General features: G+C 38.6%; 1 protein-coding gene and 1 long non-coding RNA gene across 3 annotated transcripts; one reads left to right on the forward strand and one right to left on the reverse strand.

Moving 5' to 3' along the window:
- Window positions 1-102,880: 102,880 nt before the first annotated feature.
- CDH6 (cadherin 6) lies at window positions 102,881-239,227 on the forward strand. Of its 2 annotated transcripts, none has more exons than XM_019013674.4 (12): window positions 102,881-103,541; window positions 177,532-177,887; window positions 204,280-204,574; window positions 207,609-207,728; window positions 209,783-209,950; window positions 212,442-212,629; window positions 215,373-215,626; window positions 223,550-223,686; window positions 226,433-226,554; window positions 227,910-228,027; window positions 228,208-228,459; window positions 233,394-239,227. In XM_019013674.4, exons 2-12 carry the CDS (start codon window positions 177,660-177,662, stop codon window positions 233,882-233,884), a joined length of 2,373 nt encoding a protein of 790 aa, XP_018869219.1. In that variant the 5' UTR covers window positions 102,881-103,541; window positions 177,532-177,659; the 3' UTR covers window positions 233,885-239,227. The 2 variants fall into 2 exon arrangements, with proteins under 2 accessions (XP_018869219.1, XP_004059045.1); XM_004058997.5 differs by having other exon boundaries at window positions 102,881-103,283.
- On the reverse strand, window positions 110,937-123,533 carry LOC129527889 (uncharacterized). The gene is made up of 5 exons (XR_008672979.2): window positions 123,454-123,533; window positions 119,469-119,538; window positions 116,160-116,264; window positions 113,635-113,729; window positions 110,937-111,058 (listed from the first exon to the last, which is right to left on the reverse strand). It is a non-coding gene; the product is annotated as an uncharacterized lncRNA (long non-coding RNA).
- Window positions 239,228-267,248: the final 28,021 nt, after the last annotated feature.

Here is a 267,248-nt window from a genome sequence, read left to right on the forward strand (position 1 = left end):
AAATATGGAAGTACAGCGCACAGTGTCAAATGAGAGTAGACAAATAGATAAATGCTGGAGTCACTACTTAATAGGTGCTATGCACAGACAACAACAAATAGTGTATTTGGCCCTGAAAATGGTACCCAAAGAGGAAGTTTTGAAAAATCTTGTTGAAGACTTGATGTGAATGTGAAGAGCTTTGTTGGCTTAAAGGGCTTGGAGTTTTATTATAGCAAGCCATTGTGTGTCATATTTGGTTGTGAAGGTTGGAGACCACGCCATTAATACCAAGAGCTGGAAGAAGGTGGGTTTGGGAGTGTTCTGTGAGCACACAAGTGAAAAACAAGTACAGAAGGTGCTGTAGCTGCTGGCCTCATGCGCAGCCTGCAAATTCTCCTTCTCAGTTATAATAACAGCACTCAGCCGTGTGGCACGTTTTCACTCTTGGAAAGAAGTTTATTTCCAAAATTAGGTTTTTCTTTTAAAAGGTTTTTGAGTCCTACGAGATAATTAGGAAGCCATGCCTCAAAACAGAATCTGACGTAACCCACTTTGTTTTCACTTTCAAAGGATGGTTTTTCAGAGTTTGTCAGACTTTCAAGCTCTGAGACAGGCCAAAAAAAAAATTTTTTTTTCAAAATTTCAGGGTAGGGACCATGACTGGTAGAACATTTTATTTCTCATGGCACCTAGCTCGAAACTGTCCACAAATAAATAAATAAAGTGCAAATCTTGATAATGTCAAAATTATACCTTATTAGCAGGTTATGATGAGGAATGGGGGAATCTGAGATACCAGATTTTAACGGGCAGACTTTACATTTAAGGACTAGTTCTCACACAGGTTTTGTTGATACTACAAAACTTCCAATTGCTAGAACTTTTTTTTTTCATCTATTTGAAGCAAATGCTAAGTGAAAAGTGAGAGGATGCTACGCCTTCAAGATAGGTCTGTGCCTGTTGGAGAAGAGTCTGCCATTACGACTGCAACAGCACTTCACCAGCTAAGGCTGGCAAAACAGAGGAAAAGCTGTGCCCCACCTGGGAATGAGGAGCGTATTTCTCTTAAGCATCCCAGGGAAAAGAAAAATACCGCAGTGGCCTGTCCTCAAATTAGATTATAAATGCACAAAGCAGGGCTCCTCTCCATCTTTCAAACTTGATGAGCTCAGAATTGCTGGTGCTGTCCCCTGGCATCTTAAACTCGCCCCTTCCTCCTTTCTTATCACATTTCTAAATTCTTCCCTAGGCTTCCAAATCGAACTGGGCCCCATCCCATCTGGGGAGATTTCTTTCACCATCTCCATCCAGCCCACTTTCTTCTCTCACTCCTTTAGCTTTACATCCTTCCCTGGGATGTAAGACCACCTGGTATCTGTGCTTCGTGAACTAGCCTTTTCAAGGCATTGATGTTTTGCTTCCCCAGTAAGGACTGAAGGCAAATAAATAGCATCCCATCTTACTTTGTATAATACCAACAGCCCAGTGAGTACAAACTGCTTAACCTGTTCATCTCTTTCCTGAGAATAGATCAATTTATACATAAACATATGTTAAGTTTTTAAATTCAGCACCCATGTAAAGATAAATTATTTTTTACTTGGACAATAAGTCATATAACCACTTTCCAAAGCAAATATTTTCTAAAATCAGGTGGGAAAGGGGGACAAATCAATCCCCGATGGGCAGCAGGAGAGAAGACTGCGTATAAAAACAGCATTTATCAGAATCTACATTTTAAACTTTGCAACTGTTGATGGTTTAGGACAGGTTTTCCTTCTGGGCTTCATAAAAACTGAGACCAGCCGGGAATAACGGGTACAATAAAACAATGAGAATTGTGAGTGTATTCTTCAAAGAGCACTATGCCAGACAACAGCGTGTGCGGTTTGTGGGTCCCACCATCAAGTGATTGAATACTTTTTGAGGCTTATGATTAAAAGTTCCAGAAAATTCTAGGATTACTGTATCTTTAAAAGTCCTGCATCTTGGCTATGGCCACGTCTTTAAAAAGCATTATAAAATGGAGTTTTATTCTCCCTTCCACGACTCGACTTCGCAGACCACTTGAGTAAAGAGAAGGAGTGGGATGCTTGTTTTTCTCCTATCCTCTTCTCCAATTAATTTGTCACAGGAGACTTTAGTTTCCCTTGTTGTGTTTTGGCCCCTGGCTCCACCGCAGGCCATGCAGGTGATGACCCTGGAACAAAATGGGGACATTCTCTGTGCCTAATTGGAAGCAAGTTCACATGCCCACTCCTTCTCCAAGGTAGGCCAGCTTCTCACTTCCCCACAGCGTTCCTTAAATTTATAGAAAGCAGGAAGAAAATACAAGATTAGCAGAGCAAACCACAGAGCAATGGCACCAAATGGAAGACTGGCCTAAGATCAGTAGCATTTCTATGAACTCACAATTATCCCAAAAGGAAAAAAAGAAGATAAAATGACAAATATTCCAAAGCAAATTTGTGTTTTACCAAGATATGTGTTCTGGTGTTTGAGATCCAAAAGCTGGTTCTTTCTCTTGTAGATTTTCACTGGGAAATTCAAATTTGCTTCCATTCCTTGATAACCCAGAGAGGTAAGTGTAATTGTTTCCTATTGCACCAGTAACAAATTACCACAAGCTTAATGGTAGTTTATTCTCTTACAGTTTTGGTCAGAAGTCTAAAATCAAGGCACTTGGCACAGCTGCACCAAGCCTCTTTCTTCTGGAGGGTTTAGGAGAGGATGGGCTTCCTTATTTTTTCCAGCATCTAGTGGCTGCCTACATTCCTTGGCTCATGGTCTCTTCCTCCAACTTCAAAGCCCATCACTCCAGCCTCTGGTTGCATAAGCATATCTTTTCCTCTCTGACTCTAACTCCACTGCTTTCCTCTTATAAGGACCCCTGGGATCACATTAGATCCACCTGAATAGCCCAAGGTAATCGCCCCATCTCAAGATCCTTAACTTAACCACATCTGCAGAGTCCCTTTTGCCATCTTAAGTAACATGTTAACAGGATCCAGGTATCAAGACATAGACCTCTTTGATAGGTAATTATTTAGGCCACCACAGTAGCCAAATTCAATCTCTGATCAAGTGCATGGACAGAGAATTCATATAGTGTACAAATAATCAAGATTTGGCTATAATTAATAATCTCAGTATGTTACTCATTTCAGGCTGCTTTACAAAAGTACCATAGACTGGGTAGTTTATACACAACAAAAATGTATTACTCAATGTTCTGGAGGCCAGAAGTCCAAGATCAGGGTGCCAGCAAGGTCAGGTTCCGGTGAGGATCCTCTTCCGTGTGCAGGCTGCAGACTTCTGTACCTGCACCCGTTGGAAAGAAGGTGAATGAGTTCTCTCTGGGGTCCCTTTTATAAGAGCATTAATCCTTTCATGAGACCTACACCTCCATAATCTAATTACCTTCCAAAACCCCATTCTGTAATACCATCACATTGGGGGTTAGGATTTCAACATATGAATTTAGTGGGAGAAACACAAACATTCAGTCCATAACACAGTCTTCAAAAAATAAATCAAATGACACTTTAAATTGCAAGATAACATACTACTGAACCACAGAGATTTCCAAAATATACTTCTCTTTCTAGACTCAAGGGTTTTTTCCCTTCTCCTATGTTATTTGGGTGAGGAGAAAAAAAGAGAGTATTAAATATAATGGAAAATGGGCCTAGTGTGGTGGCTCATGCCTGTAATCCCACCACTTTGGGAGGCCAAAGCAAGTGGATCACTTGAGGTCAGGAGTTCCAGACCAGCCTGAGCAACATGGCGAAACCCCTTCTCTACTAAAAATACAAAAATTAGCCTGGTGTGATGGCAGGCACTTGTAATCCCAGCTACTCATGAAGCTGAGGCAGTAAAATTGTATGAACCTGGGAGGCGGAGGTTGCAGTGAGCCAAGATCATGTCACTGCACTCCAGCCTGGGCAACAGAGCAAGACTCTGTCTCAAAAAAAAAAAAGAACAAAAATATACGCGTGGGTGGATGGATAGATAGATAGATAGATAGATAGATAGATAGATAGATAGATAGGAAAATGGCCAAGTTGGCAGTTTGTATGTGGAAAAACTCTCTTCAGAATAACTTGAACTGGAAAAAAAGAAAACAAAACTTTTTTTAAAAAGACTTTGATGAAACGTTTCGAACTGCAAAAGTGAAATCTATTCTCTTTTACAGAATTGAATTCTCATATCTTTATGTCCTGGGTACTTCTTTTTCCAAACATATTGTGGTAGTGGAGATATAAGCTCAGGAAACACTAAGCAAATTCCAACAGATTAGCAAAGGTGATTTAGATATATTATGTTGATTTAGATATCAACATGCTATGAGAGATTACTTCTACTGATCACAGCAGCTAAGAAGACTGAGTATTAATCAGCTAATGTTTGCAGCTCTTGGGGGGACAGAGGTAGTAGATAGAAACTAAGAATTATAAAGAGAACAAAAGGAGCATTAGTCAGATAGGTAAGAATAAGTAAACATCATAAATTAGGTTAATAGCAGGACTCTACATCTTTCTTTCCCTCCTACCTTGAAAAAAACCTGAAACTGAAGCTTCATGCATTTCGTGCATATTCACATACATTCATTTAACACACGCTCTATTCAATATTAACTAAAATCAGTTCCCACAATCTTTAAATAAAGTCCAGGATAAAGTCCAAATAAAGTCTTTAAATTTTAAACCTGTTTAAAATTCTTGGCCTAATCCTTCTAAACTTATTCTATTCATTTGGAAGCCAGTGTGTAATAATGGAAATAAAATAGAAATAGGGGGATGCCCAGAAACCAAGGTTTTAGATCTCACTCTTCTGCAAACCCCCTCCATGACTTCAAACAAACCTCTTGTCTCAATGTGCTTCAATGGCTTTACCTGTTAAGATAAAATAAAATGTTTAAATTAGTTAAAAATCATATAATTTAGTAAATCAGAACTTGCAATGCATCCTAGATACTATATAGTAAATATAATTTCTCCATTGATGATAATTATGCCACCTATACCACAAAACTAGTTGGAACTTGGTAAAAAAACAAAATGCAACTCACTTTTTAAAAATATGTTTGCTCGGGTCACATAAGAAAATATAAGAGATGTCAGTATTATTAGGACTAATAATATTGGGTCTTATAAGTATGTTATCTATTAATAATAGCAGAGGTTGGCAAACTCTAGTCACCAGGCCAAATCAGGCCAGCCATCTGTTTTTGTAAGTTTTATTAGAACATTGCAAACATGCCCATTCATTCACATATTGTCTATGGCTAATTTCAGGCTACAGTGACAGAGTTGAGTCACTGTGATAGAGAAAGTATGGCCCACAAACCCTAAAATATTTACCATCTGTTCATGTACAAAAAAAAAGTTTCCTGACCCCTATCTAATAAAATAAAATGATGCAGGGACAGTGATAAATTCTTTATCTCACATTAAAATCAAATACAATTTTATAAAGCACAGTTAAAGTAATTGATTTCTCATTGTATATTTTTTCACGTTATAGAAAATGTGCTCTCTCTTTAACAAATACTTTGTGATACATTCTTTTAGTTGGTTTTCTTTTCTGGGAGAGGAGCTAATCTATTACTTTTATTACTGTTAAGGAAGTAAGGATGGAAAACATGCAGCAGGAATAAACAGTCTCCCAAATCTTAATGACTTGTAACCACAAAGGCTCATTTCTCATGTCCACCGGGCCAGCTGGGGGTTCCTTGTGTCCTCTCTGTCTCCAGGAACCAAGCTGACAGAACTCTTCTGGAGAAGTACCCATCACTGTGGCAGAGGGAAACCGAGCACAGCAAAATGGCACAAAGTCTTTTAAAGCTTCCACCCAGAGTGAAACATCAACTCCAATCATATTTCATTGTTCAAATCAAGTCACATGGTCACGGTGAATCTAAAGAGAATGAGTCAGTCCAGTTCTACCATACGCCCAGAAGGAAGAGAGCCAGATTATCTGAGACAAACTCTTAGGACAGTCACTGTAACCCAGCCAAAAACAATCTGAAAGAGAGATGTAGTTAAAGGGCTCTTGCTTGTGGAGACTGCACCAAAGATGGTACTACAACAGAAAGCATGACACTGTCATCTCATTGTAATTTACCAATGTCTAGATTCTGTGGCTCTGAGGTCATAGAATATTGGTAAAAGTGCTAAACCATTCTTACAAATCCTGTGATAAAGATTTATTTAGCAGTGTGAAGAATTATTCTTTTGACTGAAATGTTAGGTTTTGGTTTTCTTTTTTCTGAATTCTTGGGCATTTCTGGATTCCATTTATTTGATATTAATAATAATTCCTTGGTACTTTCCAATACTTAAAAATAGCCACTGAAGTTTACCTCTGAGTGTTCTTAATGCCACACAAGTAAAACATATTTTTTTAAATCATTTTTCCACTATTAGAAAGTATATTTAGGCCAGACATGGTGGCTTACACCTGCAATCCCAGCACTCTAGGAGGCCCAGGCAGGAGGATCACTTGAGCCCAGAAGTTTGAGACCAGCCTGGGCAACATAGTGAGACCCCATCTCAAAAAAAACAACAACAAAAAAGAGCATTTAAATCATGGTCTATTTTAGTTTCTAAAATTGCTTTTCTGGGTTTTTGAAAGAAAACAACAAAATTAGAATTCACAAATGATGTGCCAAGTTATTTTCATTTAAATACCTATTAAAAGGGAATGAATTTGGTTTTACTTAACATGTTGCATTTACCTGTTAGTTACTTAGCATATCAGAGTGGTCAGACATAAGCAAAGAATTTGTGCCAAGACTCCTTTTTGAAAGTTACATCTTTAAATGCTATTGACCAATACAACTTCCAATGCTACACATCGGAAAAAAGGATATCAAAACTATAAATCATTTTCAAATTGCAAAAACTAAAAGGAAATTTTTTGTTTAAGGTTAGTCAGATATGGGACTCAGAGACTCCATAGTAAATCGCTATATTTAGTGAACACTCTTAAACTCTTGTTACAATACAATTAATATTTAGTATGTAGGCATGGAACTATTCTATACCATCAGTATAGGATTTTTTTTTTTACAATAATGGCTTAAGGAAAACAATGTATCAATAAAATATATATTGCTTTCTTGGTCAAATATAAGTTGATTCTATTTAATGCAGAAAATAAGATTATTTTCAGTCTGAGTGTCTTCACTATTGATAAAATAGGCTGTGGATGGGCTCCTCTAGCTAGAAGGACCATATGCACAAGAAACTGCTTGCAGTGAACATGACATATGTCATACCATGTGCCAAATACCATCCTAGATCTGGAAGTGACAATTTTCTCATATATACTGGCACTTCAAGCTCTGTAGCTATGGATTCATTGCTCCATAAGAGCTCAAATGTGTGTTTCTGAAAAGCTTGGTAGGAGATTTTCTGGCAATTAGCTATACTACATTTTATATTTCTTATCTAATATCCTTTAATTAATATGCTTTGTGAACTATTTTTGTTGTACCTCTCAAAGGTCAGACATGAGCTTGAATAATGTACTCTATAATCTTCAGATTTCTAAGGAAAATGGAACCATACCCTTGGACAAACAAAACAGATATAAACTTTGCTCCTTTATCTATGAAATTAACCTAGTTTCTCTAGAAAAGGAGGCTAATTCTACTGTCTCTATGTACCTTATTGTTCTAGTCAATTCACACACACAAAAAAATCCACATGCTGAATGGCCAACTGCCATATTTAGTAACTAATCTATTGATCAAAATATTTGTTTTTAAAAAGCAACTACTGATAAAGCTTCTAGCAATATATATGATGAGATGGTTTCTGATATATTGAGGATTCCTGCAAGGTTTTAGTTGACTGATTTTTATTTCAGAATTTTATATGGAAATTTTTCAGTTTATGCTGATGTTTCTCCAATTCTTTTATGTCATTTCTGCTTTTAGAAAATGTTGAGATTCATTTACTAATTTTCATGTAGTATACCAACATTAGTATGTGATTTCTAGCAATTGATAGCCAACATTTAACGTAGAACATGATTGTTCTTGTCTTTCCCTAATTCAAATTTCCTGTCTATTTAGCATATTTAAGGTTTTACTATTTTTAAGATTTAACCAAATTCATGTGGGGTTTTTTTAGCCATGTATTGCTCTTTTCACTCGTGCTTACTGTCTTTCCATTGTTATCATAAGTGGTAGTGATCCCTCCCATGCATTCTCACTTCCTCAGCATGACTTTGAAAGGTATGCAAGTTCTGTCTTGAATCTCTTTGCAAACAACTGCCATGTCAACACATCCCCCTTATTAGAACCCAGATTTTTTTGTGTGACGTGATTATTTTGGCCTCTTCTGATTTCTGTTACGCATGTCTAAAAGTTATTTACTTCTTATTTTTAAAATAAAGTGTAGGTACGTTTAGTATTCCACACCAATACCTTCAATTAGTACATAAGTCTTAATTTGTGTTTCTAGCAACAAAGGTTTACATTTCAATGTGATGTGATTTTTTTCACCTGCTTTTGAATATCCAAAGTTTTTGGCGAATGGATACAATTGGATAAATTGGCATGCTGGCTATTTGAAGAATTGGCCATTCACTTACTTGATCATTTATTGGACTGGTTTTGGGTAAATTGGTCTGCTTCCCTAGATCACGAATATCTGGTAATGAGGAAGGTGGAAGATGTGCATGTTCTATTCACACATATACACATTATGAGTTACTGTATTTTACATTATGAGTTACTGTATTTTTCTGCCTGCAATTCAAACATTGAATTGAAACTCCAAGTTTCAAGTATTATTCTGGGAAAGCAACATTTCTGCCTCATTTCCCCTAGTTGTCCACTTGGAAGTGTCTCCCGCAAACAAGTATTTCCAGCTTCACGCCAGATCATGGTTCACCTCAGTGTCAATCAAAGCGGAAAGTCTTAGACCTAGGAGTTCCAGTATGAGGCTTTTTCTTCTCTGAGAGCAACAGAGATGTGTGGAACAGACAACACTTCTTCCTGCAAGCTGTGACCTCCAGCAGTTAACAGGAATTGCAGTGTAGGACATAGAAATGTACAGCTGAGCAACACTAGTGGTTATTCCTAGATTCTGGGGGTAAATGACAAAGTTAAGCCCTTTAGAGGGAGAATTCTCTGGGTCTCGCTCAGTCCCAACCTGGCCCCTCACCTTCTAGCCTCAATCAAGCCACAGAAACCCACCTCATCTCCTTCCAGGTGTTTCTCCTGCTCACCCTGTCCCTCTGGAATCCCTTTCCTCTAGTCTGAATTTCAGTCCAAAGCAGCAGTACCCAGGCACAGCTGCACATTCAAGTCATCCAGGGAGCATATTTTAAATTTCAATGCCCAGACCTTACACAGAAATTAGTATTTGATTGTTTTGTGGGGGCCAGAAGTGCATTTTAAAGCCTGAAGTTCCCCAGATGATCCTGAAGTGCAGCTAAGCCTAAGAACACATGTCTACGGAGAGATTACCAAATCTTTCCACGTGACTTCCCACATTATAATCATACTGGGGAGGCACACTGCGGTAAACTGGGAAGGCTGCTGGGGGTTGGGGATGGTGTGATGGTTTGTGGGGACAGCAAGCAGTGAGAAGTTCTGCTTGACCAGATCTCACTCAGCCATTTAGCCAATGAAGCTCTACACCCATAAGCCATGTGTGGCATTCCTGTTTATTTGTGGGAAAAAGATTTGGTTGCTGTGATCTATGGTAATAATCAGGGGAGCTTCCACAGACCGGTCGGAGATGACTAATGACATCTCAGGTGCTGAACCACTGTCCAGCCCAGTACATGGTAGGCATGGCCCTCCCAGTATGTTTCGTTTGGAGATTACCCACTGCACACACACAATTTTCAAATTGTCCATGGACTTGCTAGAAAACATGTGCACTCAGAAGGGTAGAACCATGTAGGAATATGGGAACTATATGTTCCTCCTATTAGGTAGCCTAAACATAGACCCACAGGACACTTTCCATAATATTAACTGACTAGTTCAAATCTACTCATCCTGATCAGCAGCCATCAGTAAAAGCCCATAATCAAACTCATCAAGCAGTAAAATTTGAAGAATGGGGAAAAGGCTGCAACCTCACTGACAAGAAATGATTAATTTTAAAAGTTGCTGTCTTACTTGGGTAGGCAGGTAATACTCAATCATTCCTCCGCACTCAGATCAGAACTGGGATGGAGGAGGGGAAAGCCCAACACTGAGCGCTCAGATGCCACCGTGTCACCCCACAGGAGGCTAAACAGACAGCGCTGTTTAGGAAGAATCAGCAGCAGATTGTCCTGGATTTAAATAAATTGGCTTCATGGGGAGTGGGTACAGCACATGCTCACACATGAGCATGCCAGCACAACAAGCTGCAGAGCTTAAGGCAGGAAATACGGTAGCAATTGTGCACAGACCGTGTCATGGCCCTTTTCCTTGGCCAAGATATGGGAGCTGCCTTCTTTTTATGTAGGTCCTTTGGATACCATGTTAGGTCTTTATATACCATGTTGGGTCTTTGTGTATGGTTTAGATGATAGTAACACAAGCCCACTGGGTAAGCTGCCTCCAAACCATTTGAGACTAAGGCTGTCATGACTCTATCTTGTGCTTTTTAAATTTTCTTTGCTTTGCTTTTGTTCTGTTGTTGTTGTTGTTTGGTCTGAGCCACATTTTCACCTGTGAGAATTAGAGTACACAAGAGTTTCTATTATGATGCCTTTTAAAAAATATTGATGGCACCTGCCTATAGGTACAAGCAAAAAACAAAAGATTGGGAATGCATAGAATAACCCTTCCTGCAAGGAAAATTTGACAATGGGAAGCATGTCAATCTTTCCTTCTGTGTTAAATTCAGGTTTTGAGGCATAATGGTGCATGCTCTAGTTTCAGCTACTCAGGAGGCTGAGGCAGGAGGATTATATGAGCCCAGGAGTTTCAGACTGTAGTTCACTATGATTGCAGCTGTGAATAGCCACTTAACTCCAGCCTGGGCAATATTGCAAGACCCTATCTCTCTCTAAAAAAAAAAAAAAAAAAAAAAAGGCAAAAAAATTCAGACTTTTGTGTCCAGGAGATAGCATTATCCATGCATGCCATCCTAAGTAGTAGAATAATCAGAGGGATAATAATCAGCCGGGATTAGCTGATGAAAGCTCAAATTAAAAATGTAGCTTACTTGGAGTAGACATTACCTTTCCTTTTCCTAGTTTCAAATGTTATATCGTTTACTGAAAGTTGAGGAACCATGAGTCTTATTCAGTCAGAATATTGATCCAAGGAATTGATCCCCTCTGTTTGTTAATGTTGGCCTTTGCCCTGTTTTCCCTAACAGAACAAATGTGGCTCAGGTTGAAATTATTGGTGGATTATATGATAAAAGTAGAAAAACTTTGGTTACTTCACTGCAAAAATATGGGACTCCATGTGAGACAGAAGTTGACTGCTCTGCAGGATATCACAAAGGTCAAATATAAGGCTGTCTCAAACCAAACAAAAAATTAGGTGAGGTGAATGGTGATCCAGGTACCCCCTGGCTTAGTCTACTCCCCTTGAGTTCCTCAGAATCCAAGGAGAGCTGTGTAAAGTAAACTGGGCATCCTTCCCAACCCGAAGAGGGTCAGGCTGCAGAAAAAAGCAAAATTGGAACTGTATCTGTCTAGGCATAAGAGACAACTTGGGAAGATGGGAGCAATCCCACAAAGCAAGAGCTGCCATGATTGACCCAAACTTTCTCCAATCTCACTTAAAAAATGCAATACAAGGCTGGGTGTGGTGGCACATGCCTGTAATCTCAGCACTTTGGGAGACCAAGTCGGGAGCATTACTTGAGGCCAGGAGTTCAAGACCAGCCTGGGCAACATTGTGAGATCTCCATCTCTACAAGTTCTTTTTCATTAGCTGGGCATGGTGGCATGCACCTGTAGGCTTAGCAACTCTGGAGGCTGAGGCAAGACGATTGCTTGAGCCCAGGAGTTGGAGGGTGCAATGAGCCATGTTTGCACCACAGCACTACTGCACTACTGCACTACTGCACTCCAGCCTGGGCAACAGAGAGAAACACTGTCTCAAAAAATAAAAAGAAAAGAAAAAGGCAATATTACATGACCTAGAATTTTATGTTTACTCAATTGTTGTAATTATTTGATGCTGTTTGGCAGAAAAGATTCCCCTGTTATTATGTAAAGAAATGAGCCCAGGGCAAAGACAGGATAAGGTGCAGCACAATAGAGTTGCATTGTCATTTAATGTTTAAGATCACCACTCCAATTTCCTGACAGAAAGGTGATCTGAAACATCAAATCTCTGATTGCTCTAGGAGGATCGCAATGTATGTATCTGAAAGAGGCCATGAAAATGACTCTCATCCTAGAGGGATATATGGAATAATTTCCTCTGAGCTCCAAGTGGAAGGTAAAATAGAAGGAACACTGGAGATGTGGCATATCAGCAATTATCTATTGCAAGAGCAGTGCACATTTGCAAGTAAGGGAGCCAATGAATCACAAAGAGTTCACAGCACAGGCTGTTTTTATTCTAACCAGGTAGCTCAATCCCTTTAATTGTTCCGGTCAGAACCTTACTATTGACATTTCTAGAGTGTACTAAAATGAAACAGAAACAAGGAAATTTGCTTTTTGGCCCCGTGGCATTAAGTGCCAAGAAAGTTTAATTTTGGAGGTACTGTTACAACAACTAACATAGCACTGGGGACACGGAAGAAATCAGACCCATTTGCTCAAGGAAACAAAAACAAAAATGTTCATTGAAACATTGTCTATAACAACTCAAAATTAGAAACAAGACTAAAATGTCCATCATCTAGCTAAATGAATTGCATGAATGCTCCATAGAACATGATAGGGAAGGCAAAATAAATAAATTTGAGCCATGTGTTTCAAAATCATAATATTGAGCCAATAAAAGCAGTTTACAGAATGGTACTCCATAAAATGTCACTTGCTAAAAATCTATATTTTATTTATGGATGTATGTGTTTAATAATGATAAAATGCATGCATAGAAGTGATAAACAACACATTTAAGGTAGCACTTACCTTGAAGGAGACCTCTGGCCTCCTCCAAGGTGAATGGGAAGGGGAGAAAGGGATACCCAGGTGACTGCAATTGTTTCTGCAGGTTTTATTTCTTTGAAATAACTAAAACAGGTTTAGAAAATGTCAAGATTTCATTGAACTCATTGGTGAGCAGGTATTCAGTGTTATTTTCTATACTGCTCTGCATGTTTGAAATATGCCATTAAAAAAAATACCAGAAAACAGTGTGTGTTATGGGGCGGGCAGATTACAGTAGAAGATAGCAATCTGCAAAAAAAAAATGGGCAAGAAACAGAACAAAGTCATTTATGATGGATAAGAGTCACTGTTTCTGGGTTTAGCTCTTAGGTTTGATAAAGAGGTAGTCACTTTTAGAAGAATAGAGTGGAAGAATTGCATTATCACAGTGAAAGCTTATACCATTCTTTCAGTGTTGCATTGTAAAATTCATCATTAAATAAGAAAAGAAATAAAGGAAAAACCAAAAAATGTGTCATAAATGGGGTCTTTTTATACAGCAATCAAATTAGAAAGACACATAAAAGTTAGAAGATGTTGCATGGGTAGATTGATGAGAGAGGAAATTTGGATTAGAGGAAGGAAATGTATTACAATTATTAGAAAAAGAATTTGTAAAGTTAGTGAATTTAGAGAAAAGTGTATATGTTACCAAAATATTTTAGGGAAAAAAATACGAGGAGAGAAAACAACAAGAAGTGTAGAAGTTTTGCATTTTTGCAACAAAAGAAAAGAGAGAGAGAGAGAGAGAAGAGGCACAAAAGGACTGTAGGAATTTAGGCCAATTAGGTTCCAGTTTTCTCTAAAAGAAACTACATCTGTCTTTGCCTTCACCGGACTTCTTTCCTTTTTGATAGCATTTTACTAAGAAACCACCTGAAAAACAATAACTTGTTCTTCAAGGTACAGAAGCACTTTATGAAGGTGGTTCCACCTCACAGGAAAGTTGGAGAAACCATGAACAGGGATGTGTGGATGAAACAAAATGTCAGAGTGAGGAGGCGGAGAGGAAAACAAGGTCCTGGCTCTGGATCCAGATCACCAGTTGTGCCCTTGGTATTGCTGCTGGGAACACCCTTGGCCTGGTCATTCTTCTTCAGAGGAAATATACGCTCTAGAAAAGTCTCTTGGATTTTTTGCAGTGTCATGGTATTTGTTCATCAGAACATAAAATGCAAAATATGCCGAAAGACTCTTTACCAATCCAATAAGTAAGCAAGCAAACAAACAAAAACCCTCAAGCCTGCTTCGTTTAGTTAGTTTAGTGAGTGTCCTGTGTAAGCCAGCAAGCAACTAGAAGTTGGAATCCAGAGCAGAACAGCGAATTAATGCCCCCACTTCCACAAGAGCTCAAGCAAGTGTGCACACAGAGTTAGGAGGGGCAGCCTGCAGAGAAATCTGGAAACCATACTCATCTTCTACAGAAGGGGCCAATGCAAGTCCTCTCCGCCTCTTTCTCTACCGGCTCGGTCCTCATCAATTTTTTCCAAAATAGCCCAGCACAGAGTATGAGACAAGAGTGGCAGACACTCACTCCAGCTCCTCCACCAACTATGTGACTTTGAGGCCCAGCAAGGCTGAGGGCCTTGATCAAAACCCCACAGGCAGTTACTGGCACGTCTCCATTATCGCTCCTCTTTATATACCACTACCTTATTTGAAAAATGACATTTTTTCCTGGCAAAAATTGACAAATAAATGATTGTCTCGTTCTTTTTAATTAGTTTAACTAACTAAACAGAACAGATTTAAGGAGGGTTTTTTGTTTGTTTGTTTTTTGCTTATTGGACCGGCAAGAGTCTTTGGGTATATTCCTCAATTTTTGCTCCAATAACCAAATTCCAAATTTCTTCTTGAGTATATTTTGAGATTTAAAAAGCCTTCCTAAACTTGGTCAAAATGTTTTAATTGCATTCAAACAGCCCATACTATGTTATCACATGGCAAAGGCGAAAGTAATTGAGGCTGAATGAAACAGGATGCTTGCTCTATTTTTTTTTAAGGAAACATACACACATGGAGAATCTTTAAAAGAATAGAATGTTTGAGTTCGGTGCTCTGGTAACAAAAAGCTACTCTGTTTTAGCATTTATTTATTAGTCATGCTCAATGCTGACTACACAGGCAGATCACCTGGAGAGCTTTGAAAATATCCTGATGCCAGGGCACCATCCCTGACCAATTAAAGCGATCTCTCTGGACGTAGGCACTAGTCATTGGCAAATTTTAAAAACTCCCTAGGTGATTTCTAATATGCAGTCAGGGTTGAGAACCACTGATTTAGACATTGCTGTCCCAATTAATATTTAAATAGTCACAGCCCGTTAGCTCCACTAATCCAGTTGCATTACCACTGGCATATAAAAGATTATTTTTTAAATACCATATGAAAAGGAAGATCAATGTGCTCATGAAGTACAAGTTACTCTGTAATCCTTCTGATGAACTGTCCATTCTGGGAGTCCTCTGGTGTTTCAACTCATTGCCTGGGCTTTTGTAGAACTGAAAGTGTTAATCCCTTTTCACGGACTCTAGTGCAAACCTTGATATTGAATAAGCCACTGAGTTGTGTGCTTAAGATCTTTGCTTCATTAAGTCACCAGATATTCCTGGCAGCAGAAGAGTGGCAAGATGTCAACCTGAGCTTTGCTGAGCCAAAAGAATTAGCTTTTACCGTATTTCTAAAGATGAATGTGCTCTTACAGCATGTCCATTAGCCCCGATACTCTAATGAATGTATGGCTTGACAGACACAATAATTGGCATAGTTCAGAGTGTAAGAGAATCAATTTGATGAATCAGAATAAGGTCAAGTGAAAGAAGAAACAAGGATTTAGTTTGCACATATTTCTAACCATAGCAACACGAAAGATTAAATAGTAAAAAGCAGGATTAGGTAGTCTTTGATAATCCATCAGTGTGGGGCCCTCTCATTTCATTAATACTAATCAATAGAAAGGTGGCTGCACTATAAAACAGTGGCACTCAAGTTCCATAGGAGTCCCTGCGTATCGTAGCAATGTCTTTTTTTTTCTTTAGAAGTCTGGGAATCTTATCTGTGGTAGCTAATCTCTGGAATTTCTGGCCTTTTCTTGTCATTACCACCCAATGAGATAATTCACTTGGAATAGTAGATGATTTTATTTCCCCACTGGGTTGATCATCACTTTTTCTCTGAAAATATCAGCCCTGACCTTAAATGTATCAGGGCTTTCCCTGTTGTCTATGGAAACATTTATAGCACTCAGGTATAATTCTTCTGATTGAAATATGTTTTGCTTCCACTCTTCTGTGAAACAATAAAGGCAGATTGCAGAGTGAGCCCTTTTATTCCTCCTAAAAGGACCTGCTGTGAACTACAAAAGAGAAATACAAAAGTAAATCACTTAAAACTAACATGAGACCTGCTCACTCCTGCTGGGTCATACTAAAAGAGACTTCCTTCTTTCCTGGCAGTAACTAAGGGAGGTCTAATTTCTAACCAAGCTTGACATGTGTCTGAGACAAAGTTTTAGTCATGCTTGGCTTCCCCTTCTCAGGAATCTCTTGTTTAATTTAACTCGATGACTTTGGATTGTAAAGGAGGAACTGATCCTAACCCTGAGTTAGATGAAAAGAATCCAAACAGAAACTTAAAACCATTTCTACCTCCTCTGCATTCCAACTTTGCCATAATGAAGAAAAACAAATCAAGCTAGAAGAAAGGGATCTCTTTCCCTGATGGAATCAGAGATTTGAGGGTTAAAAAACTGGAATTGATTGTGATAAGCTATTTGTAATTTTTGAAAGGTGCTTTTAACGACTGATAACTATCTCATGGCCTATTTTTTTAATAAATTCAAAACAGATTTGGCTTAAAAACACACGCAGAGAGAAAGTTGATGGGTATGCTACTGACGGGCAGGGATGATGGGCAAAGCTACAGGGTTATAATGCTGAGCTAGTTAAAATAATACAGGCTAGATCTCATCTTCTTTAGTTACCCACCTCTGTATTTTTTCAATTGGTCAATTAACAAAAATGTTTCATATGAGTACTAAGTTCTTCATATTATAAGACATACAGAAAAGTTATATGGCCACTTCTACCTCAAGCAGCTTAACTTCTGCTGGAGAGATCAAAACACCTTTAAACAAGTTATGTTTTAGCAGTGGCAAAGACTGTCGGGCTATGTTTAAGGGAATTGTGAATTATAGAGTCCACTGCCTTCTCTTCTGTATTTCAGCAGTTTCCTACTTCACAAAGTTAAGGGACAATTCGACTTGCGCCTATTTGGGGACTGGTCCTTATATCCTTGGGAAAATTCTCTCTGTAAATTATTCTTCATTTTATGTCAGACGAACCCAATCCAACCCAATCCAATATTCTCTGGTGGCTTTCACAGATTTTTGACCCCATTGTGAGAAATGTATTTTACATCATGATATCACACACACTATAGTCATGTAACTGATAGAAAATTTTGATGAAACTGTTGTAAGCTTTACAATGCATGATCCCCTCTGACACTTTCTATTTGATTTAACTTTATTATACTTCCTTTAAAAAAAAACCCTACTGATCATGACCCACTGAATTGATTTTACAACTCACGAATGGGGTCATCCTGCTACAGTTTAAAAAACGTTATTTCAGAGTCTAGATCTTTATGTGGAATGGGCCTAGTGAAATGAGTCATGGACTTAAGGATCAGACACCCCTTAAATAAATTACAACTAGTTTTCAAACAGGGGCTTTAACAATATGAGTTCGCTTCATAAGCACCTGTAAGCATGGGTCATAGATATACGCTTGAATCAGCCCTAAGTCCTTATGCACTTCATACTTTCAGCTTGAGTGAGTCAGAGATTTGTTTTTCCAACTTTGCAACCTTCTGGGCACTACCTCCAGCTTCTAATATTAAAACTGAAGCTTCATTAGACAAAACTCGTTTTGATATCTGGCTTCCACCACAGTCCTAGTGTTGCTACTTAGGGTCAATTTAAAGAAATAAAGTGCCCCTGGGCATGAACAATCCGCTGGTTTTCTCATCAGGCTCCACAAACTCAAGGGCAGACCTCTCCAATACACTTCTCGGAAATATGAAGATCTTTAAAACATTTGGCCTTAGGATCCTAAAATTGTGGATATCTTGAACTGAAATTAAAATTAAAGAGATAGAAGGGGAAGATAAAATAATCTGTCTTAATGCTGAAGACCGAATCCAATATTCAAATGCATAAAATTTGTAATGAAAAAAATATCAAATTACTTTCAGTCCAAGGGCAGCAGAAATTCCTTGTTAACAAAAGAAGCACATTAGAGATAGTCTGTGTTATTACAGGAAAGATACATTTTATCTCATTATTTACACAGGGGACACAATTAACCAATTGGATTAGTAATGGACCTAGTTTTTTTTTTTTTTTTTTTTTTTTTTGGCAGTTGCAAGATTTAATAGAGTGAAGTAGAGTGAAAACAGAGCTCCCATACAACGGGAGGGGACCCAAAGGGGGTTGCCGTTGCTGGCTCAAATGCCTGGGTTTATATCCCGATCCTTGTCCCTCCCACTGTGCTCTCAGGCAATAGATGATTGGCTATTTCTTTATCTCCTGCTTTTGCCTAATTAGCATTTTAGTGAGCTCTCTGATTGGTTGGGTGTGAACTAAGTTTCAAGCCCCGTGTTTAAAGGTGGATGCGGTCACCTTCCCAGCTAGGCTTAGGGATTCTTAGTCGGCCTGGGAAATCCAGGTAGTCCTGTCTCTCAGTCCCCACTCTCAACAGGAAAACCCAAGTGCTGTTGGGGAGGTTGGCCAATGAACGCTCTAACTGCTTCCTGTTGAACTGGGGTGTAGTAGGCGTTGTGCAGTTGAGATTTCCTCAGGAGGGGTGCCTTCGGTGTCATTAACATCAGAGCATGGGCTGGCAGGCCGGTAATGGACCTAGATTTTTATCATTTGTTTGCAGTCTGACATGACAGGTGGAAAATATAAAGATTATCATTCATTTAGCAAACACCTATTGAGCATTTCCTGCATACCAAGCACTATCCTACGCTCTGAGGAAGCAGATGAGCAAGCCAGGCACTGTCATAAAGATCTCTAAGACCTTAAACCATAAAAACCCTAGAAGAAAACCTAGGCAATATCATTCAGGACATAGGCATGTGCAAAGACTTCATGACTACAACACCAAAAGCAATTGCAACAAAAGCCAGAATTGACAAATGGGATCTAATTAAACTAAAGAGCTTCTGCACAGCAAAAGAAACTACCATCAGAGTGAACAGGCAACCTACAGAATAGGAGAAAATTTTTGCAATCTATTCATCTGACAAAGGGCCAATATCCAGAATCTACAAGGAACTTAAACAAATTTATAAGAAAAAAAACAAACAACCCCATCAAAAATTGGGCAAAGGATATAAACAGACACTTGTCAAAAGAAGACATTTATGTGGCCAACAAACATATGCAAAAAAGCTCCTCATCATTAAAGAAATGCAAATCAAGACCACAATGAGATACCATCTCACACCAGTTAGAATGGCGATCATTAAAAAGTCAGGAAACAATAGATGCTGGAGAGGATGTGGAGAAATAGGAATGCTCTTACACTGTTGGTGGGAATGTAAATTAGCTCAACCATTGTAGAAGACAGTGTGGCGATTCTTCAAGGATCTAGAGCCAGAAATACCATTTGACCCAGCAATCCCATTACTGGGTATATACCCAAAGGATTATAAATCATTCTACTATAAAGACACATGCACACATATGTTTATTGCAGCACTATTTACAATAGCAAAGACTTGGAACCAACCCAAATGTCCATCAATGATAGACTGGATAAAGAAAATGTGACACATATACACCATGGAATACTATGTAGCCATAAAAAAGGATGACTTCATGTCCTTTGCAGGGACATGGATGAAGCTGGAAACCATCATTCTCAGCAAACTATCACAAGAACAGAAAACCAAACACCACATGTTCTCACTCATAAGTGGGAGCTGACCAATGAGAACACATGGACACAGGGAGGGGAACATCACACACTGGGGCCTGTTAGGGGGTGGGGGGCAAGCATTAGGGAAAACATTAGGACAAATATCTAATCCATGTGGGGCTTAAAATCTAGATGATGGGTTGATGTGTGCAGCAAACCACCATGGCACACATATACCTACGTAATAAACCTGCATGTTCTGCGAGTGTATCCCAGAATGTAAAGTACAACTTTAAAAAAAAAAAAAAATCTGTATTTGCCTGGCATGGTGGCTCTCACACCTGTAATCCTAGAAATCTGGGAGGCCAAGGTGGGCAGATCACTTGAGGTCAGGAGTTCGAGACTAGCCTGGCTAACATGGCAAAACCTCGTCTCTACTAAAAATACAAAAATTAGCTGGGCATGGTGGCAGGCGCCTGTAATCCCAGCTACTGAAAAGACTGAGGCAGAAGAATCGTTTGAACCCAGGAGGCGGAGGTTGCAGCTAGCCGAGATCACACCACCGCACTCCAGCCTGGGTGACAACAGGGAGACTCTGTCTCACTAAATAAATAAGTAAATAAATAAGGTCTGTATTTCACTGGGTGAAGGCAGCCTAAGCACAAGACGAATAAATAAGGGAGGCGAGCACTCTTAATGGTAAGGGTATGGAGTTAATTGAAAGAGGTGATATGATGTCGTATGCGCTACTACCGACAGATTGGTTAGGGAGAGCCTCTCTGCAAATGTGACGATGTAATCAACAGGTGTGTGACAGTGGAGGGTGGGCACGGAGTGAATGGAGGAATAAGCAGTGCCCACAGAGGAACAGGCCTGCGGGGTGAGTGGTACCAGGGTGTAGTAGGCAAGACGGGGAGCAGTGCAAGATGATGTATGGGAGAAGGCGGGGATCACATCATGTTTGGATTGTATCTTAAGTCGTATTAAAAGCCTTTACAGTGTTTCAGGCTAATCTGACCCTACTTTTAAAAGACCACCCTGATTGTCATGTGGAGAGTGAATTGCAGGGAAATCAGAGTGGAAGCTAGGAGGCCAATTAGAAAGCAGCTGTGGTAGCCAGGAGAGAGACGCCATTACCTTAGACTAGGGTGGCAATGGCAGGAGCTTTATTACTTGCTGATAATGGATGATGTAGCTGATCTGAGGGTGAAGGTAAAATGATGCACATAAAAAGCGATCTGCGTGGCATGTCATTCTGTGAATGCCTCAAGAATAAAGCAGAAAACAAACACAGGGATAGAGATTTCACCTCTCATTCCTGTGTACATTTTCAAGATGCGAACAATTGTCATTCTGGCATTTTCTTTGCACTGAAAGTCTCAGAAACCACCATTGTTCTCAGAATCCTTGTTAAACTAGGGTATCATACATGATAGGGCTCAGGATAAAATGGGCTTGAGAATTGTTCATCAAAGAGGCTTGGTTCCATAAAGAACTCACCACAAGAGAGTAAGGGATTAAAATGCTGAAAAGAAACTGGGAGAACTGAGAGAGAAAAACAGTAATTAAGAAACAAATTATGAACAGAAGTTTCTAGAAAGTCAAGAAAGAACGAGGAAACAGAAAGAAAATTTAAAACGTACCCAAATGCTCTCATCAAAACTCTTCTTAAGCCAGCAAGCAGCAATATCGAACTATGACTTCTGCAAGTCAGGATGGTATTTCAAAAGGCCCCCAGAAATCATCGAGCCTTCAAAAACATTTGTAGAATCAGATTGAATTCAACTGAATTTTACAGAGAAGGAATTTGTGCCTTTATCCTCCCTAAGAGAGCTTCGTTGGTGATTTCAACTCCATGCTAACCACAAAGTTTGATGCATTAAAATAATAATCTAATTTCAAAAGTGCCCAGGAATAAGTCTCTGCCATCCATTTCTCTCTATGAGTTTATGTTCTGGAAATTTCTTTGTAAACTCCTTTTGTTATTCAATATGTGGGGATATACCTTCTTGTTATAAATTGACATTCATTGAGAGTTAAATTTTCACAGTTGGAGGGTTTTTGCACCTTAGGTTACTTTAGAAACCATTACTCAGATTACCTTTAAGTTTCGTTACTTAGTTAACAAATTATCCCTATTTCCTCCTCTTCTAGACTCACATTTTTATAGTTGAAACCGCTCTTCCTTGAGGCATATACTTCATTTTGTCCCTACTTTGGCTGGTTGCCTTTTCCCTTCATAGTAACCAGAATTAATTTTAATCAGAATTTCTCCTCTACAGGTTTCCTTAACATCAACATTATAGTAATGTAGCTTTTTATTTCAAAAAGAAATGTAGTTATGATTCCTTGGGCTGTGACGTACATAATTTCCGTAAAAGAAGCTTTTATAAAAGCCAAGGTATTCTGTGTCTTTTTTTTCAGTGCTCACTTGATCACATTTTATAAATACTTTCAGGTCTATGCCATTTATAACACCACGTATTTCTTGTCCACTTAAACCTGACTCATTGCACTTGGCTCATTCCTAGGACTAATATCCAAAAAGGCTAAAACCACGGGAAGCAGGAAACTGCTAGAGAAGGGATTCTTCTTACACCAAGAGCCAATCTCTTGTTCTTCTCAGCTATGCTGTGATTATCCCAATCAGTGTCTCACAAGTTAAACATACAAGTTTCAGCTCTCTATTCATCTAACCGTTCTTAGAAAAAAAACTTTTCCCATCCCATCTGTTCTTTATGATTGGCTCTTCAAAACGTAAGATTAAGTAGGACAAAGAGGATCTTATATGTATAATTTAAAATAAATGGGATTTGAGACCTAAATTATTCAATTAATTGCTTAATTGTTCACTTTCAACTGAGAGAGTGATTAAAGAAGAGGCAGAAGAAAAGAGAAGGCTTCTATAAATAAAATACAATTTTTTTGAGAGCCTGACAGAGGAGTTTTAAAAATAAACCCAAATTGTTCAATTGTCTCTACATTTTGACAGGAGTATAACCTCAAACAAAAATTGCGAAAAAGAGACTCTTAGCTATTCTGGGGGCCATTCTCTCCCATAACATGGTCAGTAGGATCTTATTACCTTTGCATAGCTGACAGTGGCAGGCAAAAAAAAGAAAGAGAAAAAAAAAAACCCACCCTAAAATTGAACAATATAAAACAAACAAAAACTAATGGATAAAATCTGCACTTCTTGTATGCTGCAGTTGCCAAAATTATAATGCATAACAGTCTATTTTTTTCTAAATTAAACAAGACTCTTTGTGTCTGCCCTCTAGGGAAGGTTAATTAATTCATATCAGGGGAGAAATAATTCCTCTGGCTCCTTCCTTCCCCTTACAGATGGTGGAGGAGGGGAGATTGGGACAAGACAGAGCAGTCTGTCCATAGGCAAGCACAGGGTATCAGGGAGTATTTTAATATGCAGATTTAGGCTCGGAGAGACCCCGAATGCTGCCCTTGATAAGGTAGAAGAGATTTGTTGGAAAACATGGTGTTTCCAGGAGCCAGGAGAAAGGAGAGAGATTGAATGAGAGCCAAATGCATTGGAGGCTAGAGACTGTCAAAGAGAGTTACTCAAGGATTTTAGACAATCTGTGAATTTGCCAAATAATCAATTATAAGTTGTTTGTATTACAATGGCTCCTACATCTTACATATGCATTAATAAAGTTCACTATACATGTGGACTTTTTAATGGGCAGGGGGGCTGGGGATCAAGGAAGAGGAACATTGTCACATTTGGAAAACCGAGGCATACAATAGGGTGGCACACTTGGAATAGCAAAGTAACTCATAAAATTGGCAGCTGCAGTTGAAGCCAGAGATGCCTAAAGAAACCAGAGAAGGATGCTAGAGTTCCATGACATATGGGTTTGGCTTCATCAAGACAATGTCACTTGCATTTAAATATAAAGAAGAAAGAAGTAAAGACAGGAAAAGACAGGGAGCTGGAGAAGAAGTGAGGAAGGAAGGAGAAAAGGAAGAAAGCGAGGAAGGAAGGAAGGAAGAGATAAAGTTACCTCACTGAAATTTCAATATTTGTCCCTAGGATCTTGAGATGAAATTAATACTCTCTATAAATCATAAACTTTCTGGCACCACCATCTGACTAATACAGTACACCCCCGATGCAGTTTGTCTCTGTGCCCCCACCCAAATCCCATGTCAAATTGTAATCCTCATTATTGGAGGAGGGGCCTGGTGGGAGGTGACTGGATCATGGGGTCAGATTTCCCCTTGCCGTTTTCATGACAATGAGTGAGTTCTCATGAGACCTGGTTGTTTAAAAGTGTGTAGCACCTCCCCCTTTATCTCTTCCTCCTTCTCCAGCCATGTAAGTCATGCCTGCTTCCGCTTCACCTTCTGCCATGATTGTAAGTTCTCTGAGGTTTCCCCAGCCATGCTTCCTGTATAGCCTGTGGAACTGTGATTCAATTAAACCTCTTTTCTATGTGGTACATATACACCATGGAATGCTAGGCAGCCATAAAAAGGAACAAGATCCTGTCCTTTACAGGGACATGGATGGACCTGGGAGCCATAATCCTCAGCAGTTTAACACAGGAACAGAAAACCAAACACCGCATGTTCTCACTTACAAGCGGGAGCTTGTAACAGTGAGAACACATGGACACAGGGAGGGGAACAATACACACTGGGGCCTGCCAGGGGAGCAGGAAGAGGGAGAGCATCAGGATAAATATTAATAGCTAATGCATGCTGGGCTAATACCTAGGTGATGGGCTGATAGGTACAGCAAACCACCATGCCACACATTTACCTATGTAGCAAACCTGCACATCCTGCACATGTATCCTGGAATTTAAAATAAAATAAAAATTAATTTAAAAAAAAACTCTTTTCTTCATGAATTACCTATCTCGGGTAGTTCCTCTTAGCAATGCAAGAATGGACTAATATACCCACTTATCCACAAGCCATCAAAATACATTTCAAGACTGTTGGTGGATGCCTAAATCTGTGGAAAGCACCAAACGCTATGCATACTATGTTTTTTCCTATATGAACATGCTTATGAGAAAGTTTAATTTATAGATTAGGCACAGTAAGAGATTAACAGTAATAACTAATAATAAAATACAATAATTACAACCATATACTATAATAAAAGCTAAATGAATGTGGTGTCTCTCTCTCTTTCACTCCCTCTGTCTAAAAATATCTTCTTACACTGTGCTCATTTATTTTCTGACCATGACTGACAGAAAGTAACTGAAACTGCAGAAAGAAAAACTGTGTATAATGGGGAACAACTGTATAGCATCAGCCCAGAGGCTGAATGGCCTGGCCTTATAAAATTGGTCCCACTTTAATAAGGGTTATTTAGGCAGATACTATAATTACATTTAAATTGTTTTCCATACACCATTAATCAATATCATTTTTTCCACAGGTTTGCTGGTTTCATAAACAATAGTTCTGTTTCTTCTATTTGGTTTTCCCCACTTTCCAATAAGAACCATATTGTGCTTTAAAGATGTGTTAAAATGGCAGGCATGGTGGCTCACACCTGTAATCCCAATACTCTGGGAGGCTGAGGTGGGAGGATCACTTGAGTCCAGCAGTTCAAGACCACCCTGGGCAAAATAGGGAGACCTCATGTCTACAAGTAATTTTCAAAGATTTCCGGTGTGGTGGCACGTATCTGTGGTCTCAGCTACTCAGAAGGCTGAAACAGGAGGATCACCTAAGCCAGGGAGGTTGTGGCTGCAGTGAGCCATGATCACTCACACCATGGCACTCCCGCCTGGGTGAGAGACCCAGTCTCAAAAAAAATAAAAGTATGTTAAATACAAAGTCTGTCTCTTCGTTCAACCTAATTTTGCAATAATGGAGTTGAAATAACAAAAAGTGAAACTCATAAATCCTATTGCAAAATGACTTGAATTTTGTAAGCCTAGATAGGGTGATCTGTCTGTGTCTGTGTTTGTGTGTGTGTGTCTGTCTGTATGTATGTGTATATATATACACATACATGTATATATATACACGTATATATGACATGAACCATATTTTTTCATAACTTTTGGAGTTGGAGAAACAATGACTTGACAAAATTTAGTACGCATGGTATGTAGCTTTGTGTTTTTCTATAGCAGAAAAGTTGGCAAACTCCAACCTTTGGACCGAAAAAAAAAAAAAAAACTTTACTGGACTTATTCATTCATTCACTCTACAACAGCAGATGTAGTTGCAACAGATACCACTATATGGCCCAAAGAGGCTAAAATTTTTGCTAAATGGCCCTTCACAGAAAAAGTCAGCAGACAACTGCCACAGCACATTATCACCAATAGTTATTACCACGGTCTGTGTAGGTGCTCAAAAATATTTAATGAAAATCTGAATTATATAAAGGTTTATTAAGGTTAAAACAGCCTGGAATTTTTCTCTCTGCCCTTCAGATCCATTCTTTACTCTTAGCTAGCTCTGAGCCCTGGAAGATCACCCTGTATGGATGCAACAGCAACAGGGTCCTTTTCGCATAATTTCCTGTTGGATGTGGGTGCTCATCAAGGGGAATTCAAAGGGTGGAAGGTTTAAGGTGCTCCCACCCACAGGTGCCTTCCAGCCTAGCAGCTGTTGAGTTGGTTGTATCCCTCCATGCTCCTGTCTGTCAGTCCCCTCTGAAGTTCCAGCCACTTGTTATGGGTTATGGTCACTACTCCTTTTCCTGAGCTCCTCAGACCTAGCATAAGGTCTGGCAGATCTTGGTAGGGGGGCTTCACGATTCTTTGTCAGTTTTCCTGCTCTCATATGCAAAGATGTTGTTTGGTAAGGTCTCCTGGGTTACCCCACTGGAGTGGGCATTTTTCTTCAGGGACCTTGACTGAGGCACAAAGTAAACTTCCAATGCCTGTACCCATGTAGATGTGGACTTAAATACTGTGTATTTCAGTGACTAGCTGTGTAACTTTGAGAAAGTTCTTTTACTTCCCTAGCCTTCCCTGAAAGAGACAGATAATAATACCAACTGCAAGGAATAGTTGCAAGAATTGAGTGGTATGTTGATAAAGTGCTTAATACAATGTGGGACACTCAGGAAATTCTCAATAAATAGCATAAATGGCAACTAGTATTGTTATTCAGTTTAAACATCTATGACATTCCCACATTAAGAAAAAAAATTTCAAGAATTAAGTAAAGAATGCATCAGGAGGTTAATATTATCTTAATAACTTTATAGTCAATTCTAACATTATTTTTTCTTCAAGTATTTTGCTTCAAATGACTACATTAAAGCAGTGATTCTCAATATGCAACAATTCCCTCCCCTTCTCCCACCCAGGGGACATTGGCAATGTCTGGAGACATGTTATATTGTAATAATGGTGTGAGGATATGCTACAAGCATCTAGAGGGGAGAAGTCAGGGATGCAACTAAACATCAAGCAATGCAGAGGATGGTCTCTTGAAACAAAAAATTTGCTGGTCCAAAATAATGAGAAACCCTAAATTAGTGGGATAATTTTAAGCCAACTTTTTGGGGAGCCCAGAAGAGTGAGGAATCCAGTCAACTTCATATTCCATACACTTTCCAATTTGTAATAGCTTTCCATGGTAAGTATGGGGTTGAGAATAAAGTTTTTCTAATATTTCAATGCTAACAGGAAATATTAGTCATAAATAGGCAAATCCCTTAAAAAACTATTTAAAAAACTTTTAAAGCAATAAAATTTCCACTGCTCATTAAACATGAAAGTGAGCCAGTGGTATTAACATCCATTTTAATAATTTTAAAATGGAAGAAAGCAATTATGCACTTTGTTCATCATCACAAAATTTAATCATAATACAAGTGGCCTCAGTTATTCATTTTCTCTTCTTCCCCATCTTCTCTCCCATTCTATGGCCTCTTCCTCTAAATCCTACAACACAGCAATGCATTTCTGCTGAGCTACATCACTTTCCACTTTGCCCCGCAATTTCACACGCTACACATGTATGGAGTCTTTCAGCAATCAGTCAAAGAAGCAGAGTATTTTTGTTCATTTGGTTTTGGTTTTATGGGGTGGGGATGTTGTTTTGGGTGTTGTTTAGTTTTTTGTTTGTTTGTTTATGAAGTGGACAGGCACTCTTCCCACTTGTTGTGTTGTGTCTTATCAGTGTTGGTACCAAGGCAGTGCCTGATAGATTCCCTAGTCAATCAGTGCTTTCAGTTTTTACTTAAAGCCATCCTTCCCAGCAAGGTTTCTTACACACACACTTCACAGAACTCAGAATCCACAGGAAGGAGGCCACAGGACTGGCCTGGAAGACACCTCAGCTACAAACGAGACTCCATGCCGAACTCAAAATCTCTGCTTCCTTCTGAAGATGAAGTCTTTGTTATTGGGTCAAGCTTGACTCCTCCTCTGCCTTTCTCAGAAGGCATCCTCTCCCAGGAAATTTCCTCCATCCTTTGTCCTTCACGCAATGAGGAGGCAGTGCCCTGCAGGGTTTCAGAGATGACCAGACATGTCTGTATCCAAGGGTTCTGGCTCAGGCAAGACCCTAGCTCATGGTATTTATCATATTCTGACCTCTCACATAATCAAAGCCATAAGCTTCAACCCTCCCTGACCCCCAAAATTGCTTAGTAGACCAATATTTTGCTTGCTGAACTCTTTACTAACTCTGATTTTTATCAAATAATCATTATCCAAATATTTGATAAAAAATTAATACCATCATAGAAGTCTGCCAAGTGAACATGTTCAATGGACACCATGGAATATACCGAGAAAGAGGCATTCGGATGATTCCTCAGGTAAGTGCCTTTATTATGCAACTTTAGGGAAAATACAATAAAACCCTGTTAAGAATTGCCTTCCTATACCATTAATCCAATTATACTCTGGGACAAAATTGTATTTCTGTGTTAAAATGAAATATACTTTATTTCTCCTTCTATTATATAGAAGTATATTGGGTTATTTTCCTTGGTAAAAGTGACTTAATGGTGATGCATCACACTTGACGACCTTAAAATTAACTCCCGATATGTTGCATTATTTACAAATATATGAAAGAAGAGCAAAACACCTATTTTTTCTATTAAAAACTCCTATTTTCTCTTACTGTGTCAATGTGCAGAACAAGGGCAGTTCATGTATTATAATTACATCTTTTTTTCTCTCGATCCAGCAGAGGATATACTACATTTTAGAAGCTCAAACAGAAAGACCTTTGAATAGGTTTAGAACTGCGAAGATGAAATGCAGAAGTGAATGTACAAAGGCGTAATACTCGGGGTCATTCTTGGGCTTTGTCTCCAGAGAGTCACTTCCAATGGCACCAGAAAGGTTTGTGCAAGGCAATCGCCTGCCCACAACAGCAGGGTGACTGTCTATGATTGCGGAATCTTGGAGATGGTGTGCTGCCAAGGTCAAAGAACACAGAAAGAGGACCATACAATGGCTTCTGTTCTGAGAAAGAATGTTCTGCCACATATATAAATGTGGATTGAAGAGAAAAGTGGCATTTTAGCAATTTTACGAAAATGGAAGTTATCCAGTAAACTAAGCCTGTGTTCTTCTCAGGGTCAGCTAATGTGACTCCAAAAAACATTCTGCTCCGTTAAACATGCATGAAGAAGTTATATTTTGTGTAAATGTACTTCCCAGTGTGATTAGCGTTCTTTCAAGGAGATACCTTATTGAATAGGTTTTTCAACTTCACATGTTCACATTCTTGAAAGACTAATGGATCCTTCATTAAAGACATCACAGCGTTTTGGGTGTCATGCTTGATGACACACAATGAATTGGTCATTAAGGAAATTCAGCCACGCAGAAAGGACAGGAGAACAACTGGTTGACTCTTCTAATGACTCAGACAATGCTGGCAAAGCTGCTTTCACTTATGGCTGGTTTATAGTTGCAGAACAAGCATTAATTTTTCAGACATAACAAATAGGTGAAAGATTCAACCACCTCAGGAGCAAGTGTCCATCTTCTGGAAAAACAGTTTGCATACTGGTGTTTTTCATCAAAACAGATCTATTCACACGTGACTGCTGCCCCATTCTATTGCTTTTGGCTGAAAAATTTTGTGCATCTTAGACATAAGTCAAAGTAATCATACCTAGGTACCTAATTATTTTCTCATTCGATCATATGGATTCAAGAGAGCACACTTTTAAGATTATGGTATTTTGAAATAGAAATGCATGTTGCACTATCCTCATTGCTCCGTGTGGCTTTGTTTACCTTAGGCTGAATCCATTTTGATTTCTTACTAGCAATGATAGACACTTTGCTTGCCCGTTGTATCTGTTTAACCAGGCCTTCCCATGAAAGTCTCAGGAATGAATAGCTCTGTATTACTTCATCTGAGATTGTCTAAATATTTGAACTCAAGATTTTTCTGTGTCTGGCTAAAAGGTGAATGAGAATTAGAGAGGAAACCCAGTGTCTGACAGCAACTTCTCTATCTCCTTCTCCTCCCCGTTGTCATAGGAAAAAAGGTTCTGGTGAAGGTTATTCTTTCAAGGATAAGCTGACAATTTGCTAAGCCTGTGTAAAAGCACTCTGGCAACTTCTTGATTAATTTTGAGTTTTTTTTTTTTTTCACCTTGTGCTGCTTCAAGGCCAAATGAGCCTTCAAGGAGGTCACAGGAATGTAAGATCATAAGAAATGCCATAATAGGTCAAATTAATGAGCCAGTTAGTGTGATACGCTGTCTCTGAGAGTGGCAACAAGGTACACTTTGTGCATGTTGTCAGCTTCCAAATATTTGAGGCTATGAGCAGGAGTGTTTCTCAGATCAAGCATCTATTTCAAATGTCCATGACTTCCTTTATTAATGTGTAATACATCTTTATCCATAAATTCACTTAAACCCATCTGATGATGTTTTAAATCATGCACTGCTTTTTGTATCATGAGCTTTATAAATGTTTTCTCTAATTTTGCCTAAACTGCTTGTGTCACATTTTCAAGGGTTTCCCAATTGGAGCTGATAGACCAGTGACTGTGGTTGTATGCATTTCATTTGATTGAGGTGTCTGTACTGAGTTGACTAAATGGTAAAGCCTTTCAAACAGGTGGTGGTAAACTGTCCACCTGCAACTCCTAGCACTTTCGGCCAGCTTTTCTTTTATTGCTCCAGGGTCAATATGTTCTATCTTATACTCAAATATTTCCATTAGTTAGTTTTTTGGTCGGCTTGGGCTGCTATAAGAAAATGCCATAGGCTGGGTGTCTTAAACAACAGATATTTATTTCATTCTCACAGTTCTGGAAGCTGGGAAGACCGAGAGCAAGGTGCCAGCCCATTTGGTTCCTGGCGAAGGCCCTTTTCCTTGTCTGCCTTCTCACTGTGCCCCCACATGGCAGAGAGAGAGACAAAGTGTGCTCTGGTTTTTCTTCCTCTTGCTATAAAAGTACTAATCCCATGATGTGGGCCCCATTCTCATGACCTCATCTAAATCTAATTACCTCTCTAAGGCCCCATCTCTACATACCATCACATTAGGGGTTAGAGCCTCGACAGATGAATTTGAGAAAGACACAAACATTCAGTCCATAACAGTTAGCCAATTTCCTCTTTTTACGAGAAAGAACTAATCGGGATTCTTCTCACTAAATAAATAAATAAACAGTGTTTCTCGGGACTTCACAACAGAAGCTGGACTACCAAGATGCCCAAGCACCCGACATGGGTCCATGGGCAGCTGGGCTGTGGAGATGTATTTTTAATTGACAACAAAAAAAAAATTAGCAATTCAAAAACCCATTGAAAAGGCAAGAATAAGGAACAAAAATGGGTATTGTGTTCTTTTATCCACAACAATAAAATAACTTTGGTACAAGATCTGTCTGGCATGTTCCAGAATAAATGAAAACCCAAATGAAACAAAATGACATTTTATCAGATTGAAAGGAAGTGAGCATTTAATTTTTAAAAATGAGAGAAGAGGAATCCACGCCTGGAGTTGCAGAAGTTCAAATGAGGGCCTCTCCGCCCCTGCTGAACTGCCTCCTATCTTGCCCCACTGCTATCATAATTTTTGGTTGGTTAAGAATAGGATGGCTCAATCTTAGAACCAGAAGGGATGTGAGAGATTTTTTCTTGTATTATAGGTAAAGAAACTGGACTCCAGAGAGTTTAAATGGCTTTCTTGCAGCCACACAGCTGGTTTTTGTCTTGGGCAAAGATAGGTCTTAGATGCAAGTATGTCGGCCACCAAGCAGGCATGGACAGCAGGGCTGCCCTGATTCCATGCATATAGATGGGATCTGTTCTTTCCTGAGACCACTTAAGGTTACTAACAGGATGTCTTCTTGCAATAAGACTTTCTTTTCTTCTAAACTCACACATCACATGCAGTTATTTAGTGAGTAATTAAAAAGAAAAAGGCAAAACAAATACACCCAAATCCTACCTTCATTTCTCAATCTATTGAGTAATCCAATAAATTATTTACTTTTGGATTACTTGGGTTAAACAGCATTCCCTGCATACTAGATGAGATGTCTTTGATCTTGAGCTTGTTTTAAATAAATAGTTCTATCAAAATAGAATGGCCTTAACTTTCAGCCCTGGGAATAAACAAATAGTCTCAATCAATGATGCTGAGACAACCATTTAATATTTTTCAAGAGGCTAAGAAAAGAAATATTTTCATGCCTACAACATTAAGTCAGAAATAGCCTTTGGCACATATTTCGCTTGGTCTTTTCAAAGGTTGTGGGAAAATATGGGGAAAAATATATAAGCAAAATTAGCAAGGCTACCATGACAACAGCAAGTACGCAGAGGCAGAGCTAAAACTCTGGAACTCTCAGATGGAAGGAAAGGAGGGTCCTTAGGATAGTTTATCAGGAAAGAGGCATCAAGCATAAAGAGAATTATTGCTAAGTGGACAGATACTGAAACAGATATTTATTGTAATGGATTTCCTGTGGTGTGAAATTTTATCAAAAGGGCACTGTTACTGGGGAGAGACCATTTGTTTGAAATTATAAGTGGATTTTGTTGTAGTGAACTCAGTGTAGAAATAGATGTCCGACACATTCATTTCTGTGGGCTGTCATTTGTTTTTGTTTCATGCACACAAGAAGCTGCATGTTTGAGAGTGAGGATAAAAATATGTAGAGAAGTTTTTTTAGTTGAGTTCTCCAAAGTGGCTGAGTCAGGACTCAAGAGTAGACACCGGGCCTCCCAGTGCTCTTTCGATCACAGCATGATTTTTTTTTTCCATTTAACTTGTAAGCCTTAAATACTTACATTCTTTCATTCGATCAAGAAATATGTATGGGAAATTACTGTGTGCTGGTCTTCCATAGCTGTTGGGAATACAGTGCCAAACAGGAAAGAGAGCAACATTACCTCTGTGTGAGGGGAGCAAGAAAAGACACAATAAACAAGTGAACCAATATGTAGACAAGAAAATTTCTAGACAAGAGGACCAACAAATGCAAAGGCCTTGAGTCAGTAATGAGTATGACATGTGTCAAGGACAAGAGGAGGCAAGTCTACCCAGAGTGCAGTCAGCCAAAGAAAGTGTGGTGTGTGATGAGGTTTGAGACGTAAGTAGGGATCAGACCATTGGAGGTGTGCAGTGGAAAATTAGCATTCATCCCCAACCAGATGTTTTTGAGACATCTATTAGAATTATCTAAAAACATAACTAATCTCTCATCTGGATTGTTGCAGTAAACGTAGATTCTTTATTCACAAGGAATGTTGAATCTAAAACTGATAAGACTTGAGGATAGTGTGGATGTGGGAATATTAAGGAAAGGAAGCAATAACAACTCCAATGTTTTTAGCCCGAGGCAGTGAGTGGATGGTGCCATTTACTGGCATGGGCAAGCCAGGGAGAACAAATACAAGGGGAAACTGCCTGATGGACATATTAACTTTGGAGTGTCCATTAGGCATCCAAACAATGCGGTCAAGTGGACAGTTACATACATAGTCCACAGCTCGGGAGAAAGACCAAAGATGGAGCTATAAATTTGCACGTCATCAGCCTAGAGTTGACACAAAGCAATGGGCCCAAATGAAATCACTTAATGTGCAGAGAAGAGATAAGATCCATAGCCTAGCTCTGGGCATCTTTGATGTAGAAGAGAACAGGGAGTGTAAGAATCAACAAGAAGCCTGAGAAGATGTCACAAAAAGATAATAAGAATGAGGTTAGTATATATCAAAGAAACCAAGAGAGAAAACCATTTCCACAAAGATAATCGGCTAGGTCAGATACTGCTGAGGGACTCAATAACAAGGAAACAGAGAAGTGTATGTTGGATTTGACAACTAGAAGGTCATTGGTGATATCTAAGATTAGTTTTCCTGCAGTGACAGGGATGACTACAGTTTTGAGGGAATTGAATCATGAATGAGAAATGTGAAAGGAAAAGCTGTTGAGTATAGGTAAACATCTGTTCAACAAGGAAACAGAAAAAAAACTGAACACCTACTGAAGTAAAGGCATACTTAGTTTTATTGTTCTTGACTTTATTGTGCTTTGTAGATAATGCATTTTTTACAAATTGAAGGTTTGTGGCAACCTCGCATTAAGCAAGTCTTTTGGTGCCATTTTTCCCATACCATGTGTTCACTTCATATCTCTGTCACAATATTAATTTTCATAATATTTCAAACTTTTAAAATAAATATTATTATTATATGTTATGGCAATCTGTAATCAGTGATCTTTTATGTTACTATTGTAATTGTTTTGGGGAGCCATGAACCATACCCGTATAAGATGGTGAACTTAATTTTTTAATGTGTATATTTTGACTACTCTACCAACTGACCATTCCCCTATCTCTCTCCCTCTTCTCAGGCCCCTACTATTCTCTGAGACACAATAATAATGAAATTAGATCAACTAATTATCCCAATGGTCTCTAAGTGTTCAAGTGAAAGAAAAAGTTACATCTCTCACTTTTTGTTGTTGTTGTTGTTGTTTTTGAGACAGAGCCTCACTATGTTGCCCAGGCTGGAGTGCAGTGTCACAGTCTTGGCTCCCTGCAGCCTCTGCCTCCCAGGTTCAAGCAATTCTTGTGCCTCAGCCTCCCTGAGTAGCTGGGATTACAAATGCCTGCCACCATGCTCAGCTAATTTTTTTTTTTTTTTTTTTTTTTTTAGTACAGATGGCATTTCACCATGTTGGTCAGGCTGGTCTTGAACTCTTGACCTCAAGTGATCTGCCTGCCTCAGCCTCCCAAAGTGCTGGGATTACAGGCATGAGCCACCGTGCCTGGCCTCCCACTTTAAATCAAAAACTAAAAATAATTAAGCTTAGTGAGGAAGGTATGCCAAAAGATGAGACAGGCCCAAAGTTGGGCCTTTTGCATCAAACAGCCAAGTTGTGAATGCAAAGGAAAAGTTCTTAAGGGAAATTAAAAGTGCTACTCCAGTGAACACATGAATGATAAGAAAGTAAAACAGACTTATTGCTGATATGGAGAAAGTATGAGGGGTATGGAGAGAAGATGAATCCAGCCACAACATTCCCTTAAGCCAAAGACTAATCCAGAGAAAAGCCCTAACTCTCTTTAATTCTATGAAGGCTGAGATAGGTAAGGAAGCTGCAGAAGAAAAGTTAGAAGCTATGAGATTAACCATGAGGCTTAAGGAAAGAAGCCATTTACATAACATAAAAGTGCAAGGTGAAGCCACAGGTGCTAATATAAAACCTGCAGCAAGTTATCCAGAAGAGCTAGCTAAGATAACTGATGAAGGTGGCTACGCTAAACAACAGATGTTCAATGGAGATAAAACAGCCTGCTATTGGAAGAAGATGCTGCCTAGGACTTTCATGGCTAGAGAGGAGAAGTCAATTCATGGCTTCAATGCTTCAAAGGATAAGCTAACTCTCTTATTAGAGGCTAATGCGGCTGGTGACTTTAACTGGAAGCCAATGCTCACAGACCATTTCAAAAATCCTAGAGCTCCTAAGAATTATGCTAAATCTACTCTGCCTGAGCTCTATCAGAGGAACAACAAAGCCTGGATGATAGCACATCAGTTTACAGCATGGTTTACTGAATATTTTAAGTTCACTGTTGAGATCTACTGCTCAGAAAAAAGATTCTTTTAAAACATTACTGCTCATTTTCAATGCACCTGATCACCCAAGAGCTCTGATGGAGATGTACAAGGAGGTTAATGATGTTTCATACCTGCGAACACAACATCCATTCTGCAGGCCATGGATCAAGGAGTACTTTTGACGTCCAAGTCTTGTTATTTAAGAAATGCATTTCATAAGGCTGTAGCTACCATAGACAGTGATTCCTTTGATGGACCAGGGCGAAGTAAATTGAAAACCCACTGAAAAGAATTCACCATTCTAAATGTCATTAAGAAAATTTGTGATACATGAAAGGAAGTCAAAATATCAACATTAGCCGGAGTTTGGAAGAATTTTATTTCAGCTCTCATGGATGACTTTTAGGAGTTCAACACTCCAACAGAGGAAGTAACTGCAGATGCGGTGGAGATAGCAAGATAATTGGAATTTGAAGCGGAGCCCGAAAATGTGACTGAATTGCTGCAATCTCATGATAAAACTTGAGCAAATAAGGAGTTGCTTCTTATGGACGAGCTAAGAAAGTAAGTTCTTGAGATGGAAACTACTTCCGGTTAAAGATACTGTGAACATTGTTGAAATGATAACAAAGATTTAGAATATTACATAAATTTAGTTGCTAAAACAGTGGCAGAGTTAGAGAGGATTGACTCCAAGTTTGAAATAAACTCTACTGTGGGTAAGATACTGTCAAACAGCTTCACATGCTACAGAGAGAAATCTTTTGTGAAAGAGTCAATCAGGAGACTGAGGTGGGCAGATCACTTGAGGTCAGGAGTTCAAGACCAGCCTGGACAACATGGTAAAACTCCATCTCTACTAACAATATGAAAATTAAGGTCAGGCACAGTGGCTCATGCCTGTAATTCCAGCACTTTGGGAGGCCAAGGCAGGCAGATCACCTGAGGTCAGGAATTTGAGACCAGCCTGGACAACATGGTGAAACCTCATCTCTACTAAAAGTACAAAAATTACCTAGGCGTGGTGGTGCATGCCTGTATTCCCAGCTACTCGGAAGGCTGAGACAGGAGAATCGCTTGAATCTGGGAGGCAGAGGTTGCAGTGAGCCAAGATCGCGCCACTGCACTCCAGCCTGGGCAACAGAGTTAGATTCCGTCTCAAAAAAATTTTTTTTAAATTTTTTTAAGTCTATCAATGTAGCAAACTTCATTATTGTCTTATTTTAAGAAATTGCCACAGCCACTTCAGTCTTCGGCAATCACCAACCTCACCATTCAGCAACCACCAACAATGAGGCAAACCCTGCACCAGCAAGAAGATTATGACTTACTGAAAGTTCAGATGATTGTTAGCATTTTTTTAGCAATAACATATTTTTTAATTAAGGTATGTATACTTTTAGACATAATGATATCACGCACTTAATATAGACTACAGCATAGTGTAAACATAACTTTTATATTTTTGTAGGAAAACACAAAATTTATGTGACTTGCTTCATTGAAATATTTGCATTATTGTGGTGGTCTGGAACCAAACCCACAATATCTCCAAGGTATGCTTGCAATATAGAAGAAAAAGATAAAATTTGAAAGCATTATGTTGGCCAAAAAAGATTCAGGGTGTGTAATCATGACCAAATTTATTTTTACCTCCAACTCTTCTTTTAAACTCTACTCAATGATTACCTTCTTCTTTTTATCCTGAATGAAAACTTGGGCAATCCCATGACTTTTCTAACTACTCTTAGTAATTGCAAACTCCTACAGTCACCTTAAGTCACAAAACATGATCTCAGTTTGATAATTATAATTACAATCTCCAGGGCCATTTTGAGTCAAAGCTTCCAATTTCATTCAAAGGAAAGTCTTATATATAAATTATAGTTTCATAAAAAATTTCTATATGGAGTTCCAACTTTAAATCCAATAATTCCCATAGAAGTAACACCATATAAATTCCCTGGGTGAGATAAGAAGTGTTAGAAAATGGAATGAGTTTATTTTCTCTCTCTCAATCCCCCTCTCCCATGGCCAGCTACTCTTTTTCATGCAGTCTGGGATGGGAAGGAGGAAGAAGGAAGAAGCAGAGACCAGGAGAAATAAAGAGTATGGGTAAATGCTTACAGGACTGGCACTTTGTAAGCCGGCTTTCTGCTCTTGGTTTGGTGGATGTTTAAAGTTGTCACTTGTGAAGCTTTCTGCACAGGTTTCCTACAATCTTTGACCACTTGTGGCCTCTCACTTGCCTTTCCCCCAGCCAGATGAATGTCCTCTATTCTTGCAGGTCCCTAATCTCTCCTCAGGTCATCTCCAGCTTCTTCTCTGCTGAAGCCTTTTCAGTCTTCTAAAGATGATCCTATTAGGTCAAATCAACAAGGACCTCCAGAACAGCTTTTTCTCACTTATAGTGCTCAACAAATCCCCGAGAAACACTCTTATGTTTTTTCTGCCCAAACAGATCCTGGGAATAGAGTTAGACCTTAGGCAGCCTCAATATGTCTTCACTTTGGTTTTCTCGACTATCCCATCTCTGCCTTTTAAGTATTTCAATATGGGGTCGCACACCTGAGTTAAGGCATCATCACACTCTCAAGTCGTGTCTTGAAGGTCTTCTCACACACCCGAGATGAGAGACAGCAGAGAAGGGAAGAAGACTCATCTCACAGGGGCTGCTTGTGTTCAAAGAAATCTTCTCCAAATATTGCTTTTAATCTGAGCCTTTTCTACTCGAAGTGCATGTAGAATTCCAGGGTCATGTAACAACTTTTCTAAAGCTCCTTTGGAAATTCTGCATATTCCTACTCTGGAATGCAGCATCTATCTTATTTAGATACTTGGCTGAAATTGCACATTTAAATCCTGTTGTGGATATTTTTAAATACAGAATAATCCAGAGAAAGATCATAGGTTGACTTGAATGATCAAGAAGGAAAATTTGATGATCCAAGAAAGAAAAGTAGTAACTACAGAAGGAAAGTGCCGGGAGTAAGAAAGAGGCAACAGATTCAAGGGAACTGGAGGACAGATATGATTATGTGTATCTCAAGTATACCAGTATTCAAAGATTCTAATGAAACTTTTTTTTTTTTTTTTGAGACAAGTCTCACTCTGTCACCCAGGCTGGAGTGCAGAGTGCAATGGCGCGATCTTGGCTCACTGCAACCTCCGCCTCCCAGGTTCAAGCGATTCTCCTGCCTCAGCCTCCTGAGTAGCTGGGTTTACAGGCACATGCCATCATACCTGGCTAATTTTTGTATTTTTAGTGGAGATGGGGTTTCACCACGTTGGCCAGGCTCGTCTCGAACTCCTGACCTCGAGTGATCTGCCCGCCTGGGTCTCCCAAAGTGCTGGGATTACAGGCATGAGCCACCAAGCCTGGCCTGGCCTGAAAAATTTTTTTAATTTAAATATGTAATTTCAGGCCTGGCGTGGTGGCTCATGCCTGTAATCCCAGCACTTTGGGAGGCCGAGGCAGGTGGATCACCTGAGGTCGGGAGTTCCAGACCAGCCTGACTAACATGGTGAAACCCCCGTCTCTACTAAAAATTCAAAATTAGCTGGGCGTGGTTGTGCATGCCTGTAATCCCAGCTACTTGGAAGGCTGAGGCAGGAGAATCACTTGAACCTGGGAGGCAGAGGTTGCAGTGAGCTGAGATCGTACCATTGCACTCCAGCCTGGGCAACAAGAGCAAAACTCCATCTCAAAATTAATAAATAAATATGTAATTTCATCTCATTCTCTTGTGAAGCAAACAAAAATGCTTGCATCTGTATAAACTAGTTATCAGTAATACTTATACTATCTTTATGTCAACATATTATAACAGAATATTTCCATATATTTTAAAGATATTATACACATTTAATGTTTCAAAATAATCTCACTATGCATCATTTTATTGATAAATATTTCAAAGCTTCACAAAGTCTACCAGGTTGTAGCAGAAAAGCAAAATTGGTACAGACCCATAATTCTTTATTTGAAATTCCAAAATCCAAAAAGCTCTGAAAAACTTCAAGATTTTTCATAAGTTTGATGACAAAATCTGATCTGAACTGAGGAGAGCATGTTTTCTATTTATCCTACTTACTGCAAACGTTCACATTTTCTGGAAAAATATTAATGTGTTTGATAGTGGGGTTTTACCTAGACTTTGTTGATAGCATTGATTAATTACGTCATATGCAATATGTGCATAATATTATCTTTCTAAAGTTTGGGGGAGGGAGAATTTGAGTTTTTAAGAGTATTTCAGGTCCCAAGAGTTTTGAATGAGAGATTGTAAACCTTTTTTATAAACTAAAATGTAGTATTTTGTGATTTTATGCATTTAAGGAAGCCCAAATTTACAGAATTTAATTATAATGCAGAAACTCTGCCTTAGAGTAATAGTAGAAAGACCTTTTTTGTAACCTTGCCTTACCTATATCACCAGTAGCGTGTACAGACTCCAAGGAGCAAATTAAAGCAAGATAGAGTGTACTGTCTCCAAAGAAAGCTGGGCTTTTCTGCTGGCTTCCTTATTTCATCTGGCCTACAACATTAAGCATGTTAATAACCAGAACACTCCTGCAAGTCGTTTGACCAAGCCGGCCTTCAGGTCCCTGGAGTTCACGCAGACCTGCACAGTAAATCTACTGTAGTAATCTGAAATATGTATTACAAATACAAAGGAATCTACATTTAATCCATCTCTAAAAATCATATTTAAAAATCATTGGAAAGGAGGATAAAGTTTATGGGGCATAATCCTATCCGTGTGGAATTTTGGCTGACCATCAAAATACCTTTTGATACCATAAATCTGTTTTAATCTTTAAGAAGTTCTGCACTGAACCAAAAAGGTTTCCAAGTGCGATGGTGGTGAAATGTGTGCAGTCGACCACGGTGTTGAGTCCCGCATCACTCACTGGGTTATCACCCCAGGAAAATAGTACCTTCGACCTCTTGATAATCATGACCATGCAAATGTCTCATTTCTTCTGTATTAAATCTGACTCACAATTAAATTAGACAGTAAACATAGACATGTGTAAATACCAGATAATATTTCTCAACCTGAGTTTGGGGAACAGAAATCTTTTCAAACCTTTTAATGACAAATAAGCCACTAAGGAAATGCAAAATGTACATGTTGCAACACAACGCTGCTCTGTTGATGCCTCTGGACACTCGACTGTGGTGGAAATAGGATACTCTAAAAAGACAATGTTGAATAACAAAAATGCAATTTTGCTTGGAAATCGATAAAATGTCTAAATGTTATTAGAACTTATGGATAAGCATCAAGCGTACAGTGGCTGGCCTGACTTCCAAAATATCAGTTCAGTAAATAAACTATGAGCTTAATAGAAAGCTATAACATAAGTGCTAATTACATTCCCCCAAAAACAATGTCATAGAGAGAGTTCTGCATGAGGACATTCCTTTGATGTCTGTATCTCAGAGTACCCAAAAATATTATTTTCTGTTAGGATTAATATTTTTGGGGGGGTTTGGTTTTCTCCTGGTTCTTAGTAACTATGCAAGGATTATTAATACTTGTTTAGGTTTTGTCTATCAATTTTCTTTTCTGCATAAATTTCTAGCAAGTATCATGACAGAGAAGAAGGGAAAAGGGAAGAGGAGAACAAGATGAAAGTAGATGAGGCAAGAAACTCTCACTTATATACATCAGTCAACTGATATAAACACTAATGACTGCTTAATTTTGAGATGCTGGGGTTTTCTTTTTTCTTTCTCTTCAGCTCACATTCTGTTTTTCTTGGTTGTGTTGTTATTTAGTCTATATTTTGATTTTAGTATAGACTCTACACATTCCTCAGAGTAGCCATTTCATCCTGTCTTTTGAATTTCTGGTACTCAGAATTAATGAGAGTAAATGTCCAAAGAGGCTTAGCAATAACTTACTAAACATCCTTATCAGATAGGCTTAAAAATAAGCAAAAACTAAGAGTTCACCAAATGAGAGGCTGTGTAGTTGATGTTGAGTTTTAGACTCTCAAACTCCATTTGTTTTGTTTTGTTTTTTAAGATATAGGATGACCAATTGTACTAGAGCAACATGAAGACCAACAGAAGTTATTGTTGGGAGTTTTCTTCTGGGAAATAAATTTGCTTTCTTAGCTTTCAATGTCCTGCCTAAATAATATGACTTAAGAATGTAGGGCCAGGCACGGTGGCTCATGCGGTAATTCCAGCACTTTGGGAGGCCAAGGCGAGAGGATCACAAGGTCAGGAGTTCAAGACCAGCCTGGCCAACATAGTGAAACCCCGTCTCTACTAAAAATACAAAACTTAGCCAGGTGTGGTGGCACGCGCCTATAGTTCCAGCTACTTGGGAGGCTGAGGCAGAATAATTGCTTGAACCCGGGAGGCGAAGGTTGCAGTGAGCCAAGATCTCGCCACTGCACTCCAGCCTGGGCGACAGAGTGAGACTCCGTCTCAAAAAAAAAAAAAAAAAAAAATGTAAAGCTTGCAACTCAATTGTAGCAATTGGTTGCAGACCTGATGTTAGACCACTGCCCAAATCTGCACTGTGTAATGTAAAGGACAGGCTTCTGAGGTCAGAGCTATTATTACGGCTTTATTTGCCATATGTTTAAGTGGGAAGTGCATATTTCAGTCAAGTTCACTCATTTTTGTTTCCAGTCTACTGTGCTGCTTTTGTAACTAGAAAACATTTTTAAAATAAAAATGTTAAAAGCAGAATCAATGGAAATAATGAAAATACCTATTCAGTCGTGATTCCCCATACAGGTTAACATGACTGGAAAGAAACCTGTAGCAGTGGAGAGGTATTGCACCTCCCTAAACGTCTTTCAGTTCCCAGGTGGGAATGGAAAGCAACCTTTCTCATACACTTTCTCCTTTTTCTCTGACTATAATGCTTTCTGATTCTATTTAGGAGTGTGTCTAATTGATTTTTCCAGTTTAGCAAGACTTGCCCTGAGTCATTTCCTGTTTCCTCTTTTGCTGCGAACAGAGACATCTCTGCAGAAAGGCTTTCCATCCCATGATAGCCTCCTTGGACCGAGCATATTCAAGTCCAGCGCTATGCAGCCAGGAAGGTGTCTGCTCCCGTAAGAACCCACCTCATAGTGTGGAAATAAACAAACAAGGGAAGGCAATTCAATAACAAAAGAAAGCAACTCAAAAGCTAAGGAAACCTAGCTTCAAAGTCCCTGAAAAATAAACACATTTATGAGACAGTCCTATTTGACACTTTTTAAAGAATTTTTGATAACATTTCACAAAATAGAAACCTAGGTTCTCACCCTTTGTCTATTGTTTAAAAATCTTTATTGTTGAAATTAAAAGAAATTAGAGAATAAAGGTCTGTTCTTTATTAAGAAAATAATTTAGAGTACATCCATTTCTTGACCTCATTACTCATTATATTTCCATTAAGGGCATTACTTTCTACTTGGCATAGCAGTCACTTGAATACTAAACTTGTGCTCAAAAAAGAATACACCCACCTTTTATTTTTTAATTCCTACTAAATGAAAATTATTTCATTTTGGCTTACATTTCTTTAAGCTGATTTTGAAAATAGCCTTTTTGATGTGTACTCAGGCCAATAAAACCTCCCTACTACCCAGGGCCATTCCAATCCCTTCTCAAAAATCATGCTCTTGGCCAGGCAGGTGCGGTGGCTCACGCCTGTAATCCCAGCACTTTGGGAGGTGGAGGTGGGTGGATCATGAGGTCAAGAGATCGAGACCAGCCTGGCCAACATGGTGAAACCCCATCTCTACTAAAAATACAAAAATTAGCTGGGCATGGTGGCACGCGCCTGTAGTCACAGCTACTCCGGAGGCTGAGGGAGGAGAATCGCTTGAACCCGGGAGGCAGAGGTTGCAGTGAGCTGAGATGGGGCCACTGCACTCCAGCCTGGCACAGCAAGACTACGTCTCAAAAAAAAAAAAAAAAAAAAAAATTCACACTCTTACCTGCCACCATGACAGTGTCGTGGTTTCCATTTTTCTTTTCTTCTCTCTCTTGCTTTTCTTTTCTTATAATCTGTCAGTAGATTGGCAACGGAAAAATATGAATACATCATGTGATTATTAAATACACTTAAAAGGACATGATTTTTGTGTTTTTTTTTTAACGTGCACGCAGTTCAAAGGGGAAAAAGTACTCACGTTTTTTAAAGTAGTCAAGAGAACACTGCACATGTGTGGGAGGAAGCTGTGTTTCACTTGTTATAACCGGGTTAAGGATTTTACTCTATTACTATATAGCAGACAATAAAAGCAGTAGATATTGATATCTAAAAAAATCACCATTTAATCATCTTAAACTTCACACATATAAGTAAACTTTTAAATTGATTGTCCTTCGTGCAATAATTCACTTATTGTTCAGCGCACAGAGTTTAAAATTATATATACTTCCTAAAGATGAGTACAGGCAGGAGGAAAAAAAAAGGTAGCTTGTAACAGCTACAGCTTCTCTATTACTATCTACCATGAATATCTTCAACTGAAAAACACCTCACAGAAACAAAATAAAGGTAAAACTATGTATTAGTTCATTTTCACACTGCTGTAAAGAACTACCCAAGACTGGCAATTTATAAAGGAAAGAGGTTTTATTGACTCACAGTTCCACATGGATGGGGAGACCTCAGGAAACTTACATTCATGGAGGACAAAGGGGAGGCAAGGATCTTCTTCACATGGCAGCAGGAGAGAGAAGAGCTAGCAAGAGCAGGGAAAACTGCCTTATAAAACCATCAGATCTCATGAGAACTCATCACTATCATGAGAATAGCAGGGGGGCAACTGCCCCCATGATTCAATCACCTCCCACCAGGTGTCTCCCTCAATATCTGGGGATTACAATTCAAGATGAGATTTGGGCAGGGACACAAAGCCTGACCATATTAAACTGGTTTGTGTGTTTTGCAAACACAACTTCAGAAAGCAGCCCCTAACTCACCTTTCCAATTCCCTCTCCTGTTACCATGCACATAGACGACAGGCTTGAGGGCCATTTGCAAAGATTCCAGTTCTCCACTGACTTTGTGGGAGGGTTGTGTTTCCTATCATGTCATGTGACTTGCTGTGGCCAAAGAAATGGAAGCACAAAGGAAACACATCATTTAGCAGAAGTTTTAAGGGCCGCATTCTCTAGTCCCTGGGAAGTTCATGTCCAAATCGAGCCTCCATTGGCTTCTTCTATCCGTGAGTGACAACAATGAGTAGTGCCCCCGCTTTGCAGATTCACAATGAACATGTAACCTGAGAAAAAAAACAAACTTTTGTGCTAATTCACCAAAATTTCGAGATTTGTTTGTCTTACTGCAACTTAACCTCCCCTAACACATCATCTCATTTAGAAACATAAGCGATCCCACAGGAGGCAGCAAAAGTTAGCAAACATCATAACAGGTTTATTCAAAATAGCATGAATAAAATATTACTAAAAATCTATAAAAAGTAAGTTGTTCTTATTAAAACCTAAAGATTTTAAAATCTAAAAATCCATTGCTTTCCCTTAAAAAGTAAGTTTTTAAATTATAGTGATGTTTTCAGCAGTAGTGTTAAAATAGTACTTAACAGTAATAGCGATAAAATTTACATTTGCATAGCACCCCAAAACAGTTTAAATCTGTGTTTTATGTTAATTTGATTAGAATTGAGGGATGTCTCATTAGAAGGTTCTCAGTTTTATCATGTGTGTTGCACAGAAAATATGACAATTCCAATGTCACACTAATTGAAACACATTTTGAAAAACCATAGAAGAGTAAGTAAAAATATTAGACTTAATAGAAGGAAATTAAATACTATTTCTATCAAAGAAAGAATATGGTCTTATTCTAGATGCTCTAATGCAATATCTGTAAGAAAAAAAAAACAATAGCTCTAGGTTAGACTACTTGCCAGAATCCTAGAAATGTCTCAAAGAAATTATTAGGAAGTTAAAGAGCAGTAGCTCAAGGTCTCAGTGTGCACTCACATGAGATGGCAGGGTTGCAAATCCCTGCTGAATAGTGGGGCTTCATCAGGCTTCTCAGGAAAGAAAAATCACAAAGAAAGCCATCAAGAGCTATCACCTACGAACCACGAGATATGGCAGTGTCAAAAAGTGACTGGTCATTCTACAAAGCTGGGTAAACGACACTTGTCTGATGGTTTCAGGCAATGTAATTAACAGAAAAATGTGTGAACTTGAGGAAATACTAGGACCCAAGGCCATCCAATAGCATTTAAAAACTCAATAAAGGAGACAATTATATATTCTTTTGGCAAATATTAGTCGTGTGTGTATGTGTGTGTGTTCTACACAACTGACCATTATTTGACAAGTATTTATTGAGGACTTTTTTTTTTTTTTAAGAGACAGAGTCTCGCTCCATCACCCAGGCTGGAGTGCAGTGGCGCGATCTCAGCTCACTGCAACTTCTGCCTCTCAGGTTCAAGCAATTCTCATGCCTCAGCCTCCAGAGTAGCTGGGACTCCAAGCACGCACCACCACACCAAGCTAATTTTTTTCTTTTAATTTTAATAGAGATGGGGTTTTACTATGTTACCCAAGCTGGTGTCAAACTCCAGAGCTCAGGCAATCGTCCCACCCCAGCATCCCAGAGTGCTAGGATGACAGGCGTGAGCCACCACACCCGGTCTATTGAGGACTTATTGTGTAAAATTTTCTCCACTTGGCAGCATGGACGGTACAAAGATGTTTGAAAAACATCCTGTGGTCTCCCAAAAGTTACAACCTATTCCATGCCAAGCACTCTAAGCCCTGGAGACAGATATAGGCCCTGGAGAGCACTTTGGAACCCAGCCCATGCTTTCATTATAGTAAAGATTTCATAGATACTTACTTGAATGAATAAACAATCATTTAGAATTAACCTCCTCCATTTATTTCTTATATATAAAACCTCAATTTCTAAACATTTGCTGTTCTTCATTTAGGATATTCACAAAGCCCCTGCAATATAGTTTTTCTCTACTCCACAGCATGATGAAATATTGTGACAACTTTATAACAATCATGATATTCCAATTTAAAAGCATACAGCCTGAGCTTTATATATGAAAAAAGTGAATAGTTGACCTACAGATAGCCAAGAGGGAAAAAGGAGTTAAGGAGATAATGATTTTAAGCAAGAACATTGAAATAAAATATCCCATAAGGTTCTGAGTCAGCTCATGTTCATTGTCTTGTTAATTAGAAACAGTGAGGACAAATATTTGGTAGTTTAGTCTTTAACTTGTATAGTCTTTCTATATTTAAAAATACAGTCCAGGCACAGTAACTCATGCCTACAATCCCAGAACTTTGGGAGGCCGAGGCAGGTGGATCACTTGAGGTCAGGAGTTCAAGACCAGCCTGGCCGACATGGTGAAACCCCATCTCTACCAAAAATACAAAAATTAGCTGGCCGTGGTGGTGCACACCTGTAATCCCAGCTACTCAGGAGGCTGAGGCAGGAGAATTGCTTGAACCCAGGAGGCAGAAGTTACAGTGAGCCGAGATTTTGCCACTGCACTCCAGCCTGGAGACAGAGCGAGACTCTGTCTCAAAAAAAAAAAAAAAAAATAGGGAAAAGTAACATTTATAAAGTTTCAACCCTATAACAGATAGCATATATATGTATATACACATGTATATTTTTCTTTTTTTCTCTCATCTCTTCCTAATACTGGCCTTATGGAAAATAAAGCCTGCTATCTAGATGTTTTAGGATGCAAATAATTAGCTAACAAGAAAACCTACTCACACTGGCATATATCAAGAGGTCTTGGTTGGTTAATTCAGTTGCTCGTCAATGTCCTGAAAAACCTCAGTCCTGTTCAAATGTTTTTTGAGTCATACTCAGCCTATCACCATGGTTTAAGAGGCCATCCCTGCTGTCTGCTGTTCTAGACAGGCACAAAATCTTTCAACAACAAAAAAAAGAAGAAGGGTATCTCTTCTGCTGCATCTTTTAACCAGCAAGAAATTATCTCCCCTCCACTCCACCCCTCATTAGCTAGACTGGGTCACATGCCCTTCCCTAAACTTTTCACTGGAAAAGGGAACGGGGGTCCTCATGAATGTTGTAGTTGATTATGGCTTAGCAGAGGTCTGGGGCTCTCTGAGCATACAGCTACACAGAAAACAGCTGGCCAACAAGGCACGAGCTGGACATGAAGGGTAGGAAACCAAGAGTGTCTGCTAGCAACATATCCCTTTTCATGTACAGTTAACCTTCTATCCACAGATCAAGATTTGAAAATTCATCTACTGGATAAAATTTACTTTAACCCCCAAATCAGTACTTACTGCATCTTTTCAGTCATTCACAGACTTACGCAGCAGGAGATGGGGGTTGGTAGAAATGAAAATTTTGAGTCACCCAACAGGCACTTCCATTCCAGACTGAGGCCGAACAAGGTGATTCTGTGCCTTCTTGTTTCAGCTCCCAAACTATAAACAAGTGTCCTTTTCACAGTCTACTTAAAAGTGGCATGCTTTTTGGAGTTTTGAGCTTTGTTGGTGATTTCACCATTTCACCAAGCATGGTACTGAAATGCTGTCTAGTGTTTCTGAGTGTAAGAAAACTGTAAAGTACTTTATGGAGAAAATACGTCTGTTAGAGAAGCTTCATTTAAGTATGCATTATAATGCTGTTACCCACGAGTTCAATGTTAATGAATCGACAATATATATTTAATAAGGTATTTTTAAACAGAAACACCTGTAAAACAAGGTTATATATTGATCTGTTGACAAAAGTGTTGTAACCAGAGGCTCACAGGAACCTAACCCTGTATTTTCCCAAGGAGCAATGATTCGATATTTGCTAATTCAGTGTTTATGGAAAATGTACAGAGCATAACTACCACAAATAATGAGAATCAATGGTGGAGAGAAACTGAGATGTAACTAGGTCAAGTCACATGGCCATAAATAACAAGCCAGACCTCAAATCCAAATCCTATCCACCTTGTTAAGGACTTTAAATTTTATTCTGAAAGCAGTGGGAAGACATTAAAAGGTTCTAACTGGTGAGAAACATGAACAGATCTGCATTTCTGGAACATTGTTATGGATACAGTCTGGAGAACAAACGAAGAAGTAGGAAGACTGGATTTAGGGAGACCAGGTAAGAGGGTTATTGCACTAATTCAGACAAGAAGTGACAATAGAGAGTGACAGTAGAATAGGAAGCCAGGAACTTAAGTATCAAATTGTTTTCCTCTGAGACAACAGAAAATAGACCCTGGCCAAAATGTAAACACTAGTCACCAAGAAAGGATGTAAAAGGAACATAATTTTTACAAAGGAACAGTCAAGTTTGAGAGAGAAAGGGGTGCAGAGTACAAATTTTTAAAAAGGAAAGAATTGTCCCATTTCAAAATATGGCTAGGTACTGGCTAAGTCTGGCCCATTTTCAGATTCTCACCTGAAAATCTTAGCAAGAACCTAGCTCATAGCCTCTATTAGTATTAAAACATTAAATTTTAATAAGTGGAAAATGGGATTCTTAAGGTTTCTCAGTTGCATCCGATAGGGAGCTGATCAGTCATTTGTGATTTTACATATCTCTTGGTTAAAGCAAAGTTACAAATACATAACTGAGTATTGGGATGCATCATGCAAATGTTTGACTCTCCCTGGAGGACTTTGTGTCCCCAAAGTAATGAGTGAATTGCAATTGAGTTATAAATATATTTCCACCTATGATCAACAGTAAAATTTTCCTTATGTAGTATTTAAAGTAAAATCCTTCAGAACTATTGTACATTAGAATGAAGGTAAGTAAAACAAGAATTACAATCTTCATTTATACTATCATGTCACATTTTCATTGAGACACTGTAGAATTTGAAGTATTGTCAAGTCTCCATGGAATTGTATGAAAGAAGGAAAGAGTAATAAGAGAAAGAAAAATATCAATGCCAAAGGATGGTGAAGGCTAGAATGTTGGGGCATGTACAATCTGTTCCTTATCAAGTGTTGATATCCGGTGCATTGTCATTTCTAGTTCTTATGACATGTGAACGATTTTAATTATCTCATGATAAGAATTTCATAATACATTTTGCTGTACAATATTCAAAACATTAATGCTAATATATGGCCACATGCAAACCCTTACATGTCATACATTTGAATCACGTGCTGTATATTATTATACATAAGTGATAAGCACAAACTTGGATGACCCACTATACAAGAAACTTTTAAAATAAACTGTCCTTTGAAACTCAGCCTTTTAAAGGGCTCATAAAAGCCTTTCAGGCAATACTGTCAGTTAGAAAGATAATCAAAAAAACTAGAAATAAGTGAATCATTTTAGAGTATTTTTCAAGTGTTGAAATTAGAAACAGGCACATAGTAAGGATGTATTCAGTTTGATTCTTCCTACTGTTGACTATGCCGCACATGGTTTGTGCTGAGTATCCCAAAACTAAAATAGGATATTTTTCATATTATATTTATGAAAGTGTTAATAAATGCTAGCTGCTACACCAGACTTTCTTTTTTTTCTTTTTTGACAGAGTCTTGCTCTGTTGCCCAGGCTGGAGTGCAGTGGCACGGTCTCAGCTCACTGCAACCTCCGCCTCCCAGGTTCAAGCAATTCTCGTGCCTCAGCCTCCCGAGTAGCTGGGATTACCGGCGTGTGCCACCATGCCTGGCTAATTTTTGTTTGTTTTTTTTTTTTGAAAAGACAGGGTTTCGCCATGTTGGCCAGGCTGGTCTTGAACTCCTGACCTCAGGTGATCCACCTGCCTTGGCCTCCCAAAGTGCTGAGATTACAGACGAGAGCCACTGTGCTTGGCCTGTAAACATATTTCTCACATCAGAATCAGTAAGAGTCTTCTTGGTTGGGTAGCCTTCCACATGGTCACTTCTTCCATCTTAGGCCATGGGAGTGCTCTTCACTCAGCTGGTAGGTGGTGGAAGACACTGTGGGGTGCCAAGGCTCACCTGTTTCTTAATCATACTGGTTTGGCTGTCACTCCTCTTCATATCCCATTGGTGAGAACTAGTCACATAGCCCGACCTAGGACTGAGACTGGGACATGCAGCCAGGAGCTGAGCTGTCACTGCCCAGTAGCATCTCCTCACTGGACAGGCCCCATAGACTGCTCAGCTATGTGTCTCGGCCACATGTGACATTTGCATTTCTTGCCAATATTCTTTGCCTTTAAAGATCCAAAATTGGTTATGGAGGGAGTCAAATCACCATACATATTCCATATGCAATGAAACTTTCTTGTTATGGGACAGAAATATCTGTGATGCCTCTTTCATAATACTAAATTAGACTTCAATTGCATCTGGATCTTTATATAAAATAGTGCTGCTACTACTAATAATTATTATTATCATTGAAAATTGGGGTAAGAAAAAGAAAAAATATCAGAATATAAAAAGAATATTCTTCCTTTCCCGTCCCACTCTTCACTCCTCTCGAAAGTTTCAAATTTATAATGAAATGTATTTTCCCATTTTCTAAACAGAAAATCATAGGAATGTTAGGTACTACACGAATGAAAAGTCCTTTATCCATCAGGGCTTCCATTAGCATCTTGTAGGCTGAGGCCCAACAGGATAGTGACCTTGTTTATTTACACTTTTTCAGATCTTACCAAATTGCGAACCAAGATTCACACCAACATCCAGACCCCACTGATCAGAACACAGTTTGCTATTACTATAACTTTCAGCTGTTGTGGAATCTGAGACTTGTCTTTTTTCCTCAGTGCTAGAGAATAAATCATGTGCCAAGGAAAGTAAGTGCTTATAATTTCATTTCATATCAATGGGGCTGTAAATATAAGATTTGTGTGAACTATAAATGTAAAAATTACCTGGAAATGATCCTAAAGATATTTTAAGTAAAGAAGAAAAAGAAGGGATCTCATTTAAGATGAGGCAGAGATCTCATAGACAGCAAGAAAGAAATAAGATGTCTTTGGGCTCAAAAGAAATTATGCTGAACTTCAGCAATAGGATCAGAAGAGAAGAAATAATGCAAAAATGTTGAGGACCACACTGCCATGATTAATAAAAAACGTTCTTTTTCTTGAAAGACCATTTAATTGATGTAATGATACTCCTTTAAAAGCATGGTAATGATGGGTGGTGATGCAATGAGGTAAGGGATGTTTCTTATGAGTACTTTCTAATAGGCACCCAGCAGATGATACCGGGTAAGGATTCTAGGGCTGATGGACAGAAAACATAACATGGAAAGAAATGAAACAAAATGTTTTTTATCCCAGCATGGAGAAACTCTATGGTTCAAATGGAATTCAGATCTAACAAAAAGCAGGGATCAACCTTAAACAATAATTTTGCCTCCTTCACATTGTCCTGAAATTATTTCAAGCCTTAATTAGAAAATCTGAAAAAAGGAACTTTCTGGAGAATAATGAGATTCTCCCTAGTCTGCTGTTTTTGGAGGCACCACCCTGAGTATGTCTCACATTGCTCCTAGCTAGTTTACAACATGCATTGAATAGAAAGAACACTTTCAGATTGAAAATGGCATTTATTGGTTGTCAAGATAACCATTTCTTTAACAGCTCAATTTGGCATGCCTTTGTTTTTAATTTAAACTGAATGAAAATTAATTTTGTCTTCAAATTTTCATGCCACTTTCTGGGATGATTGGAGCTACCCCGGAGGGTGATGAAACTAGAGTTGGGGATCACAGTTTTGGTCTCTAGAGAGAAAGAAATAATTTCCATATTTCAAAATCATTTCATTAGTGAATATAGATGGTCTGAATTTTCAAATCTAGGGAACTAACCGTATGCTCCCTCTCCTCTGAAGAAAATAGTGGCAAATTGCCACCATCCAACCCAGAAAGAATGGAAGATATCTAGAAACAAGGAATTATAAATACAAATATAAGCCTACTTCATTATGCATATTATTTAATATAAATGGATGGTCTCTGTGTTAATCACAAAGTCTTTTCTTTCCCAAAAGTTAGCGAGTAACGTATCCTATCTTGGACTTACTAATAGGTCAGGCAGAAGCCAAATGCAATTCAAGAGAGAATGACTGAGAAAGAAAAATGCATTGCAAAATGGCACTATAATGTACAGGAAAGAGTCACTCTACTATGTAGCAGCCTTACCTGTGATTTCTATTTTGTGGATTGTTAATAGGACCTCGGGTTCCAGTGATGGCAATATTCACTGGGGACCAGATTCACTCCCTAGGTTCAAATTAACAGCACAGTGTTGCAGATTTCTCGAGAAAGATATATAAGGCTGTCAAAAACACAGCATATTGTTAAATCATGTGTTAAAAATAAGTTCCAGAAGTCACAGTAAAAAAAAAAATTCAAAAACTGTAATTGTGCAATGGAAATATTATTCCTAGAAAACACACATTGTTTTCCAAAACAAAATCTGCTCTCTGTGTAACATTTTTGTATTAAGCCTTTTTAAAAGCATTCTTGCATGGAATTCAGAGAATTTAAAGCAACTTTCACACATGATCTGAAAGCTCCTGGCATCCCTAGGAGTCCAGGAAGGTAAAATTATATTCTCTTTACTATTTTATAAAGAAGGAGGCAGTGAGCAGATAGAGTATGTGGGTTTTCCAAAGTCACAAGGCAGAAAAGGGGCAGACCCAGGAATCAAACCTCTAACGACCAATTCTGTCCTAGAAAGGGGCCACCAAGCGAACACGTGATCTAACGTTGTCCTCTTACCTTCCCACTTCTCTAAAGCATGCTTGGCCCAAGCAAATAGAGCCCTAATTCATTCTTAAATTTGTAAGGTAATAAGCCTAAAACGAATTAAAAGGCATATCATGCCATGGCCTTGGGAAAAAACATCCTCTCTCATTGCCGTTACAGAGAGAGATGAAATCATATCAAAGTAAGCTAGACAGTTGAAAGGGAATAGGAAATAAAAAGGAAGTGGCCAAGCGGTGCTGGTGGCAGCTGTCTGAAAGGGAACATCAGCAGGATCAAATAACAGAACTTTCTTAGTTGATTCTTGAAAGCACAAACTAAAAAAAAAAAAAAAAAAAAAACATACACACTGTTATGCTGAATCTAAATACACAACCACACACACAGTTTAGTTTTAGAAGGTATAATGGTGAGCTTCTCAATGGCAGACCAGATTAAGCACCAAAACTAAATGCCTTTGAAGTCAGCGTAGACAGTCACTTAGATGGCCTAGTTTGAGATGAGCTGAAAGCTCACGTCTCTTCATGCCTGGTATGGGGCCTGAAATCTCCTCCAGTAAAGCCATTTCTGAGGATTCTAGCTCAAATGCAGGTATATGACAAGGGAGGGATAATATTAATCTAGATTTACCCATTATTACAATAGTTTGTCAGGATATCTGTGAAAGAATCAGGCAATTTAAAAAGCAGAGAAGGGAAAACAGTACGGAAAGGTCCAGAGGCCTTCACGGCATCTACAGAGTGTACGTCCCGCCATTAGGAAACCCAGGTAATTGCTCTATTTGGTTGAAAGACCGTCAGTTTATGGATGCTGGAGAGCAGCCTGCTAGGTGGTATAATAATGAATTCGTTTGGCTCCAAAGCAGCATGTCAAGTAAGTTGGTCTAACCATATGCAATTGATGACTTGTTTGAAATATTTCAGAGAGTGCCCCTTATCCCTCAACCCCTCCATTCCTACCCCCAAGTGAACTACTTGAGTCATTCTTCCAGGAAGCCACAGCCTAGGTGAGATAATGGGTCCCGTTTTATGTTCCAAGTGCCCCATATAGAAACAAATCCCACTTAGAATCTTATTATATAGAGTACTTCAGAAAGTTGGACAAAAACAACTGCAGGGCAATTATTGTACAAATCAGTGTGCCCATTGACTAGCACAGCTCAACATCTATAAAAAGAACCAGAGGTAGTCAAAAAAAAAAAAAATCAAAGCAGGATCCTGTAGCTCAGATAATCAAAATAGAAGAGTTAGCCTTAAAAACAGAACCAAAGTGCTTGCAAAGGACCCATGTACAAGTGAGACTCTTCTTTGGTTCTTAGTCTATTTCCAGAACCCTCAATCTTGAGTTGTTAAAACAATAAAGTGGCTGGGCACGGTGGCTCATGCCTGTAATCCCAGCACTTTGGGAGGCCAAGGCAGGCAGATCACCTGAGGTCAGGAGTTTGAGACCAGCCTGGCCAACATGGTGAAACCCCATTTCTACTTAAAAAAAAAAAAAAAATTAGCCAGGCGTGGTGGTGTGCACCTGTAATCCCAGCTACTCGGAAGGCTGAGGCAGGGCAGACGAATCACTTGAATCCAGGAGGCAGAGGTTGCAGTGAGCCAAGATCACGCCATTGCACTCCAGCATGGGCAAAAAGAGCAAAACTCTGTCTCAAAAAAAATAAATAAATAAACAAAGTATGGTTCAAGGTGAGGGGTCTTTTCACCCTTCACATACCAGTTCTAATGATGAGAGGAAGAAAAATGCAAACATATACGCAAAATTGGGGAAAAAAAAAAACCATGTGATTTCCCCATCCATTGTGTAAATATTTCTTTCCTAGGAGAGCATACTCAACCCACTACTTTCTTTAAAACTAGACCTAGAAGGGAGAGGGGATTATTTAGACCTATGAATTAAACATATTAGCTTGAAGCTGGGCCTCTAACCTGAAAATAAATAAACCAACAGAGTCAAAAACAAATAGCAATTAACTTTGAAAATAATTAACTGGAACATCTGTACTATCAAAGTGACCCTTTCTTCAGGAACAAATCCTAGAAAATATAAAATAGTATAAATTGCTTAATTAGATTTTTGGCTGTCTAGGTAAGTGTGTTTTTTACTTCAATTTATTATGCTTCCATGATGGTAGCCTATTTTTCAACACCCTATATAGTACCCTATGTACTTAGGAAAAGGTAATTACTTGAAAATTAGTGAATAGATAATGATAACTCATTCATTATTATTGATTCCGATTATAGAGAGTGATGTAGAGAAGGAATGTAGAGATATAATGACCCAAGTTTTATTTCTGACTCTGAATTTGATTATACATAGTCATTGAATTTGACTGGAATTCTAGTTAGCCTGTTTTTGAGATATAGAATGGATAGATCATGAGGCCAGGCACAGTGGCTCACACCTGTAATCCCAGCACTTTGGGAGGCCGAGGCAGGTGGATCACCTGAGGTCGGGAGTCCGAGATCAACCTGACCAACATGGAGAAACCCCATCTCTACTAAAAATACAAAATTAGCCAGGCATTGTGGTGCATGCCTGTAATCCCAGCTACTCGGGAGGCTGAAGGAGGAGAATCACTTAAACCTGGGAGGCGGAGGTTGCGGTGAGCTGAGATCGTGCCATTGCACTCCAGCCTGGACAACAAGAGCAAAACTCTGTCTCAAAAAACAAACAAAGAAACAAAAGAATGGATAGATCATGAACTATAGCCAACCATTGAAATAACATTGTGTCAGGTAAAGATGTATGAAGTCTCATTACTAATGGTTGCAACATTTGAAATATATCTGTAATCACCGTGTCTATCACTGGTTCAACTTTTTAAGTATCATTAGATCATGAAATAAAGTATTTTATTTCCTCTTGACTGATAGCAAATGAAACTGCCAATATACACATGAGAAGTAGATGCTTTCCAAAATTTTGTTATGAAGGCCATTGAAGAAAGTTAGCTATAGGATGACCTTCACCATTGGAAATCATGAAGCTGAATATCTCTGCTTTTCATACAGTTTTCTGTATCAAAAGATACCATCCAAGGTGGGATGCGGAGCATGGACATAGGCATGATTTAATCAAAAGTCCTTGGTGCCTAGTCCAGCATTTCAACTTAAGAATTGAAATCCAGTCTCTGCATTTTAAAAATCAAATCCATTCTCTACGGAAAATTTTTACAAAACATCTTGGCACCTGCGTTGCTGAAAATAGAACCAACTCTATTTAAGAGAAAGTAACAGCAAATCGGAGATTTGTGCAATGGCAATAAAACACAGTGAAGTGTGGTAGTGCCAGGTTTTAGTCCAGAGACAAGGGGTTTTTATAGCACATTATAAACTTCTGAAAGGAGAGGTTATTAGAGGATCAGTTCCCTAACTGTGTGGTTCTAGCAGGCTCTGCTCTGTTGCACTCTTTATTCTCCTGCTGGGAGTTCCGTCTTCTGAGGTGCAAAGCACATCCATCAGCCTTTTCAGCTGTTAAGGCACTTCATTTATTCTAGTGTTCCCTTCATCTTATTCCCTTGCCCCTGCCCCCATGGACCTCAGAGATCTACAGTTCTCTTTGGCCTCTTAACAGGTGTAATGGATCACCAGCTGAATGAAGCATCATCACATAGCCCTTCTTGCTCAGAAATTATTTCTGTTCTGCTTCAAATATTCTTCCTTTACACTCGGTGCCTTTCCTTTTGCTGCTGTTCTTGCTGTGTAGTCACCTATATGCAAAGAGATAAAACTTAGTCCAAAATACTGGTTTGCCTTTTGAAGTGGTCTCTTGAATATTGGTCTTTTGATCTTTTCCAACTGACAGTAGATATATAGAGAAAGATGTATCTATATACAGACATATATCTATATATAGATATGTGTCTAGATGCGGATATATGTGTATAAAGATATATGTATATATAAAGATATATGTCTGTATATAGATATGTACATCTCCAATGTGCAAATATTTGCTCAAGAATAATGTGTTATTATTATTGCATGTCTATTACATTCATAGATTATTATTTAACTATTTGGAAAAAGAGCCCGATTATTAGTATTACAATCCTTTCATGTTGAAAGTCACTTTCCTGGCTCACGCCTGTAATCCCAGCACTTTGGGAGGCTGAAGCGGGAGGATCACTTGAGGCCAGGAGTTTGAGACCAGCCTGGTCAACATGGCGAAACCCTTTCTCTACTAAAATACAGAAATTAGCCAGGTGCAGTGGCACACACCCATAGTCCCAGTTACTCTGGAGGCTGAGGAATGAGAATCGCTTTGACCCAGGAAGCGGAGGTTGCAGTGAGCAGAGACCACACCACTGCACTCCAGCCCAGGTGACAGAGCAAGACTCTGTCTCAAAGAAAAAAAATGGAATGAAAGTCACTTTCCTAAACATAACATTCAGTTTTAGGCAAAAAGAAAGCTACTAAATTTTGTGAGTAACCAGGGAAAATAGGAGGTATCAAAATTCCCCAAAACAGACAATCCTGAACCCTTGAGATTGTTAGTCACCTTGATGTACTGATGTCCATATGTTCCACACTATTTTCATTAATTAATGATGATCTGGCTGGTCTAATACCTCCAGGAATAACTAAAATATGTACTAGTAGAAACACTGGGTTAGTGGCTAGAAGACCCAGATTCTAGGTTTAGATCTATGTTGATTAATCAAATGGCTTTGGGAAAGTCACCTAAATTCGTGGGGCCTCAATTTCCTTGTCTATATTAAGAGCAGAGTGGAGTAGATCACTATGTCCATTCTAAGTCTAGTACTCTGGGAGAAATTTTCAACTAGCTCCTCCTCCTGTTGTTGCCTGACTGTGTCCTTTATTTGCCTTATATACTCTGTTTTCCGGTCTCTCTGTATATATTCTTTCCTTTCCCCTTTGCTCCTTGTTTTTCTTTTTTGCTGAGTCGTTGTCTTCCTTTTCTCTAGTCACAGCCCTTTCACTATAAAGCATCTCTCTTCATCAGTTCGGTTTCAGGACAGCCTTCAGTATAGAATTTTCTCAGTATTTAGCTTTAAAGTCCTGTTTGTTCCCCACTATGACCCAAAATGAAGGTACATTTGGTACCAGGATTAACCCAGCCAGCAGAGTGGCCCCTGAGAATTAAGAAAGATCTTTTAATAGAATAAAGGTCTCAAGAATACCTTGGCCCTCCTCCAGTCTTGTGCCAATCCAGTATTACATAATGGAGAAAATGTAAAAGTTAACCAATTCCTATTGCAAACATGGGAGCAATGTAATTAATCACCAGGACAGATTACTTTTACTTAGGAAAACATATTGAGGGTCTTTCTTGATATGAAAGGTGGGTTCCCTCTACTCCCTACACTGAAAAATAGAGAACTAAATTGCCTTTGGAAAGATATTTTAAGTTCCTTCCCTTGAAATAGAAAGGGTGAGTGCCCCAAAAATTGAGGAAGAGGGCATATGTAAGGCAGCTTAAGGAAAAGAGGGATTTCTAAACACCACTTAATTTTAGGGGCCAGCCACTGTGGCTCATGCCTATAATCTCAACATTTTGGGAGGCTGAGGCAGAAGGATTGCTTGAAGCCAGGAGTTCAAGACCAGCCTGGGCAATAAAGCAAGACCTCGTCTCTACAAAAAGTAATAAAGTAGCCAGGCATGGTGGCACATGACTGTGGCCCCAGCTACTCAGGAGACTAAGGAGGGAAGATTGCTTGAGCCCAGGAGGTCAAGGCTGCAGTGAGCTGTGATCATACCAGTGCACTCCAGCTTGGATGGCAGAATGATATCCTGTCTCTAAGAAAACAAAAAATAAATATAAATATAAATAAACTTTAGGAAACATTTAGACCTGATGTTGAATGTATTCTAACAATTTACTCCCTTCACCACCCGCATTTTCCACTGCTGCATTCTAACGCTACAGTGAAAATCTGCCGCCCATAACAGGCTGGTGTTGCTGATACTTTATCCAAAAAAATAAAAATAAAAGAGGTGATGTCCAGTATGGGGTGAAATAGTAGGAAAGTGGAGCCTCCAGAACCAAGAGAGACAGGAGTGGGAGGCAGGCTCCAGCACGTACACATGGAAGAGAGGTATGAACTCTCATTGCCATGGGCAGAGCCACCCAGACCACTGCTGAGCATTCTGGGAAGCTCCCAGGGCCCTATCAGTGCATGGCATGGAAGCTGGAATCACTTTATTTGAATAGTGAAGTCTACAACAACCTCTGAAGTCTGAAGATGAGAATCCTTCAAGGTGACAGGCCTTGGCCCATCCCTGAACCCTTTCCCTCATCCTCCCAACAGTCCTTCCCCAATGCCTCATTTTCTTCTACTTGTAGCAAAAACCATTCTTATCAACTCAGAAATGAACATGTCTCCAGAGTATAGCCAAACATGTCTCCAGAGTACAGCCATTCAACATCCAGTAATCAAGGAGAAGGTTATGCAGCCTTGGGCTGGCTTGTGCCCTCTGCTTGTTTTGTGGATATCTGGTCATCTCCATTGTATATCAGCACTGCTGCAGGAGAGAGGTGTGGGAGTGTCATTATCTTCTAGATCAGATGCCTGTAAAGCTGCACACAGGATTGGGACCAGCTCCAGCTAAACAGTGGGTTGTAGCATCTACTGAGGATTGCAAATTAGGACAAATCATTATCTTCTCCCTCTTTCTCTCTTCCTTGGCTCTTTCTCAATCTTTACTACCTTTTACACACACACACACACACAAACACACACACTTAGACTAGAAGAGTCATTTAACATGAGAACATGAACATCTAAAGATATGGTTTGGCTATGTCCCCACCCAAATCTCATCTTGAATTGTAGCTCCAATAATTCCCATATATTGTAGGAGGGACTTGGTGGGAGATAATTGAATAATAGGGGCAGTTTCCCACATGTGTTCTCATGGTAGTGAATAAGTCTCACGAGATCTGATGGTTTTATAAGGTAAACCCCTTTTACTTGCTTCTCATTCTTTCTTGCCTGCTGCCATGTAAGACATGCTTTTGCCTTCCGCCATGATTGTGAGGCCTCCCCAGGCCTCCCAAACTGTGAGTCCATTAAACCTCTTTTTCTTTATAAATTACCCAGTCTCGGGTATGTCTTTATCAGCAGCATGAAAGTGGACTAATACATCTAGTCTTTATATGTTACTTAAGGATGAAATATGTATTTTACTTCATTTTTTCAAAATAGACACAGCTTTTTGTTTTTTATGCTTATCAGTGCTTATTATAAAATAATTAGAAATTGTAGAAATAAAGAAAGTAAAAAATAAAGGTCATTCGAGATGGTACTAGCCAGATGACACAGTTTACATTTTAGGATATAATCTTCCCTGCTTTTTCTAAATATGTTGTTTATTCTTCTCATCAATTACTCATAGAATTTTATACCCTGCTTTTTTCAACTAAATATATATCATGGATCTCTTTTGCTATCAATAGATATCTGCCTTCTCATAGCTAAGTAATATCCCACTTTATAAGTGTACATGAGTCACTTAGCTGTCCCATTTATGAATACTTGTTCTTTTACTGATTTTTCCTATTAAAAATAACACTACAACGTTTAGCCCTGTGTGATTATTGTGTTTGTTGGACAATTTTCTGACATAAAATTCCTAGAAGTGAAATTTTGGCACATAATGTCAAATAACTCTCTAGAAAAAGTAATCCCATTTTTGACCCTGACCAGAATAGTATAAAATAAAAATCCTCCTCCCCACTCTTCTTGCCTACCTTGGACATTGTTAATTATTTCAATTTCTGCTAATTTTGTTGTAATGTGAATTCATTTGATTACTACCACAAATGAGATTAAAGAACCTTTCATATGTTAATCAGCCATCTTCATGTCTTCTTATGTGAACTATTTTTTTTACATACTAAAAATACTAGGTCCTTTATTTTATATATTTTGCAAGCATTTTTCCAGGTGGCAAAGGTCTATATTGTTAAGGCCTGGAGAAATTTTTAATTTTTATGCACACCAATCTAACAATGGTTTTCTCTATCTTCCTGCCTCTTTGATGCCATACTCAGAAATGCTCTGCACAGATCAAGATTGTAAAAATATTCATCTATATTTTCTTTTTGTTCTTTTTCTTTTTCATATGAAAACATTTAACACTTTTCGAATTGGATTCCTGTAAGATGTAATTTTTAAAAGCCAAATCGTCAGCAGGTTGCCCAACAAATTTCTCATCTATTCACTATTAAAATGCCATTTGTATCACATATTGAAGTACTATACTTATGTGGATCTTTTTCTAGCACTTCTACTCTGTTGTGTTAATCTGTATATCCATGTAATCTGTAGAGGGGTCATGAAGACTCTCTGCTTCTCTTATGCACAATCCCTTCTGGTTTTTCTACACAATACCCACACATTTTTTAACTGTTCTATTTTTATATCCTTCCAAATTTTCTATTTTTGTGGGCTTTCTGCTTCTTGCTGAGGCCCTGCTATGCCCACACTATTTCAATTACAATAGCATTCCATTATGTTTTAATACCAGGAAAGCATTCCTCTCACTATTCTTTTTTTTCTTTCTTTTTTAATGTTTTTCTCATACATTTCTTCATCCAAGTCAATTTTAGAATCATTTGCACTTTCAAAAAAATATCCAGTGCTGTCTTAAAAAGAAAAAAAGTCACTAAAGTGAAAATCAGATTGAGTTGTCTGAAAGTAGAGAGAAATTTTGACAGAGTAGAAAGAGCCAAAACCTGCACTTGAGGTTTGACTCCCAACTAAAGCTATAAATTTGGCAAGCTTTTCAGCTCGTCTGAACCTCAGATCCTCATCTAAAGATGGAATTAATAAAACCTGCGGGTAGCAGGCATCTCACATGCTCCTTGGCCACCCACCATTGGAACCCCATTCCTAAATTTGGAGAATTCTTCACCTAAAACTCTTGCAAGAGGCACCGATAATTCTATAGAAAGCGAATAATGCCGGGAACTCACTCTTCCACCCTCTTTTGTACTGATGCTCAGTCAAGAGATCTAGGTTCTGGCAATCATGGGCACATGCCCTGGTTGGAATTAGTAGCTGATAAAACGAGGAAAAAGGTCCATGAGGAAGAATCTCTAGCCATAAAGGCAGCTTCCACCATGGCTGGAGTCTCAGAGCAGTGGCATCTGTGACATAGGCACACAGTAAGCAGCTGTGGTGTCCTCCCTGAACCTGGCTCTCCAGCTCTCCTGGAGATCCCAGAAGGATGTCAATATCTTCTCCTGCTTAAGCCAGCCAGTTAGTTCTGTTGTTTCCAGCTATAAATCCTACCTGATGCAATCCACCCTGAGATAGTGGAGAATGAGATTGCACAATGAAATGAGGTAAAGCATGCATTCTCAGTACATTTCTTCCTTCTCACCCTGATCTGTCCACTCATATGTTAATGGACTGCACTAAGGAGCTCCCTTCTGTTCTGGTTTCCGATTGACTTCAGCCAATAGAGTGCCTCAGCATGAGATGTGATAGAGGAAGGAGAGCTGGGGAAATGCATTTATTCTTATTCCTTCAGCTCTCTCTCTCTCAAGGGTTGCTGTTCACTGACTGCATGGTTCCATAGAGTTAGAATTCCTGAGTCAGCTGTGTCTCTCTGAGTTCCATTTGCCCTTCTGGCTTAGGTGTCATGAATACCATGCCTAGCCCCAAGGTAACACATGATCCCTTCTGGTTTTTCTTCTATGTGATACTCACACATTTTAAATTGTTCTATTTTTATATTCTTCCCAAATTTGCTATTTTTTCTCTGCTTTCTGTTTCAATCTGGGGCCCCAATATGCAAGCAAAAGCTCCTAGTACAGTACCTGGCTTATAAGAGAGCTCCAGAAAATTTCCATGAATAAAGATACAAAATGTATTTCTTTTCTCCTATTCCGTGGATGTGGTAATGCAAAGAGAGCCAAGAATAAGATAAGAATTAATTGTATTTATATCTGCAGCCCCCTGGTATTTTCAAACAAAGGTTATTGGAGTTTTCTACCTCCTGAGTCTCAGGGCAGAAAATCAAAAGCAGGTCCCTCAAATAGAAATTTTCCCAGTTTAGCATTCCCGGTAGACCCTCATGCCAAAGTTTCTGGAATCTTTGCTAGGGTATGCATTTAGGCATTCCTAAACGTCAGAGTGCACACATATGCATAGGAATGTCACCAGCACCACCTTCACCACAGCCACCTGTTCCCTGCTCCACTCACCTCTCAAATCTAATGGGCATCTATCATAATCATCAACCCCCTCCCCCCCCCCGCTTCCTGCCCCCATTCCTGTTCCACTCACCAGTACTCAGGTGTAGCTTTGGATGGATTACAGCAATCTATCAAACCGACTCTTTGGAGCAGTAAAACTTCCCTTCAAACGCTCTTTCTGTATTCATATAATAAATGATCATAGATGCTCCTCGACTGTCCAGTTTTTTGTATCAGTATATGAGTGTGAAGTGCAATTAGCCATTGAAATAAAATTGGTAACGAATGCTAATTACTTCATTCTATGGGTTTTGGGGTAATGTATTCCAAGGCTTTTCTCATTACTTTGAGAAATTGAGAGGTGGCTCTATAGTGATCTACAGAAATTCTGAAATGTACTTAAAGCATCAGACATTAGCTGAAGCTCTGTATAATTGGATCTGCTCTGCACCCCTTGCATATAAGTTTTCTTGATGCAGAGCCCTGAATGCATAAAGGAAAGAGAACGTGGAAAGAAGAGCAGCTTCAATCTGCTTTGCTGTCATTTGGATCTTTTGAGTTCTGAATTCTTTTGGCAGCTCTAATATAACAGAAGAGCTTTTCCTTCGGTGACTATGAAATCCCAATTTGGAATGTTTTTCTCACAGACTTATGTGAACGTTGCCAATGGCTACTTTTCACAAAATTAATTCTCACCCTCAATAATGATTTACAAAAGTTTACTGAAGTACTGATAGTAAATATTAGGAACTGTAAAACAGATATCTTTGCCACAGAAGAAAAGTACTTTCTCTATGTACACAAATGTTCAGGAATCAAACAGTTTCAGTAGATGTTGAAATAAATTTTGAGAAACAAAAAACATCACTTCTTATAATTTATTATACTCTGCGTTATTATCAGTAATTCCTGTCACAACAAAAGTAAAATGAAATCACTCTATAGGGACAGAAAATTCCTGACATAAGGAGGATGCTGGTTGTTGGAAATACACAGAAAACAGAAAAGCTTTTTCTATCAGGCATGTTCTACACCTGAAGTAAAGCCAGATTCTGGTCCCCCTACTCTGCCACTAATAGACCTCTGGAAAAGTCACTTGAGTTCTCTTAATCGCTCTTATCTGAATAATGACTGAGTTAGCCTAAATTATTTCAAAGAGCCCTCCCAGTACCAATCTTTGTTTTATAATTTCCTAAATATCCAGTAAATTTTGTCAATGGGGAATCAAACTAGATCAAATTGAACCTCTCCTATTCTTTAGCAGTCAGGATTTTAAAAACTCACTTTATTTGAAGGTTTGCTTCAACAATAACGATTACATTTGAAAGTAGTAATCAGAAATCAAAGTTTCCATCACATAATGCATGTTTTGCTTTCGTGCCAAGATATCTGTCACAGCACTGGTAAGGAGACACTTCTTAATAGGTAGCACCTCCCCTAGTGATGTGCAGTGTCCAGCAGGAATGGTCTGAAAAGAATGCCCACTTTTCCTTAAATCCTATTCTGGTCACAAAATATTAAAGACAGATTCTTGCCATCTTCCTTTGGGGCTGCAAACTTTGTGTGGATCTTCACTGGTCCTCCTGAGACAGGAGGCATGACGCTGTTGCCCTCACCAGGGTCTCACCTCTCATTATTTGGCTCTGAATTGCCCCAGGCTGTAGATGAGAGTATGGAGAATGCAATGTGTGCCCCATCTGCAGCCTGGGACACTGGCACAACTAGCCACTTGCTCTGGTCTTCAGGATTGCTGGACGATGAATAGCACTATGTGGAGTCATATTCTGTTTCATTCTAGTCCATTATTTCGGATGAGCTCAGGAGCAAGCGGATTGAATACATGAAGGTCAGCCAGCATCATGGCAGGGTGAGAGAGATGAGAGAGCTGAACTTCCAGCTCCCAGCACTAGTTAATGGAAATAATAGAACCAGAAGAGATTGGTAACAGTTTGCAATGAATGACCTCCCTCTTCAAACTAATATATACATGTTTCCATTTCTTTCATTTTAACTACTACTATTAATAGGATACTTTGCATGAATCCATCAATCCATTAATCTGCTTTTTTTAGAACCAAAACATGCATAGGAGAAGGTTAATCTGTCTTCTCTCTCTCTCCTTTCTCTCCCTGAAAACAGAAAACAGCACCAGCAAGAGCAGCAGTAGAAAGACAAGGGAAATCTGGCCCAGAATAAATTGGTTGTGCTGAAACATTTGTAATTAAGCATGATAACCAATTACAGAAATACCTGGGGTAGTTCAGTGATTCTCTCTCCCACATCAGAGGTCTCCTAATCAATTTGAAATAACCAAACACTGTAGAAAATAAGCAAGATCACAGCGTTTGCAAATGAGTCTCAAAAACGGATTTCCCTGCATGAAAATGTTCATTGTCAGGAGAAAGACTGTTTTCACAATCTTGCAGGTCATTTGCATTTGCATTTGATTGGAGAAAAGTCCTTTGTTCTTTTCTCTCTTCTCATATCCTTTACAACACTACTGATTTTTTTCTTCTGGTGATTTAGTATTTTTGTATCAGTGTGTTGTACCAAGCCCTAAAAATACACCAAAATAAAACCTTTTGTGCTGAAGTAGCTAGTATCCACTTCAATTATTACTTAATTTCACTGCATTGAATGGGTTTCCTGGAATTTAAATTAGCAGATTTATGACATTGTGAGAGGTTGTTGGACAGAAGTTGCAGTTGTAGAAGTCTGAAGGCATCGTGAAAGCCACATAGTGTATCATGGACAATACCATTCCAATATTTCTTCACTGCAAAGCCCCAGCAACCCTCTCCTCAGATATTTGAACTATCATGGGCAAGCATTTTGAGGGCTTCCAAATCAAAAAAAAAAAAAAAAAAAAGGATAGACCATTCAAAATCTGTGATGGTGCATCACAAGCCTGATAAATTTCTGCCATTTCCACAGAAAAGAAACATGGAAAGAAGGGTCATGGAGTTGGAAGAGGAGAGAACATGACATGTGATACTTCCACTTTCTTAAAGGCAACATTACATAAGACATCTGCAGCGCTGTGCTGGTCAACGCCAGATCAGGTGAGTCTCTTAGTAAATTTCATCTATCAGTCTCTTAATAAAGCCATAATTTATTCAAAAATCTCTCTCAAGTTCTTTTTTTAAATATTCTTCCCAAAATCGTATGTTAGGGGAATCTGTGTCTCTTCTGTCTCTCATCTTTCTCATCCATCCTATCCTATTCCACTACTGCACACCCTATGATCCCTCTCTTCTCTCCCCCCATTCCCTGTTCCCTCACTTTTCTCTTCTCTTAGCTGTTCTAGCTCTCTATGTATATTTGCAAAGCCTGCATGACTGAAAGTGTGTTATCACTTCCTGTCTTCCTCAGGACTTAGACAGCATGACCTCTGAAGTGTGCATAGCTCGGCCATATTCACAGTGATCCTAGCCATGCCCTCTTCCTGTCGCCTCTGTTAACAGGAAATCATCATGCCCACAACTTAATGTTCCACTCAGAGAGGTGCCCAGTTTGTGCTAGTTAATTTAATCCTTCACATTTTTAAAAATTTTTAAATAGAAGACATTTTTATTCTGAATTATTCTCACAACTCTTGCTTATCTTTTTAAAGTTGACAAAGTAATCACACTTTTCAAGTTAGTTAGGAAACTATTTATCTGACCCAGTACAAGAAAAAATGATCTAATTTCATTCTTGGCAAATACAAGAGTCCTATGTCTTTCTAAAAACGTTCTGCAAAATTCTTGGGTCCAATCCTTGAAGTAGTTTTGGTTTCTGTACTTACCTTTCTTCCTTTGCTTCCTCAAGATTTCTTTCTTTCATCCTTACTACCCTCCTAATACACACCTGCCCTCTCACACCCTCACAAGCAAGGGGAACCAACAGGATATTAACAAGTAAATATAAAAATATGTACCATTGCTTGCCACGTTTTTTCTTCAGCTGTGCTCAGCGCTGCTTTATTTGCATCTTTCAAGTATCAGCTCAATTGTCTCTTCCACAGAACCTTGCCTGAGCACACTGAGTGGGGTTAACCTCCTGCTTCCACCCTGCCACTGTCACTTTCCATCATATATTTTTAGTGGCTCTTATCAGTATACAAAATTATCCCGCTTATCTATTTGTGTGCATCTGTATTTATATATAAACATCTGTATATGTGCATATATGTGTGTATATACACATTTGCTTATGTGTATATATGTGGGTGCATATACACATATATATGTGTGTGGCATTCCTAGAAACTAGTCCCCAAGTTTATTGTGAATCCCTTCAGAGACAGGAAACTTAAAAGCAGCCAGACACTATGCCTTTGAACCAGCTAGCCCACACCAGAGTCCTGCAGCCATGACAACCTGTTGCACTTTCCATTTCCATCTTGAAGGCTTTAGTCTCATATTGTCTTAATAATCGTTCTACTTAACACTCATACACTCCTCTAGACTCTTGCAGAGCCTGTCTTTGATCTCACAAATGTCCCTTGGACCTGATACTCAGTACTGCTTCTGTGATGCTGAAATCAGCCCTCTTCCTCCACTGCAATCTCTGGTAACTCTTACTAGATACTACAGGAGAAACCTCTGCCCAGTGGATATCAGGCCTTCTGTCCTACCCCATCACTATCTTATGCAGCCTTTTTTAAAGAAAAGTTTTAAGTTTAGAGAAAAATTGAGTAGCAAGTACAGGGAGTTCCCATATCCTTCCCTCACCCCCAGTTGCCACACAGTTTCCCCTCTTATTAACATCTTGCATTAGTAGGGCATATTTTTTACTGTCAGTGAACCAGCATTGACACCTCATTATCTGCCAAGTCCACAGTTTAAATTAGGGTTCACTTTTGATGTTGTACGTTCTATGGTTGTGTGTAAATGCATAATGACATGCATCCACCATTACAGTATAATACACATTCGTTTCACTGCCCTAAAAATCCCCTCTGCTTCACCTATTCATCCTTTCCTCCCTCCCCCTGAATCTCTGCCAACCACAGATCTTTTTACTGTCACTATAGCTTTGCCTTCCCAAAATGTCCAGTGGTTGGAATTACACAGTAGGTAGCCTTTTTCAAATTTATTTCTTTCACTGAGCAATATGCATTTAAGTTTCCTCCATGTCTTTTTATAGCTTGATAACTGATTTCTATTTATCACTGAATAATATGCCATAGTTTGGATGTACCACAGTTTGTTCCTCCAGTCACCTATTGAAGGACAACTGTAAACATTCTAGTGCAGGTATCTAGTTCAGGTGGACCTAAATTTTCAACTCCTTTGGGTAAATATCAAAGAGCATGGTTGCTGGATCATAGAGTAAAAACATCTTTAGTTTTGTAAGAAGCTACCAAACTGTCTTCCAAAGTGGCTGTACCATTTTGCATTCCCAGCAGCAATGAGTGTTCCTGTTTCTCCACATCCTTGCCAACATGTGGTGTTGTCAGTGTTTTGGATTGTAGCCATTCTAATAGGTGGATAGTGGCATCTCATTGTCAGTTTCATGCGGGCTTTTTCTTAATGGAGTTTTCCTCTTTTAAAAAGAAACTGGACAACTCAGTGTTTTCATGGGCAAGCTATGGCCTAATCAGGAGCTGACTATTAAAAGTTTTTCCCTTAGAGTTAGCCAAAGTTTTTTTCCCTATAACTTCTAGATACTAATGCTAGTCAAACCTTTGAGACCATGAAGCTCCAGACAAATATCTTTTCCTCATGATGCTATTTCCACTATTTTTTTAAACTCTAGATTCTCTGAGTTTTCTCTTATCATAGAAAAGTACTCATTTAACAGCATAGATTTAATAAGTTTTGACATTATCTAACTACATTCCAATTTGTCTATATATCTCTGAAAATGTGGAACCCATAATTGTCCACAAACCATACATAAATTGTACATAAATAGATGGAGTCTGACCAATACCAGAGGGGAGATCTTCAACTTCCTCCTTCTGTTCTCCAAATAAGTCTAAGATTTCATTGACATGTGGCTACCCTATTACAGATGACCTTTTCTGAGAATCTGCTACATTCAGTTGCTAAGCAGGAAGGTTTTTTGCTTTTAAGGTAGGACTTTACCTGTATCCCTATTAAATTTCATCTTGTTAGAGGAAGCTTGTCAAAATGTTTTCGGATTCTGATTCTGTCATCTAATATATTTGCTATCCATTCCAGCCTCAGGTCATTTGCAAATCTGATAAGCATACATTCTATGTATTCAAACACATCATTGATACATGAATGTAACAAGATGTGGCTAAAAGCAGAGCTCAGCAGTCCACTATTAGAATCACCTTCAGGCTAGCATCTCCCTGTTAATCAGCATCCATTGAGCAACTCTGTACAAGACGCCATGCTAGGCACTGCAAGGGATGTAAAGTGGCCCAGTTTACTCCTTCCTAATAGGGATGTTTTAAAGGATTCTTAGCAAAGAGAAGACATGATGAAAGAAGTGTTTCTGGAAGGTAAGCCTGACTGGTTGCCCACTAGGAATTGAAGTACTAGAAATAGGAACTTCATACACTCTTACAATATTACAAATGGGAAAAAGAAAAGTCTGGATGACAATTTCTATTTGAGAAGACAAGTTATTGTTCACTCATGAGCTCAAAGCAATTTGTCGACCACCTTTCTATAAAAATGAAGCAACCCCACTAAATTTTCAGAAGAGAGTAGGATTTACTTTTATTCATGTCAAAAAGCAACGGATAATGTGCACCCTCTGTGCCACGTACTGGGCTAAATGATGGGTAAACCAAGATACAAATATAACTTTCTTCTTACCTTCTCAACTCACTCAAGAGCCAGATGCATACACAGCATATATACAATCAACCATAATATATGTGCTATATTATTACATGATAATAATGTACCAGCAGTCAAGGAATACTTCCCCCAAAAAATGACCATTGAATCAGAAACCAGGAGAGTAAGATGTTGCTTAATGAAATTCAGATCTTTCATGAGGTGGGATACTGCAATCAAGCATGATTCAATAGATCTATGACATCTGTACGCTGCCTCAAATTCCAGAGAGTAAAAAACTCAAGCAGACATGCTGATCAAGTTGTTTCCCCATTAAGTATAAGGATTTCTTGTCCTTAAAGTTAACCAATGCTTAAAAACTTCAAGGTCTTTTAGACAGAAACAATTTCACTCACAACAAAATAAAACCATGAATTACTAGCATTCTTAGGAGGAATTAAACATGAGAATGATAAATGTTTGGCTAAAAATAGGAACCTAAATGGAAATGAAGGAGCACTCCCTTTTTCTGTGTTATGTGTCCTTCTTGGAATCTTGTCTTTTTAATGCCTTGCCCTAGGCTAATTTGTCTGGAGCAAAGTTCACTTAGGGTATGCACAAAAGAACAAAGGATGTGATCACCAAGCAGGAAGCTTCTGAATACATTGCCTCTGTCTATAGAGTCCAAAGGCTCTGGTATGTCTGTCAAAGCAAGTTGTAACTTTCACTTCCTGGGGTGTGCGTTCAGAAGAAATAAGAAGAAAAACAAGAGAAGGTGAACCTTACAGCCCAGCACTAAACCAGTAACTCAGAATTGCAAGCTAGCAAATAATGCATGCCATTGAATCACCAAGGATTCAGAGACAAGCTCGTTATTGCCCTCACCATTCATAGACCGTTCACTGCTTATCCGCGACTCCTCTCTTCTCATGTTGCCTTTATAAAAGTGCTTAGCAGAGCTTCTCCAAATATAAGCACATCATCAGTCCTTAAGTCAGAGTACCAGAGTGCTTTTCCCACTGTTACCCGAACTAGCCCAGGATATTTGAACAAAGCTTGAGGAAACCTGTCCTAACTTTTTTTAAGCATTTGGCTCTTTTTCTTTAGTTTTGCAAAGTTGTCATTCATCCCAGGCAGGCACTTAGAAATTCAGTCTGATGTTTCTAATTTTAATGAACTAATTTGATAAGCATCATTAAGACCAAAAAAATTAATACCACCCAATCAAATAATTCTATAGATAGCTATTAAATGTCAAAACATTACTAAATAGTTTAATGCAATGCAGGAAAAAAACACAAGAAACATACATTAATCTCCTAGACTCCTATTGGATTTTTTCTGAAGTAATACACAATTATAGAATCTTCGAAGAAATATGTAATATCTATCCCCAATTCTATTGTTTCCTCTACACATAACTAATCAATAATAATTTCCTTTTAACCGGATTCTGTGTCTTTTACACAATTCACAATTAATTTGAACAGTGTTTTCCTAGTCCATCTTTCCCCATTGAGCTCTAGTCAAGAAACATTTTTTGAGAACCTTCTACAGTGCCAGATATTCTCTTATGTCTTAAGAATACCAAGAAAAATTATCCTCGGCAAACTAATGCAGGAGCAGAAAACCAAACACCACGTGTTCTCACTTATAAGTGGGAGCTGAATGATGAGAATACATGGACACAGGGAGGGGAACAACACACACTGGGGCCCGTTGGGGGATCGAGTTGGGGCAGGGAGAACATCAGGATAAATAGTTAATGGATGCTGGGCTTAATACCTAGGTAATGGGTTGATCTGTGCAGCAAACCACCATGACATACGTTTACCCATGTAACAAACCCGCACATCCTGCACATGTACCCCAAGAACTAAAAATAAAAATAAAAGAAGAATACCAAGGCAAAAGTCAAAATTCCTTTCGTTAAAGAACTTATCGTTTTGTCAGAAAAGTAAACATGCAGAGAGATAGTAACTGTTCAGTATGACTTGTAAAAAAATAAAAGTAATATTGGAGTAATACAAAGCAAAGAATAATTACCTATGTATGGTGATCAAGGCAAAAGAATCATAGAATTTATATAGACCTATTATGAAAATTCTGAACTCCAGCCTGACTATTCCTGGCGTGATGCACTATCCTTTCTTTAAACTCCAGCTCAATCTGGTTCATACACTCCCTGGATGACAGGCCAATCAAAAAAAATGGTAGGGGATTCTAATTTGATTCTGGATTCTGGATGCCGAGGATAATCAGCTGCCTGGATTCTCCTTTTAGACTGACATGGCCTCAGACCATAAGGACAATGAACACTCTGGTCTCATGATTTTAGACCAGGAGGACGGTACCCTTAAAATGCCTCAGCGGGTCAAGGTTGGGACACTTTGAATCTCTGTAAGTTTTATAACAATGTTCTCTCCTGCTAATATCTCACATTTCTGGATCAAATGTCTGAGCATAAGGAGGCGAGGTTTGGAAAGTGGTAAAGTTATTACTACTTGAAGAAGACAGGACAATTTGTGACACTGGAGAAACAGCAACAATCCAGGAAATGAGAAAGGGAACATCTTATATCCTGGAATGTTCAGAGGAAAGAGAAGCTTCCCACTTGGAGCCTTCCTCAGGGAAAGAATAAAAGCCCCAGTGAAGGTCTCCCAAACTGTTGACAGTATGTTAAATTTAACTGGCTGACAAGGTTTACCATGCCCCACTAGATAGCTCTGACTACAATTTGCTCACCATTTTTCTCACTAAGAAATCCATCAGCAACTGCAGGTAAGGCCCCAGCTCCTGCACCTTCCATGCAAAATACACATTAATACCTCTTGATGTCTCCCGGCCAGTCTCAGTCATTCCATGGGGCACACCAATGCGACCTGGCAAGGTGTAAAAGAAAAAAAAACAGAAAAGATTGAACTGATGGTTCTAGGTCATTCCTTCCAAAGGCTCAATTATTCAGACTGAACTGGGAACCCAAAGGCTTATCAGTGAGCCGGAAAGCCACACTGGAAGCACTGTCAACCTACCTCTCACATAGGTCCCACTTGGGAGGGCTTCAACCAATAGAAACAGTGCTTCCTTTCCAAAGGCTCTGTGTGTGCCCCTAGAATCATACCTCTTGTAACTGACCCTTGGTGGAAGATAATTAGCTCAGTTTGAACTTGTTAAGGTTTGGGAGTCTGTGAAACAACTGGTGGAGAGATCCAAAAGCTTCTTGACACTCAGCAAAAAGAATGAAGCGCATGTCACACTTTTTCCTACCTCTCTCCCTTCTACCTACTGTTCTCATCCTCTCTGAAAAAGCATTTTCTTCACCGAATTTCCATAATTAGTTCCTTTTATAACTCGTTTTTCATTTCTCCATTATTTGTAAAATATCCATTAGATGATTACCCACGTATGTATGCACACTCACTCACACGTATGTACAAAATCATAAATGTATTTGACAGAGTGATTTATACCCTTGCTGCTCAAGGTGTAGTCCATGGACTGCAGCGTTCATGTCACTTGGGGCTTGGGTAGAATTGCAGAATCTCAGGCCCCACACCAGGCCTTCTAAGTAAGAATCTGGGCCTTAATGAAATCCCCCAAAGATTTGTATGCACATTGATATTTGAGAAGCATTGTTCTAGATTATTATTCTTAATCAAATATGGGCACACAGAGGGGAAAAATACATATCAAAATAAATATATCTAACTTATATGCGTATAATAGGTTTTTTCTAATAACTTTCTAAAATGTAATGATCTAACTCAAATAAAAGGAGAGGTATATGATAAGGCTGAGTTGGAAAGATTGCTGTGCACATGGTTAATCCTGGACATGTATTTAGTAAACACTGGTTAAAGAGATGACTTGTGAAGTTCCAACTCAATAATTCTGTAAATGATAATATAATAAAGAGAGTTGGACTGAAAGTCAGGAGATGTGGATTAAAGTCAGGCCTTAGTTTAGCCCGCTATGGGATCTGGGGACTTGCAGTTAACATTTCTGAACCACTTTCCTCCTCAGTACAATGCCAAGCCTTCTCTCCTTACTCCGCAGTGTTGGTATCAGAATCAAATACAATATTACATAGCATAGTAGTTGTGAATTATAAACCAAAAGTGTAGTGGTATTGTTTTAGGCTAGCTTCTACATATGTAGTTATACAGAGACATGTACTGTTGTATATTCATCCACCAGAACGCCTAAAATAAGTAAGTCATGCCTATTTTTAAATTCTGTATTTCTGTATCTAATGATATTCATTATAGAGACTTCATGTGTTACAAATTCATTTCAGATAAAAGGAAAATATAAGGATTAAAAACACTTACTGACTGTTCACTAAGAAAATGCCTTGACCTAAATTCTTTACATACATGAATTTATTTAGTTCCCTAAAGCAAACTCATGAGGCAAAAACTATTGTTATCAGGCCCATTTAAGAGACAAGGAGACTGAGGGGCAAAAAGTTTTAATAACTTGTCCAAAATCACCTAACTATTAAGTGGCATAGCCAAGTTGTGGTTGAGCATTCTGGTCCCACAGCCCATGGTCCTACCTACAGTGCTATACAAGCCAACCATTCATTCATTCCTGCATTCTACAAATCTTTATTAAGCACCTACCATCTGTCGGGCCCTGTTCAAGGTGCTGAAAATACAGAGATAAACAAAATACACATTCATGTCCTTGTGGAACTTACATTCCGGTGGTAGAAAACAATGAAAAAGTGACCAGATAATGTATAATTACAAATCATGTAAAATTCTATGAAGTCAAGGAATGGAATGCAGTAAGAAAGAAAGCTAGAATAGGGTAGAGCTTAGATTAGATTTGGAAGGACTCTCTAATGAGGTAACGTTTAAATTGAGATTCAAATGATTAAAAAAGCAAAACCATAAATGCATACATAAGCATTGCCACAGTAAACATAATAGCCTACTTATTATGGATGGTATTTGAAAATCTGGAGGATGCAAAATTATGTCAAAAACTATTATTGACCCATTACATGTAAGGAATCCACGTCGGAAATCACACCCTAACCTTTTTTCCCCAACTTTCTCTTCATCCTTTCCTTTAAAAACCAAATAGGAAAAAAGAATTGATTTACCTACATTATCTTTCTAATCTCCCAGGGAAGGCACAAGCCTCTTGACTCTCCTGCCCTCCCCTGTGGAATATATCTTGTTATAGAAATACATGTGTACTATTGTCCTGCAAGAAGAGAAAGGAAACAATATGAAGCCACTTCTGACCAAAGAATATTTGTCTCCCTCACAAAGACTTTGATTTGTACACATGCAAAAGAGAGCTGCCTATATTCTTTGATGTGAGCAATTTATGGTATTCATTTACTATGAAATTGAAAAAGGAAAAAATTAAACATGGTTGATGACTTTTGTCCATAGAAGAGAAGGTAAATTGTTTGATGACTCTTAGTTTAGCTTAGAGATTTTTAAGAAAAAAATACACACCAACGCACACACAGAAGAGACAAATACACACAGACACAGATACACATGCACGTGTGCACACTTAAACCTACAAGTGTGTATGTGTTACACATATATATATTATGTGTGTATATATTGCTTTATCTTACTCTTCTTTCTATAATTCTATAAATCCTAAAGTGAAACTATGGAAAAGATGGTGATATGGAGAAGTTTGGCTTATTTATTCTTTTATTCACCTGTGTAAAAAAACAAGTTTCCCACTGCATAAGTGGACTTGAGAGAATATTGTTGCCTTTAAAGGTGGTAATATTGTTCTCATGGGGAGGTTCAAGGTGAGAGCATATTGGGGCAAAGTGGTTCACTTGCAAAACTGGTTTGAAACAACAATCATGTTTATACATCAAATATAAAATGCATGTACATAAAATATAGAATTATATAAACATATACTTATATGTTCATATCTATGTATTGTGTATATACATACATATGCGTGTACATGTATGAATACATGAGATGTTTTATATAATTTCAAGTTTTATTTTAGATTAAGGGGTACACATGAGGTTTGTGACATGGGTATATTGCATGATGCTGAGGTTTTGGGTACAAATGATCTTGTGCATAGTACCCAATAGGTGGTTTTTCAGCCCATACCCTCTCTCCCTCCCCTTTGCATATGAAATTTAAAGAAGAAGCAGTGCTATGTCCCTTTTCCAATGGGATGTCATCCAATTATCACCCAGACTAGCCTTAATCTTATGAATTGAAAGTTTCTATTTTGAATGCTAATTTTGAAGAGAGAATTTTTGAATTAATAGACTTCATTTTTTTAGAGCAGTTGATGGATTCAGGACATGCTATCCCAAAACTGGCGCCTTGGCATTTGAGAAAACAGCAGAAGCAGGAAGGTCTCTCTGACCTTTTCCTTCCCTTCTTCCCTGAAGCAGGCCATAAAGGAAATATCTGACCTTCCTCTAAGTAGGTGATAGACTCTCATTCAAGAGGTGCCCACTGCATACTAGAGGAAAGGAATGTCACACAAGGACACAGGGAAAAATCTGAATAAACAGACCTTGCTAAATTCAGCCTAGTTATTACCATTCGAACATACTCGCTCGTCCTCTAATCATACTTCTGCATGGCTGTCCATAAAAATACAGTTTCCCCTGTTGTTTCGTGGGGTTTTCAATTCTGAAGGCTTCTATGACACACAGAACTTATATTAAATACATTTGTATGCCTTTTTCTTGTAAATCTGCCAGTTGTTATAGGGATCTCAGCCATGAACCCAGTAATGGGTAAGAAAAGTCTTTTCTCCCCTACACAGTTTTAAGTTGACAGAAAAACTGAACAGAAAAAACAGAGTTCTCATATATCTCCCCCACCCCTTCACACACACAGTTGCCCCACTATTAACATATTGCATTAGCGTAGTACATTTGTTATAATTTATAAGCCAATATTGATACATTATTATTAACTAAAGTCCATAGGATTCAGGTTGTATGTATAATGCAATAGTCCACCATTCCAGTATCATACAGAGTAGTTACACTGTCCTCAAATTCATCTGTGCTTCATCCTATTCGTCTCTCCTCCTCAGCCCTCCCACCCCTGTCCCTGCAAACTACTGGTCTTACTCTGTCTCTGTAGCTATGCCTTTCTCGGGATATCAAATAGGAGAAATCATACAGTGTATAGTCTTTTCAGGCTGACTTCTTTCACTTAGCGGCATTCATTTAAGTTTCCTCTTTGCCTTTTCATAGCTTCATAGCTCATTTCTTTTTATCACTGAATAGTATTTCATTGTATGGACATAACAAGTTGACGACCCTATTCACCTATGGAAGAACATCTTATCTCCTTACAAGCTTTGGACATTATCAATAAAGCTGCAGAAGAGAGAATTTTTAAAAATCTATCTCTACCTCTTCTTTCCTAAGGATCCTAATTTCTAGAAAAGTCAACCTACTGGAAATCCCTCTAGAGTTGTGCTGTTGCTCATGTATTTTAAACCATGGCAAGGAAAAAGCAGGGAATTTTAACAGTGGCCGTACCTTCACAGAACACACACACAAAATTTGTTTAATGTTCAGCTGATACTGAGGAATTTGAGTATATACACAATTATTTCTATCTAAATGTTATTAGATTACCTAAGCAACTTATATTTTCTTTCTTCTCAGGAAATGTATAAAGACATTCCATAACCTGAAAAAAATACTATGAATATCATATACATATGTGCTCATTTGTCATAAATGCATGTGCAATGGTTCTGTTTGCAGAGAGGAAAGGTACTTTTCTCTAAAAATCTATCTATGTGTGAAAAAAATGTAATAAAACCTATTTGATTTATTACACCCAACTTACTAGTTTCCACAAATTAATTATATCAATGTCTAAGACAGGAATTCAAGCTAATAATTCTACATCATTAGAATTTCATTTATAACGTATTGACAGCCTCAATTGCTTATCTTGTTCAAGGAAGTTCAAACTAAGGCCTCATTATCTATTATTGATAGCTATCAATAAAATAACATTATTGTATCATGTAAGTCTTATATTGATTTTTTAACCCAATGTCAGCTACACTGAAAATATAAGTTCTATATTAAATGGACAGATCCCTTCCTGCCCAATAAACGTGGAAACAAGACAAGGGAAGCCCAATTATTGAGCAAGCATAGGGAGGCGGATGATGCATGCCTTTACTGATTGTCTAACCACACCAGACACAGAGCAGCGTCTTTGCTCCTGGCCATGTGCCTCCTCCGAGCACCTGAGGCATCTGACCTCATTTAGTGCTGTGCAAAACCCAGGAGGCAGGCACAAGGCTGCCCTTTTGCACTGGTGTGGGTCATCCTTAGTCCCTCCATAATGAATGATTTAGCTCAGCCTCCATTTGTCACCAAGCTGCTCTTCACGTAGGTCCCCTTAGCCTGGATCTAAATGTTGCCACAAGCTTTATCATATCACATTGCTTTTCACTTAAAATAATGTCTGCATCATTTCATTACTAAACCACATATAAATCATTTTTATCCCAAGTCTACTCCATGGTATCACTTAATATTATTCCAACTATTTTGTGCCTTTTTCCCCCTTTTGATTTCTAGCCAAAAAAACTGTTCTACTTCCAAAGCTGACATCAAGGACCTTCCTGCCTAGAATCTGAATTACCACTACTAAATCTCCTGAACTTATCCCCAAAGTGTCCATTCTAAAATGGCTAACTTTTTACTGCCATATATAAAATCCTTACACAAATATCCACTTATGTGTCTATGTTTTTTGAAATATGCCTTTGTTTTGACTTCACTTTTGTTACGTTTTTATTTCTGCTTTTGTCTTCTCTCTGTGTGCCTCTCTTTTTTTTAATAGAGGCAAGATAAAAAATTATCACTTATGTAAGAGTTGCTTTTCCTTTTAACTTCTCCTTAAACAACAGGTGAGCTCTTTCAAGGCCTGTCCTGCCAGCAGGTGGGTACTGTTCTTCAGCATTCTTCACCTCATCCAGGTATAATGGGGTAGTACCAGATAGTAGAGAAGGCCAAAGTTAAATGTTTTATTTCATTTTATGAAGGCTAAAGGGTGCTAAAGAATTCAAACATTAACAGACTTTGAATAACAAATTGGTAACTCAAAAGCAGCATTTTGGGGAAATTGATCTCCATAATTCCTTCTCTCTAGGTTTTATTATTAGCTTAGTACGGGGCAAAGGCCATAATCTTTTCTCATCACTAATCCCTTAAATTAAGATTTTTCTTATGATTTTTCTATATAAGAACAAAAGCGTTTTCTCAAGAGAAATGACAACAGTAAGCTGCTGTTGATAAACAGAAGTTTATACACAACCTGGCAATGAAATATCTCCCATGTGGGAGATATCATAACCACAAGTTGGAATACTGATCATGGTAAAAAAAAATATTTAAATATGAAAGTATAAATGTCTATCTTGATGTATGCTGCATAAAAACATAGAACAAACCCATTCCAAAAGCCCATCACAGAAAATGTTATATGAGAGAAAGAAGAAGGAATAAGAATGGGAAAAGGAAAGTGATTTTAAATGCAATTTTGTACTTTAGAAACTAATTTCTTACTCTGAGAAATCGGAAGACAGATTTCCATGCTGTGTTATAAAAACATAAGTAGAGAGGACAAGTTTTGCATTTTAGTAATTAGAAATTGTGGTCCACTTCTTTATTTGAGGGGATGATGAATTCTCTCCTTGATTCAAATGCCAGCTTGACAAAAGAAACTATTAAAACTATTTACAGAAGAAGTTTGAATCTATAGAAGTGCAAGAAAAAAGAAATGATGATCTCATATTGTAAACCTTCACAGATTATGAAAACATAGCATTTAAAGATCTAATGTTTATAAAAGTATATTTTCTATTGACAATTACTTTGCAACGTTGATATGTATTGAATCATTTTGTGGTCGATACTGCATGTTAACAAGAAAAGGAAGCAAAGGCAAATGGCTCTGAAAGTAATTATCAGTAACAGGAAGGCAAACATTTTCCCAACAGTCATTGAAGGGACACACTTTCCTCCTCCCTATATCCCAGTTTGGAGCATCCCTTAAAACCAGGTTGGTGCTTTGAACACTCACAATGACCATGTCTGAAGAGCACCTTTAGTGATCAGGCTAAGCCCTAATGATGGTTGCTGCTTTACCCTTATTGGAAAAAGGAAAGTTTGCAGGAGTAAAAAGTTACATGGCTGTGTAGGCACAAACCTATCTCACTAAAAAGCCCCAAACCTCAACTCTGGACAATTATCCTTATTCCCATCGTTTTTAACAGTTATTCAAAGAAGTAAAAGGCCTTTCTTGGCTTCTCCAGTCTATTCACCCTTTCAACTACTTTTCATGTTTAGCTCCTTTTACCAATTGGGGTCATATACTTCTTAATATTTTCTTAAGGTTATATAGAACTACACACGAACACACACACAAATATGAAAGAACTGTCATCACACTGCACATTTTTTCACTCATCAATATAGCACAAATTTTTTTCATGTTATTACATATAACTCTACCTTATTCTTTTTGATGGCTACATAAAGCCCTTTGTAAAGATTTATTCTACCATTTTCTTATTAACAGACATTCGTGTTTGCAATAAGCACAAACATATGCTTTTGAACCATTGCTATAAGAAGGATTCCTCAAAATGATATTTCTAGGTTATAAGAAATGAGCACTTAAAATGTTAATAGCTATTACCAAACTAATCTCCAAAGGTCTTGCAAATTTACTTTAATACTGTAAGGAATGAGAAGGTCACATTCATGCCACAGATCAGCCCAGTATAGCACAGCACACAAAGTTTTTCATTTTCTTCATATTATCCCAGTCTAAAAGCCAAAAAGGGATGTCATGTTTTTATTTTCATTGTTTTTATTAATACTGAGATTGAGAACTTCCTATCTGTTTATAGGTCATGTCTAGTTCTTCATCTCCGAATTGCCTATTCATATTCTTTGTCCATTTTTATGTTACATGGTTATTGTTTTTTCTTAACGTAGTGAAGGAACTCTTTAAATATTAGGAATATTTGCTATACATACTTATTATATATGGGACAAATATTTTCACATTAGCTGTTTGTGTTTTAACTTTTCATTTGCTGTCCTTTAGAGAATTTAGAATTTTAACAAACTCAAATCTGCCCATGATGTTTTCTTTATGGGGTCTGATTTCCATGTCTTACTTAAGAATGCTACTCCAAGCTTATCAACATTTTCTACAAGCTTATAAACATCTACAAAATACTTTGTAGATTTTACATTTAGACTTTTATCTATCTGTAGCTTGTCCTTTTCATATGGTGTGAGGGAGGAATCTAATTTTGTGTTCTGCTTTTGAATACCCAATTGTCCAAACCTCTCATGGATTTGAAATACTCTGCTTAACAATACTACGCCCCCTTATGTAGGGATGTGGTTTTGGCCATTGTCTACCTGGGTTCCATTGATCTGCCTGTCTATCTTTTGATATCATCTTGTTTCATTGAAGCAATTTTTACCTTTCAATATCACTGTACATACCTCATCATTATTAATTCTGTTGGATTTTTTCATATGAAATTTAATATCAACTCTTTAGATACTGATTAGGATTGAAATATATATATATAATATATATATATATCTTTGTTTTTATGTATTTATTTATTTTGATACAGGGTCTTGCTTTGGCACCCAGGCTAGAGTGCAATGGCACAATCATAACTCACTGCAGCCTCAACTTCCTGGGTTCCAGCTACCCTCCTGACTCAGCCATCTAAATAGCTAGGACCACAGGCATGCACCACCACACTCAGCTAATTTTTTTTTTCAGTAGAGATGAAGTCTTGCTGTGTTTCCCAGGCAAGACTTGAACTCCTGGGCTCAAGTGATCCTCCTACCTTGGCCTCTCAAAGTGCTAGGATTACAGGTTTGAGCCACCACACCCAGCCAATATTGAATTTTATTTTATATTCATTTAGTAAAAATTAACATCTTCTTATTATTAATTATTCCTACCCAGGGAAGATTCTTCAAACTTCATTTTATGTAAGACAAAAATGTTTTTAAACATATTTTTATGGGTCCTGAAGGACAAGCATTGATGAGAGTAAATTTTAAGTCAACTCTCTAACACAGCAGGATATAATTATAAAGAAACTATGAAGCTAACTTTATGAATCTGTTAAATCTAGACTTTGCTCTAAATGAGGAGAAACGTCTGTCATTTTTGGGACTATGTTTTTTTCTTTTCTAACACTGCTTTTGCTTTTGTCCCCCTGGGGGTGAAAATGCTGGACTAAATTCAGCATGAATAAAGATTTGGTCACAGAGATCATCAAAAGAATTGAGGATGTGTCATTAGAGACAGGCTCAGTTTAACTCAGGTTGCAACAATGAATGGTTTCCTCCTCTCTGCCCAGTGAATGGGATGACCTGGTGCAATGAGCTCAATACATGAGCAATGGTGTGAAAAGACAGAGCACTTTGTCACCTTTCCTTATGACCCCCTTAACCCTGTTGCTGAGACTATCAACCAGGGAGACAATTAGTAACAGTTACATTCTAGTCTTGTGACATGGACAGCTATTCACCAGGAAAGAGACCAATTCATTTCATCCAGGTCGCTGAACAATCGCTGGATCATAAAGACTTTTAGTCACTGCCAAACTGAACTACATTTGAACCACCGGACCTAGTTGTGTGACTCCATCGATCACTGCCATGCCAACTGGTCACCCATAAAGACATTGCATTAAATACAATAGCCCCCAAGATGATTTATAAGTTGTCTTCTAAATACAAGTGTATGTCTTAGATATGGGGAAAAATTATACAGAAGGGATGTATAGATTTTTTTATGTCTCCTACCTCTTCATTCTAATATGTCTTATTGAATGCATCATTATTTACTGCACGCAGTTATAAAGCTTAAGTCACAGGTAGTCCTTATTTCTCTTCTATCTCAATTTCTCTTGGCTCATACACTGCTTACTTCACATAAATACTATAGAACATAGGGAAAAAAGGATCCAAGGTTTAAAAGCGTACCATGACTGTCTTACAAAAGACAGAGGTTTGTAATATCCCAAGGTCTAAGTTACAAAACCTTTTATAACTGGCCGTTTTTCTCCTCTTCAGACCTAGATAAAAGTTTAGTGAATTGGTTAATTGTACACCTAGAGTGGACAATAAAAGATGGTGGTTGTATAAAATAATAGAAGCCTGAAGAGTTTCCGATGCTGTGTGGGGCTGGCAGAGTGCTTAGTCTGGATACTGGCTATGCCTTATAAATAAAATATGAGGTCTGAATGGGATAAATTTTCTGAGCCATTCTTGAGAAATAACCAGTGTTTCATCACCTTTAACATTGTTTTTTTGTTTTGTTTTGTTTTGTTTTGCCAACCAACACAAATGAAGATAAACCAATCTTCTAGGTTAAAGAAAAGAACAAGTTGTTGTTTTGTTGTTGTTGTTGTTTGTTTTTGTTTTTGTTTTTTGCAGCCAGAGTTAAATCTTGAATGAACAGCAAATTCTCAAGTTGAGAGTAAGTATGGATTATATATCTTCATCACTTTCTCAGATTAATTATATATTTTTAAGCTAAATTAATGTTATGGGCAAATCAAAAGAGATTGCTTAACTTGGAACAAGTACTAAATGAAATCACAACCCGTAGTTTTCTGGTCTCCCTAGTGGATGCTATAATGGAAATGGACAAAGGGTCTGTGTATCGGATGTCAACATACCATGCCAAGAAGCCATGTAAATGTACCAAGAGATCCTGTTTTTGAAGTCTCCTCTTTAACACACAGAATCAAAATGGTAACATCCATGATGGAGAAGGAAGAGGGTCCCCAGCCCTTACCAGCCAGGAGAACTCTGATGACATTCAATGTGCAGTCATGCCTTGGCATCAGAAACCTCAAGGGAGTTGGCATTTTTTCCATTATGGTCATAGTCTGGTAACAAATCATCTGTTTAAAAATGTAGAGCCATGTTTATTTCCTTACTTCATTTCAAAGTGCTTCTCTGAGATAACTGATAAAATGCAATTCATCTTCCAAGGGGGGAAGAAAAACCTGTCAGTGACAAGAAAACCCAAATTTGAAATTAGAAACACAAAATCCAACTTAGCCATGCTGTCTTTTTATAAAATTAAACTCAAAGAAAGAACTGAAAGTTACTTTTTGCAGGAGGAATATTTTGTAAAGACTGTACGAATAAACAACACCAGGTATAAACCTGAGGTTTGCAAGGTTTTAAAATACTGCTCCATGTTGCAGCTATGAAAACATGAGCAAGTGAACTGAAAGAAAGCTTCAGTTGCATATCAAGAGCACATTACATGGGGCGTGAAAAATAGACTCTAGTAACCATTGCTCAGTACAAGAAGCAGCACCTACAGAAAAGAGCAAAGAATTTATGCTATAAATAAAATACAGAGCCTCAAATACAAAGCTGTGAGAAGAAGAGAATAATTTTACTTGCTTAATGGAAAGTATATTCAGGACGTTTATTGTTTTTACTCTTGCTTTCTCTCCACAGAATATATAACTCGAGCTCGTGTTCCTGTCCCAGGAGAGAGAGATGACCCTCTTCTTGGTGCTTTCCCACTTCAGTTTTCATCTTCCATAATTCACGAATAAATGCATAAAATGGAAATGGACTTGAATATGACACATGATTGAAAACAATGATGTGGAAGTGCCTGGCAGAAAAGCAAAAATGTATTAAATGGTTGAATTTACTTTCATTGATCACTTCGTATGCCCTAGACCCTGTATTAGGCACCTTACATAGATGATCTCAGGTTTTTTTAAACAAAGAGGCTTTTAAAAATTACAATGAAATCAAAATGACAACAATAGAGTTTAAGTAAAAATTTCAGTACAAAAATGATATGCAAGAGCAGGATATGTCACAAAACCACATAGAAAACAAGAGCTTTTCTATGTTCAGTCAATAATCAGCTGGGCAGGAATTAATTTAACAAATGTTTATTAGTAACCTGCCACAGGCAAGCCGAAGCACTGCATTAGCTGTTGGGTTACTAAGATGGGAAATCAAGACAAGTAAGAAAGGAAAGCGGCACCATCAGAATACATATGAAGAGTGAATTGGGAGACACTGTTTTTGGTTTTGTTTCCATAGACTGTAATGGTAATAGCGTCCAGCAGTTCGGTACTCAAAAACAGACTAGTATTTACTTCTCAATTAGATCATAAGTTCCCAGGAGGCTGCAACCATGTCTTGTAGGCCCATTATCCTCAGCACAGTCCTAGATATACAAGCTAGTTTATTGAGTATTGATATTAGAAACTAGGAGAGCCTGGTATACTTAATAATCAATGTTCAAGATGTTTTAAATCCAAGATAACCAAATGGGGTTTTTGGTCACCCCAGTTACAGGGCATGATTTATCTTCAACTATGAAGGAAGTAATACATTGACAAACACCATCACTAAGGACCCAGTTACAGTGTGGAAATGGGCAAAAAGAGATGAAGTGCTTTCAGTTTTTCCAGCAGTTATCATCAAGGGGAGAATATTGCTTTAAGGCCAATTCATATTCCCCAATGGTCATAGTTGCTCCATTTTATATGGTATCCATTCAGCATTTTTTGGCTTCTTTGGCCCAGAGGGGAATTGGGAATTCAAGCCAGTCATTTGAGAATCCATGCTGTGCTACAGAGAAATACTGCTGGTATCCCATGGCTGTGTTGCTGCCGGTCCTGTTAGCTAAGTCCTTCCTGGCTCAGCAATGTTGTGTTACACTACACACAGCTGTAGGGAGAGGATCATGCCAAAAACCAACAGTCAGGATGTTTTTATAGACCTAACATTTACTCAGTGTTCATAATATGCCTGCAAATATTCTAAGCTCTTTACATAGATTGATTCATACAAGCCTCACACCAACCCTATTGGATGGGTACTGAAATTATCTCCAGTTTAAGAAGAAGAAACTGAGGCAGAGAGACATTAGGAAACTTTCTGAAACCCACACAGCTATTAAAGGGAGACACTGGGATATAGATCCAGTCTCTGAGGTGCCTAAGTCCAGAGTCTCAACTGTCCTACACTTTATCAGACTTCAGAGGTCCCTACCACCACATCACTTTTGCTGAGGGCCTCCGCTCCTGCTTACTGGAATCCCTGGTCTAACAGCCACCCCACTGTTCTCTACATGCCTGCTACACAGCACTGTGGGACCTAAGCACTTACATCCCTTTATTCCACTTTCTTATCCTGATATGGTCTGGATCTGCGTCCCCACCAAATCTCACGTCCAGTTGTAATCCTCAGTGTTGAAGGTGGGACCTGGCAGGAGGTGACTGAATCGTGGGGTTGGATTTCTCATGAATGCTTTAGCACCACCCCTCTTGGTACTGTCCTGATAGTGAGTGAGTTCTCATGATACCTGGTCATTTAAAAGTGTGTAACACTTGTTGGGCGCAGTGGCTCATACCTATAATCCCAGCACTTTGGGAGGCTGAGGCGGGTAGATCACCTCAGGTCAGGAGTTTGAGACCAGCCTGGTCAACATGGTGAAACCCCATCTCTACTAAAAATACAAAAATTAGCCAGGCATAGTGGTGGGCACCTGCAATCCCAGCTACTCAGGAGGCTGAGGCAGGAGAATCACTTGAACCCAGGAGGCGGAAGTTGCAGTGAGCTGAGATCGTGCCACTGTACTACAGCCTAGGCAATAAGAGAAAAACTCCACCTCAAAAAAAAAGTGGGTAGCATCTCCCCCTTCTCTGTCTTGCCCCTGCTCCAGCCACGTAAGACGTGCCTGCTCCCCCTTTGCCTTCCACCATGATGGAAAGTTTCCTGAGGCCTCTCCAGAAGCTAGGCAGATGCCAGCATCATGCTTCCTGTACAGCCTGTGGACCTGTGAGCCAATTAAACCTCTTTTCTTGATAAATTACCCAGTCTCAGATATTTCTTTATAACTGTTGAACAGACTAATACGTATCCTTAATCCTTTCTTTCCACATCACCCCATGTGTCATGTGCCCACTGCATACCTGCCATATTTCTACCAGCAGCTTCATACTACACCCTGTGGAATACCCTATTTAATCTTCAAACCCTTTCTCAGGAGCATTTTCAAAGTAGGGACAAAAAAAGAGGGTATAGATACAGAAACAGATCAGACAGATGCAAAAATAAAAGAAGGTTTGGTGCAATTAGATAAGCACAATTCCTTAATTTTCCTTGCCAGTGATAAGATATATTGATGATACATGAATATATTCCAAAGCCTAGTGGTGAGACAATACCTATGTTACATAAGGGAGTGAAAATAAAAGTTAGTAACTAGGGATCTTCAACACCAGAAACACCATAAAAGACACTCTGTGTAACTGTTGAGACAGGACTTCATGTTCTTCATGTTTGTAAAAATATGTCCCTGGTATGATAAATATCACTCCCAAAAGTCACTTTGAAAAATTCTGAAACTGCTTTCCAGACTCATTCATAAAGAGTGTAAAAAATTTACCGTGCACCACAGTCAGCATCAATGACCACGGAAGGATGATCAATCCATTCCCATAGCCTCCCCAGCTGGTGATGTGGGGTGGGCTGGGCTGCTGGGGGAAGTGCTGCACTCAGGCCAGACACAGCAGGCTGAGAGTGTGGGCACATTAACATTTCTCTGGACAGAATCTCTGGACTTCACCTTTTCCCTTCCTGTTCCTGGATGATATACTATTACACATAAACTCAGAAGTGTAGCATTATTTATCTCCGCATTTCTCACCTGAAATGTTAGTCTTTGCCTTGTTATTATCAATTCCACCACTAGCATAGGTGGCTCCATAAACTATAAAGGGAGTAGAGAGAGAAGGTTGAAGTTACTGTAGGGTTTGATGCCATTTCTTTACTAGGTAGGAAACTAGACTTATGACTGTCAGGTGTGTTTTTATTATTTCACTTGTAAGGAAATAAGAGGCTCTGAGAGAGGTTATCTGTGAATGATCATCTCCAAACGGGCTTATATATTCTCTTCTGTTTCATTCAAAATTAAGTAGAGTAACCATATAATTACTTATCGTCCAAGCCAAAACACTTTTGACATTAAAATAAGGCATGATTAATAACTAAGCCAGTATAACCAGTATACCAGAACTATCTCAGACAAACTAGGCTGGATGATTACCCTAAAGCTAGGCAATCCTACTACAAATGCTTTTCTACTCAGAACTGAACCTGGTAGAGTTTATCATTGGTGCTCTCTCCACAGGAGCTGGGCCACCTGACCAATATTTCATGTGATGTCCACACTGGCTACAACCACAGAATCTCCTTCACCACTGATATAGTCTCCATCGTTTATTCTCTCTTGTTATTAACACTCAAAAATATGGCTGTCCATGTAAGTATGTATTAGCTTGAATTGAAAATATTTATTATTTCCCTGGCTGACTTACATAATATGGCCAATCATCCCTGAGTTCTCTTTGCAGAAAACTAAATGCAGTTTAATTGCATGGTTTATTTTGCAATTGTAGTATCATGAACTCAGCAAGCTTGTCACAGAGTCAAAAAGAGTGACCAACCAATACATCCGCTACAGCTAACACCATGGATGGGAGTGCCCAGTACATCAAGCTTTGATTTCTATTCCCTGGGAAGATGAAAATGAAAGTTGGGCAACTATTTATAGAATTGAAACAAGCTGGATGAATTTGTCTTTTAAATCGTCCTCACTATCCAAAGCATGGAGATCATTACAGCTCAAGAAATGAATGAGTGTTCATTCTGCATCAAATTCTCACAGTATCTCGCTGCCATCATAATCTAATAATTTAATACCAATAGATTACCAATGTACAGTTATTTGACCTATTAACATTTTAATTTTAACCGGTTTGTAAAACGAAAATATCTTCAAGGCCCACAGAAATAAATCTCCATACGAATGACTTCAGATATTTGACCCACACCAGTATTCCTTGAATCATTATTACCCAGGGAAGAACACAGTGTTTGATTTGATGTGACCCAACTTGCCTGTAAAGACACCTGACCATCTGCATCTCTGGGAACCAATTATTCCACATAAATGAATTACCAAATTCTCAAAACACACCTATTCAGATGCTAAACATCATCAACTCATTCTCCAACTTCTTAAAAAATTATTAGTAGCTTTCTAAGGGAAAGTGACTACAAATTAACTTTTCTTGAGTTTCAGAGTCATCTTTGTGAGCCTTCATCATAGTATTTCTGCAGCAATACCCTCAGTGCCTGCTTTTTTTGTGGTGGTGGTTGTTCTCTTTCCACTCAAGGTCAGCTGTCACTTCTACTGTTATTAAGCTTCCTTCTAACACTATGTCAACTCCTGCCCTTCTCATTTATTGCTGCAAAACTGCTAAGTGGTCAAAAACGAAATGTTGAGGCTGGGCGTGGTGGCTCATGCCTGTAATCCCAGCACTTTGGGAGGCCGAGGATGGCCGATCACGAGGTCAGGAGATAGAGACCATCCTGGCTAACACGGTGAAACCCTGTCTCTACCAAAAAAATACAAAAAAATTAGCCGGGCGTGGTGGCGGGTGCCTGTAGTCCCAGCTACTCAGGAGGCTGAGGCAGGAGGGTGGCATGAACCCGAGAGGCGGAGCTTGAAGTGAGCTGAGATCGCGCCACTGCACTCCAGCCTGGGCAACCTAGTGAGACTCTGTCTCAAAAAAAAAAAAAAAAAAAAAAAAAAAAAAAAAAAAACTAGATGTTGAATATAATTAAGGATGGAGTCTTAAGAAACAGTCACTCGGATACTATCTTTGTTTTTCTCATTTTGGATTTGGAACTAAGTTGTCAAAAATTCAAAACGAACCTTCTAAGTAGACTGGGACTATCGTCCCTTACTGAGTCTTCCTTCTAGACCTTTCTGTGAAAAACATGTGATTTTCTTTCCTTACTTGTTAGCCATTTCCTAGCTTTTTGTGATTTTTACATCTCTCTTGTTAGTTGAATAAATCCAAAATACAGGGGGTTTTTTCTCCATTTTTTTACACTATATTTTAAGAGCTTCACAAGAATAAGAAAGTCAAAAGACGAAACAGGTGAAAAACCATTTCCAAACATCTGGTCTATTCAAAAGAACTACAGAAAACGAATCATGATTGCCTGAGCTGGGCTTCAAGATGATCTGAGAGGGAACAGAAAACGAATGCACACAGCTGCCAAGCGTTCCATTTCAACCTCATCTTCCAAATTTCAAAATTCCTGTGCTTGAGGCAAAGTCATGCCAAATTCCCTCATGTCCTAACATTAGGCATTCCTGAATTACCTTTGTCTTGCATTCTCCTGAAAATAGCATCATAGAAGGTCCAGAACGCTGATAAAAACAAAATAATGACTGGCACCCCAGGCTGAATTACACAGATCACGGGATTCCATCAATGTGAACTTGACTGTCACTGTCATCTCTCCCAACATGCATAAACCAGAATGTCATCAGCAAAACAAGGCAGAGAACAGAAGTAATTACCTGGCTAATTCAAACAGAAATAAATGTCTCTTGTTTTGGCTACATTGCTAAGGGAATCCAGGCAGAAGTGTCTCTCCTACCTGGATTCTCTAAGCAATTACCTCAAACATCCACTTCATTACGAAGCCTGTCAAAGAATATCCAGTCCTCAAATTTATAAACAATAGTATCTCTAAGAAAATTACTGAAGTAACATTTAAATCCAGCTGTCGATCCCTCCAAGGTAAAATTCATAGCATTTTATTCTGCAGCTAGCTATGCAGAGGAGGGAAATGGCTGAAAGAAATGCTAAAATCCCAAGCACAAATTTGCTATAGAATTAATATCACAATTTGTCACTGATAATGAAAGCATATAAAACAGGTCCTGACAGCACGTTATTTCTGTTGCAGATCATTCTTTATAAAATCCAAACAAGGTTTTCCCTTGCAACCATGGAAATTATTTTTTCCTTAAATTTACAAAGCAAAATAATATTAATATTGTGGTTAGTAGCCATCTGCTGCATGAGAGTCCTGTGCAATCATTAGTCTAAACTGATGGCATTGTGGCAAGCTGCCACCTCCCAAGAGGCTAGCCTCTAAAACCCATCAGCATCTTGCAATTAGTCTCAAATCCAAGAGGGCAAACCGCAAACCCGGAAATCGGCTCTACGGGAAGATCCATGTCATTAAACTCTGTTCTTAGATATTGAACCCCAAAATATTGTCATACCCCAGTCTATATTCAGAGCCATGCATCAGCCAGGCCAGTCAAATGGAGTCACCGGGCGGCAACAAATAAACATGAGGCATTTGGGCCCAATGCCAGGTCCAGCAGAGAAACTAGCGACCTGTATTCCACTCAACAACAGTGGTTTTCACTACAAAGTCAGAAGAGGATCAAGCTGTGAGGAGTTCAGCTTATCACAAAATCTCACTGAAGTCACTGTAACTTTTAGGTTTAAAAAAAAAAAAAGCCACAGAGGCAGCAACATGCAGAGGAATTCAAAGGAGGTGTGAACTAAGTAATATTTCTCACACGGTCTCCACCATAAAAACTTGCACCAGAAATATCTAAATTTAAATGTTTCATCCAGTAGGCTCTGTACTCTCTTGCCATTTTTACTAGCCTGTTCTAATGATTTTCATTTAGAAATGCAAAAGGATGCTGTATTTTTAATGTTTAATCAATCTTCAAGAACTCTGTATGTTTGTAATCATGGGCCATATGAATGCTTGCAGAGTAAGACACGTGCCCAAAAATGATTTAGCAAGATGCACTGTAACTGCTTTTCTCTGGTATCATAATCACATAATCATTTTCTTTTTGGGTAGCCTAGATGCTCCAAGCAGTGGGTGGAAAGGGGGAAGAAGAGGTAATAAGGAATGAAGAAATCAAACTAGGATGTCACAGTTAAATGTAATCTTGCAATACTTATGCAGATAATTCAAGTTCCACCAAACATTTTGTCTCATGTAGAAGTTTATGGAAAAACTTGAGTGTAGGAACAGGGGGATGCATGTGATAGAGTTGGAGCATAAACTCACGTATACACAGAACAAGTCACGCTGTGAGAATCTACTTGTTTTCAGTATAAAAATGATGTTTTTTGATAAAACTTAGGTGGGGCCTAAATGCATTTGTAGATAAACGCACAAAAAAAGTAATAAATGAAACCACCATCTTTAAGCACACCATATAACTTGCATGCACTTATCCAAAACCCTCATTGACAAACTGTCAGAGATGTTTTAAAAAGAAAAAAAAAAAGACAATGCAGAGGCATATAACATTGCACAATGTATTAGAATAATCTTACATGTACCATCAGTTATTTAAAATAAAACTCTTAGAAGAATCATCCATTTAATTTTGAACCGTCATATAAAATTATCAGGTCTTCCCCCTTGTCTCGTGGCATCTTGAAGTTCTGAAGGAAACTGAGGAGAGGCAAGCTTCGTGCTTCCTTCTTCTTCCACTTTAAGTAAATATCATATTAAAACGCACAAAAAGCAAAATGAATCTTAAGAGATGAAAGGCTGAGCTGTGAGGATCAGGTAGAGACAGGAAGGGTCTACCACCCATTGCTAGAGGTGGTAGAAATACTAATTAACTAGTTGGATGTCATCATATCAGTAGACAGGGTTTAGGCTCCAAGCACTACAATTCACTGCTCAGAGCCAATCTCTCCAAGGCAACAGCCCCAATTTGCTATACAATAGGGTAGCACTGCACTTATTTTTCACCAAAAAAATCGTATTTTGCAAAATAAACAGCAAACTAGCAGAAACCTTACCCTCCTCTTCTATTGCATATCATCTCTCACCTCCACATAAAGCCATGGGATTCTTTCCTGCCTTATCAGCTGCAACTTGGGTCATATTCATATCTAAGAACAGAAAGTGTCAACACAACCATTTGAAACAAATATGATACCTGAACCTCATTAAATATATTGAGTTAAAATCACATGCAAGATTTGGGTTCAGCTGTGACCACTGGCTGGCTCAGTGACTTAGACACGTTATTTAATCTCTCTGAGATACATGTTACTTATCAATAAAGTGAGATTATAAATAAAGTGAGATGAATGACTTTAGAAAGTTTTCATGGGAATCAAAAAGGCAACTTATAAAGCACTGCTTGTGTTCCTGGCCCATAATAGGCACTCAATAAATGGAGTGATTATTGTTGTTCAAAAACACAAAGTTCTAAGTTTTCTGAGAATTTTAGGGTCTTGTTTTTAAGTTAGAGACAAGTAAACTATAAGAATAAGCTTTTCAAAACAAAGAGCTCAGGATTTAGAAGTTTTCATCTCATCCTCAGATTCTGTTTCTAATAGTTGAAGATAAAGTACTCTTGTGTCTACTATAAAACGACTAGAAGAAAACAGAGAAAACACTTTGGAACACTGATCAAGGCAAAGAATTTATGGCTCAGACCTCAACAGCGCAGGCAACAAAAACAAAAATAGACAAATGGGGCTGTATTTAACTAAAATGCCCCTACACAGCAAAGTAAACAATCAATAGAGTAAAGAGACAACCTGTTGAATGGGAAAAAATATTTGCAAACTAGTCATCCAGCAAGGGACTAATATCTAGAATATACAAGGAATAAAAATAACTCAACAGTAAAAAATTATAATAATTAAAAATGGGCAAAGGATGCAAACAGACATTTCTCTAAGGAAGACATACAAATGGCCAATAGGTATATGAAAAAAAATGCTCAACATCACTAATCATCAGGGAAATGCAAATTAAAACCACAGTGAGATATCATCTTAGCCCAGTTGAAATAGCTATTATTTAAAAGATAAAAAAATAACAGACGGTAAGAATGTAGAGAAAAGGGAACTCCTATACACAGCTGGTCGGAATGTAAATTAGTACAGCTGCTATGGAAAACAGTATGGAGATTTCTCAAAAAACTAAAAATAGAACTACCATATGATCCAACAATTCCACTACTGGGTATTTATCCAAAGGAAAAGAAACCAATATGTCAAGGGGATACCTGCACTGGCATGTTTATTGAAGCACTACTCACAATAGCAAAGATGTGGAATCAATTTAAGTGTCCATCAATGGATGACTGGATCAAGAAAATGTGGTATATACACACTATGGAATACTATTTGACCATAAAAAATGAAATCAAGTCATTTGCGGCTACATGGATGGAACTGGAGGTCATTATGTTAAGTGAAATAAGCCATGCACAGAAAGACAAATATCACATGTTCTCACTCATATGTGGGAGCTAAAAAAGTTGATCTCATCGAGGCAAAAAGTAGAATGATAGTTACCAGAGGATGCAAAGAGTGTGGACAAGAGGGGAGATGAAAAGAGGTTGAGAGGTTAGTTACTGGTTACAAACATACAGTTAGATAGAAAGAATGAGTTAATAACATTCAATAGCACAGAAGCATGACTATGGTTAACCACACATGTTATATATTTCAACACAGCTAGAAGAGAGGACGTGAAATGCCCCCAACACGTGGAAATGACAAATACTGGAGGTGATGGATACCCCAAATATGACTTGCTCATTACACATTTTGCATGTAACAAAATATCATATGTTCCCCATAAATATGTACAAATATTATATATCCATTTAAAAAAACCCTTGTTTCTAAATCCATTCTAACTTCAAACAGTAGATTCTTGTTCAGGACTCTTAACCTGTCTTGAGTTTGCTTGCCCTACCTGAAAAAATGATGGCCAATGTAAATGCACCCTCTACTGAAGAGAACTGGAGTGAACATGCAGAGGAGTAATGGACATGAAGCATTTTATAATCTGGATAGTGCTGTATATAACACAGGCTATTACATTGGGCAGCGATGTGCCGCGCTGATGTGGGGTGCCAGAGTTCAAAGCTCCACTCTGCTACCCGCTGGCAGTAGCAGTGTGAGAAGCCATGGACATTAAACTCTGTAAATCTCCATTTACTCACGGGCATGATAAGAATGATTACTTCACAGAGCTGTCCAAAGAAACAAAAGAATATAAACAATAACTTTTAATACATCGCCTGGCACACTGTAAGTGTTCAATAAAGGTTAGCTACTAAAATGTATTATGGACCTTTTTGGTTTACAAAATATTGAGTTCCGTCTCCACTTTGCAATTAGAAATGTTTCATTTGTGTCGCTTTCGTTTTTTTGAAGGTTAACTAATTATTAGCAATTTTGATAACCACTAAAAAATGTCAAAACATCCTTTAAATGTCTTTATCTGCATTCTTAAGACATCATGGTTTGTGATATTTTTCAAAGAAGACTTATATCCCTGATTTTTAATGGGCTTAGTGAAATCTCCTACATGGTAATATTCATGGAGATATGTGATTACGCTTATAAAGACTTTACTAGTCATAGAAACAGTAATAATCGCTTTCCTCAAATTCTTAAATCTTACAAAGAAGTACCAGTTCATATCACACTGTAATACCAATTAATAAAAAGGCATTTTAAAGTATTCAATGCCTCATTAAGAAAAATCAGCTTTCCCTGTGGTTGTTCTTCAAGACTATTATTCCAAATCCATAATGGGCAGCAACAGTTTCAACAGAAAGAGCTTTCCTTTGTCCCCCTAGTGGCCACATACAAAATAACAATAGGTAAAGAAAAGGCTTTCAGAACTGCTGGAGTAAAAAACCATTCAACACCTTCATTTTACAGAAGAAGAAACTAAGGCCAAGAGATGAGGACTTGGCCAAAACTACACAATTTTTCGGCAAGCCATCAGTATATGAAAAAGGCTTTTGGATATTATGAATATTATGACGTCTGGAAAGATATCCCAAAATAGACTTACCTAAGATTTTACAATTTTCTTGTAAATTGACACTAAGAAGCTTTACTTCCAGTTTTCTTTTGCCTTCTTAGAGAGATAATAAGTACAGTTTCCCAGGGGCAAAGATAAGACGTCAGCTGTGACCAAGAATTCTGCCTGAATCCTTGGTGAAGGATTCCTTTTTGAGGAATAAAGACTACCCCGAGGGTTGAGAAGTGTACAAAGATAGCTCTCCACAGAAAAGACCAGCAAGAGTCAATGCATCTTTTCAGATGGCCAAGGGCCCACAATGAATAAGACATAAAGGTCAATAAATAAGTTAAATTCAGTTTTTCTCAACTTTAAGGTACCCCCAAATAGGGAAAAATTGGAAGCAGGCAGAGTACACACATGGCAGAAGATAAAACTGAATTTTCTTAATTTGAGAAAAAGAAAACTTATTTGCATTATTAGTAAGCCTGTGTTAGCCCAAAAATTTAACAAAAGTACAGCTTTTGTTTGAACATAAATTAAGGAACTGAAGCCATTATCCAGATATTTTGAGGCAAATAATAAAGAAGACAGTCACGTAACACCCAAAATATGTTTATCTTAAAATTAGAAATTTCAGACTAGAGCAGGTTTCAATTTTTACATCACTTCACATAGATTCCACAGAAAGTTCTGTCAATCTGGAGGCACCTACATGATGATTATGACCACAGGAATTCACTTCAAAGTGTATGTTCAAACCTCAGCTCAGACGCATACTAACTGCGTGATCTTAAGCAAATTACTTTACCTCCCATTCCTCAGTTTCCTTATCTACGCACAAGAATGATAACAGTATCTAGCGCATAGGCTGTCAGAGGATTAAATGTGAATAATATACATGGCGAACAAGTACTTGGCACATTGTATGTATGCAGTAAATATTAGTTACTGTTCTTATCAAAATATTAAGGAACCCATTTTCTATACTTAAAGCCTGAAGAGAAAGCAAAGATAAGCAGTGAATAAAAGTAGCTTCAGACTGGATCATGGGAGACATGCTAGTCTGGCCTCTCTAGCTCTAATGAGATGTCTGACTTCGGAGAAATCTCTCAACTGGTGTGATCTTTGTTTTCTTCTCTGCAAAAAATAAGAGGTTGGATCCAAGTTCAAGAACCTCAAGCTTGACAAAAATGTAAAAGATCATTCAGTTCCAAATCTGATACTTGAGCTCATTTACAACAAGAGCTTGTCTAGATTGTGATTAAATGTCTTCAGGGATGGGGCTCATGTCTATCCTAAAGCTGTCAGGCCCTTTTATCTTGAACACAAATGGCCTGAAAATCCTTTTGTATGTTGAGCTGAAATCAACCATCTGCATGTCATCAGGGCTACAATACCAATGGCAAGAAGTAGCACCATTCCTTAATGTGTTGCTGAGAAAGAAGAGACACTGACAAGTATACCATGACATGATGTTTTCTTATTATGTCAATCGTAAGAGACATCAAAATTTCAGAGTGGTTAAAATATGAAAATATGGGTGTCTTAGAATCAACTAAATGCAATTATCGTCCAGCGGCTTCACTAGCTGATCCTAATTGAAGTGTATGGCACATTAAAACCCAGTCTAATTTTCTTCCATAGGACAGTTCCTAAAGTATTTGCAAAGTATCCTTGACCAACTTAAACCTTTCCTTTTCCAGTCTTACTACCTTTAGCTCATATGCAAATCTTAAGACTATAACCATCTCCAGCTTCTGTCTACAGAACTCATTCTAGTTTATCTGAATCTCTTCTCATTCATACATGCGAGCACTAAGCACTTTTTCTACCACCCCAGATAAAATGATGACCAAAACAGACAATGACTCTGCCATCAATAATTCAATGGATATGCACTCTAGAACATGTAAACAATGACATCAAGCCAAAGTACTATAGGTATTCTATGAAATGCAGTAGAGACATAGCAAAAAAAAAAAGAAAGAAAAAAAAGTATATTTAAGTGTGGTACTCAAAGAGGAACAGAAGGCTGTAGGTGAGGTCTGTCTATTCTGAAGAGACTACTAAAGCCTAGACAGAGGGTGGTCTTTCTATCTTCTCATCTTAATCTTTGTCTTCTTTTTGACAGCCATGATATACTGTAAAATTCTGATGTTCTCACAATCTATAAAATCCCAAAATATTTTTTAACACATGCTATTATATTGTCTTTCCCACTCCAACCTGTCACTCTTCCCATCAAGTGCTTCTATAATTGGAAGGGGGTTGGTGGGAGAGAATTATCTTTCCCTCTGGAGGAAAGTAGAAGATGTTCTGTTTATTCTGGTCTATACATTTATTTAGAAGAATGTACTGAGGCAACACATTTCCTCTTAAGGAACTGTTTCTTCTAAACAAGGACATGCCCCTTCATTGCCATAATACAATCTTGATTCTCAGTCTACCAAACTTGAGTTGTACATATCTGATCAGGCAAATTTATATTTTACTACAAACCAGTGAATAAAATGTAAAAATAATTCAGCAAAATTGAAGTCCACACTACTTACTATGAAATACCCAGAGTACTAAAATACCCTGTGTAGGTCAATAACATTTTGCTGCTGTGCATTTATCACATTTGGAAATCTTCTGGCATATTGCAATCTACCTATAGTGATGAGTCAACTATAATGATCAAGATGTCTTAATGCATCCTGGGATCCAACCCACTTTAAATACAGTATTGGAAGCTGTCCCAGGATTAGAAAACCTGGATAATCACATGAATTTTGTGTGAATTTATTTTACTTTGTATTGAGATGTCTATGGCTCTTACAAAAAGGGAATTCCATCGAGGTTTCTTGTCTCCTTTGTTTCAATTCAATAATATCCAGAGTGGTTAAAGCCTTTTTCCCCCTTAAACACAGTATGTGTATGGCATGTGTGTGTGTGTGTGTGTGTGTGTGCGTGCAGCAGAGGTAGGGGATGGTCATTCATTCCTCACTGAAATCTGTGCTTGTGCACACCATGATGATTAAGCCATAAGCATTGTACTATGTGTGCTTCTCCTAGCAGCAACACATGTAGGACTAAGTTTTAGATCAACGATTTGGATTGGTTGATCAGAGCAGCCGATGACAATATTCTTAATTAAGTTCATGGTTTAAAAAGTGAATTTTTTCTCCTAATCAAGAATAATTGTTAATGATCATGAAAACATTTTTTATCAGGTAATCTTTGCATACAGATTTGTATTATCTAAAAGAAAGTCAGAAAACATAATTATTTATTTATATGCATCCCCATTATAAAGATAAAATAGCCTCTTAATCATCTGAAGAGAGATTTAGTGGAAGTTGGAAAATCCTTCATCAAAATTAATATCCCTAATAATGGTTTATAAAGCAGATTTTAAAAAAAAAAAAAAAAAAGAAATTGAAACTTTGCAAGCTGTAAAAGGAGAGAAGTACCAGTAATTTTGACTGAGGCATCTAAAGTAATGAAGTAGCCTAAAAACTGATGAGATGTTTCAGCTGTACCAAACTACTGAACAAAACAAGAGAATTGGGGAACAGGACACTTTCTGGATTGTCTTCCCAGGATATAAGGACACTCCTTAAATGCTCCCCCTCTATTTGGTCCTGGGGGTGCCAGCCCCAGCTGATGGGTCCTAGACAGTACCGGACCAATCAGGGTCATTTTCTTTTCTCTCTCTCTCTTTTTTTTTTTTTTTTTTTTTTTTTTTTTTTTGAGACAGCATCTCACTCTGTGGCCCAGGCTGGAGTGCAGTGGTGCAATCTTGGCCCACTGCAACCTCTGCCTCCTGGGTTCAAGCAATTCTCCCACCTCAGCCTCCCCAGTAGCTGGGATTACAGGGGCACACCACCACACCCGGCTACATTTTTTTGTATTTTTAGTAGAGACAGGGTTTCACCATGTTGGCCAGGCTGGTCTCAAACTCCTGACCTCAAATGATCCTCCTGCCTTGGCCTCCCAAAGTGCTGAGATTACAGGCTTGAGCCACCGTGCCGGGCCTCAGGACCATTTTCTAAGAAATTAGAAAGGGGGCTGAAAGAGAAACCCTCTTTTCGACAGGTAAGCTCTGGAACTGTTGGGGTGCTGTTCTGCCCTGTGGACTGGAGGATGAAGGAGGCAGGTGTGAATGGAGACAAAAGGAAAGCAGAAGTGTCCTGAGGAGGAGATAGAGCTAGGGGTAGAATGCTGGCGGCTTCTCCGGGCCTGCCCCTGGGCCTTTCCAGAGACTCTGCAGAATTTCCCCCCTTAACTTTCAGGAGAAACCCTATACAATAAGGACACATACCTCTTCATTTGCTTAACTATCTCTGATGGGCTACTGTTACTTGCCAACATGTTTTGGTGTGATGATAGAGAACAAACCAGAAACAGAACTTACACAACTCCAAGTAATCATTTAGCCTCGGTAACTCTCAGTTCCTAGTCTCTGAAATGAGGATAAAATAATTCTAGATATTTACATCAATCCTGTATTTGAAGATGAATAATTATTGTGACAAATGTTACTAAAAAGCCTCAAAAATCACATAAAATCCTTTAGTACAAGAGCTGTCTTTTATATAATTTCATGCTGCCACCTGAACTGTTCAGAAGCAAACGGATTGTCCACTCATACAGTGGTTGTTCTAAACACCTTTGACATGTAGCTTAATGGGGTTTGAAGAATCATATATTGCAAACAATTAGAGGTTTCCTTTGTGAGATATTAACTGGTTCAACAGACAGAAAATCAACTTCACTATCAACCCTCTTCTACCATAAATATCAGCCAATTTGCACATTTTTTCTGCTAAACGTGGTCTTAAAATATGACTTATTTTATTGACATATTTATGTATTATGTATTCATGTATTATCCTACTACCACATATGCTAATAAGTTATACCTGTACATATAATCTGTGGGTCTCTATGTCTGCATACACACCTGCACACCCTTTTACCAATAATATTTCTGCTTCTTGCGTGTTCCAGTTTCACTGCCTTGGACATGTTATGTAACCTCTGTTGTCTCTTCATCAGTCTGTTTTCTCTGTCTTAACTGGGACAATATGACACCACTTGTTGAAGGATGAATTAAATAAAATAGTCTACAAAATACTTTGTAAACAGTAAAGGACTACACAGACACACAGAGCTAATATTTCCAATTAAATGTATAAGAAATTCATAATCTGATGAATGGACTATGAATCCAAAGCAGCTTTCTTCTCCCCCATTCTTACTTCATACGTGTTTAAAGAGCTCTATGAAAAGAAAATGTTCAGCCTCTTCTTACAAATTGGTAGCAATTCTTCATTTGGGGAAGGTCTTTTCCAGAAAGAAACTCAAATCTTTCCATCTTCCATGTGCAGAACATCTGTGCTAAAACCATTCCATGCACACTTCTTTGAAGCACTGGCTGCCTAAAGGAATACTTTGATTTGGGCTTTATTTAAATGCCTGAACTTCTATTGGAGAAACAAAAGGTTTTCTAGTAAGAGCTCAGTTGGGAACAGGACCAACCTCCAGCCAGTTTAACTACTCAGAGGCCAAGCAGCCTGGCATTTCTTAGAGCTCTGTGCAATGGAAATCTCCCTGAGAACTTGCAGCACAGGCGAACAGCTGGTTTGGGAGGCTAGTGACCCTGGGTGCAATCACTGTGGTAATTAGATTTAATTTTCCTAATCCAACAGTGGCTGACTCCATCATGCCTATGTCTCCTATGTAGAAAATCATTACTCTCATTTAATGGTACTTTGACATGTTTCACATTTTTGTGGCTTAGTACCTTAATATTAGATATTACCTCTTTGTAACTATCAATCTAGCCATTCAAACAGCTATGTGTACTAAAGAGTTTAATTTGAAGGTTATCCAACTTCGGCAACTTTCCAGAAGGATCTTCGAACGTTAAGCAGACCTTGAATATCATTGTACACCCCTCTTCTGCAAGTCTTTTGTATGCTTGTATCAATTCATTTAGAACGATGGCATCAGTCATAAGTCATTGGCAAGCCTGAAGGGTTTGGGTTTTCAGTGTTTCTGCAAGCCCAGGGAAGCACGGCTTCATGCTACGACATCCTGGGGTCACTCCAAAAGAGTAACAGAGATCATGGGGCTACGTGAAAGCGTGTCTTCCTGGGAGGAGAGAAGGAAAGACATGTATGAATCTATCCATGTCTGCTTGCATCTGGAGAACGCCCGTTTATGTTGTAAAGAAAAGCCATCGGTATTGTCATCTCAGGAGACCGGCTTGTTTTATGTGTGTGCATGTTATACGTGCTATCACACGAAGCTGGCCAACTGATAGAGTGACGAGGTACTGTGTCCCTGGGAATTGTAATTGCTTGGTCGGTGAAAAAAAAAGAACATCAGACCGTTGCTGATAATAGCACAAGGTGCATTTTCATAGTATAAAAGAGGAAACAGACGGAGTCATACAAGTTCTGAGTATATCTTAAACCCTCTCCAAGAAAAGAAAGAAAGAAAGAAAGAAAGAAAGAAAGAAAGAAAGAAAGAAAGAAAGAAAGAAAGAAAGAAAGAAAGAAAGAAAGCAAGCAAGCAAAGGAAAGCCTGGGGCTGAAGGAGTGTTCCAGGGAGCGAATTGCTCAGGACTTCAAACACTGGGAGTCATTCTGTCAAGGGGAGGGGGCGGGCGGGGGCAGGCACTGGGCCTCTTTAACAAAGTCCTCCTCTCTTTGCTCCCTCCCACTTCATTCACTTGCAAATCAGTGTGTGCCCACAAGAGCCAGCTCTCCCGAGCCCGTAACCTTCGCATCCCGAGAGCTGCAGTTTCAGCCGCGACAGCAAGAACGGCAGAGCCGGCGACCGCGGCGGCGGCGGCGGCGGCGGAGGCAGGAGCAGCCTGGGCGGGTCGCAGGGTCTCCGCGGGCGCAGGAAGGCGAGCAGAGGTGGGTTCGGGCTCCGTTGGCTATGCATACATCTCCCTTTTTTTTTTTTTTAATTCTGTAGCGTTGATAGAAGCCAATCAGAGAGAGAGCCCTCTCCGCCCGGTGGGTGCCGCGCGCCGGAGTTGGGAGGGATGCTCTCAGCCTGCGAGCCCGGGTCGGGGCGGGCGCGCGGGTCCGGCTGCGCGGGCGGCGCTGCTGCCGCTGCTCAGGACCGACGCCGTTTCCCGGGGAGCCTGGGCACCGCTCCTCCGCCTCCTGGTAAGACCGATCCGCCGTGGGGCTGGGTGGGGGCACCGGGAAGCGGGCCGCCGGAGAAGAACCCGCTGCCTTTCTCTACGCCGGCAGAGGCTGCCAGGGGAGCTCTGGCATTTGCAAAGTTGGCTGGTCAATTACCAAAGGGCGCTGGTGCGTGCAGGACCCGCCGAGACGTTTGGGGCTTGATTTATCTCCACCTGCCCGCATCATAAGGGTCTGCGTGGTGACTGCTTGGGCTGAGTTACATTTCTTAGCTTTTGGGGTAAAGCAGAAAATCAGGTAGTCTTAAAACTCTGGAATGCTCCCAGTAAGGAAAACTTAAACTAAAGAGACGATTTGGCTGGTAGAAGGAGCTAAAGAAAACTGTTAGCTTGCACGTTCCAGGCAACGCCTGCCGGCTCATCTAGGACAGAAACGCTTAGGTTGCAAGGAAAGTCCAACATTGGACTCCGAAAATGGAGCACACTGTCCAGGGAAAAGTCATGTGGAAGGCGCAGTTCGCTCGTGCTCCTCCACGGCTGGCCAGGCTCAAATCTGGGGGATAAAGCCTTCCCCGGACTGATTGGAGAGTGGTTGGAGTGCGCTTGGTTTTCGGTGCCAGATGCTGGAAAATTGGAGCCCCCAATGCGTTAATCCCAGAATTTAATAAAAAGGGACGCTGCAATGTTGTGGACTGCAGCAGTTGCAGAGCTGAGATTACTTCTTCCGTAGTTAGATATTCTGTCATGAGTTACCGTAGATCTCGAGATGGGAGATGCTGGAGAGGTCAGCGTGGTGCTAAGTGTCACTGCTGCAATAAAATCCATATTTTATGGGGAGTTAAATGCAGGTCTCTGTCAGTGCAAGGGGCTGGCCACCTGAGTTAACTATGACTCAGAACATTCAAGAACCAAGAAGTTTAATCATCTGGAATAGCCACACATTTCTGTCTCCTACTCCCATTAAAAAAAAAAAATTTAAATGATGATAGTCATACTATAGAGGTGTATCAGACCGTGTCTCTGCGAATCTTCACTTTCACTTCGTAAAGCACACAGTGGGAAAGAAGGAAGAGGTTTTCCCTGCAAGAATGTTGCAGGAGTGGCTGTTGTGTACATATATGGCTGCTCTGGAGGGGTGCAGATCAAAATGTGGGCTTTCTGAGTGGTTAATTATCCAGGGGGTTGCAAACTCCTCCCTGTGTTGGAAAAAGGAACCCAGGGATATTCCTAGTTAATGTACAACTCTTCCAAGAAGGACTAACAAATATGCTTATATGAATAGTGCCAAGGGTTGCTTATTTCCTTTCTTTTCTTGCTGAAAGCTTTACCTGAAAAGGAAAACCCTTAGGATTTTACTTTGAGAGAGAGAAAAAAAATCTCTTCCAGTTTCACCTGAGACTTGAGCATCATCCCTTGTGTAATAGTACTTGCACGGCTCTATGCTTGCTATTTTAGAGAACCGTAAAACCAGTTGTGTGAAGAAAGGGGTATGCTTGAGCAGATGTCTTCATTATGTCATAACCAGGAGGGTAAAGTTTATGCCAGAGGCCAGATTGTCAATGCAGAGCTCAGAAACTTAAAAGAAACCCAACAATTGACTGGAAAATGCAATCACATAGGATTGTATCTCATCCCCTTTTGCTCTTTGGCGTGTTCTAATTAAAAAGGTACTGAAGAAAATAAAAGACAGATCTTTTCCCACCTAATGTAATGGTTCATGCCATACTTTTGAAGCAGAGGAAGTAACCAATTTCTTCAGAAAAACTAAGAGGCAGCAGCCCATTTTTGAAGGAAAATGGCGCCAATTCAGTTCTACTGTATTTGTATCTACAATTATCTTTTGCTACCATTACAAGAAAGTGACAGTTTGGTATCTCCATAGGGACTTTTAGTCCCTTTACTATCTGGCTTTTACACCAATTTATTGCACTTACATTTTGTACTGCTAACTCTGCAAAGATAATATATGGAAACATAATCATTTTCTACCAAGTTGCCTACTATCAAAAAACGTGTACCCTACCTCTTCCACCCACCACTTCCATCAGCTTTGCAAGGAAAAACTTAGTGAGGCACTCTTCCTTTTTAAGAAAAAATGTACCTTGCAAAATACTGCTCGAGACACTTGAAAACAGCTAAAAATTTTCTAGAAAGCACAGCTACAGTCACAGGGTATTATATGATACTGTATTTATTACAGCACCAAATTCTGAACATTAGGACTAATTGAGTGAATGTCCCACAGAGATTTCTTTAAAAGGAACGAAATGTGACCAATATTCTGAGTGAAACTACAATCTTCCTAAGGAATTGAAATGTGTGGTCCCCTCTTCTGGCCCCGTAGTTGCTTTGCAGTCATGAATGCCAACACACTAAGGCTGAATCCTTTGAACTATTCAAACTTTTTTTAGTTGGAAGGGACCTCTAGTGGGTCACTCCATGCATTTCTCCCTGGAGTTCAGCTGCAGAATGGATTTTGTTACCTAAGATAAGAGTATAACAACTTTTTCTCTGTAGACAAGTTAGTATTCTCTAAGCACTATCTTAATATTTGTGACAGGTCCAATCATTATTGCTATTATTTCTGTACTTCCTCTAATTTAGGGGACTTACAAATATTTTTATGGTTTTCTGAATATCTAGACTTTTGGTAACTGCTGGATGATTCCAAATGAAAGCAATGGCCAATTAATAAAGAATTTACCATCATCAATATAAGATTTTCTTATTTCTGATCTTTTCCAAGACTCTACTTTCTTACTTCTAATTTACTCAATAACAATAATAACATTATATTTAGAACTCCAAAAGTTCTACATGAAGAGCACCGCCGCCCCCTCCCCAACCAACAACAAGAAAAGAAATGTTTGCAGGAAAAAAAAGTGCAATGACTGTTTCAGAAATCTGTGAACATTCACAGGTTATGCTGAACTAAGGCCATCTAATTCAAAGAATTCCCCGTTCAAATAAATATATGTTGAACATCCAAAAGCTGTTTAGATACCTGTGTCATCCTTACTCCAGGTTTTTTCTGTTTCATTTCTTTCCTTGATGTATCACAACACATTTTAGATAACCTACTCCTTAAAATACTCTGCCTGGAACTTGGAGTAACATAATTTCTGTAGGGTGAATCAGCCTCTTCTGCTGACAGCCTGCAGGTTTCAACTTCCAATTTAAAAATCTGTTCTAAAGTTTGAAATGTGTTCCAAATAAGATAACATCCAGCAGAATCCAGTTGCCTTGTGCTTCTTGCTTAGTCATGGCTGCTTATTCTTTGGTGTCCATCAGAATTAGGGTCTCACTTATAAAAATAACAAGCAGTGACTCAGTCTGAATTGCATTCTTAACAGTGTTTCAACCTAGTCAGTGTCTACTGAGCACACTTTATTTACTTCACAAAAAAAGTGAAAATGTAGACAATCAAACTTTCTCTGGTTTAAATATTTTTCTGAATAATGATTCTAAATTCAAAGACTCAAGAACATTATGGTAATAGGAGAATTGCAGAAAGAAGAAGGCATACACACACACGCAAACACAGCACCCAGTTGTGACAGTGTTCCAAGAATATTAGAGAAGAAATACAGAAATGCAGCATATGGGCTGATTTTCTTTTCTTCTTCTTTTTTTTCATGTTGTTTTCTCCCTTGGAATTTTTATTTTATTTTGAAGACAGATGAGTGCTTGAAGCACTTTACTGAAACTAAATAGTAATATTTTTGTTCCAGCTTGCCTTTTCCAAAGATTAACTGGTCTACTTTTTTAAGTTTCTATTCGTACAGAAGCCTCTCTTTTTCAAAACAATCTTATGAGGAACTTCAAGTTCTCTCTAATTAGCTATTGAACCAAATGTGTATAGTGTTTGTGATGCTATCACCCACAAAGTAGGAAGATAAGGGAAGAGGGGAGAGTATAAACAACCCTTCAAAGAAGTGGTGCATTCAAAATTACTACAAAATAGTTGGGTCAGAGGGAGCCATCTGCAGCCAACAGTCTAGTTGTTCAAAATTGAACTCTCCAAGAAACTTTCAACTCTTCCAACAAAGAAAAGTTATTGAAGGCTGAATGCTCTGAGCACACATTCATAAATGTGGAGTAGACTCATATGCAGAGACTATTAAAGATTATTTCATCTGTTTAATATCTTTACACTAACACCATTGGGTGCTGGTTTCTTCCAGCAATCAGATCACCTTGTTATGATTTATAAGAGGTAGAGTTTCATTAATGCCAGAGTGTTAATATTAAATTTGATTTGTCATGTAAATGGGCAGCATGGTTTGCAAGCTTTTCTTAGTGTATGTGGTACTATCTTGTGAGAGAAACGACTTATGAAGAAGATGAGGCACATAAAGCTAGCATACCACAGGGTATGATTTATCTTCATATTTCAGCACTTGAAAGAACACTGTGTTTTCTCTTTCTCTAATTTCCTAAATTGGTAGGTCTGGCCAAAAGATATCCAAGAGACCTAATAAGTTAGAGGAAGAGAAAACAGCAAGAAAAAATTAACTTGGGGAAGTGTCCAAGTGAGTGAAATGGAAAGAGATGAGGACATAAATTTTTACAGCAGAGGGAAACATAAGAATAGAAATAGAATCAAAATTGCCATTTTTACATAGGGTGCATTTTCCTCTTTATAAATAGTGCTACTGTTAAATGCCACTTTATAAACATAATTACATCATTAACATATTTATACACACTACTCTTCTCTACCATAAAATGCAAACTTGAAAATTACCTTTAAAAAATCACCATCTAAGGGAGGTAACCCTGGGTGGATGGTAAATTAACTGGAGGAATATCTTTTTCAAAGTGGTCTGAAATTGCATCAGAATCAAGGAAAAGATTTCCTTAGTGCATTGAAGAATATCAACTCTTTTCATTCTATTATCTTTATTGTCCTGCATGCTAAATAGAAAAACCATGTATTCCTCTGATGCCTGCAATCCAAAGTATACAGTAATAATATAGACCAAGTATTCTACTTGTCACCCATTTGGATCCTGTGTGTGATATAGCATGATGAAAGGCAGAGCTACAAGACAGCAACCCCTCACCTCTTTACATGGTAAATATATATATATATACACACACATACACACACATATGTGTATATATATATGCTCAGAGCATATATATCTATACACACACATATATATAGTGGACAGAAGGAAAAGAGTTGATAATATATGTGTGTGTATATACATATGGTGTATATATATGATGTATATATATGATATATATGGTGTATATATGTATATATGTACTTTACATGGTGTATATATATGTACACACACATGTGTATATATATATGTACACACACATATGTGTATATATATGCTCAGAGCATATATATCTATACACACACATATCTATATATCATGGATAGAAGGAAAAGAGTTGATAACATATATGTTTGTGTGTGTATATATGTGTGTGTGTGTGTGTGTGTGTGTATATATATATATATATATATATATATATATATAGCAAAGATAAAAAGCACTCACCAGTATCTTGGCTCAGAACTTTTATACATCCAAATAATAATGATAATAAATAATAAACTAACCTTTACTGAGCTTTTCTATGTCACACCCTCTTTTAAGTATTTTACATGCATTTCGCATAGCAATAATTACACAGTAAATCAAAATGACCCTACTATACTTGTATCCTCTTTACTTAGCCCTTTTTTGGTTTGAATTTCCAGGGGATCTCTGTTTGAGCCAAGCACTTAATGAAGGTGCTGTTAACAAACAGTTGTGATGTCTTAGAAGTAAAAGTGTGACTCTCTCTGAGAACTACAGAGCAGCAGAGGGCATGGGAATGATTTGATTATTTTGACCAGAGCTTGGCAGATGTGAAGGCTCAGGAAGATGTTTTTAAGTTATTCATTTTTGAAAAATCATCTGCGAGCATGTGTCAGAATTTATAATTGTAGTAGAAAGCATTGTGTGGGCCATTTTTCTGAACATAATGATGGTACTTTTTATATGAGAATAAATTATCTTATCCTGCCTTCAGAGGGATCTTTATGAGGAAAGGGGTATTTCAGGAAGGTAGCTCAAATGACACCTGTTCATTGCATTGAGAGGGGAGGGACACCTCAACCTCACAGCACCCACTAAGGGCATCAGTCCATTCTCAGCTCGTTGACATTACCATGGATGTAGCATTTGGGACTCTGGGTAGAGCTAAGTAAGATAGTGTTTGTGTCCTTCTTTATCTAGTAAGTAAAAATATTTTTTTATGACCACATTTATTTTGTTACTTCATTACTATCACAATTTGGTATTTGTTCTGAATGATTTACCAAGTAAAATTTCACACATACATATATATATACACACACACACACACACACACATATACACACCACTACCATGCCACCAGAAAACAATCCCCACAAAAGCAAGGAAGGAAAGAGGGAGGGAGGAAAGGAGAAAGGGAGGGAAGTTGGGAGAAGGAAGGAGGGAGAGAGACGAGTGAGGGAGAGAGGGAGGGAGGGAGGGAGGAAGAAACCCTCTTAATACAGTCATGTTTTATATGGTTGACATTGATGAGCCATTTTCATTATATTCTCTTCTTTCTATCGCCACCATTCAAAAAGTCATGTAGTTAATCTAGCCTTCAAGGAAAGTTTGATCATTAGAAATATAATCAGAGAATGTGAGACACAGGAAGGAGCTTAAAGATGACTTTATCTAATACTCTTCATTTAACTGTGAGATAACTGATGACCAGAGAGATGAATAACTTATCCATAGATATATTTGATTTATTTTGTTCTCTTATCTCTATCTTTCTCTGCTGTAGCTTGATTTCTAGTTGTTGAATGTTATTGCTTTTTATCATCACCATTTAATTCTGGCATTAAAAATTAAAGAGGAAATTTAAATAAAGAATATTGTTATTTATAATTATTCTGTGAAGGGACAAATGTGGATACTTGCGGTGAAGATAAGGATGTAGGCTTCTTTAAGAATTTTGTGTGTTCCTACATTTTGTAAATTTCCTATTGCAAAGAAGAATTAATATTTTCCCTCAAAATATTGACCATTGCTAGGGAGACATATGATAAGGTTTGGGGTTTTGTTTTATTTGTAATGGGTTGATGGCAGTTTTGAGTAAACCTTATCTAAATCAGTGATTCCCCAGGAGACCCAAAGTTGTATCCATCTTTGAAATAAAAAAAATCACTGGTCAGTGGTTAGATATGAGAAATGATGACAACCTATTGTGTGTCTCATAAATCTCAATTTATTTGATTTAAAGAAATCAGACAGTAACCTTCCCACTGCTTTGAAGTTAAAATGTCAATTCTTTCATGGAAATATGGGGAAAGATTCTGATGGCTTTTTCCTTGGCAAAATTTAAATTTGGCAAGTAACTCAATGTCAATCCTCTCCCCTTTAAAAAATAAAACTGTTAATGTTCCATGAAATCCAAAAGTCTGGGGACCACTGGTTTAATACAATGACTGACATCATGTTGAGAAATGATTGACCTGGTTCTCTTCCTTCTTATCTGGATGAACAAAAAGTAAAAGGGAATTATAATTATATTTAAAACACCAAAAAGACAAACTAAACAAAAGCCATTTAAGGAAAAGGTATCCTTGGGTCTCTTAATTAAAACTTACAGAGATTAATACTAACGTTTGGAATACTAATATGATCTTTGACCATATTAACATATCCTCAAAAAAAATATGTTTTGCCAAGCTCATGGCCAGAATGTGTCATTAATAGTGAATTTGCCCACTTGATTACATAGTGGATAATTCAGTGGGATATGAAAAGTTTTAAATTTATATCTAACTCTATAAGCCAGAACAAACACAGCCCACCTTAACCATATAAATTATAAAATGAGTGCCTTTTTTTTCTAAAAGTGAACTTTGTATAATTGTAGACAAAAATTTACTAACATGTTGGTCTGTGTTTTGAGATATGCATTTTTACTTCAAAAAGCAATTGCCTTCTAGTGTATAGTATAGATTTCAGTCATTAAAATGAGCTTATCATATTTTTAACTGCAAAGCTTAAATCTCCTTTTGCAGAATTAAAAAAGAAAGAGAGTCTCATTAATCTACTAGCATCCACTTTAAAATATTTGCAGGCCGGGCATGGTGGCTCATGCCTCTAATCCCAGCACTTTGGGAGGCCAAGGCGGGTGGATCAACTGAGGTTAGGAGTTTGAGACCAGCCTGGCCAACATAGTGAAACCCCGTCTCTACTAAAAATACAAAAAACTTAGCCAGATACGGTGGCAGGCACCTATAATCCCAGCTACTCAGGAGGCTGAGAGGGAGAATCGCTTGAACCCAGGAGGCGGAGGTTGCAGTGAGCCCAGATCACGCCATTCTACTCCAGCCTGGGTGATAAGAGCAAAACTTCACCTCAAAAAAATATATATATACACACACACATATATATATGCAACTGTATGTATATATACACATATATACATATATGTGTATATATGTACTTTATATATATATACACACACACATACACACACACAAACGTATATATTATCAACTCTTTTCCTTCTATCCATGATATATATATATGTGTGTATAGATATATATGCTCTGAGCATATATATACACATATGTGTGTGTACATATATATACACATATGTGTACATATATACACATATGTGTGTACATATATATACACATATGTGTGTACATATATATACACCATGTAAAGTACATATATGTATATATGTTACATATATACATGTATGCGTGTTACATATACACATATATGTGTATATGTAACATATATACGCATATATGTGTATATGTAACATATATACGCATATATGTGTATATGTAACATATATATGCATATATGTGTATATGTAACATATATACGCATATATGTATATATGTCACATATATGTGTATATATGTGACATATATATAACTATATGTATATATACACACACATATATATATGCAAAATATATATATATTTGCAACTGCTCAGTTTTGTACTCAACAAAATATTCTAAGCTCCCCCTAGCAACAGTTTCTAATTTAATACCAATCAAAATGGCTTGTGGTCAGTCTAATTACCAATGCAAAATGATAAAATCTACCTTGACTGTTACATTACTGCTGACTCCTCATTTGAACCAAGTTCAGCGACTTTTCTCCCAACAATTATTCTTGTATTAAGCTACTTGTTTAAAAGTATCTAGTAGAGATATTGTCAGTGTTTCATAAAGGATTAATTCTATTAGTGTGGCCTTGTGATAAATATCAGTTCCACATTTTCCCTCTCTGATTTACCTGCTTTTTTATAAAGCAAGAGAGAGAGAGAGATGTTTCAGGCAGGTCCTTTTTTTTTAATTTATTTTTTTTTTATTATTATACTTTAAGTTTTAGGGTACATGTGCACATTGTGCAGGTTAGTTACATATGTATACATGTGCCATGCTGGTGCACTGCACCCACTAACTCGTCATCTAGCATTAGGTATATCTCCCAATGCTATCCCTCCCCCCTCCCCCCACCCCACAACAGTCCCCAGAGTGTGATATTCCCCTTCCTGTGTCCATGTGATCTCATTGTTCAATTCCCACCTATGAGTGAGAATATGCGGTGTTTGGTTTTTTGTTCTTGCGATAGTTTACTGAGAATGATGATTTCCAATTTCATCCATGTCCCTACAAAGGACATGAACTCATCATTTTTTATGGCTGCATAGTATTCCATGGTGTATATGTGCCACATTTTCTTAATCCAGTCTATCATTGTTGGACATTTGGGTTGGTTCCAAGTCTTTGCTATCATGAATAATGCCTCAATAAACATACGTGTGCATGTGTCTTTATAGCCCCATGATTTATAGTCCTTTGGGTATATACCCAGTAATGGGATGGCTGGGTCAAATGGTATTTCCAGTTCTAGATCCCTGAGGAATCGCCACACTGACTTCCACAATGGTTGAACTAGTTTACAGTCCCACCAACAGTGTAAAAGTGTTCCTATTTCTCCACATCCTCTCCAGCACCTGTTGTTTCCTGATTTTTTAATGATTGTCAGGCAGGTCCTAATTAAGACAACAGAATGAAGTGGAGTCACTTACGAGTTAATGTACCCAGGAGGAGGTGGTCCCAAACCTCCAGATACAAAAAGTGCCTGCTCAGCCATAACTTTTGCATTCATAGCAAATGCTATTACCTGGAAGAAAATTGCATTTAAGATAAGAATGCAGGAATGTCAAATGCAAGTGCTGTATTTAGATATTTTGTCTGATACTTTTTTTCTTCCTCAAGTTCACTTTTGATTCTGTTACCACACTCCAAAATATCTTTCCAAAGAGCACTGTGGTTTGTTTTTCTTAGAAAACTTTTTCTTCTTGAGTTTAAATGGGCATGTACTTTGTGTTCCAAAAAGCAATGAAATTAAATTGAAGAGATGACCTCAGTACATGAGTGGACAGAGCAAGGTGCTTAGTGGTTATCTGAATAACCACTTTCTCCCCAAACGTAACGCTAGGGAGGACGGGTACTTTATTTAAAATATGAAGTTGGAAGCAACATAAGAGTAAAGTGCTCTCAAGCAACTGAGTTTAATTTGATGTAATAAAAGATTTCTATGTGGTGGGCAGAGAAAGGAGAAATTATTGAAACCGTAGGCTGGATTAATTGGGCACTATAGAATAAAAAGTTGGCTTTGCACCTTTGAGGTTCTGAACATTAATTGAGCATATGTTTGCTTCCCAATTTCTCACTAAACCAAAATGGATTTTTAAATGGCTTTTTTCTCTTTTTTCTTTGTATGATAATCTTTTTATCACGGCTGGTTAGAGAAACCAATCACAGAAGATGAGAGCCAAACCTGTCCCGTTTTGGATTTTAAAATATGCACTAATGTCTATAATCTTGTAAAAGACTTTAAAGCGAGAAGTGAAATTTGGACTGCATGTTAAACTCCACAATCAAAAAAAGCAGCTACAAGATTCTGACTACCAAGGAGATGCTGAGTTTGTCAAGTACTTTCCAATTTAGGTTTTACCTGATTGACAAGTGTTCCTAAGAATGATATTCAGCCAAGACTTTTGGGAAAATCCATTATTTGATTCCCTGCACAGCAAAAGCCCACCTGATACAAACATAAGATGCTTTATGGAATAGATAAATCCAGGTTGGGGGAGAAAGGAGAAAATGGCTTTAAAATATCACTTTGCCAACTCAAGATGAGAGTTTTAAGATGAGGGCATCCCTTGTAACTGTAAGCACATAGGGAAGGCTCAATAAATGCTTACTAGGTGAAATTCTTCTCATGTAAGCTACGAAAGCATCTCTTAAATATTTTTACAACTGATTTCCTGTTCAAGCTCATGCTTGCCAGTGAAAATACACTTTTCTATCTCATGCTAACAACTTAATTTTTTATAATTCTGACCACTTTCAAATGAGCCTATTTTGAAGGAAGCCCTATCAGTGGTGTCCTGAGAGCCAGGAAGACTAAGCAAGTTGATAGGGCAGCCCAGCTTTCAATAACGGAGCCACCAGCCCTCACCTTCCTCCAGGCAGGCGTTTTATTAAGGTTGGTATTCAACATTGTTGCCTGGAGCCTGATTAATAATTTATGCCTTCCTAAGCAGATTAGCAGAAGTCTGTCATTTTGATTTTTTAATTCTTAGTTTGTGTTTGGAAACAGAATGTACCCCTGAGTTTACACTTTTAACATATTTTATTTTTTAGAATTCATACCTAAACTAAACAATGTCCCTGCCAAGATTTTTTTTTCTCTTACAGTTTTAGTAGCCATGTGTGTGACCATGTATTTTCTATCATAAATAAAACAATTGCTTATTTGCTAAGTGAATGACTTTTTTTTGCCTCTCATCCAAATAATCCTACATGTTCTTTTTAAAGTATTTTGAATTTTGTTACTTAAGGATTAAAAATAAGAAAGATGACTGGGGAAATGAAGTAGAATAATAAAACCTAACAGTTAGCACTTAATATTTCAGGCATCATTCTAAATATCTTACATGAATTTAATGTTCACAACAAGACTTTCAAGTAAATACTGTCAATCTTCTCAGTTTTAAAGATAAAACTAGGGAACAGAACAATTAAGCAACTTGCCCAGGGTCACATAGTTGGTTCTTTTTGGAGCTAAAATTCAATAGTGGCACCCTTGAGAACCCACATTGCTTGAACTATTGCATTCTTGTGCCTTTTGTGCTCTATATACATGTACTGAGATCATAGAATAGATAGACGACAGATAGATAGATGATAGATAGAATAGATGGAAAATAGACAGATAGATAGGTAGATAGATGGATACATAGAAAATAGACAGGATAGATAGATTCAAATGTATAAATCTCAAATACAAAAAAGTCAAAGGTATAGGGATTTTATATATACATATATCTTATATGTAACATGTACACATTTCTCAAGGCTTAAAAATACAGTTAGAAAGGAAATTCATTTTCTTTTTCATCCTTCAGTGAGTGTACCAGTATATTCTATAACAAGTGAGATCAATTAATTATAGCCCAAAGCAACAGGTTTCAGCCTTATAGAGGCCTTTTAGCTTTAGGCCTATCTGTTCGCTTTAATTTGAGTCAGTCTTATAATCACTTACTGTTGGTCCCAAGGGAAACCTCACAAGGGTGTTTGAAAGGTTCAGATTCATCATTAATTACTTTATTCATTCTGTAATGTTTACTGAGGGCCCCTGTGCTCAGTTCTGCAGAGAAAGCAGGTAACAAGACAAACATACATTGACTAGCAATTTAGGGAAAATAGATTATTTCCTCATACTCTATCCCAATAATACTAGCTTTGTATATAATGAATAGGATATTCAGAATTGATTATGTTTTCTATTCGCCCATACTTACATCTTACATTAATACAGAAATTAGCTTTGAGTTTCATGATTTGTAAGGTTTCTATTCATTTTCAGGTTTGGCTTTGAACCTCCTACTCAGCTTAGAAAGAAGCACCATACCTCCCTTCACTACCAAAAGCTTAACATGGTTTTATATTTTTGATGATATGCCTCAGAATATTTTCTTGGTGGTTCCTTCACTAATCCCTACAATTTCCCCAGTGATTTTTCCACAAAGCACAAAGCCATACATATACTGGTCAGTCGAAATACAGTTCAGCAAGAAATCACTCTACACAAGAAGACTAGTTAAAATTTAGGATTGAGGTGATAGGATTTCAATTCGACTCAGCCATTTAATGAACACTTTTGGGCAAGGCATTGTGTCAAGTGCCACAGATAATGCCATGCTTTGATGTCAGATGAGGTGCAGTATGTGGTCAAAATTAAACATGACCATTAAAAGCTGCTATTTTAGAAAGTTATTCTTTCAGAATTCAGGTCTTTTAGTCATGAAATCTATTGGGATCTTCCATTACTAACTCTGGAGTTGAATGTGTTGACACTCACACTCCTTGCTAATATCCAGCTGACCAGTGCTCCCACTCATCTTCACCTGGCCAAATCTTATTGGATCTTCATGACAAAGACCAAGAATCTGCTTCTCCAAGAAGCATTCTCTGACCCCCACCTACCTATCTCACTCTTAGCTTAGATTCCTCATGGTGTGAGTGTGTCAGAGCCTTTACTTAGTCTAAGCGTAACTGTAAAAACATCTTTTCAAAAGTCTCTGCATGACTGTCTAGGTCTCACCTATCACACTGTAAGCATCTGGAAAACAAAGCCACTGAGTCTTCCTTTTACCAAAAAGGCCTAGCCTTGTTTTTGACAAATGGTGAGAACACATTAGATGTTTGTTGAGAGAACAAAAGGAGAGAACTCATTATGAAACTCTGGACAACATTTATGTACCTCTCTACATTTTTTGTGTTGGAGGTTAGTTTTCTTTCCTAATAATTTGATTTATTTGGATACATCGAGGCAATACACTTAAGAAGGAAGAAGATTGGGGCCAGCCTTCTAGACTGTTCAAAGGGTTACACCCAACAGAAGGGAAATATTCCCAAGATGACCTTGGTGCCTGTTGGGGTGATCAAGCCCAACACCAGGCCGTCGGGGCTACAAAGTCCAGTGGGGTCAAAGGAATGAGAAAAGACAAGTTAAGAGTGCATAAAGTGTATCCAGGGGGCTAACGCTAGATTGGAGGCTGTGAAGGCCCCGAGCTCTGGGAGCCCACACTATTTATTGCTGGAGTAGAAAGGTAGCAGTGCATCAAGTGTAGCTGTGACAGTTTAGCATTTTCTTTGACACGTATAGAATATGCTCTGCTGCTTGATATAATGGAGAGCATGTTTATGAGCCTGGGAGAGCAACCAACAAGGCTGTGCACATTCCAGAGGCTACGAGGGGTTTTATGCCCTGAGCCCTGGATTCCATCCAAGCCACAAGGGGTTTTATGCCCTGGGCTTAGATTTGTGGCGTGGCAGGGCAGCCTTCCACCCTTTGGCACAGAGCTTGGTGTTCCAAAGGCCACGAGGGGTTTTAGACCCTGGACCCCGGACATCCTCCAAGGATCTTTTATATTACGACAAACAAGCCAGTCCTGCCTCAGCTCTTCTACCAACAGGTGCCTTTGGCCAAATGTCTGAAATAGGGTTACAGATTCTATAACTGACGGATCTCCTAACAGGATAATTGAGTGTCTTATAGGAAAGTTGACATTTTTTTGGTTACTCTACTCCAAGGCATTGAATTGCTTACAGTTTTTATTTGTTCATGGTGGAAACTGTGGCTGTATATTATTTCTTATTGGTGTAGGCTAGTATGATAAACTTTGCTTATCTTTTAGTTTGTTATCAACCTATAGTAGCACATCAAACTGAATCTACAAAAAAAATCTATGGAAAACTCTTATGTATGTGTTTCATGAGCAAAATTACCTTTGCTTCAAATTCCAACCTTGGAAATGTTTCTTGAGTTTCTACAGGAAGTCTAATACCAGATTCTATGTACCTTGTTGTAACCTTGAACATGCCTGTACCAAAAAGATTGAATTAAATTCAACTGATTATGTAGTCCAATTTCATTCCTTGAGTGGCCGTCAATGCATGGAATAGGATCTTCATGAATATTGCTTGGCAGTGAAACATGCAGTTCAACCCAGCTCTGTCTGAGCATGCCAACTGTTTTGTAAGGTTGTGAGATGAAGTGGGAGAGGTCTGGATGATTTCCCTTATATTTCCCTATTTAATGTGATATCCATCATTCTGAAGCCAAAGGTATATGGAGAATTTTAAACTTACTAATCAATGGAATAGAAATTAGGTTTTTTTGTTTGTTTGTTTAACATAAGTGAATTTCCTAGACTAGAGTAGGTACCATGGTAGCTTCTGGCAAATGTTCTACTGCATCTCACCACTGTGGGAAATTGTAACTTCCAAGGAAAAGGAGTAGAAACTACAGGCTCAAAAAAATGAGATCAGTGATTCCCAGCATTGTGTTTGAGCCTCTGCACAATTCTCTTGCTTAAAGCCTTCCAATCAGTAACCTCTCTTATTAACACAAGTGATCTAAACTGGTTAAGGGCATCCTCTCCCACACTGCACATCCCCAGCTTTAGAATGAGAAGTAGAGAGTTAAAAAATTTTCAGGAGTGATTAAGCTAGTGGGAGTAAAGGGGAAGGCAATAAGTAACCCTATTAACGGGAAAGGCGGTCAGAAAAGCAAGCTACAGTCATTCATGCTCAGCATCCTAAAGATCTGATTGCTTCTCACTCTGATTCTCTAAGTGTTTTCGGCTGGTATATTGGGACACTTTGGACTATGAGTAAGAGAAAATCCCATCTCGAACTGGATTAAACAGAAGTAAAATTATTATTTTACATAAGAGACAGTCTACAGGAAAGCAGGCTGCAATCGATCTGTTAGATCAGTGATACAACCAAAATTTCAGGATCTTTCTATCTCCCTCCTGCTATCCTCAGCATCAAAGTCATTCACCTGGTGATTTGCCTCAGAGTTGAAGATGGTTGCTGGTGGCAATTGGAGCTACACCCTTCCATATTTTTGTCTAGTAGAAAAGAGAAAAAAAGTCGTTCTCACAATTAAGGATTAAGGGTAATGTCCTTCAGCTCATTGTGCCAAGTTAGGTCATATGACCACTCAATACAATATTAAGTGCTGGAAATTCTAGGTGCTATTTAGCTTTTTAGAATAAAGACCCATTCTTGGGACCAACTTTTCTTAAATTGTGTGTGTGTGTGTGTGTCTGTGTGTGTGTGTGTGTGTGTGTGTGTTTGCAGAAGGCAAATACTTGAACAAAACTGAGATTCTATTTCGAAGAAAGAAAAGGGTGAGAAAGATGCTGGGTAGTCAACAAACACCATAAACTATGATTTAGTCACTTAAAGTCAGTATCGCTGGGGGTGCGGCGACTCACGCCTATAATCCCAGCACTTTGGGAGGCCGAGGTGGGTGGATTGCTTGAGGCCAGGAGTTCGAGTTAACATGGTGAAACCCATCTCTACTAAAAATACAAAAATTTGCCGGGCATGGTCGTGCGTGCCTGTAATCCCAGCTACTCAGGAGGCTGAGGCAGGAGAATCCCTTGAACCTGGAAGGCGGAGGTTGCAGTGAGCCGAGATCACGCCACTGCACTCCAGACTGGTTAACAGAACGAGACTTCATCTCAATAAATAAATAAATAAGTATTGCTGATACTTTGTGATTCTGATACTAAGTGAAAATATAAGTACAGTTATCAGTATCTGTAGAGAATTGGTTTCAGGACACCCCTCCTTTCCCCAGCAGATACCAAAATCCAAGGATGCTCAAGTCCCTTATATAAATGGTGAAGTATTTGCACATAACCTACCTACATCCTCCCATATACTTTAAATCAACTCTAAATTACTTATAATACCTAATACACTATCAATGCAATGTAAATAGTTGTTTTACTGTATTTTTATACTTGTATTATTTTGTATTGTTATTTTTTGGGGTTTTTTTCCTGAATATTTTTGATCCATGATTGGTGGAATCTGTGGAAGCTGAACGCACAGATACAGAGGGCCAACTGTATTGTATAAGCAAAGGATTCAATGGAATTCTATTTAATAAACTATAGCTTTAGAGGTAATAGATAACAAGACCCAAGTCCACGAATTCTGTTCAATGAGGGTTACCTGCAAAATGGCAATTTAGAGCAATACTAATTATTTGAAGGACCTCTGTTCCTATCTTTTATTTTAGCCTGTGTGTGAAGTGGGTTTTTGGTGTGTTTGTTTTGGGAATAGACTGACTAGAAATACATCACTGTCCAAAAGGAAAACATTTTTTTCATCTAGGGATTTGCGGCTTAACTAGCTGAAAGGAAAATATAATTTCATTTTGTTCTCATAGTCTCATTTAGAAAATAACCTTAAGAGATTCAAAGGACATCAGGCTATGTGAGCACTTTCCTTGCTCTGTGGGGTGGGGGGATTTGGCTTGGGCTTCAACTTTATGAGTACGTTCTGAAGTGCTTCTTAAGAAAGTTTTTGCCTTTAGCTCTTTCCTAACCACTAGAGCTTTAAGAAACTTCAAAAAAAAAATGTTCTTCAAAAATAGAATCACAAAACAGTTTTCTTTTTTCTTTCTTACTATAAATATCCCAAATCCTTCTTTAGGGACTTTTTCTTTCTTTTAGGTTTTACTGGAAAGGCGAATAAGCTGAAATGCAGATGTTTATCTAAATCCAAGTCAAAACAGTGTGAGAAATAATTATAAAATATAAAATGAAAAGCCAACAGAGTTCTACATCTATTATCTGGGTAATTTTCGGCAAAAAAAATGAGGTTCTGGGGTTTTTTTTTCACAAATGCATTTAGGTGGTTGTGATGTATGCCACACAACAGGATGTTCCCAAAGTGGAATAAAATCTAGAATCTTAAATTTTGTTCTTGATCTTGTTTGTATTCCCTGAGAACTGACCTTGCCACGGTGTGAGTTCACCTCTCTGCAAATGTAACTAGGACAAATATGTTTTGTTTGTGGTTGGGTTTTGTGCTTTGTGGGGTTTTGCTGTTGTTTGTTTGTTTGGCCTAGCAATCTGGGGACAGAATTAAGGAACCATAACCATAAAAGCTCCATATTTAATTAGGAGACTAGCTGTACGTGTGTGAAATTTGGAGAAAAGGGGGTATCTCATCACTGAGCTCTTCATCTGTCCTACTTTTGTATGACGAATGAATCCCAAGTTGACTGTCTAAGAACTACCTTGTCCAAAAGATGCCCTGTTGGACATTTCTCTCGTGCAGTTTCCACCAATAAAATGAGAATAATGATAGTTTTGACTTAATCAAGGTGTTGTGAGGAATAACTCAGTTAATTGCTAATAGAACTTCCACAAGGGGCCTAGCATGTGAAAACACCCCCAAAATGTCAGATGTTTCTGCTGCTGCTATTGCTGTTGTTACTATTATTTCTTCCAAATTTTCAATCAACTCGGAGGTCCTGGGTATTTTTAAGCAACCTGCAAGCTTTTTAAAAAATTTTTCATTAATTGGAATGAGCCATGACATTTTTTTGTGTACAAATATAATGTGCCACCGGGGCTAATATTCCCATAATTCTACTCACTGAAACGTGATTTGGCTGAAACCGTAATGTGCCAAATGCGGCTGAAATTCAGAATTCCTCAGAGCCCCTTCAGCACCATTCCCTAGAAAATCTGCAACCCAATTTCATTCTCATTTGGGCTTAGGAAGGTGTGAACCAACTGCAGCCAAAATTAAGTAAGAATGGGAGACGTAAAATCTGTGAAGAAGTTTGTCATCTTGGCCTGAGGGTATTACTCTAACCTGTTTGCCGGCCTGCCCTTGTCCACGGGGTAATGACTGGAGAAAAGTGATAGATCACAACTGTGGCATCAAAAACTCATGGTGTTCACATGAACGTGCACACACACACACACACACAGCTCCACCACCAAAAATGCCCCAAATAAAATAGGAGAATTGACTTATAATTCTAGAAATCAAGGCTACCAGCTAGTTGAAGCTGCTTTTCTAGCCCACGTAGGTGCCCCTGGACACCTTCCTTTGCTATTCCCCACTCCTATTTTTCCAGTAGTCATTTATTCATACTCAGTCATTCATTTACTCATTTCTATCTTCAACAAGTACTGATTGTTTGCCTACTATGCACCAATTACAGAAGATAAGATGATAAGCATAATTACTTTTCCTTCACCGAGAGCTTTATGTCTCTAGAAAAATTCTCAAAAAATATGTGGTAGAAGTTATTTTGAATGCGTACTCTTCAAATCTGAAAACACAGATGCAAGCTACACCGCTGGCTAGATAATAGGGATGTTATCTGTAGATAATAGGATGGGAAAGAATGTTAGAACTCAAACAATGAAAGCACAGAATGAAGGCTGCAATCCACCCATCAGAAAATCTCCCAAGCAGCACAAGTTGCAGATATTCAAATGCAGAACAGATGCATTTTACTGCAAGGATGAAATGCTTAAAATCAAAATTGTATCTCCAAATCACACTCACAGGAATTGGCTGTTGGTGTCTCTGTCCTGTGTGGAGCTCAGCAAGAAAACAGGGGTGCTCCTTAGCTGTTGGGTGAAAGGCTCTAGAGCGTGGGTGAGGGGTTGTTTAGGGTGGTGGGTAAAGGAAAACAGCAGACTGTTAAGTGAAAGAAACAGACCAATCTGTGCGATAAACTGCTGCTTAAACAGGTTTATGCAGAATGTGACTGTATGTCTTTTTAACAGCCTCTAAAAGTCCTTTTTTTAAAGCCTTTTCGGAAGTAGTTTCCTCTTTTCCTGTTGGACTGTCAGTTGGCAGATGCCTCTGGGAAACGGGGATCTGCTTTCTAAAAGGCTCTTAAATAATGTTGGTTAAAAATTGCTTTTAAAGCTATCAGCCGAATAGCACATTGCCCTCTTCCCCTCACCCTCCCCAGCCCTATCTGATTTGTCAATTACCTCCTTCAGAAACCTCTCGCGTTCTCTGACACCTGTGCTGACATAACATCCCCCTCCTGGCAGGCACCTGCCAATTCTCACTGAAAAATGATTGCTAAACATTTCAGCACCAGCTCCCAAGAAGAATTCCCTCCTCTGCCCATTGGCACCATAGAAACAGCCATTGTTCCTCATAATTGTGAGTCCGAGGCTTCTACTTTGTAACTCCCTACCCCTGTGGCATTCATGAGCTCTGGAACGTCACAACTGGGGAGGGCCTGTGTTGAAACGGCAATGATTTACCAGAGGGGGCCTTGATGACCAGAAAGGTGCACGGAAAGGAATCTGTGCCTTAAAAAAAAAAAAAAAAACAGGCAGCAGGCTGGGAAAAAACCAGACACACTGGGCAAAGCTTCTGACTTCAGAAAGAGGTCACAAGGCATGTCAAACAACTCAACCACTCTTGTTTTTAACGTTTTTCAGAATTAAATTCTGCAGGCCATTTTACTACATCCTAAGGGGAATAAAATATCATCCATGTATTTTTAAAAGGCATTAATTAAGTTTAGCTCTGACACCCAAGAGTAATGGTCCCTGACCTAAGCCCCAACCTCCAACTAGGGGATTTGGATGAGGCTAATGGTGGTTGCACAATCAGATCTGTGTCGCATATTGAATATAGGTCAAAGGATGACTGCTCTCTGCGGAAAACAACAAATAATCTTTCTAAGACACCATTTCATATTAGCATAGGCCCATATGCTCAGGATCAGAAAGAAATTATGTTGTATCTAAAAGAAATCACATTGGAAGAAAATCACATTCGAAGCTAAGGCATTTGGCAATGGAACTACATTTCTGTAAGCCTTTATTTACTGATTGCAGACAAATCTTGACCTGAAATTAATGAAAAAATGTGAGCATGTCCTGGTAAAGTTTTGGAACCTCATAGAAACTGCCAATTTTGAATGATTTCATACTTTAACATTCATCTCGCTACTTTCAAAATGTCTAGCTTCAAAATGTTTGAACCTTCGATGTAAAAAGCTTCACAATTCATATTAGTTCATTCCTGAGATCCAATGGGAATGGATTAAGTTGCATATATGAGTGATTCGATTTTACTGTTTTTTATCTAGTTTCTATGATTGAAATTATAGTCCTGCTGCTGAGGAGGTATCTTACCCACTTTGGGATAAATTGGCAACTTTTTTCTGCTATAATTCTCACTGAATATTCTCTTGAATGATGTGTATAATTAACATTAGTATATTTTCAACTATAATTAGAAGAAAAGTCCTTTAGTAAGCACAATCAACTAGTTGGTGATGCTTTCTGACACTTTGTTTATTGAAAACACTTAATTACTTTTTAATCCTTTAAGTACAATATCACATAGATACTACATTTATTGGACCATAATAAACTGCTATGGGTACGAATACTATTCAACCTAGGTTTCAATATAGTTTCTACACTGGTCCCTGAAATAATTTAAGACATTTAATTTTCTAGTTTTACTATCCACACCTTTAAGAATGCTGTGAAGGCAATAGGTTTAGGGGTACCATCAATATTTAAGTAATAAAAAATGTAAAACCAAATAGCTGGAAGCCAATTCAGTTCTACCATGTAAAATAATTGCTGACTGGAGCAAATCAATGCTTTGAAGATGTAACCTAATAAAAAATATAACTCTGATAAAGTTAGGTAAATTGAAAATTCTAGGTCTGGTGTGCAGCAGACTCATTATTTATTCCAAAATGATGATTTTAATGTCTCCATGTCTATTTCTCTTTTTTTTTCTCATTGTGGGTATTCACAGTCTCCATGTCTAAAGTAAAGAGCTTTGCCACGGGTATCCAGATGCAGGACGGAATCAAGTCTAAGAGCCAAAGCCTTCACCTGGTACTCACCAGCCGAGTGAGCCTGAGAAATCTCTTTTTCTCTCCATGTCCTACCTCCTAACATTATTAGGAAGATTGAATGAGATGGATGGTAAAGGCTTTGCACAGTTCTTGACTCACATGTAAGGAAACCAGGCAGCTCCCTTCATAGAATCAAACCTGGATTATCCAATTTGACGATGGACAGCAAATTTCCACATAGCAACCAACAGACAGATGACCTAAAACATGTGTTTCCTGATAATGACTGTGTGTTTACACTCACCGTCATAAAGTAGGAAGAAGGCCCTTTGATTTTTTTCAAAATCTATGCCCTCCTACAGCAAAAGTATAAAGGGGTCTTAAGGTGTTTTAAAGTTCTACAACATAGTCTATTATATTATTTAGATCATGCATTTATGTACACATTCAATGAAGTTTTGGAACTTAAAATACATCTGACTTTTTTTTTGAAAACTTAGGGTCTGTTCTAAAAAATGAAATAATTTCAAAGTTTAAGAAGTTTGATTGCAATCTAATGCTTATTTTGTCAATTCAGTTGCACATAAACATCACCGTACATGCCTTGAGGGAAAAAATGTTGTTGCGCCAATACAGGGGACAGCAATCTATGGCTCTCAGGCCAAATCCAGCCACTGCCTGCTTTTATGTGGCCTGCAGGCTAAAAATGGTTTGTCCGTTTTTAAATAGTTAAAAAGAATCAACAGAAAAACAGTATTTTATGATATATACTGTATTACATATTATTTTATATAAAATTCAAATTTCAGTGTCCATAAATAAAATTTTTGGAACAAATTGTGTATGTATTGCCTATAGCTGTTTTCACTCTACCATAGCATAGTCAAATAGTTGCAACAGAGATGTGTATGGCCCACATACACATCTAGTGTATGTGGTAGTAAAGATAGTAAAAATCTTTACTATCTGGCCCTTTAGAAAAACAGTCCACTGACTCCTGCTGTAATATAGCAAGCCCTGCAACCAAAAAAAAAAAAACAAAAACAAAAATGCAACAAGGAGTATTCAACTTAGAAATAGGTTTTATACCAAAAATTCATTGGGAAGTCAGTTATCCATGAAAACCAAATAATAAATGGCAGTTTGATTCCTGACTAGCCCGCAAATGCCAATTAACTTATAATTGATTTTAACTGTAGTACTAAAAGCCTGAGTTATGAAGTTTAGAAATATGTGACTGTAAGTTGCAAAAGAGATGAGGAAAAGATTTCCATAAACTTTTTCTGGTTGAGAGACGGTAGAGAGGCTCATGTGTCTTTAGGGTCCTTCTCCCTGGGTGCTGTTGTGCTCTCTGAGCAGAGGGACCTTATATTATGCATGTTGATATTCCTCACAGTAATTCAGCCCAGGGCATGTATAGGTGCAACAATATAGACCTGTTAAATGAAGTGGGGTTCGTACATTTCTATGTTCTGTGTGTTGAATAGTCAATTTTCCACATAATCTTTGTCTCTCTTTTGTTAGTAGGCAAAATTTTTCATAAATTTAGATCCATTTTAAGAAAAACATTTTTAACTTTCAAATATAGTGGTTTTCAACTTTTTAAATTGTAAACCACAATAAGAAATACATTTCACATGACAGCCTAATGCACACATCCATATATACTCATAATTAAAACAAAGGTTATTCAAAAAAAGAAATTTTCTACATCAAAAAGTATCTGTTCTTTCATATTCTATTCTATTTAACTATTTTTAAATTCTCATCAGTCTTACCAGATGGGTTTAGTGGCCTACTAATGCGTCATAACCAACAGTGTGAAAACCTGGACCTATATTATTTCAAAATAAATAGCTGGATACTCACAAGTGAACTGATTCAATCAGTTATTTCAGGACTATTAATTGAGCACTTTAATAAGTACCTGGGCCAGACACCATGCCAGACACTGGGATGCTGTAATCAACAAGACATCCTCCCTAACCTCAAAGAACTGAATGGTTAGGTGGCGGGGTAAAACACAGTAAGTGATGTTGAGGGGGTGAACATTTCTCAGCTCAGCCCCAGGTACACACAGGTTACAATATAAAGCCTCCAGGAGTAAGAGAATAAATCCAAGTCCCAGGCCCGGCTCTGCCTCTATTTAACTAATGTTTTCATTAACCTTGGATTTAAGGCATGGCTTCCTGTTTTGTTTAAGCTATATTTAGCTTAACTACAGTTAAAACATTTTTAAATTGTTAAATACAGTTAAAAACTGTAAAAGATACAGTTAAAAATTGAATGTAAGTACAGATGAAGCTAAAATTCGATATTTAGAAGTTTTCTTGCTGAAATAGAAATGGCATTTGTTTTTTTATTGTCATTAAAGTCTATTAAGTTAATTTTAATTCGTTTTTACAACCAATTACTAAAAATGGCATTATTATTATAATACATTTGAAATTCCAGAACAGTTAAAATCATGGAAATACCAAGTTGAAATATACTTGCAATATGTTCTTGCAACCATTACTATTTTAAGCTTAATTATAATATATTATCCAATGAAGCAATTAGGCATTTTATAAGCAGATAAATTCACAAAAACAGAAAAAAAGGACACAATGCTCAATCATTGTATTTAAAATTATAGCCAAAAGAAAACTATACCTGAAAGAGGTTTATCTCACATGTCTCAAAGATTTATAGTCAATTAAAGTAAAACATGGGTAGGTAATTCCAAAGGCACAGCAATTTCATCCATTTAACAAAGAGCTCATTTTACTGGTAGAAATTGTAGATATGAGAAAGCACAGGGGTTTTTGTTTTTAAAGAAATTGGACCCACTCTCGTTTATTTCGACAGAAAATTCCTAAGTGTGTTCTTGCTATCTTCCCCCATTCCACCCAAGCCCAGGGTAAGCTCTGGGTTCCTCTTCTGTGAGCCCCACATTCAGCCCATCAGAGCACAGTCATCTCTTCTGCCCAAATATGTCCAGAATCCATTTCCTTTCCTCTCTCCACTTGCAGAACCTAAGTCCAAACCACAATTTATTTCCCCCTGCCCAGACTCCAGCACAGACCTCCAGCTTCTATCCCTGCTTTCTGTCTCTTGCTTCTGTGAAATCCAGGGTCTAACACAGGGTCATCTATAAAATTTAAGTCAGAGCATGTTACTCCTGCTGCTTCAAAAGCTCCCGTGGTTCCCACAGCACTAACCCACCCTCATCCCCTACCACTTCGCTCTTTCCTAGCACACTCCGCTTCAGTCACATTTACCTTCTTTCCTAGATGGGATGGTTAATTTTATGGGTCACCTTGGCTGAACCAAGGTGCCCAGATCATTATGCCAAATGTCTCTATTAAGGTGATTTTTGGATGAGATGCACGCATTTTTAAATTGGTGGATTTTGAGCAGATTAGCTTCCATAATGTAGGAGGGCCTCATCCAAGCAATTGAAGGCCAAATAGAACAAAGACTCAAACACACAAACACAGCAAGAAGGAATTCTGCCAGCAGATGGCCTTTGGACTCAAACTGCAATTCTCTTCTGAGTCTCCAGGTTACCTGTGTTTTAAAGTCCTACAAGATAAGCCATCAGATTTTTTTGACTCACCAAGCCTCCATCCACAATTGTGTAAGCTAGTTCCTTAAAGTCTCTCTCTCTAGATAGGTAGGTAGGTAGAGAGAGACAGAGAGATACACATACACACAGCCACACACATCACATCCTGTAGGTTCTGTTTTTCTGGAGCACCCTGGCTATAATACATCAAACATACCCAATTTTCCCTGTAACACTTTTGCTCTTGCCATTCCTACTCTCTGAAACTCCCTTTCCAGGCTCAACATATGACTGCCTTCTTCACTTCATTCATGCCTTCTTTGAGCTGAGGCATGAATGATGTAAATGAGGGAGTTATATGTTGAGCTCACCCCAGATACACCATCACATTACCCAGTTTCATTTCCTGCATGGAGTTTCTCATCCTGAAATGACTTCTATTCATTTGTTTATTTGTATATTGTCCAATTTCCCCTGATGGATTCCAAGTTCCAGGAGGGAAAAGACCTGTTATATATTGTTCTTTGTTGGGTTCCCAGCACCTAGAACAAGGCATGGGACAAGTATTTAGTAAGTATTTATTGAATAAATGAATTAGTTAAAATGTTAAAAGTTCAAGTGACTTCTATGCACTATCAATCAACCATCAGAATTTGTTTTGTCCAGGAGGTCAATCTCCATTCACAGTTCATACAATGAAGAAGACAGTTGTATATCACATGAAAAAGTTGTTCCCCTCTTAATTTCCACACATATTGTATCGTTTAAGTCTTAAATGGGGAAACTCAGATACTTACTAAAATTGTCTTAAACCTCTCTTTTATTTTGCATAGTTTAGTGTAATACATTTGTTATTAAATTAGAGCTAGAACCTTATTCTTCCTTTGTACACTTCCACAATTAAAAACAGTTCTTTATATTTTTCTATGACACATCTTCCGTGTTGGAGAGCATCAAAGCATCTTGTCAGTGTGTGGACCTAGTTTCAAAGGTTCTACCTGCTAACCAGTTCCTTTTTTGAATTAATGAGACAATGTTATTCATGTTGCCAAAATCAAAGCAAAATACTGATTTTTTTAAATGTGAGAACTCAGGAAGCAGGACCAACTCCAACAGATATGCTAAATCCACTTAAAAGTGTTTGGAATATTTTAACTTCATAAGCACATTATACTGCACTCCTTATATCTCATAGTATCTGATACTCTTAGAGTTAGTGTGAGTTATTAAAGTGAGGGATGCCAAATTCTCTATTTATTTCTTCTCTCATCTGTTCATTCATTTCATTATGAGGCATTGCTAAGGACCAAGTACTGAACTAGGTGCTAAGTATACATTGGTGAATAAAATAGACACAGTCCCTGCCCTTGAGAAGCTTACAGTCTCATGGAGGAAGGAAAAAAAAGGTAAACAAATAAGCCAATACATATGTACATAAAAACTATAATGCATGCTATGAAGAAGATGGACCTGGAAATAATGGTAGCAAATCACTGAGGGGGCATATTCTCTGATACAGAAGTTATAAAAAGCCTCTTCGTAACAGTGATATTTTATCCCCCAACCTGAAGGATGAAAAGGAGGAAGCCAAGAGAAAAACTGGGGGTGGGAAGAGGAAAACTGGCCAAGAGTCCGAGGAAGAGGGGTCAGCATGGGTAAGGAGTGTAGGGAAGCAAGTGACTGATCCAGTTTAAGAACTAGAGGGATTTTTTTTCCATGGGGCATCATCCTGAACATCTGGATTTATTCTTTCCCTTAGCCTTTGACTAAGATCTTAAGCGGTCTTGCCTGAATTCTCACCCTATCCTGGATACAGGCTGTTCAGGGGGGAGACATTTAAATAGAACCCATGTAGTTTGTCATGCAAATTGAATCTCTTGGGCAGAATTCGATTTAATAGATGTCCCAAATGTTCATTATGCAAGCACAGCCTGGCTGCACATTGACGAAGTCCTTTGTCAACAGCAGCGACTCAGTCTGTCCCCAGTCACTCACTCACTAGTCAAGCACTCCAGCTGACTACCAGAACCCTTTAGAAAGTAAACACTACTGATTAGATAGGTTGAATCAATACTTCTTTTCCTTACATACCAGTAGTGTTGATTTCATAGGCCAGAACCAGAAACCCTTTATCGGTCTTGTGCTCAACTCACATACATTTCAGTCATCTGCAGTCAACTTTAATTCTATTCAGAAAGAATTAACACGCAACAGCTCCAAGTAATGGAATCTTGGAATTAAGAGAGAAATCATTCTCTAGAATTTTCAGAAAACTTATTTCATTAATGAAGATTTTATCTTTTTTCAATATTTTTTCACTGACCTTTATTAAACATTTTATTAAATACACCTGAGAAAAGACTGTCATCAAAGATTGATGACTCGTGGAAGAAATTGGAAGGAATCAGAAAGCCTGGCTTAGAGTTATGATAAAACTTGATGACGGTGCCATCTTGCACTTGATCTTTTATTCACAATTTGCACAAGCTAACAAGCTTAGGCACATTCGTCAGTTAATCAATGCAAATGTCGTGTAAGGTACTGGGGAGAGAGTTGTTTAAGAAAGATGATGTGATGTGTGTGGTAGTCAAGCTTGGGTTGTAGAATATTACACATGAAACTTAAAATTCCAATTTGGCCATTACGAGTTAGGAGTTTTTGAGACAGGTAGTTCCTCAAGTTATGTAATTTTTTTTTTCACTTGCAAAAGTGGAGATCAAATCTGCTAGACTTGTTGTGTGGATTATATGAGAAACCATATGTAAAACCATCCGGGAGGCTTTCTCCCAGCTAGTCAGCTTTAGAATGTGTTAGCTTGCCTTTCTCTACCTACTAACATTTTCAATGCAACTATAAAATACCTTTTTCTATTGTAGTTTTAAAAATAGGAAAGACTTCCCTTCTATAAAATTTCTTACAAGAGAAATAAATCTTAAAATGGCCAAGTAACTTTTTTTGAATAGAGATATTCACTACTTCTAGGAATGTTTTAATATTGGAAATATGTAACTATTAACACTTGATACATAATGACCAAACTCTGACAATCAAATGAACATTCCTTAATGCCAATTTTTCCTTATTCTAAGAATGTAATCCTGCCACCTTGTAAAAGTGATTGATACAGGTGTAAAGTTTGCCCTGCATATAAATCAGAGAAAGTGAATTAGATGTAAGTATGTTAAGTTCCTTATTTCTCTATTTGTCATATGAATCAAATTTTATGCATTTTACATTTTGTCTGGAACAATGCTACAGAAAGTTTTTTTAATTAAAACTTTCCAAAGGAATATATTAAATCGAGCTTAATATGAAAGTGTTTTCTGCTGATGATTCAGATATCAGTGCAATTAGAATCATCTCCTGGGTGCCAAGTTCAGTGCTAAGACTTTAGTACATTTTATCTCACTTAATCCTCTTAATATCTATAAAACATAAGTATATATTTACACATATAGAGCTAAATTCATTACACAGATGAGAAATTGAGATCCAGAGAAATTAAGAACTTCCTTAAAGTAGAATAATTCACTAATGGTGATTTTATAACCTAAATCAAAGTCTGTCTAATTCCACAGAGCCTCTATTACACCTGGCAAAAATAAAACTAAGCCAATCTACTATAAATTATAGGTCATCTGCTGTTTTCATTATTTTGTGCATTATCCTAATCAATACCATGATCCTTAGATATTTGAGGGACTATATTTTCTTGCAAAGTTCTCACTTTTTTGAGACGGTGAACTCATTTGTTCTTTTGCAATACCAACTCTCTCTCTCTCCCGCACTTTTCCTCTTTCTCTCTCACTTTTCCTCTCTCTTACTCTCTCTCTCTCTCACACACACATTCTTTTCAGCCACCTCTTCACTCTCTCAAGCTACACAGTGTCTTTCAGTACGTGAAAAAAAATACATCTCATTTTCTTTCCCTGTTGACTTATGTACAAGTTCATTGATGCCATCTTTATCTTTAGAGTAGTAGATATTTGTTTAGAAGCCCTTTTAAAAGTGAACCGCATTTTAAGGACACAGTTTCATAGTGGGGGATAAAAATTGCTCTTAAAACTTGTTTGATGCATTTTCATCTCTTTCTTTAACTGCTTTGCTCACAATATTCTGACTTTGTATTTATTTCTCCTTGAAGAATTTGTTGTCACAAAAATTAATTACTTTGCTGCTAATAAAATTAGGATTTCAAAAAAATGGAAGCTTTGTAACATTATCCCTCCTTCTGGGAAACATACTTGTGCTCTCTAATGTGGAACTTAGGAGTTTTATAAATCCAGTACTTTGTTTAAATAGTTTAATGAGATTCTTATTTTATTCTTGTTTGTAATTATTTGTAGAATGTGCAGCTCTCAGTGATTTAATTCTTAAAAAACTAATTAGTATGCTATGGAATGATTTGTCTTTTGTTAATTTCTATTAACATTACATTTTGGTTCCAGTGGTGTATGTTGCACTGGATTCCTTGTGGGCATCAGTGGATGAAAGGCATGTTTAACTGTGTCCAATATAATCATTACTAATTAATGAACAAGTGAAAAGAAAGAAGAATGGATATTTTGATGCACCCTTCATTTGGAAGGCTAAAGTTTGAAATTCTATAAAAGAATTTAAAATGTATTTGCCAAAATAAGTATTTTTTTAAAGCTATACTTTATGATTGAAGAATACTGCCCTGCTGCATAGAGAAAGATTTATCAATGATGGTGATAATGACAATGGTGGTGGCAGTGGCGATAAACAACAATGAAAAAAATAATTGTCAACATGTACTAAGTGCTTCTGTGGGCCCAACATTATGACACTATCTCATTTAATCCTCATGGTAACCCTGCATACTAGTCTGTCTTCAGACTGCTAATAAAGACATACCTGAAACTGGGAAATTTACAAAAGAAAGAGGTTTAATGGACTTACAGCTCCATATGGCTGGAGAAGCCTCACAATCATGGCTGAAGCAAGGAAGAGCAAGTCACATCTTACATGGATGGCGGTAGGCAAAGAGAGAGAGTTTGTGCAGGGGAACTCCTCTTTATAAAACCATCAGATCTCATGAGACTTATACACTATCATGAGAACAGTACAAGAAATACCTGCCCCCATGATTCAGTTACCTCCCACTGGGTCCTCCCCACAACATGTGGGAATTCAAGATGAGATCTGGATGGGGACACAGCTAAACCATATCACCCTGTAAGACATGGATGATTTTTATCCCCATTTCACAAATGACAGAACTTAAACTTTGAGAGTTTAAGTAAATTATCTAAAGTCATATGGACAGCTAGAAGACACAGTTAATCTCCAAGTTTCCAGAGACAAAATTTGAATCACTCTCATTAGTGGTTCTTTGTTTGTCTGAGACAGGGTCTCACTCTGTCACCCAGGCTGGAGCACAGTGGCCCAATTATGGCTCACTGCAGCCGTGACCTCCCTAAGCTCAAGTGATCCTCCCACCTCAGCCTCCCAAGTAGCTGGGACTACAGGCACGTGCCACCACACCCCTCTAATTTTTGTAGAACAGGATTTTGCCTTGTTGCCCAGGCTTGTCTCAAACTCTTGGGCTCAAGTGATCCACCTTCCTCAGCGTCCCAAAGTGCTGGGAGTACACACATAAGTCACTGCACCCAGCTCTCAATACTGTTTTTAGCCTTTATAAATTAACATGTAATCTCACAATATTTATATTTCAGCCAAGTTTTCTGTATTGCTTAACTCATCATTTTAAAGCAATGATTGTCAACTACAGGTGATTTTGCTCCCCAGGGAACATTTGGCAATACCTGGAGGCATCTCTGACTGTTATAACTGGGAGGTGCTACTGGTGTCTAACAGGTAGAAGCCAGGGATGCCACTAATATCCTGCAATGCACAGGACAGTCCCACAACAAAGAATGGTCTGGCCCAAATGCAAATAGTGCTGAGGTTGTGAAACCCTGTTTTAAGGAGTTGTCCAATGAATGATTTTCTGGTAATCATGCCTTTTTATGGCTCGATTTCTGTTCTAACTGTTCTATTTGATGCATAAATGACTCTGGGCTTTGTGTTTATAGAAGACACTGCATCAACGCAGAGGGCTGACATCATCCCTCAGAGTCTCAGAGGATGTGAGCCATGTATTCTTCGGGCTTGTTGATATTATTACTCTTACTATAGACACAACATGAGAGCTCATTCTAGACATGCACTGTCTGTATTAGTCATTCCCGCATTGCGATAAAGAACTACTGAGACTGGGTAATTTATAAAGAAAAGAGGTTTAATTCGCTCACAGTTCCACAGGCTGTACAGGAAGCATGGCAGGGGAAGCCTCAGGAAACTTACAATCTTGGTGGTTGGCGAAGGGGAAGCAGATATACCTTACATGGCCGGAGCAGGAGGAAGAGAGAGAAGGGGGAGGTGCTACACATTTTTAAACAGCCAGATTGTGTGAGAACTCACTAACTGTCATGAGAACAGCAAAGGGGAAGTTCACCCCCATGATCCAGTCACCTCCCATCAGGCCTATCCTCCAACAGTGGGGATTAGAATTCGACATGAGATTTGGGTGGGGACACAGAGCCAAACCATATCACTGTCCAACTGTGTTACATATTCAAATGTGCATAATGGTACCGCATGGTGGGTGCGGTTTTCCCCACAGAGTATTGTGGATAAGGAATCTGAATAGCACAGAGGTTAAATAACTTTCCTAAAATTGCGTAGCTGGTAAGTAAATGAACCAGAATGCACATTCCAAGTACATACTCCGTTCAACATACCCCAGATATAATTAGCAGGAGAAACATAGAGTCCTACGTCCTACCCTGGTCCTTTGCTGCCCTAAGAATAGGGTTTTTCCTGAAATAAAGTAATGCACTTCTCAGGTTAGATATAACTAAGTAGCCCATTGGGTAGGAGGTTTGAGAAGAAATGTTCTCATTACACAGAAAAATATACTTTGAACAGTATACACAGAGTATGTATGTATGTATGTATTTTTGAGATAGCATCTCACTCAGTCACCCAGGCTGGAGTGTAGTGGCAAAATCTCGGCTCACTGCAACCTCCCCTTCCCAGGTTCAAGTGATTCTCCTGTCTCAGCCTCCCAAGTAGCTGGGATTACAGGCACCCACCACCACGCCCAGCTAATTTTTGTATTTTTAATAGAGACAAGGTTTCACCATGTTGGCCAGGGTGGTCTCAAACTCCTAACCTCAGGTGATCCGCCCACCTTGGCCTCCCAAAGTGCTGGGATTACAGGCATGAGCCACTGCGCCCAGCCCAGAGTATTTATTTCTGATGGCATACAAGTGATCATCTCTTCAAGTAATCAGCCGCTTTCTTTTCTTGGAAGAGAAACCCAGGGCACAGAGAGGTTATGCGACTTGGCCATATTCACACAGCATATTAGGGAAGTTCACAACCAGAGTGCAGTTCTTCTACTTCTTGTCCCTTTTTGCCTCCTCTCCCAGGGTCCCCACCTCCTTCCTACCAACACGAGAAGAAAACGGTCAGTTCAAACTCCTCTTGAACATGAAATGCTTCTACAAACTAGGAACACAAATTCGTCGTTTTTGCTATTTTCAGAAACTGTTTGGGACTGCAAATACGTTGTGAAAAACTAGGCTTTTGAAGATGAGACAGTGAAATCCCACTATCCTCATTATTATGCAATCAAACCACTCTGTGAGACTAATTAAGGATTTTGAAGTATGTTGTGTTTCTCAGAATCAAATGTGAAGAAAGGTGGTCTCATGGCTTTCATAAGAAAGGGCTGAGCCTGTTCCAACCATATAAGGGCAAAGCCTGAAAATGACCCGTCCCTGGAAGCTGCTCCGCTTCTCCCAGCACCACACATCGGGTTACAGCAGACACACTCCTCTTAAAACAGGGCTCCTCAAACTCCAAAGCACACAAATCTCCCTGCCTAGCTGATGCTCGGAAAGAAGAGTGGAGGTATCTCCTCACCCTATCCCACTTCACCCCCTTTCTGAAACTAAGTTGGGCGAGAGACAAGGAAAGGAGCGTACGGCAGGAGAGCACCTCCACCCGTCAAACCACATTCTCCCAAACCCTCCTCACCCTCTCCTCCACTCCACGGTGAATGTGGAAGACAATCTACTGGGCTTTGGGATACTTTACATATTTTCATTATGTACCCTTTCAACTGATATTCTTTATTTGCCCAGTCCCATATACTGTATACAAGTATAGAAGTACATTAATATAATAAGCATAATATAATAAATAAACAAGCATATACATTTTGAAGTTATTTGCTTTATAGTTTTTGGGAGTTCTGAAGAGAAATATTTCCTGGCTTTTTCCCAGCGTTCTAGAATAGAATGTACACCTCCCCCTCCCTAGCAATGCATCAGAGGCAAACACCCTAGTTCTTCAACCTCTTCCTAAAACCTCACAAATCAAGGCTTCTGCCAAAGTTCCTCCACAATTTACATCCTTTTGGCCTCCAACCCCAATTTTATTCTGTAAAGAATCAAATATAGCTTCCCTGTCAGCCACAAGCTGTGGCTGTGCTTCTCAGATGTTCCCTGTTCATCAACATGCCCAGTCTCCATGCTCCATCCCACCTCCTGAGGGAACGGACCCCTACCTTAACCATCCTACATCTAAACAAACAAAGCTTAAGAAACCCAGAAAAAACAAGGAACCAGTATTAGTTGCTTCTTGCTGCTGCAACGCACATCACAAAACACATTACCACAAAACAATACAAACTTATTCTCGTACAGATTTATAGGTCAGAGGTCAGAAGTGATTATAGTGGGCTAAAATCAACCTGTCGGTGTGCTTGTGTTCTTTCTAGAGGCTCTAGAGGAGAAGCCACTTCCTTACCATCCCCAGCTTCCAGAGGTCACCTGTTTTCTTGGCCCCTTCCTCCATTTTCAAAGCCAACAGTGTAGCATGTAAATCTGTAGTATATAAGTGTAGTATATAAATCTCTCTCTCTTTGTCTTGGACTCATGCCTCACTGTCCCATCTTCTCTGACCCACCTGCCTCCCTCTTTTAAGGTCTAAGGACCTTTGTGGTTATATTGGACCCACCCAGATGATCCAGGATAATCTCCACAGCTCAAGATCCTTAACCATATCTGCGGTCTCTTTTGCCATGTGAGGTATTAATAACATAGGTTCTGTGGATTGGGACATGGGCATATTTGGAAGGCCTTTGTTCTGCCTGCTACAGATCCCCAGTGCCAAGGTTCAGGAAGTGAATCAGCTGGAGAAGGAAGCTGTATTCACCTTGATTCCAAACTTTGTGGAATGGAGAAAAGTATGTCCCAGGGTCAGACACCCATGGACTCCCACCCCAGCTTTGCCAATAACCCAGTTGTACAACCCTAGGCAGTGGTCCCCAACCTTTTTGGCACTAGGAACTGGTTTTGTGGAAGAAAATTTTTCCACAGATGTGGTGGGGCGAGCAGAGGATATGGTTTCAGGATGAAACTGTCCCACCTCAGATCATCATGCATTAGCTACATACTCATAAGGAGCACGCAACCTGCATCCCTCACATGCACAGTTCACAATAGGGTTCGCCCTCCTATGAGGATCTAATGCCTCTAATACAGGAGGTGGAGCTCAGGCTACAATGCTGGCTCACCTGCCACTCACCTCCTGCTGTGTGGCCGGGTTCCTAACAGGCTGCAGACTGGTACTCATCCACGGCCCCAGAGGTTGGGGACCCCTGATCTTAGGCATGTTATTTGATCTCTCCAAGATTTATTTCCTTTCCTGTAATGTGGGGAAAATAATGCATCTCTCATAGGGCATAAAAAATACAAAAGTACCTTATATAATGATAGACTGTTAGTAGATGTTCAATACAGGTTAGTTCTTTCTCCATTCTGACACTGACAGGTCTAATTACCCGTCATACTAACTAGCACTTGTGTGCCATTTCCAAGGGTACCAACTGCCCAAACTATATCATTTTATTTAATCTACAACACAGCCCTCAAGCTCTACCCAGTTCTCCAAAACCTGAGTCTGATCAAGGTGAAGAGACTCAGTCAGTGATAAAGGAAGAAAGGGCAAAACAAAGACTGCAAGCCTACTGGTTTGACTCCAAATCTGGTGCTTTACTACCCTGTCTAACAGACCTCTTGTTATCCAGTTCTGGTCACCATACTGGTTAGAAATTAAATGTTTGGCCAAAATAGATTGGAGGGTAGGAAATGAAGCATATTGCCTGTTATCTTTGTGAAGTTTGCAGAAAAGCAAAACAGAATGAGGAACTGGAGGCTCAGGAAAATATTTTCTCTCTGGAGCTGTTAGGCATTTGTAACAAGTTGTTAAGGCAGCTTGGCTCTTACGACTGTACGGCTGGTGCCAATTTGGAAGCTTTTATAGGTCTCTAGTTCCCCTGATATTATTGGCTAAACCAGTAAGTGGTTAATTTTTTTATGTAAAAAGAATTCTAACTCTGAAAACACTTGTGAGAATTCAAGAAACTCCGGAGTCCCACCTAAGGATTTTTTAGTGAAAGAATGAATTATGACAAAGAGAAATGCAATCGTGGACCATCATAGTAGCTGAATAAACATTTCTCAGTACTTAATATCACAGAACATAGGAAGAAGTTTTGTGTTTTTGTTGTTGTTGCTCTTAATTGGGATTATTAAGGAGCAGCATAATTACGGGCTGAGGCTTTTTGCTCTTGGTGACATAAGGGGCTTTGCTCTCCATTCTCCTGGCTGGTGATTATCAGGCCAGTGACTTGGATCCTGGTATGACAATTAAGATTGAGTAGTGTCATCTGTTTCATAATTAAATTCTATCTTCCATATCCTTTGAATGCTGTATGGGCGTTTAATTGGCGGATGCTATTTCTGCTGCCACTGTGGCGTGTCTGAACAACAAAGTCAAAATAACAGTGATTCCGCTCCTTGCAGAATATCCCAGTTGAAGAGAATTTGCTTTCTCTTTGGCACAGAAAGAGCCCTGAAGTCCCAATTTAGACACAGCAGTTAAGAAGTTGAGGGCCTCTGAATTCCTGCAGGTTCTCACTCAAGGTAATATTTAGGGTCTACCATTGCAAATTAAAAGATCAACTTAACTTGCATGGGAGAAAAGTCATCTCTGTCCTGTAGATGACTTCTCCAAAGACATAGAGAACTCACTAGGGGATCATACACAGGTTTGTCTGTATAACCATCACAGGCAGCGAAAATCTTTTTTTAAAAGTCTGGCTTATTTTCCTTCACTTACTAGAAAAAGAGTCTCTGAGAGTATGTATTAAAGTATTTATGTTAAACACCGTTAAAATACACTTCCAGTGTATTTATTAACAGAGAATTCAGAAGCATTAGGCCTCCTCTACAGATGTATCTTCCTGTTGCATCTTTAAGAAAGCAGCGGAAGATGTTTAAGACCATGAGTAATGTACTCAGTGAAAAATAAGAAAAGAAACTTATAGGCAAAGCAAAGAGAAACAAATCCTCCGTGCAAAAATGAAAATGCTATTTTTTTAAAAACTAACCTATGATTTAGAAACCATCTGCAGAATAATCTTGATTGTGTCCTCAAGTAGAACAACAAATCCATTGAGTTTAATCAAACTCAAAGTAATTCTAAAGAGAAATTAGAGATGTATACAAAAGAAGCTAAACAATACAGTATAGCATCCAGGTAAAAATATTATGCTAATTAATAAACAATTGTAGGGGACTTCATGAACTGTGAATGAAAAGATTAGTGTGAATCTTTATGCAAAATGCTTAAATCCATGTTAAGATGAACAAACTCTTTAAAATGTAAAACCTACACATATAAAAATATGCAGGAAACACAATATGCTCTTTTAAATATTCTTCTAATCACATGATTATATTTTAATTATAGTTTTCATTTGTTGAAAGTATATTCAAATGCAATATTTTTCTTTTCTTCTGGATAACAGTCTTCACTGCCTTATTTTCATCTTAAGGTGATTCAGCCTATAATGATTTAGAGGCCAAATGTTCAAACTCTTTTTAACAGATTACTCACGATGCAATTAAAATTAAATTATGTGCATAAAATTGATATTTTAATCAAATCATTGCGTATCTCCATAGTGGTTTAGCAATAAGGAGAAAAAGACTGGCCTGAAATTCCCAGGATTTTGTCTTCCTTGCCCTTTGGGAATTTCTTTCCTTTTTAGTATCCTTAACAGATTACTGTTTGGCGGGGTCAGAATTCCCATGAATCATATTTAAAGCAGTTCCAGCTTATTTTGAATATTTCATGGATGCTTCCTGTCTCAGTCCATTTTCTGTTGCTCATAACAGAATGCCTGAAACTGGGTAATTTATAAAGAAAAGGAATTTATTTCTACAATTTGGAAAGCTGAGAAGTCCAAGGTCAAGGGAACATATCTGGTGAGGGCTTTCTTGCTGGTAGAGACTCTATGCAGAGTCCCAAGGTGGCACAGGCCACCACATGGCAAGGAGGCTGAGTGTGCTTGCTCAGATCTTTCTTCCTCTTCTTATAAAGCCTCCAGCTTTACTCCCCATGATAACTCACTAATTCATTAACCCACTATTTCATTAATCCATTAATCCATGCATGAACCTCTTAAAGGTCCCACCTCTCAATAATGCCACATTGGGGATTAAATTTCCACATAAGTTTTGGAGGGGATAAATATTCAAACCATAGCACTTCCTCTGTAGCTCAGCCTCTAACATAAAGAGATAAAAGGGCATTACCATGTCCAGTTCTAGACCTTTGCTCTTAGAAGAAAAATATTCACTTAAGGAGTAGAGTAAGCCTACTATAATTATGTTTCTTTTCAAATCACCCTGATTTGTTTCTCTTGTTCTGCAGGAATTATTTTGTATCTTCCCATTCTTGACCTCTATGTCAAATGACTGTTTCAGACTTCACAACTTAGGCATTACCATTTAGCTTCTACTTCTGGTCTTACACTACTTTGTTTCTCACTCTTTAATTAGAAATGGTTAATTTGACTTCATGTCTTAAGGCAAGGAGAAAATGAGTCTTAAACAGTATTAAGCTCCCATAAATATTTCACTTTATGCTAATTCCTGTGCTTCCAGCTGAGCCGTTTGAAGTTCTCAAAAAAGTGTTTCTGTTCCCCTCAATTAAATACATAACTGGAAAACAGTAAAATAATTATCAGTTTTACTACCCTGCACTTTATTTTCCAAGCTTTCATTCTGGACGTTTTAAATTTTTCTTCCACATTTATGTAACCCAACCCAGTGTCATAGGTGCTGCCTCCAGGCTGGTTAGACTCTAAGACCCAGGCTTTGGAGGAATCTTAGAGCTCCCTCAAGTGGACATACGTTTAATGCACCCTTAATCTCTACAAAACGTTTTTGGCTGCACCCTCCATCCAGGACAGGAGTATTTAACTGTCCCAATTTAGAAACATAAGTAGTTTCCTCTTTAAGCTAAAAATATTCTGAAAAGAAAGAAAAGTTCAAACAAGTTTGCAAAGGAAATGGATTTGAGTGGCCAATGAAAACATATCAAGTCAGGCTTTTTAGTTATTGGTTTTGCTTGTGAGAATGTAACTTGGAATTATTAATTACAATATCATCTATTCATTTGGATAAAATGTTATTTGTTGAGGAAATTATAAATGCAACACTTGTATGGCACTTATGCTATTGCCACATGTACTATACACCAGGCATTGCTCTAAGAGTTTTCCATATATTAATTCATTTCGTCCTCACAACATTCCTCCAAAATAGGTCCTTTAATACTCCCTGTTGTACAGATGAAGAAACTGAGTCACAGAGAAGTTAAATAACCTTTCAAAGGTTGCAGAGCTAGAATATGGAAGAGCCAGTGTGCAAACCCAGGCAGTCCAAAGTTCACTATATCATGCTGTTTCTTACCATGCAATGAACAACTGAATATACAAATACACACACACACGTACATAGACATTTCTCTATAAACACACTTATATATGCACATACACATTCACATGTTACACATCCACACACATATACACACAAATGCACACATATACACATACGGAGAGTACATATTATAAGGAGCATATTTTACACAAAAAATAATCAAAGTATAAAAGCTGAAAGAGAAGAGAGATAAATTACAAACATTTTAATCAAAGCTTTAAAAACCTTACTTATCCAACCTGGGCAACATGGCAATGCCCCGTCTCTACAAAAAAAAAAATACAAAAATTAACCGGGCATGGTTGTGCACACCTGTAGTCCCAGCTACTCAGGAGGCTGAGGTAGGAGGATCGCTTGAGCCTGGGAGGTGGAGGTTGCCGTGAGCCAAGATCATGCCACTGCACTCCAGCTGGCATGACAGAGTGGGACTCTGTCTCAAAACAAAACAAAACAAAACAAAACAAAAACTTTGCTTATCATATTTCCTTGTTATTGCTTATCATTACTCATTAAAATTTCTGGTCATCTCATCTCTTACTCTAATTCAGTTACTCTGACCTTGCTTCATTAAGACCATTGAAAGTTTCTTTCCTGTGTGGCTACAACATTTGCTGTTTTTTCTACTGGAAACTTCCGCCAGTTCTTCCCATGACTGGCTCATTGTCATGATTCCAGTTTCTTCACGGAGAGGTCCTCCTTGACTTTATAAAACACCCACCACCTCACTCTCTACTACTCAGCATCCCTTTACCCACTCCACTTTACCTCCATAGGCCTCACCAATGATTCAAAAATATATTACCTGACTATCATTCACTTGCTTCGAGTGTGTCTCCTCTACTAGAACGTAAATTCCATGAGGCAGGACATGTTAGGAACTCAAAAGATAATTCTCAGTGAATGATTGAATTATTACATGTTCCATTCTGATGGCTTTTGAACAAATGAAAAATTGTGATAATAGTCTATATCTCAAATACATTTTTTCATAATGTTTTTCTGTTTAAAGTGTGTTCTTAATACTTTGACTAAGTATCAAATTTTAAAGTCTGAAAATATTTAAATGCGTAGCCTCATAACAATTGTATTTAAAGGTTTTTTTTATTCTTTATTAACATGTTACTCTTGCCTGATGTTGTAACAAGAACTGATGATAAACTAGATGTTTAAGTACATGCAAAAATTGTGCTAAAATAGTACCAGAAAAGAAAATTTGTCAATCTGTAAATTTCTATAAACTGGGAATAAAATCTTAAAAGACTTTTTCTGGTTTTATTCATGGACTGTGTCACCATTTTAGAATCTTATCACATATATGGAGTGTATGTCTGCTAATTAAGTCATATTTAGCAAAACCATCAGAGATTGATAATGGGAAGGCATCCACAGAGTAACTACCCTAAAAGAGTGTTACTAATAACTAGATGCCATTTTCCTCATACTTGCCATTCAGCATCCTATACAGCTGATAGGTGGGGAATCCCATCTCCACCTCCACTCCACCACCAGGTTCTCACTGTAAATCACAGAATGTCCACATTCCTTCCTTTCCACTTCTTTGCTTCACTTCTGTGACTCTTCTCACTCCCTGCCACAAGTATTTAATCAGTTTTTATAAAAATAGACCTTTCTTCTTTTCTAGGCTCCAGGCCTTCTTTCTTAGGCCTCTATTATTATATTGATTAGCTCAAATTATATACATAAACATATACATACATATGCATGACACATATGTATACTATATATACATGCATACACATATGCATGTGTATATAGGTTTGCACATATACATACATACATATATACTCTTTATGATATTGAAACTACTTTAAAATTAATTTCTTGCTCTATTAGCCTAAGTAACTCAAAGCATCCTGTCCCCAAGCACTCCATTATCCACAGGTGTGTAATATGAAGGCCTCCCTGTGGGGGTGAGGGAGTTTGCCATACTGTACTCAATATCATCAGTTAATAGATGGTTCAACCTATTTTAGATTGTGAGATACTGAGCGAGTTGCCAAATATCCAGCTGAGAAGACCATGGGGTAGAAGAAAATTTTTGAATCACCCGTTCAATCCTAGATCCTACTACTGTATAATCAATTTCTTTAGGGTTTAAATATATTTTTATGATACCATATTGTTTCATCTTTTCTATTCCTTTTTCTTTTTTTTTTTTTTTTTTTTTGCCTTGTATGCCATTCTTTCAAGCCCAAAGTTAGAAAAATTCCATTTTTTTCAGTCAATCCATTACATCAGAGGCAACACCAACAAGAGTAATTTTGTGATTTGAGTGGCTTTTGTGTGTCCATAAGAAAATGTTGTTTTGTGATTTCATTTCAAACTCGACAGTTATATAGCTATCCGCCATTCTAATACATTTAGAGTCTTCTTCTATTTGATTTTTACTGTTCTCCTTTATTCTTTTGTCTCCAGTTTGCTCTAGTGACAGTGAAAACTAAGTACTCATACAATTTCTCTGCAAGCAGCTACTGGACCACGTGGCAGGAAACAGCGAATGTTATGCATGACTTACTACACAAACCCCTTACTTTAGAGAAACAAGCCCCAAATAAGTAATTTATTTGTAGCAATAAAACCCAAATGAATAAATCTTGTTTTCAGAGAACAAATGAAAGACAATCTCATTTCCAAACATATGTTCTGGTTTTTTAACCCCAAATGAAAGGCCAAAAACTGAATATACTGAAACACAGGCAAGAAGCAATACTTTAGCCACATTCTAGAATATTAATTGTTTTAATTATGGAATTTAAATTTATTATAAAATAATTGTTTTACAATTTTTCTTTTCCTTTGATCAGAAAGGAATCGTGGACATTTTGAGACATTCATTAACCATATTTGTATTAATTTATGCCCATTGTTTGTACTAATACGATTGATATTTGCATTTCTATTTGCTTTTAATTGCCAATAATTTATTCTTTTTTCCATTCAGTTTTTGAACTATAGAAAACATTTGTCAGATTTTTTAATGAGAACCAGATGCCTAAAAATATGTAACAATTTATTATGCGGTATAAATTTTTATTAATGGTGTGTATACAAATAGCAGTTCTACACTGTGGCAAATGATTTACATTTTCTATATTCAGTTGGCTAAATGTAAGTAGTTTTGTTAATCACAGGAAAATTAATGGGAAAATTTGAAGACATTCCTAAATAATGACAATATTCACATCAATTATCCTCATTGTACTCTATAGTTTACTAATAACCACCTCAATCAAGGTGTCTTTCACTGAAACAAATCACTCGAGTTTATTTCAGTTACAGTTATATGACTCATTGAAGGATCATAACATAGTCCTCTAATTGAGAAGGGGTGGGCACACAATATGAATGAAGGTGATGGGAAGCAGAGAAAAGGAGGCACATTTCTCTCCGATCGTCTTAGTTCCCCAAGGTGTCCTTCCCAGGCCCCGCCTTGTAGTGAGCTCTGGCACACCTTTGTTGCCACGTGCTGCACCCTACCACAAACACCATTAAATCCTCTCCAACTTTGGCTGGCCTCTCTGCTATTAATCTACTGGAACATTACTGGGGATTTAAAGAAAAGGAGGGCTCTGCTTGGGAGGGATTTCCCGCCCCCCATCTCCCAGTGTCATTTTGTCCTCTCTCTGAACTTGAGTGTGCTGGCTGTGAACCTGTTTTGATCAGCAGAATTTGAAAATCTGGTCCCTCGTGCTGGGATTTAATGTCAATATTTGTGCCCAACATCTGAACGGAGAAGGGGGTCCCCAAGCACTGTTCTCTCCTCTAACTGTCTTTCATCACAGTTACTGCCTTATTCGATGTGATTTCAGATGCGTGGGGAGTGCTGTGGAATCATGCTAATAAGATGGTAAGGAGCAAAATTTGTCTCATTTTGGAAGAAAATTCACATAGATTTGTACGTTTAAGAATACATTGCGACTTAGCCATATTTTTGAACATGCAGAAAAATAACTTTTTGGCAAGATAGTATGTTTTTAAGAATGAATGAATCCATTTTGTTTATCTAAACCTCACCGTGTTTCAGAGAGGACAGCTGAACGAGGCAGGTTAATGTAAGGAATAATATTTAGTAAATAGTTAGCAATCAAAGACGTGTCGTTTGGAAAAGAATGAATCAGCCACCAGGTTTAGGGTCCACGTTATCCCAAGGCTAAAAGGAGCTCTCGGTAGACTCTCAAGGGCATTGCACGAGGTAAGCAAATCTGTGTCCTTAAAAGGATGGAGGTGTCAGCAGATGGCGATAGCCACATGGTTTCCCACATGCTATCAGCACCCTAGATCATATGGCGAACACTTTGAACCACGCTATCCACAAGCTATTTATTTATTGTTCAGAGAGATCGTACTTCATGTTGCTCACATCAGGGTCAAGGGCAGGCTGAAGGCAGAGAGTCCAGTCTCTATCTTATGTAAGGAGGTTTATTCCTCACCAACACTAATAAATCTGAGCCTCTCTCCATATAGAATCTCCAACCCTGAACTCAGCATTTTTGATAGGTTGACCCCCAGACAACCTTAAGCCATATAATTAAAAATTGACTTTTCATCCCTGAGACAGAGGTAAGAGAATGGATATGACCATTTTTCCCCCCAATATTTCTTTGTGTGTGATATACATGTCACATCCTCAATTCTTTTCACCCCTTGTTATTCCTTTCACTTTTTTTTTCCGGGAGACAAAGGAGAAGCAGTGAAGTAGCAGTGGAAGTAGCAGCAAACAGAATGCATTGCTGACCCTGTATTATGCATTGTGCAAATGCGGGCAGCCTATTCAACTTCTTGCAAACTCTGGAGTCAGTTTCCTCCTCTGTCAATGGAGATCATGAGGTCTACCCTGCAGGATTGTTGCAATAGTTAAGTATTCCAAAGATTTTTTAATCCCCTTCCCTAATGCCTAGTACCTAAAAGATGGCCAATGGATGTTAATTCCTTTCTCTTCCTTTGGCTCTTCTCTTTAATGAAAACTTGAAGGAAGAAGAAAAGACATTCTCTGAAATTAGGACCATCTAAATCTTTGTTCAGATATTCTTGTAATTTTTGCTTTTTACACAAGTAACAAATTGATTTTTTAAATTATCTTAAGGGGTACATTTAGGGATTTTTCAGTCTGGTATGTAATTGTCAGAGGGTGGCAGCTGATGATAATTTAATCAAAATCTATTGTGCATTTTAAGTGTTCTTTAAAACAATCCAATGGGAGAGCTAGAATAATGCCCTGTGCTCTCTGGTGAGAACTGAAATGTACCCATTACAAAGTATATTTTACTATTTCAAGGAAAGATAGTCCATGCATAGGAGTGGCCTTCCCTGTCACTGTCTCCCCAGACCCTCTCACTCCAAACTGCTCTACTTTCCATGGAGCTATCTTGGTTCAGCTGTTCCCTTGAAAGGAGACAGAAAGAACTGTCTTTCTAAATTGTTTTTTTCTTCTTCTTTTGTTTTCACTATCGTAATCCTAACAATTACTGCAATTATGGCAGTAAGAAAGTAGTGAAAGAATCATATGTGTTTTAAAGAGAATGGAAACCATAAGTTTTAAAGTAAAAATAGATGTAAAAGGTTTTTTAAAATAGTGAGATATTTTACTTTGTTTTGTGCTGAGTCTTCAAAATCTGGTGTGTATGTTTTGCACATCTCAGTTCAGAATAGCAATATCTCAAGTGCCAATAGACACGTGTAGCTAATAGCTACTGAACTGGACAACATAGCTCTGGAAAGTTTTGCCTCTTCTCTATGCTGTGTGTATGTCAGCTTTTTCCTAACTTTGTTCTCACTGGCAATGTAGGATATTCAGAAGTTAAAAGCTAGTCTGAGTTTTTGATCATACATTTACTTCTCTATATATGTTTAGGAAAAAGTAACACACTTAAGTAGTCAAATGCCCAAATACAATTTTGACCAATGGCTAGAACAACCATGCCAGTTCATCCTTCATAAAATAATGGGGAATGATATTGCTGGTTAGGGCATCTATTTCAATGTATCGTGGCTGTGTGGTTCCGGAAATCATAACTGTTCCTCCGCAGGGCATCATATGGTAGATACATATTGAAATCTGCTAAATGTGAAAATTTGGAAAAATAGTAGGAGAATCATAGAATTTCATAGCTCTAAAAGTCCCTAGAGGATATTGTGTCCAGCCTTCTTATTTTACAGTTAAAGAAACTGAGGCCTAGAGAAGTTAAGAAACTTGCCAAGGGCCACAGAACAAATTAGGAACACAGACGAAATAGAAACTGGATTTCTTGGCTTCAAGTTCAGACTTATTTTATTGTACACATAATGAAAAGTGGTTTAGTTATTGCTGGGATACTTCTGATGATTACCAAATCCGTATTTCTTATCCACACTATTTTAGTGGAAGTTTACTTCTCCGCTTATGTTTAAAGGTTTTTAAAAATAAAATTTATCTTACTAGAAAACACTGATACGAAATGTGAAATGATATAAAGAAGCATCCCTAGAAGCATATGGAAGTACCTATTTACAAATGAGTGGCTAATAAAAGCAACTGTAAAAGCAAGGTGAATTTAGGGTTTACCCCAATTATAACAAAATGTGTGACCTGCCAGCACTGCTTCTCTTATCCTCACAGGCAGTTTAAAGGGGGCGCATGTGATGAAAAGTGAAGAATCTGACAAGGCAAAGGCATAGCATTCATTTTAAAACTCACTTGCACAAAGGCTGTCTATTAGAAGAGTCACAGAGGAATCCATAGCTCTTTGGTACAGGGATGAAACATGCTTGCCAGTTTCACCGGCCTTCACTTTATGAGGGGATGGTCTACCCCTCTCTCTAGTCTAGGAAAAAAGCACTTAATTTGAACAGAGACAATTCTTCAAATAATCTTTCAGATAAATGAATAGGATTTTACTTTCTCTTTTTATTCATATCAATTTATTACCTGTGAATTTTTCTGCAAAAGGGGAAATGAATTGGACCAGCAGGTCTCAAAGTATGAGCTGATGAACATTCACTCCTCCAAGACAATCTAGGGTAAAAAGAGAGTCCCAGGCCTTAAAAGTCTGTGGAATTCTGCTTTGTATATGACTGTCATGAGATCCATTCCACACTTGAGCATATTAAAGGCTGTGAAAAGACCTGAGGTGAAGAAAAAACTATTCCCTTTGTTTAGTCCAGATTTACCCAAGTTATTTGACCATAGTGATTTTTTTCCTTCTATAGCATTTATATATATCCAATACAATTACAGTCCTATGAAACACACTTTGGGAAATGCTAACTTCAGGTATTTCTTTCTTCAATTTGCGGGATTAAGAGGACCTCCCAAGACCAGAGGTGCTGATTGGTGTAGGACATGAGGAAAAGTTTCCACCAATATGAGTACTCTGAAGCTCCCTGGCCTTTACTTAGAGACCAAGTGTTGCAGGCCACAATCAGACCATTTAGGCCACTCTTGAAGCAGAAAATATGAGGCCAAACCAGTGACACCATCATCCTGCACCTCACAGGCAGCAGCTCCACTAAGAATACCTCCCTCTGCTAGGAAAACTTCGCTCTACTCAGACAGCTCACCAACTACCAAGAAGAAACACAGCAATTTTTATTTATTCATTTATGAATTCATTTTTTCCACAATTAGAAGACATAGTGCTAGGATTCGTTCCGATTATCCTCCATGCTCATCTGGCAGTGCAGAGTGAAAACTAGAGAAAATGGGTGTGTGATGATAGTGTCACTCTGAGTTGTGTGTAGCACAGTTGAACATTATGAAATGACTTTATCTCTCTTCCATTGCTACATTGTTTCATGCTTTCTGAATCTCTCTTTCCTACCCTATCCATAACAACTTGGACAAATTCCTCAACTTTCTGACTGCCTTGTCATTTTTATAGTCCAGGCTAGTCCTGTCCAATTGGAAGTTCCAGTGTCATATGTAATCTAAAGCTTTTTCAGTTCCTTGGCCTCAGCCAGGCTGCAGCCCCAAGGAAACTGGATTGGGGAGAGATTGTTTCCCTTTTCCTCATTCCCATGAATCTTCTAGTTCTAACCCCTCATCATCAGGTGCAGAGAGGAGAAAATGGACAAAGCAAGTGTCTCTTATCTTATTGGTCATGGCGTCTCTCAGCCCATCTTTGCTGGCCATCAATACTCTCTGTGTGGCTGGCATTCAAATAAAGCTCTCCCATGTGAACCAAGGCTGAGTTTTCAGGCATCCAACAGAGCTGCCTGACTGTACAGTTTCCTAAGATGATAGACCCACTCCAGCTCAACCTCCTCCAACTCTTGTGTTTGCATCTCCTTGTAGTCTCTTGCTGTTTGGATCCCCTCATCCAGAAAGTATTCCTCATGGATGGAATATAGGAATCAAGGCCTGTGGCCAGGCTCTCGTCTGAAGTGTGCCATTGACCCAAGGGGTTAGCTTTTAAGGGGCTTTCTATTAGTTGGGGTAATGCCAGCTGCTATAACACATAAACCTGAAAATGAAAGTGCTTTAACTGGCAGAAGTTTATTTCTCTTGTGAGTAAAGCCTCAAGTGGGTGTCCTTGGTCAGATGATGATGACTTTCAGATACCCCTGCTCCATCTGTCTTACAGCTCTGTCCTTCTCTAGAGCCCTGGCATCATCAGCATTAAGCCTCTGAACAAATGGAGTGCACAAGATTGCATGGGAAGTTTTTATACGATAGGCCTGGAAGTAGCAAACGCTGCTTTCTTCACAGTCCACTAATAGACCTTTGGAGGTCAAAACTAGCTGCAAAGCAGGTTGGAAATTATAGTCTCACCATGTGCCTAGAAGGAAAAAGGAAATGTGTTTTCGTGACTATATTGCAGTCTATGCCATAGAGTTGTTCCACTCTTCCATTACCTTTTTCCACTCTCCATGGCAGTAATAAGTGTCATTCAACAGCATCCCTGAGCTACTCTTGGCCCCTATTGCAAAGCACCAACCTTATTTCCCCTTGATAATCAGGGTGAATCATCCCACAACACAGTGGCATAGTTTTTCCCTTTTGGCCCAGTAGCCTGCAGAGCCCAATAATCAAATGGCAGTCTCAACATTCAATTAAATGGACCCATTGTTATGTCCCCTAGTGAAAGTAATTTTCTTTTGCATCACGAAATCTTTGAGCTAGCAGAGCCCAAATCTGTGGAATTGGAAAATAAAATATTTACAAGTGAGATTTACATGTAATAATAAGAACTACCATTCTAACTATAAATTCAGTTTATGGAGACATTGAGCTCTAGATTGAGCTCTAGATCGGCTAAATGTTAATCAATAGATCAGAGCATCCCATGGGATAGGAGCCCAACCTCACAATGTTGTCTCTCAACTGTTGCTGGAACTGAGTTCTCAACAGGCCAATCCACTCTTTTGGGTAATGAGGAACATGGTAAAAATCAGAGAATCCCATGGGCGTGAACCCACTGCTTTGCTTTTTTGGTTGTTGTTGTTCAGAAGCAGTGTTGGGTGGCTCACCATAACAGTGAATGTTGCAATGTAAGTCCGTTGACAGTAGCAGTGGCAGAATCGTAGCATGCAGGGAAAGCAAATCTATATCCAGAATTGTGTCTTTTACAAGAGGGAGGATATCTGATAGAACTAACCTGCAGTCAAGCTGCTGCCTGGTCTTCTCTACCGAATAAGAATTGGGGAGGGGGGGGGGTTAGAAGAAAATATATACCACATTTTGGTCATGTGCAGTGGCTCATACCTGTAATCTCAGCACTTTGAGAGGCTGAGGTGGGAGGATCATTTGAGCTCAGGAGCTTGCCACCAGCCTGGGCAACATAACGAGACCTCGCCTCTACTAAAAAAAAAAAAAAGGTAAAATTAGCCAGGCATGGTGGCATGCACCTGTTAAGGTAGATGAGCAGTCACAAAAAAATAAGTGCACTTCAAGTTTCCATCACTCTAAGTCTTGGATTCCTTCTACTACGTTGTACTGATGAATCCCTGGCACTGATAAGACCTGTTTTGAATCAACCAACCAAGCCAATAGAACCAAGAATATCTGCTAAGTGCACACATGCACAATTAAAAATTGTTTCTCTCTACCTAGTATAACACCCTTAGAATCTCCTTCTTCTCAAAATCTTGCAGTTATTCTGGTGTGAGAACCCTCCACTCCCGGGTCTGATTTTGTAATTAGCCAGTGGAGCCTGCTGAGGTCGGCCGCTAGATACAGGTCTGGAGGCACTGCGGGCTGGTAAGGTGGGGACATGAGGAGAAGGGGCATGCCTTGCAAGGTAACCATCCCAGTTAGGTTACTAAGCCATCTTTAAGCCAGACCATATCAGTCTCAGCAGACAGAGGAAGATGGCCTGCTATCGCCAGCAAGGAAGCACAGGGGGTGGTTGGGGTTTCAGGATATTCAGCTCATCGGAATCTTCAGTGTTTCTGAAGATTTTAGTGAAAATAGTTCTTTCAATTTCTACTTGCAGCCCCCTCTCTCCCTAAGACTCACGTCTGAGTCCCTGGGGGACAAATCCAAGTGACAGCATCATGCCGTGCTTGGAATTGTCCTTCCAATGTGATGGCTGAGGCTTCTTTACTGGCCCAAGCTTGCCTGCTTGACACTTCCCTCCCTGAGAACAACTTCTCTCCTGGGAGGCATCATAGCATCTCCAGCTCAGACTCCAGGCAGGCTGACCCCAAGTATGTCAGGCACATCTAGACCTGTTAGATCCCAGAGGTAAACACAGCTCATGCTAAAACAGGAGTCCCTGCTACATATCTTTAAAGTAAACCTCGATTCTATCTACTCTCTGCTCAACATCATCAAAGACATCTCATGAAAATGTGCAAATAAAATGTTTGCTTCCAATCTCACGTATAGGTTGGGCACCAAGCCTATAAATATTATTTTTAAAGGAAAAGTTCATGATGTGAATTTGAGACAGTTTTAAAGTTCATTTGTTTTTATGACAATTTCAGGCCAATTTTGTACAGTCTTGTTTTTATGGCCAAATCAAACTCTAAAAGCGCTGGATTACCTGCCCAAAGATGTTAAATGTGCTGCAGTGACTTAATTTTGGTGTCATGTTTATATATTTTTAATTGTATTTATTAGGAAGTGTTTGCCTATTTTTCTAACTGAATTAAGCCAGATGTGTGTATGATAAGGATGAAGACTCTTCCCAACTCAGTTGAAACTGATTATCAAGACAATGTAGACAAGGATAGAGATGCAACTCCCATCCTGTGCAGAACTTACAGCTGGAATGAAGGACAACCTCATCAAATCAAGAACATAAAAGGTGGTCATAGAGAGGATTCTGAGATGAGATTACTGAAGAAATTCCTTTGGAAGGCTCTGTTGTTGCAGACTCCCCACCCACCTTTGTAAGAGGAGCTGCTACCTTCCCATCTTAAGCCTAATTAAGAGAATACTTCACTAAGGGGGACTCAATTGTATGACACAGAGAGCTATGAAATGTGTTCCCTGCAGTTGGGAGGCTCATGCTGGAGAAAGGGAAAGAAGACAAGAACCGGGGACTGAGAGGGGCTGGCTCACTATTTAGGTGACCGAGCCAGGAGCATTCTGCTTCACTGGGATCAGCAAGAGTTTATCAGTATATAGATGTGTATTTCCCATGGACCAGATGTGGGCCACTTGGGAAAGAACTGTCATGGGGTTGCCTTGGGCTGTAAACAATAGGGCTGCCTCGAGGAACAAGGTGGCCTGAATAGAAAGAGTCTTGAAATGCCCGAGACCTAGGAAAGCAGCCCCAACCTGAATAGAACCATCTATGCCTGGGGCAAGGTACTTATTATAGGAGAAGAGGGTCCAGAGTTAGACGACCTCTGAGGACTCCATCAAATTTCTCCAAGAGAGGAAATGTCCACTCTAATCATATACTGAGCCCCCCACAAACAGCAGCTTGAACAGCTAGGCCCAGAAAATATAAAGAAGAGTCCTATGACCTTGCTATTTATCCTTACTAGCAACTTTGACACTGACATGGAGCAGGAAACAAAGTCATAAATGGGGATCTGTGGCTAGAAGAGAGGAAACAGAAGAACCACATCTCTTTCCCCAGTGCAGACTTCTCGCAGGAAGCAAGTCCCAGCGGAGGAGGGAAGATTCACACCAAGCTGAGTTTGAAGGTTTGACCACTGCATGTATATGACACAGTCTGATTACTGAATTGAGGCTATCTACCAACTAAGGAAGGCCTAAAATAGTCATGGACCCTGGAACAAGGACAGATTACTTCCATCAAAGGAAATTTCAACAGGCAGCGGGAGATCACTTTGCATGGTGATTTCAATTCTTTTCCCTGTTACAATTATAAATAGACCATCACTGAGTTTGTCCTTATTCTTCTTCTCTTTCTTTCTCTCTCTTTCCCTTTCTCTCTCTTTTCCTCTGTCTTTCCCTTTCTCTCTCTTTTCCTCTGTCTTTCCCGTCAGCTTACAGGCCTTTGTCCAGGATGAAATGTTAAAAGCCCTTTCCTACCTCTGCAATTTCCACAACTTGTGTGTCCCAGCTCACGGGGGTTAAGAGGCTTGCTGGCTAACAGGGGACATTACAGGGTTTTTGCTTTTAAGTTGAATAGTTGTTTAACTCATCAGAATGGCAGAAAGTTGAAAACTAATATAAATCATGATTATTCCTCATCATGGATTTTTATCTACAAGAAATATTTAACCTAAGCCATGAACCCAGTTATCTACGTAGCCAGCTCCTCAAAGCATGTTTTTAACTTTCTTCTCACTTAATCTAAAAGTTATCCACAAATTTCTCAAGACACGTAGGATAAGATTCAACCTCTACTTCTAATACGCCATAATTTCTAGAGCAAGTCTCCTGACTAAAGCCATCTTAACATTTTCTTTTCTCTCTCTCTCTTTTTTTTTTTTTTTTTTTTTTTGAGACAGAGTTTTGCTCGTCACCCAGGCTGGAGTGCAATGGCACAATCTCTGCTCACCGCAACCTCCACCTCCTGGGTTCAAGCAATTCTCCTGCCTCAGCCTCCCAAGTAGCTAGGATTACAGGCACACACCACCACACCCAGCTAAATTTTTTTTGTATTTTTAGTAGAGACAGGGTTTCACTATGTTGGCCAGGATTGTCTCCATCTCCTGACCTCATGATCCACCCACTTTGGCCTCCCAAAGTGCTGGGATTACAGCCATGAGCCACCGCACCCAGTCTTAACATTTTCTTAATGGACTCCAACATAGCGATGTGACAAGAGCAACATAGAGTGGCACATGCTTTACTGTTGCTTAATTTTTCTCACTAAGGAATAGAAATTTGTTTTCTGCATCCCCCACTCCATTGCACCCTATTGCTCAGCCAAATGAGTTAAAATTTTAAATTAAAATGTCAAAGATAATTTATAGGTGAGAACCTACCCTGACTATGTTTCAATTGGGGATGAAGTGGGATGGTCAGGGGGAGGAAGCTCCACCTATCATCTCTACAGTAGAAAGCAGGGTTTACAGTCGTCTATGTTATCTAGTGTTTCTCCAGCGCAGCCCAGGTGGGCCACACTCAAGCCCAGGATTGTGCAAGAGGCCAGGCAAAGCCACAGTGTGAAGGTGACCCTAGAGCATCAGATTTACAAACTCTGAGGGGCAAACATGATTTTGGCAATAAAACAATTTAGAATTCTTATAGAGTAGACCACAAAATGTGCATAGGTGTTTAAGATAACATTGAAGAGTTTTTTGTGTTTTGCTTTTGTTGTGTTGTTTTGTTTTGTTTTGTTTTGTTTCTGAGACAGAGTCTTGCTCTGCCACCCAGGCTGGAGTGCAATGGCATGATCTCAGCTCACTGCAACCTCTGCCTCCCAGTTCAAGCAATTCTCCTGCCTCAGCCTACCAAGTAGCTTACAGGCAGGTGCCACTATGCTTGGCTAATATTTTGTATTTTTAGTAGAGACGGGGTTTCACCGTGTTAGCCAGGCTGGTCTTGAACTCCTGACCTCAGGTGATCTGCCTGCCTTAGCCTCCCAAAGTGTTGGGATTACAGGCATGAGCTACCGCACCTGGCCTAAAGACTTTTTTAATTCCGCATTTTGGGTTCTGCCCTCATACCTTTCAGGGATCTTAACTCAGGACATCTCTGCAGAAGAGTTTGAGAATGGGCTGGCTATCATAAAATCAAAAGTTATCGATGATCAAGAGTTATCAGTTCACCAAATCTTTACCAAAAAATGACTTAATAATAGCTAGTAGGTATCTGCTCCTCTGCACACCTGAGTCATTTGTTCTCCACATTAATACCTTAGGACCTGAATATGGTCACTCCTCAGTTTAGAGGAGAAGAAGCTAAAACTTTAAAAGGTTAAGTAACATGTCCAAAGACTCATAAGTAAAGTAAAAATTTCAACCCATATCCAGCTGATTGCAAAGCTCATTCTCTTAATCAGAACATTCCACCTGCTTCTATCTGGTGGCATATTGGTTTGCTGCCCCCACATTGACTGGAGAGGATTGCCTTAGACAAGAAAACATCCAAGGATGCTGTGGCAGGTGTCTTGGTGTCTCACAGGCAATTGCCACTACAATCACTCATCAAAGATAAAGTGCCAAAGTCATTTTTCTTTAGTTGTAAGCAGCAGGAAGTGTTGTGCATGCAGACAGCAATCTGTTGAGCTATGAAAAGTGATGATTCATTCTGTTTTTAAAAAATATTTCTAAATGACTTTAAATGAAAACAAATATTTTCCCATTAGTGGTAGCATCAGAACACATAGTAAATTTCAAAGCACCTGTGACCAAAGTTTTAGGATGAACGCTGCCTTGTTCTTAGCAGTTTTCCAGGTTTATATAAAGTGTGGCTGACTCTAATTGCATTAGCAAAATAAAGGATTCCTGTAAAATTACCCTGCAGCCCAAATAGAAACAACCAGAGAAGGCTCAACAACCAAGAGCTGTGAGAGGTTATTTATTTGCTAAAATCTTATTCTGGAGACTTTTTTCCATATAGTTCAAAGTAATTTAGTTTTAAAAACTAAAAGCCTGTCTTATGTAAATGAAGGTGCCTAGCCAACATGAGGAAATTGTTTTAAAGGTTTTTATTAAGTATGTGTGTTATATGATTCTTCTTTCAAGCAATTACACTATCCACTCTGGCCAGGAAAGCTTTCTTCCTAATGATATTAAAACAAGAAAAAGGACTCATTGGCATGAGTACGATGTTTAACTGTTCAAATTAAAAGCAGACCTCAAAGCAGTCTTTCAAAGTAAGTATTGGAAATAACTTTTCTGTGAACTAAAGCTGGTAATGACTTGGGGGAAGCAAAACCACTTCTCTGTCCTTTTTCCACTCATTTCCAACTACTCTGTGCTAAGGTAGTCCCCGATAATCATACATATTTTATTTTCATCCAACTTATCAGGCGTCTTAATTTAAAAAAGAATCCCATAGTAAAGTACTTACTCAACACAATGAAAGTTCCCTTGCCTTTTGCAATTTCTATTTCATGACAGCCTTCTCTTTATATAGTTCTTTTCATCTCTTTACTTTAAGGACTTGTTTTAGACTCTAATTATTCTTGAGACTTCGGGTTAACACTACCATTAAATCTTGTATAGGTAGATGATAAATTGGTGGCTAACAAGTTGTACTGATCTTTTTTTCAGAATTCTTCTTGCTTGAACTCAACCATCATAAAGCAATATTAAGAAATATCCACATTCCTGAATCCTCTCACAAGCAAAACATGCACACACACACACACACACACAAAATTATACCACCCCAAAAAACCTAGGTAATATTATGAGAGATCACGCATTGTCTCTAGAAAAGGATTTATGTTGGCCCTTTGGCAGGCAATTTGGGGAAAAAATCTAAATAAGTTATGTCATAGTTTGCAAATTTCATGCTTCATGCCTTTAACCATTTCAAAAGGATCTTAGTCTCCCCCTTCATCCCCTCAGTAAGAATTCATTAAATTAGTGTTCCCTTAAAATAAAGATAAGATGGAATGCAGAGGGTTTTTTTCCCTAAAAAGTTCTCACCATGAAAATAATAATGATGTGAGGTTATGCATATGTTAATTAGCTAGATCTAATCATTCCACAATGTATATATACTCCAAAACATCATGTAGTACCCGACAAATACATGCAATTTTATATATTTTTTAAATAAATTTGGGGGAAAAAAGGTGAGCCTAACCACTGACAGTCTGTGTTCCTTTCCTTCACAGCACAAATGAGGATGTCCCATTTTCTGCCTTTTGGGTTTTACCAGCTGCTGTAGGTTTTCCACACTGAGCAGTTGCAGTAGACTGGCTGCCCTCTGTCCAACATGCAATGCCGCTTGGTATCATTCATGGTTTGATCCCGAGAACAATCCACCTATTATATAATTTTCCCCTCTCATGTCATTCCACTGACCTCAATCAACTGATGTGGTGATGAAATGAAACACGTTCATGGAGAAGCTGAGAAAAGTGTGCAAAGTACACCTACAAGGAGAGTTTCCCCATGTTTTCCATAATGTGGCCATCCAGAATGAGGAAGGAACAAGAATACTTGAACATCACAGAGACCAAACCATTTCCATATGTCAAAACCAGAGAGCCTGGGATCAAAGTTATACTTGGAAAAGGGCTGTAAGAAATGAAAAACCACCTAGTAGCATCTGTACTTCCCTTAAAATTCAACCTCCACTGGCTTCCTCTGAATCCATCAGGGTCTTAAATATTTCAAGAAAGGCTAAATTCAGAAGGTATTTAAGAAATGGGCAGGCCCTGCTGGGTCCTGATGAGTCCAGTGCCTCTGGGAGCTGCCCAATGGGCCAGCAGTCTCTGTGGAATCCTTTCCCACTAGGGATTGGACCAACACTTCATGCAGCTTTCTTCCGAGGACCCCAAAGAAGGAGTGATTTGAACCCAAGTCAAAAGGATGCCCTACAAGGCTAGTTTGAATAGAACCCCTACCCTGATGTGACTCCCAGAGAACAACTGACCAGAGAAATTGGCACTCCAGAATTTAGAATACAGATGTGGTTTCGAAACCAGAGAATACAACACCTCACACAGAGTCTACTGGGGTCTGGATTGGGGTCGATTCCTGGAATTGCTATCAGGGAAGAACTGGCTGCACAAACAGGCCTCTCAGAGTCTGGAACTCAGATATGGTTTCATAACCAAAGAGCTCGGCACTGTGGCCAGAGCTGTACACTTGTGAATTCCCTGGCAGAAGGCCCCAAGTCGGAGACCTCACATGACTGTGTGACAAGGCAAGGCAACTTGTGCATGGCCCCTAGCAGTGGGGTCACTTCCCTCCTTCCAGTTCTTTCAGCAACAACCAGCTCTTCTTCCACCTCACACATGCTTTGGTTCTCGGGTTCCCCCTGGGGTCGGAGTGAGCCAGGCACCAAGGGTCATGATGCTCCAGCCACCAGGCTGTGCTGGGAGGAGAGATATCTCTCCACCTCTTCTGACACTTAGGAGTCACATGTCAACAGGCCCAGCTCTAGGAGGGGCGCTCTTACATCCTCTGACTCCTTTCCAGCCCCCACACCAAGGAAGATGCCAGGATGACAAGGACAGTGACACATGGCCTGGCAGTACTGCCCTGTAAGGACTCTACACAGCCCCAACCTGGCAATCCTAAGCACCAGTTGCAGGGAACTGGTCAGCAAGACACATCTCACTTTATGCGGTGGTGGCACAAGGGGCCCCAAGGAGTGATGTCAAATGGCCAGCTGGAGCAGGGGCACCTCAGCAGCCCACAGAGCCTGCACACTCCTGGACATCCCTGTGGCACCAGCGGGCACCACCAGCTGCAGAGCCATCTCAGCCACTCGAGCAACCGCACAGCTGTCTGCAAAACCCATCCTTTTAGGTCAATGCCTGTCAATCGTATAGTTTCAGAAAAAGACACAAGCCTGCCTGAATCCAAGTCCACAGGAAAAGGTCCCTCCACCACTTGAACCACTTCTCAGTGAGGAAGAATTTGATGCTCTGCCTGATGTGATGCAGACCTCACCAGGGTGTTAGCTTTGGGAGGAGCAAGGCCTCCTTCTCACCTCCACCATCCAGGCCACTTTCCTGGACACAGAATCAATGTGATACCAAGAAGGACAAACAATGCACACACTGTGTTTGGCAGCAAGACCAATGCGAGAAAAAGCACCAAACACTTAGAAACCCAAAGGGAGCATTTTGACTCGGTCTTGTGGGAGGCGCTTGACTTCTGCTCTCACTTAATGGCCTATATGATTGTTGCAAAGCTCTCTACTGCCCCTGGAAGGCATCACGGGCACCAGGCCATGGATGCCTTCACTGCATCCTGAAGAACCAAAGCATTTTTATAGCAAACATCACCTACTCCCTGCAATCCTCACCGCTTGGGCAGTCTGGACTATACAGGAACTGGAACCAAACCAAACCAGGGTGAGGACACTAGGTCTAAGGGGTACATCTCCACACTTCTTTCCTTCTGGCAAGTTCCGAAGTCACACCTGAAAGCAGGTAGATGTCTAGAATGTAGGGGGATGCTGTATTTTCTTGTTCTGTGAGTTGATAACAAGGAGTTTTTAATCTCAGCTCTGAGAGTTGGAAATGGGAATTGGAAGTCACTTCACTACCCACCTCTTGGGAACTGATTCCACAAGTTTATATCCATAATCCCGAGTAGGCTTCATGACCAGTTTTCCCTCTGAACATTGAAATGTAGAGAAAACGACAGGAGAAGTTAGAATAGCAACTCCCTTAGATCATTGAACAAAGCATATGAATGTTACTCTTCTCACATTGTTAGCATTTCTGTATGTTAACCTGTACTTCTACCCATCAAGCTGCCCTTTTTATTATAAATAAATGTCAAGTTTAAATAAATCTGAAGTAAGATTATTTTTATTTTCATATTCCAAAATGACACTTCAGAACTTTATAAAAAATTCCAGGCCAAGCAAAATAAAGACTGCGCCTAATTTCCTCTTTCCCATATAGCTGAAGCTGTATTTTCTAGACATTTTAGTCCATATCCATCAAGAAAAAAATTCTGGGACAAATATTGGAGCCTTTAATGCTGATTCTTTGCATCTTAATTAATGGTTGCCCATGACCTGGAACACCAACTATTGCACTTCTGGCATTATTCGAGGGTGGCTGTGATTCAATTAATTGAAATTTTTTGCTGTGGCTAAAGAAAATGTGAAATGAGATATTTATTACCATGGATACGTGGTTTTTATTTACAGTCATAAGAAAGAAATTCGACATTAGTACGGGAACCACAACATCTTCTAAAGACAGGATGTCAGAAATACTTGACAGAATACTTTTAAGGTGTATTATGTGTGTGTGTGGTGTGTGTGTGTGTGTGTGTGTGTGTGTGTATTTTTATTAATCATAAAAATGCTCATTTTACAAAAACCTTTTACTGAGTTGTGAAAAAAATAAACAGCTTCATGAAGTCCATTAAACAATTGCTAATCAAATAATCCAATCAATAATTTGGATGCTCCAAATGGAATGATACCTGAGTTTGACAGTAGCTTATAGAGCTAAATTATATTTTGGCTTAGTTTTCACATTCAGGGAAACTCATGTGATAATTGGTAGGTGTGCAAATATACTGGCACTTTAGATTCTTATTTTATAAGGAAAAATACATTAGGAAATTCTATTTGTCCTGTCAAATGAAATAAATAAGAGCAAGTCAATGGCATGCTTAAGTACCAAACGATGCCTGTTCTTAGGTATAAAGTTTTCTTTTCTGAAGAAAAATAATACGTAGAAAAAAGAGCTTTTTGTGTTTGTTTTTTTTTTTAAGAAGGCTGCCTTTTATGATACTCTGACAATGTTCTTTACTGATATTAACTGACTCAAATACAGTAAATTGTTACATGTGCTAGTCTCACATGGCTCTTTTCAGGCAATAATATTAAAATCAGTACAGGCTAATATTTATTTCCTGATAATGTAGCAATGTGCTAAGTGTTTTATGTACTTTATATGTTAGTCTGCTCAAGCTGTTATAAGAAAAATACCATGGACTAGGTGGCTTATAAACAACAGAAATTTGTATCTCAATGTTTTGGAAGCTAGGAAGTCCAAGATCAAGGCGCCAGCAAATTCAGTGCCCAGGGAGGCCTGGCTTCCTGATTCATGGACTATCTTCCTGCTTTGTCCTCACATGCCAGAAGGGGTCAAGGGATCTCATATGGTTTGGTTCTGTGTCCCCACCCAAATCTCATCTTGAATTGTAGTTCCCATAATCCCCACATGCCGTCGGAGGGACCCAGTGGGAAGTAATTTATCATGGGGGCGGTTACCCTCATGCTGTTCTCATGATAATGAGTGAGTTCTCACAAGATCTGATGGTTTTACAAGGGGCTTTTCCCTCTTTGCTCAGCACTTCTCCTTCCTGCCATCATGTGAAGAAGGACATGTTTGCTTTCCCCTTCCTCCATGATTGTAAGTTTTGTGAGGCCTCCCCAGCCCTGCTGAATTGTGAGCCAATTAAACCTCTTTCCTTTATAAATTACCCAGTCTTGGGTATGTCTTTATTAGCAGAGTGAGAACAGAGTAATACAGGATCTCTCTGGGATCTCCTTTCTAAGGGCACTAGTCTCATTCATGAAGGCAATGCCCTCATGATCTAATCACCTTCCAAATAACTCACCTCCAAATACCATCACACTGGGGATTAGGTTTCAACATATAATTTTTGCAAGCATATATATATTCAGTCAATAGCACTGTATCATATTTAATTTTTATAATAAACCTGTGGAGCCTTAGAAGAAACCTAACTCAACTATCTCACCTGGAGTGAAATTTTAAATAGGACAGCCAAAGAGCCCTGCTCCCAATTCAATGTCATTTCCCAGACCTGTACAGGTTGTGGCAGAACTCGTGGATTTGAGAAATTTGGTGATCAGTTTCAGCAATATGGAAACAAACTATAACAGGACTGATACAGGGTTTTTTTTTTTTCAGAAGCGAATCTGAATGAAATTGTTAATATTGACTAACTTTTCAGAAAAATCTGCTTTTTAAAAAAAAGAAAAGGTAAATACAGTAATCCCTCCTGATCTGAGGTTTCTCTTTCCATGGCTTCAGTTACCCACAGTCAACCACAGTCCAAAAATATTACATGGAAAATTCCAGAAATAAATAATTCATAAATTTTAAGCTGCACGCTGTTCTGGACAGCGTGGTGAAACCTTGTCCCCTCCCACACCATCCTGCCTGGATTGTGAATTTTCCTTTTTACCAGCTTATCCACGCTGTCTACACAACCCACCTGTTAGTCACTTAGCCCTCGTGGTTATCAAATAGACTGTCCAAGTATCACAGTGCTTGTGTTCAGGTCACCCTAATTTTATATTTTAATGCCCTAAAGTGCAAAAGTAGTGATACCAGCCATTTGGAAATGCCAAAGATAAGTTGTAAAGTGCTTCCTTTCAGTGAAAAGGTGAATGTTCTCCACTTAATAAGGAAAGAAAAAAAATTGTATGCCGAGGTTGCTAAGATCTTCAGTAAGAACGAATCTTCTATTCATTTGTGAAATCATGGAGAAGGAAAAAGAAATTTGTGCTAGTTTTGCTGTCTCATGTCAAACTGCAAAAGTTATGGCCATAGTACGTGATAAGTGCTTAGTTAAGATGGAAAAGGCATTACATTGTGGGTGGAAGACATGAACAGAAATGTCTTCCAACTGACAGCAGTTGGGTTCGATACTATCCTTGATTTCAGGCATCCATTGGGGGTCTTAGAACATGTTCCCTGAGGATAAAGAGGACAACTGTACCAGTTATGCTGTTTAGGAAAATAATTTTCTTAATAATGATATTGATAATTAGTGGGATGTGTGCATTTTATTTCTCCAAAAGATTACAAACTTATTTTTGATATTTTTTCTTCTGATTTTTTTCATAAAGCTACAGAGATAACCGGATGTATCTTAGAAAGACTGATTTCATTTTGTTTTTTAGATCTTTCACTGCTTTCCAGTATCAGTCTTTACTAACACAAGTAATCATCATTAACAAAGGGAGAAAGTGGAGAAACTAAAAGAATAAAGAAAGTGTAAAAGTTGGTAACCTATTAAAATTAGAACTAAAAACTCAATCTCATCAAAATATTTCTCTTTCTACACAAATGCTCTTTCTATCAAAAAATATTTTTCTGTAGTTTTACATAATTAAAGGGCCACATTACCGACCTATTAAAAACGCAACATCGGCCGGGCGCGGTGGCTCACGCCTGTAATCCCAGCACTTTGGGAGGCCGAGGCGGGTGGATCACGAGGTCAGGAGATCGAGACCATCCTGGCTAACACGGTGAAACCCCGTCTCTACTAAAAATACTAAAAATTAGCCGGGCGTGGTGGCGGGCGCCTGTAGTCCCAGCTACTCGGGAGGCTGAGGCAGGAGAATGGCGTGAACCCAGGAGGCGGAGCTGGCAGTGAGCCGAGATCGCGCCACTGCACTCCAGCCTGGGCGACAGAGCGAGACTCCGTCTCAAAAAAAAAAAATAAAAAAATAAAAAAATAAAAACGCAACATCCAAATATTCTGATATTCTACCATGGAATAACTGAATAGATGAAGGAAATTGAAAAGTGCTTGATTTGATTACTTCGAAACATCAAGCAACAATGAGCAATTATTTTGAACAACAGCTCCCAGTGGGAATTGGCTTTTCCTTGGCCCTCATTGCGTTCTTGTGCCCATTGTTTATAATTACACAAGCGCACTGTGACGGTGCCGTCGTTAAATTAGAAATGGGGCATCTTTGACAACTGCAGTAAAACTCGACAAAAGACGAATGTGATTTTTTTCTGCTTCCCTTCTTCTTTCACATATTTAAACATGTATTAATTAACTTGTTCTGGCAAGTGTTTAGTAAACATCGAACAAGGGCATTTCTTTAGTGGTATAATTAAAATTCTCTTTTAAATGTTTTGCGTGATATTTTATGTGCAGTTTGACTCTAGTAAACAGAGGTTCTAATTAAAGTTTTTAAATTAAGGCAATCAAAATTGATAAAACATCCAGCATCCCATTCAAACACATTGTCTTCCTGTCTAGAGCAAGTTTAATTTGACGGTCAGTTAACACGAACCTGAATTAGTGAAGATGTCCACACCTTCACAAGCCCCCTTCTGTCTTATTAATAGTTAGTCTCAGGGAAGAAACCTTTTGGTGTTGCAGTATCCCTTTAAGTTATTATACACAATTTATTACATTAATTATTCTAAGTTATTATACCAAGATATTATGAGAAGCATCTGATTTACATTATGAATTCTCTGCAAATAAACTTACATAAAACACATTGAATGAACAAAGCTATCCAAACAGCAAGTGGAGCTCTGATTATTTCTTTCCATTATAACTTGGCATAAAGGGTTACACCTCTGTAAATACTGCTATCCTTTTGGGGGAGAAGTGTCATGGTAGTGTTTCAACGCTAACAGGCAAGTATCTGAAGAATCACTATCCCTTTTTGCTGTGTGTGTGTGTGTGTGTGTGTGTGTGTGTGTGTGTGTGTCTGTGTGTGTGTGTGTGTGTGTGTTTAGTGGGAAAGGTGAAGAGAGACAGAAAAGAATTCATCTGGCCTGTAATGCATTGATTGACCTGAAGTGAAAGATATTTTCAGGGAAACTTTAAATTCCCCATCTTTAAATTATTCATACATTTTTTCATTTTAGTGATGTTGTAAACAACTCCAAAAAGCAAAGCTTTAAATACAAGAACGGTCGGTAAATAATGAGTGATTTACTGGCTGTCAGGATTACTGATGTCTCAAATGATCTTTTTTAATTAGTGGGGATTAAAACAGATTCCTCCCCATCACTTTCTTCAGACCTTGGGGTCCGTAACTGAGCTGGCCAAGGGTGGGAACAGAAAGGCATTCCCTCTGGCTCCGAACTTAGAATTGGAGCTTGCCACCCAGAGGTAAGAACCACTTGTGCTTTTGTAAAAGAAAGAGCAAAATAAAGTGTAACTCCGACTCCATGGAGAGCTTGCCTAATTCTGGGATTTTCTTAGCAAGCCCTCGTGGCCCTTACACTAAGCCATCTTTCCAACCTGGCTGTCTTTTGTTTTTGTTTTTTAGTAATAAAGGTGATATATTGGTCTTCATCCAACACTCCTGTATTTCTTAATCTTTGGAGTTTGGAAGAAAAAGGAAGATGCTATTTATCAGGTGCCTCCCCTGAGACCCCAAAACTTTACTATTCCTGATTTAAAGAAGAGGAAATTGGAACACATTGTATCAAGTTACTTGCCAATGTCTCATAGCTAATAAGTATGATACTGGGATAAAAATTGGTAAACTGGCCGCCTCTGTGCTTGTAAACACACTGCTATTCTATCCCTGGGTATGAGCACATCGGCCCTAATTTTATACATGAGAAACAAGAGCTGAGAGAGGTGGAATAGCTTGTCTGAGATCACAAGAGAAGAAAGAGAGTAAGATCTAAACCCCAGCTCTTCTAAATACCACTATCACGACTTTCGACAGTAATTTTCCTTGTAGTTATTCTGCACATCCATGCCTTTTCAAACCAAACATTCAAAAGAACTTGGACCTTTGCTTAATGGTTCAAGGTCATTTTTATGAATATCAGTGTGCTGTATTTGTAACACGGTGATACCTCCGAGTGCTGTGAAGTATTCGCATGTTTGTTTGTTTGTTTGTTTTGAGACAGAGTCTTGCTCTGTCGTCCAGCTGGACTGCTGTGGCGCGATCTCGGCTCACTGCAAGCTCCGCCTCCCGGGTTCACGCCATTCTCCTGCCTCAGCCTCCAGAGTAGCTGGGACTACAGGTGCCCGCCACCATGCTCTGCTAATTTTTTTGTATTTTTAGTAGAGATGGGGTTTCACCGTGTTAGCCGGGATGATCCCTATCTCCTGACCTCGTGATCCACCCGTCTCAGCCTCCCAAAGTGCTAGGATTACAGGCGTGAGCCACCGCGCCTGGCCACATGTTCGTTTTTATAGTCATTAGTCATATCTTCAATTCACGCATTTAGTCATTCTTACATTCAGCCATGCACGCATTCATCTATACATTCGCTTATTTTACAAATGTTTGTCTGGTGTTACTATGTGCCAGGCACTGTTCTTGGCACCGGGATGTAGGACTTCATCACTCTCCCAAGACCAGCCCCTGACTTGTTTTGTTCTGTGCTCAGTTCTTCTGCCTGCCTTTTGTAGCTACTCTGTCTGTGCCTTTCAGCTACCCCCTCCCGCTAATGTTGATACTCCAGCCTCCAGCACTCACTCATCCCTTCAATTTGTGGGGGATTTAAAAACCTGATGATAAATTTTTTCAAATTTTGTCTGAAATGAGAGTAAATACAACCTAGATGCTGTTTCCATGAGCAAAATACAAATGACATTGTGGATATTACAGCTAAGAAGGAGCCTCTAGGTTAGTTGGGTTTTATCCAAGTTCTGCCACTCACTAGCTATGTACTCTGGGCAAAGTATTCAGTCCCTCTAAGTCTGTGTTTCTTATCTCTCTGAAAGAGAGGATAAGAAAATGGTCCCCATCATGGAGTGTAAATTAGTTCAACCATTGTGGAAGACAGTGTGGCAATTCCTCAAGGATCTAGAACTAGAAATACCATTTGACCCAGCAATCTCATTTATAGGTATATACCCAAATGATTATAAATTATTCTACTATAAAGACACATGCACACACATGTTTACTGCGGCACTGTTCACAATAGCAAAAACTTGAAACCAACCCAAATGCCCATCAGTGATAGACTGGATAAAGAAAATGTGGCACATATACACCATAGAATGCTATGCAGCCATAAAAAAGGATGAGTTCATGTCCTTTGCAGGGACATGGATGACGCTGGAAATCATCATTCTCAGCAAACTAACACAAGAACAGAAAACCAAACACCGCCTGTTCTCACCCATAAGTGGGAGTTGAACAATGGGAACACATGGACACAGGGAAGGGAACATCACACCCCGGGGCCTGTTGGTGGGTGAGGGGCTAGGGGAGGGATAGCACTAGGAGAAATACCTAATGTAGATGACAGATTGATGGGTGCAACAAACCACCATGGCATGTGTATATCTATGAAACAAACCTGCATGTTCTGCACGTGTACCCCAGAACTTAAAGTATAATTAAAAAAAAAAAAAGAAAAGAAAATGGTCCCCATTACAAAGGATTGTTGCAAGACTTACATGTGTGTAGAGCATTTATCCCATTACCTGGCACATTTGTTTGCGGCTCTTAGTTAGCTTGTAAGTTTTGTAACAACTCTTTTTACCTCTTGGAGACCTCCATTGGTGTTATTTTTTAGGGAATTCATGAAGACTCAATTCTAAGGCCACAACTAGATTGAGCACTTGTCATGTGGGCAGCAGCCTGGCACGCACCCCCTTAGAGTGCATTCAGAGTGAGGGCACCCTAGTCTGATGCATGAATTGGGATCTGGCTTTATTACATACTCACTGCATGACCATGGACAAGCTATTTGACCTAAGTTTCAGTTTCTTATCTGCAGAAATCGGAAGAATGTTATCCAACTCTCAGGATTGTCACAAGAATTCACGAAAGCACCTTTGTGATGTGCTTAGCAAGGTGCCTAGCACATAACAAGTTCAGGGGTAGAATATAGCAATGTTAACCAGTATTATTATTTACGAATTAGACATCATGTAATTGATAAAAGACGTACATATATCATCCAAAATTAATTAAACATCTCTACTCTTTGTAACACTTTATGCAAGTATTAGCCTCTAAAAATCATCTATGATATGCCAAGTTCACGATTACTTAATGGTAAACTGAACCATGTGATTGCTTTTGCAATTTAATCAAGTTAAATCTGTTTTGGACTTGCCATCCTCACTAAGATACCTTCATCTCCTGCAGGCCCAGAGCTGCCAGCCAATACTCTCTGGCTGCCCTTTCACTGAGCTGTTAAAAGAAGAGCTAGCTCATAGAAATCATCCATGCTAATTTGTAAGAGGGTTTTGACATCTCCCGGTCTTGTTTAAGCTTCATTGTCTTCCATGGCCATGTGTCTAAAAGAATTAATGTAGCTGCCAGAGAACCTAACATATAAGCGGAGAATAATATGAAACTCAGTCTTTTCTACAATTCTGCAACCTAAACCTATAGTTTGCTACAGAAATGTTTAAATTCATACCATGAAGAGCTAATTAAAAGTATAAAAATGCTTTCTCTTCTTCTTTGTTCGCATGAGTAAATCTTTTGGGAAAAGACAGGGTCCACGTGCCCAAAGGGCCCTCAAGAGCCAGGCAAGGTGCTTAAAGGAATGAAGCAAGCAGGTCTAGGAAAACCCCAGTGGAAGGGAGGTGGCAAATGGCATTTGAACATAAGGCCCCAGCAGGGGAGCACAGGAAGGACAGTGGGGACCGTGGCAGCCCGGGAAGCCCTTGCACTGCTGTGGGAGCAGCTCCCTCCGCTCCAGAAATAAAGGCCACCAGAACTTTCGAGGTTTCAAGTTAATCCACAAATGAGGATCTATTGATTCCTTGAAGAGTAGCAACTGACTTAAGCTTCTTAATTGTAGAATAAAAGGCATAACAAAAAATGCACAAGAGGCAAAATGTGGCCCGAGGATGGCCTATATGTGTCGTCTGCTAAGATCTTTGGCAGTTTAAGTAGCTGTAGCCATCTTCATGTTCATAAGTAAGACCTCACATGAATTCATTCATTTTTATGCTCACAGCTATCCTATGAGGTAGGTACTATTAATGTCATCCCATTTTACAGGTAAAGAAACTGAGACACAAATTGGTCCCCTCTTTGTCCAGCCAGCGTTGTGCGGGGCTGAGATTCTCACCTTGACATGTGGCATGCCGGAGTCTGCTCTTCATCATATTCTCATATTTAAATAGTTTAGTAGTTCTCACAATTAAATAGTTTGGACTTTGCCCCCACATGTGGTAGAAGAACTTTGTCTTTATGCTCTGATTTACGTTTTGATCCATTTTGTTTTCTGTTCCAAGTGAGTATTTCACTTCAGCCCCCCACTACGTACAAAATGCCATTTTATGTGCTGTAACACATTGGATTTTATCTTTATTAATGCAATGTGTGGAATATGATTTCAGAACAAGGGCAATCCTGTTAAAATCGCTTCATCTGGAAATACATCAGTTTGCAAACAGATTGGCATATTATCCACAAATATAAACATTTACAAAAATATATATCAGGCATCATTTGGTGGCTTTTGCCATAATGATTCATTGGCACAAGAGAAGTGCTTCATGGTTAGAGGTGCCAAAGCTGTTTGACACATTTCAGTGGAGTTCATTACACACACGAAACGGAACCAATTTTACTCAACAGTGACTTTGACATTTACAGAAAGATGAAATGGAGGTTTAGAAATGAAGACTTCATGTGAAATCCCTACCAAAACTTTTAAATTGGTTCTATCCTTATGTTACCACTTCTAGAAGATCAGCCATGCTCTATAGACATATTTTTATTCACAGCAGGTGGCCACCTATTCAAAACAAAGTTTCTTGGGTTATCGGGAAATTGATCTTGAGCAAGCTTAATTGGCTGTAAAACTCTTCTCTCAGAATAAATACCACATTTTTTTTTTTAAGATGTACTTGTAGGAAGGCATGTTTCCCTTTGGCTTCACTCTGTTTAATTCATCTTCCTTATTTTTTCATTCTGTTTCCTTAATTTTCTGAGCTTTCATGGATTAAGTACCATCTTCATCCTCATTGCCCACAAAGACAGGGCAGGACTCTTGAGATTTCAGGCTCAGAGTTGTAATGCAGTAAGAGAGATGTTAAAAAGTCATAAATAACCAGCTGTTTTCTACTTCCTTAATGATATAATGCAAGAAAATGTACCAAAAAGTAATAAGGTATTTATGATACTTATGCTAAAAAGAGTTCTATATTTATGGGTTAGGAAGAGTTAAGTGTAGATCATCCAATGGGGTAGGATGACCTAAGTATAGACCACATTTACAGAAATGTAAAGTACTATGCTACAGTATGTGTATGCAACACCATTTATCTGAAGAAACAATTCATAATAGGTTGTAAAACATTCTCTTACTATGGTAACTGGTTAAAGTATATTAATAACGTTGCTTTACTGAATGCTTATTGTGCTTTCAATGCCAAAGTTAAGGCTCCGCATACTAAAGAACAAATGTGCTTGGTTTAATTTGTAAGTCTAGATAGCATTATAGTAATATTGCACTGATTAGAATTAATCAACAACACCAGAACAAGTCTATGTCAAGTCTAAATTTTAAAACTTGAACGTAATTATATTGCTTTCAAATCTGTCTTATATTTACTTAGTCTGCAAATAGTGTAATAAAATCAGTATCTCAAAACCAGATAATACATTTGAGTCATTCAAACTGCTATCAAACATGTCACCAGAGAAGCAATTCAATCAATAAAAAAATTTCTAATTAGCATATTAATTATTTGCGAATAAAAGTTGATTCCAAAGTACACTAGGGAACTTGAGGACATGCTAGTTTGTCTTCTCATTCTATATATCCCTATGAAATATTTTTGCACTATTAATTTCCAATAATCTAGGGAAAAAGATTTTGCTAATCAAAAGAAAACGTCAGCCCAGCCTTTGCATTAATTATCACATATTCTATCTTGATAGGACTTGAATTAATAAGGCCCAGGCTCCTCCAAAATGGCACGTATTAAATAAAATCTGGACTTGACCATGCACTCTTGTGGATATTGAAGTACATATGCATATTGGCTGCCAGGCAAATAAATGTTCAAAGTATGCAATTACCAAAGCTATGTGGGCCTTGCCCCACTATCCATAAACATCTCAGTTACCTTCTAGTCATCAATAAAACAGGGTTCTGCAAAGATTCAAACTAGTTTTCTTGACCACCAACCACTTTTGCATATCAAATTTCCGAGCATACAAACGATTCCCTATAGAAAATAGAAAGTTCCTCACAAAAAACTAAGATCCCAACAAAAAGAAAAGAAGAGACAGAGTCTTTTAAGCAGCCTTTTACGTCCACTGCTAAACTGTCATTAGACTATAATTAGGTAGTTCACGCTTTATTTTTATAGAGTTGTTCATGTTTCTAATTGATTGGCTCCTAATGCTAAGAGGGAATGGAGGGTAGGGTGAGGGCAGAAAAAAGGTTCAATATCTACTTCGTTTTGCTTTTCCTCCCTCCCACCATCTAGTCTTCAGGTATTTTGTGATTGAATAACCCTGCCTGCTATTTTAAGTTCAGTATCTGAGCATGCCCTTACTTCTTTCCCCTTTCCATTTACTTCCTGACATCTACAAAATGAGCCACCACATCTGATTGCCACTTACCACGTGGTTCCCCTCTACTTTGCCTGCTCTGAAATCAACGTTTCCCACAGTTCTCAAAGTTGCGCTGCTTCCGGGCCATTGTCTTCCTTTGTTTGAACGTATGACTGTTCTGCACCGTAAGAATCCTGTTTTTTGCATTTAGGGGCATGCTTGCAGCATACTAATTTTTTTCCCATTTACGGTTTTTCAGGTTAAGTAAAATCTAAAATTTGGAAATTGTTTTAGTTCATTTTCTATTGCTTATAACAGAATGCCTGAAACTGGATAATTTATAAAGAAAAGGATTTTATTTCTTAAAGTTATAGAAACTAAGTGCAAGGTCGAGGTGCCACATCTGGTGAGGACCTTCTTACTGGTGGGGACTCTCTGCATAGTATCACATGGTGAGGGGGCTCAGCATGCTAACATATGATTCAGGTCTCTCTTCTTCTTTTTTTTTTTTTTTTCAGACAGAGTTTTGCTTTTGTCGCCCAGGCTGGAGTGCAATAGCACGATCTCTGCTCACTGCAACCTCCGCATCCTGGGTTCCAGCTCCTCCTGCCTCAGCCTCCTGAGTAGCTGGGACTACAGGCACCTGCCACCATGCCCAGCTAATTTTTGTTTTTTTGGGTTTTTTTTTTTTTGGTAGAGACGGGGTTTCACCATGTTAGCCAGGCTGGTCTCGAACTCCTGACCTCAGGTGATCCACCCACCTCGGCCTCCCAAAGTGCTGGAATTACAGGCATGAGCCACTGCACTTGGCCTCTCTTCCTCTTCTTATAAAGCCACCAGTCCCACTCTCATGATAACCCATTAATCCATTAATCCATGAACAAGTTAATCCATTCATGAGGGCAGAAAGAACCCTCACGATCCAACCATGTTTTAAAATCCCCAGCTCTTAATACTGCCACATGGGGGATTAATTTCAACATGAGTTTTGGAGGGGCAGATATTCAAACCATAGCAGATATCATTCATTTTAACTTATCAAATTCTTTTCTGATATAACATTAGAATAATATCAGTATGTTAATTACCTGTACCATTTTTACAGGGGCAAAATTACTAAGTTAAAGCTAGTTCTGATTTTCTTTCACCTGAATAAAGATGACTTTTAAAACCTTAATGTAATAAAACGGAAAGAAGAAAATATAGATTCTGTGAATGAGTCCATCCTCCAGTGAACTTTCTTTTGGCCCATATTCTTCTCCTTCATGCAAACAGTGGTGACAAGTCACACAGTATCTCTGCCTTCCCTGTTTCTATACCACTACTGTTAAATGCTGAATTGAAGTCCACACAAAAGAAAACAATTAGTATATAAATTACTTTAGATTTTTCAAGTGCTTCTATTCTTTAATTTTCAGAAAATGTTGACTTGCTTAGAGATGTTTTCTGATCAATAAACTATCTTCTGCAGATGTTTGCAATGTATTGTAGATGGATTCTATACATGCAATACAAATGAGAATAACAACAATAATTAGTGATTAGAATACCTAATACTTATTAATACCTTACCAAATGCCAGGCACTGTTCTAAATGGTTTGCATGTAATGCCTCATTTAATCCTTATAACACCCTATGAGGTGGATAGTATCATTATCCCATTTACAGAATAAAGAAACTGAGGTACGCTGAAATGAAACCATTTTCCCAGGTTCACAGAGACTAATGTTGCAGACCCTAGCACTGATGATCATAACCACTATGCAATCCTGCCTATTAAGAAATAGTAAATGAGAATTGCTAAGTTATATATTCAACAGTTTAAAGGGGTTTTTTAAAAAAACTATAGAATTTCACAGAGAAATCTATCCCTCTAAAAAACTAACATCAAATATGAGTTTGAGCATATTGATCATAGTAATTCAATTACATATATTAAGTTTTTAGCAAGGATGCACCCTGTCAGGTTGATACAAAAAGAACTGGGTTGTAGCAAAATTAGATGTTGCAGCCTACTTGGAAATACTACTTAAATTTTTATCACTTAAAAGCTCATTACCAACTAAGAAAAAGAATGAAATGCTTGACATTTTGGTATCTGTGATATTAAAAAGAACTAATATTTAATATCCAAGTGGCAACAGCTTGTAGAGTTTGCACACAACACCCACAGGGATCGATTTTTCTCTAAAACGGCCTTCAGGAGTCTGCCTTTTAAACAGCTGACACCTCCATTCTCTGCATCCCTCTTTCCTGCCAGCACCATGGGGTGCTCACAGAGTGCAGCAGCAGACGTGTAATTCTTCACTGCAGGATTTGTCTTTGCAAATAATGGAGAATGAGGGAAATTAAGAAAAATGTAATTTCCACAGAATCGACCTCAGTGTAATCTCTGCTACTAAAAATGAATAGATGTCTTTAGAGGGCTTTTCTCCATATGCACTCTCCGTCCCCTTTATATACCATCTATGAGGAGAGAGAAGAATCATTCGTACCTAATTGATCGTCAGTCATTCCACCCCTGTACCAAGGCTGCATTATGACAAGTATACTGTTGCCTGGCATTTTTCCAGTATGGCTAATTGTCACAGTACTAATTTACTTACCTGTGGAATATTCAACTTCCCCAGCCTGCTGTCAAGAAGATGCATAATAATGGAATAAAGGATTTAAAATGCCGAATACTATAAAATATTTCACTTATCTTTCAATAGAAGGCTTTGACTAAGCCACGTATTAGGTGGCTATAATTACTCATTGCTGGAGTGTAAAACAAACAAAAACCTTGTCACATATACATTTACCTGGTAGAATGACAAGAATCAAGTGAACCAATCTTTTCTGATGTAGAGAAAAAAATACTAATCAGATTACCTAAAACATGTTCTTGATCTGCATGGTTTAGAGTAAATGTACCAGTTCAATTACTATTATGTTCCGAATTACAAAACACTTCCTTGTTGTTGTTGTTGTTGTTGTTGTTGTTGTTGTTGTTGTTAGTATTATTTAAGACAATGGTTTTTTTTCTTTTTTTTTTTTGAGATGGAGTCTCACTCTGTCATCCAGGCTGGAGTGCAGTGGTGCGATCTCGGCTCACTGCAAGCTCTGCCTCCTGGGTTCACGCCATTCTCCTGCCTCAGCCTCCCAAGTAGCTGGGACTACAGGTGCCCGCCACCACGCCCAGCTAATTTTTAGTAGACATGGGGTTTCATTATGTTAGCCAGGATGGTCTCGATCTCCTGACCTCGTGATCTGCCCACCTCGGCCTCCCAAATTTGCTGGGATTACAGGCATGAGCCACTGTGCCTGGCAAGACAATGTTTTTTCTATATCAAATAGTAAGACAAAGGAGTAATTTACTGTTTTTTTCGCCCAAAAATGTGGCAAAGTTTCTAAAGGAGATACAGGCATATATGGCTTTAATTGCATAAACTAGTAAACCAGTTTGGGACATCTATACCAAACAATCTGGCCACCAGGATTTTTTTAATGGTAGATTGCGTTTTTGAAAATTAATATTTCCCATGGAAAATTATCACTCAAAAGTATAACAGCTGACTTTTTTGTTACAGTTTGTTACAGTTCTTACAGTTGATGGCCCTTACTGTGGTACTTAGATACGTTTGACACATCTGTGAAAATTACCTAGCAACTGTGCAACTGTAATTTTTGTTATAACAAATGTCATTGTAGTTTTACCAGTTTTAACAAATATGCTTGATTGTTTGTGATACAGGCAAAAATTTATAGATAAAGTTTAGGATTTCCTAAGGAAATTTGAATAGAATCGCTCATTTAATTCTTACAGTCTATTAAATACAAATTCTATAGGTTGCTTAATCACCCATCCTATAGTATTATTAGGTCCTCTAAGGAAAAAAAAAAAGTTTTCTGGTCAAGTCTGGGAAATGCTGGATTAAATATGTATAGGCTTATCTTTATTGTTGCAAAATACCACTTTAAAAAACTTTATTTCAGGCACTTTGATATGCTAATCTGCACTCCGAAAAGAAGGTGTATGGTCTTTTCCAACCTTATTTGACCCAAAGGTCCTATCACAGCTCATCTCTGAAGCCAAGAGTCTGCAGAGCTGGCTCTGCCTGACTCACGCCTGGCACATCGCAGGGATTCAATATATTTTAGCAAAATTTCAACATTATCCACTTTCAATTGAATTCAAATGGTCTGTGATATACTTTGCCTTAAACTTGTTCATGAGGATAAATATGCAAATAGAATCAGAAACACAAACTCATTTTTTCTACCAGATCTCAGCCCACATATTCCAAGGTAAAAGAGTAGCGCAATAATCCGTTCTGGCACATTGACCTATGGCAACACTATTCCTTAAAATAGGATTTTTAAGCGGTAGAAAAGGAGAAAGAAAACAACAGCTTCCTACCCAGCACATGCCTTCCATTTAGCATGTCTGGAAGACCGTCTCCTTCGTTTCAAAATTGATAGCCAACTTTTTTTGTTGTTTTGCTATTCAAATTTCTGTCCTCTTTTTTCCCAGCCTATTTGCTCTAACACTGAATTTTAAGCATCTCTAAAAATGCTTGTTATGTTATTATTCTTTCCAGATATCCTCTGAGAGCCAAGCAAAGAACATTAAGGAAGGAAGGAGGAATGAGGCTGGATACGGTGCAGTGAAAAAGGCACTTCCAAGAGTGGGGCACTCACTACGCAGAGACTCGACGGTGCCATCAGCATGAGAACTTACCGCTACTTCTTGCTGCTCTTTTGGGTGGGCCAGCCCTACCCAACTCTCTCAACTCCACTGTCAAAGAGGACTAGTGGTTTCCCAGCAAAGAAAAGGGCCCTGGAGCTCTCTGGAAACAGCAAAAACGAGCTGAACCGTTCAAAAAGGAGCTGGATGTGGAATCAGTTCTTTCTCCTGGAGGAATACACAGGATCTGATTATCAGTATGTGGGCAAGGTAGGTTTCCTTTGAGTGCTTTGACATTCTGGGTTTAAAGCCTGAAGAAGTTACTTCTAATAAATAGACGGGGAGGATGTGTACTATTCCCCAATATAGTAAGAATTGTTGCTTAACTGGTAAGACATTTTTTTTCCACTTGAGTAGTTTCAGAAAGAAGACTGTAGCAAAAAAGCTGAGAAATGTTAGCCCTGCAACAAAGAGAGAGAAAATGCTCCAGTTGAAAGTGAAACACCCACAACCATCCGCATAGGATTATCATAAATCCTTTAATTTTTACTGTAGCTTAAAAAATGTGGTCTGGCTATTCTATGAAGTAGGGTGTATTAAAAATCGGAATGGAGAGATTAAGCTGTAAGGAAAGGAAGGCTCCTTTTTCTCTCATTCTAAAAGCAAATGTTCTGAGCTATAGTCCTTTGGCCAAGTTCAAAGTAACCACTTCTTAACTCTGCTACCTATAGCACCATCCATTCTCTGGCCAAATGGAGCCCTTTGCTGTCAAAACCCACCACTGCCTTAGATTTGGCAGCTGCTGCTGCTGCTACTGTTTAGTCTTATCTCAAATAGTTGGCAAAAAACAGGTATTTCAAAATCTTTTGATTTAACTGTGGCAAAATTTGTAAAAGAGAAAAATGCTTATGTAAAGGTACTCTTTCCAAATATCATCTGACCATTTTATTGACTCCAGAAAGTAAAGTGAGGAGGCATCACTTATTATAGCCCTCACAGATTCTGGAGCTGAGTCAGGGAAACAGCTTGGTTAGCCTGTCATCGTGAGTTTCGTTGGAATTTTATCATCAGCTCCATCCTTGTTGCAGAATATCTGCATACTGAAAAGATGTCAAAGAAAAAACCAGGGTTACAGGTTTGTACTTTGTAGGTCCTGTGCCTCATAAGGTAATGATGATTTTTTAAAAATCATTGTCACACATCCCTTCATAAACAAACTGATAATGAACATAAAAAGATACATGAGAAAATGCATTCATTTATGATTACAGCTATGATTTTAAGACATCTATATTAGGATATCATGCAAAAAACATACACTTTGCAGATTCCAAAGGCTGCATGTTCACACTTCAATCTGTGATCAAATATCCCTGAATAACCATATGTAAATATTCTCTTTAAGTATTTACCACCGTAAATGAAGGAAAGCCATCCACGGCTTGGGCTGACGTAACCAGGAAGTATTCCAATGATGTGAATTATTAATGTAGAATAAAGTAAGAGAGGAAGTATTCAGTGAAGGGGTGAACGTCAACACAGATCCCCAAGGATCTAGCCATGTATTTGCTGTGAAATTCACACTCTGTGTGACTACTAAAGACAGTTCAGCTACTCGTACTTCACTCCATTTCCTTTGTGAAATTTGAAGAACACTAGGTGAATCAGGTGATGGTTGTAAAAAATAATCATCATCTTAAAATCTTTAAAGCACTTTTTACAACACAAATAGCATTGTTGCCATAGAAGATTAAGTTTTAAAAAGTGCTTTATCTAAATGATGGTTCCCCTTTTTCCTTTCCAGTTTTCCTCTCCAATTGTGATGCCATTTTACATCTATAATACCACATATTCTTAAAAAAAAAAAAAGCGGGGGGGCAGGTTATTTCAGGATACTAGAAACAGCAGTGGCTAAAACCTCGTAAGAATCAGTTTTACAATTATAATTGTGAGAATATTGCCATGGGGAAAAGTTACAAGCTGTGGACTCGAACAGATCCGAGAATGCGTCACTGTGCTGCCAGTTGCCAATTATGTGACCTAGGACAGGTTGTTAACCTTTCTGGGGTTTCGTTTCTTCGTCTAGAAAGTGCATGCAGCAATGCCTACCTGGTGGAGTTGCAGTAAAGTGATAAAGGCACTAGTGACAGGGACAAAGTAGGTGCATACAGAAGTTACTATTATTGGTAAAAATCCATTGTATATGTTCTACTAAATCCATGTGCAACACATTGAAGTGGCATATTGACTTTCATATCACTGCAGAAGTAAACTGAGGTAATTAACAAAGCTCAGTGGAAAATATACAGAATCATGGCAAAATCTCTTTACAACCACAGCTTTGACTGGATTCGTTGGATTTGGATATTTTATGGGCAGCTAGATAAATTTCCCTCCCTCTTCATCACCTGTCCTTCCCTGCTGCCCCTCCTTCTCCTCCTTGTAGTTATAACACATGAGATATTTGCCGGAAAAAAAAATCAAGGGCAACAATTGAATTTGGCAAAGTTGCCTCATGGCTGTATCAGACACGTGTTAGAGGTTTTGAGCTGTTGATATGGCATTTCCTCAAATTCCTCTTTGAAGTTATATGATATAAACAGATGAAACAATTAGACTAGTATTTTTTACCACAATTAAAAATAATAGAAAAAAATACATTTTTAAAAAAGATAAAGGAGAGAGTTGCCCCTCATTTGTGACCACAAGTTGGTCCACCTTTAATTTATCTGGAATAAAAGAGATACCTGATGCGATTATCCAGCTCCACTAGGTCAGGAAACTTTTGGCAGGAAAAAACGATTAGACCAGAGCAGAGGTTCCAAAACTTTCTTGGTTCACAGAGCCCTTAGGCTCAAAGAAATACCTTATAGTGCCATGTATTAAATAGTTAGACTCAAACAACTTAATAAGAATTTTTGTTCTGACAACTTAATAATTATTTGAAAAAATAATACACATAAATTGACAAAAAAAATTATTTCACTCTTAACCACACTTACAAATGGTATGTGTGCATCTCTTGAGCACGGCACAATTTCTCAGTCAGATCGAACACAGCCCTCTCATTTCCTTTTCCACTTTGATTTTTGCACTGTAATTGCTTTTTATCACAGCCACTATGGAAAACCCAGCTTTATAAATATAAATCATTGAAAGGAATGCAGCACCACCTACTGTTGAAACTGTGAACTACCTTGAGCTAGTAATTCGCAAGGGGTCTGCAGAGGTCACGTGCTGCTTATTTCCCTCCTTTTCCTTCCTTTTTTTTGTTTTATTTTTTTTTTTCTTCTTTTTTGAGCTGGGGTCTTGCTCTGTCACCCAGGTTTAAGTTCAGCAGCGCAGTCTCCGCTTACTGCAGCCTCGACTTCCTGGGCTCAAGATGTCCTCCTGCCCCAGCTCCCAACTAGCTGAGACTACAGACATGAACCACCACACCAGGCTATCCCTGAAAATTTTTAAATATTTCCTGGTCAGCTCCCCCCTGCGACCCAGGTTGCCTCAGTGCATACTCTGGGAACCACTAGAATAGTTCGCTTGACATATAAAGGTGTACCAAGGCTAATAGAACCTTTAATCATGCTATTCAAGCAGATTACTACTAAATAAAAATCACTCAGAGCCTATCGTGGGTACCTAACACTCAAAAGATCTATCTGTATGTGGAAGGATAGAAGCATTAACTGAGGAAAAGTAATGCTGTTGAGAAAATAACACTTAAAATAGAAGAAAGAAATATTTACCTTATAAACATCTGTTTGTCTTTGTATTGGTTTGAAATTATGATGACACAAATTAATTTGTGGTAAGTCATCGTAGGATGGTGGAGTGAGGAAAACGAGAGTAAGTGAGGGAAACAAAAGGCTTTCAGGTATAGAAGGGAGGAAAAAAGAGAGGGTCATGGGTGGCAGTGGGGTTCACAACAGCCAATGACAAGAATAGACAAGATGGTGCTTTACAACTGAAGCACAAGCAACTGCAGTGAGACCTTCCTCCTCTGTCTTAACCTTCCTCAGCCTTCCACTGCATTCTGTTGCCAGTGAGATGAATGCAGAGACACGGACAAGACAAGGTGGGGAGGAATAGTGGAGAAAGCCCATTATAGCTGAAATATTGACAAACCAAATTCTGATTTATAAGAAAATGTCAACATCCACTCACTTAAAATGGTAGTGGCAGGGACAGGTAACAGGATAGGAAGAAATAAGTGGTCCTGTGTCGGGTAAGTTTCTGAGTTCGTGAGTTTAAGATATAAAAATGGGATGTGATTGTTTTCTAAACCACATCTCCATTTGGGGGCTGCTTGGAGCTGCTTTAGCTTGAGTGGCATCTGTGGCACCTGGGAACTTGTTAGGAAGGCAGAGTCTCGGGCCCCACCTCCAATCTGAATGAATCAGAAATCTGCATTTTAACAAGATCCCCAGGTGAATCGTACGCATGTTAAAATTTGAGAAGTGCTGCTTTTAAAAATACCTTCCCTGGGTCTCACCTCCCCAGAAATTCTGATTTAGTTGGTTTTTAATTATTTATGATTCTAACATGTTGCCAAATTTGGGAACCACTGTCCTAGGAGGATGTTACTGCCAATCGTGATAACAGAATGTGGCAAGTTCAGTGATAAATTGGGCATCCACAAAGTGTTATCAAAATAAAAAGGAGAAGAGCCAACCAGGCTCTGGGGCTCAGCAGAGCTTCCTAGGTGTTTGAACCCCATCTAAAGACAGAGCCGGTGTTAGCTTATACTGCAGAGGGAGAATTGCCAGGACCTCCCAATTAATCAGATGAAGAAGCCAAAGGTCCGAAAGCTGGAGTTCAAAGAGTGAGAGATTTAGAGATTGAACAACCAGCAGAGTGAATGAGTCCTAACACTGACACAGAAAACAAAGAGGTACATATTTTCTTGTCAGCGGCTAAAGAAAAGAGTATTTTATTTTTGTACAAAATCCACTTGGGTTATCTTTGGCTTATGTAAACTTAATATAATAGAAAAATAGAGGGAAGCCTTATAATTCCACATTTTCAGAGATCCCTGTAACTCTCTAGCCTGTTTTATGTAACATAGCAATTTCTTGACGATGATTGGTATATAGTCTAAGATTACATTCCATAAGAAAAAAAGAGCACAGGTAGACGTAGATACAGATTAGATTTTGAAGACATAGGCATTCATTAATACAAAGATGAATTTACTTAAAATACCAGAATTATGCCTAACTTTAGGCAGAAGATTTGCACAGTACCATTCAACAGCTACAGCAACACTTAATTCCCATCTGCTCCATTTTATCTTCCACAATGTTCTTTAACCCCTCCTTCCACACAATGTATACATAAGACCAGCCTCCACTAACGCATTCGAGGTGCTTCTACTTTTAGTAACATGCCAGAAGATCTGTTTTTATGGAATTTAATAAACTGTATACTTTCAAAGGTATTTTCTGATGGAAGTTGGTGTTGGTTTTGGGGGGACAATTTTCAAAAAAATTGATAGGCTGTATTTTTTTAAAAATATTATGAAAATGTGGGTTCTATTTGAGGCCTTAATGTACAGGCTTTCCCAATATGCCTTTATCCTCAGTCTTTAAAATTAACGTCTACCCAATTCAATGAAGCCACTCTTCTCAAGATAATTAGACAGTAACGTTTTAACGGACCATAAAAATAAAAGTTGTCAGCCATACACACCTTTAAAATTAGAAATGAGCAATTATTTGTTACTATAATTACATGATCCAAATTAGTAAACATGAAGCAATATTTTATCCGTTCTGAAAGGTTACTTAAAAGATGCCATCGTTGAAATGTTGCTTTTTTAAATTCTTACACTAATTTTTTTTTCCTAAAAAGAGCATAAGCTGAAGAATAGAAACCTCCTGGCACTAATTCCATGCGTGATTCAGCGAGTCTCTGAACCACTTGTTGCTTCATATAGCAATGTCCGATGAAAGCATCGTCATAGCTGATATTTTCTGAGCATTACTTTGTTCTAAACCCTGTCCTAAGTGCTTCAAGTGGGTTATCTCATTGGATCCTCGCAGTAACCCTAATGCATGGGTATTGTTTCCATACAGATGAGTAAACTAAGGCTCAGAGCAGTCAAGTATTTCAGGCCATTGTCTCACACTGCTAAGACCCCGACAGACGATACTGCCTGACCACCTAGCTACTCAGTTACATACCCTCACCTGTATGTCCACTTTGCAAAGCCATTTTGAAGCACAAGTGAAAAAAACCCGGAACATGCGTTGGTGTTCAATGATTGCATTCTACGCAATACCACAAATACTTATTGAGAATCTATTGTGTGAAACCCAAAGGTAGAGAAAAAAAAATTTTTTTTAAAGGCTACTTTTAAAGAGCTGCACGAATGTCTGCCTTATTGTTATGCACATTCCTTTTACTTTTTAATTTCCAGAACACATTAGTGGTATTCAAAATAGTTATTACATGTGAGCATTTTAAAAGTAGATATGCAATTAGTGATCTTTCTGGTCATTGTGATTTTTTTTTAAGCGTCTTTTTCTTTCCCTTGATAACCCTCTCTAAACTTCCGTTCTTGTTCAATGACCTGCAATAATCTTTTCTCCCTGAATCAGGGCAAGTGCCTTGGGCACATCTCTCTTCTTCATCATTTAAATTTAATGCTCAGCCATTTAACTAACATTTTTATGTTTCTATGAGTTAGCATATTTAAGAGAAAGTGCATGCATACACTTGCTCATTGGATATACTTCTTAGAAAATATTTCTAGAAGTAACTTCTCAACAGCCATTATTGGCAATAATCCTCATTTGTTTCCACTGAAAGTGAAACCAACTGATTTCACTTTCTTAATGACAAAAGTTTCAATCTGCTATTTAATACTAAGAAAACGTCTTGTATAGCAGCAATTTTCTGGCTCTTAAACTTCCCTCTGTGCACAGTAGCTCATGTGGAAAGCAGAAAAGTTAGAATGTCTGGCCTTGATCATAAACCCAAGGCAACTCTTACCCTGGCCAGCCGCACAGCAGAGTAATAGAGAAAGTCTCACAAGGAACCGATCCCAGATCCTCCAGCTTCCATTTCATCATGCCTGTAGAATCCTAGAGCCTCCTGCTTGAATTTAGTTTGTTGAACAAAATGGAGGGATCGAGCTGGGCACGTGGCTTACGCCTGTAATCCCAGCACTTTGGGAGGCCGAGGCAGGCATATCACTTGAGGTCAGGAATTCGAGACCAACCTGGCCAACATGGCAAAACCCCATCTCTACTAAAAATACAAAAATTAGACGGGCGTGGTAGCGCATGCCTGGAATCCCAGCTACTCAGGAGACTGAGGCGTGAGAATCACTTGAACCTGGGAGGCAAAGGTTTCAGTGAGCCGAGATCTCGCTACTGCACTCCCAGCCTGGGCAAGAGAATGAGACTCTGTCTCAAATAAATAAATAAATAAACAAGGAGTCAAAGTAAAGAAAAGAGTGAAGAGTTTGGATCCTTTTTGTTCCCACTGTAGCTGTTACTTCCACACTCCAACAAGTTAAACGGAGGTAGAAGTTGTTGCAAGGTTAGAGAGGCTCCCGTGCTCATTTTGGGCACAGCCCTTTGAATCTATTCTATAGGCATTGTTAAGTATTTCTTTATTGATCAGCATAACTTGTTCGTAGTATTAGTAAACCATGTAGATACTGATTGCACCAGAGTTCTTCATTTTTTTGTCATAATATGGTTCTGTAGTAGCAGATAGGAATATAAATAAGCTGAATGCCAACATCCTAGTTTACATTTCTTTTAAAATCAAGATCTCTAATTGTTTTCAACTTCATTCTAGATTCAGAGAGTACATGTACAGGTTTGTTAGCTGATTATATTCCGTGAAGCTGAGGTTTGGGGTACGGCTGATCCCATCACCCAGGTACTGAGCATAGTACTCTACAGTTAGTTTTTCAACTCCTGCTCCTCTCCCTCCCACCTCCCTCCCCACTCTAGTAGTCCCCAGTGCCTATTGTTGCCATCCTTACGTCCATGAGTACCCGATGTTTAGCTCCCGCTTATAAGTGAGAACATGCCATATTTGGTTTTCTGTTCTTGTGTTAATTCATTTAGGATAATGGCCTCCAGCTGCATCCATGTTGTTACAAAGGACATGATTTCATTCTTTTTTATGGCTGCATAGTATTCCATGGTGTATACATACCACATTTTCTTTATCCAGTCTACCATTGATGGGCACCTAGGTTGATTCCATGTCTTTGCTATTGTGAATTTAATGCTGCATTGAACATGTGAGTCCATGTCTCTTTTTGGTAGAACAAAAATCCCTAATTTTAATTTTGACTAGATTTTATTTCAAAAATCAGATAATAAATTCCTGACTTACTGTAATCAAGCATCAGTAGATTCCTAAACCACGGGTGTTTTTCATTTCCATTGATATGAAAAGCCAAGAATACATTGTAACCAGAATTATACATTTAACTTTTAGAGGCCTCAACCTCTCTAGCCAAATTTTAAAATGTCTTCCTTATGTTCCACCCACATTTACCAAAAATAAACAGACATACGGGAGGGGTCCTCCCTTTGACAGCCTTCATCAAATTAGGAGATTATGTTTAGATGTCAAAGTGCCATTGCAACCTCGAGGGGGCAACTCTGTGTGTGCTGGTGTAGGCTGCTGGGTGCAAACTCCCATCTTCCTACAAGCTTTTATTTTGCCAGTTACCAAGACGACAATAAAATGTAACCGTCATGAACATGCTAAATACATCAGTGTTCTTTGCAAACCTTTCTTTCCATCTAGAATTGAAGATCAAAAAGAAGTACAGAATTTCCCGTAAGAAAATTAGAGCTTTTTTATCACAATTATCAATACATAAGTAAAAGTAATGGGTATTTTCAAAGGCCCATGTAAGGAGTCAAATTTGAAATTATGTGACCTGGAATAAGAAGCAAAGAAGCATGCCAAAATATTTCCCAGGGAAAGCATTTATAATTTCTTCCAGTTTTTTATTCACAGAGAATATATATGCACAAAAAAAGAGGCATTTTAAAAGATTAAAATATATACATATAAAAAATATGAATAAATATTTTAGGTGAGTTGGTGTGTTTCAAAGGACTTGAGGGCAGTGATAAGGGTATAATAAAAAGCTTGAAATATCACTCTGAATATGGGATTTAATGCCCACTAGAGGGAATGGAGATTGGAGTTAAGAAGGTAGTTGAAGAAGTTATCTCAGTTATGGTCTTTTTGGAATAGATTTGGAGAGAAAGTGCTTTTCATTCATTCAACAATTACTTGCTAGAGAGTGTAAGTCCATAGAAGTCCATAGCATGAGCAGAGTGTCTATGTTTCAGCCTCAGCTGCACTTCTGACTACGTGTGTAATATTAGGCAAGTAATTTAATCTCCCTGTGCCCCCTCGATTCCTCAACTGTTAAATGAAAGGAGTCATAAAATTATTGAGGTGAGAATTAAATAACTTAATACATAGAAAAGGCTTAGAACGGGGCCCAACATATCACACTTACCAGTAAGGAACTAAAGCAAGATCCGCGTAAGGAGGGAAGGTGCCCTGCTGTGAAGTGTGCCTTCAAAGAACAGGTGAAATGGAGAGAAAGAAGAGCCGAAGGTGAACAGGTGATCCCACTGATGGCCAATGTTGTGAAGCCAAGTATTGTGGGTCAGAAGATGCTGCCAAAGCAGTGAAGGCAGCTGAGTCTGATGCATTAACAGCAATTCGGGGCATGAGTTTATATAAAAATATGAAGTTGCCTTTATTATTCTAACTATAAGAAAAATAATATGCACATGACACCTCACATTGTTTGATGATCCCTGGCAACTGGTAGATTCCTCTCTATTTAAGGATATTTATCCTTTCATTTGAAAACATCATCACTTTATGGTACAATTTGGGGTTTATATTATTTCAATTGCCATGAATGTTATTATAGAATCCGGTCAACTCTTGTTTGTTTGTAATAAGAAAGTTTAAGGCACCCAACAATTTTTTAAATGATCTTTTCACTTGGGTTATAATAAGGTTTTAAATAGGAATCGTTATCACAGTTAAGTTAGGATTAATATCATAATCCCCTTATATAATTGAACCAAAGTTCTATTGTGAGAAAATTACTGTTGATTTAATTATTTAATTACCCTGAATGTTTCACCTTTTTAAGAGCAGAATCATTAATTCTTTGTTTAAGGTTGAACTTTGACCTTAAATATATTGAGCAGTGTTTCAAATTGGATCCCAGGCCTACTCTTTCAATTAGCACTTCAGATATCGAATGCAAACTTTGGAATACTTACATCTTTGCAAACTCTGCAAGACCCTAGCCTACATGTCTTACTCATGCTTATATACCCAATAGTGCCTAGCACATATTTTTGCACATAAAAACAGCCAAATACTACTTGAATTAAGCTACAGTGAGCACAGAATATTAAAAAACCACCTTGTTATCTAAAAACTACCTTCCAATTTTTCCAGCTTTATTGAGGTATAATTGACAAAAATTACATATACTTAGGGAGTACAATATGATATTTTGATATACATTGTGAAATGATTACTATCATGCTAATTAGCATATCCATTACCTCACATAGTTACCATTTGTGTGTATGTGTATTTGTGTGTGTGTGATGAGAACATTTAAGATCTATTCCCTTAGCCAATTTTAAGTATACAGTATTATATTAACTATAGTCTCCATGTTGACATTTGATTTCTGTGCCTCCCAATTGATTGATGCAGTGGTTTGATATGAATATCTTTGATAGTGTTTTGCGGCATTAGCTTAACAATGGAAAATCTAATGTCTTTAAAGTTCAAGGATGTTTTAGATAGTAAACATATAAACCAAGTGTGTTATGAAAGTCTTTCTATGAAAACTACCTCTGGAAATTTCATATCAAAATGGCACAAATATTTTATATACAAAAGAAGAAAACTCAAACTTCCTTAGTGCAAAACAAGGGAACTAAAGACAACATGGTGGTCCGTGCACAAACTAACAAGAAAAATAAGAAAAGATATAACAAATAATATTGTATCATGAAAGCTGGTTCCTTTGAGACTTTTACAAATTAAAATCAGACATTATTTAGGGTCTCGGTAGAAGAAAGTTTGAAACAAAATGAGAAAAAGGCAAACAGATTTGGCCAATGGAAAACAAATTTCTTTTTCTTAAAATTGCTAAGAAGCTACATTGTACAGACAATTCAAGTGTTCAGCAAAAGAGAAATCATTTAAAACCTGAGATTGTTGATTGCAACGGTTCACAAAAATATCAGCTATAGAGAGAAATGTGATAATATAGGGACAGAAAAATTCTATGTAATAACATTCTTTTTTTAACCAACTATATATCTTTTAATCAACATATTTTGAGTTCTCACAGAAAACAATCATTTCTGGAAAATAATCTCATCTTAATGCTTTCTACTACTTATGAGTACAAATCAGAAAAGAAGCACGAAAGAGGAAATGTAGAGAAAATCCTGCTTTAAAATACAGTTACACAAAGCTTTAGCATGCTGGATTGTTTTGTTTTCATAAATTGTGAAACATAAAAATCTGGCTCATTTCCTTATTATTCTAGAGCATGAGGCTTTTTGAGGGGTCAGAGGTATTAGGGGTCAATGAGGATCAACATCCCCCAGGCAGCAAAGTTCCCCTTTAGGAAATAAGAAAAGCATTATACTTGAACATTGAACAACCCAAGGGTTGAGGGCACCAACCTGCATAGTTGAAAATTCTTGTATAACTTTCAACTCCCCAAAAACTTAGCTACAAATGGCCTACCATTGACTGGCCGCCTTAACACATATTGTGTATGTTATATTGTTATATACTGTACTCTTAAAGTAAGCTAGAGAAAAGAATATATTTTTAAGAAAATCATGGCTGGGCACAATGGCTCATGTTTGTAATCCAAGCACTTTGGGAGGCCGAGGTGGGTGGATCACCTGAGCCCAGAAGTTCCAGACCAGCCTGGGCAACATGGCAAAACTCCATCTCTACCAAAAAAGAAAAAATTACAAAAAATTAGCCAGGCGTGGTGGCATGCACCTGTAGTCTCAGCTACCTGAGGTCAGAGGATCTCTTGAGACCGGGAGGTCAAGACTGCAGTGAGCAAGATCATGCCACTGCACTCTAGCCTGGGTGACAGAGTGAGACCCTGCCTCAAAAAATATATATATAATAATAAAAACTAATAAGAAAATCATAAGAAAGAGAAAATATGTTTACTATTGATTAAGTAGAGGTGGATCATCATAAAGGTCTTCATCCTCATAGCCTTCATGTTGGGGAGGCTGAGGAAGAAGGAGGGGTTGGTCTTACTGCCTCAGGGGTGGCAGAGGGAGAAGAAAATCTAAGTATAAGTAGACCCATACAGTTCAAATTCATGTTGTTCAAAGGTCAACTGTACTTTCTTATGCTGTTTGTGCCTTGACTGTTCTGTCTATCCTCCCAACCGCATATATCATGTTAAAAGAAAAAACAAAGGGCAGCTATTTAGCTTGTATTAAAGCTATGATCTTGCTGATTACCAATCCACTTGCCTCTTAAAGGAAAAGAGAGTCTCCAAGTCAAATCGAGAAAATTCAGTGACTTGGGCAAAGTTGAGTGGTGGTACTTCATTTCATTTTATTTCCTTTTCAACAGTAGACATCGCTTCCCTGAGTTTTAAAATGATAATGTGGCCGTTGAAATCTTGACTGCCACGCAAACCAGCAATTAACACCTGAAAAAGGGGAAGGTGTAGGATGGGAGAGAGAGAAAAGAGAATTCAACACAAGAGAAAGTATTCCCTGGCAGGCTACGAGTCATCACAGATTATCTTTTAGCAGAGTTTCATGGCAGAAAACTTGTAGTGAAGATAGGGAGCAATGATAATATTGTCTCGCATTGTGTCGAGCTTTACAGCTTATAAAATGCTGTCACATGTACAAGCATTCCTCAGGTGATCCACATAACCACTCTCTAGTTGAACTTTCTCAGGGGATCCACATAACCACTCTCTAGTTGAACATGATTCATCCCTTTTGCGTGTAAGCAAACACAAGCTCAGAGGAGTTCAGGGACCCCAGGGCCATTGCCAGCACAGTACCAAAGCTGAGGCTAGAGTTCAGCTTTCTTGAGGGGTTTAAGTCTGATACTCTTTCCCTATATCACATTATTAAGATATTAAAGTAGCAGAGAGTATTTCAGATACAGTGGGCAAATGAAACAATGACATACGTGGGAGGGAGAGGAGCACAAATTTCATGCCACTGACATTGCAGTGAGGAAACTTTCCCCAGCGGGGTCGTCAGATAGTATGAATTTCTCTTTGCTAGTGTTTCAGTTGGTTTCTTTAACTGAAAGAGGAGGAGGGGGAGAAGGAGAGCTTTTGAAATGGAGGAGGAAGAGGAGAGGAGGAGAAGAAAAAGGACAACAGAGAAAGGAGAAAGGGAGCTTTCAAAATGAGGAGGATGAGGAGAGCTTTTGAAATCTAAGCTGGTTCCCAAGCAAAAAAAAAAAAACTAATAAATGAGCTCATTATCTTCTTTCCTAGAATCATTTGCTATTAATTCCCTGATGGTATGAGAGGTTATAGAATTCAATTTATTCATCATTTGTGGTGCACATACAGGATGCTTGAGAGTTATGAATTCAAGTAAAAAATAGTCATTTGTCTTATAGAGATACATAGCTTTAACTTTTTAGATCCTAAGTAAAAGTCAACATAAAAGAATATAATATCCAACATATTTTTTACCTTTCAGGAAGAACATGTTTTAGAAAAAGTCCATTTGCTATTAAGGAACACATTTTTTTTAAATTTCTGCCCTTTGAATTATTATATCTCAAATGCCTGCATTTTATCTATTGATACTCTCCTCCAAGGCATATGTGTCAAAGAGAAAGAGAGAGAGAGGGAGAAAGAGAAAGGGGGCTGGGGGAGTGTGTGTGTGGGGTGTGTTTGTGTGTGTGTGTCCTTTTTTGGTGATTGCTGAAGAGGTTACACTATAAAGCAAAAAGGTAGCATTCTAACTGGTGAGTTACAATGCCTTACTAAATCAATTTTTGACTGGGATCTGGCTCTCAGGTTGATTTACCACTGGCTTTCTGAAAATGAAAATGTTAGACTAAGCAGGAGCTGAGACTAATGTCACAGTCTGCCAAGGCAAGAGGGACCTTGGACTTCAAAAGCCAAGCATAAAGCAGTAAACAATGCCTTTTTGGGGAAATAACTTTATGCAGTTAATAAACTAAAAGGCATTTGTTTAATTGACGAATCCCGAATGAACAATAACATTTATTATAGCTTGTATCATTTGTGGCAGTAGAATTTACAAATAACTTAGCCTGGGGTCTGATAATAAATACAATGAATACAGAAATGTTTATAATCAGTGTGGGGAGGGTTGCTTTGATGTGAATGAGAATAGACTTTGGAGTCAGGCAGGCCTTGGTATCCTTTCTGGCTCTGCGCTTACCTTTGGGTAAATTACTTAATCTCTCTGGCCTCAGTTTCCTAATCTGAAAAAAATGGAGAAAATAAAAGTTACCCCCTGGAGTCATTGTGAGAATTAATGCATGCAACACACTAACCATTTTTGCAGTACCTGATACACAGTAAAGTGTTCAGGAAGGGTTAGTTTTCCTCCCTCCTCCACTGGGATTCTTGAAGGACCACACGCAGTTTCAGTTCACGTTGAATTTCAGAAATATGGAGCTACTGTCTTAGTTTCTTGTTGCTGCTGTAACAAGTCACCACAGATTTGTGGCTTAACACAATATAAATTTATCATCTCATAATTCTGGAGGTCAGAAATGGGTTTCACTGGGCTAAAATCAAGGTGTCTGCAAGATGTCTTTATGGAGGCTTCAGGGAAGGATCCATTTCCCGTCTTTTCCAGCTTCTAGATACCACTTGCATTCCTTGGCTTCTCAGTTCATGGCGCCTTCCTCCGTCTTCAAGCCCAGAAGCATAGCGACTTCAAATTCTCTCTCTCTCTTTCTCTCTTCCTCTCTCTCTCTCTCTCTCTGTCCTTGGCTCCTATCATCACATTTCCGTCTCTCACTCCAACTCTCCCCTCTTTCCCTTGTAAGGACCCTTGCAATTACCTTGGGCTCACCTGGGTAATCCAAGATAATCTCCCCATCTCAAAATCCTTATCTTGATCACATGCATAAAGTCCTTTTTGCCATGTGAGGAAACACAGTCACAGGTCCCGGGAATTAGGACATGGACATCTTTGGGGGAGCAGGTGCATTAGTCTGCCTACTACCACTATTATCACTCTAAAGTTTTGTTCATTTAAGTTGCTCTGGTACTTTTGACATGAAATTCAAGGTATTGAGTGTAAAAAATAATTGTCAAGGGAATTAGTAAATTTCTGCTGTGTTTAGGCTTAAAATTCTTTTGCTTTTAGCACTTTGTCAAACATTCTCCTCCACATGACACAAGGTCTATTTCAGGGGTTATTAAATGTAATAAAAAATAAAAAATTGAATTGAGTAGGGTTATGCTGAATCTCTGCAAATACAGATCCCTTATGGTATTATTTAAGTGTATTTTAAAAGTCACAAGGTACACATTGATAAGAAAGATGGAAGGATGGATGGATTGATGGATGGATGGATGGATGGATGGATGGATGGATGGATGGATGGAAGGAAAAAGAGAGAGAGAGAGACAGACAGATTTAAGTTTGATCAATGTTCTCAATTTTCTGACCCCAGGGGACATTTGGAAATATCTGGAGACATTTTTGGCTGTCACATCTTGGGAAGACGCTACTGGCACCTAGTACGTAGGGACAAAGGACTCTGCTGAACATCCTATAATGTATGGGACAGCTCCCCAAACAGTTACCTAGCCCAAAATGCCAATAGAGCAGAGAATGAAAAACACTGAATTAGATAATTCGTTGTAACTCAAAATATTGTTTGGTACAGAGTAAGCCTTTAATGAATGTTTACAGAACTAAATGTAAAAACACAGGGAAAAAAATGTGTTGTGGTTAATAGAGTAGGCCACCTGGACTCAAATCTTGCTCTTATTCATCGTGCCATGCTGAGAAGTGATTTACCTCCTATATTGCCTCAGTTGCCTCATCACTTAAGAGGGGATAAGAATAGAATCATAATGAGTAACAAATTATGTAATCTTTGTGACCAGTTCAGGTCATGTCCTGGCCCATGGTATGGGCTTAACAAATGTCTGCTATTATCATTTTTCCAAATCCCAGTCAGACCAATTGCCAGATGATGAATCACAAAAGAGAGGACTTTAAAGATAAAATATTTACACCATTATAAAAATCAATTAAATCATTTCTACTATATAGGAAAATACAAATTTGGGGGGTCATAAGAGCCAACATGGTGTAATAGAAAAAGAACATGAGATATGAAGGCAGCCTGATCCCAGGTTTTGTCAGAAAAATAGATTTTCTAGATTCTCTCTGTTTTTTTTTTAAGATGGAGTCTCACTCTGTCTCCCAGGCTTGAGTGCAGTGGCACGATCTCAGTTCGCTGCAACCTCCGCCTCCTGGGTTCAAGCGATTCTCCTGCCTCAGCCTCCTTAGTAGCTGGGCCTACAGGCAGGCACCACCACGCCTAGCTAATTTTTGTGTTTTGGGTAGAGAGAGGGTTTTGCCATGTTGCCCAGGCTGGTCTCAAACTCCTGAGCTCAAGCAATTCACCCACCTTGTCCTCCCAAAGTGCTGAGATTACAGGCATGAGCCACTGTGCCCGGCCCTATTTTCTAGATCCTTTTCAAGCCCATTTTGTAGATCAAGAAATAAGCTGGCCAACCAAAATAAAACTCACTAATTCCATGTATAAATGTAGTCACCAAGCATTACTTGCAGCATGCTCTGGCATGTAGGTCATTTTTCCACCCCAGCTATCTCAATGGGGTTTCTACTAGGAATTGGCCCTTCCATCTACTGAAGTTTATATGGTAGAACATTCCCGAAACCAAGGAACTTCACATTCCTGGCTGTCAAATAACACATACAAAGACTTATTTCTACTGCCCTGAGACACATGAATCTGAATCCACAGGGTGGAACAGTGGCAAGGTTTGGGTAAAGGTGAAAGCAGAGTGGGTTTTTCCCACTTGCCCTGGGGCGATCACATGGTGAGGGAGAAGCCCTGTTTCATTCCCATGAGCCTTCCTGGGCTTCTCCAGAACAAGAAGGGGGTGGATTGATTCAATAGATGGTCCAGTAGAAGGACAAAGCAATCCTGTAGCTAGGACTACATGTGCTAAGGGTGACAAAGAAGACATAGCCAGACCTCGAGGGCAGTATGTGATGCCAGTGAGGGACGTGAGATGTAGCTATTCACCTTGATCACTGGAGAGCAAAGGTCATGATCTGCCAGAACCACAGATGCCACTGAGGAAAGTAATACATAAGAGAGATTCTCTAGAGACCAAAGGATCAGAGGGCAGTATGAGGACTATCCTTGGCTCCAAAAGCCCCCAAATTCCTCACTGGCGAAGGCCATGTGGCTTCCTCTCCTTCATACATGCAGATGTCATCTCGGACTGGATCAGGAGCAAAGCAGGAGGAGAAAGAAACCAGAAAGACTGAGATTTATCCTAAAGAGACCGTTTACTGAATCAGGAAGATTTTATTGGGATTGCACTAAATTACTGAGTCGATATTCAACCTGTATTGAGCTTCTAATCCTCAATGGCACTAGAGCTTGAGGGAAAAGCTATAAACAAAAATAATTATAAGGAAGCTGCATCTTTCCTTGCATGTTTGAGTGCAGTGTGAGAAAATATGTGACCCTGCAACTTATGGGAAGGAGTGTTTCTATTTTTGCTGACTTTATGGCTTTTCTTACCCCAGGCACATACTCAAGGCCTCTTCTGATTTTCTCCCACACTGAGCCTTGAAACCGTGCCATGTGCTCATATCGGTTGCTAAATCATTTTTCTCCCATCAGTAGTCTAAGCTTCTCCAAGAAGTCTTCCTAAACCATCAAAGAGATTTCACATTCCCTGATTCGGTCTTCTCCAACTTACAAGTTCCTTCTATGCTATTCTCCAGCTTTTTACTTACCTTGTGAATCCTAATACCTAATAACAGTAAAGTGTCTAATTTCTGCTTTTTTCTGTATATTTTATTCCAACGTAAATGGCAAGTTTATAGAAGGCAGAGTTTAGATGCTTTTATTCATTGCTTATGCAACTGGTCAGACCGATAAGTGTTTTTAAATGGTTGTGGTTGATAGAATTAAATTATTTTATTATGAAATAATGTTTCCACGAAATGGAGCATTTCTCTTTAGTTGCTGCAACAGGAGGATACTTGAAATATAGTTCAGTAAAATCTTGCAGCTTTTTCACCATTAACAGATGACTCCTGACCCAGTACCCAATGTATTTATGATGGTCAATGAATTCAATGTACTTACAATTGGTCCATTTTTGTCAACAAATCCAATACAAGTTGGCTTTACTATTGTGTTGAAGTTGAATTTGTTATTAAAGAAATGCTTTCAGGTCTGAGGCAATAACTTGAATTACCTCCTCAGATTGGTCAGATTAGACCATGTGTCTAATGTTTAGTAGTAATTGATAAATTATCTGGCAATTTCAGGAATGTATATTTTTGATCTACAGAATTATCCTAAAGTCAAGAAAGAGGATAGAGGACACTAAGATTTATTGAGTGTCTGCTATGTGCCAGAAACCTTCACTGATCATTGATATCTTATCCAATTTAATTTTTACAAGATTCATTTATTTAGTCTTTCATTCATTCCTTGCTATCATTGACTATTAGTGTCTATAAAGTGCCTGTATATCAGGCTCTGAGGATACAGAAGTGACCTAGACAGGTTTGGTGCCTTCCTTTATGAACCTGCAATCTAGCTTGGAAAACAGCTGTAAAACACATCATCAGCAACAATAGAATGTGCTGATGGCTAAGTGGGGAATGAATTGATTGCATATAGGAGGAGACTCTAACTTAGACCAGCAGCTTAAGGAAGGCTTCTCTGAGGTGATTAAGATTAAGCAGACCTGGCAGAGGAGTTGGCTTAACTAGGTGAGGATATTAAAACGGATTGATGTCAAGGGAACCACATGCAAGAAGGCGTAGCTACGAAAGAGCTACTGAGTGATGTTATCTTCAAGAAACTGCAAGAAGTAGGGTATGGCTGGAACCAGGAGAGTTAAGGGGAGAACGATGGCTGATGAAGCCAAAGACAGGAGGAGCAGAGGCCGTGCCGGGCTTTGGAGGCCACGTGAAGGGGTGGGGATGAGGGCTTTATCCCAAGAGTAAAGAGGACACTGCAGAATTTAATTAGAGGAGACTGGCATCTTCAGAGTTGGTGTTGTTCTTAAGTTGATCTAGTTACAGAAAGGAAAATCTAAAGAAAGCAAGCCTGGGTGTGTGTTTGGAGGGCCTCCTTGCAATAGACCAATGAGAAAAGGCAGTAGCATGGACCAGGGTGACAGCAGTGAAAATGGGAAAAGGAAAAAAGTAGGTGAATCAAGATATACGTAAGAGGTAGAATTGACTAGAGTTGGTGGCTTAATGAATGTGGGGATAGTGGCAGAGGGGATGGCCTAGGATGACTCCCTGGTGGCTTTTACAGAGATGAGAGGAGGAAAATGATTTGCAGAGAAGGTGATGAGGTCAGTATTGGATGTGCTGCGTGTAAGTTGTCTAAGAGACTTGCCTAAGAGGTGACTATATTCTTGACTCCAGATCTCAAGAAAATGTTCTTCCCTGGGGTAACAGATAGATTTAGGCACTGATGGTACAGAGATAGCAATTGAATCCATGAAAATAGATAGAGGATCTCATGTGGGGAGAGCATGTGAAAGGAGGGAGACAAGGACCAAAGACACAGGCCTACAGGATACCAGCATATAAGGGGCAGATAGAGGAGGCAAAGTTAATCATTTCCAGTTCTATATTAGGACTGAATGGAGACTAAGATCAGTTAATTTATTTCACTGATTAATAGGAAAGTCAGAATTCAGATCCAAATCCCACCACTTTCCCAAAATCCACCTTTGGATATTTGGTGTTTATGAATTCAAGAGTAATTTATTGAAGGTTTTCTCTGAGGTAGGCCCTCTACTAAGCATCTTACATACATTATTTTATTTATTGTCCGAGAAACCTACTTGTAAATTAAGTATTATTATTATTCCCATCACATAGATTAGGATATGAAGGCCTGGAGAGGTTAACTAAGTTCCCCAAGGTTATGTGATGAGTACATTGTGTAAATTTACACTCACCTCTTTCCCTTGCCTATGTCCATGCTTGTAACTATTATGGTTGTACTAGTTAAGGCAGTGGCTCTCAAACTTGTGCACTCATCAGAACTACCTAAGGAATTTCTTAAAACACAGCACTGGTGGGCATCCCCGAGTTTCTGATTCTGGAGGTAGGTGGGGCCAGAAATTTGCATTTCTAACTAGTTCCCAGGTAATGCCAATGTGGCTGGTCCAGGGACCGCACTTTGAGAACCACTGAGTTAGGGTCAACGCAGAACTACAATAACAACAACAAAACTTCAAAAACATAATGGTTGAAGTGCAATGTCTTTTTTTCCTCTTTCACATTACAGGCTGGTCAGATATGAGGTTATTCTAGAACCTGGGTTCCTTCCACTTTGTGGCTTGCCATCCCCTTGGGCACTGTTCTCATCACCCTGGTGGAAACCAGGTCACTGCCTCATTTACATTGCAACCTGTGGAAAAAAGAAAAAAATAGGACTAGAGCAAGCCAATTCCTGCTAAACCAGGGACACTGAAGTTGCACCCTTTACATTCACACATATTACAATGTGGAAACTGAATCACAGGGCTGAACAGCCACACACCCAGCTGACCCACAGCTGGGAACCTGCCACAATCATATGCTGCCATCAGCTTTCTAATTGGTAAAATAATCATCACATATAAATTAGTTAACTCATGCCAAATTATTAACATTCAAATACAGCAGAATAAAGTGTGTCATATGGAATTTTATTAAAATGTACTTTTGATTTACCTAATCCTATAATCTCTAAAACGGGAGCAACTCTAATCCCTGCCATGCACTTCAAGCAAGTTTCAATTTCTTCCTGATATAAACTCTACCCAACAACCTTTTCCCAGCCTTCACAACACTAAGTTTATTTATTAGCATTATGTATACATGCATTATATATAAAGATGTATGTATACATGCAGACATCTATACATATACATAGATATTGATGCAGTTAAGCCTCAATTTGTCATAATTTGATTTATTGTGCTAATTTAAAGTAACATTCCACCTATTTAACACAAAGATGTTCTCTCTCTGCTGTAATTCCTGTTTCTCTCCCTCAATCCCAGACAGCATCTTTTCAACACCACTGTTCTCTAATTGTCTTATAATAGCTCAGATTAGCAACCATAACATTTCTTAAAGAGCAACATTACATTTGCACTACACCATGCAAGTCCTTAGCCATAATTCAATTTTTCATTTTAGCCAAACATCACTTCATACCTTTTCTAAGCCCACGTAAGGCTGCTGTAGGTACTTTCCTATGTGTGTCATCTAGGTAAGCTTTTGTTTGGATTGTTTTTGTTGGGGGGAGAGGGGGTTCTTTGATTTAATTTTTATTTTAGATTCAGAGGGTACATGCACTTGTTATGTGAGTATTACACGTGTAATGGTGGGGGTTGGGCCTCTAGTGTACCCATCACCCCAGTATTGGATATTGTACCCAGTAGGTGATTTTTCAGCCATCACTTCCCTTCCTCCCCACTTTGGAGTCCCAGAGTCTATTTTCCCCATGTTATGTCCATGTGTACTTTTTGTTTAGCTCCCACTTATAAGTAAGAACATGTGGTATTTGATTTTCTGTGTCTGTGTTAGTTCATTTAGTATAATGGCCTCCAGCTCCATCCATGTTACCGCAAAGGACATGATTTCATTCTTTTTTACAGCTTTGTAGTATTCTGGGGTGTATATGTACCACATTTTCTTTATCCAGTCAACTGTTGGTGAACACGTAGGTTGGTTCCATGCCTTTGCTGTTGTGAATGATTTTATGATAAACATATGAATGCAGGTGTCATTCTGATAGAATGATTTCTTTTCCTTTGGATAGATTACAGAATGATTTACTGAATTGCTGGGTCAAATGGTAATTCTACTTTTAGTTCTCTGAGAAATCTCCATACTGTTTTCCATAGAGATTGAATTAATTTACCTTCCCACCAACAGTGTATGAGAGTTCCCGTTTCTCCACACCCTCACCAACATTGTTTGGACTGTTTTCTGTCTTAACAATGCATATGCTGCGGAGATTGCATTTGGTCACTGACTCAGATGGTGACTTGGGGACGCACAGGAAATGAGAGCAATAGGGCAGCATTAGCTGGCTTCATAGACCACTAAAAATCTTTCTTATGCCTTTGAATTTGATTTAAAGTCAAGTTGGAATTCGGCACATTTAGCGTGTAAAAACATGCTGTGTCCCCAGGAAACCACAACACCCAGCAGGCAAAGATGCTGCCATGGTTTTGGTCCCACCCACCATGGAGCTACATCTACAACCAAAAATCCCTGTGTTTATTTGCCAAGATGCTGTATTAAAAAAAAAAAAAAAAAATGGGCGCAGTGGCTCACACCTGTAATCCCGGCACTTTGGGAGGCCCAAGGCGGACAGATCACTTGAGGTCAGGAGTTTGAGACCAGCCTGGCCAACATGGTAAAACTCTGTCTCTACTAAAAATACACAAAAAATTAGCCAGGTGTGGTGGCGGGTGCCTGTAATCCCAGCTACACGGCAGGCTGAGCCAAGAGAATCGCTTGAACCTGGAAGGCAGTGGTTGCAGTGAGCCGGGATCGCGCCACTGCACTGCAGCCTGGGCAACAGAGTGAGACTCCATCTCTAAATAAATAAATACATTTTAAAAATCAACAGAGGAAACAGACAAAGACCAAGAGCTCCCTCTGGCACAAAATGCTGCAGGTACAGTAGTAGAAAGTCTTACCAGCGACAGGTGAGATGTGACTTTCTGAGGCAAGTGGATAATTCTTACTTGATGGTGAATCGTTAAAAGTGAACCAGATGATTAAACTTAATGGAACAGCCACATTAAACTGAAATTAGTAAAAACATGCCTTGGGCAGCCTACAACCTTTTATTTGTTGTTGTTTAACTTCTGTCTTTTACAGTGGCCATGATGGATGACATCACAAAAGAAAAAATCCAATTAAAATCTAAGTGCTCAATAAACCCCTGTCTGATTTTCACCACCACTTTCACAGGCACTGATGTCTTATGTTTCCTTTTTTTCCCAAGAAAAGAACTGGCCCCAGGGGAGTTTGATGGCAGAGGAGGAGAGTGGGGAGAAAAAGCAGAGGCTTTGGGAGGTTTCTGCTCCGTGTACTCAGTCAGACCCAGAAAATGCACTTTGGAGGGAGGAAGGCGGAGGAAGTGAAATTGCTTTATTATCAGACAATGCAAAGAGAAGAGATACATTTTCCCACTAGTTTTCAAATATTGATAAATCAGAATTGTGATCTGCAAAGCAACCCTTGCTCACACTCTTCTCACTCTTCTTTAACGTCTCCTCTGCCCTTTAACATTGTTTCGGGTGTTTGTTCTATAAGTCATCCAAATGGTCTCACCTGACAGCTAAAAATACATTTCTGATTACTTTTACCTGAATAAATCTTGTAACCAGATGTGGAATTCACCTATTAAGTGTGCAACAATTACATACTGAAACCGATGAAAGAACTAGTGGAGGAGAGTGTATAATCCAGGGGAATGCAGAATATAATAAATCACATGTAAAGATAGCAATTGCCCCCCACCGCCCGGTTAAAGAATACTGGCTTTTGATCACAGATTTTACCTTAGAGTTACCATGTGTCTGTAAAATTGGGTTTTCAAAGTCTTCAAAACAAAATTCTCAAAGTCAAAATAGGAGAAAAAACATGCTGATTATAAACTAAGAGTAAATAACCATAGCACTCTCTTAAAGTTGGGAGGCACTTTGTAATTTATAAGACCCATATTATGGTTTTGTTGCATGTTTACATGGTGGTTAATGTCCTATTTGCATGTGGTCTTCAATTAGATCTTCACAACAGCCTCGCCCTGTAGCTCTTATTATCCTCATTTTGCAGATAAGAATCCTGGCTGAGGGAGGTTAATTGACTCTGCTGTGTTCTTACACTTGCTGAGTGAAAAAGAATGAACATGGCTCATGCCTAGGACCATGCCCCCCGCACTGTGCCAGGCTGCTGACCACAGCTGCCCTAGAGCAAGGATCCGCCAGGTGGTGACATTGGTTTCCTTACTCATGGGTTAATGAAATAGCTTTTTAAGAGCCTCTTCAGTCATTCGAATTTGACGATGGAGAGTTAAACTTTCCCCAGTGGCTCTTTGTGTGTCATGATGGTTTCAGCGTTTCCTTAGCATATCCCATCACTCAAATCATGGGATGCTCTTGTTTTACATTTCTGATTGCATTTATCTCACTTCTAAGCAATTTCCTCCCCATTCGAATTTATCTTCCATTATTTCTGCCAAATTGCTTTCAAGGCTACTAATTATATGAATAATATTCTCTTCCCCAAACACCACGATTAACTAGCTTTTGCTGTGTTACATTAAACACGGTTTCTCTACCTCTAAAAATGAGGAAGTTGCATCAAATAATCTATAAAGCCTCTTCCTGCGCTCAAGAGTTAATCTTCAGACTCTTTTCCCATGAGCTGTGTGATTTTGGAAACATAGCACGCACCGGATTCTCAGTTTTCTTGACTCTACAATGATGGATTTTAAATTAGTTCATGTTTCCCAAAGTATCTTTTTTGGAAAACTGGTATGGGGGATATCGATATAAGTTACACCCAAAAAGGATTCTTTAAACAAGACAGGGAAAACTAGATTACACAGAATCAAATGTAGTTTCAAACTGCAGACATTCAGAGTCTTTGACATGTTAACAGTGACTCTAAGAAAGAGGCCGTATATAAAGTATTTCTTTCCCTCAGCACTTCCTGTAAATGATATTACATGGAATACACTTTTAGACTAGGTTAGATTATTTTTAAAGTCTCTTTTTGCCCTAAGAGTCTATCTTCAAATGTGTAATGCTTCTCCGAGCATTTTGTGCAGTATTAATCAACAAGAGAAAGACTTGGCGTAGCTGTTGTTGCTGTTGTTGTAGCATAGCCCATATTCCGTTTAGACAGAATTGAAACAAGGTAGAGAGCAGCAGCCTTCCCACTAACACTAACTTCTCTATATACCATAGATGCTTAAAACTCTGGGGGTTTATAAATAGTCCTTCTCAATAAAAAGCACTTTTTGAAAATTTGCAAATAGGGTTAAATTATCTGAAAACCTGCAGACTGAATATATATATATATATATACACACAGATATATATATACATATATATACACACAGATATATATACATATATATACACAGATATATATACATATATATACAGATATATACATATACATATATATGTGTGTGTGTATATATATAAATGTGTGTATATGTATATATATGTGTGTGTGTGTATATATATGTATGTGTGTGTGTATATATGTCCTATAGACCTACAGTAGGTCTAGGTACCATCTAAAGGTATCATCTAACCTTTTGCTGGGTGGGAAAAAGGGAATTTAGGAAACAATAGGAAATCAACACTGTGGATATAATCTCTGGGAAAGGAAACATGGACTACTTATCCAAGTTAGGATTCTCATCTTCTATTTCCATGGTATCCTTAGTATTCATTTAATTCCAACTTTTACCCAAACCCATTTCACTGACAATTAGTCATCAGAGTCTCTGCTTAATTACCTTTAGGAGCAGGGAACTCACCACTCGTAAGACAGACTATTTCAATTTTAGGTTGGCTCTAATTATTAGAAGGTCCTTTCCTATCTTATACTAAAGTATAAATATGAAATGCTATTGTTCCAAGTGACCTGTAAATTATCTAGTCAGGTGATTTTCAAGGTATTGCCCTTGGCAGCACTTAGGATATTTCTCAAATGCTTCGAGTTGAATTTCATAAATAAATAAATATCACATCTTCCCAGAAAAAAATGGTTATAATCTCTATCACTAAAGACTCAAGGAGGTTGCCAAGCTTCCCTAAATTCACCAAGATAATAAATGTAAGGTAGAAATAGAATATACCCAAGTCTCTCTGATTCAAAAATCAAAGTCCTTTTCTAAATAGGATATTGCTTCCCTAATACGTTTGTGTACATGCAAGTGAGGGCAAGAGTGTATTAGTGGAGTGTGAAAGCTGTAGTGAAAAATAGGAAAATCGTGAAAAGAGTCTCATTCCAGCCACCCTAATACGTCCTTGGCCACCTTGCTATTGCTCTTGCCTTTTGTTTTCCCTTCTTCAAAATAAAGATTACTAAATTTTCTCCCAAACTGTGTTCCAGTTCTGAAAAATTCCATGATTATAAGGAAACATGTTCATTAATGAATGGTATTTACCATTAAGAGGTTATGTAAATAGTAAAAAACAAACAAAAAAAAAACTTGTATTCCTTAGAAATAATTTAATAAAAGTTAATGTAGCATGCACCAAAAAGACAAAAACAGTTTAGAACCACATGCTTGACTTTTACTTTCTTTAATTTTTTTTTTTCTACACTAGTTACATTCAGACCAGGATAGAGGAGATGGATCACTTAAATATATCCTTTCAGGAGATGGAGCAGGAGATCTCTTCATTATTAATGAAAACACAGGCGACATACAGGCCACCAAGAGGCTGGACAGGGAAGAAAAACCCGTTTACATCCTTCGAGCTCAAGCTATAAACAGAAGGACAGGGAGACCCGTGGAGCCCGAGTCTGAATTCATCATCAAGATCCATGACATCAACGACAATGAACCAATATTCACCAAGGAGGTTTACACAGCCACTGTCCCTGAAATGTCTGATGTCGGTGAGTGAGACGTGACTTCAGCCAAAAGCTGGCTCTCCCCTAGTGCATCCACTGAGTAAGGAATCCCACGAGCTCAAAGTACTGAACTGCATGAATTTAGATGCTAACTTCTTCAATCCATGTATGTCCTTTCTGTAAGTGCATATGTTTCCTAATATTTCTCTAGTCTCATTTTGTGATTATTTTAAAAACAACATTTCCTCTAAAGAGGGTCTGAAAAGTGGCAGGGGGGCAGTGGGAGGTTGAAAGAGAGACCATCTCCTTTCTCTCCCACCCTAAATGCCCATTCTCTTTCTTGGGCTGAAAGACAGCAACCTTCTCCACTTCTCTTAGCCTATGTGGGTGTTAGGGTCCAAGTAACAATCTCCCAAATAGAAGATAAAAGCTTACATTTACAATCCAGTCTAAAAAGTAGTGATCGTTGCTTTAAGTAACTAGTAACTGTATGTTTGGGAAGGAGATCAAAGAACTTTTTTTAATCCATAAACAATAGGCACGTTATGTCTAGGGAGTGGATCCTTTACTACATGGTGGAAATGAAGACTTTCATAACATACATAGAGTGAATTAATATTTTTTACACAATACCACTACTTTTTTAAATAAGTAGTGGATTTAATTTGTTTAAATTGAGAGAAGTAAACAGGATTTAAATTAAGAAAAAGAATTCTACTGACATCACTCTTAGCCACATTGAAATACTTCATGGGAGACACTGACAAATTTTAAACTACTTATATAAAGGATTATTTTTATTTTCACTCTGTCAAATTCAAAAGGGCTGAAATTACATATTAACTTTATTATGATTCAGTCAGTTAGATATCAAGAGACATTGTAGTTCACAGATCCAAGACATAGAAAATAACAAATCCATGGAAATCGTTGTAAAACATGTACATTTTTCTTATGAAGAAATTGCTTTTCTCATTATTTGAAGCCACTTTGTTTTGTTACAAAAATTGCAAGCCTCACAAAGCAAAGAGGGAGATGACTGGAATTTTGTTTGTTCTTCTTCTTCTTCACTGGTTATAGCAGCAATAGAATGGCATTCTTTAAATTTGTTAGGAAAAAAATTTCTCCTCTATGTGGTAAAAGGGAGAAGAATTCATGAAGAATGATCTCTTCATCAGCACCACTCAGGGCAACTGTAACCAGATATGCAGGTATTGCACTGCACAACTCTAGGGGGTGCCATTCACTTTTGAAGCCATTATAGAATTAAATTTGTATTACAGACATTTAGGGGTAGTTGACAGTAACATGTCTTGAGAAAAATAAAAAGGCTTTTTTCAGTTTGCACACAGACACAGTTATGCTGATATTCATCATCCTTAATTGATATCTCATTATTGTGATTATAGAAAGGCATCTTCAAGAAATTACATAAAGGCAGTGGGACAACAGCATGGGAGCAAAAATGGACTTTGGTATCAAACAGAACTGAATTTGAAACTATCTCCACTAAGAACCAGCAGTGTAGCCCTGGGCAAATTATTTGATTTCTCTGATCCTCTAGTTCTGTATCTTGAAAAAATAAATAATAAATGTCAACTCCAAAGGGCTATCGTGAGGATTAGATGAGAAAACAAGTGCAGAGTCCCTAGTACAATATCTGGCAATGAATAGACATTTAAAATGTCCAGATATCATATTCTAAAGCAATCAAATTTTGTGTTAATGTTAAATAAGAACTTGAGTGTTTGTTGACTTGACTCTCACCCTAAAATCATAAGATGTTCTCAGTCTCCCCACCTCCCTTGCCAAATTACAACGGTGGGTGGTCTGTTTTGTGCATCAGCACTATACATTCAGGGCATCCAACCCTAACATACTACAATCTATTTCTTCAATAAGTGAAATTGGCTATATACTACAAAAGCAATGTAGAATTCCTAATATTCCCTGGATGTAACTTACCTACCCCTTTCATGGAAAGGGGAACTCCAGCAGTATGCTTACTGGTTATCTGATACAAATAACAAAAAACAGCCATTAAGTGATCTTAATCCGAGACTCTTATCCTTTCGGGAAGTCACAGAGCCCTTTGAGGATCATATAAAATCTACAGAATTTCTCCTCAGTGAAATAGACACGTAGGCATACACATGAAAATTTATGTGGAATTTCAGGGGGTTAGGAATACTTTGAAGATTATTAGGCAACTGTGGTGTCTAAAATAAGAATGCTGATCTGAAATGTAATAGCCTTCTTTGTATATTTAAGTACAATGACCTTTTGGAATTGCAGATTCCAGATGTTTGTGCTTTGCTGTTCCAATTCATTGATTCTTTATGTAATCCATAACTACATTCTTTAAGTTTCAAGGTCTTTCAACCGTTTAGAACTATCAGATATATTTATCATTTAGGATGCTTTTATTGGTAAGTAACAAGAAATCCAACTCGAACTAGTTTAAACAACAACAAATAAGTATTTATTTGTCACATTACTTAAGTCCAAAAGTAAAGTGGGCTTTGGACAGGATTTGATCTGAGTTCTAGCTGTTTTTCTGTGATTTTCTATTCTATCCAGCTTTGTCCTCAGGCTAGCATTTCTAAGATCACAAAATAGCTGCTGCAAATGTATATCAGCACATTATGGTCCAAGAAAAAGAGTATCTATGACAGAATTTCCATCAAAATCATGAGTGGCCCCTGATTGGACAATTCCTAAATTAATTCCTGTGGACAAAGGAAGCAAGATGCTGATTGACTTTGTCCTGGATAGCTCGAAAGAATCACTAAAGCAAGAGTCCAGTCAAATCCCGCCATTGGAGATGGGTTGGAATCAGTTCCACCCCAAGTCATGATCATTCCCATGCTTCTCTGTAACCTAATCCTTAAAATATTTCTAAATGTTGATTGTATTTCTTTAAAGAATCCAATCCTTTTTCACCCAGCATCCTACCAAAGTTCTCGACTTCCTCAGCATGATATTTCCATACAAAATTAAGATCATGCTGGTTTTGGTGTGTGTCAAAGATTGATATGAACTCTTGATGTGTTTTCAGTTTATATTTCTGTCATTACAGGTACATTTGTTGTCCAAGTCACTGCAACGGACGCGGATGATCCAACATATGGGAACAGTGCTAAAGTTGTCTACAGTATTCTACAGGGACAGCCCTATTTTTCAGTTGAATCAGAAACAGGTTAGACTTTTTGATCTTCCTTTTTATAATCTATAATTTTAATTGACATGCTCAGCTGAGCTAGCATATTTTTTAATAAAAATAATCAATGTGATTGGATTTTCTTGCATACATCCACCAAACACTAATGATATATTTGTAAACATGACATCTGAATCATTTTAATCAAAAAATCTGGCAATGAATCTTTCACCCACCCTTTCTATGGAGTAGATTGAGAAAAATTATGCATTGCCTTAGTTTTCTTCCAGTTTGGGGTGAAGCTAAAAGGTAAACCCCTTTTTGATAGTATTGGCCTGTTTACAGATATTCAGAATCTTCTTTTTCTAATTATTTAGTAGGATTGTGTCTCTCTATTCTGCTCTGAAATTAGACGTAGCCATGTGATTTATTTGGGTGAATAAAATGTGATAATGATACAAGTCGCTTCTAATTAAAATTTTCAAAGCTGGTACACAATCTGCCACATTGCTGTCCCTTGCCACAGTGATCATGGAAACCAATGTTGAGGTGTAGTCTGTAGCCTGAATGTCTGAGTGGTATGGTGAACAAAGCTACCTGCTTACCTGCTCAGAGCATGAGTGAAAAATAAACTTTAGTTGTGCGAAGCCACTAAGATTTTGCATTGTTTGTTATCACATCATTGTCTAGCCCATCCTAACTGATGGAGTCCTAATCAAAGTGAAATGCCATCTGGAATCCTCTTTTCAACATCTCATTTTTCTGTTTTCTGTATTTTCTCCACAAAGTAGCAACCTATCTTATAATGATTTGTTTTTAGCAAATATCATTTGTATTGTATGGTAAACTGTACACATATTTTTATCATAATGAGTCAATTTCCTTTTATACATTTTTTAAACATCCATTATTCTTAGTAGAAATCAAAACTTCCCTAGGTTCCCACATCCAGTTGGAAATCTCTGTGTTAAGTGCTGCAATGAACTTGGAAAGAATCCCAAGGAGAAAGAAAATGTTGAGTTGAAAAACAATGAGAATGAAAAATTAGAATTATTCAACTTAAAGGACAAAAGGCTGAGGTGATCTCCTGTATTTAAATAGAGAAGTACTATTATTTGGAGAACAGAAAGCAGCTGCACTTTCACTGAAGGCAGGACTATAGGAATAAAATTGACCTGTTGTCTGAAGTATTCTTGTTAAAAATTTTAAAAAAGATATTTTTGCTTCATTAGTTGTTAAGCACTAGAATGTGTTTCTGCAGAAGGTTATAAAGGCTTCTCCAGTGAAATTTGAAAGAAAGTTAATTTAAGCATAAACCTTACATAGAAATTGGGCAGACTTTTAGAAGTTCTTTAACTATTTTATAACAACCTAACAACAGAGATAAATTTAACCTAACTTAAAAATTTTGGTTGCCATTGGGGCCAGTTGAACTAAAGTTCACGGTCAGCTTTAGGAATTCTAAAAGTCTGAAAGACCTTGAACCTTAATTCCAAAATTCTCTAGAATCATACAAGATGATCATTATGAGAGAATTGATGTTCTATTTTCTAAAGACCATAGTTTTACAATTTAGAAAATCCTCAGAGCATTCATTATGGTAGGTGTATCTGAGGGATAATTAGCTAATCCATAATGGGAAACTCAACAGTCAGTTCAAGTATGTGGCTTTCCTAACAATTTCCTCATAATTCACCTAAATGTCTTTTATCAAGCATATTATAGTATACCTTTATACCAGCCATTTTAGATTTTGCTGTGTCATCTTATAACACTTAATGTTTATACATCCATAATGTAATTATAATATTGAGTGTCTTATAACCCTTAACAGTCTATACTATTGCAGAATCTGACTTGTACTTATTTTTATTCTCCTTGTATTACAGGCTTTTTTTAATGTATCTATCTCCCCTGTGTGGTTGTAATATCCTTCAGTATAAAAGCTGCATATAATTATTTTTATATCACCATGACATCTGCATAGCATTTTGCATATTGTGGGTGACAGTTTATGTTTGTTTGCATAAATCAATGATTCCATAAAGTATTCTTAATGCATCCCTTTGCACTCTTAAATTTCACATCCACAGGTATTATCAAGACAGCTTTGCTCAACATGGATCGAGAAAACAGGGAGCAGTACCAAGTGGTGATTCAAGCCAAGGATATGGGCGGCCAGATGGGAGGATTATCTGGGACCACTACCGTGAACATCACACTGACTGATGTCAACGACAACCCTCCCCGATTCCCCCAGAGTAGGAACATTTGATTGAATGAATTTCTTCAATGTGCTTTTATAAAACTCGAACTTTAAGAATTTTTATTTTCCATTGTCATCATTATTGTCAAAGTTAGTGGACTTAAGAAGAACTGGTACTTTTATTAAAAATGAGTTGACAACATGGCATACACTCAGGAAATGTGAACATTTATGTTCCTCTATTGGTAATTAGCTGAGTGATTTCTGCTGTTGTTGTAAAGGCAACATCATTGTTTCATTTCTCCTTATTAAGAAAACTACCACAGACATAAATCTGCTCATGCAGAACATATGTATACAAGCATGCTGCAATTTGTTAGGAAAAAATTTGACTTTATGTTTTGTGAATTTAATCAGGCATGTAATCTCTTTTAAATCCTCACAAAGCTTTCTAAGGGGAGGATTTATCATTTTACTGTTTCTAAAAATACAACTGTGGAAGTAACTAGGTACTTAATCCATTTGTAATCATAAATCGTTTTCTACATTATGGTTAGTTGAGATACCGAAAGTTGTCTCCAAAATCATTAACTCTAGTGATTAGATAAAAGGAAGAAGAAGGAAAAACAACATCCATGAATACCAACTTGGTATCAGGAGTATGCTAAAAATTCTCACATAGAGCTACCCAAGAGGGAACTGGTTTTAACGTAACTTTTCATCCAGGAACAAAATCCCTTTGGGACCATGACCTCCTACGAAAGCTATCTCAATTATTCAATAGAAAACCGACTCATTCTATCATGGCATTTAAAAAAACTAATCAGCTGATACGGGCTTCCTTTAGGGTAGAGCTATACATGGATCAATAGGAAGTAGTTTTATTTTCTTTATTTTTTCAAGTTTTTAATCAGAGTTAGCTAAATGCAAAAAGATCAGAGCTAATTAAAGAATATCTGATATAACAAGTAGAAGAAAGGTTCTATGAGGCCTACCATTTCCCTTACAGAGGCCTGAAATGAAAACTATTAGGATCACCAACAGTTTGCCCAAAACCTGCTTTTTAATATGGAGATTCCCTGGGGAAGAATAACATAAGGATTCCCCCGCACCCTGGTACCGCAGGAATTTGTAACTCACTCTGCTCTGTTTAGATAGCCTGTGACTTGTTAATGAGCAATATGCCAAGGCAAGGGAGGGAGAAGTTAGAAAGGGGCAGGAGGCCCTAAAAATGGAAGTTGAAAACACTAGAGAATACTTAACCTGGGGCACACCAACTCATGCCTGTAATCCCAGAGCTTTGGGAGGCTGAGGGAGGAAGACTGTGTGAGGCCAAGAGTTCAAGAGCAGCCGAGGCAACATAGTGAGACCCTGTGTCTACAACAAGTAAAAAGAAATTAGTCAGGCACGATGGTGTGCACCTGTAGTCCCAGCTACTCAGAAGGCTGAGGTGGGAGGATTGCTTGAGCCCAGAAGTTTGAGGCTGCAGTGAGCCATGATCACGCCACTGCACTCCAGCCTGAGCAACAGGAGGAAATCCTGTCCAAAAAAAAAAAAAAAAAAATGCTCTTTTTGAGTTACGTACTTGAGTCAAAAAAAGTTTAAAAATTTTTTTAACCTGCTTTATCATTTTACCAAGTATGAACTCAAAGGATTACTATTACTGAATGCCTACATTTTAGTAGTGCCATAGACTGTTTAAATTCTTTTCAAATCATTTGTATGAATGGTTAACAAAATGTAATGGAAAAGGGTAGAATAAGCCTTGGTTTTACTATTTTATATTTTTTGGTGCTAAGTACATCATGGCCTGGCCAATCTAAACTGAAACTCATATGTAGTCTCTCTAAACTAAGTTTGCAACAGGAGCATATTTTTTTTAAAAAGTGTCTATATAGGAAACATAGGTTTCAAATTAGAATTACAAATATAAGTATGGGAGAAATCTATGCATAAAATAATAAAATTTAAGAGTCAAAAGAAAAAAATTAGGAGTTTTATCACTTAATGTATTTACCTATATCTCTAACTCTACAACTAGGTCCAGCTCCATGTATGAATAAAAGAATATCTACCTGGATACAGCCTCCAAGTTGCTATAATTTCTTTCCACCTCCAGCTATTATTAGCAACGGTAGAAAGAACTCTTTTAAAGAATACCTAGTAATTAACTAAAAGTCACAGTTCAGATTAAATTCTTCTCTACTCTTTCTGTTAGATGAAGTTAACAAAAGGGCTTTGAAACCTTCTGTGCCTCCTGTAGCCATTCAGTTGTTCTCACAATCACACCATAAACTTTGGAGCCTGTTTACAGACAAGAAAAGTGTTCTCCATTTGCAAGGAAACAGGTCATGAAATAGAAGAAACATTCTTAACAACCACGAAAGTAGACATAAGAAGAACAGGCCACCATTAGTTATTTTGAGGAAAGCACACATCTACCTGATGGTAATGTCTTAAAGAACTGTTAGAGAATAGGTTTTGTTTTTATGATGATAGAATGTGGTTAGTCTATGTTTGACTTATATCTGTCTGGTGATTAATAGGTACATACCAGTTTAAAACTCCTGAATCTTCTCCACCGGGTACACCAATTGGCAGAATCAAAGCCAGCGACGCTGATGTGGGAGAAAATGCTGAAATTGAGTACAGCATCACAGACGGTGAGGGGCTGGATATGTTTGATGTCGTCACCGACCAGGAAACCCAGGAAGGGATTATAACTGTCAAAAAGGTAATGCCGCTTCTTAAACACCATACAAAGCGAACCCATTTACTTTTCTCCAGTTCCTAAGTTACCGGGGCAATTATATCTCACATAAACATTCCTTTAGATTTTTATTTTACTTATTATTTTCAGAAAAGTGCCAGTACTGGCCGGGCATGGTGGCTCCCGCCTGTAATCCCAGCACTTCTGGGGGCCGAGGCAGGAGGATCTCTTGAGTCCTGGAGTTTGAGACCAACATGGCAAAACCCATCTCTGTTAAAAATACAAAAATTAGCCAGGCATGGTTGCAGGTGCCTGTAATCCCAGCTACTCTGGAGACTGAGGCAAGAGGATCGCTTGAGCCTGGGCAGCAGAGGTTGCAGTGAGCCAAGATCACACCACTGCACTCCAGCCTAGGTGACAGAGTGAGACTCTGAAAAAAAAAAAAAGAAGAAGAAAGAGGGAAGGAAGGAAGGAAAGAAGGAAAGAAGGAAGGAAGGAAGGAAGGAAGGAAGGAGAAAGAAAGAAAGAGAGAGAGAGAAAGAAAAAAGAAAGAAAGAAAGGGAAAGAAGGAAAGAAAAAGAAAAAGAAGGAAGGAAGGAAAGAAAGAGAGAAAGAAAGAAAGAAAACCAGTTCTAATGACACTGAGATCTCTTGGGTTGGCTTTCAGGAACCTAAAATGATATGCATTCATGTTAATTCTATACATCCAATGAATTTTTATTAAGAACCTCCTAAGTAAATAAGTAATATAAACAAATGATATTCATAAAAGTATATAAAGTAAATACTTTAAATGAACAATAAATAAACAGTGCCAGACACTGCTCTAGGTGCTGGAGGTGCACTGGTACATACAACAGATATTCTCTGCCCTCATGGTACTTCCGGTCTAGGGGAAAGAGACAAGGAGCCAAGTAAGCAAACAAACAAATATATAACTACAAATTGTGATGCATACTGTGAAGGAAGAGAGTACAGCAAGCAGTGATCAAGATGACTTACATCACAGAAAGAGGATATATAAAGACCACAAGTTTAAATTAAATACCATAACAAATTTAAATTAAATACCATAAATTTCCTGGCACCTCTTTAGCTAATTTTTGGAACACAACAATAAATCTTTTGTGTTCTGATTTCTATTTTTTTCCAAAGTACTGGTTCATTATTTTATCCCCCAAATCGTGTAGCACCACAGGGCAGCATACAAAAATACGGCAAAAATTAAAAACCAATGAATTGTATGCTTCAAGACTAAAAATATTAATTTTGGCTAACTTTTTATGATTTCACTTTTATCATGTATGGTGTCATATTTTCTCTCTCCTTTAGCATACTATTATCTTTTCTGGTAAATAAAAGCATTGGTGGATGTAAATAACAAGAGATTTTTTTTCCTCCCAAGCTTTGGATTACGTGTCTTAATATCTGGAAACACAATAAAACATGTTTAAGTGACACTCAGACTAATGTTTTAAACTATAATATAATTAGGAAGCCCATTAGTGTGCATTAACCTTTTTAATTTTCTTGGTGCCTTATCAGATTCGAACTGAAATTTTGCCTAGACGACTAAATCACATTCACTGACGTCTTGATTAATTGTGTTTCTAGCGAGCCTTGTCATATTATCATCTAAAACTAAAAGTCAGCAATAAGCATTTGGGTTCACCATGTCTCCAAAAGCAGACCTACTTTTCCTAAAGACCCTTGACAACAATGATCATTACTTTCTTTGGCAAATAATTAGCCCAATGCCCTTTTCAGGATACCATTTGGAATATTTCATTACCTCATGCAAAAAACAACAACAAAAAAACTTTAATCTGTGTTGTCTGAATGATGACGAGGGATTCACAATGCAAACCTGTGGCTCTCAATTCTGGCTGCACCACAGAATCACTGGGGGAAGTGTTTAATAATATAGATTTTAATCTGCACGCCCAGATATGTTGGTTTAATGGTCCACGGTGGGGCCAAGACGTTGGCCAGTTTTAAACACTCATCAGTGCAATTAAAGCCAGATATGGCCAGGCACAGTGGCTCACGCTTGTAATCCCAGCACTTTGGGAGGCTGAGGCAGGTGGATCACGAGATCAAGAGATCGAGACCATCCTGGCCAACATGATGAAGCCCCGTTTCTACCAAAAATACAAAAATTAGCTGGGCCTGGTTGTGCGTGCCTGTAATCCCAGCTACTCAGGAGGCTGAGGCAGGAGAATTGCTTGAATCCAGGAGGCAGTGGTTGCAGTGAGCCGAGATCACGACAACGCACTCCAGCCTGGTGACAGAGCGAGACTCCGTCTCAAAAAAAAAAAAAAAAAGCCAGATGTGAGAACATCTGACATGGAATAACCCACTGCGTATTTGCCAACTTACCCCTGATGGCCCCCTCTAGTGAAACATGAGTATTTTTTAAGTGGGGACAGTGTGGGCTCTACCAGACTCCTGCTTCCAAGTGCCCTTCCTGCCTGGTATGATGCCTTGTACCTCAGTACCCACTTTTAAGTCAACAGCAGGCATGCATACATTTTTCAGGGCTGTGTGGCATCTGAACTCCTTCACAAACTTTATAATCGTTTCCTGCCTAACAGCCTAGATATAAGAAAAAAATTACATATTATCTTTTCTCCCTTTGCCCAATATCACACAAATGTGTTTCTCTAAGCAATATGATCGCATTCATTTATCAGTGGTTTACACCAAAAATGTTTCATGTCTTGGCTGCTTTAAATATGTCACTTCTTCCCCCACCCCCAACCTCAAGCTCTTGGACTTTGAAAAGAAGAAAGTGTATACCCTTAAAGTGGAAGCCTCCAATCCTCATGTTGAGCCACGATTTCTCTACTTGGGGCCTTTCAAAGATTCAGCCACGGTTAGAATTGTGGTGGAGGATGTAGATGAGCCACCTGTCTTCAGCAAACTGGCCTACATCTTACAAATAAGAGAAGATGCTCAGATAAACACCACAATAGGCTCTGTCACAGCCCAAGATCCAGATGCTGCCAGGAATCCTGTCAAGTAAGCACACTTCTGCGACGTGTCTCTTTCATAAGCTTCAGTCAATTTATATTCAAATATCTGCCTGCACTTTAGAAAAGATGAATCCCTTTTGTTCCAATTAGACAACTGTGTTTTCCTGAAAAGACTATTCTAAACAGCACCTTTAACTCTCTTTGCTCACTGCATAAATATTATTTTGGCAGAAGTACAGTAGTCCCTTGTTATCCCTGGGGGATTGGTTCCAGGCCCACCCCCGTATTAAAATTCACAAATCCGGAAGTTCCTTATAGAAAATGACACAGATTTGCAAATAACCAAAGCTCATCCTCCCCCATACTTTAAGTCATTTCTAGATTACTTATAGTACCAATTCAATGTAAATACTATGTAAATAGTTATTATCTTGATGTTTTTATTTGTAGTTTTTTTTATTGTTTGCTTTTGTTTTTTCCAAACATTTTTGATCGCCAGTTGGTTGAATCCACATTTGCAGAACCTGTGGATACACAGGGCTGACTGTATAAACCTTAAAAAAACACAAATTTGGGAAGGAAAACAAGCTATAAGGAGTTTACTGCCTAAGTAGAAGTAGTATAAGGTGATGCAGCTGAATAACCTGTGATTATTTTTCAAGATTTGAGATTTTTTTAAGTGTAAGATTTGTCAAAGAGTGGCATAGAAAAAGTATGATTTTTAACAAATCAAGCACTGAGCTTGACAGCCTGTTTTTCAAGTGTAGAAAAACCTATCATGTAACACTTAAAAGACAGAATTATCCTCCATTCGGATGGTTTTTCCTTTTGTAGATGTAGATAAAAACAAGAATCATTTCATGATATACGTCTGTGAAATCCTAGGGAAATTAATACAACAGAGTCCAAATGTATGCTACGTAAACTAATTCTGTTTTCCCTGTGCTTTCCTTACACCTTAGTTGTAAATCATGTTGCAATAAGGCCTTATTGCTCTTTGGGACCACTGATGCTTCAGTACTCTCGGATCTTAACAGGAAAATGCTGGAGTCGACCAACCTCCAGCCTTCAGCCAGTAGCTTAGTTGACTAAATGAGAAAAGTGCTAGCTGGGCACGGTGGCTCACGCCTGTAATCCCAGCACTTTGAGAGGCCAAGGTGGGCAGATCACTTGAGGTCAGGAGTTCAAGAAAAGTGCTAGACCAGAATAGCATTGTGTCAATTACTCCCCATAAACAAAGTAAGCAGACTGAAAAACTAGGGAAACTCTTGCCAATGAGTTCACAAATAGATTGTGGTCAAGGTGCCAGCCAAGTGCCAGGTACATTCTAAGCACTAGGGAATACAGCCCTCATCCCATGAAGCTTACATTCTAATTGGGGCAAGCAGAAATAGACAAACAGTAAATATGTAATACGTCAGGCAAAAGTAAATTTTAAGCAGGAAAATAAGGAAGAATAAGGAAATAAAGAGCACCTGGAGTACTATTTTAGATAATGGGGTCAGGTTTGACATTCTTGGTAGGGGACCATTTAGTAAAGATTTGAATGAAATTAAAGGGCGAACCATGTTGATGCTGGGGGAAGAACATTCCAAGAAGAGAGAAAAGCAAGGGTAAGTCTGATACCAGAGCTTGCTTGACAGTTGAAAGAACAGCGAGGAGGCCTCCGCAGCTGGAAGAGAGTGAGAGAGGGAGGCGAGGTCAGATATGAGGCCCCAGAGAGGTTTGATAGCTGATGAGGAGTGTGGCAGGTCCTGTAGGGCTTTGTAGTTGATGGTAAAGACTGGATTTTATTCTGATTGAGATGAGAAGCCACTGGAAACCTTTGAGTATAAGAGTTAACTAATCTAAAACTCCGTTTTAAAAGGATAACACTAGCTGCTACATGAAGAATATTATTGCAGATAAAAGAATGTGGGGCTCTAAGGCAGCAGTCATTTTCTTACTTTTTCCCAGTTGAGCCTTTGTTCAAATGAAACCTTATGACAAGCCCCACATCTCAAACACAAAAATTCCTGGCTTACTTTCAGGGAACAATTTTAAATCACTGGGCAAATAAACTCTTGTTTTAGCATCCTACTGGAATATCTACAAGACACTTTGAATTGGGCTGTGGTCAACCATGTGAGCTCCATGGACCAAGTGTTTCTCCACATACATTTAATATTGTTAATAAGGAAATGAATGTGGTTTTCACTAATATAGCTTTCACTAGTATAGTTTTCACTAGTATAGTTTTCACTAATATATGTGTAAGTATTTTCACAACTACTTTCTCTTGGAGTTTGTTGTAACTGCATAAGGAAAAAAAATCTTAGCAAGTAAGTATCAAACTCAATTTGAAAGTGTTAATGCTAGAAGTTTACAAATATGAGCTTTGGTTATCTCCTTGATAGATCAACTTTTTTTAATTAAAAGAATGTTTTGTGAATTCAGGCAATATTTCCATATCTAAATTACTTTTCATACCAAATACCATTTTTACCCACTGCATTATTTTCTGTTTTATGAAAGAAAGTAGTTAGCTTGTCAGATTATGTTGGCTGTCAGCTAATTTTTAAGTTTTTTGCTGCCAGCCTTTCCTTGGTACATATGGATTTGATACATAGATATAGATTTAAGACTAGAAATACTTATAGATATATTGGTATATAAATGGTATTCCAGTGCCCTTTCATAGGATAAAATTCATTCTTATATTAGAAAAATCCATTCATACATAATTTTGATTATTCAAGACATAAATGTTGAACAACTAAGTGCTAGACAATATGGTAGGTGCAAAATTAACACTAGAAAATTCTTCCCCGGAGCACTGATTTATCATTACACAGGCACAAGTCTTTAATTCTTTAATCACATAAAATTATTTTCTTCTAATAACTTCATCTCAAATTCCCTTTGGTTTCTGTGAAAGAATCTTATAATATGTCACTATACATACAAATTATGAAAAATTTATGCAAACATACATCCTTTTCAGGAAGAACCACAAATCTTCCTGACTTGAGGATACATTAGAAGACAAATTATTTAATCACAGAATACAATGAAGTCCCAGAAAAAAAAAAAAGAGCTACTTAGCAGAAGGATCTGCTATAATCATGATGGGATTTTGTCTTGTTTCTTATCAGTGATAATTACAATTAATGTGACTGGACAATAAATATCCTTGATATAAATTTAAATTACCTTGGAAGGAAAAAACAACAAACAAGCAAGGCTTGTGTACAAACATCTTTCCTGAATGATGTGGGCATTTTAGATTTTCTATTAATTTTTAAATGTCCCAACAAAAGGAAAAAATACAATTTTGCTATTTCCTAAATAGTTACTATCTCTTTCAAATTGAAAGCTGCCTTCAACTAAAAATTCTCACCTCTTACCCTTTATGTCAAGGTTTGATAGGAAAATATAATTACTTGTAAAATTTAAAACTACAATGGGGGAAAAGACACAAAGAACAAAACAAGATTATTGCTGTATATTATTGTAACAGCTTACAGAAGCAGCACATCTAAAGCTTAGCATTTTCCATGAGAAAAAAATATATATCTAGATAATTATTAAATTTCTTACGAAGTCTATGAATATTGAGATTTCCTTCTTGTAATTAATGATGTGCTATAAATATTTATCGTTCTCAAATTTAAAATAAGAAATGATCAAGTAAGTACAATGCTGTTGCCTAAATTCTTAATAAATATTGATTCATGACATAAATGGCAAAACAATAGCTGTTTCATTTGTTTCAACCCTTTTGATAATAAAAACATAAGTTTATGTACATTGAAACTGAAACTCCAATTCAACTTGATATTATACTCATTGTGAACTTCATTAATTCTCTTCAAAATCAGGTTTAAATGGCCTGCGATAATTGAATATCTATTTCATTTAGACACGCACTAGATAACAAAAATAAATTTTATGAAGATGAAATATATTGTTCATTATAATTCACTACTTGTGTTTTAAACCAAAATAATACATTCAAGTAGAATCTTGGGTGCAGTATACTGTGGCAAGTTAGTTACAAGGGTTCATTTTTCTTAGAGCACCCATAATAATTCCACGTATATCTGCCTAGTCAGGTCATTTACTTATATTGAATTTCTACTGAGGCAATGTTTTTAACCTCATAAAGTTTTAAAAATCCAGCTGAAATGGGCAATTTTTTTTCTAATGGCCTTAACATATTAACTTTCTTCAGTTTTCTCTGTAATACCCCACCCCCACCCTGCTCATAAACATAGTGTATTAGTCCATTTTTACACTGCTATAAAGAACTACCTGAGACTTAGTAATTCATGAAAAGGTTTAATTGACTCCCATTTCCACAGGCTGTACAGGAAGCATGGCCGAGAGGCCTCAGGAAACTTACAATCATAGCAGAAGGAGAAGAGGGAAAGGAAGGGGAAAGTGCCACACACTTTTGAACCATCAGATCTCATGAGAACTCACTCACTGTCACAATAACAGCAAGGGGAAAGTCTGCCCTATGATTCAGTCACCTCCCACCAGGTGCCTCCTCTGACACATGGGGATTACAATTTGAGATCAGATTTGGGTGGGGACACAGAGCCAAACCATATCATTCTTCCCTTGGCCCCTCCCAAATCTCATGTCCTTTTCACATTTCAAAACCAATCATGCATTCCCAACAGTCCCCCAAAGCCTTAACTCATCCCAGCATTAACTCAAAACTCCAAGTCCAAAGTTTCATCCAAGACAAGATAGATCCTTTCAGTCTATGAGCCTGTAAAATAAAAAACAAGTTAGTTACTTCCATACAATGGGGTTACAGGTATTGGGTAAATGTTTCCACTCAAAAAGGGAGATATTGGCCAAAACCAAGGGGCTACAGGCCCCATGCAAGACTGAAATCCAGCAGCGCAGTCGTTAAATCCTAAGGTTCCAAAATAATCTCCTTTGACTCCATGTCTCACCTCTAGGGCACACTGATAAAGGAGTGGGCTCCCATGGCCTTGGGCAGCTCCATTCCTGTGGCTCTGAAAGATACAGCCCCCGAGGCTGCCTTCATGGGCTGGCATTAAGTGCCTGCAGCTTTCCCAGGCTCATGGTGCAAGCTATTGGTGGATCCACCATTCTGGGGTCTGGAAGAGAGTGGCCCCCTTCTCACAGCTCCACTAAGTAGTGCCCCAGTGGCGACTCTGTGTGGGGGCTCCAACCCCTCATTTTCCCTCCACACTGCTCCAGTAGAGGTTCTCCATGAGGTCTCCACCACTGCAGCAGATTTCTGCCTAAACATTCAGGCATTTCCATAAATCCTCTGAAATCTAGGTGGAGGTTCCCAAACCTCAACTTCTTGCCTTCTGCACACCTTCAGGCCCAACACAATGTAGATGCCACCAAGCCTTGGGTCTTGCACCCTCTGAAGCCACAGCCTGAGCTGTACCCCAGAATGGTGGATCCACCAATAGCCACAGCTTGGGCTGGAGTGTCTGGAACACAGGATGCCATGTCTCAAGGCTGCACAGAGCAGCTAGGCCCTAGGCCTTGCCCATAAAACCATTTTTTTTCCTCCTATGCCTCTGGGCCTGTGAGGGAAGGGGCTGCCATCAAGGTCCCCGAAATGCCCTGGAGACATTTTCCCCCTTGTCCTGGCTATTAACATTCGGCTCCTCTTTAGTTAGGGAAATTTCTGCAGCAGGCTTGAATTCCTCCCCAGAAAATGGATCTTTCTTTTCTACCACATGGTCACCATTTTAAATATAAGTTCCAGTTTCACATCATCTCTTTGTTCACACATGTAAGCATACACTTTAAGAAACAGCCAGATCACTCCTTGAATGCTTTGCTGCTTAGAAACTTCTTCTGCCAAATATCCTAAATCATCTCTCTCGAGTTCAAAGTTCCACAGATCTCTAGCGTAGAGGCAAAATACCACCAGTCTCTTTGCTAGAGCAAAGCAAGAGTGACCTTTAATCCAGTTCCCAATAAGTTCCTCATGTCCCTCTGAGACCTCCTCAGCCTGGACTTCACTGTCCATATCATTGTCAGCATTTTGGTCAAAACCTTTCAACAAGTCTCTAGGAAGTTCCAGACTTTCCCACATCCTTCTTTCTTCTTCTGAACCCTCCAATCTGTTCCAACCTCTGCCTGTTACCCAGTTCCAAAGTTGCTTCCACATTTTCAGCTATCTTTATAGCAGTCCCCCACTTTCCTGGTACCAATTTTCTGTATTAGTTCATTCTCACACTGCTATAAAGAACTACCTGAGACTGGGTAATTTGTGAAGAAAAGAGGCTTAATTGACTCACAGTTCTACAGGCTGTACAGGAAGCGTGGCTAGGAGGCCGCAGAAAACTTGTAATCATGGTGAAATGTAAAGGGGAAGCACTACACTTTTAAACCATCAGATCTCGTGAGAATTCACTCACTATCACAAGATCAGCAAGGGAGAAGTCTGCCCCCATGATACAATCACCTCCCATCACGCCCCTCCTTTGACACATGGGGATTACAATTCGAGATTAGATTTGGGTGGGGACACAGAGCCAAACCATATCACATAGCTATTCTAAAAACTAGTAATACATTTACAAATAAGACAACATTTCTCAAAATCCACTAGTCTTCCATCAGTATTAGTGTTGGGATGTTTGGTTTCCAAATGCTTCTCTTGGTTTCCCTCGAATTTATTCAAACTCTCCTTCTTAAATATTTATCAAGTTCCTAGTCTGTTCCAGGCACCACTGTGGTCTCCCACTAATTTAAGTGATGTAAGTGATTCTGTCTTTAGTGTTTTTCTTCCTCCACTGGACATTGTTTTCTTAGACAGCTGAATAGGAAATCTGGGATCAGTCCAGATCTTAATCTTGAGCTTCAGACTAGATATCTCTTCCTGAACTTTTCTCAGGCACCTCAGCTTCAGCATAGCAAAAATGGAACTTACCCATATTCCCCAAATCCTGTTTTTCACTCCTTTTTTCTCTGTTTGTGGCAGCACCGTTCAACCATTCTCCTCAATTCAACCAGTGATCTTTATTAACAATGATTTAGATTGTGGCACTCCCCTGCTTAAAACCTTTTGTAGCCAGTTGTGGTGGTTCATGACTGTTATCCCAGCACTTTGGGAGGCCGAGGTAGGTGGATCACTTGAGCTCAGGAGTTCAAGACCAGCCCGGGCAAAATGGCCAAATCCTGTCTCTACAAAAAATTAGCAGGGCATGGTGACACGTACCTGTGGTCCCAGCTACTCTGGAGGCTAAGGTGGGAGGATCGCTCAAGCCTGGGAGGTCGAAGTTGCAGTGAGCCAAGATCATGCCACTGCACTCCAGCCTGGGTGACAGAGTGAGAGAGTGAGACCCCATCTCAAAACAAACAAACAAACAAAAAACCCTTGGGTAGATTCGCACTGCATCTAGAATAAATTCCAACTCCTTATCACAGCCTTCTTCTGCAGTCTAGACTCTGGCTCTCTCACCAATCTCATCTCCTATCTCCTTCTTCTGCCTCACTAACCTTGGCCACACTAGCCATCTTTTGCTTATTTCAACAGATGATTTTTTAAAATTAAATGGAAAGTAGAAAAATAACCAACACCCTACATATGCATACAAACACACACACACACACACACACACACACACACACACATTAAAGTTCTCAGGTTGTAAAAACTTGAGTTAAAAATGAAATAATTACTATATAAACTTGATCCAAATTTATACATATTAGAAAAGAAAATTTAATGGTGATCTTCAAAGTCATGCAACTTGTCTAGTGAGTTTACTATTAAGACCTCCATTGTGAAGAACTAATTTCTCAAAATATTTTACTTAATGTCAGGTTGTAGATATTCAAATATGCACTAGAGATGGAAAAAAATTTATGCCACAGTTATTCTGGGATATGATGTGTACCAGATGTTTTATGATGTTCTATGATGTGAGAATAGGAAATAAAAAGAAAAGCATTTCTTAATTCCACTATGCATTTTCAGGTACTCTGTAGATCGACACACAGATATGGACAGAATATTCAACATTGATTCTGGAAATGGTTCGATTTTTACATCGAAACTTCTTGACCGAGAAACACTGCTATGGCACAACATTACAGTGATAGCAACAGAGATCAGTAAGTCCTACCTAATACCACTGCTGTCCCCTATTAATAGACTGAGTGTCCCAGCAAGGGCTGGCGGAGCGTAGCTTGTCACCATGTATTGACAATCCCACTTGATATATATTGAGGGAAAAAGCCCTGGAGTGGTTTGCAGTAATGTTTCTACATTGGTTCACGCATAAATGGAGAGGCAACCATGGAAGTTCTGTGGTTTGGAAACAATAAAATGGGAATGTATCTCACAAATGAGATTGAATTGGTACTCGGTGGATTTAATTCCAAAAAAGCTTATAAATTAGAACATTACATAAACAGCTGAAAAAAAACAGACTGTCAGTTAGACACTGTGTGTGGGGGCAAAAGATGAGAGGGGTCAAGTATATTGTAAAATGTGGGCATTGTTTAGAAAATTTTAGATATCGATTCTCTAGCTTACTATAGAATTTCTATTTCAAAGTCTTTACAGAATTAAGAGAGACAAATTATCACTTTTCTACGGTATACCAAAGTGAGTAATACAAACCATCAAGTAATCAATAAAATGATTAGAATGAATTTTATGGTAGCCCCCATGAAATTGAAGGCAAAGAACAATAGTGCCAAAAGAATGCTTCAAATAAAATGATTACACACAATGAAAACTAATGTAGATGGTCAATACAATGTGCAGGCTGAAGAACATAAGTGAAAAATGATCTTTTTTTAATTTTTTTATTATACTTTAAGTTCTAGGGTACATGTGCACAATGTGCAGGTTTGTTACATATGTATACATGTGCCATGTTGGTGTGCTGCACCCATTAACTCGTCATTTACATTAGGTATATCTCCTAATGTTATCCCTCCCCCCTCCCCCCACCCCACAACAGGCCCCGGTTAAAATAGAATTTCAATGTTTAAAACTAGGCTTCTAAATTACAGCTCACTTTTTAGTGTTTGTGTTGAATTTTAAAAGTTCTAAGCATTTTTAGCTCACTTTGGGTATCTAGTGTGAAATAGTCCATATCGAATAGTTTATTACATTTGTATTCTCTGTCAATATAACTCATGAGATTTCAAGTGACTAAAGGATATTTGGTAGGATAGTAACCAATATGGGCAAAATGAAGCATTGCTTTTAGATAGTGATAAGGACAGCACATTAGAAATTAGTTAGGTAGGAATTTGCTCTTCAGAATTTTTCAAGATTTATCTTGAAGTTCATGTTAATTTATGTCAAGAGACTGATGTAGATACCAAAGACAGAGCATCTTTAAAGTTTTAAAATTATAAAATTATTTCCCACCGAAAATGACCATTTTTCCTAAGACAATGAAATTTTATTTTTTACCAAAGCAGTCATTTCATAAGTATTTTAATCTTTGTGCCTTAAAAAAAGTTTTTAAAATTTAATGTTTCTATGACACATTTGAAAGTATTGGTGACTATCTCTTGAAAGTTAATATTCAGCTGCTCTAACTTTCAAAGAATAATATGAGTAAAATTTTAGACATTTTAAGGAATCTTACTGTCTAATCTTCTTAACAACCTTTGATATAACAGAAACCAAAAGCTTGTGTAAAACCAGCTCCCACTCACCTCAGGGCCTTTGCATATACTGATTCCTCGACCTGAAGAGCCAGAAATATTCACATGGCTTAAACCTTCTCTTCATTCATGTCTCTGGGCAAATGATATCTCATCAGAAAAGCAGTCCTTGGTCATCATTCTAAGTAACACCTCTATTTCTCTCAATCCTTTTTCCCTACTTAATTTCTCTATAGCACTTACCATCAGACACATTATATATTTATGAGTTTATGGTTTGTCCATCCCCATTACAATAAAGCTCCAGGAAACAGGATCTTTGTTATGTTTCCTACGTGCCCCAACATCGCAAATAGAGGCTGCTATATATTAGGTATTAGATGCTCACTAAATAATTACAAAGTGAAAAAACAAATAGACATACAAGTGAAGTAAATGAAGAGAGGTGAGGTGATAGATTCTAACTCCTGATTCTTACACTAGGAATCTGTCTTCCGTACTGTGCTAGAAGATTATCACAGAAGGCAACCAAAATACTTCATTTATCTCAGGTCTGCAAACATTGATAACGCTTTATCATTAATTCCAAATGAACAGCCTGGGCTTTCAGCCTGGGCTTGGAGTCAGACAGATCCAAGTTTGAACCTGGAGTTCACTCTTTACCGTCTCTGTAAACACAGATAAATTACTTAACTTCTCCATGTCTCAGTTTCCTCATCTATAAAATGGGGGCAGTACCTCTGTCTACTTCAGAAGTTTGTGAAAATTAAATAACGTAATACAGCAAAGTGTTTAGCATGACATCTTGCTCTCGTTCAGCACTCAAACTAAACCACTAAGACTAATAACTATCCTTTGGTCTTCTGGTGGTTCATTCATTTTCCCTCTCCTTCCTTTTGTCCATATGCTCCCCATCTGCCTGCTTCCTTGAAAATCTACCTCTAAAATGCCTTTCTTGGGTTTGTGTTATCTTAAGGTTTATTATACAGTTGAACTATATCAACACAAGTAGCTTTGTCACCCGTGTATCTCTAACAGGTGCATCCAACTCCAGATGTACCAAACAATCTAATTCTACTTTTTGTGACCACACTGGTACTTAATGCCCAGTAGTACAGCAGCTTGGGGAATCTGTGCATGAATGAGAATGAAGGAGTTGAGCGGATGTTGTCTAAAGGGAATCGGCAATCAACATGTAAATGCCTTTTTCTTTCTTTTTGGTTTGTGACAGATAATCCAAAGCAAAGTAGTCGAGTACCTCTATATATTAAAGTTCTAGATGTCAATGACAACGCCCCAGAATTTGCTGAGTTCTATGAAACTTTTGTCTGTGAAAAAGCAAAGGCAGATCAGGTGAGTTTCATTAAAAAGTATATTCAAGTTGAACATCAGATTAATTTAGATCTTCTTATCATTCAGATGATTCACAGAGCTGAAGGAGAGTTGTGAATTATCTATGAAGTGAATGCTACGGAAATTAATACTATAAATAAGAACCAGGACTTACATATGAGAGCTAACAGTTTCAAAGAACTGGAAGTTCATTGAAGACTGAGGCTGATTCCAAATCGATCTTAAGTTTTTATTAAAATAGATTAGTCACAGCTTTATTGGAAAAATCTTTATTGGTGAACAGATAGTTTAATTACCATATGTACTTGAAGTAATAACTAGAACATAGTTTATAATTGCCTATAATTCATGATTTCACTTATTTACATTGACCATCTGTGTAAGTAATACAAATTCATGAATGTTTTACTGTTTTACACATTTGTCCCCACATGAAATAGGTCTTTGCTGCCAGTGATATAAAAATTATGTTTCAGTTTGTGAAAATAGAAGTACACTGTTAAAGTACATGTGCAAGTAGAAAGCTGAAGTTACCGTGTTCTTTTTTTTTTTTTTTTTTTTTTTTGAGACGGAGTCTCGCTCTGTCGCCCAGGCTGGAGTGCAGTGGTGCAATCTCGGCTCACTGCAAGCTCCGCCTCCCGGGTTCACGCCATTCTCCTGCCTCAGCCTCCCGAGTAGCTGGGACTACAGGCGCCCGCCACTGCGCCCGGCTAATTTTTTTTTGTATTTTTAGTAGAGATGGGGTTTCACCGTGGTCTCGATCTCCTGACCTCGTGATCCGCCCACCTCGGCCTCCCAAAGTGCTGGGATTACAGGCGTGAGCCACCGCGCCCGGCCCCGTGTTCTATATACTTATTTTCTTTTTCATTTTTTGCAAGTTGATAGCTTATGTAATGCTAAGAGTGCATTTCTAGACAGACTGTCCAAAGAGCACTTCTACTTTGTGAAGTTGCAATGTTGTCACAGACTATTGGGATATTTTATAGCTTTGCATCACTCAAGGCTAAATGTTTCTCAATCACGGTGATTTCCTCCCTGGGGATATTTACAGTATCTTGAGAGAGTTTGATTGTCACACTAGAAGGTGCTACTGATATCTCGTGGGTAGAGTCCAGGGTGGCTGCTAAACATCCTGCAATGCACAGGACATCCTACAGTGTCCCCACAACAAAGAATCATTCCCTGCCCTTTGGCTTTCTAACCCATAATAGAGCAGATTCACTGTATATTACTTAAAGGCTATCATTTTTATAATTAAATTTTTAAATCATTTTGTCAAGCAATTTATTGCAAAACGGTAAGAAACACTTTTGAGTTATCAAAATTTTATGGCAGCGTTTTGGTTTTTCTCTTAGTTGATTCAGACCCTGCATGCTGTTGACAAGGACGACCCTTATAGTGGGCACCAATTTTCGTTTTCCTTGGCCCCTGAAGCAGCTAGTGGCTCAAACTTTACCATTCAAGACAACAAAGGTAAATGAGTTCAAGTTACCTTCTCTAGCTATCTCCATCTATATCCGTACCTGTTTCTGTATGTATATGTGTATATGTATGTGTACATATCTGTATCTATATCTATCTTTTCTTATCACAATTGATTCAATACATGACGCAGTATCCACATACATTCACCACTTTGCTTTCCGGTTCCAGACAACACGGCGGGAATCTTAACTCGGAAAAATGGCTATAATAGACACGAGATGAGCACCTATCTCTTGCCTGTGGTCATTTCAGACAACGACTACCCAGTTCAAAGCAGCACTGGGACAGTGACTGTCCGGGTCTGTGCATGTGACCACCACGGGAACATGCAATCCTGCCATGCGGAGGCGCTCATCCACCCCACGGGACTGAGCACGGGGGCTCTGGTTGCCATCCTTCTGTGCATCGTGATCCTACTAGGTAAACTGGTTCTCCCTGCCTCCTATCTCCCCATGGTGAGGGGCTCACACTGTTACTGTGACACTCTAGATTTATCTGCCTCCCCCATTAAGGCATACAGCCTGATCTAGGTGAGTCGAGTTACATACTGAGAATCTGTGCTGTACGATGTGAACTCATTTTTGCTTGCAAATGGCTTTGGAAAATGAACAGATGTGAAACTTGCCCGTGTCTTTGCTTGCCCAGGAAGCAAAGAATCTCTTGTCTATCAGACTGGGAATGAATCTCGGGGGATTTCAGGACAACATAAATGTGCCCTTTTCATTTCATTCATTGTGTAATTTTTTTACTTGGAAAACGTTGTTAAGTGTCTGGCATGGAGTGTATGATGAGGGCCCTTTCTATAAAGGTAAAGTTTAAAGATCTATGGGAAAGTGGGAAGAGGAGTATGATGACTTTTCTCTCATCCTAGAAAAATAAAAACTATGAAATTTTTTTAACCCAGCAAACTAATGTTGATTTACCATTTAAATGATTACCTTCTTAGCATTACTCTCTGATTGCCACATGCATAAGGTCTATTTCTCACACTCAACAATAAATAACTTCTGTGATTGAGGAAATCAGTATGGAGGCCCAAAAGAAATGAATGTAATAAAGATGGAAATCAGGGTCTAACAATGATTCAAATGAAATTTTTACCCCTAACCAACTAATTAAGCCTGCAAGTCGAGCTCAGATTTCTCAACAGGTCCTTGACTGTGAACTAAGAAATCAAATATTTGTTAATGCAGCCCTTCCAAAAATGAAAGCAAGATTTGTAAAGCTTGCCTATATAGTGAAAAGAAAAGGTAAGAAGTTAAGAGTCAACCTGAATTATACAGGGGGAAATACTCTTTTTTAAAAAATGAAGACAGAGTGACTTTGAGAAGAGTGAAAGACAACCCGCATTTCACCAAGAACAGAATGCCCAGGGATCCCTGCTCGAGCGCTCCTTCACACTCCACATCAACCCTGCTAACTATAACAGAAGCCTTGAAACTCAACTACAGAACTGCAATTCTCTTTGTCAACTAAGACTTGGGGAAAGTATTTTAAGATATGCACATAAATAAAAACTGACAGTGTGCAAAGACAAATCAGTGTTTCTAATGGTGTGAGTCTGTAAACATTGTTTTGGAAGAGAAAGATATGAATGTTCTTTTTGATCAAAAGGGTGATTTTTTAGAAGCCTTGGATTGGTAGGGCTGTACCCAAGGAGTATTCCATGGACTTTTTTTGTCGTCTATGGAAGGAGAGATAACTCTCATCTGACAGTGGTGATTCTTCCTTTCTGTCATCATCTACCCATTTTCTCTTCCCCCTTTTCTTCCATCTAGTCAACTCACTGAATCTCCCCCTTTCATTTCCTTCCTCCAATGAATTCACTGTCTCCTCATGACTTGTAATTGGCCTCAGTGCCTCCCACATCTTGTTTAATCTCTTTGGAATTCTGTACCTAATAAAAAAGGAGAAAAATGGGATTTAGCCTCTGTTAGGTATACACCATAGGTCAGATGCTGTGCAAGATGCTTTACAAAGGTTTTTCTTACCTAATCCTCAGCACCATTTGGTGTATAATTATCTGTACCTTAAATATGAAAACCGCAGCTCCAAGATGTGAAGTAATGTAGCCAAGTCACGTGTCTAACACGTGGTAAAACTGAAGTTCCCAACCTAAATTTTCTTCCCCAGGCTTGGTGCCTGAAGACTGCACTCTACTTTCTTTTCAAACTTATGAAATGCAGGGCGATTTCCAGGCCAAAAGACAGCCCAAACTTAAAATGTGACGATTGAAGAAAGTGGAGGAAAATGAAGCAAAGCCACATTGATATAGGAAGAAATCTGGAGTCCAGAAAGTGGATCATAGGGTAATGGATATTTTACAAAAATAAAACAACAGTAAAAACAACTAGACAACTACTACATCTCATGTCTTATGGTGCCTTAGAGCTTGCAAAACTTTCACATTTATTAACTCATTCATGACAATAAGACTGGGCACTGTGCTATTGATTTTCTTTTACAAATAAGAAAATAGGCTTAGAACGGTCAAATCATTTAATTTAACCCAGATCTCTTTACCCTCTAGTTTTACGATGAAATTTGAACACAAATTTGCCCAATTGTCCCTCTATCCCGCCAAAAATCTTACTGCTGTCCTCTGGCTTCAAAAGGGTAAGGGAAAGGGGGAGACTCAGTCCCTGCTGAGGGCACCTCGTAGGGCATCACTTTCTAAGAATGTGTTTGCCCTGTGTGCTTAGCAATCACATTTTCACTTTATAAAAGTTAGCTCTGAGAGCTCTCCTTCTAGACAGTGACACTCTCAAGAAATCCTGTTCAGATGTGCATTGGGCTTATTAAGAAAAGATATAAGCAGTTTTAGCTGTAGAAGAATTAGACCTTGAATAAATGCCTTTGATTTTTTGAAAGTGCCCTCTCCCTTCTAGACAGTTGCGCTTTCAGATGTGCATAAGACTAAAATAAAAGCTATAGATACCTTAAGCCAGGGAAGAATTAGGAGGTGATAAATGCCTGCCCCTTGCCTTACGTGACTGAATGAGCCCATGTACATAAGAGCTTAATTCTTGGAGAGACAGTTGGCTTGATTCTGTTCTCTAATCCCAATGGATGTCCTTACTTCCAACCCTCTGTTTTGCAAATCCGTGTCATTGTTCACACTGGCAACCAGTATCAAAGGTAGATCATGAGCATCCCTCTGCCCAAAGCCCTGCAGTGTTCTTCATGTCTTTGCTCAAATTATGCAACCTCCCTCCAATAACATATACAAAACTGTGCTGGCTGGGCATGGTGGTTCACGCCTGTAATCCCAACACTTTGCAAGGCCGAGGCAGGTGGATCACTTGAGGTCAGGAGTTCGAGATGAGCCTAATCCAACATCATGAAACCCCGTCTCTACTAAAAATACAAAAATTAGCTGGGCGTGGTGGTGGGTGTCTGTAATCCCAGCTACTCAGGAGGCTGAGGCAGGAGAATTGCTTGAACCTGGGAAGCAGAGGTTGTAGTGATCTGAGATCATGCCACTGCACTCCAGCCTGGGTGACAGAGTGAGATTCTGTCTTAAAAAAAAAAAAAAAAAATGTGCTGTATGTTCATATGGGCTCCTCAAACATATACAGAAGTATTTTTCTCCACCTTGTTCTGCTCTGCTCTTTCATGTTCATATTGCACTTATCACCTTCTAACAATTTCCTTATTTACTATACACATTGTTTATTTTGTCTCCATCCAACTGTCCCCCACCCCACCCACCCACTCAGTGCCTAGAACTGTATCTGGTACAGGGTAGGCACTACATAAATATTATCAAATGCGTGAATGAATAAATACCCTGAATGGTTGCATCAAACAAGGCATCAGGATACTTTCTGGCAGCAAAAGAGGGTGCATACAACTACAAAACCATACACTTGAAAGTGGCAAAGTTACATTTCCTTTGGAAATAGTCTATACTCCAAATCTGCTTCAAAACATGGCAATTATGACTGCAGGCTTTTTAGTCTGACCAACCTGGATTTGAATTGCATGTACATGTAACATCTTTAAACTTCAACTTCCTCTTATGTAAAATGGGGTTTTAATGATGGTATCTACTTGTAGGGCTATTATGATAATTAAATGAGATTCAGTATGTTAAGCACTTAGTACAGTGCTTAACACATAGAAAGTTCTCAACGGGTAACCAATTATTATTAATACTAATGAAATTTTAATATATAGATACATGGGTGTGCCTACATCTATTATTATATAGGTAGTTATGTGTACTCACTAAAAAGGCATTATTCTGTAGTTCTTATTGCAGTAATTCAGTTTTCATGGCTCATAAAAATTGGGCCTTGTTATGGATGAAATAGTAAAGAGACATTACTGCGACTTCCTGTAATACACTCCTCTGCACAAACCCAGTTTAACAATTCACTTTTTGGCCTAGATGGCTGTTTTCTCTCTAAGCTTTTACTGTGTTTTTATTTTTTCACCCATATGTCCATTCACAGATAGATGTGTCTCTCTACAAGTAGCCAGCTGTGTTCCACCCAGCCAGCTGTGAAGAAAGATCAGGAGCTGTTTAAACACAATTCTTGTTTTACCTCTAATTTGAGTTAGGAGGGAAAAAATCAAAAGAATGAACATTCTCAGTAACAAACTTATAGAACATGAACCTTTGAAAAATAAAAAATAAAAAATCTCACTTACATGTATTTATTTCATTTAGCTCAAACAGAAATAATATGGCATGTGGATTCTTACCTGCCCCCTTCAAATTAGCCAATCTTGAAATCCAAAATGGCTTTCTGAATTATATCTGGGTCTCTCCAGGTATTTTCTGGAATAATATTGCTTTATATGTAGGAAAGGTATGCAAATATTCAATGTCTACTTTGGATTTTAAACTAATTTTACACTTTTCTCAGGTAAAAAAAAAAGGCATAGCGCAAAAGTTATTTTAGATGTGGAGTTGTGCAAACCCTTCAACACATTCCCAAAGGTGCCAGTCTTGTCCTTGTAACCAGTTTCAGAGCATTTTAGTTGTTCAGCATAATTTGCACCCTGATTGCAGTACTTTCACTGAGGCCGAGCTTCTTTTCTTTATTATTTTTTTCCTTACCTTGAAACTAGTTTGCCATTTCAAAGTAAAAAGGAACTACTGCCAAAATATGATGGTGTTTTATCCTCTACTTAAATTATAACCTTCTTTCAAATATTTACTCCATTTTATGGGTCCCAGTTTGATCATGGATGGAGGCAAGTGCATCCTTAAAGAAATAAAAGTTGAGTCTGCATTTTCTAGAGAACTTTTAAAACTTCACATTTGAGCACGGTGTTTCTTCCTGACATTAATTGGGCAGCAAATTAACTTTTCCTTCCCTTTCTGTTTTGTTTTCTGCTTCCAGTGACAGTGGTGCTGTTTGCAGCTCTGAGGCGGCAGCGAAAAAAAGAGCCTTTGATCATTTCCAAAGAGGACATCAGAGATAACATTGTCAGTTACAACGACGAAGGTGGTGGAGAGGAGGACACCCAGGCTTTTGATATCGGCACCCTGAGGAATCCTGAAGCCATAGAGGACAACAAATTACGAAGGGACATTGTGCCCGAAGCCCTTTTCCTACCCCGACGGACTCCAACAGCTCGCGACAACACCGATGTCAGAGATTTCATTAACCAAAGGTTAAAGGAAAATGACACGGACCCCACTGCCCCGCCATACGACTCCTTGGCCACTTACGCCTATGAAGGCACTGGCTCCGTGGCGGATTCCCTGAGCTCGCTGGAGTCAGTGACCACGGATGGAGATCAAGACTATGATTACCTTAGTGACTGGGGACCTCGATTCAAAAAGCTTGCAGATATGTATGGAGGAGTGGACAGTGACAAAGACTCCTAATCTGTTGCCTTTTTCATTTTCCAATACGACACTGAAATATGTGAAGTGGCTATTTCTTTATATTTATCCACTACTCCGTGAAGGGTTCTCTGTTCTACCCGTTCCAAAAGCCAATGGCTGCAGTCTGTGTGGATCCAATGTTAGAGACTTTTTTCTAGTACACTTTTATGAGCTTCCAAGGGGCAAATTTTTATTTTTTAGTGCATCCAGTTAACCAAGTCAGCCCAACAGGCAGGTGCCGGAGGGGAGGACAGGGAACAGTATTTCCACTTGTTCTCAGGGCAACGTGCCCGCTTCCGCTGTCCTGGTGTTTTACTACACTCCATGTCAGGTCAGCCGACTGCCCTAACTGTACATTTCACAGGCTAATGGGATAAAGGACTGTGCTTTAAAGATAAAAATATCATCATAGTAAAAGAAATGAGGGCATATCGGCTCACAAGGAGATAAACTACATAGGGGTGTTTATTTGTGTCACAAAGAATTTAAAATAACACTTGCCCATGCTATTTGTTCTTCAAGAACTTTCTCTGGCATCAACTACTATTCAAAACCTCAAATCCACGCACATGTTAAAATTCTCATTACTCTTAAGGAATAGAAGCAAATTAAACGGTAACATCCAAAAACAACCACAAACCTAGTACGACTTCATTCCTTCCACTAACTCATAGTTTGTTATATCCTAGACTAGACATGCGAAAGTTTGCCTTTGTACCATATAAAGGGGGAGGGAAATAGCTAATAATGTTAACAAAGGAAATATATTTTAGCATACATTAAAAGTTTTGGCCACCACATATATCACAGGTCACTTGAAATTCTTTCAGCTATCAGTAGGCTAATGTCAAAATTGTTTAAAAATTCTTGAAAGAATTTTCCTGAGACAAATTTTAACTTCTTGTCTATAGTTGTCAGTATTATTCTACTATACTGTACATGAAAGTAGCAGTGTGAAGTACAATAATTCATATTCTTCATATCCTTCTTACACGACTAAGTTGAATTAGTAAAGTTAGATTAAATAAAACTTAAATCTCACTCTAGGAGTTCAGTGGAGAGGTTAGAGCCAGCCACACTTGAACCTAATACCCTGCCCTTGACATCTGGAAACCTCTACATATTTATATAACGTGATACATTTGGATAAACAACATTGAGATTATGATGAAAACCTACATATTCCATGTTTGGAAGACCCTTGCAAGAGGAAAATTGGATTCCCTTAAACAAAAGTGTTTAAGATTGTAATTAAAATGATAGTTGATTTTCAAAAGCATTAATTTTTTTTCATTGTTTTTAACTTTGCTTTCATGACCATCCTGCCATCCTTGACTTTGAACTAATGATAAACTAATGATCTCAAACTATGACAGAAAAGTAATGTAAAATCCATCCAATCTATTATTTCTCTAATTATGCAATTAGCCTCATAGTTATTATCCAGAGGACCCAACCGAACTGAACTAATCCTTCTGGCAGATTCAAATCGTTTATTTCACACGCTGTTCTAATGGCACTTATCATTAGAATCTTACCTTGTGCAGTCATCAGAAATTCCAGCGTACTATAATGAAAACATCCTTGTTTTGAAAACCTAAAAGACAGGCTCTGTATATATATATACTTAAGAATATGCTGACTTCACTTATTAGTCTTAGGGATTTATTTTCAATTAATATTAATTTTCTACAAATAATTTTAGTGTCATTTCCATTTGGGGATATTGTCATATCAGCACATATTTTCTGTGTGGAAACACACTGTTGTTTAGTTAAGTTTTAAATAGGTGTATTACCCAAGAAGTAAAGATGGAAACGTTAAAAGAAGAGAAATGTAGTATTTTGGGTTACCTGATTAGAGTGAAAATTTTTTACAATCATATTATTCCTTGTGTCTTCTGAATGGTTTCCGATTTTATAATGGACTGCCCTATATAGTAACAAGTATTTCATGCTTGAGCTATTTCCTGCTTTCAGGGTTTCTTTTTTCTAGTTCTTCATACACACACATACACACACACACACACACACACACACACGAATGCAAACAAAAGGCTATATGAGGTCTTCACTCTAATGAATTGATATGTATCATAGTCACAGGTAAGTGTTGAAAAAAGCTTAGTAAAGTTAGAAGCCAGTTACTCATAGCAATAGAACAGCACCTTAATCACACGATTTACTGTAAAATTAAAGAGGTCTCTATCTGTATGTTTCATGTCATGTAACAAATTGAATCAAGGAATATAGTCCTGTAAAAAGAAAGGTATCATCTGAAGTTGAGGATTGACACTAGCAATTTCCAATGTTTAAAGGTAAGATCTGTGTTCTCCTAATAAGTAAAAGTAAGTAGTTCTATAGCAGAATATCTGAGATGTAATTGGCAAGGTATTTTATCCCTCCCTGAAGATGACACAGCATACCAAGAACAGGTTAATATGATTACTTATGGAAATAACTTTAATCTCTTATCATAAAAGCTGATGATGAAGTAAATTTATAGGAAATTGGATGATTTGAGACTGGGGCTAAATATTTAGTACCAGGGTATTGTAAGTATCAAGTTGGAGTGACGTTTTCCTATAATTCAGACTCTTTGACATCGTGGAACCAATAGGAGTCATAGTTCCATCATTCTCCAGCTTGGTCTCACTTCCTTCCCACCCCACCTGAGTATCAGGTCAAACATCATTGCATGCGCAGGTTTTTTTTTTTAATTGCTAGGTCCCAGGCAACATGAAAGATTACTGGAGAAAAAAATAATTTTCAGCTCAGTTTTTTCATTGTCTGTTTCCTAATTTTAGATGTTGGTGATGGGAAAGATGGAAGGAGAGTGGGAAGAAGTAAAATTTTAATATTTGTTTCAATCACTTTGAAACTAAAATTCGTTAAGCATAACCAGATTGTTTTTGTGGGTTGTTTCAAGGACATTGAGAGCTTTCTGATGATATGTTTTTGCCCTCTATTCAAAAGCAAGAGTTCCTTTAAACTACTAAGATATTCCCTAGAATAAGCTGAATTTAACAAAACATTGAGCCGTTGTTTAAAGCCCCTTCACTTCCTGGCCACTTACTTCTGAAAGGCCTAAAAAACATTTGTGCCCAAATAAGTAAATAAACCAAATGGGAAAGAAGCAAAGATTATTCCATAGAACCACAAGAGAGGGAATGTGGGCACGGTAAATAGATGTTTCTTTCAGAACTTTCCTGCCTTTACAGTTTGGGTCCATAAAGGGATGTTCAGCAATGAAATTACTCCCTTTTCAGATGGAACAAAACCTGCCCATTTAATTTTAACTCAGTATAAAAAACGTGTGGTTTAGTTTTTATTTTCAGCTCCCAAAGAGCTGAAAGTCTTAATTTTTTTTTTTTTTTTTTTTTTTGAGACGGAATCTCGCTCTGTCGCCTAGGCTGGAAATCAGTGGCGCGATCGCTGCTCACTACAAGCTCCGCCTCCCGGGTTCACGCCATTCTCCTGCCTCAGCGCCCCCAGTAGCTGGGACTACAGGCACACGCCACCACGCCCAGCTAATTTTTGTTGTATTTTTTAGTAGAGACAGGGTTTCACCATGTTAGCCAGGATGATCTCCATCTCCTGACCTCATGATCCGCCCGCCTCGGCCTCCCAAAGTGCTGGGATTACAGGCGTGAGCCACCGCGCCTGGCCTTAAAAATTGAATCTATAGCTTAGGCCATCCAAATTTTATAAATCCAAATTAACTTTAGAATGTTTCCATTACTTTCACTTTTACATATATAAATTTTAAGTGTCCTGATTGGCTGAACAATATCTCACATCAAATGCTTTGCCTGGAAATAGATATCCCACTGGGGATAGTGGTGTGTAAACTATGACTTGGACAATTCTATATACTCAAGCACCAGAAAAATTATGCAGTTGAAAAGAAAATCAAAGTTGATTCCTGGGTGCAAACTAAATATTCAAATCAGGTACTCATCCTTATCAGCTAAATTCATTTTCACCAGGAACAGACCACCAAATTAATTATTTTATCCTAATAACTAGTTTTGAAGCAGTGTAATTACTCTGGAAGAAGGCTCTAAAAAGTCATGATTCCCCTACTATTTCGAAATGTATCCTCTAACAAGGATCATTATAGTGTAATCTTAATTTTTATGTTTTATCAAGATGAAATCTTGTTTGAATTGTGACATTATAAAAGGGGACTCAAAAATCCAAGCAGTCTACTGTGTTTAAATTAACACCACAACCTTCCTTATCAGATTATAAGAGTAGAAAAATTAACACTTGGTGTGTGAATCTTCAGGAAAATGAGCTATTTCATAAGCTCAAACAAGCAGCTTCCTTTTCCAGAGAATATAGAATTATATTATGGTCTCCTTAAATGTTTAGTAGCTCTTACGGTCACAGCATTTTTAATCTCCCTATGGCATCTTTATGGAATAATTTTCTAAAGGGATAATTCTCTACTAAAAATATCAGACCCCGACCATATTTAATGTGGAGAGCAATACCCTCTTAGAAAGAAAATACATTGACTCATACACTTGTTAAAAGTTAATAAAGAAATAGCTCATTTTTAAAGCCGGAAGTTTACGGTCTCTGCATCGTCAATTTAATTTAAGCATTGCTGAGACAATCTTTAATCTACTCCTCTTTTTGTAGTACCTTATTTATGGTGCATTTTCATTTTTATTTGGGGGAAACGTTAGCCCAACAGAGCCGGCAGATGAAAGTGCGGAAAAGAGGTCAAATGGAAACAAAGGCTCTTACCCACTGGATTTCAGACAGGACTGAGGCACTTAGCCGAGGAGCCACTGGGTTATTAGATTAATTTCAAAAGAGCTTTTACAAGTTGCTTAATTCCTTTTTTTTTTTTTCAAAAACCCATGAACCACAAACTCAAATTTCTCCTCAAATGGGGTTAATCTGACAAATGAGGCATGGACCCAGCCTTGTGGAAAAAGCATTCCACGCTAATGAGATCTTGGTCTTTCTTGTGAGGCTACGTTATTTATGTAAATATGTCTGGAGGCACCTTCTCTAAGCTTTTAGTTTTCTATGATCTATTAGTTTAGTGTTTATTAAAGAATCAAATGTATAGAATTACTAGGCATTCGTGGGGAATGCTGTGTAGCAAATGTAAAACTGACCTGCTCGGAAGAAACGTAGGAACGCTTCAAACCTACTGTACTGTTTGGTTTGAGATTATTTTCATTGCTTTGAGAGTGAACTGCGTAAGATTAGGCCTTATAATAAATGCTATGTGCGTCTTCAGTAGTTCCAAGCTAAAGCAATTTGGCATTCTCCCACTGTGATTTGTGACTTTTAAACCCAGAAAATAAAAGCTTTTTGGTATTGATTGTTTTTAATTAAAAATACTTCCAAGTATAAATTGAAACGGATGCCACCCTTGAAGATTTACTGGCGGGAATGCTCACTCTTGTCGTTTTCCTCAGTATCGTTCATGTCTTTGGCAACAAGAACACCTGATGAAAGCAAGCAATGCTCAGTTCCCATCAACATTTCTAGTTAGGGGGATTCTCATAACCCCACAGTTTACCTGAGAAAGTTTTCTGTGTTAGAAGAATGGGGTCGAGAGTATTAACTTTTAGCTCAGTGTGGCCGGGCCTTTTGTTGCAGTCAAATGGCAAATACGCACTTCTTGAAATGGCTTCTTTTATTTGGTTTTGTTTTCTTAGACTTATAAATTTGAAAAGAATGCAATTTAAAAAGTGATTTCTCACAGAGTAAATATGCCTTTTGCAAATCAATTTTTGTAACAAGTTATTTATATGATATTACTTAATAAACTGGTTTTTTTCTAACTTGCTTTTTTTTCAGTTCTCTCAAACTATTGTTTGTAATCACAGATTTTTTAAATATACATGCTGACATACTTTATCTTTCTGAACCTGCTGTTTTAACCTCTCAGAGAGCTAACAAAAGCTGACTTGTTATACAATAATTAGCTTGTAAACAATAGTTTTTCCCAGCCAGCAATATATATCATTGGCACTGCCCTGCAGACTTCTTACTGCTGGGACATCAAGAATTCTACTATTATTTATGGAATTGCTTTATTGAGAAGAAAGCTGTTTATTTTCATGGTAATTGCTTTAGATTTAAAAAAAAAAAAAAGGACAGTTCTATATTTTTGCCCCTCCCAAATCTCCATCCATTATTTCACTCCCATAAAAACAATTGTCCCTGGGTCTCTGATTTAAAAAAAAAAAAAAAAAAAAGATAAAACAGCAGTCAGATCTGAGGAACATAAAAATAAAACCCTTCCAGCATTCTGATACTATGAGTAAATAAAATGTTTTTAGCATATTTAGAGCTGTAATATTTTACATGCATGTTCTTTTTTAAGCTGCCTTCTATTTCTACAGGGGCCATTTCATAATTTTTTTTAACTGTGAGAATGCATAGCTTTGCAAAGAAGATTTTCATTTATTCATTTGTTCCATATGTATTAGGCGCTCCACTGTGTGCCGCCAAATATTTGACAGTAAGTCAAATTGGTGTACTTTGCTTCCTCTCCAGAAGCTCATGGTATGCGGGGAAGAAATGAGATAAGCTCATCACCACAGTACACACTAGAAGGTGCTGTGGAGACATCTCATGAGAGATACTGATGAAAGTGTCCTTAGGAGGGAGAAACTGTTTCTGCCCAGGTAGAGGAGTGTGGGGGAGGCTTAGGAATCAGTAGGATTGAGATAAAGTGAGATAAGAAATCAAAAAGAATAACAGGGGAAAGAGAAAAGAGATTTCAAGCCATGTCACTGGTCTCCACTGAGGTCCTTGAAAGAGACTAGTCTTGGAAAAATCACATGACATCAGAACACAAGGATCACGAATGCCAAAGAAGATGACATTTGTTGTTTTGCTTTTGCTTTTGTTTTTGTTTTTGTTTTTGTTTTACCATTTAAAGTTAACTTGGTCAGAAACAGAAACCCACAGAAGGGAATGATGCAATTAGAAATATACTTTTTGAAGAACATGTACATTGTCCAGTAGTATGCACAGTGCTCTACAGCCAAGTCCCTCCCCACACCACCCCACCCTGGCCCCAACTCTGCAACACCACCAGGGTTATGGTACCCCTGAGGCAACGACAGAACAAATGAAGTCTGTAGGATTCTAGAAAACTTCCCTTACCTAATGGTAAGGTAGGCAGGGAGTGCAATGTGAGGTCTCAGACCTGCAAACATTTAGATAGAGTAAGCTTTTTCCCATCACCTGAACAAACCACTTCCCATAATAATTATATATTAGGGTAATTAACCTGGCGGCTGCAGCAGACAAAATCCAACATCTCCATAAAGTGTGTTCCTCACTATTGCAAAGTTCAGGGTGTTTGTAGATTTTTCTTCCCCGGTAGCAATGCCATCTGGAACACACTGCCTGCAAGGTGACCCTGACAAGGAGAATTCAGTCACATGGCCCCAGACTAACTAGGAAGAAGCAGGGAAATGTAGACAAGCACATGTGTATCCACTGAGCGCTAAGAGCTTCTGCCACATACAGCCTCAGTCCCTGTCAATCTTGCAATATCTTTCCCAAATTCCCCCTTTTCAGTCACCATAATAAACTACATTCCATAATAATCATGAGGGTGTTATTAATGGAGAAGGTAGGAAGTTGTTCACAAATTCAACCTTCAAGTTAAAAACCATTTTAAGAGGTGTTTGTCCACCATGCCTGACTCCGATGCCCATGGCAGACATTGCCAATCAATTGACATTCTTTCATGGATCACCTAGATATAACTCTAGAATCCCTAAAGGGAAGGCCCCAAGCAGCCACCCGTGGCAGCGTAATGTGACCTATGTGCCATCCCAACCCTAAGAGATGAAGTTTTCCAGTAAAAAACTTGTTTTCTTTCATTCTAAGTTTTGTTGACCACTCACCACCAACATTTGCAAAGAGCATTCTGGTCTTGGGATTGCCAAAAGTTTGGAATAATGAAGAAGCTGAAAAGCCTTGGCATATATCTTGATAATAAATCTGAACCATGAAGTAGGTATCTCTTTGCACAATTCAGACATTAATTTCAGCTTGGTTGAGACATCTCCCATCAGCGATACTCCTGAACTTTTACATTCATTCTACCAAAAATCATTTGAGAACCTATTCTGAGCCAGGCACAGATCAAGGTGATAGGGATTCAGGGTTAAACAGGACACACACCCTGTTTTGTGCACATTCTTCCATCAAAGACTGCCATGGTTTAATATCCTGTCATTAATCTTAATTCGCCTGACTAAACATTTTTTACTGAATTACATCCTGATTTTTTAGAGTACCTTTCTAGGTTTCATTTTCCTGAATTCAATACTTTTCCAAATATGTTATGAATAGATACAGCTCTTTAAAAGAAGTAGATTGTCTCCTACCTCTCTCTACAATATACTTATTCCTTTTTTAAAATGTCTTCCTTGACATATTAGATCATCTTATTGCTTCCTGAGCCATTTGGTCCGCAAACCTTAACTTTTTAACGGCGAATAATGTCATGTTTGCACGTTGGTTTTTTAAAAAGCCTCCTTAGAGTCAGTAAAGGATAGGTTTTATTAAAGCTTTTCACTTTGCTTAGCTGCCTGATAATAATGCCTTACTTTTATACAGCACTTTAGAATAACTGTATCTATATTACTTAATATAACTCTCACGAAAGCTCTGTACAATAGGTTCTAACATTCACAAAGAAAGTGGGGTCATTTGCCTTTAAGTCCCCATCACAGGAATTCGAATTAAACTCACTTCTTTTAACTCAGACTCTGCGATCTGCCATCGAGCCCCACATTTTTCACTTTGAATGCATAGTCCAATCCTATCCATTTATGAGAATATTTATTGGGAGAAAAAAGGATACTTTTTTTCCTTTATACAGATTCAGATGATGTCGGACACTGCTGATGGCTGCAGCCTCAAAGATATTCCTCTCCGTAAGATCAGTCCAAAGCCTCTCTGAAGAAAAAAAAAGAACCCGAAGAGCAAAATTCTGCTATTAACCCCAATTACCTAGCTGATTCCTATTATAAAAACAGAGCAGTATTCCTAAGGAAAAATATCCCCAAGACACATAAAATTCCACCTAAGACTACAAAAGCTCTAATTGCTTTTATAAGAATAAGCTTGACACTGTTGAACTGCAAATATCAGATTGTAATGAGCCCTCTGAAGGGTGGGAGTGCTCTGTGAAAGGTGAGGTAAAAGGAGAGGAATTAGGACTCGCTGTATCTTCTTAGGTGATTTAGACTCTGACTGAAGGAGTAGTTGTAGGGGAGGAAGGGAGTCTTGCTGTGTCCCTGAGCAGCTATGGAATCCACTTCTGCCCCCCAGAAATCCCCAGAAAACCCAACTGCTCAGTTAGGTGGGTGTCCGCGTGGCAGAAAAGCAGCCACAAATTTTTGTTTCCAAACTAGAAGACACATACTTGCCTAATTTTTCTGTAATGGAACTTAATTTCTGTGTTAAACCCTGGTTCCTCTGAGGAGCAGAAACTCAACTTGAGTCATATAGGGTTTCTTTCCACAGTCGTCACTGATATTACAGGTAAGTTCTAAGGGACTAAGGTGATGTCAGGGGTTGAAACTTGGAGGAAGAAGAGACATAGTCAAAGCTTAGAGCTAATCTGCTAAGAGAGCTAGAAGGAGGAGATGGATTCCAGAAAAAAATATGGTAATTCTCTATCTTAACCCTCCCTGTCTGTCCTCTCACCCGTCACAAAATGAGAAGACAAGTTTATTGATCAGAAATTTGTTTATGTTATTGCCATTTTTTTCTTATTCTCAGAAGGTCAGGATCAAAAGCTTAAGAAAGATACCTGATTCTTTCCTGACTTATGGTTTTGGCAGAGATCCAGAAAGAGCTGACAGTTATCTCAGAATGCCACTATTTCCAATCTAATGCTAATTTATGACAATGTTTTCTTATGTTTTACTACCTCAAGCATTATTAAATGTATTCAGTTATAGTATTAAAATATATTAAATAGTATATTAAGGATTGAGCCCATTTTCACCAATTTTTGAACATCTCTTATGCGATAAGTACTTTACTATCTACTTTAAGTGAAAAATATATTCTGTCTTTATCATAAATCAAGAAGAAAATGACAAACTATTTTTTATTTATGAATACATTTATGTAAAAATCCTGCAAAGTTACAAAAGTTAAATCGCAATTAAATATGTATTTAGTAAGTAATTTATACTGAAAACAATAAATGTGTTAAATCCAGATTGTTCAGCTCCCTTTTGGTCTGATACGGTTTGACTGTGTCTACGCCCCAATCTCATCTTGAATTGTAGTTTCCATATTCCCCACATGTGGTGGGAGGGACCTGGTGGGAGGTAATTGAATCATGTGGGCAGTTACCGCCATGCTGTTCTCATGATAGTGAGTTCTCACGAGATCTGATGGTCTTATAAGGAGGTTTCCCCCCACCTTCACTCTGCACTTCTCCTTGCTGCCACCATGTAAAGAAGGATACGTTTGCTTCCCCTTCCACCATAATTATAAGTTTCCTGAGGCCTCCCCAGCCATGCTGAACTGTGAGTCAATTTAAACCTCTTTCCTTTATAAATTACCCAGTCTCTGATATGTCTTTATTGGCAGCATGAGAACAGGGTCCAAAGCATTTACCTTAAAAGAGTTTGGCAAAATAAAATTATACAAATGATAGCTATCAAGTGAGAAAAGGTTGAGGGACAGATTGGTTTGGGCATTAGACCTGAGCTGGGCCTCCAAAGAGCACGAGAACCTACAGCAAAATCACCAGAATGCCCTCTAAAGTGCAAATTCCCCAGTCCAACTCCAGAAATAATCAGGGCTGTTTTATGCACTCCACAGGCCTTAGGCATTCCTAAGGGATGAGGAGGGAAGTTCTAATATTTTTAATATGTTAATATTTTATACGGTTTTTAAATTGTATTTATTTATTCATTTAAATATTTAATATTTTAATATCTGCATATACTTTACAACTTACCCGTACCTGTTGGATGCAAAGCATGGGCTTGTCTTGTAAATAATAAAGGGATTAAAACAGGTGCCCTTTCTGGAAAAGGTTGCAAGTTTCTAATTAAAATACTAGGAGTAGTTCACACACATTTATTTAAAACCTCAGATGAAGCTTCCCACAACCCCACATGTTTTTTCAGAACTTTTCTGGCTACTTTCCCTGCATATATCAGTCAATAAGTAGATTGAAATCCCTCTAGAATTGATTCACCAGTCTTCCTAAGCATTTGCTTCTATTTTTCTCTTTTTAGAGTCAGCTGTTATTCTATGAGCCTCGGCTGGGGAACTCCTCTCTCACAGGGCCCAATCAGAATTCCACTTCAATTAGCTTAATTGGAGGAAGACGCAACCACATTTTCAATTAAAGTTCTAAACAGGCTATTAGAACAGACTATTTTTGTCTTCCAGATTAAGCTCTCCTAATAGTCATTTTTTAAAAGGTAAAAATCTTAAAGGAGAAAAAGTGGTCACAATTAGATCAATTACTGCTAGTAATCATTTCTCCTAGTAACGTTGGGTCTTTTCACTTAGGTAATTTGGAAGTAAGACACTTACTCATTTTTTATTAACTTTAATTTTATTAAATTAATATATTGTTTAAAATGCCAAATAGTTCTTCAAAGCTTATGGCAAAAACTTTCCACTCCACTTCCAACTTGTTACGCACAGATACCCAGTTTGACTCTTCAAGATAGCGCTTCTATTATTGACATCCGTGTTTCTAAATAACAGGAATCATTAGAAGCTACCATTTTCGTAGGCGAAAGGGGGTTAATATCAACAATTTTAGATGGTTCAACTTAACACTACTAGTTCTGGGGTTTATAGTGTTGACTATTGTCTACTGACTTCTCACTATGGAGAGTAAGGATTTAGACTACCTACAATATTCCCAACACCCCTCCCCCCCACTGCCCACCTCTCTCTCTCTAAAATACACACACACAAACACACACACACACACACTCACTCACTCTTCCCTCATCATTCCAATATAGTTATAGCACAATTGGTAGTTCAACATTGAAAGTTTCTATTATGATCTATGTAAATATTGTTCACAGTTGAGCCTTATACTGCACTATAATTTCACTTTCTTCCTTGTTCCACTTAATTTTTTCCTGAAATTAACTGCCTCTTTTTTTAATTGCTTACTTTTCTATAAACCTGTCATAATTCAGACATAAACCTCCTGACATGATCCTTAAATCCCTCTCAACCATGTAAGGGAATCTCAGCTTGGTTTTTATAATTGTTTTTGTTTGCAATAACACTCTCCATCTCTTTGAAGTCATAAAAATGTTTTAATGTTTTTGTCTGCCCCCTGCTGCTTATCTGTTTTGTTTTATTGGGTTGGTTTTTTGTTGTTGTTGTTTCCTGAGTTTCTTTTCTGTTTGCTTTGGTCTTTGTATTCTAGATAAGAAGTCTTCCTCAACTGTCTGGTGATCTTTAGCTGTCTTTTCATAGTTAATAGTGAGGTACCAAAAAGCTAATTAAAAACTCTATATGTCAGCTGGCAGGCCTCACAATAGAGTGATCAAAGGAAACCGATGGTTTCATTGGGACACCCAATTGCCAGGATTTGTAAATCTTTCGTTTTGGATCCATTGGTTTCCCCTGAGAAGATTCCTTCAATCTCCTTTCTAAGGGTGTAATTCTGGCTACCAGAACTCGGAGAGCTTTGCAGGGGATCCCAATGTTCAAAACATAGATTTTCACTTAATCTACCTTTGGAGTGCAGCTCTTTCCCCTACTCACAAATGCCTGATGTTCCTGCATGTGGGTCCTCTTTTGATTCTGCTTTTCTGGAGAGTAAATCTCCTACCTTCTGCTGGGATGGGGAAAGAGTCGTGAATAAAGTCATCCAGCTGTGCAGGGTAGGGAAGAGGATCTGAGATCTAACTGCTCCTTATACAGATTTGTAGTCAATCTGTTTAAGCCGCACTCCACATCCTGGCAATCAGAGGCACGTGGCATCTCTGACTCCTGACCTTGTCTGAGTTTTGCATTATGAATCGACTTGCTTCTTATTGGATTCCCATTCCTGTGCTAGCAATTAGGCCTCAGTTTCTCCATTCTGCTAGGTAAGTTGCTATTCATTTATCCTTCTTTCATCGTTTAAACTTTTAGAGACATAAGAAGAGGCGAGTGCAGTAATTGAAACAAGAGGTGAGAATGGCCAGCACTAGCACGGTGGTAACAGCAATTTGAGTTTTACATTCATGGATTCACAAGAGATTTTAAATGAGTTTGTGGTTTGACTACATTGTGGACCATCCTGCATGTTTCTGAAGTGAGCATTTATGTAGCTTGTGATGCTATTATACAGAGGGTCTAGGAAAAAGAAAATATTTGAGGGAAAGATAATGTGTTCAATTTGAGCATGCTAAGTTTGAGACATTTATGCAACATTCAAGAGAAGTCAAGCAGCAGCTGAATACATAGATTTGAAGTTTATGGTAACCAATTTGGAATGTAGATGTAGCTTTGAGAATCAGCAACATAGGGATGATAATTTCAGGCAGAGGAGTGGATAAGATTGTGCAGGGAGAGTCCTTAGGGCATGAAGGGAAGAGGGACAAGACAAAACCTACCAGAACACCCATATTTAAGGAATAGACAAAACCAAAAGAACTTGCTATGTAGACTGAGAAATATTTACTCAAGAATTAGAAGAAACGCAGGGAGACTTGGTGTTTCCAACTTTAGAAAGAGTTATAATAAAGATGGAGAGTTAGCCCAGAGGTCAACTAAGCTAAGGACTGAAAAGTTTCCAGTGGACGTAAAGAAAGGAGGTAACTGAAGACCTTGGCTGCAGCAATTGCAGTGGGAGATGATAGGACCTCAGCCAAGTTGCTATCGGTAAGGGTGAGAAGTCGGTGAGCTTTTCCAACTCTCTCTGGCAGTTAAGAAGCGGTGAAAGGAAGGGTGCTGGAGAAGATGTAAGCTACACATCCTCTAAGATGATAGATTTGGAGTCAGGAGGTTTTGGTGTTCTGTGGAGAAGCAGGCATAGTTACCCCTATGGAGAAGAAAAGAGATGACTGAGAAAGAGAAGGCTTTCCAGATAGTATTAAGGACCAAGTTGGTGTTCAAGACCATGAATTTGCAGTAACCCTTATCTCTATCCTAATGTGATTAAGACTTGAATCATCTCCTTTTCTCCAAAAATGTGAAAGATGTAATGTGATATAAAACCATTCACCTTTCCATTAAACTTGTAAGCTACATAAAAAATGTAGGGAAATAGTAATAACATATTTTTATAGAACAATTCAGTGACATATTCGACAATGTTAAAAATTCAGTCTCTTGACAATCTAGTTCACAGTTTGGAAGATCATGTTTCTTCTCAGAAAAAGCCTATAAATGCTTCTCTTAGACAACCTATCTGATTATTCCTGCTTCCTTAGTTTCAAGTGTTCTTAGAGAATAAGTAGGTTGCAATATGTACAAAATCCACTCTTCTAATCATGAGATCCCAATGTTGCTTTGCATCGACACCTTTTGATTTAAATCTGTATTATTGTCTTAGGAAACAGAGGACCTCTTTAAGCAAGTCAGACTTATCTTCTTTCACTTGGAAATTTTTTAAAGCATCAGTTCTTGGGGTCCTCTATTCACAATCAAATTTGCCTAGGTCTACATTCTCCATACAAGAGTGTCCTTAAAATTGTCCCTGGTCGGGCCGGGCATGGTGGCTCACGCCTGTAATCCCAGGACTTTGGGAGGCTGAGACGGGCGGATCACGAGGTCAGGAGATCGAGACCATCCTGGCTAACATGGTGAAACCCTGTCTCTACTAAAAAAAAAAAAAAAAAATTTTTTAAATTTAAAAAATTATCCCTGGTTATCAGTGAGTAATATATAATATGTCTTTTGGGGAACTAAGTTGTTAAAGGGATGCCTAGTGTCATGTTATTACTGTATATAAGGAACAGCTTTCATCACCATTTTCAATAATCAGGCTCCTTTATTTCTGCTTTGTTGGTAAAGCCTTCTAAGAAATGATACATATATGGTCAATATGATACCGCATACATCTTTGTTATCCATCAATGTATCTGCTATGTTACATGCACAGTAGGCTTCCAATGAATATTTATTGAATACCTGAATAAGCAAATTTTTCTCTTTGAAGAATACTCTTTAATAACTATTCTTCAAGAATGTCAAGCTGTGTCTAAAAGTAATCAAGTGTGACAATTGTAATATTTCCCTAAGCTTTTATACCTTAAATTTTGCACGCTTTCACATTCACTTTCAGGTAGCAAGTGCATTGAGCATCTTTTTCATGTTTGCAATGATTCCACATATTACAGATTCTCAGTGTCGAGCGATCGCATGCATTGACCTTGAAGTTCCCAGATACATTATTGGATAGTGACTCAGGAAAAGACATTAAATTTTTCTGTGTGTTGAATATTGCAGCTGGGCTTCTTAATCGGGAGAAAAAAGGTTGAGTACCTGGGGGACAAATGTTATATACACACTGAAAGACAGTGTTCATCTCTTTTGAATACATGACAATGGAGAGGACAGTGGTGCTGAGCAAACATAACGTCAAGGGATTAGTGTGGGCCATGAAAAGACACTGCACAATCAGTGCTGAGGGGGAAAGTCTCATCCAGAAGCTTTGAAAATATTGTTTAAATCTGTCAAAAGTTAGGTTAATTTTTTAAAGGATTTGGAATTAATTGCTTTCTGAATTTGTATCTCTTTGTAGAAAGAAAACATTGTGGGCCGGGCACGGTGGCTCACACTTGTAATCCCAGCACTTTGGGAGGTGGAGATGGCCGGGTCACCTGAGGTCAGGAATTCGAGACCAGTCTAGCCAACATGGTGATACCCTGTCTCTACTAAAATACAAAAATTAGCCAGGTGTGGTGGCAGGTGCCTGTAATCCTAGCTACTCGGGAGGCTGAGGTACAAGAATCACTTGAACCTGGGAGGTGGAGGATGAAGTGAACCAAGATTGTGCCACTGCACTCCAGCCTGGGCAACAGAGCAAGACTGTCTCAAAAAAAAAAAAAAGAAAGAAAGAAAAAAAGAAAACATTGTTCCAAGCACGGCAGTGGCTCATGCCTGTAATCACAGCACTTTGGGAGGCAGAGGAGGGAGGATCACTTGAGGCCAGGAGTCTGAGACCAGCCCAGGCAACACAGCTAGACGTCAGGATGATCTATTGTTGGGGTGAGGGTGTGACAAAGAGTGACAATTGAGAATCAGCAGCTAAAAGTTCCCACCCAGAAAAAAAATTCTTTAATCACTGGTTTAGGTGAAAATAATGATTTTCCAAATGACAGCTAATGGAATGTAACACTTTTTACACATACAAACTGTTTTGTTTTCAACTTACTCTCAACCTCCCAAACACCCCAGACATTTAATGTAGGGTTTGCTTTCAGTGTATTTTGGCACTAACTTCTCTTTGTTTCTGGATCCATTTATTCAATTGTTTCTGAAAGCATTTGTTGTGCACCTGCTCCATGTATCCTTCTTTGCAAAGCTCTGTCAGAGATAAAAAGAAAGCAGCGTTCTTGCTTATCCTAGAAGAGTTGTTAAATATTTTCATGCTGGGAATGGCTCAGCATTGCTCATTAAAAATGGCTGTATATACCCTCACCAGTGAGAAGAAGAAATTACTTGATTCCCCTACCTATTTTACCCATAATGAATGCTTTGCTAACTAGCCTGTTAGGTGGCTTGAGTTAATAAACCCCCAAGGAGAAATTAGTAGGCTACCTTTCCATTTATGGAACTGGATACATTGAATGATGCTTCTAAGTATTTCAAGGTATTTAACTTTGCATAATTTTGCATGGAGTGAGGAAAGAAAAACAGCTAAACAAAAAGTATTGCTTCCCATTTGTAGTACAATTTTAAAAATTAGAATAGTCCAAATTGCTAGTGTTCTTCCTTTATCATATGAATTACCAATTCTTTCATATTATTAGAGGAAAATTATTTAAAAATTAAATTTTTAAGTATTCTATTGATACAAAAATAGTACTTGATGAAGCTAAAAGTATAATCTTTTGACATATCGTTTGATTATTAACTTCTTGTTTCTATATTTTCTATAGGAGAAAACTTTGTATTTTTAGATAATTTTCCAATTCAGAGGAAAACAATATACCCTAAGTGTATTGCTAGAGCAGTGGGTTTTGTTTGTTTCTGAGACAGGGTCTCGCTCTGCCACCCAGGCAAGAGTGCAGTGGCATGATCACAGCTCACTGCAGTCTCGACTTCCCAGGCTCAGGTGATTCTCCGGCTCTAGCCTCCCAAGTAGCTGGGACTACAGGCGCACGCCACCACACATGGCTAATCTTTTATTTTTTTTGTAGAGACAGGGTCTCACTATGTTGCCCAGGCTGATCTCAAACTACTGAACTCAAGCGATACTCCCACTGTGGCCTCCCAAAGTGCTGGGATTACAGGCATGAGCCACCATGTCCAGCCTTAGAGCAGGGTTTTTATTATAACTTTCATAGTGTTCATTTGATTAGAACACTAAATGATATTACTAACAAATCTGCATCAAATATTTTTCTCAAGTATCAAAATAACTGGTAATTAAGCAGCATACTTAACGAACAGAGTTCATCATCCTTTGAAAATGTAAAACCAAATATAATTAAATACACAATTAAAAGGACATAAACCCTACATTTTTTAATTTTGTTTAATGTTTGTTTGATTGCTTATTACAAGCAAAGTACTCACTAGAAATAGAAAAAAATTAATAAGACTTAAAAATGTTTATAAGCTGGTTGGAGAACCAAACAGATAAACCAGTGAATACAATTCAGTGTTATTGTAGTCACCTGGTGAGGTATCTGTCAAGTCTTGGTTCCCCAATAAATGACAATCCCACCCCAGCATGATTCGGTTCTTTTACCCATACCTCGTTAGACAAATGCGTTAGGTAGGTCAAGTTTGTTTCCCTTAATTACACCCAAACAAAAGTTGACTAAGAAAACGATGATGAGTAGTGGTTTGGGGTGCAAACAACAGGCAACAGGCAGATCCCAGAGCACCATGCTCCAACACCAATATGCTGGTAGCAGAGGGAAGTGCGTCCTGTCCTCCATCTCCAACATGCAAAAGCTGCTCTAGCTGAGTAGAAGTTGGTGACAGCAGATCAAGTCCAAAGCACCACAGGTGGGACAAAGTCCCTGCCTCACTAGCTACCAAAGAAGTGAAGGCTCCTCAAGGAGGCCACCCACTCCCCAGTGTTCCCTCTGTCTGGACTCAAACTAGCATTATGTGAACTGCATTGCTGCCTTTCCTGCCATTAGACTCCTGTTGGGTCAAACCTATAAACCTCAGCATCTCCACAAACTCAAATTTCAAAGGAGATAGAGGAGTAATTGGACCACCTTTCCCAGACAACTCTGTGTTTCCTATGCAAATTGCCCTATCTGCTTCAAAGCTGGTTATCCCCTAAGACAACGACAAAGACTGAGTTATACTTTGGGTCCTGGGCTGGACCCTGTCTGATACAAATCTGCACAACCCTGGTCTAAATCAAGGGTCTCTCTGCCTGTTGGGAAAGTGGTTGCCAGGGTCTCTGAGTAATGAAGGGGAAAGAAGCCCTAGGGTACTCAACTTTCTAAAAATGTAGGGGATTGTGAGGGAGAAGTGTCAGTGTCTCACCCATAAAACCCTTTTGAGAAGAGATGACATTCAAATTGAGTCTTCAGGTTGAATAGCAACGTTTCAGATGGAGTTGGCAGAGTAGCCTTCCAAGCACAGAGTAGTGAAAAAAAAGTTTCATTGTAGTAAAGGCAAGTCATTTAGTGTAACTAGAGCCAATGATTAGTGTGGAAATGTTGAGTTGGAAGCACAATGCCAGGGTGTTTGAATTTTCTTCCGCAGGCTGTAGGACGTCCTTGAAGGAGGTAGAGTAGAAAAGTGACATAATCAAATTAGGGATCTACAAAGTTTAAAACAAGAGCAATTTAGAGAATTAAAGTAAAGCTCTGAGTTAGAAGGCTGTTATAGTAATTTAATCAAAATGTAATGAGAGTTTCTAAATAAGACCACTCAGTGAGAATAAAAAATAGGGGAGGCATTTTGGAAGGATATATGCCAGAACTCATTGACTAACTGAGGGTGAGGAAGAGGGAGAAGAGAAGGCTAGGATGACCACTGGCTCTAGTGACTGTGAGAACAATGAGCAGGTGTGAAGAAAAAATATGTCCTATATCGGTTTTACCACTTGTTTGCCAAGGTGTTGTAATGTTCCCTGATTTCTTTCCATCCAAAATTCATCATCAGCTTTCTCTGTGGAGTATATTAAGCTAGTGAGTGATGTTTATGCATTAGTTTTCCATTGCTGTGTAAAAACTGCCATGGACTTAGTGACTTAAAACAATACCTGCTTATTAGCTCACATTTCTGTAGGTCAGAAGTCTGGCACATCATGCCTAGGTTCCTTGCTCAGGGTCCCACACTCATGGGATCAGCTGGGCAGGGCTCTTCTCTGGAGGTTTGGGGAAAGAATCTGCTTCAAAGTTCATTCAGATCTTTGTCAAAATCTTGCAGCTGTGGGACTGAAGTTCCCATTTACATGCTGGCTGTCAGCCGAGGAGGAGTGTCAGCTTTCAGAGGCTACCTGCATTCCTGGGCGTGTGGCCCCCTCCATCTTCAAAGCTAGCAGTGGTGTGCTGAATCCTCATGATGCAAATCTCTCTGACTTTCTATTCTCCCACCAATCAGAGAAAATTCTGCTTTTAAAGGGCTTGCGTGATAAGATGAGGCGCACCCAGGTTGTCTCTCTTTTGGTATGTACCGCGACATCACAGGCGTAACACAATGAAACAAAGGCCACAGGGGCCATCTTAAAACTCGGCCTATCACACCTTCTAAACACAAAGCTAAAAGAAGTGATTCTCCTCCAAGGCCTGGTGGTATGAAGAGGTATATTAAGATCAGAGTAGAGAGTTCAATTAAAAAATAGAATCAGAGAGCCAGATGGAGAAGTCAATGTGTCTCTGAAGAGAAGATCCAAAAGCAGAGGCTGCAAGAACGATGAACAAGAGCCAGGAATCTGAGTCCAATAAGTCAGGATAAAAGGGAAAGAGGCAAGCTTGAGGTAAGATGGCGACTTGAACAAAGTATATCACCTCCTGCCCGGCCCCTTGTGATAGTGACACAATGATTTTGAAAATGGTGAAAAAGTTCTGTCAACACTTGAACAAGGGAAAATTCCCCCACATGTCATAACTTCAAAGAGTTACAGTTGAGGTGGAACAAGATGATAATAAGTACAGGAGGTCTTGGGGAAACCCCAGCAACATCCTCCAAGTTGGAAGGCCACATATCAAAGAAAAGGACAGATGGTGGAGCAAGCAGGAAGCATGTCCCAGGGAAGCACAATTACTTGGAAGCAACTATGCCATGACCCCGAGAGTGCAGGCTGACCTTCCTAATGGAGAGTTGGTGGCTGCTGGGCTGGATGATGTGACGGGCGGAAGAAACTGGAAAGAACGGCCACCACTTGTTCCCAGAGTAGAAGGTTGAGCCACATCAAAATCTTGGACATAGATATTTGGCCCCTGGAAAACAGTCAGCAGAGATTCAACATGTAGATAAATGCTTAGAACTGAACTCATTTCATTGCTACCTGTACTCCTTTCATTAGTCCCGGGGACAATCACAACCTTGATGGGGACTCATCCAACACTCTGTCTCCTCAGCTGATAGCCAGTTAACTTCTCAGAGCTCCAGGCCATATTCCGACTGTTTCCTCAGCATCTGTACTTTTGCTGCACCTAGCCCTCTCAAACACAGCATGTCCAAACTTGCCATCTCCCTCAGAACACTCCTGGTCTCCTTCAGGGTTTTATATAACAGGAAAATCATCCTCCAGCCTTTCTGTTTGTGAACACTCAAAACCTAGGTGTCATCTGTAGTATATCCTTTGCTCTCATTTTCATAGCCAAGGTGTCACCAAAGTCCAGATATATTGATCTCTTAAATATCTTCCTAATTCATGCTCTCCACGACACCCTGATCCAGATAACACCGTTTCTAGCTTGGAGTAACTTCCCAACTGGTCTTCCTATATCTGCTTTCATCCCGCCAGTCCATTATACTGCAGCCAAGGAGATCTTTTCAAATCGTAAATCTGAGTGCTTCACTCCTGCCTAAAACTATTTGGCGTTTTCCCATTGCCTTTAGGATGGAGTAGCAGTTCCCCAACATAGGCTACAAAACTCTGCCTGGTGAGGCATGTGACGTGCACTCTGCCCTCTCTCACTGCACTGGCCTCTCTTTTCCTCCAACACACTCGCCCCAAAAGTTCTCTGTACATGCTATTCCCATTCTTGGGATGCTGTTTTCCATCCCAACTTAATTTACTTCTTACTCATCCTTCAGATCTCAGCTGTGTTCACCCAGTTCCCTTCATTTTATTCACACACTATACCACATAACTTTCCTTCATCTATCATTTATCACATTGCAATTACACATTTCCTCTGTGCTGACTTAACATCTGACCACAGTAGACTGGAAGTTCCATAGGGGCTGGAAGTTTTTCACGTTGTGTTCCCCTTTTATTGCCATCACCTAACACAGCACCTGGCAGGGAATAGATGCTCAGTAAATATGTATTGGTCCAATGAATGAACGATTTACTGAATGAATGTGTTTCATCTAATTCTAGAAGAGGGCCAGACAGGCTCTACCATACTTGGGTTTTTGTGTATTTGTCTTCCATTTCATACAGCTTTATGTTAGGATTTTGATCTAATTGTTTTTAGCATTTAACTGACAATGACAGACCATTATGGATTGTAAACTTTGTAAGCTTTTTCATTACAAGTGCCTTTTTCTCATTCATTAGTTTCTGCCCTCATTTCAGTCTTGGATCTTGGATAATATTAACATTACAATCCCTGATTCCTTTTTGTTTCCATTTGCCTTGGTTTGTTGTGGGACTTTTTTTGCAGGGGTACAAGAGTTCACCTACCTTTGATTTTCAACCTTGCTGAGTCGTTTTTTTTTTTTTCTTTCTCTCAAAATCTCAACAGATTGTTTCCTCCACTTGCATTTATTAATCTGATCATATCTTTGGTCTTAGCGCTAAACTTCACTGTTGTTTTATGTTTTTAATACCTACATTGTCTTATATTTTCCTATGTGATCTGATTTCTCTATTTTGTTTTTGTGTGGCTTTCTGTTTATAATCAATTTTTAGTTTTTAAATGTTATACGTTTGAATAATACATTTAAACAACCTGAAACAGTATCCATACAAAATTCCTCAAAAGGAGATGAGGAAATTCTCATGCACACCTCTCCTCTCAAATTTATACACCCCTCCGTATACTGATTTGGCCAGTTATATTGTTGTTTTCTATTATTCTGGTGTTATCTTTATGCATTAAAATAATGCACTTACACCTTCATCATTTGAATTATCAGTATTAGAATTTCTCAAGCTCCATAATGAAATATTGAATAAGACGAAATGAAATGGACACTTCCTCCCATCTCTACTTCCTTCTGACCTCTTGACTATTGTACTAACATCATTATTTCTAACCTCTTGACGACTAAACTAAGATTATTATTTCTATTCGGTTACGATTTTTAACATTCATTCTTTTCTAATGCCCTAATTCCCAGTTGTTTAGACTTGGTGCCATATCTAAATAGTTTCAGTACTCACATCAGTATTCTCATTTCCTATTCCTGAGCTCAGCATTTTCATTAATCTTTTATCTCTTGGTTAGCTGGATTTCAGAGTTAAGTAGATTATTTTTTTTTGCCAAAAAAGAAAGCTAATGTGTACCATATTTCCTGAGTGCTTTTGTGTGTCAAATTAATCTGTTTTCTAATACTTGAATGACATTTAACCGAGTACAGAAGTCTCAGAACACATTTTCTTTCTCCCAAAGACTTTGTAATGATTGCTTCACCATTTTCTAGTATTGTTGCTATGAAATTTAATACCAACTTGGTTTTCCCTCAATATAGGTGAATTACCTTATTGTCTGGTTTGGTTGTATTCATTTATTCAACAAATATGAGTTGAGTGTCTATTATGTAATAGGTACTATCCCAACTGCTAGGTTTATATCAGATTCTGTATTCTTGACGCCCAACAACTTTACCATTATCAATTGTCCCAAGGCAGGAGGCCATGGTATGCACCTTCAATCCACAGAATCAAGTCTTCTTTTATAGCAGCAATTTTTTATAGCATTAAAATCTTTTCGAGGGGGTCTATTAATTCTGTTCCCTTCTTCATGAAAAAGTATTTAAAATTGTATTCACTTCATGACTAAATTCACCTTTGGATGTGTATTGTCTATTTGCCTTTATTTTGTTTTTTACTCCACTCACCCTACTTGCTTTTGTGGTCTTTCTTTTTTGCTTTCTAGCTGTCAAATACCTGTACATGAGTCTATGCTAGATTCTTTCTCATTATGACTTTTTTTTTTTTTTTTTGAGACAGGGTCTCACTCTGTTGCCCAGGCTGGAGTGTAGTGGCGCAGTCTCGATTCACTGCAACCTCCACCTCCTAGGTTCAAACGATTCTTGTTCCTCAAGCCTCCCAAGTAGCTGGTACTACAGGTGCATGCCACCAACCCCAGCTAATTTTTTTACTTTTTGGTAGATACAGGATTTCACCATGTTGGCCAGGCTGGTCTCAAACTCCCAACCTCAAGTGATCCACCACGGGATTACAGGCATGAGCCACCATGCCCAGTCACATTATGACTCATTTTTAAACAAGGGAAGCTCCATCTTGTTCAGTTTTTTGCTCAAGAGTTGTATGAGGAAGGAAAAGGGAAGAGAGAGCCAGGTCTACAGGAGTAATATTGTCCTGGATGACTTTCTCATCTACTCTGCTGTGCCTTTGCTGCAAGGACATTTCTCCTCCCAGTGACCCACATTCCTTCTAAGAATGAGCAGAAGGTTTCTGTGGCTCACAGTGAAGCCCCATAAGGTTCTAGTTCTCTGTACAGTGACTTGGCATTTATTTTCATTCTCCTCAGCTGACATGGATTTACTGATCAAAGGTGACTCCATATCCAGAGCAGAAATGCCCCAGGGCATGGAGGTTAAGAGGACAGGCTTGGCATTTGAATCCAGGCTCTGTAACTGACTTGTAAAATTGGGATAATAATAGTACCATCCTCATAGAAATTATCTTTGAAGATTAACTAAGTTGATACATGTAAACTACTTAAATCAGTGCCTAGCACACAGTAAGCACTCACTAAATACCAGCAATTGTTATGTGATACTGTTAACAGTGGTATTATTATTATTATGTCATGTGCCACCAGCACATTTTCTGCAAAGTTCATGGATTTTTTTCCTTCCAGTCCCATCTGGTCTGCAGTTCCTCAGGGCAGGATGTAGAATTAGTGATTCCCAGTAAGGGATAACTGGAAAAGCCCTTTGGAGCTGTGCCACCTACTGTTGGAGAACTCTGCAATGTGAATGGACTGTCCAATGTGAATCTACATTTGGCATCTTCTGGAATTGGGGCCAAATGCCCCTATATTTAGAAGCAATTCTTCATAGCTTGGGGTTGTGTCTACTAGTTTTGTTAAAGATGGACTCTTTGGTTAGAATTTGTGTTGCCTTCAGTTGATATTAAAGAGTAGAGCTTAATGCAATTATCTTTATGCTGTCATCTTCAAGCAGAAGCTCTTAATATTCTTAAATCCAGAAATATTTTTAAATAAGCGAGAGAATGGCAAACTCCTTTTTCTCCACTGAAGCTTAAATATGAAGACATTATAAGAAGGATTTAAGAGTTCTTAATGCGGTGTTCATAAAAGCACAGTTTAAACCTCAAAATCAGTTCCTAAAGGAGATTATTAAGTCTTATTCCAATTTTGCACTTGTGACTAAATTTTTTTTTATTTAGAAAATGGTTTTGCATGAGAAATGGAAGTATAGTTTTAATATAAATTCTTGGTAAATTTCAAATTATTTAAAATTTTCATGAAATTTTAACTGAGTATAGATATACCTTATTACCTTTTAATATATAAGTATATATTTTATATTATATATAGTGTGTATATATGTAAATATGGATATTCAAAAGAAATCTATCTATATAAAAGATACATTACTCTTCAAATAATATAAACCTGGTTTCAACCTGTCTTGCACGGATCAGTTTGAATTTTATGGATTTCACTTTTTTTGAGTCCATGTCTGTCTTAGTCAATTAAGAAAAGCAGAATAATTAAGCCAGTTAATGGTTATTTGTGATTTTCATGGTGATGGTGGTGGTGACAATCATGATGATAATGATGTCACATTTATAGTGGATGGGTACTATGTTTATAAATTATTTCATTCTCTTGTCAACACAACCACATGAGGTAAGATCAATTATTATGCCTACTTCACAGATAAGAAAACCAAGACCTAGGGAGTTAAGTCATGTTCCCAGCATCGTGCAACCAGCAAGCAGCAGATTTGCCAAGCCAGGCTGGCTCAAAATCCATGCTCTTAAATAATGAGTGAAGCCATTCCCCCATCCTCTAATACTACCTCTCCAGTAATATGGGCACCAATACTCATTTTATAGGAGGAAAGAAAGTAAATTTTCAACTCAAAAATTGGCTCAAGTTCACCTAACTCAAAAGAGAGAATCTTAACATACACTAATGCTCTTTTCACTACAGCTCTTGAATATTAGAAAACTGAAGGTATATGTCCCAGAATAAGTGAGAAACTTTTAAGCAATATTTCCTAAATTCACTTATAATTCTTTTAAGACCTATTTTCCCTGTCCTAAGAAAGAAGCAGGGGGGAAATGCTCTCAAAAATGTTCTTTTCCATGGGTGGCCAGGTCTTCTAAAGCATGAATGAATCTCCAAAACAAATGATCACTTGGCCATTCAATGTAGGGAGAAAGAAATTGCTCTGAACAATGATGCATAAAAACTGAATTTTTGAGGTATAATAAATATGATTCTCCTTGAAGGAGATTTTTTTAAATCAGGTTGCTGAAGTAAGTCAAAAGAGACAAATATAACTCTTTGCTTGTGGAGGTTAATCATAGAATGCATCTTTGTTTTAAAATCCCATGAATGTTGGAACGGAAGACCATCCAATGTCAGTTCATAAATGAACCATTCCCTTTGAAACTTTGACAAATGACTCCCTGATGTTGCTTCTGTTTGCTGAGGAGGGAAGCAGTGGCTTTCTGGGGCAGCAAGTTAAAGATATTTCTATGAGATTTATGTGGCACAAAGCACTCTCAAAGACAAATCAATGTATCCAAGTAGAGCATTCTAATGTAATCACGCTGATCAAGAAAAGTGTTTCGTCAACACAGATCTGTCATTTCTTCCTCTCATTGTGTGGAGCTGCCTAAAGGTTTTATGTCCCTGAAACAAGGCTCTGAATGGCAGTCTTCAGTCACATGTGATATTAACAGAATTCCATAAAATCAGTCATCACTCTGGATGCATACTTTCCCTTAGGAAAACCATTGAAGTTCAAACTTGGTGGGAGAAGTATCAGAACAAAACTACTAAAGAAACCTGGGGGCTGGGCACAGTGGCTCACGCCTGTAATCCCAGCACTTTGGGAGGCTGAGACAGGCAGACTATTTGAGGTCAGGAGTTTGAGACCAGCCTGACCAACATACTGAAATCCCATCTCTACTAAAAATACAAAAATTGACCAGGTGTGGTGACACACACCTGTAGTCCCAGCTACTCAGGAGGCTGAGGCAAGAGAATCACTTGAACCTGGGAGGCAGAGGTTGTGGTGAGCCCAGATTGTGCCACTGCACTCCAGCCTGGGCCACTGCACTCCAGCCTGGGCCACAGAGCAAGACTCTGTCTCAAAAAGAAGGAAAAGAAAAAAACATGGGGCCTGGGCATGGTGGCTCACATCTGTAATCCCAGCATTTTGGGAGGCCAAGGTGGGAGGATCCTTTGAGCTCAGGAGTTTGAGACCAGCCGGGGCAACATAGTGAGACCTCATCTACAAAAAAAATGAAAATTAGCTGGGCATGGTGGCATGTAACCATGGTCCCAGCTGCTGAAGTGGCTGAGGTGGGAGGATTGCTTGAGCACAGGAGGTTCAGGCTGTAGTGAGCCAAGGTCGCACCACTGCACTTCAGCCTGAGGGACAGAGCAAGACCATCTCTGGGAAAAAAAAAAAAAAAAAAAGGAAAGAAAAAAACATGGGCCTGGATTATGGCCTCAGAATTTGTTGTGAACCCATATTTATACACAATGTTGACCTCAAATACTTTGGCAACTCATAAAGTCTGTAGGGGTGCAGGAATGATGATGTCATTCATTGATCCACACCACTTCTGAGAGAAAATTTATGGGTATCTTGATTATGGTGGGATTCTCACCAGGCCTCATCTTCAGCACTCTCCAGTTCCAGGTGATGCACAGCCTAGCAACCCTCCCCCTGCTGAGATCCAGCCTTTGAGCATCACTGCCCTGGTTTTTCTTTAATGAAGCTAAACAGTGCCCTGATTAAAATTTTCCAAGCTCTTGACATTGAAATAAATGGAGTGAGGGAGAAAAAAAAACTGCCTCAAAATTGTGTATGAGAATGTATTTAAGAAGGAAAACAGGTTGTTGATGGAATTTTAGAGGGTCAGTAAATATCCTTCTCCCTGTTGTGAACTGAACTGTGAACCCCACCTCCACCCAAGATTTATATGTTGATGTTGTAACCCCCAGTGCCTCAGAATGTGACTGTATTTGGAGACAGGGGTCTTTAAAGAGGTAACTAAGTTAAAATGAGGTCAGTCAGGTGGACCTCATAAGGAAAAGTTAAGAAAGAGGCCAGGCGCAGTGGCTCACACCTGTAATCCCAACACTTTGGGAGGCCAAGGCGAGTGGATCACCTGAGGTTGGGAGTTCGAGACCAGCCTGACCAACATGGAGAAAACCTGTCTCTACTAAAAATACAATTAGCCGGGCCTGGTGGTGCATGCCTGTAGTCCCAGCTACTCAGGAGGCTGAGGCAAGAGAATCGCTTGAACCCAGGAGGCGGAGGTTGCGGTGAGCCAAGATCGCGCCATTGCACTCCAGCCTGGGCAAAAAGAACGAAACTCCATCTCAAAAAAAAAAGAAAAGAAAAGAAAAAGAAATTAAGACAAAGAATCACACAGCAGGAAGACTCCATGAAGACACGAGGAGAAGGTGGCCCTCTACAAAGGGGAAAAGTCTCAGTAGAAACCAACTCTACCAACACTTTGATCTCAGATTTTGGCCTCCAGAACTGCAAAAAAATTAATTTCTGTTATTTAAGCCACCCAGTCTGTGTCATACTTTGTTATGACAGCCCCAGTAAACAAATACGCTCTACTCCAGAGTTCAGGACCACTGGTAAATAAGGCTGGACACAGAGCAATGGCGCCAAAGAGTTAGCCATATTATTGATAAAATCCATTTGAGAACATGGCTTTAAATCAGCAGTCATAGGATTTGCATGGAATGTATCACCTCCAAACAGGCAGCCTGCCCTGGAAACATGTCATATGGAGGAGCTGAGGGAGTGCTCCATGGATGAGCAGACAGATATGAAAGAAAGAGGACTCTCTGGGGGGAGAAAGGGGATGGGGAGGAGCTGGGAGTGTTCCTCCTGTCCTTTTTCCTCTGGGTGGGGCAGCAGAACTCCCTCCCTTCTCTGGAAGTATGAGAAATAGGAAACGAGTGTCTCCATGCTCCCACCCCCAGTGGATCTCAAGCTTTATTCTGCCATGTGCTTCCTAGAGAGGTGAGGTCAACTCTGATCATCTTCACTTGGAAAGGCCATATTCAGCTAAAATGTCACAAAAGGAAATCTCACCTTCCCCCTTCAATGTGCTGATCTTTCTATAATTCTTTCCCAGGAGGAACGACATCATCTTCCAACCCTGGGCTAGTTTTCTCTTTCTTCCTGTTCTATGGATTCTTCCTCTTAAATAGCTTACAAACCTGTCTGCCCCACTTCAGCCCATGGCCAACACTTCAGTCAATCCCCTCATTACCCGCCCTGCTGGATTCCAGCCCCATCTTCCCTACTGGCTTCTCTGCCATGTGTGTTCTTCACATTGTCACCAAAGTGAAATGCCTAAAAGCCCAGTTGGACCACAACATCCCATAAATTAAAATCCTTCTAGTTCCTGAGAAGTCTGCATGTTCTGGCTTCCTCTCCCACTGGGTCTAGCCAGAGCCAGGGGGAACCAGAGTCCAAGGGTCCTCAGACATCGGAGATACCAGGCTTTGATGATGAACAACGGGAAGACAAGTTCTGCACAAGGTCTTGGGAGAATCTCCACTGGCAGTGAGGAAGATTTATCTCTCACACCACGTGGAGGGACATCCTGGAGGCGAAACCTCAGCCTCCCTCCTTCCCTCTACTCCTTCCTCCCCACCACAGCAAGAAATTAAAGAATTGAACCAATATATCCCTCTCTTTTCTGGCATCTGCCTGCCCATAGAGAAGGTGTCATACTCTTAGGACTAAGGGCAAATTTTCATGTAGAGGCTTTGTCCCTGCAGGAGAAAGTGTGCATCCCAAACACCAGCTTAAAGAAGTGAGTTGTTTTAATTCTCGGGGGCAACCTACAGAAGTCCATTTGACTCTAAGACTAAGCCTCGGCCTCTTTAAAGTTTTGTCAGCACTAAAGATAATTTGTTGATCTCCATCTACCTGACTCTGGAGTTTCCATTCTGAACCTGCTTAAGGAAAAATGATGTCTTTCAAACTCACTCAACCCTAACAGTTTTGAAGGCTTGTGATTCTGCCCCTGGGTTATGGGTCTGTGATGTTAAGAGATTATAAATTGACATGGTAGGAAATGTCACAGTTAACGACGTTTGCTTATAAAAGGGGTGAATTATAGCAGAGAGGCCCCTTGGATTGTCGTGCAATTAAGGATCATCTATGACAGAGGCTTTCAGTCTTTATCACTTGCTGTTTGTGGAGCCTGTTGCTCTCAAAAACCTCTTCCTTTTGAGTTCTCCATTTTCATCAATAATACCACTTTCTTGATAATCATCTGACATCAAAGCTCTGTCACTATCTTCCTCCTTTAATTCTTTCCAACAGATTTATTAGCAAGCTATGAAGATTCTACATCACTGCGTCATCTCCTTCCACTTAACCGTCATCTGTCATTGTTGCTTCTCACTGGAATATTACAACAGCTTCCTAACCCGTCTCTCTGAATTTTGTCTCCCTCTTCTGCAATTCAGCCAATTCATTGCTAGCAGATTAATATTTCTGAAGGGCATATTTGGTTATGTCTTTCTCCTATTCAAAAACAGTCAAGGAGTCCCCACTGGCTTCTACGTTAAATCTGATTTCTTCTGCTGGAATTCAAGGAAATCCCTTCGCAGTAAGGTTCCAACTTCCCCTTTCAGCTCTGTTTCCCAACATTTTTGTATCATAGACTGGCATCACCATCACACAGCTCTACACTTGTCTGCCCTTTTGCTTTTGCTGGTATGTTCCTATGTCTGAGGATATCTTTTTTTCCCCCTGTGATGGAGCTTCAAAAATAAGTAAAAATAATAGGCAAACCACAACTATTTTGTGAAATCTCTTATCCTCCCAATCCTGACAAAAGGTTGAGCTTTTCTCCCTTTTGACACCATAGCATCAGAGTACTTTGTGCTTTTCTTACCCCTTTTATTTTATTCTACTGCCGTAGACATATATTGATTCGCCTCTTCTGTCCAGCAGCTCCAAAATTTTCTTTGGACAATTGTCCCTTTCCTATTCTCAGGCATGTGGTTTGGGTGGAATTTGCTTTCCCATCGTTTTCAAGCAAAACATACTGCTTCCTGTCTCCTCCTCTCTTCTGTTTCAGAGTCTTGAGAATTTGTTTAGGGAAGAAGATAAGACTTGATTAAGAACCAGGAGACCTAAGAGATATCGGCTGGGACTGTGAGAATAAAAGCCTCCATTATCTTCCGAAAGAACTCCAAGAAGACACATCCTCACTTTCTCAGATGTTGTAGTGAGGGTGTAAGGTCTAGAATTGCACGAGTCATTTTGGTAGCATGAGGGGGACCAGCCCAGAGATAAATCGGGCACATAAAGGAGGGGACATGAGCTAAAACAGTCATAGAGAAATTGTGATATTTTGAACCTCTGGATAAAACAGCACTTGGAGCCAGGCCTAATTTTGTACTTGTCAATTAAGTTAATAAATTTCTAATTTTGTGTAAGCCCATCTGAGTTTGGTGTTCTGACTCCAGCAACAAATCTTCTGTCTTCATACTAGACATATGGTATCTTTTTGTTGGGATAGTTTAAATCTACTGTAATGGATCTCACAGTGCCTTACGTAGCAGCTTTTTAATAGACCTCTTAATGGGATTGATTTGTGCAGTGGAAAAAAAATGTTTCCATGAACTTACTCAGGCAACATTTTTGAAAAGAAAATAGAATATTCACTGTTTGCTGAATTGAATTGGATACACTGATACTTACTAAAAACACATTTTATCAAACAGATGGATTGTGGAAAATAGCTTGCAAACCCCATCTTTAAAATTTCTGGTTGTTTAGGAAAGTAGTCAGCAGGTTCTTTTCCTTATAGTAGAGATTTTGTAAAATAAAAGGTAATTCTCATACATCATCTACAATAATAAACAACTCCTGAAATTTGATTATCTAGGCCATTTCTATATTTAAAATGGTCTAGCCCATGAATGGACATGGAGCCACATATATTTTTCATAACAAAAATAAGGGTTCTGAGTTTATATGCTTAACTGCATAGAAAACAATCTATTATAAATTTTAAAGGCCCCAAGGGCCATTTCCAAGGCTTCCAAAATTTATTCTAGGTATGTTTTACCTTAGAGGCTGGACAGAGATGGACTCTCTGATAAATGTGTGGCTCCAGGTAGAAGTCTCACTGCTTAACTGAGTCTCATTCCTAGAAAGCTGGAGTCCATGCACAGAGGTGGAGAAACCAGAAAAGTGCAGACTGCTATATGGGTTTTCTATTGCTGAGTAGCAAATTACTATACATTTAGCAGCTTAAAAAACAATGCCTGTTTATTAGCTCACAGTTCTGTAGGTTTGGAGTTTGGCACAGCATGGCTGTGTTCTCTGCGTAGGGTCTCACAAGGCTGACATCAAAGTGCTGACTGGGCTGAGTCCTTCTCCAGAGGCTCTAAGCCATTCATTCTGCCTCCAAACTATTCACACTGTTCACAGAATTCAGTTCCTTGAAGTTGTAGAATTAAGGTTCCTGTTTCCTTGCTGGCTGTCAGCCAGGACTGCTTTCAGCAGCTCAAGGCCACCCACACTCCTTAGTATGTGGCCTCCTCCATCTTTAAGCCAGCAATGGTGTGTCAAGTTGGGTTTTTTTCTTTCTTTCTTTCTTTCTTTTTTCTTTCTTTCTTTCTTTCTTTTTAAAGACAGGATCTCACTCTGTTGTACAAGCTGGACTGCAGTGACAGGACCACAGCTCACTGTAGCTTCACCCTCCCAGATTCAAGCAGTCCTCCCCACCTCAGCCCCCTGAGTAGCTGAGACCACAGGTATGAGCCACCAACCTAGCTACTTTTTTTTAGTTTTTTTTATACAGGTCTTGCTATGTTGCTGGGGCTGGTCTTGAACTCCTGACTCAAGCCATTCTCCCACCTCAGCCTCCCAAAGAGCTAGGATTACCGGTGTGAGCCAGTGCTCCTGGCCTCAAGTCCTTCTTGTGCTTTGAATTACTGACTTCCTGTCTCTGACCTCTAGATCCAAATTTGAAGGGCTCATGTGATTACGTCAGGCCCACCCACATGCTCGCCCTATCTAATGTCAACTGATTTGGGAGCTCAATCACATCTGCAAAACTTCCTAGATCTGCAAAACTTCCACAGCAGCACCTAGATTAGTGTTTGATTAAATAATTGGAAGAAAGTATGTGTATATCAGGACCAGGAGTCTTGAGGGGCATCTTAAAACTGCCTATTATACCTGCAGTAATCAAACATCAGCCCCCTCCACAACGGGCCACGAGATCTCTTCAGGAAATAACAATTCTCCTGTACCTTGGGTTTTCTTCCCAATCTGGACTAGCCTGGGCCTTTCTACTTCCCCTCCCATCCGAGTGATATGGAAATCAAGCCTTACACCCTTCTCTTCATTTCCTCTCAGATCTGTCTTTGTTAGCTCAGGCTGCCATAAGAAAATGCCACGAATAAATTTATTTTCTCACAGTTTTGGAGGCTGGAAGTCTGTGATGAGGGGCCAGCATGGCTGAGTTCAGGAGAGTGCCCTCTTCCTAGTTTGCAGATGGCCCATCTTCTTGCTAGGTTCCTCATGTGGCAGAGAGACTGAGCAAGTTCTCTGCCATCTCTTCTTATAAGGACACTAATTGTATCATG

This window comes from Gorilla gorilla, chromosome 19, assembly GCF_029281585.2.
Source record: "Gorilla gorilla gorilla isolate KB3781 chromosome 19, NHGRI_mGorGor1-v2.1_pri, whole genome shotgun sequence".
Taxonomy (NCBI): Eukaryota; Metazoa; Chordata; class Mammalia; order Primates; family Hominidae; genus Gorilla; species Gorilla gorilla.

Coding starts and splice junctions, on each gene's coding strand:
- CDH6 (XM_019013674.4), top strand. CDS start 177,660: ATGAGAACTTACCGCTACTTCTTGCTGCTCTTTTGGGTGGGCCAGCCC. Junction 177,888..204,279: donor ATTATCAGTATGTGGGCAAG/GTAGGTTTCCTT, acceptor TTTCTACACTAG/TTACATTCAGACCAGGATAG. Junction 207,729..209,782: donor TTCAGTTGAATCAGAAACAG/GTTAGACTTTTT, acceptor TCACATCCACAG/GTATTATCAAGACAGCTTTG.